This window comes from Conger conger, chromosome 6 (assembly GCF_963514075.1).
Source record: "Conger conger chromosome 6, fConCon1.1, whole genome shotgun sequence".
NCBI lineage: Eukaryota > Metazoa > Chordata > Actinopteri > Anguilliformes > Congridae > Conger > Conger conger.
Window position 1 is genome coordinate 62914133 of NC_083765.1, and position 288358 is coordinate 63202490.

The window sequence follows — 288358 nt, forward strand, 5'->3', positions numbered from 1 at the left end:
GTGTGTGTGAGCTGTGTGTGTGAGCAGTGTGTGAGAGCTGTGTGTGAGAGCAGTGTGTGTGAGCAGTGTGTGTGTGAGCAGCGTGTGTGTGAGCAGCGTGTGTGAGCAGCGTGTGTGAGCAGCGTGTGTGAGCAGTGTGTGTGTGAGCAGCGTGTGTGAGCAGCGTGTGTGAGCAGCGTGTGTGAGCAGCGTGTGTGAGCAGTGTGTGTGTGAGCAGCGTGTGTGAGCTGTCGGTGCTGGTCGTGTGTGACCCTTTGTGTTTACCTCAGGCTCTGCTGAACCTGGCTGAGAGACTGGGAGAGGCTAAACCTCGCGGGCTGACCAAAGCCGACATCGAACAGCTTCCATCTTACAGATTCAACTCCAACAACCATCAGTCTGAGCAGACCCTGTGAGTGACATATACCTGAACCAGGAGGGTGGGGTTACACCTTGTCAGTGTACGTACATTAATGTGCCGCTGGTTGTTCTACAGGTGTGTGGTGTGCATGTGCGATTTTGAGTCTCGCCAGCTGCTCCGGGTCCTGCCCTGTAATCACGAGTTTCACGCCAAGTGTGTGGACAAGTGGCTCAAGGTGAGTGTGGACTGAAGCTGTGGTCTGCCTCTGTACTGCAGATGTCCTTTTTAATCAAAATGCCAATTAGAAATGCATACAGCATTGTGCATTTTAGAGAATGAAAGCCCAGCAGAACTGTATGTATGTACAGAACAGAACTGGTGCCTGTGCTTCTATGTGTTGTATAGTTCCTCATTGCTGTCACTCTGACTACCACTGTACTCGTTGACTTCCAGCTATTGCCAGTGTTATAACATTGACAACTCATTCCACTAACCTTGTGAGGTCATTTTGTTTTTGCTGGTCTGTTCGTGTCTGAGGCTGATGTTGATTAGTCTCCTCCACCCCCCCCAGGCTAACAGAACCTGTCCCATCTGCCGAGCGGATGCTTCTGAGGTCCAGCGAGACTCCGAGTGAGGGGGGCGGGTCCACCTGTATATAAGCCCCTTCCCCACTCCCTGCCTCTGCAAACCGCACCGGGGTCCTGTCCGTCATTTCATCACACTTTCCTCATTCTCCTCTCCTTCCACTTTATTTTTTACATCTCTCTCCCTCTCACACACACACACACCCACACACACACACTCCGTACATGTGTTTTCCTTTCGCAATGCGTGAGTTAGTGTTACCTTTGACATGTTGCAGTCTTCTATACTGCAGACACCTGAGCCGCAGAAGCATTAACAGGGTTGGTTTTTAACTGAGACTGTGACTGTAACTCCAAAGATCATTGTTCTCAATATTCCTACAATCAGTATAACAGTGTTTTCATCCTGGTATTGGCTTTCTCCACTGTATTATGTTTAAAGCTCTTGCTTTCTGTGTGTGTGCACGTAGGTGCGTGTGTGGGCGGGCTTAAACATTCCCAGGTATTGAAAAGTTTTTGTGACTGTGGAAACTGTGCATGTGGTCTTTGTACTACATGACGGGGGTGGGAGGGCAAAGAAATGTAATGGAAGGTTAATTTTTGGGTTCAAAATTGAGAATGAGAAGTACAGATATCTAGGTCAAAATTAAAATGGGGGGCAGGTGTTGCTTAATGCAATATATTATAAGTTTGTCTTTGAGAATTGGAGTGCTCTGAGATTAATGTAGATTGTTTGTGTGTGTCTGTCTGTACACCCACAAACGTGTGTGTGTGTGTGTGTGTGTGTGTGTGTGTGTGTGTGTGTGTGTGTGTGTGTGTGTGTGTGTGTGTGTGTGTGTGTGTGTGTGTGTGTGAGTAATTGTGTGCTGCTGATTAGTGGTTATTTAAGTACCATACACTGGTCCTGCCCCCCCACCGATGGCCAGTGTCCATTAACAACCTCGGGGTGTGGATACTGCGTTTCCTGGTTCTGCCCTTCGCTCCAAGTCCGATGCTGTTCACAGGATGTCTCCAGGTTTTGTGGCCTGCTGATTGGACAGCAGCTCATTCCACCCGCCATGCCACGCCTCCACCCACCATCTCATAGGCCCTCGGGACGGAGCCTCTCTGCCTGCTCCGCGCGCTCAGTAGAGCGGTAGGAGGACATTCCCCACAGCCGCACGGGGGTCAGTCTGGGGTCCTAAGGGGGGGGTCCCAAGGGGGGGTCCCGTACCGTCTGTGTGTTCGCAGTGCAGTTTGTCTGGGTGGGACGGAGGGAGGGCACTGGACAAAGCACTGCCGTCGCCCCGGTTTCAGTCACTGCCATAGCAACGCAGAAATCACCGGCTGCCCCTCTCTCTGAAATTGGTTCCCTCTTTTTCTTTTCTTTTTTTGGTTGTGTGCACAAAATTAGCTGTGTATTATTATTACCATTATTGTTATTATTACTTTATGGTTGTACATATAAAGGCACATAAATGTGATGAAGACTTATCACTCTTGAGATGATTGTTTTTGCATTAGAAGGGAAGCACAGATTTGTATTTTTGTGGTGTTGTGGGGACTGGTTTCTCCAGAGGTCAGCTTGAGGGTGAAGGTGAGGGTGCCCGTGTCGGCTGAGGGGTGCAGAGGGGTGGGGATGCTGTTACTTACCGCTGTCCGGGGCAACCCAAACCAGCAATCTCAGCCTTGGGTTTATCCCTTTTCACCATTTTTCAGGGCCCTGAAATCATGCATTAATTGCCAAAAACCCGTTACCCAGTTGTTGTTGTTTTTTACCTAAAATCTTCAACATGTCTTTCATCCATTCCACACAGTCACTCACCCACCCCGGTCCAGCCGCCTGTTCCCGTCAATCCGCCGAATGTCTTTAGAATAAACAATTTTTTCCGATCGGAACCTGCAGTGTCTTAACAAGAGAGGCCTTTTCCTCATCTCCAGCATTTGTGTCATTAGCCGAGCCTCGGTGTCTGGAAAGACCCTTTTACCACTGTTTAACCGAGGGTCCCAAGGGTCCTGCTGTTCCCTGGTTAACTGGGAAGGTCCTTTTACCACCGTTTAACGCATCTGGGTTTTGTCATAGTTATTTCAGTATTTTATTTTATTTTATTTTTTATTTTTTATTTTTTTCTCCCCTGCTTGGTACACTTGCAGTTACCTCATTTTCACTATTTATGTATTTTCAGAATTTGCTGAACCAATACTAGCTTCTGAATTTGAGCTTTTTGTTGTTTTTATTTTGTTCTATTAAATATACACAACTGTATCGATTAACATGACGTTGTAGGTTCACATGTATGATAACTGTAACCAAAATCATTTGAAGGCTTGATATAAAAATTTTTAACAGACATTTGTACATTTTTTATGAGAGTTATTACCAGTAATGCTTTACTAAGTAGTGCAATGAATTTTTATTTTTAATCCCTGTACCCAGTTTTCTGGATCTGAGAGGGTGGTTCAATAATAAATGTATAATGTACACTTCCAATTCTGTACTGTATCATTTGTACTGTACTGCAATGACAGCACCAGCGTACTATTACTGAATTGGGAAGCGGTTGTGTTTCTATGTGTGCATATAAAAGTCTCTTATCTGTAAGGTTCTTAGAAACCGTTAAAAACAGTGATGCGTTTCTACAAAGCCAAAGGAAAGCACTCCCACAGTGAGAAATACAGAAGAATGTTCAGATTCAGTGGATGTTACACGCGTGCTACCTGCGTAGTACAAAGCCGCAATTGGGTATATGTGTGCTTGCACATGCTTTCGTGTATGTGAGACTGATGTGGCTCCATTTCAGGGAGCCGTGTTCATCGGCCTCTCCCAGATCTGACTCGTGAGCTTTGTTTGCATTTGCCTGAAACACCTCTTGTGACCATCAGATGTCACTGCAGACACGCATGCTCCCATGCTGAGGGTTAAAGCATGTGCAGAATACATGTATTTGTATTTGCACTGCAAGTGGAGTGCCGGGTGGTAGTTACCAATCTGATTAAATAATGAATATCCATTACAGAAGCACTTATGGCTCGTACAGTGGTTCAGTTGGGATGCATCGCACGGCAGATGAATGAATCCTAAAAGTGCAGCATTGCAAAATGTTGAGATTATTTGGATGGGTTTCCCATTATCTGCACTGAGCGTTGGTGTTTCTTGTTTCGGAGGTTTCCGCTTGCACTGCTGAAATGCACTGAGGTTTCCTGTGTCCTGGCTAGCAGACTCTCATTCGGGCCGGGTTTGTTTTTCCCCTACCGTTGCATTGTTTATTTCATGTTAGCTTAGTGCCACCTTACCTTATCTTTTTCAAACAAAACGGGTCAGCAAGATTTGATTTTACCCCTTTACAAATAATAGCTTCTGTTCCACCCTGCCAGTACTGCTGAGAAGCAAAACTAGCCAAGGTAAGAACTGCTGTCCTGTATACACTGTTTTGCTGTGGTAACTATAGCAAAGTTTTCAGAACCAATGCCAGTTTGCTCTTGTGCTAGACATACTTGCATGCAATGAGGAATATACAGTTGTGTTGAAATAAATAGTGCATTAAAAAAAAAGTGCTATTATTTTTTAATAGCTTTTAGTTAAATATTTCAAATGTAGTGGAAACATTACACATTCAATTCCAAATCAAAGCATTAGCAAATTTCATCAAGTCTGCTTTATTCTTTTACAGGACGCAAAGAAAATGAATATTAATCTGTTCCAAAAAATGTCAGTGTCGACATTTTTCTCTTCAAACTCTCTTCAAACTATAAACTGAAGACATTTTTCAAGATTTAACTTAACTTTAAATTACTGAACTAATATTTAGTTGCATAACCATTGTTTTTGATAACTGCTGCGTATCTGCGTTGCATCGAGTAAACCAACTTCTGGCACCTAGACACAGGTATATCAGTCCAGGATGAACGAACTACATTTCACAGTTTTTGGGTTTTGCTTCAGAAACTGCATTTTTAATGTCACCCACAAGTTTCCAATGGGGTTGAGGTCGGGGGATTGAGCTGACCACTCCATTACCTCAATCCTTTTTGTCTGGAACCAAGATGTTTCTTGCTTACTTGTGTGTTTGGGGTCGTTGTCTTGTTGAAACTTTCAGGTGCATTTCGTCTTCGGCATATGGCAACATAATCTCTTCAAGTATTTTGATGTATTCAAATGGATCCATGATCCCTGGTATACGAACCCAACACCGTAGTATGAAAAACATCCCCATACCATGATTTATGTGCCATTATGCACCATCATGCTCTGACGTACTGTCGACGACCACTAGACCCGAAAATAAAAATTTTACTCCCACAGAATGTTACGCCATTTCTCTTCTCTCGTTGTGTTCCTTGGCAAACCGATTCTGCTCATGCCCTTTTTTCAACAATGGTGTTTTACGGGGGCTTCTTGCTGATTGATGTTTGATCGAAGCTAATCTCTGTAACAGCACTTACAGGTAATTGTAGATCATCTCCGATCTTTCTGGAGCTGATGAATGGCTGAATCTTTGCAATTCTGACTATTCTTTGATCCGTTTTAACAGTAGTTGCTCATTTTCTTCATTTGAGATTATTTTAGCTGAGCATCCTATAATTTGCTGTACTTTATAAGTTTTCCCCTCTCCAATCAACTTTTTAATCAAATGACATTGTTCCTCAATGTTCCACAATGTGTGAAACATTTGCTTCCCTTTTTCCTTAATAAAGGACAATTAATGACACAGAATGAATTAATTCTCTAATTAAACTCCACACTGCTATTATTTTGAACACTTTCAATGAATGAGTCAATTACTCAGAACAAGCTTATCATGACAGCTGGGTCTATTGTTTTTCTATTACTTGTAGATGTAGTAGTGTATTTTCCATGCAGGAATATCGCTACTACTAATAACAGTGGTTCATCAGGTTACTGATGTTGTACTTCCTGTGTATTTTCCTAGTTATGGATGTGATGCTTTGACTTGTGGAAGAATCTATGCACTTGTAAATTGCTTTGGATTAAAAACTGCACGTTCACGCCTGTTTTCCGTTCTGGTTCCTCAGTGGTGGAATGACTTGCCTACCACTGTCAGGACCACAGAATCCCTCCCCCTGTTTCGATGCAGACTAAAAACACACCTTTTCAAACTGTACCTTAGTCCTACCTCCTGATTCCTTAGTACCTTAGTACCTTAGTCCCCCCCCCTTTTTCCGATATCCCTACCCCTCTAGTCTAACCCCCCAAAAAAAGAAATTGCACTTATGAGGACTATGTTTAGAACAGCACTTCATGTGTATTTTACTAGTTATGGATGTGATGCTTTAACTTGTGGAAGAACCTATGCACTTGTAACTCGCTTTGGATTAAACGCGTCTGCCAAATGACTCAAATGTAAATGTAATGTAAATGTAAAACGCTTCTGATGTTGTCTCTGGTTCAGGAGTGGCTTGACACTAGGAATGCGGCACTTGTAGCCCATTTCCTGGACACATCTGTGTGTGGTGGCTCTTGATGCACTGACTCCAGCCTCAGTCCACTCTTGTGAAACTCCCCCAAGTTCTTGAATCAGCTTTGCTTGAAAATCCTCTCAAGGCTGCGGGCATCCCTGTTGCTTGTGCAATTTTTCCTACTACACGTTTCCCTTCCAGTCAACTTTCCATGAATATGCCTTGATACAGCACTCTGTAAACAGCCAGCCCTTTCAGCAATGACCTTCTGTGGTCAATGAGTGTCTTCTGGACAACTTTCAAGTCAGCAGTCTTCCCCATGATTGCCCAACCAAGTATTGAGTGCAAAAATGAACATACTTTTCAGAAGGTAGATATTTCTGTATTATGAACTATTTTCTTATGTAATATTCTAATATTTTGAGAGGCTGGATTTTTGCTGTAAGCTTCAATCATCAAGATTAAAACAAAAAAAAAAGGCTTGAAATATTTCACTTTGTGTAATAAATCTACAATATATGAAAGTTTCACTTTTTGAATGAAATGGGGGAAAAAAAAAACTTTTCCATGATATGCTAATTGTTTGAGATCCACCCGTACATGGGCCATTGTCATTTTGCAGGACTGGCTGCTAGGACGAGACGTGCCAGCTGATTTTGATAGGTACAGTGCTGTAAAACTCGATGGAATACTGAAGACTCTGCGTTTCCTACCTCTACCTCTGTTTATACCCTATGAAGTAGTCAGTTGTGAGGAAATAACTGCCCTTCCGAGTGGTAAATGTACCACCATCATATCTGGCAGTTATTTCCTCATAACAGACTCGTTCATATGGTATTATCCCTTCATTAACTGATGTAACACTACAGATAATGGAAAGCAATGGTGTTCTGGAACACTGACTGAATTTTGAAATAAAATAGAGGTTTAAAGGTTAATGCAGTTTAACAGATGCACAACACTGAAAAGCAAAATTAACATTCATTATAGTCATTGTAATTAATGAAACAATTTTTCCCTCTGAAAGGTGTGTGGGGGTGGGCGGGGATTAAGAATAAATGGCACAGTCAATATTATACGGAGATCTGTGTCTGGCGTCATCGGTGATGCCCGTCATTGGCACTACCTTGACATGTTTGGTGGGTTGAGTGTGGTAAGCTAATGCATAATTATATCTGCAGCTCAGGGGATGAGACCAGTGTAAGGCAAGCCTCTGTTGCAGCATTGTGTGATTCTGCACTGGGGCTCAGCGCACAGTAATTGGTGCAGATATGTAAGGGTGTTTTAAAGGCCAATTGCAACGTCACTCTTCTGGGAAAGCATTTGAGGATTAATTATTTAGAAATTATAGCACACTCACACAGTCTTCTGTTAAAAACCTTCTAAAGTAAAGTTTTTAGTTTTTAGAAAAACAGCTAAAGTACCTTTTTAGGTTTTCATAACATTTATGAACATTTAACTTTTTATGAAGTAACAAAGCCAATGCTTGTTGTCATCAAACCATGAAATAAAGTAAAAAAAAAAAAAAAAATTATATAGCAGGAGATTGCTGATACTTTTCTGGAATGTCTCCATCCTCCTCCTCCTCCTCCTCCTCCTCGTCTGTAGTCCAGGCATCCCTGCCCCCTCAAAGAGTGCTGCTACCACATCCTGACCACGGTTGTAACATTTAGTCAAGGTTTGAGCATAGGAGAGGACTTTGTGTGAGAGTGAGAATGTGAGGTTTGTAGGCTGGAAGAATGTGAAGAGTGCTTTACAGTGAAATACTAAAAAATCACAAAACCTCAACAAGCAGGATACAACAAAAAACACAAACACAATAAAAACAATAGAAAATAATGAATACAAAGACAATTTAAGACAAATAAAGCATACTAAAGGAAATACAAAGAAATGGCCAGTGGATCAATAATCAGGGAATGTAAGGGAGTAAAATTGGTTTTTTTTCAAGTTTCTTAAAAGTGTCAGTGGAGACTATTCCACAGTCTAGGGCAAGGGTCAGCAACCCAGGTCCTTGAGAGCCACAGGGTGTGCTGGCTTTTGTTGTTACTTGGCATTAATTGATCAATGAAAGCCGTTGATTACACAGTTAACTTGCCTCACCTGGTTTTTGGGTCTGAATCGGTTGCTTATTTTAAGGTGGAGACGAAAACCAGCACACCCTGCGGCTCTCCAGGACCAGGGTTGCCGACCCCTGGTCTAGGGGCCAGAACAGCGAAAGAGCAGTCTCCCTTCAATTTAGGTCCAGTCCTCAGGGTGACCAGCAGACCTCAGTGACCTCGGTGTAAGGAGACAGCAGCTCAGCTATAGAGTCATGAGCTTCTCCATGTAAAGCCCTGTACATAATTGTGAGAATCAAAAAAATAATTCTGTACTCTGCCAGTGAAGGAAAGCAAGCACAGGGATAATAGGTTCCCTGCTTTTAGTCCTGGTAAGAAGGCGAGCTGCTGCATTTTGGACCTGTTGTAAACAAACTCCTTGGCTGAGGAAATGTAAACAGGGAATTGCAATGAAACCAAAATATGAATATTCTGAAACAACGAAATGTTTCTAATCTTGGCAACATTTTTAACTGCAAGTAAGTAACAGGATTGAACAAGCTTTTTAGTATGCAAGGTGAAATTCAAGGAGGGATCAAGAATAGAGGTTCTTGGAAAAGGGTCTGGAGGGGCAAGAGCTTGTTGCACTTTCCTAGAAAGTTCCTGGGGACCAATAACAAGGTTTTCAGTCTTCATCATTCAGTTTCAGAAACGATCACTTATAAATAATTTATAAGTTACTAGGTTCATGATGAACTCATCATTAACAAATTATTAAAATACATTTGTAAATGATAAATAAATCAGCTGTTTGTATATAGATAATATGCTGTAAGTAATTAACTAATCATGAATAACGTGCAAATTATTTGTAAACAGTGAATTATGTTAACTAAACATTTATATATGATTCGTAGATTACTGTTTCCAAAAATCAATAAATACATTTGTAAATGATTCATGAATAATTTGTTCATATTTAGATAATATGTTGTAAGTTATGAAGTAACTAATGAACTAAACCTGAATAAAATATATATAAATGATTTGTAAAAAGTTAGTCATCATGTTAACTGAACATTCACATATATTCTGTAGCTTATCTATGAAACATATTTGAAAATGGTGGTGTGGCCAGCAGGGAAGCCACCATGCACCTTGCTCCTGCCAAATGGTAGAAGCTCAGCAGGTATGGGCTTGGTTCGTAATATGGATGGAAGACATCTAGAGAAGTTTCTGCTCGGTGGCATTCCTCCCTCTGGTCAAATAAGCCCCAACACAGTGGTTTGGGAGGCCATCTTTCGAATGAGACATTACTCACGACTACTGTCTGTTCTGGCTCCACGGTGGTGGAACGAACTCCCCGTTGAGGTCAGAACTGTAGAATCTCTCCCCACCTTCAAGCGCAAACTGAAGACACACCTCTTCAAGCAGCACCTCTCCCCGTCCCTCCCTACCTCCCTGTGAACCTTCATTGTTGTCTTTCTGTGATTTACTTTTTGTGTATCGGTATTTTTAGTTTGGCTAGGTAAGCAGTGTTTGGCTAGTTAAGTTTGGTCACTTTTGCTTTGTTGTTTGTTTATTTGTTTAAAAAAAAAAAAAAAAAAAAAAAAGAAGAATTCAAATAGGCCCTGGTCCTTATCGTTGTTGTACAGGTAGCAGTTGAAATTGTACTTCCCTCTAGGGTCTTTCAGCGCACTCATCCCTGGTTATGGGTATGCACTTTGTTGTACGTCGCTCTGGATAAGAGCGTCTGCCAAATGCCATTAATGTAATGTAATGTAACATTAAACCATGACACTGACACTCATTGCAATGACTAGGTGGGTCCCTCATGTCCCGGCTAACTTCTCAATGTGGCGCTCAACCTAATCATCCCAATTAGCTAAAAATCATTCTCTCCCTCTCCACCTTAGGTGATGTGGCATGTGTTTGGTTCAAAACCTGTTTGTAAATTACGTTTTCAATCTATAATTTGACACGTAAATGCATGCAATATTGCATGCATGCATGCAATATTTGTAAAGGTTTTTAAGAAAGCAAAAATAATGTGTATTCAACTTTGTTTTGCATGGTCTACCCTTTTCAGTTTCTCACCTATTACACGTGATATACAAATGTATTAAGAAATCATTTACTAACAAAGCTTTTTGCAGCCCCTAATCTAAAGTGGGAACTACTCTCCATGTACAAATGTGTATTGAACTTTATGTGTGGTCTACAAGTTTCTCACTTAATAAATTCCAGTCAGTCCAAACAGACAGTTTAGGGATCTAATCATTCTTTGTGGGTCAATTGGACCAAAGGAGCAAGCAAAGATATCAAAAGGTGATGACAGAAAAATGACAGATTTAATGAACAAATTACACCACAAAAATATTGGCATGGCATTTTCTCACACTAAAAACTGCCAATTTCACCACATTAACGACCAAAAAAAACTTAACAAAATTACATGGGGTCCTCAACCCCTGAACTATTACAAATATCAACAACCCTTCCCAGCTAAGTGCAGGATAAACAAGATAAAACATATACACATGACAATTCCTTTTACAGGACATATCAACAACAGGGGAGCGCCCCAACATGTCTTTCCTTTTTACTTCCTCTTCATGATGCGGAGAAGTTTTCCTTTTTTTTCCTTTTTTTTTCACCTCTGCTAACAGCGCATGGTCATCACTAATTGTATCGGAACATCTGCAGCTTTTGTTCTCTTGAATAAGTATGAAGAAGCTCAAATTGATCAGCCCTAATGCTAACATCAGCCTGCTCTCTGTTAAAGTGTATCAGCATAGATCTCTGACTGTTATAGCCATGGAAAAATATAAAATGTATACTTATCTATCTGACAGGCATAGTGAACTGAGATGTTGCATCCAACTCCATACCTTGCTACAACCAACCCCACAGATGAGGTCAATAGTAACATTTTAGTTTAAATTTGAATAGTTAGAATAGTTAACAGACAAATGGAGCTGTCACATGTCAAAAATAGACTGGAGCTTTAGAGCATTTGGCTCCTGAGATTTATCAAAAACAATTTAAAAAGTTTACTGACCTGCCAGTAAGTAATGTCATTAATAATTGTACTATCAAAACTGCCCAATCCTACTATTGTCATAACCCCTAAACTGTAAACCTCTAACCCTAACCCCAAACACTTAAAGGAGCACTGTCAGGCTTGTTTCAGTTCAGATTATTTGGATGAAATTAATTAATGTGTGTGGGCATTTTAAAAATCACCATTAGTGTAGCCGTTTCCTAAATATGTGGCAAAACTCATCAGGGCAAGCTTCTCACGCAATTCTACCTCTGTAAACTCGCTGAAGTTAGAGGTCTCCGCCATATCGCTCAGGCTAAGCAAGTTGTACACTGACACTGTACATTCTGGTAAAATTTCATAGTCATACAAACAATGTAATTTTAAGTGTTACGGTACATACACCAAATAGATTTTATCATTCTATCTTGTCTTTCTTCACATGAAGCATAGCAGAGAACAGCAGATATGGTGCTAGATACACAGCAGAGATGGTGATGGATGAGGACAAATCTGCGGTCAAAATCATAAATATAAAAGCAGGCTGGTTTATAAAAGCATAGGTCACGATTTATTTTAGGCTATATTTAGATTCAGTGAATAACATAAGCAAAATTTATTTTAAATTATGTTTGGTTAATTAAATTATTATGTTTTCCTTCCTAGTAACCTTAATCTAATATCCCAAATGATGTATTCAGTGATAGCTTTAAAACTATTTACTTTTTATGAGTAAAATATGTCAGACAAAATCACATCATATACCTTCACAAGGGAGAAATGCAAGAATTGTTTTCAGTCATGTGTTGGGTTAAGTTGAAGCAAGGTATTTTTTTACAATATATATATATATATATATATATATATATACAGTGCATCCGGGAAGTATTCACAGCGCTTCACTTATGTTATACGTTACAGCCTTATTCCAAAATTGAATAAATTCATTTTTCAACAAGCGACAATGTGTGGAATGTAGGGGCACAGTCTGTCAATCATAGCTAATTGACCGTTCTCATTACCACCTGCAGACAGTTTGGGTGAACTTTTATAGTGGGACATTTAGACTTAGGACAAAAAAGTAAATTTAAAAATACATTTAAATGACGGAATAATAAAATAAATTAAGCACATTTGTTTTATTGTTGCCTAAAGACAACTGGCAAGTATATATATATATATATATATATATATATATATATATATATATTGTGGCGCCCCGTGGGGAGAGAGAGGCAGAGAGAGCAAGAGTAGTTCCTCAACGGGTAGTTTAATGAGGTTCTGGTGTGCCTTCAGGGCACTTTTACAACGTCCCAAACAAAAAAACGTCCTTTCTCACAAAAACGAAAAAAAAGTCACCGGCCAAAAAATTAGGTTTCCCGGTCCGTCGGCGGTTCTGGGTGGTCCGTGCCGGCCGCGCCTTTTGGTAGGGCCTCCGAAGACCCGCTTCCACCGTGGCCTCGTTAGTTGCTTTCCCGTGGCTGTTTCCTCCTCACTGGGCTTCGCCTCCGTTTCCCTCCGTACTCAGCCCCGCTCTGTGGTTGCGCCTCGCCTTTTGTACGGCTCCGCTCTCTCTCGGAGTCGGTCCGGCTGCGCCTGTCCAATGAGAAGGGTTAATTGTCTCTTCCTCACATTCCCCACGCGTCTTTCCCCGTGTCGCTGGCCATGGTTCTGACTCTCCTCGCCGGCTCTCGCTCCGGTGCGGCTCTGTTAGATACGACCTGGGGAAATACACGTGGTTAATAACTTTTCCTAGCAGAAGCCGCCGGCGCACGGGCCGTTCCACACCAGTGGTGTACCGATTTCCGATCGGGCCACCACATTTCCTCCCCCTCAGCTCCACGCCCTCGGCGGGAGCGTCACCAAAGAGGCCCTCGTTCATCCGGGACAGGGCATCCGCGTTCCCTTGGAGTCTCCCGGCTCGGTGTTCCACCGTGAATTTAAAACTTTGTAGTTCTAAAAACCATCGGGTCACCCGGGCGTTAGTGTCCTTACACCGATACATCCATTGCAATGGGGCATGGTCAGTTATAAGGATAAATTCCCTTCCTACCAGATAGTATTTGAGCTTCCCGACTGCCCACCTTATGGCCAGGCACTCCTTCTCCACCGTGCTATAATTCCTCTCATGCTTCAGCAATTTCCGGCTGATATAGGTGATCGGGTGCTCGGTGGCGTCCTGGATCTGGGATAGGACCGCACCAAGTCCGGTTTCAGAGGCGTCGGTCTGCAAAACAAACTTTTGGGAGAAGTTAGGGGTGGTCAGTACTGGTTCATTCCCCAGGGCGGCCCTCAGGTCTAGGAAGGCGCGGTCGGCGGCTTCGGTCCAGATCACCGTGTGCCGGTGGTCTTTCTTGGTCAGCTCGTGCAAGGGTCCCGCTCTGGTGGCAAAGTCCGGTATAAACTGCCTATAGTACCCCACTAGGCCCAGGAATGTGCGCACTTGCCTTTTGGTGGTGGGTCGTGGCCAGTTGGTGATCCCGTCCACCTTTTGACTCTGGGGTCGGACGCACCCTCGTCCCACGGTGTGGCCCAGGTAGTCAGCCTCCTCCAGGCCCAGGCGACACTTAGCCGGGTTAGCTGTCAGGCCGGCTTCCCGGAGCGCCCCGAGCACCGCCTCCAGCCTCCTGAGGTGGCTTTCCCAATCAGCGCTGTGAATGACGATATCGTCGAGGTAGGCAGCAGCATACTCCCTGTGGGGCCTCAGCAGGTTGTCCATGAGCCTCTGGAAGGTGGCGGGGGCTCCATGCACTCCGAAGGGTAAGACGCGGTACTGGAACAGGCCATCCGGGGTGGCGAAAGCCGTCTTCTCCCTCGCCTGGGGGGTCAGCGGTACCTGCCAGTACCCCCGGGTGAGGTCCAGGGTGCTGAGGTAGCGAGCGGGTCCCAGCCGCTCGATCAGCTCGTCCACCCGGGGCATGGGGTAGGCGTCGTACCGGGAGATTTCGTTCAACCTCCGGAAGTCGTTGCAGAACCTCCAACTGCCGTCCGGTTTTGGGACCAACACTATCGGGCTGGACCAGGCGCTTTGGGATTCTTCTATGACCCCCAGGTCCAGCATCCTCGCCACCTCCTCCCGGATGGTCTGCCTTCTCGCCTCCGGGATCCGGTAGGGCCGCAGTCGAACCCTCCTTCCTGGCTCCGTGACGATGTCGTGGTGGACCTTGGTAGTCCGGCCCGGGAGGTGGGAGAGCACATCCCGGTGTTGACTCACCAGCTCGCGGAGGTCTTGGCGCTGCCGGTCGGTCAGCAGGTCTCCAGTGGCCACTTCTGGTGTTCCGGTGGCGCCGCCTGTGGTTAAGCAGAGGGGAGCAGGGTCGTGCACGGGTTCGTGCCACCTCTTTAGCAGGTTAATGTGGTACTTTTGGAGCTGGTGTCTCCGGCCCACCTGTCTTACCATGTAGTTCACTGGCCCAACCTTGGCTACTACTTCATAGGGCCCATGCCATTTGGCCAGAAATTTGCACTCATTGGTGGGGATCAGCACCATGACTTTATCCCCCGGCTGAAATTCTCTCACCTGGGCTGTTCGGTTGTACAGTCTAGCCTGCTCCTTCTGGGCCTGTTGCATGTGCTCCCGGACCATGGGCCAGATTTTTGCCATCCGCTGGTCCATAGCTTCCACATGTTCCAGGAGGGTGCGTTGTCGGGACGGCTGCTGCTCCCAGGCCTCCTTCGCGAGGTCCAGTAGCCCTCGGGGACGTCTCCCATACAGCAACTCGAAGGGCGCGTACCCCGTGGATGCCTGTGGGACCTCACGTATCGAAAATAATAGGTACGGTAATAAGTGGTCCCAGTCCTTACCGTCCGTTGTGATCATTTTCCTCAGCATTGACTTGAGGGTTTTGTTAAACCGCTCTACCAGCCCGTCGGTCTGGGGGTGGTAGACGGACGTCCTCACTTGTTGGACCCGGAGTAGGCGGCACATCTCCCTCATCACGCCCGACATGAAACAGGTCCCCTGGTCTGTCAGGACCTCTTCCGCAATCCCCACCCGGCTGAAGAGGAGGAACAGCTCCCTCGCGATGCTCTTCCCCGTCGCGGCCCGTAAGGGTACGGCCTCCGGGTAACGGGTGGCGTAATCAACGATTACCAGGATGTAGCGGTGACCCCGGCTGGACTTGGGCAGGGGTCCCACTATGTCCATAGCAATTCGGCGGAAGGGCACATCTATAATGGGGAGAGGGATTAAGGGATTGCGATACGTCACCCGGGGGCTGTGCAGTTGACACTCCGCACACTGTCGGCAGTAGTCCTCCACTGCCCGTTTGATGCCAGGCCAGTAAAAGCGAGATAGGATCCGCTCATACGTCTTCTCCCTTCCCAGGTGGGCCCCCAACAGGTGGGTGTGGGCGAGGTAGAGCACCTTGGAGGTGTGGCTCCGGGGTACCAGAAGTTGGTCCAGCTCTCCCGGGTCCCTGTTGCAGGTCCGATACAGCAGGTTATTCTGGACTTTAAAATACGGGTAGGCCGGTCTACTCACCCCGCCTTGTGGGACGCCCTCAATGTAAGCAGCGGCCCTCCAGGCCTGGGCGAGGAGGGGATCTTGCAGCTGGGCGGAGCCGAAGTCCGTTGGGGCCCTCTCTAGTTCGGGTTGAAACTCCGAAAACCCCCCCGCGCTACCCCCTTCCGCCTCCAGGGGTGGTGGTGGGTCCGGTCGCTCCGGGGCTGTATCCGTGCTCTCGGTAGGGGGTTGCGTGGTCGGTCCCCTCCCCCCTTGGGGCGAGATCTCCTCCTCCTCACTATCCCCGGCAGGGGCCACCCAAACCGGGTGTGGTTCCCGGTGGCCCTTCCGGCGGGGTCGGGGTGTGTGACTTGGCCTCTCCGAGGTCGCCCTCTCACTCCAGTAGCTGAGAAAGAGGGGGCAGTCTCTTCCCAGCAGCACCTCCACTGGGAGGCTCTCGACTACCCCCACCCTTCCCGTGAATTGACCTCTAGGGGTGATGATGGTTACCTCGGCGGTGGGGTAGCTTCGTACGTCGCCGTGGATGCAGGTGACGGCGATGTCCTCTCCCCGTCTCCCCCCTGCTAGGGTTGGTCTCACCAGGGTAATAGCACTCCCCGAGTCCAGCAAGGCCTCCGCGTCTTGACCCCCGATCCGGACGGGTAGCCTAGGGGCGGCAGTGCCCTTGTGGGCCCAGCACGTGGTGAGGTAGTGGCAGGGTCGGCCCGTCTCAGGTGCAGTGGCCATGGACTCCTCCCTCCCTGGGCAATCCCGGCTCAGGTGGCCCTCCCGGCCACAGGCGAAGCACCGTCTGGTCTCTCTCCGGCGGAGTCCCTCGTCCCTGTCGTCCGCTCTCCGTGGCCTGGTTTGTGGCTCCAGTCGGACCGCGCTTGGGGTTCTTCGGGGGCTTTCCGTTTTGGTTCCCCTGACCATCTCTTGGGCCACCTGGTGGTTCTCCAGGAGGTTGACCAGGGCATCAATGGAGCGGGGCCCCTGCTGGGCCACATATTTCTTGACGTCCAGGGCCAGGGCTCGGACACAGCGATCCAACACCACCCGGTCGAGCAGGGGCGGCCCGTCGCCCTCGACTAGCCAACTTTTGGTTAGCCTCCCCAGGCTCATCACCTGTCCTCGCGCCGGGAGGGCGGGGTCATAGGCCCACTGGTGGAACCGCTGTGCCCTGGCGGGGAGGCTGTAGCCATACTGGGCTAAGATGGTGGCCTTGAGGGTGGGGTAGTCGTGGGCTTCGGCCGGAGGCAGTCCCCGGTACGCCTTCTGGGCCTCCCTGCTGAGGAATGGGGCCAGGAGGGAGCCCCAGGCGCCTTGAGGCCACTTCTCCAGGTAAGCCGCCCGTTCGAAGGTCTCGAGGTAGGCCTCAATTTCATCGTCCGGGGTCTGCTTCAGCAGTACGTCTTTGGGTGTCCGGTGGCTTGTCGCTGGGCTGGACTTTTGGCACAGTTCCGCCACGGCTTTCTGCAGGGCGCCTTGTGACCGCAGTAGAGCGTTGATGGCGTCCTCCATTTTATTTTATTTTATTATTATTATTATTTTTTTTTTTTTTGATTGCTCTCTCTCTCTATAGCTGGGGTCTCTATGCCCGCATTCTCCACCATATGTGGCGCCCCGTGGGGAGAGAGAGGCAGAGAGAGCAAGAGTAGTTCCTCAACGGGTAGTTTAATGAGGTTCTGGTGTGCCTTCAGGGCACTTTTACAACGTCCCAAACAAAAAAACGTCCTTTCTCACAAAAACGAAAAAAAAGTCACCGGCCAAAAAATTAGGTTTCCCGGTCCGTCGGCGGTTCTGGGTGGTCCGTGCCGGCCGCGCCTTTTGGTAGGGCCTCCGAAGACCCGCTTCCACCGTGGCCTCGTTAGTTGCTTTCCCGTGGCTGTTTCCTCCTCACTGGGCTTCGCCTCCGTTTCCCTCCGTACTCAGCCCCGCTCTGTGGTTGCGCCTCGCCTTTTGTACGGCTCCGCTCTCTCTCGGAGTCGGTCCGGCTGCGCCTGTCCAATGAGAAGGGTTAATTGTCTCTTCCTCACATTCCCCACGCGTCTTTCCCCGTGTCGCTGGCCATGGTTCTGACTCTCCTCGCCGGCTCTCGCTCCGGTGCGGCTCTGTTAGATACGACCTGGGGAAATACACGTGGTTAATAACTTTTCCTAGCAGAAGCCGCCGGCGCACGGGCCGTTCCACACCAGTGGTGTACCGATTTCCGATCGGGCCACCACAATATATATATATAATTTTATGTTTTGGCATCTCTAACCCCCAAAATGTCAGGTGGCGCAACTGTCTGTGCAAAAGACTAAGAAAACTATTAAAAACGGTATTTTAATGATAATAAATAGAAAATAAAATTCTATGGCATGATTTAATGTTTGAAACTTTTCAAATAACCAAATTCTACAAATAGCAATAGTTTTAAAGCTGTTTCAATAATTGAAAAACTTTTGTGCAGCAATTTGTATGTTCTCAAATGTCAGAGTAGTACAACTGTAAACATGGGACTTTTATCACAAAGTGAAGAACTAATAACAGTAAACAGGATATTGTATCATCAAGAGCACCCCAAGTGACATTTAGGGCTGTCACTCAGTGCGCTGGTCAGCTTGCTGGCTTCCTCTGGTATGGTGGTAATATGTGGCTGTAAAGTAATTTAACCCCAGGAGCATACACCGTTAGCCCCCATCGTCTCAGCACCCATACGGGCAGGAGCCTGTGGGGGGAAAACGCATGTATTGTTCTCAAAACAGCCGTCTTCCTGAACCCCCTGTAAATCCCCCTCCTATCAGGGTGCAACATCTTTTACGGCACGGGAAGGTTTCAGGAAGCACGGCCTGTTGGGCCCAGTCATTATTCTCTTGGACACCCCTTCCTTACTCCCTCCCTCTCACATCTCCCTCATTCCTCAGTTTCCCTGAAAGTATGCATAAAGCATTGGATGTTTCATGACAAAGTCAGTTTAGATAGTATTCATGTTTGGTATTATTCTGATTGTTTCAGTGTGACTGGTGCAATGGTTTCATTTCTGCAACAGCAAACCTTGGACATCATAACCAACCAGGAGAAACTGTGTGGAGCTCTGCCCCAGTGAAAGCCATGTGCCTCCTGACTCGTTTCCTGGGGAAGCCTGGCTCCAAATTCCAAATGGTTATAAAACTCCAGATGGTTCATTGGTTCACTGTGGACCCATTTGAGTGGTCAACATCAAAGGCCTGATTTTGGATTTAAGGAGACCAAACCAAGCAATCGGGGAGGATACAATCAGACTCCTGTGCACACCGTGCACATCACTTCTATGTACAGGGTGTCTGTAGCCAGACTCCCGTATGTAGCTTTTATAATAATAAAACATTTAAAACAACCATGGTTGACCAAAGTGCTGTACAAAACCAGGCAATAAAATTAAAGAAAATGAAATAGAATGAAATAAAATGAAATGCATGTACATTATCTTGATTTCCCATTTATGTCTGACATAAAAGCCTCACTAAAAAGGTGGGTTTTTAACAAGGATTTAAAAACATCTATGTTTTGGGCAGATTTAATATGTGGCGGTAGGCTGTTCCACAGCTTGGGGCCAGCTACCTCAAAGGCCCGGTCACCCCTCCTGGCTCTCCTCGACATAGGGACATCCAAAAGTTGCTGATTGCATGATCTAAGTGATCTAGCTGGGGTATACATATTGAGGAGTTCAGACAAGTACGTAGGTGCTAGACCATTCATTGCCTTAAAAACAAATAATAAAATTTTAAAATTTATCCTGTAACGGACAGGAAGCCAATATAGGGATGACAGTGCTGGTGTAATATGCTCCCGTTTCTTTTTGCCAGTCAGAAGGCGGGCAGCAGCGTTCTGCACTAGCTGCAGACGGCAGAGAGAGGACTGGTCTAAGCCTATATATAGAGAATTGCAGTAGTCCAGCCGAGATGTTATAAAAGCATGGACCACTCTTTCCAAATCCTTTTGAGAAAGATAGGCCTTGACCTTGGCTATTTGTCTTAGCTGAAAAAAGGCAGCTTTGACAACAGCACTAATTTGCTTCTCAAGTTTAAAGGCACTGTCAAAGGTGAAACCAAGGCTTTTTGCAGCAGGAACATTTTTGGGGGCCAGGGGGCCCAAAGCACCAACACTGTCCTCCAATTGAGCTGGATGTCCAAACATAATGACCTCTGTCTTATTTTCATTTAAATGCAGGAAGTTCCATCCATCCAGTTTTTTAAGTCTTTAAGACATGCAAGTAAAAGCTGCAATAACTTCTTTCATTGAGATTTTACAGGTAAGTAAATCTGTACATCATCAGCATAGCAATGGAAAGAAAGGTTATGCTTCCTGAAAATTGACCCCAGGGGCAGCATATATAAAGAACATAAAATAGGACCTAGAATAGAGCCCTGGGGGACTCCACAAGTGAGTGGGGCTGTATCTGAGGAGTAATCTCCCACATGGACAGAGAAACTCCTGTCCAATAGGTACGACCGAAACCACTCCAAGGCAGCCCCCTTAATACCCACACAGTGTTCAAGGCGAGATAAAAAAAATGTCATGATTCACGGTGTCAAATGCCGCTGTCAAGTCTAAGAGCACCAGGATAGCAGGCTCACCAGAGTCTGTAGTTATTATCAGATCATTAAAAACTCGTAAAAGGGCAGTTTCAGTACTGTGCCGAGGTTTAAAACCAGACTGAAACTTTTCACAGATGTCATTTTTATCTAAAAATGATTGTAACTGAATAAAAACTGCTTTCTCCAATACTTTAGACAAAAAAGGTAACTTGGAGATAGGCCTAAAGTTAGAGAGAACCGAGGGGTCAAGATTTTTCTTTTTGAGCAGTGGTTGCACTACAGCATGTTTGAATGCAGCTGGGACACATCCTGAACTGAGACAGGTATTGATTAGCAATAATACGCTAGCACCAACTGAATCAAAAACTTCTTTGAGAAGATGAGGGGAAGCTGTCTGAGGGGCAATATGTAGGCCGCAGATGCTTAATTATATCTGAGAGGGAAGGGAGGGATATAGGCTCAAACTGGTCAAAAATGGCAGAGCACAGAGATGGAGGAGGGTCAATGGTAACACTCAATGTGTTAACACTCGTGTGGGCTAGCCTAAGAGTAGAGACCTTCTCAATGAAAAATGTAAGAACATTTTCACAGAGTGTGGGTGAAGATATGATGGGGGATACATCACGGGGGTTAATAAGGGAATTAAAAACATTAAAAAGAACCCAAGGCTTGTGGGTGTTTTTGGAGACTAAGGTAGATATATACTCTGTTTTGGCAGTTTTAATAGCTCTGGTAGTCTGATAGGCAACTACGCAGGATTTCTAGAGAGACATGGAGTTTATCCTTTTTCCACTTTCGCTCAGCGTGCCTGCAAGCACGCCTGAGAGAACGAGTGGAATCATTAAGCCACGGCTCTGAAAGTGCTTTGGTGCGTCTAAGCCTAAAAGGAGCAACAGAATCCAGTATTTCAGAACATGTAAAATCAAACATGGAGATAAGCTCCACTGAGAGCACAGTTCGCATCCAGCGCACAAATCGAGGAGACGCTGAAAATATCAGAGAACTGTGATGCGGTCGACTGGTTGATCGAGCGCAAACGGCGTGCGGAGGCGCGTGATTTGATTCCCGAGCAAGGGATAGAAGATGTAAACAGGACAGGTAAATGGTCTGAGATACATGCTGTTGTACAGATTTCATTTACAGAAACAGATAGACCAAACGATAAGACAAGATCCAATGCGTGTCCCTTTTCATGTGTCGGGCCAGATACAGATTGGATGAGATTAAAAATCAATTAAGTGCAGAAATTCCCTGGTTAAAGGTCTTGATTCACAGCACACATGGACATTAAAATCACCTCAAATTAAAATATGGTCATATTTAACCATGATCCCCGACAAGAAGTCAGCAAAATCATTAATGAAGTCCGTGTTACATTTTGGCGGACGATAAGCAACAGCGCAGAGCACCGGGGAGGACAGGTTCATTTCAAAGAGCTGCAACTCAAAACTAGAGTAACTAGGTGTGGAATGACACAGTCGGCACATGAGATTAGATCTAAACACTGAGGCTATGCCTCCACCGTTACCAGTGGTGCGAGGGGAGCTGAGGAATGAACAGTAAGGGGGAAGGAGTTCAGAGAAAGATGCATATTCGTCAGCATGGAGCCAGGTTTCCGTAATTAACATAAAATCCAATCCCCGGGAGGTAAAACATTTTTATTAAATGACTTTTTTTATTTACTATTGACCTTGCATTTATTAGAGCCATGCGAAAGTTTACCTGTTGAGTAACAGCCGAATCGACACTGGGGGAGTACAGGGAATTTATGTGCACTCGCATACCACGGCAAGCCTGACTATCACGACGGTAGGGGTCAGACAATCTAGGCCTATTGGTCACACGAACAGGAATAGGGATACCTGCAGTAAACGCATTAGAACAGAAGGGGGGGGGATCACATCAATAGGCTGTGTTTTGACCCTGGAAGGGAAAGGATTGTCCTGATTTGGTTGTCAGTCACATGGGGCATAATCATTGGCACAGTGCACAGCATGTAGAATGTTTGCAGCAAGCACACGTGAGCCCAGCTTGTTTGGATGGATTCCGTCCGCCGTAAAAAAGGAGAACCGATTCCAAAATAGGTTAAAATTGTCGATAAAACCTATGTTATTTGTTCTGCAAGCGGACTGGAGCCAGGTATTAAGACCGAGGATTCGGCTGAAATGTTCTGCTCTCCCCCCCAGCATAGGCAAAGGACCAGATATAAAGACGGACTTTCCACAGTCATTTAAAAACTTAAAGGTCCTTGAAATCTTTTTTCATTAGCTCTGACTGTTGGCGAGCGGTGTCATTTGTCCCAACGTGTACAATAATCCGGCTAATAGATGACGGGAGCGATAGCATCAGGCCCGGTAGCTTACCCAGGATGATGGGGACCGTTGCTCCAGGAAAGCAGTGTGTAGCTGCATTCGCAAACCGAAGTTTCCGGGTAATCGAATCACCCACTATAAGGGTTGTTGGAGAGAAAAGGGGACGAGGTTGAGAAGGGACAGGCTCCTTCATAGGCCTGCAATGGGAAGTGGAGATCATCTCCCCGGGAGAGGGGCACTGACGAGATGAAGGGGCGAGGGATCTACGCGATCGCGTCGGCGACCCCGGGGAGCGTGTCCGGGCAGGCAGAGGCTGCGGCAGGGCCGCAACATCACACCTGGGAGGACTCCGCATTGGACCAGGGTCAGGAGAACCACCAGAGCGGCTGATCACCGCCTCCCTGAGGATCCTTCGTCGGGAAGCAGAGGTCGCTGCCCGGTGTGAAGACAATGGCAATCAAAAGCCTAGAATCAAGAATAGATACTGAAAGCTTTCTTATATGCATATTAAGATTATAAGATTGAATACACCTCACTAGTCAGAAACAGCTGAGAAGTCAAATGTCCAATTACTTTCTGTCCCAAATACCTCAATGTAAATGTTCATGTAATTTTTTTCAAATAAGCTTTCAAATGTGGATTCTTCATATGCATACATTTCATATGTGAATTTATTTTTTCCCATCATTTTAACATATTGATGCTATGAGAAAATGTAACGTTCTAAATTTTCGATGAAATGTACTGTAAAGAGCATTACATTGTTAATAAAGTTAAATCATAGTAATATCTGGTGTGACCACCCACCTTGTTCTCTTGGGGACACTGTCCTGCAGTTTTAAAAGAGCTGGTAGGTTGTTCCAAGCATGTTGGAGAACTTGCCACAGTTCTTCTGCAGATTTTGGCTCTCTTGTTGTCACGGCCGGGTATAGAACCCCGGTCTCTGGCGTGCTAGTCAGATGCCAATCCCCTAGACCATCAAGCACTGAGGATGACCCAATTGCGGAGTACTGCAGGTATAGTCCAAATATTTATTTGAACGAAATGCACAGAAGATTTACGAAACAGAAACAAAAACAAAAACAGAGGATTTTCCAAAATTCCATAAGGTCAAAAAACAGCAAAGAACTTCCAAAAAGGGTGAACTAAAAAACTCCAAAAGGTAGCCAAAACACAAAGGGCAATCCAGTCTCGTAGTGTATAAACAATCCAGGGTCAAACACAGAATATCCAAACAAGGTATAGGTAGACAGAATCAGACAGGGTTACTCACGGAGGGTTAAGGTGAAGACTCAACAAAGACTAAGTGAAAAGGACCGGGCTATATACAGGAGACAATGGGCAACACTAATCACAAGACTAACAACAGGTGAGTACAACAAGACAATTAAGCAGTGAGACAAAAACAATTTAGTGACACCTAGTGGCTAGCAACACAAAGTACAACACTGTGACACCTGTCTCACTTGCTTCTGGCTCTCCACATACTCCCAGACAGCCTCAATCAACTTTCTCCCTGAAAATGAGTCTATTAGTAATATGCTACTTATGTACTTATGCTACTTTAGTATGTAATGAAATACTAATTATTTTCTGTCAAATAAAATGTATTTTCCATCTAATACATCTAATAGTATTTATGTATCTATTTATGTATTTACTTACTGTTTATTGTGCACTTGGGTCTTCTTGTACCATCCATCAATGAATCATTGGGTTCTGGTGAACATGTTTCCAACTACAGTGGGCTCAAAAATTATTGGCACCCCTGACAGGAAATGAACAAACACTCAAAATTCTAAACAATATATTTATAGACAAACTCGAAATACCACCATGTGATAAATACTGTGCTATATTAATGTTTCAATGGAACCAACAAAAATAATTTACTGATTTAATTAAAAATCTATTTCCTCCAAATCAATGTTTCACAATTATTGGCACCCTTAAAGATTATTGTAAATAACACCTACGAAAATTAAACCAGGTATTAAATTCCACTTATTTAAGTTTATCTATGTGTTAAGGAACTGTATTGAGTGATTACATCACTTCCTGTTTCACTAGGGTATAAAAATGAGGTAACACACATGTAATATAACTTTGTCATCCAACACCATGAAGAAAACAAAAGAATTGGCAGTTCAAAAGAGGCAGATGGTCGTAGACCTTCATAAACGTGGTAATGGCTACAAGAAAATTCACAAATGATTGAATATACCACTGAGCACTGTCAGAGCAATTATAAAAAAGTTAAAAAGAACTTGAAACTGGAACTGTTGAAAATCTCATGGGTAGAGGACGCAACTGCATCTTGCCCCCCAGGATACTGAGGAGAATGGTGAGAGAAGCAACAAAATCCCCAAGGATCACAGTGAAAGAATTGCAGGCTTTGGTGGCAAGTGCATAAAGCCGGATCAGCTCTCCAGAACTGAACCCCGACTGTCATTTTACACCCATTTTATACACAGTTACTCCACCTACAACCCCTCCTCAAACCTCATTCTGGCAAATCACCCACACTGTTCTTATCGTAACATGCTCTGCCAACTCTGTACAAAGTTCAGGGTGTTCTGCCAACTAGAACAAAGTTCAGGACTCCCCCTGTCCTCACTTCACCCCGCACCTGCTCTTGGCAAACTACCAGACCTCATAAAGTTCTGGATGCCCTCCCTCTAACACGTCATCCATACACGTCACTCTGTATCTTTCGCTTTTATAAGACAGACTAAGCAGCAGTAATCATTGAAAATATACAGACAAACTAAACATTTCATTAATATTCACTTCTAATATACTTTTCTAATATACAGACATACTAAACATTTCATTAATTATTCTGTTCTAAGGGAGTAAAAATGTACGTAGCATTCTTTGCTCTCATTTCAACAGTTTTCACTGTGGTTTCTTGCGTTTTCATAAGCTCAGCTATAATTAATGTTCTAGGTCAAATAGATACACTTCTGGCATAAAAAATTGAGAGTAAAGTCATATCTTGCTCTGTGTCCTTGGATACATAGTTTGAGACGCCTCCCCCCCAGCTGGCTGGCTCACTGTGTAATCCTAGCACAATTTAGCAGTTAATCAGTTTGAAACTATACAGGGTACATATCATACTTTAATATGGATATATTGATATACTTTTAGCATACATCATCGAGTGCTTTGGAGGAACCAGCCTGCTCACTCAGGTGGAGTCTGATTTTGACTTGTCATTGTTTATCATGCTTTTAGGAGGGAGATCTTTTGTTCTGTGAATTTTCCCCCACAGGGTCAGTCATGTTTTGGGGCTGTTTTAATTCCAGAGGTCCAGGGGCACTGGTTAGGATTGATGGCATAATGAATTCCAGCAAGTATCAGGCAATTTTGGCTGAAAATCTGGTTCCCTCTGCCAGAAGTCTGGGACTTGGTCGTAGGTGGACTTTCCAACAAGACAACCCAAAACACACCTCAAGATCCACACAGAAATGGTTCCGTGACAACAAATTCAACATGCAACTGCAATGGCCATCTCAGTCACCAGACCTCAATCCAATCGAAAACCTGTGGGCTGAGTTGAAGAGGTCAGTTGATAAGCACAAACCCAAGAACGTGAAGGATCTTGAAAGGATATGCAAAGCGGAATGGTCCAAAATCCCTCCAAATGTGTTCCTTAATCTTGTCAAAAATTACAGGAAGAGACTCCATGCTGTTATCCTTGCCAGAGGTGGTTGCACTAAGTACTAGGTGAAGGGTTCCAATAATTCTGAAACCTTGATTTTGTTGAAATTTTTTATTAAATGATTGTTATGATTTTGGTTGTTTCCATTGAAACAAAGTACAGTATTTTTTAAGCCTTGTTTGTGCATTGCTGGTGAGGGGTGCCAATAATTCTTGAGCCCTCTGTATATTTTTCAAGGTTTTCCCAGGGACTCCGGTTACGACAGATTGACATGATCGCCGACAATATAGCAGTTCGGCCACATTATCAAAGATGGCCAGGAAAGTGCGGGAGGTATGTGTGGTGGCAATGGAGAGATTCAGAAGGCAAAGAGGACAGCACATAGGAGGACATAGGCAGTTCATCGTAATAGATGAGAGTCACTTCCGACATAAAAGAAAGGCAAGTCTTATTATAAGCATTAACTAACAATTGAAAATCAAGATAGCCACAATATCCATGTCACCATTGTGGAAAATTATTGATGGAGTACTTTGTAACCATGAAAATCGATTACCTGCAATTTTTGCTCACATCAATGAATCTGACTCAATGTCAATCTTTTACTGTAACACAGTATGGAAGGTGTTTTACTGTAACACAGTATAGAAGATGTTTTACTGTAACACAGTATGGAAGATGTTTTACTGTAACACAGTATGGAAGGTGTTTTACTGTAACACAGTATGGAAGATGTTTTACTGTAACAGTATGGAAGATGTTTTACTGTAACACAGTATGGAAGATGTTTTACTGTAACACAGTATAGAAGATGTTTTACTGTAACACAGTATGGAAGATGTTTTACTGTAACACAGTATGGAAGGTGTTTTACTGTAACACAGTATGGAAGATGTTTTACTGTAACAGTATGGAAGATGTTTTACTGTAACACAGTATGGAAGATGTTTTACTGTAACACAGTATGGAAGGTGTTTTACTGTAACACAGTATGGAAGATGTTTTACTGTAACAGTATGGAAGATGTTTTACTGTAACACAGTATGGAAGATGTTTTACTGTAACACAGTATGGAAGGTGTTTTACTGTAACACAGTATGGAAGATGTTTTACTGTAACAGTATGGAAGATGTTTTACTGTAACACAGTATGGAAGATGTTTTACTGTAACACAGTATGGAAGGTGTTTTACTGTAACACAGTATGGAAGATGTTTTACTGTAACAGTATGGAAGATGTTTTACTGTAACACAGTATGGAAGATGTTTTACTGTAACACAGTATGGAAGATGTTTTACTGTAACACAGTATGGAAGGTGTTTTACTGTAACACAGTATGGAAGATGTTTTACTGTAACAGTATGGAAGATGTTTTACTGTAACACAGTATGGAAGATGTTTTACTGTAACACAGTATGGAAGATGTTTTGCTGTAACACAGTATGGAAGGTGTTTTACTGTAACACAGTATGGAAGATGTTTTACAGTAACACAGTATGGAAGATGTTCTACTGTAACACAGTATGGAAGGTGTTTTAGTGTAACACAGTATGGAAGATGTTTTACTGTAACACAATATGGAAGATGTTTTACTGTAACACAGTATGGAAGGTGTTTTACTGTAACACAGTATGGAAGATGTTTTACTGTAACACAGAAGGTGTCGAATGGATGGTGGATCGAAGAGGAGGAAGTGGGTGTTGGGATTGGAAACTGTGGAGGCAAATCTTCCAAACCAGTTCTCGGCTTAGTGGAAAGGAGGACAAGAAGATAACTAATTCCAGTCATTGCTCACCATGCTAGGAGAGGGTCCATCATCATCAGTGATCATCAATTTTTGACATATTGTACAATTTTGCAAGTACAATCTGTCCAACATTGTACCAAATGCCTTGCCAATCATCCAGGTGTTTTTTTTTTTGCAAATGAGAGATGAGCAATGAGGTTTTTCTTTGTTAGCACTGATTTCAGCCTCACTACTCTCCCATGGATCCCTCTCTTTTTCTTATTGTCAAGTCATGAACACTAACCTTAGCAGAGACTGACCATTCCTGGGAAGATTCACCACTGTTCCACTCTTCCTTCCAGAGTGATATACACTCAGTTACCACTTTATTAGGTACTTATTAGACTTATTGGTCTGCTGCTGTAGCCCGTCCACTTCAAGGTTCAATGTGTTGAGTGCTCAGAGATGCTCCTCTGCATACTGCTGTTGGAACACAAGGTTATGGCCTCATTGTGATGTTTGGTCTGAAAAACGACTGAATCTTTTGACCATATCTGAATGCTTTTTTGCTGTGAGTTGCTGCCACGTAATTGGCTGATTAGATATTTGCATTACGAAGATAGTGTACAGATGTACCTAAACGTGTTCAGTGAGTGTATTTCAAAAACTTTTTTCCAGCCTCAAAAATATTTCCTAATTTCTTCTTGAATTTTCTTTGATAGTGTGCTTTTAGGAACTTTGATGTAAGGTTCAATTTCAGTGATGTTTAGATCTGTGTTAAATTTGGTTAATTGGTAGATTGGCAGCAATTATTACAATTATTTTTTCACATGGGTGATATGGGTGTCATTAATATGGGCAGTTTTCATTAAATAATTGTTATTAGTAATTATTTTACTATTTGTAGAATACTACATTTTATCTAAAGATCTGAAGCCATTCAGTGTGACAAATATGAAATAATAAGGAAATCAGGAAAGGGGAAAATACTTTGTTCATGGCAGTGTAATTTCTGGGAGTTATGTTTTGGAGAATCTCAAGTTTAAACATATAATGGGACTTTGAACTTGATCAAAACATTAGTACAAACGTGAAACTTGTGACAATATTTTTGTGGTTATATTTATGCAATAAATATGTTAATATTGTGTTGTCAATTTTTTGTATATTTGCTTGCTCCTTTGGTCCTGTTGAGATACAAACAAGGAATGGATCCCAAGACTGTTTGCCAGACTAAAAAGTATGATTGTTTGCTGCAACTTTAGATTAGGGGCTGCATAAAGCTTTGTAAATGGTTAGTAAATGATTCCTTAATACATTTGTAGATCATGTGTAAAGGGTGAGAAACTGAAAAGGGTAGACCATGCATAACAAAGTTGAATACACATTTTTTGGCCAATTCTTTTTTACTTTCTTAAAAACCTTTACAAATATTTACACAAGCATGTGTCTAATATTAATTATAGATTTAAAACTTTATTTACAAACAGGTTTTGAACCAAACACATGCCACATCACCTAAGGTGGAGAGGGAGAGAATAATGTTTAGCTAATTTAATTGGGATGATTAGGTTGAGCGCCACATTGAGAAGTTAGCCAGGACATGAGGGACCCACCCAGTCATTGCAATGAGTGTCAGTGTCATGGTTTAATGTCTCATTGAAAGATGGCCTCCCAAACATCACTGCATCAGGGCTTATTTGACCAGAGGGAGGAATGCCACCTACTTCCAGCAGAAAATTCTCTAGATGTCTTCCATCCATATTATGAACCAAGCCCATACCTGCTGAGCTTCTACCATTTGACAGCAGCAGGAGACATGGTGGCATCCCTGCTGGCCACTCCACCATTTTCAAATATGTTTTATTGATCAGCTACAGAATATTTGTGAATGTTCAGTTAACATGATGACTAATTGTTTACAAATCATTTATATATATTTTATTCAGGTTTAGTTCATTAGTTACTTCATAACTTACAACATATTATCTATATATGAACAAATTATTCATTAATCATTTACAAACGTATTTATTGATTTGTTCGACACAGTAATCTATGAATCATATATAAATGTTTAGTTAACATAATTCATTGTTTTCAAATCATTTGCACATGTTTTATTCATGATTAGTTCATTAGTTAGTTCATTACTTACAACATATTATTTATATACGAACAGCTAATTTATTTTAATAATTTGTTAATGATTAGTTCATCATGAACTAGTAACTTATAAATGACTTATAAGCGATCGTTATTATAAAGACATCCAGTCTTTAAGGGCTACAGGACAATCAGTTAGATGAATCAATCTACTGAAGTCTTTGCATTTCACGGACAGACAAAGCTGTGTATCAGCATAAAAATGAAAAGATGTGTTAAAGCAACGTATTAGATATATAAACAAATATTCTCTCCAACCTTTGGAATGTACTGGCCACATCACAAAGAGCAAATGCCATTCTATTCCAGTCAAATAAACCAAAGGGAGTGCGGAAGACAATTTGTCACAGGAACCAGATTGTAGCCCCTGCCCAAATTTGTGGTCCGTAATCACCAACCTCCAGAAAGAGCATCCAGGGGCTCAATGTGAAGTTAGGGGAACACAACCTTGTGACTTTTACTGTTCAGCTGACAATAGTCCACAACAGCAAAGGCGCTACTATTTCTCTGATAACATGTGCCCCTAACAGCTCATTCTGTTAAGAAATAATGAACAATTTTATATAATCTTTTAGATTGACGGCTGTTGGACAGAAAGACTGATAGATTGAAGGGTTCAATGCATTTGACCCCAATGCAACCTGACTACACAGCCAAGACTGCAGGATGCCAGAGAGGTCTCTGTGGGTGGATTTATGCTCTGCTGTGAGGGTGGCTTGGCTGAGGAGAGCCGGAGGACACGGGGGCTGGAGAATAGCAGAAAGACCAGTAAACATTTTACAGGCTGAGGTTTTTACCCCTGTGACACAGAGGCTCCTGTCATAGTCACTATATCTCAAGGGGATCTCACGGATTGTCCATTTTGTGGACCTTATACCTTAGTCGTAATTCATTTTTAAAAACTTTTTTTAAGTCATTTGCAGTTGAGAGTACAAAAACAAGCAGTTTGAACTACAGTATGCAGGAAGTCCAGGCAATGCCACACAATGCACTTCAGCTCCAGTCTGGACACCTCACTGTACGTCAGAAGAGTGAGGGTCAGGCCTTGTCAGGACGCTTTGACAGTCATTGCCTTTATCCCATTCGAACACACGGGTGTATCTTTTCCCAAATGTGTTTATGGAGCTACAATTCAACTATCATAGCAGAGATGGAACATGATGGATAGATATCTCCGGTTGAATTTCTGCCTCCTCACCAAATCCAAAATTCAATCTAACTGGAGTGCCCTTTGCCCTTAACCCTGAAGAAAGAATTTAACCAAATCTAATTATTTATTTATTATTATTTGCATACACAACATGTTGACACTAACACAGAAATTGGCAGGAATTGTGCAAGTATATTTGAAAAACCACAGTTTGTGCAGCAATAATTTACACTTCTTGAACATAGGAGAAATTTGATGAAGACAATGCACTCCAAAATATTGTAGTTCTGACTGACAGATGCCAAAATATGAATGAAAGAGCAGTTGAAAGTTCACATACAAATGTTTTGTCTAGTTAGCCTTCTCTGAAAATGTGTGCTACACAGTTTTCATTTTCTCCAGGGTGGGTGGGGGTGGTGCATTGGTATTGGAGCCTTGCTCTTGTGTGACCATAGGGTCAGGTTCAAGGGCTTGTACTAATCACCCATAAAGCTAACCTATCAATATGCTGCAGGTTCATCCAGCAAAACATCACCATGATTGTCTTGCATTCCCATTCATAGTGCCTTGCCATTCTATGCTGTGCCATCCATCAAAGCACCAGAGCTGTTCATCAATGCTCTGGTACAGGCATGCTACAGCTGGTAAAGGCATGCGCCACCAGTACACATTCCTGTTGCCAAACCTCAGCAGGATTTAGCCTGCAGCATTATCAGACTCGAACTGGGAGCCTGCAGATGCCAACTGGCCTCTCCCCTCTACAGCCAGTATTCCAGGCAGACAGGGTGTGTGGGGTTATCTCTACAACAGGCTGAGCCTGTGAAGCACCAGGTGTCTACAGCCAGCCAGTCATTGCCATTGCACATGGGCCTGCCCTCTGGTCTTCTTCCTACCTGAAGGTGTGGAAAATAATCCCTGGCTCATGGGCCAGTGCGCTGGAGGGGTGTCTTCAGCTGTTGTGATACCTGTCGGGCATTGGCACAGTCAGTCCACATGCACAGGGGAAATGTTTAAACCTTTAAGGTGTGGTTTCACAAATACTGATGTACAGTTGTGTTAAAAAAAAATTGCAGTACACACCTGCAGATCACACCTGACAACACCGCCACTCCCGCTGCCCTCTCATCCTCCTTCTCCTTCTCGCACACTCCCCGGCCTTCCGGCCGTGGCGGTGGTACTGGTCTTTTAATTTCCCCCTCGTGGAAATTCTCTGTTCTCCCCCTCTCTGACCTGTCCATATCCACTTTTGAATTCCATTCTGTTGCAGTATCCTACCCTACTAACCTTTTCATTGCAGTCATCTACCGTCCTCCAGGGCCCCTGGGAAACTTTCTTGATGAGCTAGACACCCTTCTCAGCTCCTTCCCTGAGGATGGCACCCCACTGATTCTCCTTGGAGACTTCAACATCCACCTAGAAGCCTCCCAGTCTGCTGCCTTCCTACCGCTAATCCACTCCTTCGGCCTCTCCCTGCAACACTCTCCTCCAACCCACAAGGCGGGCAATGTCCTAGACCTTGTCTTTGTAAGGAACTGCTCATGCTCCGATTTCACGGTTACCCCTCTGCATACATCTGATCACCACTTCATCTCATTCTCCCTCCCTCTTCCTCCCCATCCTCCTCCCCCTCCTCCCTCCCACACTTCCTCAGCCCGCCGTAACCTCCGCTCCCTCTCACCCTCTTCCTTTGCCAGCACCGTCACCGCCTCACTCTCCCCTCTCGAATCCTTCTCCAAACTCCCCGCTGACTCTGCATCTGCCACCCTCCTTTCATCTCTCTCCTCCGCCTTTGACTCTCTCTGTCCCCCTGTCTCAAAGCCACCTCGCACATCCCCTCCCAGTCCTTGGATATCTGACACCCTCCGTACCTCCAGGGCCAGCCTCCGCGCAGCGGAGAGGAAGTGGGGGAAATCCAGAGACGCTTCCGACCTCATGACTTACCAGTCTCTCCTGGCGGCATTCTCTTCCGATGTCACTGCCGCCAAAGCAAAATACTATCAAACGCAAATTCAGAACTCTGCTTCTAACCCCCGGAAACTTTTCTCCATTTTCTCCTCTCTCCTCAACGCTCCGCCTCCTCCTCCTCAGTCCTCCTTCGCTGCTGATGACTTTGCTGATTTCTTCGATGAGAAGGTCGCAGTCATCCGCAGATCCTTTACAACCGCCGCCCCCCTCACTGTGCCCTTCCCCCCCTCTAGGCCCATCCCTTCCTTTTCCACTTTCTCCCCCCTTACAGACTCTGATGTTTCTCAACTCCTGCTCTGCCACCGCCCTACAACCTGTGCCCTTGACCCTATCCCCTCTTCTCTTCTCCAAACTATCACACCTGACATTCTCCCATTTGTCACCTCCCTTGTCAACTCCTCCCTGTCTTCCGGCTGTTTTCCGGCATCCTCCAAGAGGGCCCACATCACTCCGCTGCTAAAAAAGCCTACCCTGGATCCCTCCATCATCCAGAACTACCGCCCGGTATCTCTTCTTCCTTTCCTTTCTAAAACTATAGAACGAGCCGCTTCTACTCAACTTTCTTCCTTCTTTTCTAACAACAACCTGCTAGACCCCCATCAGTCTGGCTTCAGATCGGGCCACTCGACAGAGACTGCGCTCCTCTCCGTCAGTGAGTCACTTCATGCCGCACGAGCAGCCTCCCTCTCCTCTGTCCTCATTCTTCTAGATCTCTCTGCTGCCTTCGACACTGTGGATCACTCCATCCTCCTGTCTGCCCTGTCAGCAACGGGCATCTGTGGCACAGCCCTGGACTGGATTGAGTCCTACCTCTCTGGTCGCTCCTTCCAGGTTGCCTGGGCTGGTTCGGTATCGACACCTCGGCCCCTCGCCACAGGAGTTCCCCAGGGCTCGGTCCTTGGCCCGCTTCTTTTTTCTCTCTACACTCGCTCCCTTGGCCCTGTGATCACTGCACATGGGCTATCCTACCACTGCTATGCGGACGATACCCAACTCTTCGTCTCGTTCCCGCCGTCTGATACGCAGGTTTCAGCCCGTATCTCTGCTTGCCTGAGGGACATCCAGAGCTGGATGGACAACCACCATCTAAAGCTCAACCCAGGTAAAACTGAAATGATATTCATCCCTGCTAATACCTCTCCCCATCTGGATCTCTCCATTTCCCTCGGGGATACCACACTCACGCCATCACCCAGTGCAAGGAACCTCGGCGTGGTGATGGACAGCAGACTGTCCCTTTCCGAGAACATTGCGGCGGTGACCCGGTCTTGCAGGTTCTTCCTATACAACATACGGAGAATCCGCCCCTTTCTCACCCCCTACTCAACCCAGCTCCTGGTCCAAGCGATGGTTCTGTCCCGCCTGGACTACTGCAATTCCCTCTTGGCTGGCCTCCCAGCGTCTGCCATCAGACCCCTCCAACTCATCCAGAATGCAGCAGCTCGTCTGGTCTTCAACCTTCCCAAATACTCACACGTCACCCCCCTGCTTACTTCCCTCCACTGGCTGCCTGTCATGGCTCGCATCAAATTCAAAACATTGGTGCTAGCCTTCCAAGCAGTTAAAGGGTCTTCCCCAGCTTATCTGCAAAAAATCATCAGACCCTACACCCCTGCCAGACCTCTTCGTTCAGCCTCCACAGGCCGCTTGGCACCTCCCCCTCTCAGAACCTCCACCTCACGCTCACGACTACTGTCTGTTCTGGCTCCACGGTGGTGGAACGAACTCCCCGTTGAGGTCAGAACTATAGAATCCCTCCCCACCTTCAAGCGCAAGCTGAAGACACACCTCTTCAAACAGCACCTCTCCCCATCCCTCCCTACCTCCCTGTGAACCTTAATTGTTGTCTCTGTGACTTGTGTATCAGTATTTTAGTTGGCTAGGTAAGCAGTGTTTGGATAGTTAACTTTGGTGACTTTTGCTCTGTTTGTTTGTTTGTTCAAAAAAAAAAAAAAAAAAAAAAAAAAAATGGCCCTTGTCCTTATCTTTGTTGTACAGGTAGCAGTTGAAATTGTACTTACCTCTAGGGTCTTTCAGCGAACTTATCCCTGGTTATGGGTATGCACTTTGTTGTACGTCGCTCTGGATAAGAGCGTCTGCCAAATGCCAATAATGTAATAATGTAATGTAACATCAGTAACCTGATGAACCACTGTGTCTTAATTAGTAGTAGGGATATTTTCTTTCTTACTTGTAGATGTAGTAGTGTAACAGACCCAACTGTCATGACATACACACTGCTTGTTCTGAGTAATTGAATCATTCATTGAAACGGGCGTGTTCAAAATAATAGCAGTATGGAGATTAAATAGAGAATTAATTAATTCTGTGAAAAAACAGGTGTCATTAATTATCCTTTATTAAAAAAAATGGAAGCATTTGTTTCACACATTGTTATAAAATATATTTCCTTCTGAATTGCTAAGTGAAATTAGTCGTTCCAAACGTTGTTCGGAGGAACAACATCATTCCATTAAAAAATTGATTGGAGAGGGGAAAACGTATAAAGAAGTGCAGAAAATTATAGGATGCTCAGCTAAAATGATCTAATTTGTTTTAAAATGACAACAAAAACCCGTAACAAGTGGAAGAAAACAAGCAACTACTGTTAAAACAGATCAAAGAATAGTCAGAATGGCAAAGATTCAGCCATTCATCAGCTCCAGGAAGATCAGAGATGATCTACAATTACCTGTAAGTGCTGTTACAGTCAGAAGATGTTTGATCGATGCTAACTATCAGCAAGAAGCACCATTGTTGAAAAAAGGGCATGTGCAGAATCGGTTAAAATTTGCCAAGGAACACATCGATTGGCTCAAAGAGAAATGGCGTAACATTCTGTGGACTGATGAGAGTAAAATTGTTCTTTTCAGGTCTAGTGGTCATCAATAGTACTTCAGACGACCCCCAGGTACTGAATTCAAGCCACAGTACACTGTGAAGACACTGAAGCATGGTGGTGCAAAAATCCTGTTTTTCATTCTACAGTGTTGGATTCATATGCCAGGGATCATGGATCAGTTTGAATACATCAAAATACTTGAAGAGATTATGTTGCCATATGCCAAAAAGGAAATTACCCAGAAATAGGTGTTTCAACAAGAGAACGACTGCAAACACACGAGTAAGTGAGAAACATCTTGGTTCCAGATAAAAAGGATTGAGGTAATGCAGTGGCCAGCTCAATCCCCCGACCTCAACCCCATTGAAAACTTGTGGGGTGACATTAAAAATGCAGTTTCTGAAGCAAAACACAAAAATGGATAGGAACAGATGCGCAGCAGTTATCAAAAACAATGGTTATGCAACTTAATTTTAGTTCAGTAATTTAAAGTGAAGTTAAATCTTGAAAAATGTCTTCATTTTATACAGTTTGAAGAGAAAAATGAGAAGCAGAGAGTTTGAAGAGAAAAATGTTGACACTGCCATTTTTTTGAACAGATTAATATTCCTTTTCTTTGCTTCCTGTAAAAGAATAATGCAGACTTGGTCAAATTTGCTAATGCTTTGATTAGGAATTGAATGTGTAATGTTTCCACTACATTTGAAATATTGAACTAAAAGCTATTCAAAAATATTTGCACTCGAATCACTTTTTTTAATGCACTGCTATTTATTTGAACACAAACTGTAACAATCAATACTGGTAACGGAAAGCAATAGACTTATAGAACACTGACTTAGAATGTTTTTAAAACATTCCAAAAAGCCTACTCTTCAAAGGGTTAAAGAAAGGCCTAATAAATTGTGCTTACTATAAAATCTCATGGCTTCAAAGTGGCAGATCAAAGTTGCAATTAACTTGATGTATTGCAAGATTAAAATACGATTTCCCATTTGTCAGGGTGCATAATGTTATTTGTTATTTGCATAATAATTTGACTTAACATTTGAACATATTCGCCATTACTATTCATCTCAGCAATCATTACACACTCAGCTCAAGCAGTGGCAAAGATCAGGCAGATTTCACTCACTGCCTTTCTGCTGCATCAATAAACATTCAGAAAAGGTTATTTTTAAACTGAAGAGCATCTTTGATTCATTGTGTACAGAAAGAAACCCTTACATTCTTATACCCAACAACTGGAGGCTCTTCAGAAGGTGCCATGAACGGCCTGTTCACTGTCCGTTTCTCTCTCCTCTTCCCCTTGAAAGATTGAGGATGGTTGCACTACTGTTCCGCACAGAGGGAGGTGTTGACACAAGCCCGATAAAGAATACATTAGGATGAGGTAAGTGCAGAGAGGGAAAGTCCCTTCCTATGTTCCACCGTAATGGAAGAGGCAAGGCTGCCCCTGGATGAAATGTCAAATCAAATCAGGCTGCGAATAATTTACCAGGATAATGCAGTTCACCAGCCTGCCCAGTTGTACCAGGTACGCGCCATGCTTTCCCTTCACCTCTTTTCTTCCCCAGGGTTTTTAAAAGCCTCTGTGTGTTCTGAGCCTCTTTAACGCTACATGAGCAAAAACGCAAAAAGGACGCACTGCAGAGAATGAATTTAATGCAAAAGCTATAAGAATTGACATTGTGTGCTACCTAGTCTGGGGTTGACATTGCAGGTACATAGGTTTTTACTTTAACCTGCTGAAAGCATTGGAAAGATACACAGAGCAACTTGGTTATCCTTGCTAATGAAATGAAATGCTGTGTAAAAACTATATTATCTTATTTTATTGTTTATTATTTTAATATGAAATGTGTCATTAAGATTTGATGTCTGTATTAAATATAAATAAGCACATTTTGCTCCTCGTGCACTGTAACAGAACATATGACCATGCAATCACATTTTATCTTAGGCGCAAACTGAAGGTGATGACTATATAAACAAAAAATTCCAAGGCAATCTTTGTATCTAAAACGCCTTTAATATAGGGCTGCTTCATGCTGTTAAAAACGTTAAAAACACTCTGACATGTTTTCCTTAATCGAGGAATTACATACTATCCAGCTAAGCCTTCAATTCCAAGACATTGAATTATGTCATACGTCCAGATGGCCTTGATGTGAATATTGCAAACCATTCCGGAGAGAGCACACACGTGCTCACACACCTACACAAACACTATGGAGACTTATCAGGCACATTACTTGGCATACTCACACACACACACATTTGGTATTATATTTTAAAGGTACACTGGTAATTGCAGCTAATATAATTAATAATGCTGAAAAAAAATTGTGGGACGCTTAAATGTACAGAAACTACAGTATATGGCAGATAAGGATTGGTCTGATTGTGAAAACTAAGGGAGGGTAGGCACTCACTCTCAATTGCCTTCAATGTTAGACATTGGTTTATTTACCACTGAGAGTGTGTTACGACCCAGTGTAAGTTCGTGTAAGTTGATGTTCTGGGCGTTTGGCTGGCAGCGGTAGAAGTCAGGCGATCGAAGGTTGTTTGGCGTATATTAGGAAGTAGGATAGGGTGCCCAGAAGGAGTGGTCAGGGGGCGCTACCTACTGGTGAACGAATTACCTTCACTCTGGTGTAAGGGCTCATGCTTAATCTACCTACCGCCGGGCGCTGGTTTAAATGGTGCAGGGGGAGATAGGTCTGGTTGTCTGGCCTTCAATCGCTTGCTCCATTCTTTTTCCGTCATCAGTCCTGTGTTCAGAGAAGTATTTTACTTACGGTGACGCGTTGTAGTGTTAGGTCATAGCTGGAACTTTGAATTTGTACAACTCGTAAAAAGGGTCTCGTACAATTACACTAGAATCCACGAAATTCTTAATTAGGCCGTCTGAGTTTTTGTTGGGGAATTTCGTTAAAAACGAGTTGCTGCTGTTGGCCTGTTATTGAGGTAAAGTGAACGAGGTTGCAGATAAAAAGGTTGGCGAACTCAGAGCTTATTTAACTATATTGGCAATTGGCGTGGTCATTTTAAAACTGATAAAATGTCTCAATTAAGCGAGTTGGAGTTTAAATTGAAGCTTGCTGAATTAGAAAGCAAGGAAAAGATTGAACTCGCTAAAATGAAATCAAATGAGGCCATCAAAGAAAAATAATTGGCGTTAGCCAAAGAAAAATTTAAAAGTGAAGAATCGTACCGGGAACAACGTTTGAGCATGGTTGCGGACGGTAAGCTGGATTCTTCAGTGCTATCAGATGCTGAAGTTTCCCGAGTGCCGGGCCTTAACTCATTGGTGCATAACTTGCGGCTAATCCCTAAATTCTCAGAAAAAGATCCTGACACGTTCTTCGTGTTTGAGCGAATTGCGGACTCGCAGAACTGGCCTGAGGAGGATCGGGGTTATGTTGCAGTCGGTGCTGGTCGGGAAAGCGCAGGAAGCGTATGTGGCATTGACTCTTGAACAAGCTCGTTCTTTTAGTACAATAAAGGAAGCAGTGTTGAAAGCCTATGAGCTTGTTCCCGAAGTGTATCGACAAAGGTTTCGGACCTGGAAACGCCGGGAAAAGCAATCGCATGTTGAGTTTGTTTGGGAGATGCTACTACAGCTAACACGGTGGTGTGCAGCGGCTGGTGCAGATACGTACGCCAAACTCTGGGATTCAATTGCCCTCGAGCAGTTTAGAAGTTCTGTGTCTGACTCGGTCGCCACGTACGTAACGGAGCGGAAAGCCCAAACAGCTTCTGAAGCGGCTACGTTAGCTGACGAGTTCAAGCTGATCCGTAAGGATAGAGGTGTGTCATAACCGGGGGCACTGGCGGAAAGAGTGCCCTGGTCCCCAAAGCCCCAAGGCTTATAGGTCGGGCTTTGCGTCAAAACCAGTAGGTCTGGTCTCTACCAATCGTTTTCCTCGTCCTTTCTGTGTGCCCAAGGTGGATACTGCAGATAAAAAATCAGTTAATCCGATGTGTAGTAAAAGTGCCGATTATTCTGTTTGTTTCGGAGGGGTTTGTGTCTCTGGGAATAGGGACCAAGTGGTTTGTAAAAATATTTTGTGACACTGGGGCTTCGCAGTCCCTGGTTTTATCTAATCTTTTACCATTCACTCCCCATTCGTACACTGGACACAGTGATTATTCGGAGTGTTACTGGCCATTCAACCATGCCTCTTCATTATGTTTCCCTTTCCTCAGGTTTAGTGTCTGGGGATGTTGTCTTGGGGGTCTGTGATGAATTCCCAGTAGATGGTGTTTCTCTTATTTTGGGAAATGATTTGGTGGGTGATCAGGTATCGGTGCCCCTGCTGGTGGTCGAGAGGACGAGATTGGTCGTCGGTTCCCCGAAGTATTTCCCTTGTGTGTTTTTACCCAGTCAATGACTCGGTCTAGTAAAGACAAAGCCGAATATGATCAGTGTAAATGAAGGTGCCTCACTTTGTGACACGTTTTTGGCCGTTGTTTTGTGCTGACTTCGGTGTAAAACGAGAATGTCCCTGGTAATATTCCCAAAGGGGAAAAAAATGACGTTGCTCTGTTTGGTGTTTCAAAAGAAACTTTAATTAAAGAACAGTTGGCTGATTCCCTCCAAAGCCTGCGTGATCAGGCAGTTACAAAGGGCAAGTGTGAGACCCAATCAGGTTATTTCCTGCGGGACGGTGTGTTGTGTAGGAGGTGGGTGCCTCAGGTGGGGTCTGTTGGGGAAAAACGGGTCACCTGGGTGGTGGTACCTTCCGTATATAGGGAGGCATTGTTGCAGCTCTCTCACAATGGAACAGCTGGCCACTCTGGGGTTAGAGAAACCTGCGAACGTCTACTCCGAAACTTTTTCTGGCCAAAAATAAAAAGAGAAGTAGCAGAATATATTAAAATGTGTCACACCTGTCAAATCGTTGGTAAACCTAATCAGACTATTCCTGTAGCCCCACTCTACCCCATACCGGCCGTTTCAAAACCATTTGAGTACCTGGTTGTGGATTGTGTTGGTCCTTTGCCAGGCTCATCTGGGGGGCGTTATTATTTGTTGACGGTTATGTGCCAATCCACACGTTATCCGGAAGCTTACCCCTTGCGTTCCATTACCACCAAATCTATATTAAAAGCGTTAACTGCTTTTATGTCTGTTTGGCATCCCCAAAGTCATTCAGTCGGACCAAGGTTCGAATTTCATGTCACAGCAGTTCGAGACTGTCATGAAGCAACTCAAAGTGCGTCACAGCGTTTCTAGCACCTACCATCCACAGAGTCAGGGAGTGTTAGAAAGGTTTCATCAAACTCTGAAATCTCTATTACGCTCTTATTGCGTCGAGTTGGGTCGTCACTGGGAGGAGGGTCTCCTGTGGCTATTGTTAGGCATTCGTGAAGTGGCTCAGGAAAGCACTGGTTTTTCACCAAATGAACTGGTGTTTGGATATGAAGTTTGGGGTCTGGTGGCCGTGGTTGTATAGGAGTGGCGAGGAACAGAACATCTGGAAAATGTTATTGATTATGTGGATGGTTTCCGGGTCCGATTGTATCGGGCTTGTGCTGCCGCACAAAAAATTGTTTAACCGCAAAGCTAAAAACCAAAGCTTTGAACTAGCTTTAAATCAAGTTTAGGCTTTGTTGCCGCTGGACCATAGCCCACTGCAAGCAAAATTTATGGGTCCATATGTTATCGACAAACAACTTTCTGAGGTCAATTATCTTATCCGTACACCGGATCGCCGAAAGAAAGTTCAATTGTGCCATATAAATCTTTTTAAACCGTACTGTGCCCGAATTCCTGAACCTGCTGTACCCCTGTGTGTGCCAAGTCTGAGTCCACAGTTGTTCCTGTGTCTCCAGTCTGCAGTGTTGTGACATCTCCATTTTCTCCTGTGATGAGTGAGCCCGTGGCTGTGGAGGACTAGAGTGAGGCTGAAATCCAAACACCGGGAGAAGGATGGAGTTTGAGCTGGCGGTTGGAGAAACTTTGGAACAAAGGAGGCCTGGGTTAAGTAAGCGGGAATTAAAAGGGAAGTATCTTTGTTATTAGTTTATGTGTAAATATTGTACATGTAAATTTGATGTGAAATGGTTTTGACGGACCACGGAGGCTCCGTCTTTGTGGGGGAGGTTACGACCCAGGTTCGCGATCCGCTCTGGGTTTTTCTGTCTGCTCGTGTGCTCTGATTGCAGGAACGGAAAGGTGGGTGGAGCTAAGGAGAACTGAGCCAGCGCCATTCACCATTCTGGAGCTAGCTCACGTTAGCTCATGGCTGCACGGCTGCTCCTTCCTCTCGCTGGCATTGTGTTTTGTATTTGGTTGTTGGCTTTGACGCTTGTTTAAAAGGCTTGCATAAGTCTTCAGTAAAAGAAGGTAATATTACAAATATTTGTAATTCCTTCACCTCGTTGTTGGTGTCCATTTTATGTTACGGCCAAATCAAGCCTTAGGTCGTAACAGAGTGTTTGGGATGAAAAAGTGCCAGCTCGCTGCTGAGAAATGCATTAAACCAGTGGCATAAGGGCCTGTTGGGTTCATTAGCCATCGCTGCAGTGAGTCGCTGTTCTTGGCACCATGGCCTGATATTTGGTTTCTTGTGGTCAGGAGCCCCTTTGTGGATATATTGATACTAGCTGGCAGCTGGCTGCTGGGAATTGCTGTACGATACATAGTGATAAAGCAGAGGATGCTGGTCACATTCAGCTGAAGCATGAGCCTTTAGGATCTGTGTTGATGTGTGCTGCACTCTCACATGCACTTCAAGTTCAGGAAATTGAAAATGATGTATAGATGCAATTTTGACTGGAAATGACTGGAACAATCAAAGAATCTTGCATTCTTGAACAGTTTTTTTGAAGAAGGTATTTGAAGAAATTGGGCTAATATAACATTTTTGTCTATATAATATGCAATATTCCAGACCCTGCTTGTCGGGTAACTCAAAATATTGTAAAGCAAGTAAACATTTACCCAGGGTCATATTACTGTGCCAATACTTCACACTTATTACCTCACTGCCTTAGTACAGCTGTGAAAGTTCCTCCCACAAGTGGAGCAAATCAGTTTTCACTGAACATCGTATGTCTGACAGAAGGCACGTGAAGGTCAAATTAGTACATTAGCAGGCCCACGGTTCCATGCACTTGTCTAACAATTGCCTGAGAAGAAGCAAGGCGGTGTCGTTCCACCACGTTAGACGCAACAGCGCCGATTTGACACAGTCCAGAGGCAAACACAATTGGTCAAGCTTGAAACACCCTCTGCATTACCACATTTGCATTTGAATTTGCGAAACAACAAATTAGCATGCTGATGGGAGCCCCAGAGGGGAGAGGAAAGGTCGGGGGCGACATAATTTCTTCACCTCAGAGACGGCGTTAAGCTCCTTGTGATGCGCCAGAAGGTCCATAATCGTCTGCTTGGGGAATAAAAGTAGTAATAACGATATGGTGATGGTGGAGTAGGTCACCTGGCTTAAACAGTTAGGGTATTCTGAAACTGTAACATATACCTGTCTGTCAAATATATAGCCACTCAGGGATTTAGGTATATGCTATGTTCTGTTGCATGTACAGCCAACTGTGAATAATAAAAGCTGATTGTGTCACGGGCGGGTCTAGAACCCCAGTCTCTGGCGTGCTAGTCAGATGCCAATCCCCTAGACCACCTAGCACTGAGGATGACTCCATTGCGGATTACTGCAAGTGTAGTCCAATTATTTATTTTAACAAAAATACAAAGTTCCAAAAGCACAGAAGATTTACGAAACAAAAACAAAAACAGAGGATTTGGATAATCAATCCAGGGTCAAAAACAGAATATCCAAACAAGGTACAGGTAGACAGGGAATCAGACAGGGTTACTCACGGAGGGTTAAAGTGAAGACTCAACAAAGACCAAGTGAAAAGGACCGGGCTAAATACAGGAGACAATGGGCAACACTAATCACAAGACTAACAACAGGTGCGTACAACAAGACAATTAAGCAGTGAGACAAAATCAATTTAGTGACACCTAGTGGCTAGCAACACAAAGTACAACACTGTGACAGATTGGTCAATGGCCTCTCCCCAGAGGCAGGCCCTATGCTGTGACTAGTGCTGAGAGGCCTCTGACTGGCATGGCCTGCTTCTTGTTTATTGCTGATTTTCTGGATGGCTGAGAACCAAAATCAGCATCAGCCTCATTAATCTCCATAGCTAGCACTGCAACACCAACTGGCATCATAGTCAGGACATTACACCTGCACAAGGGATCAAATCCCAGTCACCCACACTGTGTGTGTGTGTGTCCTAGTTTTTTGCCTGTGTGTGCGTATACAGTGGGCTCTAGAATTATTGGTACCCTTGATAAATATGCACAAAACAAAAAAATGACACTGTTACATTACATTACAGGCATTTAGCAGACGCTCTTATCCAGAGTGACGTACAACGAAGTGAGGATCGAATACAAGGACAAGTGTGATGAGGACCCAAGAAGACGGTTCTGAGTCCTTGCATGACTATATAGATACAATTGGAACCCTTGTAGAATACATAAACTTATAAACTAGCATACCATGGTTGGCAGCCAGAATACCCCAAGTACAACAATTATATATATCTATATATAACTTAATATAAGTGCCATTATAATCTATGACATGCACAAGGCTAATCATGGTGGAGAGGTAGGGAGGGAAAGTTGCAGCCTGAAGAGATGAGTCTTCAGTCTGCGCTTGAATGGGGTCAGAGACTCTGCTATAAGGAAGGTCATTCCACCACGGTGGGGCCAGAACAGACAGCAGTCATGACTGGGAAGTGCAGGTGTGGCGAGGGGGAGGTGCCAGGCTTCCCGAAATAGCAGAACGGAGGGGTCTTGCTGGTGAACATGTTCTGATAAGTGAGGTCACTGAGCAGGAGGGTGACATGTGAATGTCTGGGGGCTGTGGTGTTCTGGATCAGTTGTAGGGGATGCTGGAAGGCCATGAGGAATGAGGAAGGGACGGATTCTTCAGATGTTGTACAGGAAGAATCTGCTTGCCCGGGTCACCATAGCTATGTATCACCACTCCGAGGTTTCTTGCACTGGGGGATGAGGTCACTGTGGCATCCCCTAGTGAAATGGTAAAATCAGAAAAGGGAGAGGCTAACCTCTTAGACTGCCCTAAGGCAGGGATGAAGATTAGCTCCGTCTTACCTTGGTTGAGTTTTAGATGATGGTTGTCCATCCAGCTCTGGATGTCTTTCAGGCATGCAGAGATACAGGTAGAGACCTGTGTGTTGGATGAGGGGAAAGAGAGAAAGAGTTTGGTGTCATCGGCATAACAGTGATATGACATGCCATAAGTAGAGATAACAGGGCCAAGGGATCTGGTGTAAATGGAGAAGAGGAAGGGACCGAGGACTGAGCCCTGGGGGACTCCTGTAACAAGGGGGTGAGGGGTTGATACTCTACCAGCCTAGGTTACCTGGGGGGAATGGTCAGAGAGATAAGATTTAATCCAGTCTAGGGCTGTACCACAGATCCCTGTAGATGCCAGGGAGGATAGGAGGATGGAGTGGTTGACCATGGCAAAGGCTGCAGAGAGGTCAAGAAGGGTCAAGACTGAGGAGAGGAAAGCTGCTCAAGCAGCCTGAAGGGATTCATTGACAGAGAGGAGTGCAGACTTTCATCATATGGCCAGGTCTGAAGCCGGACTGGTGGGGGTCCGGCAGGTGATTCTGAAGAAGGAAGAGCATTGGTTAGAGGCAACTCGTTCAATGGATTTGGATAAAAAAGGGAGGAGAGATACTGGACGGTAGTTCTGTATTCAGGAGGGGTCCAGATTTGGGTTCTTCAGGAGTGGGGTAATGTAGACCTCTTGAATGATGAGGGAAAGCATCCAGAAGACAGGGAGGAGTTCACAAGGGAGGTGACAAATGGGAGGATGTCAGGTGTGATTGCCTGAAGGAGGTTTGAGGGGATAGGGTCAAGGGCACAAGCAGTAGAGCAGGAGTTGAGACACATCAGCATCTGTAAAGAGAGAGAAAGAGAAGAAACGGGGCAGGCACAAAAAAGGAGGCAGTCACAGAGGTGGTGGTGGTCGTGAAGGTGCTGCAGCTGTCTATGACCTTCTCGTTGAAGAACACTGCAAAGTCATCAGCAGTGAAGGAGGACAGAGGTGGTGGGGGAGGTGTACTGAGGAGAGAAGAGAAAATGGAGAACAGTTGATGAGGGTTAGAGGTGGAGTTATGAATTTTTGTTTGATAGCAGTTTCCTTCGGCGGTGGTGATTGCGGAAGAGAATGCCGCCAGGAGAGACTGTAGGAAGAGAGATCTGATGGCTTACTGACATAAGCTCTATTTTCCAACATGCGTAAAGTAGTGCGCTTGATGGAATCAACCAATGTCTTACATTTATCAAATAAAAAATGTGTTTCCCCAAAAACAGGTTCCAGGTTAAAGAACACATTTAGAGGATTCTTTTTACCATTCCTCCATGCAGAACTTTTCAGAATCATTGATATCCTTGAGATATGCCCCTCTTTAGTTTAGTTGTGTGGGTTTTCATATATGATTGGAGTCATTATCCTGGTGGACAGTCTACCTATGACCAAGAAACCTAGCTTCATATGAAGCAAAATCAGCAGTGTAGCTGACTTATAGCTGGAGGATTACATTACATTACATTATTGGCATTTGGCAGACGCTCTTATCCAGAGCGACATACAGTTGATTAGACTAAGCAGTAGATAATCCTCCCCTGGAGCAATGCAGGGTTAATGGCCTTGCTCAAGGGCCCAACGGCTGTGTGGATCTTATTGTGGCAACGATTCTCTGTACTGTAACCCCTCCATCCTTCACTTTCCTCATGATGTACATAAGAAGGCCTGACTGTCCTCATTCAAAGAATTGATAACCGAAATTAAATTTCAAAATGGTTTTTGTATTGAGAAAAAAGAGCTTGTTCCAAGTGCTCCGGGGCCTCAAGCTGAATGTGAACTAAAGGGCCTCCAGCTGAATGTGGAACTAAGGTTCTGTATTGGTTAATCAAGGCCTGAGATAGGGCTGTACCAACAAATAAGCGCACAGTGGAGGGAACCTTCTACAATGGCCTTAAAGTTCACCAGCCCCCTCTTTGACATTTTTCTTTTCAAAATGAGACCCTGTCTTCTACCCATCAAGCTGTACCTATGTCATATTTTATATACTGAATTTGAAACTGAATTATTAAAGTGAACACCTTTCTAAGACAAACAAAGCAAAGACAAACTAACACCACCCACCATCCTCCTCCACCCCACCCTGTTCACAAATACTAAGTAGTTTGAGTGCCAGAACACTGTGAATGTGACATCAGAGTGAGTCCAACAAGGAAATGCAATTACAGATCCATTACCATGTGTGTGAAGCAGAGTGAAGGAGGGATTCCTTTGACATCCTTCCAATGTATTGCCTCCTGGCATAAGAAAGCCAGGTGCATGTATAACCGTAGACTGTGATGTGAAAACATATCGTACTTCTGTTACATATCTGTTACTCCTGTCAGTTTGTTGACTCATCTGAGCGGGCTATGTCTGTTCACAGTGATATCTCTGACAGGCCCATGTCGTCTGACGAGAACAGTTTGTTCAGGTACAGAAATCTCAGAGTTGCGCTGTGTTGTTATTCCAAATTTCTGAGGTTCCAATCATCAATTCAAGCCATTCTGCCATCTGTCGGATTTGATTTCCAGGTACAATGTGCAGTCTTGCAGACAAGCTGGCGACTCAAACCGGTGTGTCAGTAGGAACCCAGTAGGAAGGCTCAGTAAAGGTAAAAGTAAGGTTTGAATTGTTGCAATGTTGCTACCATTTTGTGGCAATGTTATATTATATGACACTCCAGTATTGACATTCCAGTAACATTGAGCGAACATTTTGTGTTAGCTGACACTTACCAGGAGTGACTTACTGTACACATTAAACACAACACAGCTGGAAATGTTACTGTTTTACTGCACTTTTATAAAACATACAATGGCACATAGTGTCCCAACATGGGATTTGAACCAGCAATCTCAAAGTTAAAAACCCAGGTACTGACCACTGCACTTGTCTCCTGCTGCATTCCAAATGAGCATCCACTGTCCACCTACTGAGCATCAGCAGAATCACCAGCAGCCATGCAGCACACCTTCTGCTCTGGCCCTCCATAAGATCAATCTCTGCATAGGGTGATTGGAGGTGAAAAATGATATGACGGCTGCGTGAGCCTCAGCCTATTTCAGCTGTGTTTTATGTCCTCTTGCCCACCTGGGGTGTGAAAAAGCCAGGCCGGTTGAGTGCTCATTATTTGTCTGGGATTCTCCGTCCGCTAATGTGCCTGCATTCACTGCTTCTGAGGTCAAATGTGATTTTTCAGCCAGTGTATGAGTCCTCAGGGCCTGTGGAGGACAAAATGGCCTGGTGAACAAGTCAAAGAAAATGTAATTAGCTTGGCCCACTCCAGGACAAACCTCAAGGGGAAGACTGAATTTCCATGTATTTGTTTCACTATTGTCCTAACACAAATTGTTCTATACCAATTTTTTTTTTTGTATCTGTCACTGGAGGTTACACCTTGCCTTCCATTGCGCAGGCAGTACCTACCGGATGGTGTTATGGAGCAGGCCATGGTGATGGAGGATGGCAGTCAGGGGGCGGAGGGGGGGTAAGTTACACTGCGTTCCTACTATCTGTAATGGAGGACCTGACGGGTTCCATTAAAAGGTAACTATATCAGAAAGGTTATAAAACTAATAGGGCTCAGTGTCTCCCTCAGCCCAGACCCACTATCGCTTTATCGATCCTGGGAATGTCATTTAACCCTTTGGCATTCCAGAGCACGTTCCCACACACTCCAGGAATTGAAGTGACTGTGGATTAGTTGATGAACACGTATGATAATCAAGAAAGATAAAGGGTCATAAAGTGAAGGTCCTCCCCAGTATTTTGTTCCAATCGTCTGTAGTTACTAAGTGAAACCAGTTGGCAGCATTCATGAGTGGAAGAAACCCAGCATTGGACTTTCGGACCCCTGGACTTCCCACTTCTGAAAAAGAGCATGGCAGTGGAGCAAATTACTTAAACGGTATCATTGTAGCTGTAGTTATTCCTGATGTAAACTAGTCTCAAACCACATATGTTCTACAATGCTGAAACCTACATTACAAGGGACATCCAATAAAAATGTATATAGATTTTAGAAAATATTTTCACTGCGACATGCAACATTTTTGTAATTCAAGACACTTTAAAAATCCATTAAAAATTATTTAAAATCCTTAGACTATTTTTCGGTCAGGTTTTAAGAGAATTTAGAGTGTGGCTGTACTGCCTGTTTGAGGACTTCAGGCTGTACCATAGAGAAGTCCATTCACTCTCATGCATGGGTGCTGAATTTGCCCTCTGCCCACACACACACACACACATCCACTGATCTGCTTTTAAGCCAAGCCTGCGATTCCAAGACATGGAATTATGTCACACATCCAGATGGATATCACACGAATGTCAGACCATGCCGGAGAGAGATGTATGCACACACATGCTGATGTGTATGTGCATGCGTGCCTGCATGTGTGCGTGCACACGTGCATGTAGTACGTGTCCGACTTCATTTGATCCCGAAGTCCACAGGCGGTTATCTCCTGGACTGTTAGAGCTATCTGCTAGGTTATTAATGAAGTGCTTTCAATCCGGAGTCAGTGAGGCTGAGCCCATTTGCCATGACAGATGGACTGTCTCCCTCGTCCCACGGAATGAATCTCAGAAATAGAAAGATATTTCTTTCAGCAGTTAAAAATATATATAATTTTAAATAAGATCAAAGTTCAGAGCAGCCTCAGCAGTGTAACTAGGGGGGAATAGTTTGTACTTTTGTTGGCCGGAACAAGAACAGAAGGCCATGGATGGAAGATTTTGTGTCTCTGGTGTAGCCTCTGGCAAACATTTATTGGCTTTGAAGAGCAACTGGGTCAGCATAGTTGAAACAAACACTGTTTTTTTTTTCTGTCACTCCCCCAGAAGAGATTGTAAAAGCTGGGCAAGCTAGGACAACACAGCAATAAGCAGATTGCCGAGTCATCCTTGCACATTGAATTAAACGCATGACTTAAAGCCAGATCTGCTGAACTGTGTGCCGTGGTTCCCCTTGGATGAGCTTCTTCTGTCACAAGGCACTGTGTCCTCAACCACCGGTGGGGCTGTTCTCAGGTCAGTTCCTCCAGGGCCTACTCACTTGCCGAACCTCAGTGCAACTGGAGAGAGGCTGTTCCCAGGTCAGTTACTCTACAGATAATCACCTTTTTTACTGAACCTTGCACCAGCTGGAAAGCAGTGCTCATTGGTGTTTTGAGCCCTAAGCATTGACTTCCATGCAGCTGCTGCCTAGAAGGCAGGTCTTGGCCTCCAGTCACCACAAACCTCTCACTGCTTGGAGGTAAGTAGCCAAACTTGGATAAATATGCTAAGATAAGAATCAGAAATTGGTTGTTTTTCTCCACTCTTTGTTTAAGATATATACCCGCAGGGTTTACGGTTATTAGTTCATTCACCAATTGGACTCAAAACAAAACAACAATGTATGAAAGTTACTAGACCAGTTCCATAAAACCCCTTTACTTTCTGAGCCTCTCAACAACTTGGGAAGGCTGAGCTCTTGTCAGTTCCCCCAGAGCCCCTCCTAACCTGTATTGCTCATACAGAGGCACAATAATATATAGGCATCTGTTTCTGTGTGTGAAACATGTCCTGGGGGTATGCTTTGCAAAATGTGATTAAGGAAATAACTTTCCTCAACTTTTTGAAAGAACTCCTTATTCATTTAAATGAAATACTTCCAGGATTTCCAACTTAGACCACATGGAGAAATACATGCATGTAAAGCACATATACAGTGGAAACAGTTCTGGACTAAAAGGAAAATACGATAGGATCCAGACATAACCAACAGGATACTTGAGTACTTTTATGCAGTTGTATGTAGCCTTGCCTCACTTGGAATAAGAAAACATAACGATAAACATGTTTTTGGTTATTTTGATGAATGTGACCTCAGAGAATGCTTTATATTTCCACTCAGTTAATATTTCCGTGTCAGTTAACTCTCATTGTGCACACTGTTGCTTGGGAGAAGCATGCAGTCTGCCATAGCGGAGGGAGAGGATCTTGAATGAGATGTGCTTTGTTAGGGTTGGACTGAAGACCTACGGGCCAGTAGATCTCTAGGAACAGGGTTGGGCACCCTTGCTTTAAACAATCTGCTGTGGAAGATCCCATTGGTATGAACAGGAGTGGTATAGCCTAATGTAAGTCACCAAGTTCTCTGCTCAGCTGTTTAACTGCACCGCCCTTACATTCTCCTCAAGGTCATTGTACTAAATAATTCAAAAGGTTTTCAGTCAACCTCCATAGTGGATGAGGTTAAGCCATTTAATGACATAAAAAACACAAGATTACCAGGAACTATGATCAGTGAGCCTTTCTGAGGGCTTCTGTAATCAGGCATTCACGTTAATGGATCTGCAGCAGGCACCTACATGAGATGCAAATCGCCATTGTGCGAGCTGAATGTGAAAAAGGAAATGTTTAATGGATTGCCATTGATCTGGGGTTGTGCCTCCAGTCATAGCTAAATTCCTTTGTTACCATCGACTGTTAGTGAGATTTGAAGTTCACACATGGATGCATGTAATACACAAATTAAAAGCTTTTTAATACACTCTTACCATTCGAGCGAGTGGTTTTTGACCACAGTTTCTTGATTGGTTCTCATTTTATCCCTTCAGGACATCTGTTGGGTAAAAATGAAAGAAACCCAGCATATGTACCTTTACCTGGTCAAAATGTGCTGGAGGATGTGAATGAGCAGCCCCCTTTCACATTACCCATGAACGTGAGTCTGCATGTTTCATGGCTGAACTCACCTAAAGCTGCCCACATTCAGTGCCCGCTTCTTTTTTCTCTTTACACTCACTCCCTTGGCCCTGTGATCACTGAACATGGGCTATCCTACCACTGCTACGCGGACGATACCCAACACTTCGTCTCGTTCCCGCCGTCTGATACGCAGGTTTCAGCCCGTATCTCTGCTTGCCTGAGGGACATCCAGAGCTGGATGGACAACCACCATCTAAAGCTCAACCCAGGCAAGACTGAAATGATACTCATCCCTGCTAATACCTCGCCTCATCTGGATCTCTCCATTTCCCTCGGGGATACCACACTCACGCCATCACCCAGTGCAAGAAACCTCGGCGTGGTGATGGACAGCAGACTGTCCCTTTCCGATAACATTGCGGTGGTGACCCGGTCTTGCAGGTTCTTCCTATACAACATACGGAGAATCCGCCCCTTTCTCACCCCCTACTCAAGCCAGCTCCTGGTCCAAGCGATGGTTCTATCCCGCCTGGACTACTGCAATTCCCTCTTGGCTGGCCTCCCAGCGTCCGCCATCAGACCCCTCCAACTTATCCAGAATGCAGCAGCTCGTCTGGTCTTCAACCTTCCCAAATACTCACACGTCACCCCCCTGCTTACTTCCCTCCACTGGCTGCCTGTCATGGCTCGCATCAAATTCAAAACATTGGTGCTAGCCTTCCAAGCAGTTAAGGGGTCTTCCCCAGCTTATCTACAAACAATCATCAGACCCTACACCCCTGCCAGACCTCTTCGTTCAGCCTCCACAGGCCGCTTGGCACCTCCCCCTCTCCAAACCTCCACCTCACGCTCACGACTACTGTCTGTTCTGGCTCCACGTTGGTGGAACAAACTCCCCGTTGAGGTCAGAACTGAAGAATCTCTCCCCACCTTCAAGCGCAAGCTGAAGACACACCTCTTCAAGCAGCCTCTCCCCATCCCTCCCTACCTCCCTGTGAACCTTAATTGTTGTCTCTGTGACTTGCTTTGTGTATCGGTATTTTTAGTTAGCTTGGTAAGCAGTGTTTGGATAGTGAACTTTGGTCACTTTTGCTCTGTTGTTTGTTTCTTTGTTAAAAAAAAAAAAAAAAAAAATTGGCCCTCGTCCTTATCTTTGTTGTACAGGTAGCAGTTGAAATTGTACTTCCCTCTAGGGTCTTTCAGCGAACTTATCCCTGGTTATGGGTATGCACTTTGTTGTACGTCGCTCTGGATAAGAGCGTCTGCCAAATGCCAATAATGTAATGTAATGTAACATGACTTTTGGATGATAGACTGATGTCCTCTCCAAGGGACACGCAGTTCTTATACAGCAAACTGTGGCTGTGTTCCCTACTAGCATCCTGCTCATACTGAATTTCATTGATTTTCATTGAAATGTAGTATGAGTAGTATGCGGTTTAGAACACAGCCTATGTCTTGTCACAGAGATCAGGAGGAGCTCTGTGGTAATCCTGGGATTGGGCGTGGTCTCCGTACTGAACTGTTATAAAGCCATGTGAATGGTCTGGTCTTGTGATGACATCAGACCTCATTCAATTATTAATTGTTTTGGATTCAAATACTATTCTGTGTTCGATTGATCTTGCCTGGTGCAACTGAAAAAACCAAGAGGATCAGAAGGCAGGGTTTGTACTTTTGAGTATTTGATATGTTCCAACACACCAGACAAGCTCAATAAAGTGTACAAAAGTATTTGGATCCAATACAATTACATATTTGGCCCAGGTATAGTGATGACATACACTCTCTGAGCACTTCACTAGGAACACCTGTGAGCATCCAGTGAGCATCCGTTCTGCGGGCAGAAATGCCTTGTTAATGAGAAAGGTCAGACGAGAAGGGCCAGACTGGTCAAAGCTGACAAGAAGGTGGCAGAAACATAAATAACCACACATTACAACAGTGGTATGCAGAAGAGCATCTCTGAACACAGAACACATGAAACCACTATGTGGATAGGTTACAGTAGCAGAAGACTTAATTAGTCTAGAAAATAAGTTTATTAGCTACCTAATAAAGTGCTCACTGAGTGTATACTGTGCTGAGTACCTGTGACAGGAAGGCACAGGTGTGTCCCATAATGACTACAGGTGAGGTAATTCACCCATAAACAGGCTGTGCAGTATAGGACTATAGGACATGCAGTATGACACTTAAGACCGTGATTTAGTCATCAAACTAAACTTGTAAAACAAAACCATAGTGTTGACTAATACCACCTTATTTCCATTAGAATTAGCTGACAAATTGGTTTATGTATGTGCTTGCATGCATATTCATGTGTATGTGTGTGTGTGTGTGTGTGTGTGTGAACATTATATTCCACACTTTTCTTTGTGGAAGTGTGGTATGAATTGTAATCACTCCAACTAAGGCTTTAGAATGGTGTTCTGCTTTAAAGCCCCTTAAATATAATAATATTATATTTGTATTCCTTCTCACTGGCATTGCTCTATCCTTTATTTTGTGCAGGTGCCGTTAATTAAATTACAAAGTGCATTTCTGTTTTCATTAGATGACAGGAATTGAAAACCCTGTCAATATGTCAATATGCTTTCCCACAGTGAAACAAAGTAGCTATCGCCTTTAATCCACTCAAATGGACCCAAATGTTGTGTTGCTATATTGTGTGCGTGTGTGTGTGTTTTGTGGTTGGGGTGGTGGCTGGGATTTAGGGGGGGGAGTGGTTACAATTCAGAAGATGCCCAATTAATTCACTCCAGCCTATGAATTAAGTGAGAGAAGTCAGTGTGGGAGTGTGCCACTGAAATCTATAGCCACACTGCTGGGTCAGGGAGTTTCTCCATCTCAGATCAGGAAACAGGAAATGACAAAAACATTATTCTTCCCAGTGTTTAGTCTCTTACCTCTGTTTTATGGTGGCTGTGAATTGGCTCAAAAAGCAAGAGCAGTCCTGGAGCATGAGAGTGGGTGAGGTGGAATTAGTTTACAAGTTTATCTACACAGTCACCAAGCAGAATGGCATTCTGTAACTTCAAATTGCCTGGCCCTTATTTTGATTCATTGTATACTTGGAGGCAGACATTTTGGTTTATCAGGGAGGGGGGAATAATTAGCAGAAGTTGTGTACTCAGCCAGACTCTAGTTTAAAAAGCATGGGTGCACAATATGTACAAATGTGGAACAGATATCATGTTTCTCTGGAAAAAAGCAACAATTCTAAAATAAATAAAAGAAAATTCCAATGATAGTGGCCATATTTTTATTTGATGATTCAGCCAAGTCATGTAAGCCAGGGTAAAAGCAGGACAGGGAGTAAGGTGCTATTGTGTTGTGCAAATTAAAAGAAGACAAAATGAAAATGAAATTACAGAAATGGTAGGGTACATTGTGTACAAGTGCAATATGACTGAAACAGCCGCAGCATGTTTTCAATAAAACATAGAGATCAATAATTTATTCATTTAAAATGAAAGAGTGGTAGGCTGTCCAGGATATTCACGGTGCAGCAGGTATGTGTGTTTCTCCCTCTGCCACCTAAAATATAAGCAGGATAGTCATTTCTTGGCAGCTTTCCGACCAGCCAGGAACCAGAGCGTGCTTTCTTCCAGCCAGAGCAGTGACCTGTGCACCCATCAAATTGCCCTGCCACTGCTTTTGGGATGACCAGCATCACGTAGAGATATCGGACGGCTTCTGCTTCTGCATGTGACAATTCTTATTGCTTATCATGTTTTCGCATAAATATGCATACTTTTATAATTGGTCAAGCTTGGATTTTAGAGTTAACCGACTATAGGGGATTGAAAGGCATGTCAGAGCATTGGCCACAGAGAGGCTGTGAGGACACGCAGAAACTAGCTGACAGATGCACAAAATGGCTGAAAGTGCCGAAACAGGGGACACTACCAGCTGGCACCGTGGAACAATCTCTACAAACGGCAGTGAGGGAAGGGGTTGAGTGGGACATGGCAAGTTAGCAAATCGCAACATCGGGGCCTCCTTGGAGAAAAGACAGATGACATGTCTATACCTCTGTCTACATGAAGCTGTCATCTTTCATGACTTTATATGCCGGTGTAGGAGGGACAGCGCATGCTGGGTAGGGGAGGTGCTCTCTGAGGAGGTGCTCTCTGAGGAGGTGCTCTGGGGACGTCAGGATTGCCAAATGCGATCAAGCCCCAGCAGTGGTGATGAGTCATGTTTTAATCATTGATGCAGCATGTTACATTGCACTGAAGGAACATGCTCTACATCCCACTTGCAGGTCCCCTGGCTTACCCTTAGACAAAGACTGTTTTTTCTTAAATATGTTACATTAAAAACTATTTAAAATGAGAATTTTAAAACACCCTCAATGATCATGTATCAGGTTGGACTCACAACCAATGGCTATCCATTGAATGTGTGTAACCAACCTGAGCCAGTGTAGCAGTGATTTTAAGAGGTCTTTCTCTCTCCCTGCCCCCAGCCTCTTGTTCTTTTCATTTTATGACACAAATACTGGAAATATTGATCCCAGAAGGGAGCCATTAAAAGCTGGCCCTATGTAGGGGTAAAGGCCCCATGTGGCTGATGGGAAAGACAGTATTACACATTACAGGCTTCCACATTCACTCTGCTCCTGAATCACAGCCTTGACTGGTCAGGGCCCCTCTGCTGTCTTTAAGAGAGATAGAGTGCCTGCGTCTGGTACACATTTCAGTACAGAACAGAGAGAGAGAGACCACCTCTCCCTCTCTCTCTTTCTCTCTCTCTCTAACAGCCAAATAATTATGTGAATGGTCAGGTCTTGCTTATGATGAGGGTGAGTGTTGGTGTCTAGAGATAAAATAATGATAAAACACTCTGGGCAAATCTCTCAAAAAAATGAGAGAGTGAGATATTCACCAGCAATATGACATAGATAATTATCAGGAACATTAGAAACAGTGATGTTTAGTTGACTAAACACCAGAGATAAGGTAATGAGATCAAATATCAACCCAATATACAAAGAATAAAAATGCAATACAAAATGACAATACCGCTTCACAAGTGGCACAGCCTTTGAAAGTGCCCCTAGCCACAGTCAAGCCTGGGACCGATAGCCCAGAAATTGCAGGTTCGGAACTCAGTTCACACCATTATCTAATTATAGCCAGCCAGAGTTGCTACGGCATTACCTTCTCTGAAGTACAGGCGAGACGCCCACATCCTAACAGCCATCAGTTATATACGCTTCTGCTCACGTGGCCATTAGCTCTGCTGTCGAACCACGCGGCCTAGAGTGGAAAAGCATTTAGTTGTTTGCAGGTTAATGTATCGGAGGGAACATGCTTGACCTGCAATACTCAGCCTAATGGATAAGAATGGTAATACAACTCAGCATTATGGCTGAATCTGGGAAATGGAAGATAAAGATTTGATACCAACAGTCCATGGGCCTGACAGTGGATACTGCTGTGGCGTAAGTCAACCTAACTTCCAGGTGTGCTACAGAATATAATCATAAGTTTCTTCTGGTAGACTAATTGAAAGCAGAGATTCAAGCAACCATAATCCATCATTAACCTTACAGTTAATGATTAAAGGTACAATAGGTAAAACATTGTTACAAAACCCTTCCTATCATTGAAAAAGACTCACTGACATGTTGACTCACCCTCTGCCTGTGTTTATAGTCCTTAATTCGGGTTTCAGAATATGCAGTTGATGGGCCGACACTCTCTCCAAAATATTGTATAGCTGTACAATAATTCAAGCTCATTGGTTGAAAATTGGTTTTAATTGCCACAACCAATGGTGTTTCAACGTCAGCATGTTCACCGTGGAGGGGGAGGGATAAACAGTGTTGTAGTTTGAGGATGTTAGCTGCTGCAATTCCTCTCTTGACCGTTAGAAGTCCGAGATTACCTATTGTACCTTTAACATAACATAACATAATATAATTATTTACCTATTAAGTATGACATAACATTACATAACAGTATTAATATATCAGATAATTGTTAACATAACAGCAAGAAAAAGGCAGTGATAAAACAAACAAAAAAAGTGAGATAATTTCAATTCCAAAGCATTAAAGGGATTAACAAGGTGAATTATAGGGGATTCTTCATGTTGAGTTCGGTAAGCAGAACGAGAGGACACAAATGGAAATTGGCAAAGTAGAAATTCCATACAGATATTCGGAAGTATTTTTTCACACAGCGAGTGGTCAATGTGTGGAATAGCTTGCCGGTGCATGTTGTGGAGGCAGAAACACTGGGGGTTTTCAAGACCAGGCTTGATACAGTGTTAGATTCTATTTAGCTATTAGGCAAATTAGGCAGTAGGTACCCTTAGGGGTAGGAAAAGGCAAGCATTGCTGGGCTGAATCGCCATTACCTTATGTTATGTTATTAAAAGATTTTTTTATGACCATTCTAATTGGTGCTCAAGAGTTTTTTTTTTTGAGCTGTCCTAATCTGGCGGGATTTAGGTGTTTCTCAGTGCCCTTATATTTCAGCAGCTTTGAGGTATAAAACAAAATGACTCATCATTCATACGTCCTTGCTTTACTATGATGGCAAATTACGGCCATTCATCGCTCAGTAAGCATCAAACTGAACATGCTTTAAAGTGAGGCACATGGAATGAATGTCAAAGGAAAGAGCTACCATCTCAGTGCTGTCTTATTCTAGCAAGCATCAAGGCTTCTTTTACTGGAAGCATCTACATAACTATGCTTTTAGCACCTGACAGCACAGCTCCTTGATGATGAGATGCAATTTAATGCTTTAAAGATAGTTCTTTCACCTAATTCTGTCAGAGGAAATCAGCCATTTTTGGTGAAAATGAAAAAAGTAAAGAAAAAATAAAAGGATACAGTTATGAGAACATTCCAGGGACATCTTTACTTTGGAGATGAAGGAGAGAATTAATCACTTCCAAGCACAGAGTTCGTACCTCATTTGTATGCAGTTTGCTGTGTGGCAGATGCTAAGAACCGCTGGGAGCATGGGCTTCAAGAGCAGCGAATGATAAACACTCCAGCAAAATCCCCATCACCTGTTCTGAAAACCCACCATATTTTGCCCTCATTGTGCTACAACAGGCATTTATAATATTCTAGTGTTTGTACACTATAGTCCAGATCCAGAGGCAACCTTTTTTCTAACAACTAATGGACCTTTAAAGGTACAATAAGTAATTTCAGACGTCTAGTGGTCAAGAGAGGAATTGCAGCAACAAATACCCTCAAACCACAACACTGTTGTCTCTGTGAATGCGCTGATGTTGAAACCCCCATTGGCTGAAACCCCCGTTGGAACTCCCACGCCATTGGCTGTGGCAATTAGAACCAACTTTCAACCAGTGAGCTTGAATTATTTTACAGCTATACAATGTTTTGATACAGATACTAGCACTGTAGCACACAAAAGGTCTGCACAAAAGTTTTATTAAATCTATTTATAAACACAGTCATCTGTTACTCTTTGTGAATTTTACATTTGTTATATTATCTGACACTACAATGCATGTTTCCAGCTGTTTTTATAAACAGTTGTTTAAATTGTCCTCCTCATTTTAACAATTTAATATTACTCATAATTAGCCTTGACAGACTGTGACCAAATTTATGTGGGGAGTCTTCTTTGCAATGCATGACTCATCACGTCTGATGTTTTTAGACAGTTTCATCTCTGAAGAGAATTCTAACCACCCCCCCCCCCCTAAACTGGGTCCACAACATATGCCTATACTCTATCCATGTGTAAACTTTCATTACTCTTTCTCAGCTATGACATGCACGGATTTTGTACGAAGCGTTTGCTATCCCTGGATGTCTTTCTGCTGTCACATATGAAGCTCCATGTGCTACGTCTCTGACCTGAAGCTGTAGGCCGTAGGATAAAGGAAACAGTGAGCCTGCCACGGTCAGGACTCGCACATGAAACGTGGCCAAATTAAGTCAAGTTGCCAAGGCCCTAAGGGTTGCTAAAGATCCTTACATAAATGCCATGTGGGTTGATTTTCATTTGTTTGTTCTGCGCAATGAACTGGCAACAGTTCAACATCAACGCGAGTCTGGGTTCACCCTCGAATTCTCCCCGTTTCCCCATGGCTACTCTGCATTCTATGCGCATATTTTGTTTAATTCTACTTCCTTTTGATTTAATCTTTAACCGTAGTATATTGTGTGACATTTGAAACACACACTGAGCAAAACATTATAGGGTGTTGCTTCCCTCTTCTATAACCTTATTATGATTTAAATGTTTTTTCGGGATTTTCACATTTCTCACCATCTGTTCACCATGTTGTGCTCTCAGTTGTTGCTCTCTGGGCTGTGCTGAACTGGCAAACATACCCATTGAAGTTGGTGCTCAGCAATAAAACCCAGGGCAACTATGTGATTGGACATTTTGTACATGAGCCTGGACCAGAAGTCCACTGGCGCTGATATGAAATATCGAGCAGTACATCCTCTGCTACCTACTTTAAAATAGCTCAATGCCAGAATAATTTCAAGCTTCAACTAATTATAAATGTTGAAGGACAACCATAAGAAACATACTCATGCTGATTTATAAGTTAAATAGGCTTATGGTGCCCTGAACTTCAACGGGATGGGATTCTATTTAAATTCCTGGAGCTGATATTGCATGAGTTTCTTTTAATGAGCTTGGAAAAAAGCTTATTTATTACATCAGTGCTAACAGTGGCCCCTGAAGGGCCATGGATAAGATATCAATTAACATTAAAAAAAGATGCTCGTCTTTAAACTGTACTGTAACTTCAATGGAAAATAATTTACATTGCATACTTTATATTAATGCATACTGAACAGAGCTATGATAGCGGCAGAATTTTTTGTAATGCAATGTAGTGAGTTTTGATGCAATAAAACTTGCTTGCTTATGCTTAACAGTCCCATGCTGTTTGCCAGCTTGACTATGTGTTTTGACAGGGCCGTGAAAGCAATGCTAAATAGTGCAGAGTCATGGCTGTCCTTTCCCACTCCCGATTAAAAAGTCTGGAGTGGTCTTTGGGTGTATGGGTGGCTTGGTTGGTGATAAATATGTTCAGGTAAATGTACTGGGGTCTGGGTACAACCCAACTCTGTTTCCTGTTTCCTGTTTCCTGTTTCCTGTTGACGCTGTTTCCTGTTTGCTATTCGAACCAGAGGCGCATTTTTCTCCAAGCAGCTGCTGAACTTCGCTTCTATTTTTGATACTATACTCTGAAAATAATCATTGGATTACTCTACCGTCAATAAGGCGCTCCAAGTTCCCACCGCGTCCTATATCATCCACAAGCTCACAGAATAAATACAGGCAGATAAAACGTAAGTTATTTACGAATTCTAATGGCGGTTTTCGGCTCGCCGGTATCGCCCATCTCTCACCCTGGCCTTCCCTCTCCTTCTTGGGCTGTCTCCTGCTCTGTGTGCAATATTACATTACATTACATTATTGGCATTTGCCAGACGCTCTTATCCAGAGCGACGTACAACAAAGTGCATACCCATAACCAGGGATAAGTGCGCTGAAAGACCCGAGAGGGAAGTACAATTTCAATTGCTACCCGTACAACAAAGATAAGGACCAGGGCCTATCTTTTTTTTTTTTAAACAAACAAATAAACAAACAAACAAAGCAAAAGTGACCAAACTTAACTATCCAAATACTGCTTACCTAGCCAACTAAAAATACCGAAACACAAAGTAAATCACAAAGACAACAATTAAGGTTCACAGGGAGGTAGGGAGGGATGGGGAGAGGTGCTGCTTGAAGAGGTGCGTCTTCAGTTTGCGCTTGAAGGTGGGGAGAGATTCTACAGTTCTGACCTCAATGGGGAGTTCGTTCCACCACCGTGGAGCCAGAACAGACAGTAGTCGTGAGCGTGAGGTGGAGGTTCGGAGAGGGGGAGGTGCCAAGCGGCCTGTGGAGGCTGAACGAAGAGGTCTGGCAGGGGTGTAGGGTCTGATGATTTTTTGGAGGTAAGCTGGGGAAGACCCCTTAACTGCATGGAAGGCTAGCACCAATGTTTTGAATTTGATGCGAGCCATGACAGGCAGCCAGTGGAGGGAAGTAAGCAGGGGAGTGACATGTGAGTATTTGGGAAGGTTGAAGACCAGACGAGCTGCTGCATTCTGGATAAGTTGGAGGGGTCTGATGGCGGACGCTGGGAGGCCAGCCAAGAGGGAATTGCAGTAGTCCAGGCGGGACAGAACCATCGCTTGGACCAGGAGCTGGGTCGAGTAGGGGGTAGGAAAGGGGCGGATTCTCTGTATGTTGTATAGGAAGAACCTGCATGACTGGGTCACCGCCGCAATGTTCTCGGAAAGAGACAGTCTGCTGTCCATCACCACGCCGAGGTTCCTTGCACTGGGTGATGGCGTGAGTGTGGTATCCCCGAGGGAAATGGAGAGATCCAGATGGGGAGAGGTATTAGCAGGGATGAATATCATTTCAGTCTTACCTGGGTTGAGCTTTAGATGGTGGTTGTCCATCCAGCTCTGGATGTCACTCAGGCAAGCAGAGATACGGGCAGAAACCTGTGTGTTAGATGGTGGGAATGAGATGAAGAGTCGGATATCGTCTGCATAGCAGTGGTAGGATAGCCCATGTGCAGTGATCACAGGGCCAAGGGAACGAGTGTAAAGAGAAAAAAGAAGCGGGCCTAGGACTGAGCCCTATATTGATATGTTTACTTATTTGTTGAATTAGAAACTCGCATCCTTACCTTATACAAAATTTGAGATAGTGAAAAGTCCATAGAATCCTTCTTGGTTCCGGATGCACAAGTTAGTCTGTCTCCAGGTAGCACCCCGGCAGAGCCTTTGTAGCAAGGCGGGTGGATTACAATTTGGGAACGTAGTCGAAAACTTAAGCCACCAGTGCACCAACAGCCCATTCACGTTTCCAACAGGTTCTCCCCCCTCAGCAATGCACCAGCTGTGAAACCTGTTGAAAAAACTCGGTTTTGGTGACTCTAATTTAAGAAACGTGAATTTAGCGACACCAGTGACTATAGTGCAATGTATTCCTGGGGCTAGGGCGACCGACAGCGAGGCACATTTAAAAGTGCTGGCTAAGGGTAATCATACATTTTCGAAAATTGTTATTCATGTCGGCGCTAACGATGTCCGATTGAAGCAATCGGAGATCACCAAAGATAATTTTAAATCGGTGTGTGATCTGGCAAAACGGATGTCTAAGTCAGTTATTTGCTCTGGTCCCATCCCCTCTCGGCGTGGTGATAAAATCTACAGCAGATTAACATCACTAAATCACTGGTTGTCTGTTTGTTGGCCAGCAAACGGTGTTGGCTTCATAGACAATTGGAATACCTTTTGGAGGAGGCCTGGTCTTTTGAGAAGAGATGGTATTCACCCTTCATGGGAGGGTGCTGCTCTTCTTTCTAGAAATATATCGTATAGTCTCAGAAATTCAATTCACCTTCTGTCTTACACAGATTTCTGCTTGTTCCCAAGAACTGCTGCCCAGGTTTCATACTATTGAGATAGTGTCTGTGCCCCGACCTAAATTAAGCCTTGCTAAAAAGCCCATCAAGGGTGTTTGTATGGCTAATCTAAAAAAAATCAGACCCTGTCATTGTAATTGTAATGTGGCTAACCAAACTGAGCTAAAAATTGGATTGATTAATATCAGATCACTAGCTCCTAAAGCAACTCTTGTAAATGAATGAATTACAGATCATCAAATTGAAATCCTTTGTTTAACTGAAACTTGGCTTAAAACTTAAAATATATTGCCCTAAATGAATCCACCCCTCCCGGTTACAGTTATAGTCACGTCCCCCGTCTGACAGGTTGTGGAGGATGTGTTGCTGCTGTATATAATGTCAATCTCCTTGCTACTTTGAAATCTGGCTTTGATTTTAACTTTTTTGAAGTGCTTGTTCTCAGTTTTGCACATCCGGACAAAAAAGCAGTCAGTTTTGTCCTTGCAATTGTATACAGGCCACCAGGGCCATACAGTGGTTTCTTACTTGAGTTTGCCGATTTCCTTTCCAGCCTCATCGTTAATTCAGTTAAAGTTGTAATTGCAGGGGATTTTAATATTCACATGGATAGTGAAGGTGATCATCTCAGATCAGCATTCCTGTCGATCACTGAATCTATTGGCTTTGATCAACATATACATCAGTCCACACATTCCCATAACCATACTCTCACTCTGGTCTTAACTTATGACACAGAAATAGCAAACATAGCAGTCATGCCTAATAATCCTGTTTTATCAGACCATTATTTAATTACTTTTCAAATTTCACAAGTTTTTCATGTGTCACCAGATCCTACTTTCTACTTTAGCCGTAAGCTTTCCTCCAGGACTGCAAATGCTTTTATTAATGAGCTCCCAGACTCATTTGCGCTGTGGGGATTTCCTTGGCTCCAGCCGAAATGTATACACAACGAGCATTAACTCAATTGATCAGCTGACTGACAACATAAATAACATACTTTGCAGAACCCTGGATACTATCGCACCTCTTAAGAAAAGAAAAGTTGGCCATAAGAAATTAGCACCTTGGTACAACGACCATACTCAAGCAAGCAAGCTTCATGCCAACTTGAGCGCAAATGGCGCAAAATTGCAGGTATTCCTCCATGCCTGGAAAGATAGCCTACTAACCTATAAACATGCCCTCTCCACAGCACGTTCATCATATTTCTCTACCTTAATTGATGAAAATAGAAACAATCCTAGGCACCTGTTTAAAACTGTTGCCAGATTGACTAAGAATCATGTTGATCCCTGTGTCTCAATATTGTTTAGTAGCAATGATTTCATGAATTTCTTTGATGACGGAATTTTTAAAATCAGGCACAAGATACAAAGTTCTCCTGCCACCCCTCCTATAGGGTCTGTCCTTCCATCCACTCAACACATAGATGCACAATCCTCGGAACAACCGATGGCCTATCTGAACTCTTTTACTCCAATAGAGCTCATTGAATTTAATACCATAGTTAATTCTTCAAAATCTTCTACTTGTCTTCTAGACCCTATCCCAACAAAGCTTTTGAAGGAGCTACTACCAGTGATTGGAGCACCACTCCTACATATTGTCAATGCTTCTTTAGCACATACCACAGACTCTTAAACTTGGAGTCATCAAACCACTTCTTAAGAAGCCAAACTTAAATGTGAATGATTTGTCCAACTACAGGCCCATTTCGAACCTCCCGTTCCTGTCTAAAGTACTAGAAAAGGTAATTTCAAAACAACTTTGTTCATTTCTGCACCCCAATCATATTGGAAGTTGTTCAATCTGGTTTTAGACCCTTCCACAGCACTGAAACAGCCCTGGTCAAAGTACTCAATGACCTACTCCTTGCTTCTGATTTTAAAAAATTATGTTTATATATAGTTAATATGTACGGCTGGAGATGTAAGCTGCTTTTGAGTTATTTTAGCGTATTCTCTTGGTTCAGACCATGAAACACCTAATGCTCCAACATCCGCCATTGTAAAGTCAGCTGGTTGCACAAAACTGTCATTAAATAAATAAAATAAAATAAAATAAATGTCTCTTCAGTAATAACACAAGCATGTATGGAGCCATTTGAAATGAATTGAATACCCTTATATATTTTATTACAGTTTAATTATTTCATACAATTTTTAAAGTAAGAATAATTACCTCATTATTTGTGAAACCCTTACTAGTGCTAACCTGTCCCACCAAGTCGAGTCTTATCAAGCTTTAGCTAGCATACGCAAACCTGCTTACCGAAACTTAAACATGTCTCACTTCACAAATTAACGCAATTTTACAGCTGGGGAAAGGCTTTTAATGACAGAACGGATCCAATTGTATTTGCGAGAAGTAAGCTAGCATTCAGATGACGGTCAGTTTCTCAGCCCTGCCCCAATCACGTGTTCCTTACTGCACCGGTGAGCGGAGCCACAGGAGGAGGTTTCAATAAAGATCTAGGCAAGGGCAAAGTGCAATATTAATACATGTAGTGGCATATAATTACACGTTTCTAAAAAATCAGTAATTCAAAGTTTAAAAACAATTTTTAAAAATCTTTAGAGAACTGTACATTTGTTTAGAGCCAGTCTTAATGAGCTACACAGGTCATCAGTAGCCTTCTTTGGGGAAAAAAACGTTCGCTTCTCCTACAGTAGGCTAATATGGAGTGCCGTTTTTTTTTTTTTTTTTACCGACAGTTTGTGTTTACCGTTTGACCTTTCGTGTAATTAGCCGTGGAGTTTAGACGAAAGAATGTGAATCAGAAAATATCGCCTACACTTTCTATCTGACAAAGGTGCATTTGCGATTTAGGCTAAACTTGAATACCGTTTGTTTCTACTAATGTAAAATCCGCTAATTGATTCTGTGCGGTAACGGACAGGCTGCTGCTGAAGCCACACACACACACACACACACACACACACAAACACACACAAGACCGCGCCGAAGACGGAAGCGGGACAGTACATCTTTTTAATCGCTGCCAAATATTCAATGGGGTGTTTATTTAATTTTATTTCAATCAAACGCGCAATTCCCACATGGGATGAATAAAACTGTATTAAAAAGGTGTTAACCAGGAAAGATGTGCGGTTGTGTGTCATCATTGAGTTGATGACACGAACTTGGGATGAACGTTCACAGAAAACTGGATGCTGAAATCGGATCATCTCCTACCTCTTCGGATCAATCCAGAAAACCGCGGTGCTTTTTTCTTGGACCTTTTCCTATTAAATTACCTATGCGAAGTGAACCTAAGACATCTTCATGTCTGTTAATACTCATTCATTAAGGACATAAACAGACTAAGCCTGAAGTTCCGAGCGTCAACTGCCATTAGCTAATGGCTACCTCCGCAAATCTGTCGCTGTTTCTCCTCTTCCTCATCATTGCAAGTAAGTAAAACACAACAGTTTCGGAAAGAATACAATATAATTTGTTATCATGGTACTTCGACTCGATTTCACTGAAACGCGTTACCGATATAGAGCGCATATGCGTGTGACGTTTGCATAAAGACGAATTTATTCAGATACATAGTGGCTAAAGTACCTATGATGCTTTGTGACGTGCTTTGCATAACCTGATGTGTTTACTGTTTTGTGGCAGTAATAGTATGATGTTTGTATGGTACTGAAAGTTTGACTTTTAATTTCCAAACACATTCAATATATTTATTGAACTGAATAATAATGATATATTTCACTGTTATGTAAAACAGAATGGTTTAATATGGTTCAATATTGCTAGTGCAATATTTATCCTATATCAGCAGTAATGTAGTGAATTCTGTATTCTGAAGCCATTGGCCAAATGAATGAAAGCAATGGGACTTCATGGACTGTTTTGTTTAAGCTTTTTAAAAGGTACCTATGGAGTGAAGTAATTATGTTCAGCTGTTATTAATGAAAAAAGGTACAACTTAATTGTCTGGTAAGTATGCTGTCGTACTTCAGTGCTGGTTAATACAGTCTGAAAAGCAACGCCCTTGTCTTCTCCATTACTTATTCACAACTTGACTATAATATGGTAATGTCATATAATTTCCAAAACGGTGTATCTGAATTCTATCTCAGAAAATGAGATTATGAAAAGTCTATACTGCCATTTCCTCAAAGCAACCTAACTGAAGACCTGAATGCTGAATATGATTACTTTGCTTCATAACAAGGCCCATGTTATTTGAGGTTTCATAATGTTTTCAAATTCTTCTTTTATGTTCAGTATGAGAAATATTTGGATGCTGTAACTGAAAATGTCATATACTGTTACCCTGCCATGTCCTGATGATTTCATCTACAGGGGCTAGTGAAACCTAAGTGTAATTTAACTGTAATTACAGTTACAGGAGTAGAAATCATCAACAGGCACTTCTGATTGGTTACCGAGGCTCTGATGGAAGGGATCATTGGATACCAGTGTTACAAATGCACATTGACTCTAGGATTTTCAGAGACTTCTTTACCTAAGTTCAGTACATGAAATATAATAACCCAGTTGAATTCAATCCATCAACTACGATTAACCCCCTATTTCATTGGTGAGTATAGTAACAGTCTAAATACGGGATCATATTAAATAGCTGTATTTATTATTAAAGTATGGAAAATAATAAAAATTTTCCTCAACCTATTTCCCTTTCCTTGCTGATAGACAGATGTTATCAGTAGATACTAGATACAAAACAAAATAATAGCAATAGTAAGTCAAAAGTATTCTTTAAACACTTCTAGCCTGTAGTTTGACTCTCCCCAAGATAACACAGCCCACGTAAATACTAGCCAGTGCTCTGATGCTAAGTCTCCCAAAACAAAGAAGGTGGAGCTAAGCAAAAAATAAGAAACATAAATATTCATTCAAATGGTTGACATATTCATAAAACAGATTCATCTCATCTCTTGGGGCTTAAAATTGCATATCCTCCCTATAAAAGGTTTGTGTTTGCAATAGAAATCTCACCATGTTACTCAAACACTGGCATTCATGTCAGGATTGTTGCTTTTTCAACCTTTTATCTCTGCTTGTCAAATAGTTGTCTGCCATGTTTACCCTTGTAGATACATCCAGTCATGAGCTGTATTTCATGGGCATGCAGAGAGAGAAAATGATTTGGATTTGTCTGTGACTTTATTGATTTGCTAGGTCTTGTAGTGGTCTTCTTTCCTTGTTAAATGCATTTACAGTGGTGTGAAAAAGTGTTTGCCCCCTTCCTGATTTCTTATTTTTTTGCATGTTTGTCACACTCAAATGTTTCAGATCATCAAACAAATTTAAATATTAGTCAAAGACAGCACAAGTAAACACAAAATGCAGTTTTTAAATGAAGGTTTTTATTATTAAGGGAAAAAAAAAATCCAAACCTACATGGCCCTGTGTGAAAAAGTGATTGCCCCCTAAACCTAATAACTGGTTGGGCCACCCTTAGCAGCAACAACTGCAATCAAGCGTTTGCGATAACTTGCTATGAGTCTCTTACAGCGCTGTGGAGGAATTTTGGCCCACTCATCTTTGCAGAATTGTTGTAATTCAGCCACATTGTAGGGTTTTCGAGCATGAGCCGCCTTTTTAAGGCCAATGAAATGAAAAATGATAAGGGGAAATTAAAGTCCCTAAATTTTCAAAAAATAACCCTGGCTTGGAACAGACCTCTTAACTGTGTTATCTGTATAATCTATTCTTTTGCAAGATAATACAATCAGGGACGAGCAGGTGGATCGATATTTAAAGTTTACACTGACGTCTAGTCTTATTCGCAGAAAATGAATGCCTGTGAGCCTCCATAATTATGCCATCCAAAGAAAGGCTAAGGCAAAGTACATGCGCTTTTACCCTACCACAGTGAAAGGTTCTGGATAATTCCTGAGAGCTTTATGAGGTCACATGAACAACTTGAGTATCTCCTAGCTTCCCTGGGCAAAAAGCTTTTCTTCAATTAACCCTTTGAAGGTTTCATAGATTGTTATTTATTTATTTATTTATTTATTTTTAATTCCAAGTCTTTTTTAGAGAACTTTCACTTACCATTCATGATTGCCATATCAGCATGAGCATATTCAGTTCAGAACATTCTGTGTAATATTTGTGATCTTATGCCTTAAAGGGTTAATGAAGGGGCGTGAAGAATCACCTGAAGCGTGAAAGTCAGTGATTGTGAAGGAGGCAACATCAGATGGCAGCCATCTTAATAACAGTGGATATTTCTGCATGCACGACACAGGTCTTTGTTTTGCACATTTTGTCTGTTTCGCATGTTTGTGTCCAAAGTGGAAGAAAGAAGTCATTTTCACCGGGTCTCAGTGTCTGGACAGACACCTTCATGTGTAAAATAGAGCTGTCTTGTCTTTTCTAAAAATAGTTTTTAGATCTAATTGTGTGGTGACTGGATAAGTCTAGATGATATAAAGCAAGAAACATTGCAGTCTTTTGGCTAAATTATTAAAGACTAGATGGGCAACTGGGTGATATTTTATTCTTAGCAAGCTTGCATGTGTGTGTCTGTGTGTGATGTGTGTGTATGTATGTGGATAAGGGAGTGGGTTAATACTGTAGCTTTCTGAAACAGTATAATTTAAAGCTCATGTTTGAAACTTTTCTTTTACTTCACTATTAGTTTACTTTATACATACTTTGTGTAAGCAGTATCTTACTGAAACACTCTTTATTTCATAGAAAAAGCATGAAAGCATATGAAACGAGCTCCAGTGAAAACTGACCACTCCACTCGCTCTCACCAGCTACCCACATGAAGCAGGTTTATCTGATGTCCAAACACATTCCCCTGGTTTAATGTTTTAGCTGAACCACAATGCTTTCCATTTACGACATAGGAGGGCTGATGCACTTTCCATTTCACACAGTTCAGTGGCCTGTGTTCGGCAACTTTTCACCCACTGACTTTATTTTTCTCCGGTCTCATGTCATGCATACTGTATGCACAAGGGCCGAGTGTTGTTCTGTGGATCTACGCACGGGACCGCATAATTTATAGCCCGCTTTCCCGGGGGCATTCAATTGAATGGCTGTTTTGAACATCAAAGCTTAATTGTGCCGTGCTTGCCTGGAAGACCGAAGCCTGACTGGATGAATATTCTTAACCCCTATTAACTTTGATTAGAACCTGCGGCCACCATGGCGAAGGCCTCTTCCCCGTATGCGATTCGGCAGTGGAAAACGAGGCACAGTAGTGGGCAATGTGAGCGTGTGTGACATCACAAATATGTGCTCAGAATGCTCTTAACTGAACATTCTCATGCTGATGCAACAATCGCTACTGAGTAATTAAAAGCCATGAAGTACTGGAACACTGACTTGAAAATTTTGTAAAAACGATGAATGTGCAATCACAATTTCACATGGGGAATTTAATCCAAGAGACCCTGACACATTCTGGCACGTTCTGTCTGATGAAGTCCAGCTTTGCCAACTGCAGAATCAAGGCAGATCTTTAAATGGGTGTTTTGTGGGTAAATTAGAAGAGTATATGGAAGATGACAGTACCGTTTAAGAAAGGCAAGTACACATACAGTCAGGTCCATAAATATTGGGACATCAACACAATTCTCATCTTTTTGACTCTATACACCACCACAATGGATTTGAAATGAAACAAACAAGATATGCTTCAACTGCAGACTTTCAGCTTTAATTTGAGGGTATTTTCATCCAAATCAGGTGAACGGTGTAGGAATTACAACAGTTTCTATATGTGCCTCCCACTTTTTAAGGGACCAAAAGTAATGGGACAATTGGCTGCTCAGCTGTTCCATGACCAGGTGTGTGTTATTCCCTCATTATCTCATTTACAAGGAGCAGATAAAAGGTCTAGAGTTCATTTCAAGTGTGCTATTTGCATTTGGAATCTGTTGCTGTCAACTCTCAATATGAGATCCAAAAGCTGTCACTATCAGTGAAGCAAGCCATCATTAGGCTGAAAAATCAAAACAAACCCATCAGAGAGATAGCAAAAACATTAGGTGTGGCCAAATCAACTGTTTGGAACATTCTTAAAAAGAAAGAATGCACTGGTGAGCTCAGCAACACCAAAAGACCCGGAAGACCACAGAAAACAACTGTGGTGGATGACATAAGAAGTTTTCAAGGCAAAGAAGTGGAATGTTATGCAATGGCCAGTCAATCACCTGACCTGAATCCGATTGAACATGCATTTCACTTGCTGAAGACAAAACTGAAGGGAAAATGCCCCAAGGACAAGCAGGAACTGAAGACAGTTGCAGTAGAGGCCTGGCAGAGCATCACCAGGGATGAAACCCAGCGTCTGGTGATGTCTATGCGTTCCAGACTTCAGGCTGTAATTGACTGCAAAGGATTTGCAACCAGTATTACAAAGTGAAAGTTTGATTTATGATTGTTAGTTTGTCCCATTACTTTTGGTCCCTTAAAAAGTGGGAGGCACATATACAAACTGTTGTAATTCCTACACCGTTCACCTGATGTAAATACCCTCAAATTAAAGCTGAAAGTCTGCAGTTAAAGCACATCTTGTTCGTTTCATTTAAAATCCATTGTGGTGGTGTATAGAGCCAAAAAGATGAGAATTGTGTCAATGTCCCAATATTTATGGACCTGACTGTATATGAGCTTGTCATTGTAGAAATCCCAGAGAGCTGTTCACAATGTGATATATACATCTATGCCCCTTGACCCAGGGTTCCACATATGGTACAACATTGCAGTGAAGATAATGCCTTCTGATATTTTATCTGCTAAGGTCCAATAATTGTTACTCAGAATGGTGATTTCCAACTTGTTCAATAGAAATAAAGCAGGTAAAAGATGATGTAATGAAACCTGATATCATTGTCTCTGGTCGGTCAAGCGCCTGCCCTGTTTTGGTGCTCTACCCCTGTGTGGTCATGTGCAAAAAAGGTTACCTACCACAACTTCAGAAAGTATACCAGCATCATCTCTCAGCTGCTTAACAAACGAGACAGGACAACATAACATCATGTAGCATGTGTGGCTTACAGTAGAAACAAATGACTCTACACTACTATATATTTTTTCTGGCACAATTCATCCTTTAGTAGGAATATTTGTATTAACAACTGACACAAATGTGCTGTTCTCTGTGCATGCTAGCTGAGAGGCTAGCAAGGTCAAACTGAGAAAGGATTTGCTGAACTGAACAGACGCATTTAGGTCACATCAAATAGAGATGCACGCTCAAGGCCAGCATTAAACCACCAGATTCAGTCTCTTTATAATCCCACTCTGCTCATTTTTAGGAACAAATGGAGATAAGAATTACCCACATAGAGTAATGCTTAAGCTGTGTTTGTAATGAGAACTTATATGTTTAATTCCCTAGAAGGGCACTGCTGTAGTACCCTTGAGGTAGATAATTAGTCTGAATTTCTCCAGTAAATATCAGTCTGTGCACTTTATGCACGTTGCTCTGGATAAATATCTGAATGTAAAGTATATTTTTTGTTTCCCATAATGCCCCTCTCTCAAATTACCATGACTAATCTCACATAAGAATGTCATATAAAAGCTGTAGTAAATAAACACTATGAGAGTTTATATGATTCCAGTAGGGACCGAATGAACTCTGTGGAGCTAAAAGTCAGCAATGATCTTACATTGAACATGAGCCCTGTTTGTACTGATTTATTGTGGGCTTGTGAATTTGAGAAAGTAAAATCACACAGTAATGCATGGGAAATAGACTCATCCCTTGGGAAGTAAATATACTAGGCTGGGAAATGTTATATTATTCCTGTGATCCCAGAGGCTGCCCAATTTGTTGTGATGAAAGGCGGTGTTATTGCTGGAGCAGACCAGCTGTACTGTGACTGATCTCTCCTCTTCATAGTAATACAGGACACTGAAATCCCATGGGTGTTCCTAGAGAAACGCATCTCTCCTGCGATAGGGGACATCCAAAAGACAAACAGTCATTGACTGCTGAACCCAAAGGCTTTGCACATTGGGAGTCTGTTGCTTACTGTAAGTCACATATAGTTAATCCTGCAGTTAGTAATGTGACGGATGCACCCAGTTCTCTTCTCTCCAGCTGCACCGGGACAGATAGCTGTCTAATTAAATTGATCAGCTCCAAGTGGGTGAAAAGTTGAGGCATTTTTAATAATCGAGACTTTCGCCGACTTCAAATGCCGCCCACTCTTTACTGATGCCCAGGGGATTTTAGGTCAGTATGAATGGCTTTTTTTAAGAGCCTTGCTAGTGACTACGATGCCGCCCCATGCATCATGGACAGGCAGTTGGGAGCGCACGCCCTCCTGTGTGTTGCGGAATGGTGTCGTATCTACTCAGGGAGCAGGGGGAGCACAACAGGAGCAACAGGAGCACAAGCGACCTCTTGAGTTCCCGGTCATTCCCCCCTGGTATCAGGGTTTGTAGAACACCAGACCCAGATACGAGACCAAGGCGTAGCTTTTTAGTACAGAGTCTTTTTTTTAAATAAAGGCAGGTCAGACAGGCAGAGATCAGTAGCCAGCAAACAGAATCAGCAGGGATAAGGCAGTTCAAAGTCAATAGTCCAGGCAATGGGTACAATACCGATAATCCAACACGTAGTCACACCTGAAGGGTTGAAAACAAACAGGCAAATCAGACAGAATCGGAATCCAGAGAACAAAGTTGAAAAACAGAAATGGGTCAATACACAGTGGTTCAAAACTATACAGACGGAATAGGCGGAATGCAGAAGTTGAAAACAAAACAGGTTGAACCGGGTATCTATCAGAAAATCAAAGCTTTTTTTTGGCTGTTTATTTGTCTGTGCCTTAGATTTTGAGTGTGCAATGTGTTCGTATGATAGATTTCAGTAACTTTAAAGTTAAGGACGGCTTATTTCAGTTGAGGTTGACAACTTGCTTTGCTTATAGTAATTCTTATGGATCTAATCCAAAAAGTTTTTGTTAAAAGATGGCCAAATCGGGATGCCCCTGTTATTATCTTTATTTTCTCAAAATCCTAGTTTGCCTTCCCTGAAAGACAACATTATTTGTCATGCACTTTCAAAAATAATCCAGAGACAGATTCTCATGAACTTAATCTACTCAAAACCAGATCCCTGTAAATGTTTTGTTGATGTATTATTTATTTAAAAAGACATGTGTGTCATCTCCTAACGGAGACTCAGTCACTCCTGTCGCAGCCTTCCCTCCGCGCTGCGTCTGGCAGGCTCTTTCCGCTCCTCCCCTGTCACGCGTGCTCTGCACAGCCGGCTGCGCCGCCGCCAGCCCTGTCGTGTTGGGGCACTGCGCTCTCTCTGCATGAACAGCAGCACAACACACTGCCTGTACTGTCATGACTCTGGCACTGCGCTCTCTCTGCATGAACAGCAGCACAACACACTGCCTGTACCGTCATGACTCGGGCACTGCGCTCTCTCTGCATGAACAGCAGCACAACACACTGCCTGTACCGTCATGACTCTGGCACTGCGCTCTCTCTGCATGAACAGCAGCACAACACACTGCCTGTACCGTCATGACTCTGGCACTGCGCTCTCTCTGCATGAACAGCAGCACAACACACTGCCTGTACCGTCATGACTCTGGCACTGCGCTCTCTCTGCATGAACAGCAGCACAACACACTGCCTGTACTGTCATGACTCGGGCACTGCGCTCTCTCTGCATGAACAGCAGCACAACACACTGCCTGTACCGTCATGACTCTGGCACTGCGCTCTCTCTGCATGAACAGCAGCACAACACACTGCCTGTACTGTCATGAAGTTTGTGTGACATTATGCCTTATTGTTCAGCTGATGAAAAAAACAGAGCTAGTAAATTTAATGCTAGTAGCACTGAGGCTGTGTTTGCTGTCCTGAACTGTCACAATACATTTTTACATGAATCGAATTTGCAAGCAGGGGGAGGAGGGGTACTGGGAGAGAATGTGGTATATTGGCGATATACAAATTGGTCTTGGGGTCAAAACAGGTGGTACACTTCAACAAGTTGGCTTATTCAGTTTACCCACGTAAATTAATAATCAGCTGCCTGCTCCTTCCCCAAATCCTCTACAGCATCAGATAACAGCACTGACCATAACATGATGTCATATCACATCCACCCCTGAATCCTGTACACAATTAATAGCAGTGCAATGTTTTTGCCTTAATAGCAGCAAAACAAATTCAGACTAAGGAACCAGGTGAGGTGAGTTAATTGTGTAATCAGCTGCTTTCATTGATCAAGTGCTGAGTGGCAATGAAAGCCAGTGTACCATTTGGCTCTCCAGGACCAGGAGTGAGGACTACTGCCCTCAACCATAGACTTTAATGATCCTACTTCATCAACAGCAAGAAACATAAGGCCATATCACACCACATCAGTCTGATTCCCCTACAGCATTAACAGCATCACTCAATTTTAAACTCTTTTAGCGTGCTATTAAAGAATTTTAATAAATTCAAATACAGTTGCAATAACCAATACTTTAAGTAGTACTAGTACTAGTAGGCGAAGAACATGACATTGAATTCATGAAATCAGAGACTTTAGCCCTCTGCAGCGTATATACATTATTACATTATGGAATGTTTTTTCAACTTAGTCAACAACAACAACAACTAAGTCAGTGTTCTATTACTCCATTGCTTTCAATTATCAATATTGAATAAATTGTTACATCTCTATTAGTTAAGAACAGTTAAGAACATTCTCATCACAAATTTGTTCCAGGTGTCGGGGGGCTTTGAACATTCCAAGTGTCATTTCATACACTTTTGCTTCCTGTTTACATGGCTGTTTCATCCGGTGAAATGAACGAGCCGGACCCTGCCTCCCAGAATGCATAATGTTATATGGATGCTCTTTGCAGGAAACCAGTGAAATGTCATATAGGGTGTGGAAAATGACACTCACCCTGCCGGCCTGCTGAGAGGAGAGCACTGCTTATGTGAAATGAAGCCACTTAGAGCCCCATGCTGTTCTGAAAAGCAAGGTGGCACAGGTCAAGTGAGAGTTTGCATGTGGCTCACATGTGAAGTTTCCCCTCTTACAGTCACTTCAACTTGCCTGGACTCGAGATGAGCAGTGAAAATAGAATCAAAGCTGTGACCCTCTTGTTTGAAAAAAATAATTTGTCAGCTGGCTGTGGTTCATGTCCCCAATGGGCCTTTTCATCAATAACAATTTAAGTTTATTCACTCATCCAGTCCGTTCAATCATCATTTGATTACTAATCTTGGCATCACTGTTATACAAGTGTATTGAAATGAGCTAATCTGTTTTATTAAGATCCTGTGCATACCATTTCACCACATCACATTTCATAAATAACGCAGTATAATCTATGAGGTTTTTTTTCTGACGAAACTAATAACTTATTTTTCTTTTAATTTAACATAAATATAGATGAAAAGGACCCTAGGAGTCATCCCTCTCTCTTCCACACTTGTATATTACTACAGTGTGATTACCCAAAACGCTTGGAAATTTTGGAAAGAGTTGGTCATGGATAACAGAAATAATAGGAGTTTTTTAAAATGCATTAAATGTTCAGCCCAAGGCCTCTGTCACAAGGTAGGTTCAATTTGGAGATTGACATGGTCAGTGAATGTATCATTTGATGTGAGAAGAGGTAATCTGGCAGTCAGGGACATTTTAGGGAGTCTTCAAATGTAGGGCCAGTCCTTGTCACCCATTGGTCATTGCAGGGGTTGAGTAAAGCACCCCCAGAAGGTGAGTTACATCCAAAGGGACTGGCACTAGTGTTGAGAAGCATAAGGTCTTCAACCCTTTGAGGTGTAATTAGAATGTTCTTTACTGTCCTTTTCTTTACTGAACATTCTAAGGCTGAGGTAACAATCACCACTGGTAATTGAAAGTAATTTAAATCAATGTTCTAGACCATTAACTTCAACATTCATCCCTAAAAAACCCAGTCTTTAAACTGATCAGTTCAGTTTAGACAGAAATAGCTTGCTTCAGGTCTGAGGCTGAAAGTTGGTCAGCGTGATGGACAGTTAGAGTAGGGCAGCAGTCTCAGGTTATCTCATCAGGGACTTGGAAGCATGTGTGTGTGTGTGTTAGGGCTTTTCACTGTTGTTAACCGGTGTAACGTTTTAGCTGGAAGCCTAGTAAAATTACACAGATTAAGGTGCTGATCGATACCCAAATCTTACTCACACCCACTCCAGTGTATCACTTTGACATTACACATTCTGGCTGAGAATCAGTAAGACTTTTTCATGAACAGATGCTTGAACCTGGGCGTGGCCGAAAGACTGGACAGCGCCCCCTATCACATTGTTTTCTATTGTGGGCATGCACTTTCAGCTACATGCACCCAATTTGGTATGCATGCGGGTCTCCTCAAGACAAATATATTTCTCATTGATGAACATATGCGAACAGGAATTCAGCCACATGGACAGGATCTCAAGGCGCAGCCGAGGTGAGGAGAGTGTCCGGTTTGGTGACCTCAGAATCGCATCTCTGCTTTTTGCGGATGATGTGGTTCTGCTGGCTTCATCGGACCGTGACCTTCAACACGCACTGGAGCGGTTTGCAGCTGAGTGTGAAGTGGCCGGGATGAGAGTCAGCACCTCCAAGTCCGAGGCCATGGTTCTCTGCCGGAAAATGGTGGATTGCTCCCTCCGGGTTGGGAACGAGTCTTTGCCCCAAGTGAAGGAGTTCAAGTATCTCGGGGTCTTCACGAGTGAGGGTAGAAGGGAGCGTGAGATCGATAGGCGGATCGGTGCAGCATCAGCAGTAATGCGGGCGTTGCACTGGACCGTTGTGGTGAAGAGGGAGCTGAGCCGGAAGGCGAAGCTCTCTATTTACTGGTCGATCTACGTCCCAACCCTCACCTATGGTCACGAGCTTGGGGTAGTGACCGAAAGAACGAGATCGCGTATACAAGCGGCCGAAATGAGCTTCCTCCGTAGGGTGGCCGGGCTCAGCCTTAGAGATAGGGTGAGGAGCTCGGACATCCGGAGGGAGCTCGGAGTAGAGCCGCTGCTCCTTCGCGTCGAAAGGAGCCAATTGAGGTGGTTCGGGCATCTGATCAGGATGCCTCCCGGGCGCCTCCCTTTGGAGGTTTTCCGAGCTCGTCCAACTGGGCGGAGACCCCGAGGGAGACCCAGAGCCCGCTGGAGAGATTATATATCTCTCCTGGCCAGGGAACGCCTCGGGATCCCCCAGGAGGAGCTAGAATGCGTTGCTGGGGAGAGGGACGCCTGGAATACCTGGCTTTGCCTACTGCCCCCGCGACCCGACTCCGGATAAGCGGGTGATGATGGATGGATGGATGGATGGAATTCAGCCATTTTGGATTTTGTGTGTTTTTACACGTAGCAAACTTTTAAATACTCCCCCTAGGGGGTTCATTGCATTCTCACCAAATGTGGTCACAATGGTCTCAGGATAATCCTGATACTAAATTGCTGGGATATTTTTGATATCTCAAACGGTATGGCCATGGCAAGGCGTAGAATTTACATGTTTCGCCATGCAAACAGGAAGTGGCCGTAATTTCATTCTACATCGTCTGATTTGGCTGATATTTTAAAGTCGGAGTATAATCACATCCATATCCATATATCTGGCAACAGGAAGTGAGGCTTATATCATTGTTTTATGCATTATCCTGCTAGTGGTCCTCTGGCTCTGCTAGTTTTGAAATCAACAACCATGAAAAAACAGCAAACCAAGCGCTGTGAGTTATAAAGAAAAATGGTTGGCATTTATCTGGCACCTTTATCCAAAGCGCTGTACAACTGATGCTTCTCATTCATAGAGCATGGACAGTTTAAATCAGTATCGCAGAAACCTTGCCTAATCAACCAGTCCTCACTTCAGATCAGTAAAATTGAGTAATGGAGAGAGGACTTGAGTATTCAGATGGGAATTTAGAAACTGGTTTAGAACCTACCTATTCAATCCTAGCCCTGGAGGTCTATATGCTTTCCTTCCAACCGAATGGTTGGCATTTATATATATAGGGTCCTAACCAGAACAAGAACATTGACTTAATCACATTTTGGGTTTCAAACCCATTTAGCTTACCCTTTCCACGCACAGAGTGCACTCTAAATACCTGCACAACCACAGCCCTTCAGGCCCAGCTTTGGATACATACTCTGAGAGATTTAGACAGCACAAAAGTTCAATTTGAGTACTAAGTCCCAACTTGAGTACTAAGTCCCATTTTTTAAATCAGCCATTGCTAATCCTGTCTATGTGGATATGTGCTTATCTGTAATTCAGATTCCACAGTAGAGATTATGAATGCGTCACACTGTTCACTGAGAGAGGTCTTCAATCAACTTTGAACTTTAAAATGTGGTCTGTCATCCTCCGATGTTAGACATAAGCTTAACCTATAACCAATGTATATACTGTCTATGAAGCATACAGCATGCTGTTTAGTTACTTTTTATGATCTAATGGGCAGTATGCAAAAAATATACTATTTTCCAACTGTTGTGGGAGTGTCGCAAGATGATCTCCATTTGAGTTTTTGAGACATGCTCCACTGGAGTTGGAATTAGCCCACTGTGCCGATGATGGACAGTTCCTGACTGTGGTGACTGGTGTGCCTCCATTTCCCTCGGATTGATCATTGTTGTTGCAGTTGCCTCGGGAGCCGACGCAGAGGAGCGGCTGGTTAATGACCTGCTGGGGCCTGAGCGCTACAACAAGCTGATCCGCCCCGCCGTCAACAAGAGCCAGCAGGTCACCATCGCCATCCAGGTGTCCCTGTCCCAGCTCATCAGCGTGGTGAGTCACCCCCCCACCAATATTTATTTATTTACTTGGCCCCCAGTGTGGGGCTGTGTATATCCAATTTCCAGCCTAATTTGGAATGTCCAGTTGTCTCCTCAATCGTGTTCATGGAGCAACCCCCACTGAACAGGACACACAGGTTTCAGACCTTCAGCCACACATGACTCAGCCACCTGTTCTGGCTGAAGCGTGTCCGGCACCACGGGTATGCATCACAATAGTGGGTGGGGCAAATGCCAGCACCTCTCCATAGGGTGGAGCCTCTCTATGTTCACGTACTCACTCCTGTGACTTTTCAAGCACACCCCTCCACAACTGTCAACTGGCATAGTTAACCCTGCCGCCAAATCTGGGGCAAGCCAGGTTAGAAGAAATTCCTCAACATATGATCTCATTGCAGCAAGGAATGGAAGTGACATTATGTGATACCACAGTGAGTCAGTGAGTCACCCCCCAGGTCAAACAGAGCTGAGTACTGCACTGGCCACTGCAACTGAACTCAGTTGATGGCAAGAACAACTCCTTACTTAATGCTAGACCAATTACTCTCACCCTGGAATGCATCAGTCAGTGTACGTAAATTTGGAAAAAGACATTCTCCAATTCAGTCTGCTTTTCTGCCAGGTCACTATTTTCCCATAAGTCTGCATTAAAACATTATGTTTTCCCCATGATATTGCCTGTCCCATGCCGACAGGATGGAATCTCAGGAGAGAAACTGAAGCATAAAGAAAGTGCTGATTTTCCCATGTTGGAAGTAGAAGGGGGATTTTTGTAGAAGGGGGGGCCTTGGGACAGGCTAGAACCGGATAGTGCTCCCTGGGTTTGCACTTAGATGCAGTGCCCTGTAAGTAATGAGATGAAGGTGCCCAGTGAGTCAGACTCACTTGACGCATTCTTTGACCTGGCAGTAACCCTGCCCCATATGGAGACGCCAGCGCTGGATCTGCAGGGAAGGTACAGAGGAAGGTACAGAGGGAACAACGTCAAGAGTATGTTTTTTGGAATGTATTTTCAAAATTCTAAATGTGCTTTTATGCATTTACTTGCTGCCACATGATTGGCTGATTAAGTATTTGCATTAACAAGTTGTGTATATTAAAGTGTTCTCAGTTGCTTTCTATTACCAGTAGTGATTGTTACATTAGATCAATCCAATAAGAACATTATAATCATGTATTCGTGATCGAACATCAACACAGAGCATCCATGTTTAACCTTCTCTGTGCATCTGATTCTCTCCCGATGTGCACCATGTAAATGAGAGATAAATGAGACAGAGCATGACAACCTGTTTACAATTTGAGGGACAGGAAAGTTATCTATTCCATTTAGGATTAAATAAGCATAACGTATTTTTGTTGATGTTCGCCGGGAGACACAAGCCATTAACCCTTTTATAATATTGTCTGGGAGTGTGGCACATAGCTTTTGAAATATCCTGGTTAACAGCAGTTACATCAGTGCTGTTCCCTTGATTAAATGGCTTAATCTGGATTGCTTTAGCAAATATTCAGCTGGAGATATATTGAACCAAGGGAGCTGTATGTGTGCTGTGGTCAATGTGCTCTGAACAAATCGATTATATAAAGTCTCAAAGGTGGTTATATACGCTTTAAATTGATATTTTAATCTGTGGAGGTTTTTAGTAATTGTTTTGAGAGCACCGTATAAATGTATAAATATGTCTTTTATTTTATGTGCAAATATTCAAATGGGAAAATTTGCCGGTCAGTGGGACCATGGTAGTCATTGTGCTCTGTCCTCTGTTGCAGAATGAAAGGGAGCAGATAATGACCACTAACGTGTGGCTCACCCAGGCCAGTACTGCATGTGGTGCTATCTGTCAGTCTGTGCTCTGTCTGTTCTGTCATGCTCATGCTCACTGAATGTGTTCAAATGCACAAATGAGACTGTAGTGAGTGGCTGTTTTTATAGATATACATAGGTAAGTAAACTATATTACTTGTGTGTGTGTTTGTGATTGTGTATCTATGTGTGTGCACATGTCTGTGTGCAAGAGAGAGAGTGTGTGTACGTGTGGGGCAGCCTGTAGCGTAGTGGTTAAGGTAAATGACTGGGAGACACAAGGTCGGTGGTTCTAATCCCAGTGTAGCCACAATAAGATCCGCACAGCTGTTGGGCCCTTGAGCAAGGCCCTTAACCCTGCATTGCTCCAGGGGAGGATTGGCTCCTGCTTAGTCTAATCAAGTGTACGTCGCTCTGGATAAGAGTGTCTGCCAAATGCCAATAATGTAATGTGTGTGTGTGTGTGTGTGTGTGTGTGTGTGTGTGTGTGTGTGTGTGTGTGTGTGTGTGTGTGTGTGCGTATGTGTGCGTGGATGTGTGTGTACGTGTGCGTACGTGTGCGTATGTGTGCGTGTGAGGGTGTGGATGTGTGTACATGTGCGTATGTGTGCGAGTGTGTGTGTGTGGATGTGTTTGTGTGCGAGTGTGTGTGTGTACATGTGAGGGTGTGGATGTGTTTGTGTGTGAGTGTGTTTGTATATGTATGTGTGTGTGTGTGTGTGGATGTGTGTGTGTGTGTGTGTGTGAGAGTGCGTGTGTCTGTGTGTCAGGGTGTGTGTGAGTATGTATTCCTGTGTGTGTGTGTGTGTGTGTGTGTCAGTGACTGAAGTTTCCTCTGTGCTCCAGGAGTGGCATGGTGTGGGGTGTGGCAGAGATGTTCACAAGTCATTAAATGCAAGTCCGAGTCAAGTCTCAAGTCTCTGAGCTAGAGTCTGAGTCAAGTTTCAAGTCTCAAATCTCCAGATTGGTGCAGCCTAAACAACAGTATGGCTATAGAAATTCATCATAATTCCTATGCTAATGGAAGATATAGAAACCAGAATGTAGAAGAAATATTTTGTATATGACATCAAGTGTGTGACAACTGAAGAAGCAGTATTATCAGGGGCACACAAAAATAATTTAATTTAATTTATTTATTCATATATCAATGAACTACCACGCCTGAGCTAGCGTTTTGGCAAAGCCTTTCTCAAGATGGCTGGAGAAAGGCTTGCCAAAACCTCAGGTCTGGTGTTGTAGGTAATTGATATATCAGTAAATAAGCCATATATCAGTAAAAGAACCATTCTATGTTTAAAAACTGATGGTCAATAACCAAATAGGGGCCGGTTAGATGAACACAGATTAATCTTAATCCTGGACTAAATGCAACCTTTGTATGGATAATCTCCAATTAAATTTAGTCTAGGACTTGGCTTAATCTGCATCTGCATCTGTGAATTGTAATTATAGCTTTATTTGTAAACAAAGTAACAAAGTGCTGCAATTTGAATCACGTTGCAGTATTTGTTTATTAATATACTCTTACTTTTTAATTTTTAAATGAAAGGTAACTGTTAAGCATTTACTTTAATCATTCAAAATAATAAAATGAGGCTAGATATTGTTTATGCAAGAAATCGTGAGTTACGATTTTGGGACAACATTTACGTTATGCTATAGGAAAACCTAGAATCCTAAGGAATGCCATTGCACTATTGCACAGTAAAATTATAAATATTTTCAAAACCACATGCTGTACATGCCACACTCGGTTTCTACTTCAGCTTTTAATGTTAACATCAATTACAAACAAGCTCTCTCAAAAATACAGTTAATATTTGTATGACACTGGAATACCAAACAATGTCCATGCAACTGGTACATAACGTCACCGAACAATACATTAAAAATCACTGGCTGTCCTGCTTGCATATCGATCTTAAAGACCGTACTGAAAGGTTTTTTAAATAGCACAACCCTTGATCAGGCTCCAGATCAAAATCCAGATCAAAATCCCATTACATGGCCATGTGAAAATGTACAGGGCTTTTCATGCCAACCTGAAGAAGTTTGTTTTAACGTTACTGTACCTTATGCTCGTGGTTTTCTAGCTTGCATAGCTTTTCAAGATTTACCATTTGAAGAGTAAGCCAACTTTGCTTCAACTTGGCAGTCAACAAAATAAGACAATATGCTGTTATGCTGATTAAATGGTGACGCAAACATGAAATTTGACGTGGTTGCTCCTGCATCTTTTATTTTAATTCTCCACATTTTGCTCGATGAGCCTGAATTATTTAAACACAAAAGCCACAACATCGTATGTGAGTGTGTGTGTGTCTGTGTGTGTTTTGTGTGAGTTTGTGGCTGAAGTTTCCTCTCTGCTCTCAGGAGTGGCATGACTATCGGCTGATGTGGGATCCTCAGGAGTATGAGGGCATTAAAAAGCTGCGCATCCCCTCACAGCACATATGGCTGCCAGACATCGTCCTCTACAACAAGTAAGATCCCTTTGGACACATTATCACTTCACTTCACTTTCTGCCACAAGTGTGACAACTTTCGGTCCCCTGAAGCAGCAGACAGGCCAGAAGGGCTGCGGCTGAAGTCGCTGAAGCAAAAACCCGGGTATAGGAGGAGTTCGGGGAGGCTATGGAGAAGGACTTTCGGTTGGCCTCGAGGAAGTTCTGGCAAACCATCCGACGACTCAGAAAGGGAAAGCAGGGCTTGTCTCAGGCTGTTTTCAGCAGGGGAGGAGAACTGCTGACCCAGACTGGGGATATTGTCGGGCGGTGGAAAGAGCACTTCGAGGAGCTCCTGAACCCGAACAACACGTCCTCTGTGGAAGAGGCAGAGCCCGAAGACTCGGGGGAATCTGCACCTATATCCCTGGTGGAAGTTGCTGAGGTAGTCAAAAAGCTCCTCAGTGGCAAGTCGCCGGGTGTAGATGAGATTCGCCCTGAGATGCTGAAGGCTCTGGACATTGTTGGGCTGTCTTGGCTGACACGCCTCTTCAGTGTCGCGTGGAGGTCGGGGACAGTACCTGTAGAGTGGCAGACTGGGGTGGTGGTCCCCATTTTCAAGAAGGGGGACCGGAGGGTGTGCTCCAATTACCGGGGTATCACACTCCTCAGCCTCCCTGGGAAAGCTTACTCTAGGGTGCTGGAAAGGAGGCTCCGACCGACGGTCGAACCTCGGATTCAGGAGGAGCAATGTGGCTTCCGTCCTGGCCATGGAACAGTGGACCAGCTCTTTACCTTGGCAGGGTTCCTGGCGGGGTCATGGGAGTTTGCCCATACAGTCCACATGTGCTTTGTGGACTTGGAGAAGGCTTTCGGCCGTGTCCCCCGGGGAACCCTGTGGGGTGTACTGTGGGAGTATGGGGTACCGGGGCCGTTGTTACGAGCCATCAGGTCCCTGTACAACCAAAGTGAGAGCTGTGTCCGCATTCTCGGCACAAAGTCAAGCACGTTTCCTGTGGGTGTTGGACTCTGCCAAGGTTGCCCCTTGTCACCGGTCCTGTTTGTGGTATTCATGGACAGGATCTCAAGGCGCAGCCTAGGTGAGGAGAGTGTCAAGTTTGGTGATCGCATCTCTGCTTTTTGCGGATGATGTGGTTCTGCTGGCTTCATCGGACCGTGACCTTCAGCACGCACTGGAGCGGTTTGCAGCCAAGTGTGAAGCGGCCAGGATGAGAGTCAGCACCTCCGTGGCCGTGGTTCTCTGCCGGAAAACGGTGGATTGCTCCCTCCGGGTTGGGAACGAGTCCTTGCCCCAAGTGAAGGAGTTCAAGTATCTCAAGTATTGTTCAAGAGTGAGGGTAGAAGGGAGCATGAGATCGACAGGCGGATCGGTGCAGCGTCAACAGTAATGCGGGCGTTGCACCGGACCGTTGTGGTGAAGAGGGAGCTGAGCCGGAAGGCAAGGCTCTCGATTTACTGGTTTTTACGATTTTACGTCCCAACCCTCACCTATGGTCACAAGCTTTGGGTAGTGACCGTAAGAACGAGATCGCGTATACAAGCGGCCGAAATGAGCTTCCTCCGTAGGGTGGCCGGGCTCAGCCTTAGAGATAGGGTGAGGAGCTCGGACTTCTGGAGGGAGCTCGGAGTAGAGCCGCTGCTCCTTCGCGTCGAAAGGAGCCAATTGAGGTGGTTCGGGCATCTGATCAGGATGCCTCCCGGGCGCCTCCCTTTGGAGGTTTTCCGAGCTCGTTCAACTGGGCCGAGACCCCGAAGGAGACCCAGAGCCCGCTGGAGAGATTATATATCTCTCCTGGCCAGGGAACGCCTCGGGATCCCCCAGGAGGAGCTAGAATGCGTTGCTGGGGACAGGGACGCCTGGAATACCCGGCTTTGCCTACTGCCACCGCGACCCGACTCCGGATAAGCGGGTGATGATGGATGGATGGATGATGGATGGATGCACCCCCTTTGAAAGAGTGGCTGTCTCTGCAGCTCTTCTGTCTGATACAACTATAACTTGTGGCAAATAATTAGCAGAGGAACATGGACATTTGTACTTGCAGCAATCTCACAGTGTTGCAAAGACTGTCAACTGAGTTGAACTTGAGTTTTGCTATGACAACTTCCAACATGTTGTGGCCTGTTTACATAGCAATGGAATATTATATGCAAAAATATCTTGAATATAAATAGTCAAAGTACAAATAACTTCTTCCTCCCTGCTTCTTAGTGCTGATGGGACCTACGAGGTGTCATTCTACTCCAATGCTGTTGTGTCCAACACTGGTGACATCTTCTGGTTGCCCCCAGCAATCTACAAGAGTGCCTGTAAAATCGAAGTGAAGAACTTCCCCTTTGACCAGCAGAACTGCACGCTCAAGTTCCGCTCCTGGACCTATGACCACACCGAGATTGACTTGGTCCTCACCAGTGACTTTGCCAGTCGGGACGACTTCACGCCCAGTGGGGAGTGGGACATCGTTTCCCTGCCCGGTCAAAAGAATGAGGACCCTAATGACATCACCTACCTTGACATCACCTATAACTTCATCATCAAGCGGAAGCCTCTCTTCTACACAATAAATCTGATCATTCCCTGTGTACTCATCACCTCTCTGGCCATCCTGGTCTTCTACCTGCCCTCTGACTGTGGTGAGAAGATGACCCTCTGCATCTCCGTGTTGCTGGCCCTCACTGTATTCCTGCTCCTAATCTCTAAGATTGTGCCCCCGACCTCACTGGCCGTACCCCTCATCGGCAAGTACCTAATGTTCACTATGGTCCTGGTGACCTTCTCCATAGTCACCAGTGTGTGCGTCCTCAACGTCCACCACCGCTCCCCCAGCACCCACCGGATGCCCGACTGGGTCAAGAGGGTCTTCCTCCACAAGCTCCCCGCCTTCCTCTTCATGCGCCGGCCTGGAGGCTCCAACATCCGGGAGAATTTCCGGCGGAAGCACCAGCAGAAGTCCTTCACGGACATCGGGCCCAGGCTGGGGAAGGTGGATGTGGACTCCTTCTACATCAATGAGGAGTCGGCCAAGAGGTACGGCTGGAGGATCTGCGACCTCCCAGAGAGCACGGAGTTCCGGAGGAGAGTGCGGGGCAAGCGCGAGGCGGACATGGAGGAGGCGGTGGACGGGGTGCGCTTTGTCGCTGAGCACATGAAGAGCGAGGACGACGATGAGGGTGTGAGTACCTGAGTGTGTGTGAGTGAGTCTGAGTCTAATATATAGTGACTATAAGTGCAACTACAAGTGAGAGAGAGTGTGAACTTTTGAGTCTGAGTGTGCATTTGAGTTTGACAATCAGTGTGATTGTGAGAGAGAGTGAGTGTTAATATCAAGTGTATTTATGATAGGGAAGGCAGTAAGAACAGTCATCTGGCAGTCGGAGGGTTGCCGGTTCGATCCCCCACCCGGGCTGTGTCGAAGTGTCCCTGAGCAAGACACCTAACCCCCAAATGCTCCTGATGAGCTGGTCGGCGCCTTGCATGGCAGCCAATCGCCGTCGGTGTGTGAGTGTGTGTATGAATGGGTGAATGACTAGCATCAATTGTACAGCGCTTTGGATAAAGGCGCTATATAAATGCCAACCATTTACCATTTACTATTTAATGGCATTTAATGGCTGTATGCTTGGAGTCATTGTCCTGCTGCAGGATACATTTGAGGCCAATCAGATGCCTCCCTGATGGTTTTGCATGATGGATAAGTATCTGCCTGTACTTCTCATCATTGAGGAGACCATTCATTCTAACCAAATCCCCAACTCCATTTGCAGAAATGTAGCCCCAAACTTGCTAGGAATCTCCACCATACTTCACTGTTGCCTGCAGACACTCATTCTTGTACCGCTCTCCAGCCCTTCGGCAAACAAACTCCTTTCTGCTACAGCCAAATATTTAACATTTTGACTCATCAGTCCAGAGAACCTGCTACCATTTTTCTGCACCCCAGTTCCTGTGTTTTCATGCATAGTTGAGTTGCTTGGCCTTGTTTCCACGTTGGAATTATGGCTTTTTGGCCGCAATTCTTCCATGAAGTCCACTTCTGACCAGACTTCTCCACGCAGTAGATGGGTATACATGGGTCCCACTGGTTGCCAATTCGGAGCTGATGGCACTGCTGGACATTGTCTGATTGCGAAGGGAAGTAAGCATGATGTGTCTTTCATAGGCTATAGGCTATTGCTGTCACCCACGGGTCTCCTATGATTTGCCAATGCGTTCGTCCAGCCCAATGTATACTCCCTCAGTGAAGCCCGGAACTGGAAGGCAACAGCTTGTCGAAATACTAAACTAATCACAAGCAAACTAGCTCTCAGTAACAGAAATGCAGATACATTTCATAAAATACATTCAAGAAAAGTTGCATATATAATAATATGTGCACATAATCTAAGCGGCTGCCTTGCAGACATCACTGTGGGAATGAAAGTGCCAAATGTAAAACCATTTTCTTTTTACCTGTTGCATAGTGTGTGTTACTTGAGAAAGAGTTTACAACAGCTAGGCTATATTGACAGGCTTTAGTCTTCCACAGCTCTGAGAATGAACTGCTTACAGTACGGAAATAAATTTAAAAAACTACAGCTCTTTCATCAATACGGTGTTAGTTCGTTTCCAATCCCACATACATTTGCACTTGGATTTCCGAAAATATTGATCAATGAGGCCCATTCCCTGTTCAGAGATGCTCTTCTGCATACCGCTGTTGTAATGCATGGTGATTTGCATTACTGTCACCATCGACACAGTCTGGCTTTTCTCCTCTGGCCTCTCTTATTAACAATGCGTTTTTGCCTGCAGAACTGCTGTTCTGTGTGAAATACTGTTGTGAGTGAAAATCCCAGGAAATCTGCCTTTCTGAGATAATCAAACCTGTTGTCTGGCACCAACAATCATTCCATGGTCAAAGTCACTTATATGAAATTTCTTCCTCTGACATTTGGTCTGAAAAACAGCTTAACCTCTTGACCACAACTGCATGCTTTTATGTATTTACTTGCTGCAACATTGATTGGCTGATTAAATATTTGCATTAACAAGTTGTGCACAGGTCTACCTAATAACTTGATAACTGGGTGTATGTTAATAAAAACTTGTATTAGTAATTTTAAGAGGCCATCATTATTACAATGTTTAGGCCCTCTCGTCTTTACATACCACCTTTGTAGGTTTAATATTAGAGACATAGAGACATTTCTGTGATGACAGAAAGAGTCACTTGAGAGAGGAGTGAACAGGCAAATGACAATTGACAAAAATAATTGACAAAATCTACACGGATATGAAATATCGACAAGGCCTGTCTTCTGCCACAGGTAATCGAGGACTGGAAGTACGTTGCCATGGTGATCGACCGGCTGTTCCTGTGGATATTTGTCCTGGTGTGTGTGGTGGGGACTCTGGGGCTGTTCATGCAGCCTCTCTTCCAGAGCTACAACACACCCACTGCCGAAGATGAGTGACCGACCCACTCCTCGCATCCGTACTGCACCCAGCCGGAAGCAAACTGCACCCAGGAGCAAAGTACACAAAAAAAGGTCACATGCTTAGAGAGAACTCAGGACTACATTTTGAGGGCACCATTTATTTTTCTGTAAAAAGTATATACACTTCTTAGTATTAAATCAATGAATACATGTTTTGATCATATAACAGTGAGTTCTGAGGTTTTGCCTCTTGCAAGTACAAGATTCTGGGTGTTGAGAGGTAAAGGTTTGGCATGTGCTTTGGAAAAGATTGCTGAATCCGATGATCTACAGTAAAGTAAGATGATGTCAAGATGAAGTCAAGATAGATCTGCACAGATGGTCTTCCGGTGTGGACACTTCCAACTTTAGTGACATTTACTATTCTGTAAACACAAAAATGCTCTTCTTTCCTTCGCAGTTGATGCCCCTTATCATAAATAAAACGATGCTGTGCCATAACAAATGGTTTTACAGGGAGGGGGTACTTATTGGACTCATTGGAGGAATAGAACACATTGCTTTTTTCATTTCATGGGTGAATTTCTTATTTTATATGTCTTTCCCTTGGATTGAAATTTTATGTCTTTTTCAATCATGCCAGCATAAAACAGAATCCAGTTGCAATACAACTATTTTATATGATAGACACAAGCACACAAACCAAGCCCATTTGGATTTGGTAGTTCTGTGAATTATGAAAACTATAGTCCCCATAAGGCACTGTGGATGCAGCCTCCCACTCTTACTCCTTATCATTTGGGCGACTATGCGAAACTGCGTTTTTCAAAAATGTATGTACAATATGCAGAGCTGAATGGGAAGCAAATATCGTTGAGTTACGAATGAAATTTAATGCCATGTATTTGAAGAATTTGCTTTTTCTTTTTTCACAGTCTACTGATTGGGATGGATGGGAAGGGAAAAACTAACATGATATACAGTCACTGTGTTAAAGGGTTGAATATACTATGAAACATTGTCAAGCCTCGGTTTATTTATTTAATTTACAGAGCTTTTGTTTTCTTCTGTGATGTGTATAAACATTTCAGAACAGATTTATTATGTGTGACTGAATGTCAAGGGTACTCACCGGAGAAACTAAAAGGCCAGTCACCAAAGATAGCAACTGGGCACTCCTGAGAGAAACTAACAGGGCACCCCTTAGAGACACTAACACGGCACTCACCAGAGAAAACTCACCAGAGGCAATAAAAAAAAGGAAATCTGAGCAGAATGACCAATTCAAGCATTTCCTCTTGTTGGTTCATAGTTTGTCATATGTGCATATCTTTAAGAGAGAACACACAAGATGCTTCCAAATCAAATATGGAGAATATGGTGAATGGTTTCCTATCGTATATACAAACTGCAGGTATGTTATGCTTTTGGAGATTGAGATATGAGCAGAATGAACACTTCAACTTTACCCGCCTTCAGGAACACAGTTTTTCAAGTTGTGCATATCTTGAGTCGAGAATGTATACTTTCCCTCCAAATGAGAAAATGTCTGAAGATAGGAGGTTGACTGCCGTATAAGCCAACTTTAGGCCTAAAACAGCATTAGCGGTTTGAAATCTGAGCAGAATTACCAATTCAAGCATTTCCTCTTGTTGGTTCATAGTTTGTCATATGTGCATATCTTAAAGAGAGAACACACTAGATGCTTCCAAACCAAATATGTATAATGGTGAATGGTTTTTACATTACATTACATTATTGGCATTTGGCAGACACTCTTATCCAGAGCGACATACAGTTGATTAGACTAAGCAGGAGACAATCCCCCCCTGGAGCAATGCAGGGTTAAGGGCCTTGCTCAAGGGCCCAACGGCTGTGCGGATCTAATTGTGGCTACACCAGGGATCGAACCGACAACCTTGCGGGTCCCAGTCATTTACCTTAACCACTACATTACAGGCCGCCCTGTATATGGTTTCCTACCATATACACATAATGCAGCTATGTTAGGCTTTTGGAGCTTGAGATATGAGACGAATGAACACTTCAACTTTTCCCGCCTTCAGGAACACAGTTTTTCAAGTTGTGCATATCTTGAGTCGAGAATGTATACTTTCCCTCCAAATGAAAAAATGTCTGAAGATAGCAGGTTGACTGCCGTATAAGCCAACTTTAGGCCTAAACAGCATTAGGAGCTTGAAATCTGAGCAGAATGACCAATTCAAGTGTTTCCTTTTGTAGGTTCATAGTTTGTCATAATTTGCATATCTTTCAGAGAGAACACACGAGATGCTTCCTAATCAAATATGTATAATGGTGAATGGTTTCCTATCATTTATACAAACTCCAGGTATGTTATTCTTTTGGAGCTTGAGATATGAGCAGAATGAACACTTCAACTATTCCTGCCTTCAGGAACACAGTTTTTCAAGTTGTGCATATCTTGAGTCGAGAATGTATACTTTCCCTGCAAATTAGAAAATGTCTGAAGATAGGTGGTTTACTGCCGTATAAGCCAACTTTAGGCCTAAACAGCAGTAGGGGCTTGAAATCTGAGCAGAATGACAAATTCAAGCATTTCCTCTTGTTGGTTCATAATTTGTCATAATTTGCATATCTTAAAGAGAGAACACACTAGATGCTTCCAAACCAAATATGTATAATGGTGAATGGTTTCCTACCATTTACACATAATGCAGCTATGTTAGGCTTTTGGAGCTTGAGATATGAGCCGAATGAACACTTCAACTTTTCCCGCCTTCAGGAACACAGTTTTTCAAGTTGTGCATATCTTGAGTCGAGAATGTATACTTTCCTTCTAAATGAGAAAATGTCTCATGATCGGAGGTTGACTGCCGTATAAGCCAACTTTAGGCCTAAACAGCATTCGGAGCTTGAAATCTGAGCAGAATGACCAATTCAAGCATTTCCTCTTGTAGGCTCATAGTTTGTCATAATTTGCATATCTTTCAGAGAGAACACACAAGATGCTTTCAAATGAAAGATGTATATTGGTGAATGGTTTCCTATCATTTATACAAACTGCTGGTATGTTATTCTTTTGGAGCTTGAGATATGAGCAGAATGAACACTTCAACTATTCCCTCCTTCAAACACAGGTTTTCAAGTTTTGCACATCTTGAGTCGAGAATGTATACTTTCCTTCCAAATGTGAAAATGTCTGATGAAAGGAGTTTGACTGCCATATCAGCCAACTTTAAGCCTAAACAGCATTAGGGGCTTGAAATCTGAGCAGAATGACCAATTCAAGTGTTTCCTTTTGTAGGTTCATAGTTTGTGATAATGTTCCTATCTTAAAGAGAGAACACACAAGATGCTTCCAAACCATCCATCCATCCATCCATTATCTGAACCCGCTTATCCTGATCAGGGTCGCAGGGGGGCTGGAGCCCATCCCAGCACACACCGGGCGAAAGGCAGGAACACACCCCGGACAGGTCGCCAGTCTATCTCAGGGCACACACACCATTCACTCACACACTCATACCTACGGGCAATTTAGACTCTCCAATCAGCCTAACGTGCATGTCTTTGGACTGTGGGAGGAAACCGGAGTACCCGGAGGAAACCCACGCAGACACGGGGAGAACATGCAAACTCCGCACAGAGAGGCCCCGGCCGACGGGGATTCAAACCCAGGACCTCCTTGCTGTGAGGCGGCAGTGCTACCCACTGCACCATCCGTGCCGCCGCTTCCAAACCAAATATGTATAATGGTGAATGGTTTCCTACCATATACACATAATGCAGCTATGTTAGGCTTTTGGAGCTTGAGATATGAGACGAATGAACATTCAACTTTTCCCGCCTTCAGGAACACAGTTTTTCAAGTTGTTCATATCTTGAGTCGAGAATGTATACTTTCCTTCCAAATGAGAAAATGTCTGATGATAGGAGGTTGACTGCCGTATAAGCCAACTTTAGGCCTAAACAGCATTAGGGGCTTGAAATCTGAGCAGAATGACCAATTCAAGCATTTCCTCTTGTAGGTTCATTGTTTGTCATAATTTGCACATCTTTCAGAGAGAACACACAAGATGCTTTCAAATCAAATATGTATATTGGTGAATGGTTTCCTGTCATTTATACAAACTGCAGGTATGTTATTCTTTTGGAGCTTGAGATATGAGACGAATGAACACTTCAACTTTTCCCGCCTTCAGGAACACAGTTTTTCAAGTTGTGCATATCTTGAGTCGAGAATGTATACTTTCCCTGCAAATTAGAAAATGTCTGAAGATAGGAGGTTGACTGCCGTATAAGCCAACTTTAGGCCTAAACAGCATAAGGAGCTTGAAATCTGAGCAGAATGACCAATTCAAGTGTTTCCTTTTGTAGGTTCATAGTTTGTCATAATTTGCATATCTTTCAGAGAGAACACACAAGATGCTTCCTAATCAAATATGTATAATGGTGAATGGTTTCCTATCATTTATATAAACTCCAGGTATGTTATTCTTTTGGAGCTTGAGATATGAGCAGAATGAACACTTCAACTATTCCCGCCTTCAGGAACACAGTTTTTCAAGTTGTGCATATCTTGAGTCGAGAATGTATACTTTCCCTGCAAATTAGAAAATGTCTGAAGATAGGAGGTTGACTGCCGTATAAGCCAACTTTAGGCCTAAACAGCATAAGGAGCTTGAAATCTGAGCAGAATGACCAATTCAAGTGTTTCCTTTTGTAGGTTCATAGTTTGTCATAATTTGCATATCTTTCAGAGAGAACACACAAGATGCTTCCTAATCAAATATGTATAATGGTGAATGGTTTCCTATCATTTATATAAACTCCAGGTATGTTATTCTTTTGGAGCTTGAGATATGAGCAGAATGAACACTTCAACTATTCCCGCCTTCAGGAACACAGTTTTTCAAGTTGTGCATATCTTGAGTCGAGAATGTATACTTTCCTTCTAAATGAGAAAATGTCTGATGATCGGAGGTTGACTGCCGTATAAGCCAACTTTAGGCCTAAACAGCATTAGGGGCTTGAAATCTGAGCAGAATGACCAATTCAAGCATTTCCTCTTGTTGGTTCACAGTTTGCCATATGTGCATATCTTAAAGAGAGAACACACAAGATGCTTCCAAACCAAATATGTATAATGGTGAATGGTTTCCTACCATATACACATAATGCAGCTATGTTAGGCTTTTGGAGCTTGAGATATGAGCATAATGAACACTTCAACTTTTCCCGCCTTCAGGAACACAGTTTTTCAAGTTGTGCATATCTTGAGTCGAGAATGTATACTTTCCTTCCAAATGAGAAAATGTCGGAAGATAGGAGGTTGACTGCCGTATAAGCTAAATTTAGGCCTAAACAGCATTAGGGGCTTGAAATATGAGCAGAATTACCAATTCAAGCATGACCTCTTGTTGGTTCATAGTTTGTCATATGTGAATATCTTAAATAGAGAACACACTAGATGCTTCCAAACCAAATATGTATAATGGTTAATGGTTTCCTGCCATATACACATAATGCAGCTATGTTAGGCTTTTGGAGCTTGAGATATGAGACGAATGAACATTCAACTTTTCCCGCCTTCAGGAACACAGTTTTTCAAGTTGTTCATATCTTGAGTCGAGAATGTATACTTTCCTTCCAAATGAGAAAATGTCTGATGATAGGAGGTTGACTGCCGTATAAGCCAACTTTAGGCCTAAACAGCATTAGGGGCTTGAAATCTGAGCAGAATGACCAATTCAAGCATTTCCTCTTGTAGGTTCATTGTTTGTCATAATTTGCACATCTTTCAGAGAGAACACACAAGATGCTTTCAAATCAAATATGTATATTGGTGAATGGTTTCCTGTCATTTATACGAACTGCAGGTATGTTATTCTTTTGGAGCTTGAGATATGAGACGAATGAACACTTCAACTTTTCCCGCCTTCAGGAACACAGTTTTTCAAGTTGTGCATATCTTGAGTCGAGAATGTATACTTTCCCTGCAAATTAGAAAATGTCTGAAGATAGGAGGTTGACTGCCGTATAAGCCAACTTTAGGCCTAAACAGCATAAGGAGCTTGAAATCTGAGCAGAATGACCAATTCAAGTGTTTCCTTTTGTAGGTTCATAGTTTGTCATAATTTGCATATCTTTCAGAGAGAACACACAAGATGCTTCCTAATCAAATATGTATAATGGTGAATGGTTTCCTATCATTTATATAAACTCCAGGTATGTTATTCTTTTGGAGCTTGAGATATGAGCAGAATGAACACTTCAACTATTCCCGCCTTCAGGAACACAGTTTTTCAAGTTGTGCATATCTTGAGTCGAGAATGTATACTTTCCTTCTAAATGAGAAAATGTCTGATGATCGGAGGTTGACTGCCGTATAAGCCAACTTTAGGCCTAAACAGCATTAGGGGCTTGAAATCTGAGCAGAATGACCAATTCAAGCATTTCCTCTTGTTGGTTCACAGTTTGCCATATGTGCATATCTTAAAGAGAGAACACACAAGATGCTTCCAAACCAAATATGTATAATGGTGAATGGTTTCCTACCATATACACATAATGCAGCTATGTTAGGCTTTTGGAGCTTGAGATATGAGCATAATGAACACTTCAACTTTTCCCGCCTTCAGGAACACAGTTTTTCAAGTTGTGCATATCTTGAGTCGAGAATGTATACTTTCCTTCCAAATGAGAAAATGTCGGAAGATAGGAGGTTGACTGCCGTATAAGCTAAATTTAGGCCTAAACAGCATTAGGGGCTTGAAATATGAGCAGAATTACCAATTCAAGCATGACCTCTTGTTGGTTCATAGTTTGTCATATGTGAATATCTTAAATAGAGAACACACTAGATGCTTCCAAACCAAATATGTATAATGGTTAATGGTTTCCTGCCATATACACATAATGCAGCTATGTTAGGCTTTTGGAGCTTGAGATATGAGACGAATGAACACTTCAACTTTTCCCGCCTTCAGGAACACAGTTTTTCAAGTTTTGCACATCTTGAGTCGAGAATGTATACTTTCCTTCTAAATGAGAAAATGTCTCATGATCGGAGGTTGACTGCCGTATAAGCCAACTTTAGGCCTAAACAGCATTAGGGGCTTGAAATCTGAGCAGAATGACCAATTCAAGTGTTTCCTTTTGTAGGTTCATAGTTTGTGATAATGTTCCTATCTTAAAGAGAGAACACACAAGATGCTTCCAAACCAAATATGTATAATGGTGAATGGTTTCCTACCATATACACATAATGCAGCTATGTTAGGCTTTTGGAGCTTGAGATATGAGCATAATGAACACTTCAACTTTTCCCGCCTTCAGGAACACAGTTTTTCAAGTTGTGCATATCTTGAGTCGAGAATGTATACTTTCCTTCCAAATGAGAAAATGTCGGAAGATAGGAGGTTGACTGCCGTATAAGCTAAATTTAGGCCTAAACAGCATTAGGGGCTTGAAATATGAGCAGAATTACCAATTCAAGCATGACCTCTTGTTGGTTCATAGTTTGTCATATGTGAATATCTTAAATAGAGAACACACTAGATGCTTCCAAACCAAATATGTATAATGGTTAATGGTTTCCTGCCATATACACATAATGCAGCTATGTTAGGCTTTTGGAGCTTGAGATATGAGACGAATGAACACTTCAACTTTTCCCGCCTTCAGGAACACAGTTTTTCAAGTTGTGCATATCTTGAGTCGAGAATGTATACTTTCCTTCTAAATGAGAAAATGTCTCATGATCGGAGGTTGACTGCCGTATAAGCCAACTTTAGGCCTAAACAGCATTAGGGGCTTGAAATCTGAGCAGAATGACCAATTCAAGTGTTTCCTTTTGTAGGTTCATAGTTTGTGATAATGTTCCTATCTTAAAGAGAGAACACACAAGATGCTTCCAAACCAAATATGTATAATGGTGAATGGTTTCCTACCATTTACACATAATGCAGCTATGTTAGGCTTTTGGAGCTTGAGATATGAGATGAATGAACACTTCAACTTTTCCCGCCTTCAGGAACACAGTTTTTCAAGTTGTGCATATCTTGAGTCGAGAATGTATACTTTCCTTCTAAATGAGAAAATGTCTCATGATCGGAGGTTGACTGCCGTATAAGCCAACTTTAGGCCTAAACAGCATTCGGGGCTTGAAATCTGAGCAGAATGACCAATTCAAGCATTTCCTCTTGTAGGCTCATAGTTTGTCATAATTTGCATATCTTTCAGAGAGAACACACAAGATGCTTTCAAATGAAAGATGTATATTGGTGAATGGTTTCCTATCATTTATACAAACTGCTGGTATGTTATTCTTTTGGAGCTTGAGATATGAGCAGAATGAACACTTCAACTATTCCCTCCTTCAAAAACAGGTTTTCAAGTTTTGCACATCTTGAGTCGAGAATGTATACTTTCCTTCCAAATGTGAAAATGTCTGATGAAAGGAGTTTGACTGCCATATCAGCCAACTTTAAGCCTAAACAGCATTAGGGGCTTGAAATCTGAGCAGAATGACCAATTCAAGTGTTTCCTTTTGTAGGTTCATAGTTTGTGATAATGTTCCTATCTTAAAGAGAGAACACACAAGATGCTTCCAAACCATCCATCCATCCATCCATCCATCCATTATCTGAACCCGCTTATCCTGATCAGGGTCGCAGGGGGGCTGGAGCCCATCCCAGCACACACCGGGCGAAAGGCAGGAACACACCCCGGACAGGTCGCCAGTCTATCTCAGGGCACACACACCATTCACTCACACACTCATACCTACGGGCAATTTAGACTCTCCAATCAGCCTAACGTGCATGTCTTTGGACTGTGGGAGGAAACCGGAGTACCCGGAGGAAACCCACGCAGACACGGGGTGAACATGCAAACTCCGCACAGAGAGGCCCCGGCCGACGGGGATTCAAACCCAGGACCTCCTTGCTGTGAGGCGGCAGTGCTACCCACTGCACCATCCGTGCCGCCGCTTCCAAACCAAATATGTATAATGGTGAATGGTTTCCTACCATATACACATAATGCAGCTATGTTAGGCTTTTGGAGCTTGAGATATGAGACGAATGAACATTCAACTTTTCCCGCCTTCAGGAACACAGTTTTTCAAGTTGTTCATATCTTGAGTCGAGAATGTATACTTTCCTTCCAAATGAGAAAATGTCTGATGATAGGAGGTTGACTGCCGTATAAGCCAACTTTAGGCCTAAACAGCATTAGGGGCTTGAAATCTGAGCAGAATGACCAATTCAAGCATTTCCTCTTGTAGGTTCATTGTTTGTCATAATTTGCACATCTTTCAGAGAGAACACACAAGATGCTTTCAAATCAAATATGTATATTGGTGAATGGTTTCCTGTCATTTATACAAACTGCAGGTATGTTATTCTTTTGGAGCTTGAGATATGAGACGAATGAACACTTCAACTATTCCCGCCTTCAAACACAGGTTTTCAAGTTGTACATATCTTGAGTCGAGAATGTATACTTTCCTTCCAAATGAGAAAATGTCTGATGATAGGAGGTTGACTGCCGTAAAAGCCAACTTTAGGCCTAAACAGCATTAGGGGCTTGAAATCTGAGCAGAATGACCAATTCAAGTGTTTCCTTTTGTAGGTTCATAGTTTGTGATAATGTTCCTATCTTAACGAGAGAACACACAAGATGCTTCCAAACCAAATATGTATATTGGTGAATGGTTTCCTATCATTTATGCAAACTGCAGGTATGTTATTCTTTTGGAGCTTGAGATATGAGACGAATGAACACTTCAACTATTCCCGCCTTCAAACACAGGCTTTCAAGTTTTGCACATCTTGAGTCGAGAATGTATACTTTCCTTCCAAATGAGGAAATGTCTGATGATAGGAGTTTGACTGCCATATAAGCCAATTTTAGGTCTAAACAGCATTAGGGGCTTGAAATCTGAGCAGAATGACCAATTCAAGCATTTCCTCTTGTTGGTTCACAGTTTGTCATATGTGCATATCTTAAAGAGAGAACACACAAGATGCTTCCCAACCAAATATGTATAATGGTGAATGGTTTCATACCATATACACATAATGCAGCTATGTTAGGCTTTTGGAGCTTGAGATATGAGCATAATGAACACTTCAACTTTTCCCGCCTTCAAACACAGGTTTTCAAGTTGTACATATCTTGAGTCGAGAATGTATACTTTCCTTCCAATTGAGAAAATGTCTGATGATAGGACGTTGACTGCCGTAAAAGCCAACTTTAGGCCTAAACAGCATTAGGGGCTTGAAATCTGAGCAGAATGACCAATTCAAGTGTTTCCTTTTGTAGGTTCATAGTTTGTGATAATGTTCCTATCTTAACGAGAGAACACACAAGATGCTTCCAAACCAAATATGTATAATGGTTACCTGCCATATACACATAATGCAGCTATGTTAGCCTTTTGGAGCCTGAGATATGAGACGAATGAACACTTCAACTTTTCAAGTTCTGCATATCTTGAGTTGAGAATGTATACTTTCCCTCCAAATGAAAAAATGTCTGAAGATAGCAGGTTGACTGCCGTATAAGCCAACTTTAGGCCTAAACAGCATTAGGAGCTTGAAATCTGAGCAGAATGACCAATTCAAGCATTTCCTTTTGTAGGTTCATAGTTTGTCATGTTCCTATCTTAAAGAGAGAACACACTACATGCTTCCAAACCAAATATGTATAATGGTGAATGGTTTTTACATTACATTACATTATTGGCATTTGGCAGACACTCTTATCCAGAGTGACATACAGTTGATTAGACTAAGCAGGAGACAATCCCCCCCTGGAGCAATGCAGGGTTAAGGGCCTTGCTCAAGGGCCCAACGGCTGTGCGGATCTAATTGTGGCTACACCAGGGATCGAACCGACAACCTTGCGGGTCCCAGTCATTTACCTTAACCACTACATTACAGGCCGCCCTGTATATGGTTTCCTACCATATAAACATAATGCAGCTATGTTAGGCTTTTGGAGCTTGAGATATGAGACGAATGAACACTTCAACTTTTCCCGCCTTCAGGAACACAGTTTTTCAAGTTGTGCATATCTTGAGTCGAGAATGTATACTTTCCCTCCAAATGAGAAAATGTCTGAAGATAGGAGGTTGACTGCCGTATAAGCCAACTTTAGGCCTAGAACAGCATTAGCGGTTTGAAATCTGAGCAGAATTACCAATTCAAGCATTTCCTCTTGTTGGTTCATAGTTTGTCATATGTGCATATCTTAAAGAGAGAACACACAAGATGCTTCCAAACCAAATATGTATAATGGTGAATGGTTTCCTACCATATACACATAATGCAGCTATGTTAGGCTTTTGGAGCTTGAGATATGAGACGAATGAACACTTCAACTTTTCCCGCCTTCAGGAACACAGTTTTTCAAGTTGTGCATATCTTGAGTCGAGAATGTATACTTTCCCTCCAAATGAAAAAATGTCTGAAGATAGCAGGTTGACTGCCGTATCAGCCAACTTTAGGCCTAAACAGCATTAGGAGCTTGAAATCTGAGCAGAATGACCAATTCAAGCATTTCCTTTTGTAGGTTCATAGTTTGTCATGTTCCTATCTTAAAGAGAGAACACACTACATGCTTCCAAACCAAATATGTATAATGGTGAATGGTTTTTACATTACATTACATTATTGGCATTTGGCAGACACTCTTATCCAGAGCGACATACAGTTGATTAGACTAAGCAGGAGACAATCCCCCCCTGGAGCAATGCAGGGTTAAGGGCCTTGCTCAAGGGCCCAACGGCTGTGCGGATCTAATTGTGGTTACACCAGGGATCGAACCGACAACCTTGCGGGTCCCAGTCATTTACCTTAACCACTACATTACAGGCCGCCCTGTATATGGTTTCCTACCATATACACATAATGCAGCTATGTTAGGCTTTTGGAGCTTGAGATATGAGACGAATGAACACTTCAACTTTTCCCGCCTTCAGGAACACAGTTTTTCAAGTTGTGCATATCTTGAGTCGAGAATGTATACTTTCCCTCCAAATGAGAAAATGTCTGAAGATAGGAGGTTGACTGCCGTATAAGCCAACTTTAGGCCTAAAACAGCATTAGGGGCTTGAAATCTGTGTCACGTTTCAGGTCTGTCTCGCCATGTTTTATGTTTTTTCATTTTTGTCTGAGTCTTGTATTGTCTTATGATGTATTATGTTAGTCTAGGTTCGTCATGTTGTTTAGTTTGTTTCTTGTTACGATTTATTTTCTCATCATGTCTAGTCATGTTTCGTTACGATTATCTTACCTTGTTATGTTGAATGGTTATCATCTTAGTTTCATTTTGTGTTATGTTTTGTTTATTGTTACATAGACTGGATACTGTTTAAACATACACTTTTACATGTCTTTCCGCAAACCTTGCGTTCCGCCTTTTCTCTCTCTCTCTTTCATTCACTCCCTAATTGTTTCCATTTGTCTATTTACTAAAACTACTAACGCTAGATCAGGATTGGGTAGAAACTAACAAACTAATCATGTGTTCATGTTACCTTACGTTTCTCGTGCATGTCATTTACTAATTTACTAATGCTAGGGCAGGATAGGTTTATTACTAACGATTACTAATTACCTTGTTAAACTTGTCATCCATCGCACCTGTTTTCCATTTCCTTGCTACGCTCTAACTAATTGTCTACACCTGTCTACACCTGCATTTATATCCCAGTCGCGCTGCTGTTCACTGCGAAATTGTCTGCCTCTAGTTTACTACGCAACTCTTGAGCATTATTACTGATTGATTCACGTTAAGATCCAAGCCTGTTTACCGACTATTGTTTATTGATTTCTGTTTCGTTGACCATCGTTTGTTTTTTGACCACATCTTCGCCTACCGTTCTTGTACCTTTGCCTCGCTGATTGTTTCATGGTTTCGACTTCCGCATCGCCCTCGACTATGACTCTGCCTGCCGTCCGCCTGTACTTCTGCCCCGCTGACGGCTCTCCTGCTACTGGACCTTCCTGCACGTCTACCGACTATGAGCTTGCCTCTTCCCTGGGCACCGTGCTTTTTGTTTGTTTATTGTTGTTTTGGCTGGATCTACGTGTATGGACTTTGCTCGTGTTGACTAAGCTCCTGGGATTCATCCCGAATAAAGCCCTGACGGGACTTTATTTCACCATTGTTTCTGAGTCGTGCATTTTGGGTCCAACCCCCACGCACCCGTCTCAATACGCCCATTTGCCAGAAACCGCAATCAGAGCTTGTGAAATACCAATTTGACGATTTCAAGCTTTGGCACTCTAAGTTTCATAGTCGGTGAAAATGAGCATATCATGAAGAGAGAATACACTAGTCGCTTCCAAATGAAATATGTATGATGGTGAATGGGTCCATATCATATATTCAAAAGGTAGCCATGTGCTCCTTTAGGAGCTTTAGATAGAAGCTTTATTAAAAACTTTAACTTTTCCCGCATTCAGGAACAAAGTTTTTCAAACTGTGCATTTCTTGAAAGTCAATACTCAAATTTCTTCCAAAAGAAAAAGGTTTGATGGTGGGGCGATAATCTATCAGGTATATGCCCATTTGCCAGAAACCGCAATCAGAGCTTGTGAAATACCAATATGACGATTTCAAGCTTTGGCACTCTAAGTTTCATAGTAGGTGAAAATGAGCATATCATGAAGAAATACACTAGTCGCTTCCATGTGCTCCTTTAGGAGCTTTAGTTATAGGCTTTATTAAAAAGTTTAACTTTTCCCGCATTCAGGAACAACCAAATGAACCATCCATCCATCCATCCATCCATTATCTGAACCCGCTTATCCTGATCAGGGTCGCGGGGGGGCTGGAGCCTATCCCAGCATACATTGGGCGAAAGGCAGGAATACACCCTGGACAGGTCGCCAGTCTATCGCAGGGTACACACACCATTCACTCACACACTCATACACTCATACACTCATACACTCATACACTCATACCTACGGGCAATTTAGACTCTCCAATCAGCCTAACGTGCATGTCTTTGGACTGTGGGAGGAAACCGGAGTACCCGGAGGAAACACACGCAGACACGGGGAGAACATGCAAACTCCACACAGAGAGGCCCCGGCCGATGGGGATTCGAACCCAGGACCTCCTTGCTGTGAGGCGGCAGTGCTACCCACTGCACCATCCGTGCCGCCCCCAAATGAACCAAATGTTTCCAAATGAAATATGCATGATGGTGAATGGGTCCATATCATATATTGAAAAGGTAGACATGTGCTCTCTTAGGAGCTTTAGATATAGGCTATATAAAAACTTTAACTTTTCCCGCATTCAGGAACAAAGTTTTTCAAACTGTGCATTTCTTGAAAGTCCATCCATCCTTCCATTCATCCATCATCACCCGCTTATCCGGAGTCGGGTCGCGGGGGCAGTAGGCAAAGCCAGGTATTCCAGGCGTCCCTCTCCCCAGCAACGCATTCTAGCTCCTCCTGGGGGATCCCGAGGCGTTCCCTGGCCAGGAGAGATATATAATCTCTCCAGCGGGCTCTGGGTCTCCCTCGGGGTCTCCGCCCAGTTGGACGAGCCCGGAAAACCTCCAAAGGGAGGCGCCCAGAAGGCATCCTGATTAGATGCCCGAACCACCTCAATTGGCTCCTTTCGACGCGAAGGAGCAGCGGCTCTACTCTGAGCTCCCTCCGGATGTCCGAGCTCCTCACCCTATCTCTAAGGCTGAGCCCGGCCACCCTACGGAGGAAGCTCATTTCGGCCGCTTGTATACGCAATCTCGTTCTTTCGGTCACTACCCAAAGCTCGTGACCATAGGTGAGGGTTGGCACGTAGATCGACCAGTAAATCGAGAGCTTCGCCTTCCGGCTCAGCTCCTTCTTCACCACAACGGTCCGGTGCAACGCTCGCATTACTGCTGACGCTGCACCGATCCGCCTGTCGATCTCACGCTCCCTTCTACCCTCACTCGTGAACAAGACCCCGAGATACTTGGACTCCTTCACTTGGGGCAAAGACTCGTTCCCAACCTGGAGGGAGCAATCCACCGTTTTCCGGCAGAGAACCATGGCCTCGGACTTGGAGGTGCTGACTCTCATCCCAGCCGCTTCACACTCGGCTGCAAACCGCTCCAGTGCGTGCTGAAGGTCACGGTCCGATGAAGCCAGCAGAACCACATCATCCGCAAAAAGCAGAGATGCGATTCTGAGGTCACCAAACCGGACACTCTCCTCACCTCGGCTGCGCCTTGAGATCCTGTCCATGAATACCACAAACAGGACCGGTGACAAGGGGCAACCTTGGCGGAGTCCAACACCCACCGGAAACGTGCTTGACTTTGTGCCGAGAATGCGGACACAGCTCTCACTTTGGTTGTACAGGGACCTGATGGCTCGTAACAACGGCCCCGGTACCCCATACTCCCGCAGTACACCCCACAGGGTTCCCCGGGGGACACGGCCGAAAGCCTTCTCCAAGTCCACAAAGCACATGTGGACTGGATGGGCAAACTCCCATGACCCCGCCAGCAACCCTGCCAAGGTAAAGAGCTGGTCCACTGTTCCACGGCCAGGATGGAAGCCACATTGCTCCTCCTGAATCCGAGGTCGGAGCCTCCTTTCCAATACCCTAGAGTAAGCTTTCCCAGGGAGGCTGAGGAGTGTGATACCCCGGTAATTGGAGCACACCCTCCGGTCCCCCTTCTTGAAAATGGGGACCACCTCCCCGGTCTGCCACTCTACAGGTACTGTCCCCGACCTCCACGTGACACTGAAGAGGCGTGTCAGCCAAGACAGCCCAACAATGTCCATAGCCTTCAGACTCTCAGGGCGAATCTCATCTACACCCGGCGACTTGCCACTGAGGAGCTTTTTGACTACCTCAGCAACCAGGGATATAGGTGCAGATTCCCCAGAGTCTTCAGGCTCTGCCTCTTCCACAGAGGTGGCTTCTTGAAAGTCAATACTCAAATTTCATCCAAAAGGAAAAGGTTTGATGGTGGGGTGATAATCTATCAGGTGTATGCCCATTTGCCAGAAACCACATTCAGAGCTTGTGAAATACCAATATGACGATTTCAAGCTTTGGCACTCTAAGTTTCATAGTTGGTGAAAATTAGCATATCTTGAAGAGAGAATACACTAGCTGCTTCCAAATGAAATTTGTATGATGGTGAATGGTTCCATATCATATATTCAATACGGTAGCCATGTGCTCCTTTAGGAGCATTACATATAGGCTTTATAAAAACTTTAACTTTTCCCGCATTCAGGAACAAAGTTTTTCAAACAGTGCATTTCTTGAAAGTCAAGACTCAAATTCCATCCGAAAGAAAAAGGTTTGATGGTGGGCCGATAATCTATCAGGTGTATGCCCATTTGCCAGAAACCGCATTCAGAGCTTGTGAAATACCAAAATGACGATTTCAAGCTTTGGCACACTAAGTTTCATAGTTGGTGAAAATGAGCATATCTTGAAGAGAGAATACATGAGTCGCTTCCAAATGAAATATGTATGATGGTGAATGGTTCCATATCATATATTCAAAAGGTAGCCATGTGCTCCTTTAGGAGCTTTAGATATAGGCTTTATAAAAACTTTAACTTTTCTCGCCTTCAGGAACACAGTTTTTCAAGTTCTGCATATCTTGAGTCGAGAATGTATACTTTCCCTCCAAATGATGAAATGTCTGAAGATAGGAGGTTGACTGCCGTATAAGCCCACTTTAGGCCTAAACAGCATTATGGGCTTGAAATCTGAGCAGAATGACCAATTCAAGCATTTCCTTTTGTAGGTTCATAGTTTGTGATCATGTTCATATCTTAAAGAGAGAACACACAAGATGCTTCCAAACCAAATATGTATAATGGTGAATGGTTTCCTACCATATACCCATAATGCAGCTATGTTAGGCTTTTGGAGCTTGAGATATGAGACGAATGAATACTTCAACTTTTCCCGCCTTCAGGAACACAGTTTTTCAAGATGTGCATATCTTGAGTCGAGAATGTATACTTTCCCTCCAAATGAGAAAATGTCTGAAGATAGGAGGTTGACTGCCGTATAAGCCAACTTTAGGCCTAAACAGCATTAGGGGCTTGAAATCTGAACAGAATGACCAATTCAAGCGTTTCCTTTTGTAGGTTCATAGTTCGTGATATTCCTATCTTAAAGAGAGAACACACGAGATGCTTCTGTAGCATGGTTAGCTCAGGTAGTTCGCTAGTAGGCATAGTGAAGTGCAGTGAAAGCGAAGGCTGGTAGCAGGTTATCACGACAACACTCCCCGATGACGTAACCCTCAAATTCAAAAGAACGTTGTTGCCCTTGGCTAGAGGCGAGTTTTTCTTTAGCTGACTGGTAACGCGTTCGTTCAACAAATATTTGGACAAGTGAGAGGCCGGGGTTCAAATCCCACCTCGGACTCAGGCAATTTCTCACCTGTTATAGAAGCATTGGCCATCATGTTGATTTGGTGTAAACGATCCTAAGGGAGGGAACTGACACATTTGTCTGGCACTTTATATCACAATGTTTTGAAAAGACAACATATGAAACTAGAATACAGGGTCTTGAGGGTCAGAAAATCAGGTTTTGAACATGTTTATCAAAAATTTCTCATAGCACAATTACTGCTCTTGTTCCTGCAAGATTGAATTGAAGTACACGTTTTCCAATACCCCAACTTGATAGCACTTTCTTGAGAAAAACAGAATTATGCTAAAGTTAAGGTATGAATAAAGCATCATCCAGTGTGGTAGACTTAATAATTCCCAGCGGGAGAACAGGGGCACCCCCTAGTTTTGGGTGAAGTTGCAGATCATATGTCTGTTGCATGAACATTTGGATGGAGAGCAGAATTGTAGCTACCCCAAAATGAAGCACTTATTGTAAAATTACAGAAATTGATGCTTCAGTTTGAAGTAACCAAAATGCGTAGGTTTCCAAAATGTATTTCTGTTCAACATAGCTTGTTGTAAGATGCACTGTCCACGGAAAGGTATCCCATGAAAAAGCACTTACAAAAAATATACATAGGTAAATGCTTTTCATAGGGCCCCATTTGGGTATCTGGATTAGTTCTCTCAATACTGTGATTGATGTTGTTACTGAAAGATTTCTTTGAAGCTCAGGTTTGCTAAAAATATGCCCCAACTTGATAGCACTTTCTTGAGAAAAACAGAATCATACTAAAGTTGGGGTATACATAAAGGCGTCATGGATGGGCATCTGAACTCCCAGTGGTAGATGAGGAGCACCCCCAGGTTTTTGGTAAAGTTGCTGAATATCTGTCTTTTGCAAGATGAGTTGAATCTCTAGCACAATTTCAGCTACCCCAAAATGAAGCACTTATTTTTAAATAACAGAAATTGATGCTCCAGTTTGAAGTAACCAAATTGTTTGTTGCTCGGCATAGCTTGTTGGAAGATACACAGCCCACTGAAATATACCCCATGAAAACACACAAACTAAAAATGTACGTAGGGCCATATTTGTGTATGTTGATTATTTCTCATTAAACGGTGGCTGCGGTTGTTCCGGAGAAGATTTCTTTGATGTTCATGTTTTCCAAAATATGCCCCAACTTGATAGCACTTTCCTCGGAAAAACAGAATTATGTTAAAGTTGAGGTACATTTAAAGCCGGTGCCATAGTAACACAGACGTGACACAGGCCTCCGGTTCTGCTGTGAAGTTGTGGATAATCTGTCAGCTTTCCGAACATTTGAGCCTCTACGCCAGTTACAGCTAGCTCATAATTAAGTGATTACAGGTAAATGTTAAAAAATAATGCTTATATTTGAAGTAACCCAACTGTGTTGGTTATCAAAATAGTTTGTAATTGATTTTGTTTAGTTGTACTGCTTGCAAGTTGAACATTGATTTCCCCCTGAGCATTACTCTGTCAAAAAAAGGACTTCATGGATAAGGAAGAACAAGTTATTGCTATTGAGAGTCTGACTTGACTCAAATCCACTAAACTGTGTATAAAAGTAAAATATACATTTGTAAAGCAAAATTAGTTTGTACAGCACTCACTTCAATGAATTGTTCCTTGAATATTCCGGGCCACTGCTTGCTCTCTTCCGAAGCATTGAAATGATCTGTATTGACCGTCATAGATTCCTCCTGGTATTAATACTGAGATGTGCGCTGTTTGACCAATGGGGCTCATTGCCCTGCCCCTTTTACCTGCCATTGTTATAGAAGCATTGGCCATCATGTTGATTTGGTGTAAACGATTCTAAGGGAGGGAGCTGACACATTTGTCTGGCACTTTATATCACAATGTTTTGAGAAGACAACATATGAAACTAGAATGCAGTCTTGAGGGTCAGAAAATCATGTTTAGAACATTTATCAAAAATTTCTCATAGCACAATTACTGCTCTTTTTCCTGCAAGATTGAATTGAAGTACATGTTTGCCAATACATACCCCAACTTGATAGCACTTTCTTGAGAAAAACAGAATTATGCTAAAGTTAAGGTATGAATAACGCATCATTTGGAAACTCTTTTGTATTATTCTTTGTTACTTTTTAAAAAGGCCCAGACCCAGGTGATTTACTCTTTAGGGCTTCATTGAGGTGAATATAAGTCCAGGGCTTAACTTTTATTCTGAAATAACTCCATGACTTCTAAATTATTGAACTGCAGTGGCTGTTTTGTCTGGTGTTACCAACCATGGGTCCCTCTAAACAGTTGTCCAAAGATGTCCACCTAAAAGGCAAAAGCTACGAAAACAAATGCTCAGAAGAACCCACACGTCATTGCAAGAAAGCTGCAAAACGAGTAGCAGACGCAGGCCGAGACAAGAGGCCGAAGAATACTGAGCACTAGCATTTGGAGTTTGCCAAACCTCATTGGAATTATGCCTGGAAGAGAGTGCTATGGTCAGATTAGACAGAACTTGAATGTTTTGGCGATACCCACCTTCTACATGTTTGGCGGCAAAATGGAATGCATACAAGGAGAAGCCCCTCATACCTACTGTCAAATATATCGGTGGGTCGTTGATGTTTTGGAGATGTTTTGATGCTTGCGTTGTGCTGTCATTTGTTGCTGAAATAATTTCGGGGGGATGGGGTGGTCAGGGTGTTCAGGGTGCTGTATGTTCTGGAGTTGTTTGTCCCAGAGATTGTTGACGGTCCCAGAGGTTCGCCGAGCAATCGCCTTTGGGGGCAATGCCACCCCGCTTGGTCCTCTGATTTAGTTATATTTGGTTTTGATTGTTAATATTTGTTGAAAAACTTCAATGTGACAACTTACCCAACATACAGTACTGTGACAACGTACCCTCTGATGGGACAAGTTGTCACAAGTGCACACCATCTACTTAACTGTATATAACTCTGTAATGAAGGATATGAAGGTGTATGTGCCTGAGACTTCATTATTTTGTTTGGCCTGACATTTATTCCATTGTGATGTACTGCGCCCAAGAAATGTAAAAGAGTGAAAAGTGTTGACAATATGCCCCGCTCTGGATGTCATTTTCATGTCCATAATTTCATTTTTATTGAGTGTTTACTTTGACTGTGTTGTCTCCGTTGTTAGAGAGAGGGGGGGTTTGGTCTTTTGGTGATGTCTTTTGACTGAACTGTGGTGCAGCTTTTTTGTCTTATTCACATGAAACTTATTGCTAAATAGAAAACTTGCAAATGATCAAACTCATCACCAAATGAATCACAACCGGACATCTTCTGTAATTACATTACATTATTGTAATTGAAGTATTGTATTATAATTATTGTATTGCAGACATCTTCTGTCTTCCCCTCATTGCCTCAGGAATCACTTTTCATGGTTAATTCATCGGTTTCATTTTTATCTAATATTCCATTTCAGAAGCAGTGTTAACAATGCCATTTTATGGACTGCTGTGGGCTGGCCACGGATTTCTCGAAGGTAAATTAAAGTGCAAATCTATGTTTTTAAATCTGATTGTTGTGCAAAAATCCACACAGTAGCTTTCTGCCATTTTGCCAATCACTATTATTTTAATATATGACTCGACTTGTCATAATTTAAACTTATAACTCACCGCTTGAATTTCCCATGGACACCACAGGCTGGCGCTCGCCTGAATCCTTTGAATACTATTTTTTTCCTTTGATTTATACTTTTGACACTGTTTTATTTTTTCATTTCAAATCCAATGTGCTGGACTACAGAGCCAAAAGAACAGAAATATTGTCCCTGTTTTGTAATGAAATGCATGTTTGTCTCCTGTCACTCCCATTTCACACCCTTCCAATGCCCACACAGGCCTGAACCAGGAAATGGGACGACTCGTGGCAGTTACTGTATCCTTCCACTAGATGTCACCATTCCTCTTCCATTCCGCATTTCACTGAGCAGCGTCTGACCTATATTTTGAGAAGATCAGGAATAGAGTGATAAAAAATGAAAAGGTACTGCGTCCTTAATGGAACTTATTTTTTATTCATTGCCGTAGAAATGTAAGAAAAAGGCATACCCCGACTGCTGAGCAGAGTTGAGGGTTTTCAGAGCAGTGTGTGTGAGAGTGTGTGTATCTGTCTGTGTGTGTGTGCGCATTGCGTTAGCTGGTTTTCAGAGCAGTGTGTGTGCGTGGTGTTCCTCACCAGGGCTCTATAAATACATGGAGTGTGGGGAAGGAGACAGGACAGCCAAGCTGTGAAACAGCAGGTGGTGTTGACGGATCTTAAAGAACTGAAACAACCAAAATAAGAATTCAATTGTATTTATTTTCCCCAAGGCAATCCCCATCAATATTTTGAGTTTTAAACAATGTTACAAGACAATGCCCTTCCACTTTTTTTTTTTTCCAATGGGTATGAAACCATCCAATACAATGTTCAGCATTCCTCAATAAAACTACCAATAAATATAACATTGACCATTTATACCATTCATGCATAGCTTTTGTTTGGAAGTATTTACATGAAATGATTGGAAGAGGTCAGGCTTTGAAAATTGAAATGACACGCATCCATTAATCCCATCTGTTCACATTCAGGCCCTGTTTTGTGGAATCACCGTCATGGGGAGCCCTGGTGTGGGGAGAGGGCACTCTGGGTGGAGCCCTGGTGTGGGGCCCTGGTGTGGGGCCCTGGTGTGGGGAGAGGCTCTCTGGGTGTAGCCCTGGTGTGGGGCCCTGGTGTGGGGAGAGGCTCTCTGGGTGGAGCCCTGGTGTGGGGAGAGGCACCCTGGGTGTAGCCCTGGTGTGGGGCCCTGGTGTGGGGCCCTGGTGTGGGGAGAGGCTCTCTGGGTGGAGCCCTGGTGTGGGGAGAGGCACCCTGGGTGTAGCCCTGGTGTGGAGCCCTGGTGTGGGGAGAGGCTCTCTGGGTGGAGCCCTGGTGTGGGGCCCTGGTGTGGGGAGAGGCTCTCTGGGTGTAGCCCTGGTGTGGGGCCCTGGTGTGGGGAGAGGCTCTCTGGGTGGAGCCCTGGTGTGGGGAGAGGCACCCTGGGTGTAGCCCTGGTGTGGGGCCCTGGTGTGGGGAGAGGCTCTCTGGGTGGAGCCCTGGTGTGGGGAGAGGCACCCTGGGTGTAGCCCTGGTGTGGGGCCCTGGTGTGGGGAGAGGCTCTCTGGGTGTGGGGCCCTGGTGTGGGGCCCTGGTGTGGGGCCCTGGTGTGGGGCCGTGGTGTGGGGAGAGGCTCTCTGGGTGTAGCCCTGGTGTGGGGCCCTGGTGTGGGGAGAGGCTCTCTGGGTGTGGGGCCCTGGTGTGGGGCCCTGGTGTGGGGCCCTGGTGTGGTGAGAGGGCGCTCTGGGCCCAGCCACTGAATGTTGGTATTTTCCAGACGAGAGGCGAGAAGCGCAAAGCTTTTGTTTCTCCAAAGATGGTTATTTCTCACGAATGTCATAAATGTTCGAATTTAAGTAAAGCAACATTGCCTAATTGTTTATTAAGTTTATTTATTTAACATTTATTTATTTTTATTTAGTTCAAAAAGACAATCAGCATGGAAATGGTTATAGATTAATGATAACGTGATATGTTCTCACATTTTGAGCTTTTAGAAAAGTTTTTTGATTAAGAACCTCCATTGCATACTTGTTAATATTGAAATACCATTCCATTATTGGCATTTGGCAGACGCTCTTATCCAGAGCGACATATACAGTTGATTAGATGAAGCAGGAGACATTCCTCCCCTGGAGCAATGCAGGGTTAAGGGCCTTGCTCAAGGGCCCAACGGCTGTGTGGATCTTATTGTGGCTACACCCGGATTAGAACCACCGACCTTGCGTGTCCCAGTCAAAACCCATCCAGTTACCAGTAAGCAGCTGAAAGATGTTGCAACAATAACCCTTGAATACCTGCACAAATAAAACTATAACATTATCCTGTGTTCTGGGTCAATACTGCATTCTAAATGGCTGACGGTAGGCTATGCATTAAAACTCAAAACTGCAAATATTATAGAAGGCAACCACTGCCACATAGGCTTCGAGTAGTTAGTTCTGGAAAATAGTTTTTAAGGTTTTGCACCACAAATGCAAATCTGCAGGCCACCAAGTCATAACTGACTGATTATTGCTTTAAATAAAGGCACGTGTTACTACAGCAAGCAACCCAAAGCTACGCACCTCAAGCTACACACAAACACTTTGTTTTCTTTAGTTTGCTATCGTGCGAACACTGGCATCTTGTCATCGGATGCACATCGAAGATGGATACTTGCCCCTTGATGTTATATTGTAACATGTTGTAACAGTCTAAGATGGCAGCCTTGTCTTCATCAGGATAGCGGTGGTCCAGGAGGATCAGGGCAGAGGAGAGTCTGTTCCAGCAGCATGGAGAGATGAAGTGTGGTCTCCATCGAGTGGCCAGGTCTAGCAGATTGTTCTTGGAAAAGGAAGAACAGAGTTGGTTCGAAGCAGCTTGTTCAATTGTTTTGGATAAGGAATAGCTTTTGCATAACCTTTCAGAATCATTTATATCCTTGGTTTTGTGCTTATGGACCCCCCTCCTCAGTTCAGACCACAGGTTTTTGATGGGATTTAAGTCTGCAGATAAAGATTTTCTGCCAAAATGACCTGGTACTTTGTTGAATTCATTGTGCTATTGATCTTAAATAGTACCCCTGGACCACTGGCAGCAAAACATCTCCAAAACATCAATGACCCACTGCCATATTCGACAGTCCCCAGTCATAGCACAATGACAGCTGCCTGGAAAGTGTTGAATGTCATGGCTTGTTCTCTGGATGGGAAATAAAAATGTGTAGCCCTGTTCATCGGGCCATCAAGGCATTCAACACAGTGGATCACAACCCTCTTTTAAAAACACTCAAATAACTTCGTTTTGGTGAAACTTGGTTTTTGGATTACCTTACTGGTCTCAAGCTATAGCAGCTGATGGCCACTAGTCTGACTACCTAGTTGTAAGAAAAGGCGGGGATCAATTATAGGCCTCTTATTTTCTCTTTTTATTAATGACATGGGTGCTGTGATACAAAATGGTGCTGTACACTTTTATGCTGATGAGACAGATTTATTCATCCACTTCTTCTGTAGAACAAACTTTTAAACACGTACAGCTGGATTTTATGGCTATACAAAATGCCCTTATTCGATTTAAGCTAATGCTGACAAGACCAAATACATGCTTTTTTCCAGAGCTAAAAATGATGGTCCTGCTCACTTAGTCATGAATACCATTAGTGGGGTTCCAGTTCAGAAGTATTATCTGATAAATGTTCACGGATATGGCTGGATGATTAGCTGTTAGCTGATAAGCACATTGAGGAACTAAGAAACTGAAAATCAAGTTAGGATTCCATCCATCCATCCATTATCTGAACCTGCTTATCCTGAACAGGGTCGCAAGGGGGCTGGAGCCTATCCCAGCATACATCAGGCGAAAGGCAGGAACACACCCTGGACAGGTCGCCAGTCCATCGCAGGGCACACACACCATTCACTCACATACACATACCCACAGGCAATTTAGACTCTCCAATCAGCAAACTCCGCACAGAGAGGCCCCGGCCGACGGGGATTCAAACCCAGGACCTCCTTGCTGTGAGGCAGCAGTGCTACCCACTGCACCATCCGTGCCGCCAAGTTAGGATTCCTTTAGATAAAAAATAAATTAAAAAGTTCGTTTCAAACCATACTACATAAAATAATTGTGCAGGCAACTTCTTTATCGGTTTTAGATAATGGGGACATTATTTACAGTTCATGGAGTTGTCTGCGGACAGTGGTCATTGACAAATCCTCACCTGACTCCTGAAGAGTGTTTCTGATCTGTCAGACAGGTGTTTGGGGACTGTTATTTGTTATGGAGATAATTATTCTGTCATCAACTGTGGAGGTCTTCCCTGGCCTGCCAGTCCGTTTGCGATTAGTAAGCTCACCAGTGCTCTCTTTCTTCTTAATTATCTTCTAAACAATTGATTTTGGTAAGCCTCAGGTTTGGCCGATGTCTCTAACCATTTTATTCTTGTTTCTCAGTCTCACAATGGCTTCTTTGACTGGTCCTCATCTTGATGAACAGCAATAATAGTTTTCAAAGGTGAAAAGACTGGAAGAATAGGCACTGAGTGCTCTCTTATACCTGCAAAAATACACTTGAGCAATTACACCAGTGAAGCCATGTGTCCCCAAACATTATGGTTCCCTGAAATGGGGGGACTATGTATAAACACTGCAGTAATTTTTACATGGTGAAACCAAAATGTATCGAAAATACCCTTTAATAAAATCTGAGAGTGTGCAGGGACAAAATAACAATGTAAAATAAAATGTTCATGTTTTGTGTCTGTGGGCCATCAACCAGACTTGTGAACTAGTCTACTGAGGTTGTTTTACAAGCAATGAGAAAACCTCTTTGCCTCGCAATGGATCACAATGGAAACTGGGGAATGAGACTAGGCTTTAAAGTCATCAAGGGTCTGAGGTATCAAGCCAGCCACAAACACCACACTGCCACTAGATATGCAGTAGACACTCAAAGGGTTGTTTCTCCTGAATACCTTTTCCATTGAGTTCATCAGATCATCAAAGGAGCCCTTGCATTGCCTAAAGAATAATTTGAGTATAAAAAATAGGTTAGATTTCCGCAGCCTATTTCATAATCTAATTGTTGGAATCAAAAAAAGGCACAGGACTCTGTGTGGTTGAATAAGCACTAAAGCCCAGTGGATCATGGAGTCTGCAGGGTCCTCATCTTATTATTGGGCTTTACCTACAACACAGGTGACACAGACCTGCCAGTCGTCAGATTAGTGCTGGTTCTGGCCTGTAGTGTAGTGGTTAAGGTAAAGGACCGGGACACCCAAGGTCAGTGGTTCTAATCCCGGTGTAGTCACAATAAGATCCGCACAGCCGTTGGGCCCTTGAGCAAGGCCCTTAACCCTGCATTGCTCCAGGGGAGGATTGTCTCCTGCTTAGTCTAATCAACTGTATGTCGCTCTGGATAAGAGCGTCTGCCAAATGCCAGTAATGTAATGTAATGGTTCCTTGCATCTTTGGGCAAATAGACAATTTTTCCTCAAAGGAACTGCAGTGTTAAAGATGAGCATGCAGAAATGAGTAGCGGCCTGTCGCGTAGTGGTTAAGGTACACGACTGGGACATGCAAGCTCGGTGGTTTGATCCCCGGTGTAGCCACAGTAAGCAATGCAAGGCCCTTAACCCTGCATTGCTCCAGGGGAGGATTGTCTCCTTCTTAGTCTAATCAACTGTATGTCACACAGGATGTTTTGCATGCCGTTAATGTAATGAGTGCTACACACTGCGTCACTGTGCTGCCCAGCACATGTTTCCCAGTCCTCTGTTAGTGGTGCGCTCCCCTCAGTCAGTAAAAAAATTTATCAAGAGTCTCTCCCAGGTACATCAAATTCCCATACACTACTGTTGAACGTGCCAGTGCTGCATTACCCAACATCACAGAGCAATAGACTGTAGCCTACACATGAAGCTCCTTTCCCTTTCCGATTCTCCTTCCTCAACTGCAAGCCGTATCATTCTATTAAAGTCCAAACATAAATATCATTTCGACGTTAAAGGTACTTTCTGACTCTTTAACAGTCTTTAACAGAGAGGAATAGCAGCGACAAACACCCTCAAACCACAACACGGTTTGTCCCTCCCCCCTCTCTGAGAGTGCTGCTTTTTAAGTCTTAACATGACTGCAATATATGCCAATGTGTGATTAGTGACATTTGGATGTCATGTGTTTCTGAGAATAAGGAAAACAATCATTGTAGTCTACTCTGAAGTCACTCATTCACTCATTCAACAAAATCAACAATTTATTTGATTAGAAAGAAGATAACTAAATGGCCCTTTAGCAATCACTAGCCTACTGGATGCGTTTGTCCAACGCCACCAAACTAAAATATATGGCCTTATCCAGGGCTCTGACTGCACCTTTTTACCTTCAAGCCAACATTAGTATTGTGCAGCCTGGAAATCTTATCGTTATTAACGGATATTAAACACGGATTCTTTCAGTCTTTCGTCATTTTTAAACGAGTCTCAGCACTTTATACGTGGGTGCTTTTATTCACATGCAAAAGAGGGGGAGGGGGAGGGGGGAGAGAGAGAAAGACGGCTACCTTTAACTTTGCTCTAGCCTTTAAATGAGGAATTATTTAAAAAATCCATTTTCGGATACGTCAATTCTGAAATGCCGCCCTTAATGAAACAGACGAGATGGGTGGGCATTGCTCCCCAGCACCCCATACACAATTGCAGATAAATGTAGCGCTGTTGAAAGAAGTTGGCCTAATTAAACTTTTTCGTATCCTTTCTGGGGTGAAGTGTGAATTTGATTGCTTTCTCGCTGTAGAATTCTGGACGTTATACTATTGTCGGTCGTCAACTTGAGTTATAAACTGATTAAAAAAAAGTTAAATAGCTCGTAGAAAGGCAGATACTTTTTTTATTTTTTATTTTTTTATCGCAGTCGTAGCCACGGAGGCGGTGAATTTAATGGCAGGACCTCCCTTACTGTATGTTGCCATGACAACAGCCATGGATGGAGGAGCTCGCTGAGCTGAGGCCGGTGTGGGGACTGCGCATTCCCACAGAAAGAGCTGGATAGCCTACAGTATGCTAGGATGCAGCAAGAACACCTACGCACACATTTAGGTTCCAATGTTTTCGAAAGCCTTGTTTTGGTGAATTAGGAGTATTTCTTGCTGGGCGACGCAATCACACGACGCAATGGTCCACCACTCCGGCTCCATCCAGTCCTTCAAGCAGCAAAAGGGTCAGTATTTAGATGTTTTTCGTGACTTGCGACGGTTTTCACATTATTGTTTTTCTGCATTACACATTTCAGAGCACTTGCTTTGATTGACTGCAGGGGTTGCTAGTTAGATTTTTTTTTTTCTTCTTGCGTATCCGCATGGTGTTTCTGGTTTCCTGCAGTAGTAGAAGAGGGTTGCTTTAAAACTATGACGCAGAGTTCAGTGTGCAACCATAGTTTATGGAATCACGGTTTGCAGTCGACGTGGAGTGGCACTTGTAATTCGGTCAGGACCACCGAAATGAAATTAGAAGAAGCTCTATTTTGCACCACAGTAATGCAACGTCTTATTTTGGCTTGGGTAGCCGATGATGAATTCCCACATTTATGTAGATAATATGAACACATTAGTAATTACTCATTACATTAATGTACATTTTTAACTAGAAGTAGGCTAGTTGTCGCACAACTTGTAAATATTCTATGAAAACACAGATAGCATATCAGTGCAATTATGATTGTCTGTGATAATTGTATAAATAACGTTCATCGTCCGAAGCCAAGCCTGGACCACTTCCGGACTAAAATACGAATTGCTCCAAAGCACAAATGTGCAAAAACTTGCTATTTGTTATGGTGTGTTTAAGCTCCCTGTAATGTATTACATCATATTAAATTGTACCGTGCTGTAACTACAGTACAGTTTAAGAGTCTATATCTAATCTTCATCTTATTGATGAACGACCAACCTTGTACATGTCCCAATACAATACAGTGCCCGACGTACGTGGATAGGCTACACGTCGCCTACAATATGATGTCCTTGGGATTAAAAATCCGTATTTTATTTGAATGAGGAAACTCTCCAATGTTGTAATTTTTCGGTGAATGGATAGTGTCAGTAATTATGTTCTCGAAGTACACAAATACCACAGGGAAAAAGAGAAACTGCATGCTGCTTGTGCCATTTGAAGTAGATCAGAACCTTCCCCAAGTTTCTCTTGTCGAGCAATTCAAGGAACAATTTGCCTGTGACTTCATCAAGCCACTCTAGCTGCATGTGTCACTTTCCACAACCTAGTAGTAAAGGATGAACTTCCAATTATTTTTTTAAATTATTTAATTACATTCAAACTATTGTCTTACCTGAAGTGACACTCCAACACCGAGAACAACAAGTCCAATAAAATATAGTCACATAAGCATTAAGCTGCTATGCATTAAGCAGCCTTCTATGGCTGTTATTGATTTAAGATCATTAGTGCAGTTTGTTTCATTATTTATGGGTTTGATTTATAACTCTGCTTCCCATATCTGTATGTTTGACTCCCTTCAGTGAAATACAGCCTTTCAGTTGAACACCGTAATGGCTTCAAAATCTGTAGTATAGATATTGCTTGGAGGTTAAATTACTGGATGCTGTACATGTAATTAAGATATGGTAGTGAGTATTATGCTCTGTGCTTCATCTGATAGAACATTGCACAGCTAATTTTCTTATAACATTAGCATAATAATTATTGAGAATTTATGTGAATAGCTGGCACTTGGAAGTCATTAAATTAATAACAAGGTTTGAAAGTTTGACAGGTTTGAAAAAGATATTATGATGGATATAGGACAGTGCAGTGCATATTTGGACAGTGACACAATTGTAGTCCTTTTGGCCCTGTTCTCCAGCACAGTGGATTTGCATGATTAACATGATAACATTAACATTAAAGTGCAGAGACTCTGCAGTAATTTGAGGGCATTTCCATCCATATTAAGTGATCCGATATCACAGCCCTTTTTAAACGAAGCAAGAGTGCTCAGATGATTGCCTGCTCATCTGTTTCCTGGCCATCATTAGTTCATGCACCAGAGAACTAACAAGCTCTAGAGTTCATTCTCCTGTTGATTTTGGAGTGCGCTGCTGTTGTCTCGCAACATGAGTAGGGTTGAGGGTCTCATTCTTTGTTTCATCGTAACAACGTGTGTTCAGAAGGAATCGTTGAACCCTCCCCAGAACCACCTGAGGGAATGCCATATGCCATGCTGGGGACACAGTAGTTTTATATGCAATGAGGTCTGCAAGTATTTGAACAGCGGGTTCTTCAGACTCTGTACTCCAGCACATTGGATTTTAAATTAAACCATGAATATGAGGTTAGAGCACAAACTGTCTCTTTTACTTTGATTGTATTTACATTTTCATATTGGGTGATCCATGTAGGAATTACATCCCTTTTTATACATAGTCGCCCCCCCCCCCCCCCCCCTTTTCATGGGACCAAAAGTATTCGGACAGTTTAGATGGGTGTATTCAATCGCTTCCTGAGTGCGGCTATTAGAAAGCTTCCAGTATCTAGTCTTGATTCTAGGCTTTTGATTGCCTTTGGAGTCTGTTAGAGTGTCTCTGAGAGTTGTGCCAAGGACAGTCAATGAAGTCATTAGGAAGCCGAGAAACACAATCAGAGACATCTAGGCCAAATCAACTGCTTGGAACATCATGAAGGAGAAAGCACTGCTGTGCTGAGTAATTGTCACGACGCTGGTAGGCCGAGAGAGAATGAAGACTTCCTGCCACAATGAAAAAAAACACCCCCAAACACCAGTCTGACATATCAGAACCTCTCTTCAGGCATTAGCCAGGGATGTAGTAGTGCCTACTCTTCACAGAAGTATTCAGAAACAGATCTACAGAGGCTACACTGCAAGATGAAAAGCACTAGTTAGCTACAAAATTAGGAAGATTAGTTTGCTAAGTAGTACCTAGAAGAGTATGCAGAGTTCTGGAACAGATGAGACCATGATCGACCAAGAGTGATGCGAGTAAGAAAGTGTGGAGGTGAAAAGGAACCAACTCACCCCCCCTTCCCCCCTTATCTGTGAAACATGGTGGTGAGGGTGTTATAGTTTGCGCATGTATAGCTGCCACAGGTGCTGGCTCACATTTCTTCACTGATAATGTAACTGCTGAGAGCAGCAGCATAATGAATTCTCAAGTGTCATGAAGGATATTATTTTAAGTTCACACAAATGTCTCCAAACTTCATCCCACAGCAAGGCAGCGACTCCGCATCTTAATGATGTTTCAACCAGTTCATTTGGGTGAGCTTATTGTCTGGCCTACTGTCAGGTTATTTGAGTTACTGGACAGCTTTGTGCAGTCTAGCCATTTTCCTCTGACTTCTTTGATTACCAAGGCGCTTTTGCTCTCTTAATGGTTTTCATGATTGGCTGATTTGAGATTCCATTAACAAGCTGGTGTACAGATATACCTAATAAAGTGGTCACTGAGTGTGTGTGTGTGTGTGTGTGTGTGAGAGAGAGAGAGAGAGAGAGAGAGAGAGTGGGTGTGTGTGTGTGAGTATCCTGAGGGATCAATGTGAGAATGATAAAATGGATTTTAGGACTTTTTTTTTTTTTAATGGAAAAAAAGGTCAACTGGTTTTTAACAGATGTCAAACACTGAATCGGGTCAAATTGATCTCACACCTAATTGGAGGGTTGACTGCAAATAAAAGTTATTATTTAAAAAAATATTGATTGAATCCAGGGAATAAAATCACTAGAATCCTCTTTACAAAGTTTCTTACCAACTTGTCGTCCGATATGGTCATGCAATTTTCCTTCTTAATAGGTAAACTAACTCGATATTCTACACATTCTATGTTTAGGGTGGACTGAAGCCGTATGAAGTGCAGATTGATGAGCTGATGAGAATTGCAGTGTGGAATTAGCCCCCACATTGGCGCCCACAGTAGAGATGGCTGTTGAGGCAGCTGAGGTGATATATTTATTGCTCCAGTGCGAGTCCTATGGGCTCGGAGGATCTTTGATCATGCAAGAACCCCACAGTATGGGCAAGCTGCCTGTGCCTGTCTGATTATGTAACCAGACAGATGGTGTGATAGATCTGTGTTTCAGCTTTGAAGTAAGACTTCTATGGCCAGATTGATGGCAACAAATAAGCAGTGAGATTGGATTCTTCCACGGACAGTGACTACCTGTCCATTAAAACCCTGTAAACCCCCCACACACACCTGAAACAAACTCCATTATCTCCAAAACTATATATAGTATAGACATGGTTCAAAGCATAAAATATAGAGCTGGTTTGTACCAAAATAAAAAATCCTCTGAATTCTGCAGTGATTACAAGCTAATTTTATAAAGAGTGGTACAATCTGGACCCACAAACAAAATATATGAATATTATTATTATTATTATTGTTGTTGTTGTTGTTATCAGAGCTTGCACAGAAAAGTGAAGAGAGGCAGCTCATGTACCACGGCAGATTGTGTGATTGTAAATTGTTACATGGAGAGGAGTCCAGTCCTTTCTTTCAAAAAGAGCCAGTCAGCCCTGACTCCGAGAGTGTCCTTTCTAAATACTAACTTTTTTTGATCGTTTTACTGAGCCTGATTGCTGTTCATATTTCATTTTGCATGAAGAAAAAAAGACAACTTGGAGTCTCTAGAACAAATGTGGCGAAAGTGTCTGTACTTACCTGGAATTTATGTAACTGTTCAAACACCCCTTATGCATTCTGCCATTTTGATTGCCCTTCTGTATTTAAATAGTTGCCGTTAGATTAGCCTTCCGTGAGCCCATATTGCATCTCTCAACAAGCCTTACTGAAGCCTTCCTTATACTCCACTGTTTGACTGTGTATTGAACAGTTCGATTAACCGGCTGCGAGTCTGCATTGATCGCTTAAGCATCAGGCCCAATGATAGATCCAACCACTTATTCTATATCTTTTTAATAAATTATAGGGCCTAAAAGGATGTCAATAAAATATAGAAAATGAGGTCATTACTTAATGGGATTCACATAGAAGAAAATGGGGGATTCGGATGTTTTAAAAGGGGAAGACTGCTCCTAAGTGCTTGTGTCCAGCTTCATAACACTCTCTATTACCTCTTTCATGAGATCATTTGTGACCGTGATGTCAGCATATCATATGCTCACAAAACAAAATCCACTTCAACAGTAATACCACACAGTAAGACATGCAATTTTATTTACCAAGTGTAATGGTTTCCTTGTCTTCAGTGTTCTTGGTGTGTAACCCATAGCCAATTGTCTTTGACGATGAACATGAAGGCAACCTCTGTCGAATGAGATTGAAGGGAAAATCTTTTTTCCCCCCAAAAAAACCCAAAAACTGAAGGAGGCTGCAGTAAAAGCCTGGAAAAGCATCACAAAAGAAGAATGCAGCAGTTTGGTGATGTCAATGGGTGACAGGCTTGATTCAGTTATAGCAAGCAAGGGATATGCAATGATAATGCATATTAATGATTAATGTTAATAATGATTGTTTAGTGTTATTTACTTTCATTTACTTAAATTGCTCTGTGTCCCGGTACTTTTGCTCACACGGCACGGCAGGGCACGGCTCAGACAGTAAGAGCAGTCGTCTGGCAGTCGGAGGGTTGCCTGTTCGATCCCCCGCCCGGGCTGTGTGGAAGTGTCCCTGAGCAAGACAGATTAAAGTAATGGCTTAGAAAAATTAGCGACTACGTCTACTCAAGATGGAGTATCGTAGAGCCAAGTGAGTAAGGAGCAAACTGACAGTCCACCGAGAGAAATCCATAAATGGTTCTAACAAAGCTTTGCGCCATGAGAGACAGGCATATTTCTCTAGGATTATCAGTGAGTGCAGGTCTTTTTATTTTTACCATTCATCGCGTTTTAAAATTCCCAGCCTTATGAGCGAATATGCAAAATGTGAGGAGTTTGCATAATTTTTTGATAATAGGATTGTTAATATCCTAGCAAGTGTTGCCAATACCATCGACAATAGGACAAACCTGACCTTTCGTGGCTCTCCAGGAATTCTTTCTGTAGGATTAGTGAAGAGGAACTCCCTAAAATGATTGGCAGCTGAAGTGTTCCACCTGCTCCCTGGACGCAATTACTGCTACTTTCTTCAAAGAAGTCTTATATAGTTTGATTGATGACGTACTGGATATTGTAAATTGCTCATTAGAAACGGGCATCTTTCCACATGGACTCAAAACAGCTGTAGTCAAGCCCTTACTGAAGAAGCATGATTTTGTGCAATTTTAGGCCTAGTGCGCAGTTTTTTTTGGCTGAAACAGCGCTTGTGAAATAATCAATGATCTATGAGTGAATGCTGATGATAACAATAATTTCATTTTCTTGACACAAGCTTGAAAATGACATGCCCAAAATAAAATGGTTGCTATTCTTGAACCTTTGACTACAGGCATCCTGGTCTCTTCTGAAAGGAAAGCCTTTGGGCTCTAAATATTACTCTAAATATTTCTCTAAATATTACTCTAAATATTTCTCTAAATATTACTCTAAATATTTCTCTAAATATTACTCTAAATATTACTGAAGCAAAGTTACAGAAACCCAAACACGGGAAGCTTTTATCCTGAATGGCATAAAATCTCAGGAACTGTTTTTTTTTTTTTTAAAGGTGAACAAAAATTGTGTTTTATGCAAGCCTAACTAACTATACACCATTGGAAACATACTTTCATTAGTTAAAGGTACAATGGGTAATTTCGGACTTCTAATGGTCAAGAGAGGAAGAGCAGCAACAAACGTCTTCAAACCACAACACTGTTTATCCCTTCCCCTTCTCTGTAAACATTACATTACATTAATGGCATTTGGCAGACGCTCTTATCCAGAGCGACGTACAGTTGATTAGACTAAGCAGGAGACAATCCTCCCCTGGAGCAATGCAGGTTTAAGGGCCTTGCTCAAGGGCCCAACGGCTGTGCGGATCTTATTGTGGCTACACCGGGATTAGAACCACCAACCTGAACAGTCATTTACCTTAACCACTACGCTACAGGCCGCCCCATGGTGAAAAGTAATTGGCTGTGGCAATTAGAACCAATTTTCAACCAAAGCGCTTGAATTATTGTACAGCTATAAGATGTTTTGGTACAGAGTCCCGTCAACTGTATGTTTTGAAACCGAATTTAAGGACTATAAACGCAGGCAGAGGGTGAGTGAACATGTCACTGAGCCTTTTTCAATGATAGGAAGGGTTTACAATGGTCTAGTAACAATGTTTTAACACAAACATCTTACCTATTGTACCTTTAAAATGCTTTTCAGTCGTCACTTCAATGTAGTGGGTTCTTTGCTGGTCAGAAGGCTTCCCGTAGTTGACGGCGCTCGGATGGGCAGAACGCTGAGCTCCTGCATTACGGTTGCTGGTCTGAGCCGCTCACGGTGTTCCAGATACTACACAACATCCTCCCCAAAACCTGCATTACATTAATGCCATTTGGCAGAGGCTCTCATTCAGAGAGACGTACTGCAATGCAGGGTTAAGGGCCTTGCTCAAGGGCCCAACGGCGACATCTTATTGTGGCTACACCGGGGATCGAACCAGCAACCTTGCGGGTCCCAGTCATGTACCTTAACCACTGCTAATGGCTGCTAATGTGGCTTCAGAGGGTACGAGGATAACCTGACTATACATGAAAAACACAGAATGAAGAATAGTTCAGTTATTAATATTCTGGGATACACTGCGTTGCAGACCCCTGCTATATGAAAAGGATAAAGTGTGCTTGCTGCATTAATCCCTAAAATGATATTCGTTCAGTCCATTAGTCCACTTTTTAGGACCTTTTCCTGATCTGAGCTTTTCTGTGTGGTCTTTGCATTTTGCTAACAGATTATACAGAGTTTGCTTTTATTCAGATTTTATGCCCGACATGAAATATCTTATTATAGTTATTGCCATTACTTTGAGAAGATATTTGGTGGATTTGTTTTGAATACATCCCTCTGATAATATTTCAACCATTTCCAGATCCAGAGTCACTTTAAAGGTAAATTATGAAGTTATTTTTTACAGATAGTTGTCAATAGCAGTAAAGACAGAAACACTTGGGCTTTAAGATGAGGTTTTATGGAGACAGCATACTCTGGACAGAAAAGTCACCTTGGGCGTAGCTGAACAGTGTGTTCTTGTCATGATATATTATTTTGCTTGCAGGTAGGAGAAAATGTTAAAATGACCCCAAAGCTAACAATTGCTGTTCTTTATTTAAATTAAACTTTCTATATGTTAACTGCACACTGGTGTCACAGTTGTATGAGTATATCTTTCCAGGCAGTTTTCATGGCTGAGAACTAATGTTATCTTAGAATATACATAGGTTGTCATGCTTGATGTCTTGTATGAACTCGGTATGGGCTAAAAGGAGCCTGGAGTGATTGTGTGTGTCTCTAACTGTCACTCAGCCTGGTTGATGGAGAGCTTTCTCCCGACATTAGAGGATGTGGTGGAGCTGCAGAAGTGTGTCTTTGTTCTGCAGAGGATGTCAGTTTGAGTGTCCATTACATAAAGAGAAGATTAACTGTGCCGTATGCGGCAAGCTATGGCTGAAAACGGTGCTCAACCCATGAGAAGTTTGACATTTACCATTCTTTTTTTGTGAAGAAATGATTTGAAAATAGTTAACAAAAGCAAGAAATCAGGTGCAGGAGATACCTTGATCACTTTAGTCAACCCTGCGCATTGCGCCATTGTTTTTCTTTAAATAAAACCCCCAAAAGAATTTGAACATCATATTTCCACATACGTGAACACAAACGTATCAACCAAAGAACATGAACAAATAAAGCAAAAGTAAGTAAATCAAATTCAGAAATATTGCCTTTGTAAATGCTTTGACTTGTCCATCTGGGCATCTATAATAATCAATAATTGGCTAGTGGTGGAATATTTAGAAGGAAGCCAATACAATTAGCTTTGTTTCAGTGGTTTTATCAGCTTACTATTCAGAAAACTTCACCCACTATGTAGCATACCAAATATAATGTGACATTCTGTATGTACTGTACATATAATCCCTTACTGAGATTAATGTGCAGATGGCAGTATTATGAAAGAAAAGGTAGCAATATGAATGTAGATCCATTTCTCGGCTTAATCTTTGCTGTAAATATATAATTACGGTCTCAAACAAGACTCTGTGCGCTCGTAGGCACGTGTGTCACTGTAAATTGGCACACGCCACAATGGCAGGAATAAACGTGGTATGCTTGTAATTTTATTTTGAATGGCCTTGAATGGTTTTTGCTGGAGAATGATAATAGCAGTTTCGTTTGCTTAATTTATCATGCCTCATTACGCTGACTTGTCATGTCCTTTGCTGAAGTGCTGAAACGCTACGCAGAAGCTCTCTGAAGCTTATCCAAAGGCTGACCCGCTGGATTAAAAACTACGCCCCAACCCCCTGTCCATGCCACGAATACACAATCCCTTAATCTCATAGTCTCCTCTTCGCCAGTAAGCCGCTCTGGGAAAATCCGGGTGCCGAACCGCGATGTCTGCAGAAGAAGAACCCGCCTCATGATCTTGGCGGGACGGCGGAGGGCTTGGCTGAGTGCCACTTGGGGAATCTCTGTCGCTGAGAGCCGCTGATGAGGACGTGCACTCGCTCTGTGCTGCTCCCGCTGTGCGGTGCTCCCACTCTCCTCTCCTCTCCTCTCCTCTCACTCTGCTCTGCTCTGCTCCCACTCTCCTCTCCTCTCTTCTTCTCTCCTCTCCTCTCCTCTCCTCTCCTCTCACTCTGCTCTGCTCTGCTCTGCATTACTCTGCTCTCCTCTGCTCTCGCTCTGCTCCCACTCTCCTCTCCTCTCCTCTCCTCTGCTCTGCTCTGCTCTGCTCTCACTCTCCTCTCCTCTGCTCTGCTCTGCTCTGCTCTCTGCTCTCACTCTGCTCTCCTCTCCTCTCCTCTGCTCTCCTCTCTTCTCCTCTCCTCTCACTCTGCTCTGCTCTCTGCTCTGCTCTGCTCTCACTCTGCTCTCCTCTCACTCTGCTCTCCTCTCACTCTGCTCTCCTCTGCTCTCCTCTCCTCTCACTCTGCTCTGCTCTCACTCTGCTCTCCTCTGCTCTCCTCTCCTCTCACTCTGCTCTGCGCTGCTCTGCTCTCCTCTGCTCTGCTCTCCTCTCCTCTGCTCTGCGCTGCTCTGCTCTCCTCTGCTCTCACTCTCCTCTCACTCTCCTCTCACTCTGCTCTCCTCTGCTCTGCTCTCCTCTGCTCTCACTCTCCTCTCACTCTGCTCTCCTCTCACTCTGCTCTCACTTTCCTCTCACTCTCCTCTCACTCTGCTCTCCTCTGCTCTGCTCTCCTCTGCTCTCACTCTCCTCTCACTCTGCTCTGCTCTCCTCTGCTCTCACTCTCCTCTCACTCTGCTCTCCTCTGCTCTGCTCTCCTCTGCTCTCACTCCTCTCACTCTGCTCTGCTCTCCTCTCACTCTGCTCTGCTCTCCTCTGCTCTCACTCTCCTCTCACTCTGCTCTGCTCTGCTCTCCTCTGCTCTCACTCTCCTCTCACTCTGCTCTCCTCTCACTCTGCTCTCACTCTCCTCTCACTCTGCTCTCACTCTCCTCTCACTCTGCTCTGCGCTGCTCTGCGCTCGCTCAGCGCTGCTCTCGGCTGTGTCCGCTCCGCTCTCCTCCCCATTCCGCTGTTCCACTCTTTACTTGCTCTCTTCGGGCCTTTGGATTATCTGTCCCCCTGATCAATCAGTTCTGGTCCGCTCACACGCCCACAGCGAGATTAAAAAGTGCACTGAACAACAGAGAATCCGTTTATATATTTATATACTTATATACTTCAGTCACATTACACTGATCTGGCCATGCCACAGCTGTGTTCGATCAAAGTCAGAGGGCCTGTCGCTGACATCACGTACGATGATGAGGGCGAGGTGAAGATTGCGCGTCGACTGGAAACATTTGGGGAGAAGTGCTGAGCCCCAAAAAATCTGATTCACAATGGCACTCAAAAATGAGTGAGGTAGCACATCCCACAAGTAGAACAAAATCCGAATAATAATATTTACGCTCTTGTTTTATTTTGGCACACATTAAAAAATAAAGGAGTTATTTTTATTTGTTTGTGAGTAGCCCTGTTCTGTAAAGTGATCTGCCATCTTTGATTAGGTTGCAATGTCCAGGGGATTGGAAGAATGTGCATAAACTGGCCTACTGGTGTTTTGGTTTTGAGATGTGTGGGGTGGTTACTCTTGGCATGTAGAATAGTATTTCTTGCCATTGGTTAAAAAATATAGACATTTGTATTGTATTGTACTGTATCTTTGATGATGGTGAGGTCTATGAATGTAATTTCAGTCAGACTTAACTTTGATGTACATTTTAGAAATGTCAAGCTGTCAATCCACAAATTCGATTGGGGCTCCATCATAAGACGGAAGAACTTATACTGTACATCGATATACCTTTTGCATCGTTAGATTTTCAAATGATATGGATTGGAGTGAGGGTTGAGGGCAATGGCCCATTGCCATGCTCGCTTATTTAATGAACCACTGAGAAGTATATAGTCCTATAGTTCATAAAATAGTGGCTCAAGACAAGATGTAATAATTCTAATAAGAACCTGTTTGGAAGATCATTAGCATTGCAATGACAAAAAGTGTTCCACTGATTCTAATGTCTTCTCGTGCTATACGTCCATCTCCACATCCAGGGATACTCATAACATCTTTTGGTTCAGAGTGCAATTGGTTAAACAGTTTAGGACATCCTTAGTGTATTAGTGACCCAGTTCCAGAGACGAATGGTCTGAGAGGAGTTTAGTGTTTATTTTCAGGTAGTTGACTGGAGTGATGGGCCATTCATTTCTAAGATACGCATGTTTCTTTTTAGTAAGCCGATTCTCTTCCAGTACTTTTTTGAGAAGATGGCCAATTTCTGATGGAAATTATTTTGTGGGATTGTTCTTTAGTGAGGGCGGCACGGATGGTGCAGTGGGTAGCACTGCCGCCTCACAGCAAGGAGGTCCTGGGTTCGAATCCCCGTCGGCCGGGGCCTCTCTGTGCGGAGTTTGCATGTTCTCCCCGTGTCTGCGTGGGTTTTCCTCCGGGTACTCTGGTTTCCTCCCACAGTCCAAAGACATGCATGTTAGGCCGATTGGAGAGTCTAAATTGCCCGTAGGTATGAGTGTGTGAGTGAATGGTGTGTGTGCCCTGCGATGGACTGGCGACCTGTCCAGGGTGTATTCCTGCCTTTCGCCCAATGTATGCTGGGATAGGCTCCAGCCCCCCTGCGACCCTGATCAGGATAAGCGGGTTCAGATAATGAATGGATGGATGGATGGATGTTCTTTAGTGCTTTGTAGGTTGGGCTAGTGAGGCATGTTAACATTGTGTCCTTGTAACACTGAGTGACCAGTATAGTAATCGCATCGTTTGTGGGGCAAATAGTAGCCTAATGTTGAGGTTACTACTTTTTGTTCACCAGATTTAAGGTTAGAGAATTTAGGCCCCATGTCATTCTTTTTAATTTTCTCTACATTTTGTTAAACAAGTTTACTGAACATAGTACTGATTGGACTTGTGTTGGTAGTTGGGATAAATTATGAATTGGGGGTGCATGGGGTTGATTGATGTAAAATTTGGCTCTTGTGGTTGTGTGACTGTAAAATCATAAATTTTGTTCAAAAGGCAAAATAAGTGCTTCAGGTGCAGATGTCTCATACATTTGTGTGTCATTTTTAATATTGAAGACATTGACTCGGTTTGTCATTGAAAACAAAAGCCCTGCTGTGAGATGGGTTTAATCGAAGCACAAAGAGACTGTAGGCGGCAGAACGTTGTGTGGGAGATCTCTCTCTCTCTCTCTCTCTCTCTCTCTCTCTCTCTCGGGGATTTTTTTCACTTGTTCTCTCCTCCCCCTGCCGTCCTGCTCTGCCTCCGTGTTTTTAGGGTTGGGCGTGGGTTTGGGGTCACTACATGTTGCCATCTTTATAATAATTAATGTCTCGTTGGTACTTCTAAGGTAGGGTGCCATAATATTTGGGACCAGAGCTGGCCCTGCCATATTTGGTACCCTCTGCAAGACGTTAAATGGTAAATGGTTGGCAGTTATATAGCGCCTTTATCCAAAGCGCCATGCAATTTATGCTTCTGATTCACCCATTCATACACACACTCACACACCAACAGTGATTGGCTTCCATGCAGGGCACCAACCGGCACGTCAGGAGCAATTGGGGGTTAGGTGTCTTGCTCAGGGCTCAGATGTCAGCTTTTACACCCTGAGCCAATGAGACGACAGCTCTTACCGCCTGAGCCAATGAGACAACAGCTCTTACACCCGGAGCCAATGAGATAACAGCTCTCACACCCTGAGCCAATGAGATGACAGCAGCCAATGAGATGACAGCTCTTACTGCCTGAGCCAATGTTGCCCCACAAAGTTATCGGAACTTTGGCTCTTGTCCAATCTTGCATTCATGATTTTGCCATTACAAATTTGTTGTGGCTATGTTAGTGTCCAGGTCCATTTTTCACTTCAGGATGAGCGAGGCCTTATTGAGATTCATTGCTTGTGGCAGACAGAAGTAATTTCATCCTCATGAGGTGTACTGGCGTGGCGGAGTGATCCATTACTGTGGCAGGGAGCAGTCAGACGAAAGCAAAGCATCCATCCCCACACCCTCGCTCTGCCATCACCTCGTGTGACTGCTGGCAAGATGCTCTTAATGTGAAACACTGTTTTGGTTTTACACCACAATTAATGGGACCCCTTATGTCCAAAAAGTTGGAAATGTGAGATGAGCAAAGCTTCTCTTGGTTAGAAGTGGTTTCTGCCTACTCTCCTGTGAATCCCATCTTTGCCTACTCTCTTTCTCATTGTACAGTCATGAACACTGATGTACGTGGCTGAGGCAAGAGAGGCCTGCAGGTCTTTGGTTGTTCTTCAGGGATCACGTGTGTCACTGTGACCTTCGAGGAATTTCGGCAGGCCAGCTACTCCTGGGAATATTCAACACTGTTCCAATGCCGTTCTAATTGTCCTCCATTTTGAGATAATGGCTCTCACTGTGGTCTGAGCCTTAGAAAAATGACAGAATGTCAGAGAAATCTGACTGCTGACAGGCAGGAATCATTACAAAACAATGTGTTGTTTCATAAAAAATGACAACTGAATCATGTGAGCAGAGTTTTAGAAAGATAGTTTACTGACAGGTAGAGGTAAAAAAAATTAAATAAACACTATATGGAAATGTAATGATTGCCCCTCTTAAAAGCAATACCCAGACAAATGGTTGAGGTGTTCTTCAACAGAGATGAACAATTATGTAAGTAGATAGATCCTTGCTGTGTAATGTAGGGTGTAGGGGGTTAAAGTAGCCAACAATGTGATTGTGCTAAGGTCCCGCCCACCGCAAAGAAAAGTGTTAGTGACTTCACTTGGGAAGTGGTACAATTCTCATCAAGAAAAAATCACATCTTATGAGCAGAATATTACGAAAAACTACACAATAGAAAGAGACTCCTGGTGTTTCTCAATATCTGTTCTTGCCAGTCAATTCTATTATGAATAGAAATGGTTACTTACTGTACATTCTAATTTTATTTCAAGTCTCAGTAGTGTCTCCCTTTCTTTAGACCTGCACCAGTCATCACACACTGGAGCCTGCAAACAGGCAAGTCTCACTTACAAACAGGCAAGTCTCACTCTCCCCCTTACAAACAGGCAAGTCTCTCTCTCCCCCTTACAAACAGGCAAGTCTCACTCTCCCCCTTACAAACAGGCAAGTCTCACTCTCCCCCTTACAAACAGGCAAGTCTCACTCTCCCCCGTTACAAACAGGCAAGTCTCACTCTCCGCCTTACAAACAGGCATCTCACTCTCCCCCTTACAAACAGGCATCTCACTCTCCCCCTTACAAACAGACATCTCACTCTCCCCCTTACAAACAGGCAAGTCTCACTCTCCCCCTTACAAACAGGCAAGTCTCACTCTCCCCCTTACAAACAGGCAAGTCTCACTCTCCCCCTTACAAACAGGCATCTCACTCTCCCCCTTACAAACAGGCATCTCACTCTCCCCCTTACAAACAGGCATCTCACTCTCCGCCTTACAAACAGGCATCTCACTCTCCCCCTTACAAACAGGCACCTCACTCTCCCCCTTACAAACAGGCACCTCACTCTCCCCCTTACAAACAGACATCTCACTCTCCCACATGATGCAGGGTCCCTATGGATATCTCAGCTAGCAAGGCCTAGAAATGAGCCACTGAGGGAACTACATGTATAAAAATAGAAAATGGATGATCGTGGCCTCTCTAAATCTATTAAACATGGCCTTTCTGAATTTGCAGTGTTTCTTCCCACGTGAATAAATTGTCGGAATGTGACAAGATACAGTCATCACTGGCTTTAGGAATAGTAAACAGCAAAAAGAGTGTGTTGGGGGAGGGGGGGTGGCAGTGAAATGAGTAACATGAGTGTCATATGAGTTCATAGTTCCTCATCTGCTTCCAGTTCACTCCCCCAGTTCCACGTCAGCATGGCTAGAATTTGCTTAAGCTCAGCAAATGTGTTGGCAAAACCTGGTCAATTGCTTCCAATAACCGTAGGAGAAGGAAATGATCTCTCGCATGCCTATATATCACTGCGTGAGGTTATAGATGACCGTGTGAGGTCTTAGGGGAAGAACATTTTGGGGGTTACGCTCGGCTCCCAGTTGCAGTTCTCATTGTACAATTGCACATACCATACACTGTTGGAAAGCTTATACTGTCCACTACTCGGTAAAATACACAATCAAACAAAATAAACAGAAAATATTTGAAAATAGCAACTGCGGTGCATTGCATGGCCAATGTTAATGCCTTGCCCCACTGACAGTGGTTTCGTGTTCGAAGAATACAACAGTGGGATGCAGAAGAGCATCTCTGAACACACAACCCGTCAAACCTCTAAGCTGATAGGCTACAGCAGCAGAAGACTTAGTAAGTCTAAAACATTCTATTTTTTAAAGACCCAATTAGGTATATGGTACATTTATCATAATTTGGTTTTAAACCTGATAAAGAGGTCTAGGTCTTCTAAAAGTCTTTTTAGGGAATTTGGACATGGAGAGAGAAGGAAGCTTGTGTGCATACATGGATGTCTTGGTGCATAGGCCACAGATATCTAAACCAGTAATTTCAGTAGTGTCTCTGAGCTTAGTTGCTAACATTTCCATGGCAATGATGAATATATATGGTGAGAGGGGACACCCTGTGCTAGTTCAAAAACTAAGATGGTCATTATTAATAATTCTGCATTTAGCATTACAATACATTACTTTAACCCAATTTATTTAGGATGGTGCAAAAACATTTTTGTCTGTTAACACCTTCTCTGTGGCCTCTCCAGGCATGCACACCAGCATCAGCGAGATCCTGAAGGAGAAGAGCCTGAAGCCATCTCGCCGAAGTCTGCCCTGCCTGGTCCAGAGCCGCACGCACCCGCATAACCTCCACCATGGCCTGTCCGTGCCACTGGACCTCAACCCCTCCCCCAAACCTGGCTGCACCAGCCCCTCCTGCCCCGACATCTCCCACCCCACAGGTGAGGCCTGGACCTTGCCCTCTGCTGTCAGGTGTCAGGGTGCATATTCCTGCAGCACCGCAGAGTCAGAACATGGGCATCTCTGCTCATTATGGATACAAGCAGCTGATCCCAGATCAGCACTTCTAGTCTGAGATATAGCACAAGTCGGCCGAGCTGATCCCGGATCAGCACTTCTAGTCTGAGATATAGCACGAGTCGGCCGAGCTGATCCCGGATCAGCACTTCTAGTCTGAGATATAGCAAAAAATCGGCCGAGCTCATCCCGGATCAGCACTTCTAGTCTGAGATATAGCATGAGTCGGCCGAGCTGATCCCGGATCAGCACTTCTAGTCTGAGATATAGCACGAGTCGGCCGAGCTGATCCCAGATCAGCACTTCCACTCTGAGGCGATACTTGGTTCCAGGCCTCTATTCGTGGGGCGTTCTGAAATTCTTAAAAAAAGTAATTTTTCATTTCTCACCTTCAAATTGTTCTGTTTTTCAGGTTTGTTGAATTTGGGGGTGATGGTGGTTTTAAATATTTGCCAAACAACTTGAACTAATTTTGATTGTAAATAAGTAAAATATATTGTATACAACCAAAATTTCTGTCATTCACTGCGTGATCGAGGAGAGGAAAGCTGGAATTAAAGCTGGTTGGGGAACATTAAATGGTCAAAATGAGAGCAAGATTATGGGATTCAGCCTGAACATCTTTATTCCAAATTGTATTTGTGAACATGCTGTAAAACGTGAGGTATTTCATCAGCACTGTGCCCAAATGCACCTCCAGTTGAATGACTCAGCCCATAGAAAACCATGTCACGAGTAAAACAAGGATGACAGCAGCAAACCTGGTACAACCGTCTTTTGTGCAATCTACACTGCTCTAAAAATAGGCACACTGTATGACCCAATCTGTCAATTGCTCCAAGCAAAATTGAATAATTTGTTCATGTATTATTAAAATCAGGTAAGACCTGATACTGATCAGGTCAAAACAAGTCGTAAGGTTGCCAGTTAGATCCCCCGCCCTTGGTCAAAGTGTCCCTGATACCTAACCCCCAATTGGTCCCGACAAGCTGATTGGTCACTTGCAAGGCAGCTAATCGCCGTTGGTGTGTGAGTGTGTGAATGGGTGAATGAGAGGCATCAATTATAAAGTGCTTTGGATAAAAGCGGTCTATTTATACTATTACCAGAAGTGTGTGTGTGTGTGTGTGTGTGTGTGTGTGTGTGTATGTGATATATTTATATTACTATATATAGAATATACACTCACTGAGCACTTTATTAGGAACATTTTAACTTTATTACACCTACTTATTCATGCGATTATCTAATCAGCCAATTGTGTGGCAGCAGTGCGATGCATACAATCATGTAGATACGAGTCAGGAGGTTCAGTTAGTGTTCACATTAACACAATGTTCACACAACCATCAGAATGTAAAAGGTGATCTTATTGACCATGGAGTTGGTAGCAGACTGGTTGGTTTGGGTATGCTCACTGAGTGTACATATACAAACCGTGTGCACAATACAGCTTTATCTGTTCAAATAATGAGCTCACCATTGATCAGCTGTGCTTCCCAGCTAGTTAAGTTAAAGTCATTGATGTTTTTGTGAGAAGGTAACATTTTCTCAATGCTTTATGAAATCACACTGCATATTAGATGGATTTGCTGGGTAATGGTAACTCAGTACTGCCCTCAAAATTGAGTAAGTCAGGCTTACAATACAGTGAAAATGTATCAGAAGGCTTTAAACTTCTTGATGGCACTTTGGTTTTCCATTGTTTTGATAGAACTGGTTGTCTGGAATTAAGCCAGATAGGGTGTTTTGAGTATCTCAGAAACTGCTGATCTCCTGGGATTTTCATGTGCACTAGTCTCTTGAGTTTGCAAGGGAAGGTGCAAAACACAAAAAGAAACGCAAATAACCACACAGCCCAACAATGGTATGCAGAAGAGCATCTCTGAACACACAACACACCATGTACCAACACACCAACTGTAAATGGATAGGCTACAGCAGTAAAAGTCTACTAAATATCTCTCAGTGTATAATCTACTTACATAATTATATAATTACATAGCCAAACATAATAATATAATAGCCCATTCGATTAGCACAGCTGCGGCCACTTCCAGCCTAGTGGGAAAAGGGGCTCCGCTCTTGTTAAATCAGACGTCACTTCTGCCCCGATGGGGGAAGACACCAGTGGCCCAGCCACAGCCACAGCCACAGCCACAGCCACAGCCAAACCGCAATGGAAGCTGTCTTCTAAACAATCCAACAATCCCACAAAGTGCTCCTGAAGAGCACACAGTCCCACAGCCCCAATCAGGAGGCAAAAGGAGAACGAGCCGGCGGACTCTCACCTGTATCCGTACGGTATGGTTACACACAGGTGGGGGTAGTGGGTTCATTTGTTATTCTGTCTCCAAACACCTGAACCTCAGAGAGGCTTGACCCGTACGGTGGCGTGTTCACCCATATGAAAGAGAACTTGATGCACAGACAGTAGTGGCTTGGTTGCTAAACCTACAGCAAGCATGCTGTTCCACGCTGAGAACACTTAGCTATTGAATATGAAACGTTTTTGTCGGACTGTCACTGTCTAGTGAGAATTAATACTGGCGGCGACACAGACACAGACACACACAGACACAGACACGCACGCACGCACGCACGCACGCACGCACGCACGCACACACACACACACACACACGTGTGGGCGACATGGCTCAGGCAGTAAGAGCAGTCGTCTGGCAGTCGGAGGGTTGCCGGTTCGATCCCCTGCCCGGGCTGTGTCGAAGTGTCCCTGAGCAAGACACCTAACCCCTAAATGCTCCTGACGAGCTGGTCGGCGCCTTGCATGGCAGCCAATCGCCGTCGGTGTGTGAGTGTGTGTATGAATGGGTGAATGGAGAAGCATCAATTGTACAGCGCTTTGGATAAAGGTGCTATATGAATGCCTGCCATTTACCATATTAGTTATCTGGAACTGGATTCTAGAATCACAACAAGATACATGGCTAATTACAACAGTGAGGTCGGGTGGGAAAGGTGTAGCCTGAAGAGAGTCTTCAGTCTGCGCTTGAAAGTGGTCAGAGACTCTGCTGCTCTGACGTCCACAGGAAGGTCATTCCACCACCGTGGGGCCAGGACAGACAGCAGTCGTGACCGGGAAGTGCAGGTGCGGCGAGGGGGAGGTGCCAGGCGTGCCGAGGTAGCGGAACGGAGAGGCCTGGCAGGTGTGTAGGTTCTGATGCGTGAATGTTATTACCATTTGTCAACATAAAAGTCAGTCAGTTTTCATTACTCAGCAAAGTGTGGGCATCAGAAGCGCTCTCCATTACACAGCACAAAGCCCCTGGCTTCAGATACAGCATCACCACAGAGGCGCTATTGTAACCGGGGTCACATCCCTGTTCTGAAGTCCTCAGCATAGTAGGGGCTCTTGGGGTCCTTATTTAAACTGGCAGTGGAACAATTTCTGTTGTTTTGACTCTGTACTGCAGGACATTGATTTGAAATGAAACAATGGATATGAAGATAAATTGCAGACTGTCACCTTTAAAGTAGGTACACCCAACATTTGGGGAAATATACCTTTCTTCAGACTTAGACGATGTTCGATTTCATTTTCATTTTTTGTGCTCGGTTTCCATGTTAGCATAACGTGTTAGCTTAGCATAATGACTTGAAGCTCAGACTCTGAAGCTCTCTTATTCACACGAGGGATCATGTGAATTAGAAATACACGCGCAGGGAAAATAAATTCAGAATGAGAGGCGTCGTTTTTGGAGAAGTTAGACGGCTGGGGCTATAACCGTTGAACACCATCTATCACCATCCATCTTCCACTGGTTGAGTGCAGTGAAGAAGGTAGAAGCTCTACCTTCAGAAGGTGCATGGATCACTGCACTCAACCAGAGGAAGGTGAAAGGATACATGTATGTTCACCGGTTATAGTTCCTAATACTGTCTAACTTCTCTGAAAACAACGTCTCTCGTTTTGACAAACCCCTTAACCCTGCAGGAGGATTGTCTCCTGCTTAGTTTAATCAACTGTACGTCACTCTGGATAAGAGCGTATGCCAAATGCCAATAATGCAATGTAAATGTAATGTAAATATAAAAAAATGTATATTTTTATAAGTCCTGGTGTAATTTCAAGCTACACACAAGTCTTCTGTTGCTGTATCCACTTAGAGTTATGATGCGTTGTGTCTTCACAGATGCTCTTCTTCATACCACTGTTGTAATGTGTGGGTATTTGTGCTACTGTCACCTTTCTGTCAGCTTTTACCAGTCCAGCCCTTCTCCTCCCATTAACAAGTCGTTTCTGCCCACAAAACCTCTGCTCACTGGATGTGTTTTGTTTTTCGCACCATTCTCTGCAAACTCTTGAGACTGTTGTGCATAAAAATCCCAGGGGATCAGCAGTTTCTGAGATACTCAAACCACCCTGTCTGGCACCAATGATCATTACACGGTCAGTCACTTAGATCACATTTTTCCAATGGTTGATGTGAACATTAATTGGAGTTCCTGGCCCGTTTCTACATGACTGTATGTATTGCACTGCTGCCACACAATTGGCTGATTAGTTAATCACATGAATAAGTAGATGTACAGATGTTCCTAATAAAGTGCTCAGTGAGTGTATATTTCATTTTAGCAGACCAAAAGTAATTGGACAGATGGCTTCTCAGTTGATTCTGATTAGTCAGCTGCATTCAATCGCTTCCTTTGTGCAGGTATAAGAAAGCTTATCTAATCTCTTATTGCTTTTGTCAGCTTGATGACTAGAGTTGATACTTACGGACTGCACATGCTCCGGAAGTCATATGACAAAAACAATTGTAAATCATTGCTTTGTAATTAACACCATATAATGTAAATAGTATCAATAGAAAAATGAAGGCATGTTATGAATGTTTGGGTCACATGACCCTACTCCAGGTACAGTTCCACAGCAGTGCCAATGACCTGTGTGACTAAATTCCTTTATCTAGTTGGACCTAGCCATTAATACCTGACATTTTAAATGTTTACTGTACTTTAAGGATTATGTTAGGACAATGCTGTGGCAATTCATTTATGTATTGAAAGAGACATCAATTAGAGTAGCACTTTTGCCATTCTAGGTATTGCATGTTGTCATCAAAAATCTTATTTTCACAATGTTAGGAGAGAGATGCAGTGATTATTATGTTTGATCAAATTTGCATACACATATTGGATATTGTTCTGTTAGGTATTCGCTTTTTGAGTGGTGCACTTCTGAGAAAATGTGGTTAGTATTGATGCACTGATCCTTTTAGAGTTGTATGCTTGCTAAGAGGTATTCAGTGCTTCCCACATAATGCACTTAATCGTAAAAAAAAAAAGGTTAATGTAGTTTTGTAAATCATTTTGGAAACGTAAAGTCCAGGGGCCATAGCTGCTCTCCCTGTAAAGGACATTGGGTATTGCGTTTGTCAGAGTGAAGGATTGTAGTTACCTCAGAAGCAGTGAGAAAAATGCCTGGCAGCGTGTGAAATCAAATGTGTTCATTAGTCATCTTTCCGTGAAAGTAAATTGGTGTTTGTTTGTTGGTACAGTAGTGGAGAACCTACTATCACACAACTGATGTTCTCCACTACTCTGTGTTGCTGTGGTTAAGAGCAATTAGCAAGTGATTATAATGTAGATCTAATGCATGATTTGTTCAGCCTGTAAAAAAAACATGTTTGTTTCTCTCAGTGGTCAGGCAGTTCACAGCAAATGTTATTTTGCCTTTTGTCCAATTTCTGCGATTGGTACTCATTCTGCACATCTGTGTCATCGCTAGACATGGGTAAATCCCTGAAGAGCCACAAACACAAGCTGCACAGTGAACGCAATAGAGATTAAGAGCGACGTGGAGAGATGAAAATCTCACTCACATCAGCTCCTAACATGTCGGTGCCCCAGGATTATACTAGGGGCGTGTATGCAGCTGTGACCCCATGAACACTAACCTCAGCCTGCCCAGCATGTGGATTCCAGCTCATGGCTATCTAATGACCTGACCCGTAACTCACCATGCGATAGGACAGCATGTACTCACACCAATCTCCATTACTATTTCAGCAACTTGGAAGAGCAAAAGGTCTGATTTTCTGATTGGATCCATTTGGAAATATTATCATTAGTTTCTTTTGAGAATACTAAATATTAACTAAGTCCAAGAACAGCAGTTCATACACGAACAGAAGGAGAATCCAAAAGGCGGTGGTAGATGTACACGGAACAGAATAAATGGTGGAGAGAATGGCAGGAGCACATTGCAATCTGGCAATGAATTGACCGATAACAAGGGGAAAGGAGAATCAGGTGTGCACGGTGATCAGGAAGTGACAACAGGTGAACTGAGTGAATGAGAATGAATGAGCAGAGGACTGACTACGGTGGTCAGAGAGAGAAACAAAAGGAAAAATGCTGGGGACTTGGACAAAAAACTAGGATCATGACATTAAAGATGACCATCAAGAGATGACTACACCAGCATAACCTCAGTGGATTCATCACAAGATGCAGACGCCTGGCAACAGTGTTATGGACAGATGAGATAAAGATCAACCTGAGTGATGGATTGAGGAAAGTGTGCCACTGGAACTGGCTCACTTGTGTTCATTGATGATGTCATTGCTGACCGCAGTAGCATGATGAATGCCAAACTGTACATAAGCATCTTGTCTGTAAATGCATCAACGCTGATTAGACGACACTCCTTAATGCAGCAGGACAATGATCCAAAACATACAGCCAATTCAACCAAGGAGGTTTTTTTGGGGGCAAAAAGTGAAATGTTCTTGACTGGCCAAGTCAGTCACCTGACCGCAATCTGATTGGATGGATTGCATGGATTTCACTTGCTGAAGACTGCACTGAAGGCAACTAGCCCCTGAAATGAGCAGGAGCTAAAGAGGGCTGCAGTACAGGCCTGGCAGAGCATCACCAGGGAAGTTGCCAAGCATCTGGTGATGTCTATGGGTGGGAGACTTCAGGCAGTCATTGATTACAAAGGATTTGCAATGTAATATTAGTGTATTAAAAAGGGCTGTAAGTCCTACACGTTCACCCAATATGGGTATACAAACCCTTCAATTAAAGCTGAAATCTGCACTTTAACCGTAAAGTGATTTTATTTTTTATGTTTTATTTCAGCTGTTTGTTTGCTGGAGTACAGAGCGAAAACAACAAAATGCTAGAATAAGGCCAATAACCAGCTCCACTAGTCTGGTCATTGAGAGATGGCAATGTCAATGAATGGTGCAAGCACTCAAGGTCTGATTCAATGAACATGGTCCTTCAAGGACATTGCTCGACGTCCACAGACTCGACACAATGCCAGAGGGGAAAAAATGAAAAGTAAAATGATAAACAACAGCATTTATTCCCTGCGCATGCTCAGTGCATTAATTAATTCCTGCAGGGGCTGATAAGTATGTGAGGATGTTTATCTTCTCTAACCCCCTTTCCGAAAGATCTAAAGTATAGATTGCAAAGAAGCAATCACTCAACCCTGTATGGCAGATCTTATAATGGAGAGCGAACTCCTTCTTCAGAGGAATTCCAATTGAATCACGACTTTCACATAAATAATGCTATTTCTATTTCCTCTATAATACCCTCAAATCTCATCCACAGATAATAGTCCTGTTATATAAAGACAAATTCATATCTTGAACAGGATAATAATGTCAGGTCATGGAAATTATATATATGTGTTTTCTCATCAGAAATTTATTGAAAATGTTGTTAGGCAAGATTATCGGCAATTTATATACAAGTGGTAATTAAAAACTGAAAGGGCAAGTCGAAGAACAAACAGTTGAGAGCTTGAATTAATGAATTACTGGGACGGTGGGTCATCCCAAATCCCCTGCTGACCACCTTACCTGTGAATTGTTGTTGTACAAACAAATGAAAGCGATAAATGCATCTGAAGACCCACTCAGCGGATGGAGGAACCATGGAGGCACCCCGCCCAGTCTTGCACATTGTGAGACGGTACCTGTGCATTCCAGCCTCAAGTTGAGCTTCAGAACCAGTGTTCAGCTCATCAGGCATGGTCTGTAGTCCTAGACACATTGACTCGCTTGTTTTCCTGGCTGAGAACCTTGAACTGGCCAAAGAACTGGTCAGAAAATAAGTGAACTGGTCAGAAAATAAGTAAACGTGAAAATCACAACATGGGGTGTTTTTCTCTCACAAACATGTGCACGTTCTGTGACAAAAATGCCTTTATATTGTGAACCAATTTTATTTTTTAACAGATAGCTATAGCTATGTAGCTATACAGCTTATTTTTGATAATTTAAGTTTGTACAGTGTCAAAATATTTTTTATTATTTTATAAATAAAAAAGAATTTTCCATGTTCTGCCATCTTGTATTTATTCCATTACTTTTACTGATCTTTTAGGTTTTTGCCGTGGTATCGTTTCAGAACCGGTATCGTGATACTTAGGTTGGTATCAGTATCAAAGTCAAAATTTTGGTATCATGACAAAACTATTTCACACACATTTGACCCATTTACACAACACTATGGTCACAGCTAATTTCCAGTGCCTGGTTGTATAAAAGTGCATTAAGTGTTTTCCTTCACTCACTTAAGGGTTGATGTTCCCTTTGCTAAGGGAATTACTTGAAGGAGTTGCATATAAACTCTTGAGGACCGGTTTCTCTGTAAAGCTGCTTTGTGACAAAGCCCCTTTGTTAAAAGCACTAAACAAATGAAAATTGATTGATTGAGTCCACTGTAATTATAAAAGAACACTCAGAAAATTCAGATTCATTTTTCTTTTTTCTTTTTTTTTCCACCTCAAAGACCTTAATTAATTTAAAAGTAACACTATTGCACATTGGCAGCCAAGTGTGAATCACTGCAGAGTGTTCCCCAGCAATGTAATAGTAGGCCAAAGAGAAAAAGTAGCCAGGGGGGGTTCAGTTGATGTCCCCTGGCCTTTTTTTTTCTTAATTTGGAGGCCTCTGGTGCATTTTAATTTGTTCAGTTAATCCCTAATAAATGGCTTTATTCTTAAGCATTTAAAGTTCATGTTCAAATCAACCGACATCACATACAATTTAATATTGTAGTGCCATTAACCATAAATGTGTTCAGAAAGAAAGAAGATACGGTAATGATAACTCTTTTTTTGTCTTTGGCAGATCGAGGTAAGGACTTGTATGCCGAGGCGTCAGAAGCTGGGACCTATGAGTCCAGGACAGACGAGTCACTCCTGATCAGGACCCCCGGGTCGAGAGCCAAACTGGAGGCCCGAGCGCAGTCCCTTCAGGTACCGTGCCCTTTCTGACAGAGTAGAAGTGCTGAACACAGTCCCTTCAGGTACCGCGCCCTTTCTGACAGAGTAAAAGTGCTGAACACAGTCCCTTCAGGTACCGTGCCCTTTCTGACAGAGTAGAAGTGCTGAACACAGTCCCTTCAGGTACTGTGTCCTTTCTAACAGAGTAAAAGTGCTGAACACAGTCCCTTCAGGTACCGTGCCCTTTCTAACAGAGTAAAAGTTGTAAAAGGCATAAAAGTTGTGTGCAGTCTTCCCACAAACTACATACAAACTGAATGCAATTTGATGCACATGAAGGTAAGAAAAGTGCCTAAAAAGTTACAAATGCTTTAGGGTACCTCGCTGGGGAGGTACCCTATAGGTCCATACATGTGTACCCCTAACCTGCAATATGTAATTAATTTGAACATGACTGTACTTTCAGGGTACATTTGGGAAATGTAATCCTTGAAGAACAAAAATGTACCTCCACTTATGTGTGGCATAGTGGACAGAATTATACAAAGCACATTCTATTACAGATTTGGAAGTCAAATTTTCATCAATCTTGCTCAGTCCTCTCCTTTTGAAGGGGCATCCTCTATATTTAATACTTTCACTGTCGGTTTGCTTTTGCTTTTGCTTTTTTTGACGTTACATTACATTACATTATTGGCATTTGGCAGACGCTCTTATCCAGAGCGACGTACAGTTGATTAGACTAAGCAGGAGACAATCCTCCCCTGGAGCAATGCAGGGTTAAGGGCCTTGCTCAAGGGCCCAGCGGCTGTGCGGATCTTATTGTGGCTACACTGGGATTAGAACCCCTGACCTTGCGTGTCCCAGTCCTTTACCTTAACCACTACGCTACAGGCCGCCCACATTCTTGAAACAAACTCTCATTCAAGCTGTATGAATGAGATGCCATACTGTAACTGAGTAATGTACTTTGGATGTGATGTTGTTTTTTTAATAAAAGTGTCAGTGAAAGATGCTGGCTGAAGCATTCCTGCTTGCATTAAAAAAATTGCTCTGGGAACTATCCAAATTGACAAGTTGTTATGTTAGTGTTATGCTACATCTATAGTAACCATTGAAGTATGTAGTATATGCAACATACTTATGTATGTATATATATATAACATATTACAATATGTTTGTTTGCGACAAATGATCCTCGGTGTGAAGGTAGCACACCTTAAAACTATTTAAAGAAACTGCACAAAAGCTAATATTTTAATTATTTAATTATAATTTTATTATTTCATTTTTTAAATTATTTCATGAAATAAATGAAATTATAATTTTAAGTCATTGTTTATTCACTCATAATTGATTTTGTTTAAAGATCTGAAACCATTCAGTGCGACAAATACGCATGCTAATTCAGGAAATTATTTTAAACTCTAAACATGTGCAACTCATTGTTTGTGAATCAACAAAATAATCAAAACATGCTGTTGAGCAATGATAAGTTGAATTACATCATTGTTTTAAATCTCTTAAATGACAATGTTTTCATTGGAAGATTAAATAATGTGTGTCATATTTTGAGGTAGTACAATGCAGATCCATGCAAAAATATGTATTCTATGAGCAGCAAGTAGTATCGTTTTTTTAAATACCGATTTAATGAAAGAGCAGTTCTGAACTTAGCAAAGGACAGCAATTTTGGAGACAGCAACAGGTTTTACTCAAGATAATACTGAACTTTAGTATCTTCTCGGCGTTTAAAGTACTCTGTTTTCATTAGCATGCGAGCATCTTGATCTTGTCCTTGTCCTTGATCTTGTTCTCCATCTGAGAAATACAGGAAGTCTCAAGTAAATCACATGCTAGTCTCCATCTTGAGAGCTTGTCTGCTGTGATCCGTCTGCAGAAGAGAAACCGAGCTCCTCCATCCGGCCTTCTGTTTAGAGACGGGAAGAAGCGCGTTGATTACATCCTGGTGTACAAAAAGTCCAGCCCCCAGGTGGAGAAGAGATGTACCTTTGAGAGGAACCTGCGTGCAGAGGGACTTATGTTGGAGAGAGAAGTAAGAAGTCTCCTCTACTTCCAGCCATAACACTTACCTTCAGCTCTACAAAATGTCACAATGGTTTTGAAACACTCGCTAAGTCTTCCACTCTTTAGCACATATTGTGATCTGCATATTCATGATAGTAATTGGAAGTGTGAATTCTTAGAAATTAGCATATTTGCATAGTACTCATTTGTATAAAGAGACTAAAATGGAAAAAAGAGAACAGTAGTCCATATATAAGGATGGCAGCTACATAACATTGACTGCAGTTTGTGTACATGGGTGAAAGTGCAAATCTCACAGACTAACATTTTGCTGGACCCGTAGCAAGAATCTCATGCTTCTATTCTCGAATTACTGACTTATCTTGTTAAAACATGCATGCGCAAGATGGCCCACGCAGTGCATATGAAGGAAGAAGGCTGTAACGAGATGGCAGAGCAAACAGCTACGCTGAGTCAGATTACCCTTTACACTTAAAGAAAGCAAGCAATTCAGTGAAGATTGCAGTACAAAAAAAATCTGTTAGTTATCTGTAATCTCAGTTAAAATGACATAGCAGTCTTTTGAACACCATAAGTACTATACAATGCTACTGTTTATGAAAAGCTGGCTGTTTTTTTCCGGTAGCTCACAGGTAGCTCAATTAACAAATAATATGATGTGGAAATTTTTGCTCGCTAGTGAGTTTGCTTTTGCAAACCATAGCAAGGTTTTTTTCTGAGAAATTGTTTAATATAACATCAGCTAATCATTATGTTCAAAATGTTGCTTTTCAATATTACCTGGATAGCTATAGCTTTCTCAGTTAAACTGGTTAACGTTAGCTTAGTAGGTTAGGCAGAAGGCGAACACCTGGGCCAGCTAACGTTAGCTACCTCTGCATGTCAAAGAAATAAATAAATGCTATTGTTGTACCAATAAATATTATGTGCATTTTAAAATGGAATGTTACTGCTGATGGGTCAGGATCTTACAACAGTGCAGGTTCTGATTTCATTCACTAGTTAACACAAGACTGCGAAAATGCATAGCTATTGTTCATCTATAGAGTTCAGGGAATTTCAATTAAGAACTAAGAACACCGACATCTGAAATGTGAATGTCTGGACTAAATAGGAGATATCATTGGCTTGCAATCAGTGTAGTTATCACAGACACATCTATGGAAAGACTGGTGTCCTGTTGATCCATTCATTCCCATTCATTCCCTCAAAATTACAGCCCCCTACGAATTTAATAATCTCCCAATCCTCATCCCTACATTATTATGACCTTTTCTGACTTCACGAATATAACGTCCGTTCTTCCCGCTGTGGTAAGTGAATGAAGGGAGGTACCGCGTTGATACCGTGAAGCAGATGGTATATTCCGTGAAGCAGATGGTATTTATCTGCCAGCTCGTTTGTTTCCAACATACTCCCGATGTCCCTAATGGAATCAATACATTCAAAACAAAATGTAGTGGCAATCGCTTCTCTCTGCCAATCTCAAAGCTAGTAGACTGTGGGCTCATTCCAATCGCCTATTTTGCCTCTTTTTCTTTCCTTGCTCCTGACCCGGAAATCGATTGATGTCCAACATTCCTTAAATGTTCCTTCTAGGAGTATGCAGCTTCTAGTTCCTTCTGAAGTAGAAGTTATGAACTCACAATCTTTCCTTTGGACAAGAAAACATCAACTCAAGTATTTTTTCGGAAAGCCTGATGTATAAAAGATCGACCTGTGGATCCACCTCTCCCCATCTGCCTCGTCTGTAACTGACGTGGCTTCCAACTGACGTTTGAAGGAGCGAGGACAGGCCATGTCTTAATTTATGTTTCTTGCCACTTTTCTTAGCCTCTCTCGATGGGTGGAGCTAGGAGTGGATAAAGAGCAAGAAAAAGAAAAAAGAGGAGAAAAATAAGGGATTGGGATGAGCCCAGTGCCCTACCAAAACCACAATGCACTGCTGTTAAAGGTACAATACACATTTTCTAACATTTCGTAATAATACAAGCTGCCTCAATGAAGGAGGTAAATGTAGCCTAAGAGGAAATGAGAGTTGTATTTAACATTGCTTCTAGTCTCATGGGAGCACTGTTTTATCACTGACATAATGTTATATATTTTTATTAGTAATAAAAAAAGTGAGAGAGGGTCCAGTTCCACTTCTGCGTTGACAGGCATGAGTGAACCCATATAGTTTCTGCCACACACCGGAGTCCGGCACAATTTTCCGTATTTGAAGATTAGTCACAACCACTGAATCCTTTAATGATAGCATTGTTACGAGGGAGTACTGTAAAGAAACCCTTTACTTTAACATAGCCTACAGTTTGATTTGTATAGGCAAAAGCATCTTACGAAAGGCTGGGAAAATAAAGTGAAACAATGGGTTCAGAAATTTGGAATGTGCTGAGATTTCTATTCTTGTCAATTGTTGCAGTCAGACGTATGACAGCCCCTGTCAGCAATGTTGATAACTGTCACACACTGCGACACACCCCTGAGAGGACAGAAGAGCTGGACACAGGGAGAGGGAGAAAGCAGACCGCAAACAAACGGGAAAAATAATAAACCGAAATAATAAATGCAATGAAAATAACTTGCATGCAGCTTTGCGTCTTGGCTCTCTTCTCTCCTGTGGTTTCCCGGTCTCAGCCGCCTAACACTTTAAAAGCCTGGACTGATTTGCAGCGTAGTCCAGGTGTGTGCCCACTTAACCGGTTTTGGATTGCCCTGCTTCCTTCCCGCAGACTGTACCAATACTGTAGATATGGAGGGGAGTCCCGCTCTCTGGAGATGGGAAAACCCATCTATTTGGTTTTACAGGAGGGTACAATAGTTTGCCTGCAAAAAGTCTCTGTGTGATACGGTGATGTATAATATATAAGCAAGTTGGGAAACAGCCACCAAAATACAAGAAACTAGGGGCACTGGCAATGGGGAAAAAAGAAAGAAAGCAAGCTAGCTTTAACTGCTGATTTGAGGAATTCCAGAGGGTGTCATCCATACGCAGTTTTCTGTGGATTTCTACACTGACTGATTGAACCATTTCACTCCACTGGCAGCCCCCACTCCCCCTGTTGAGAACCAAGGGTTTATATTGTCCTTTAAGTCATGTCCAAGGGTTTTTATTGTCCTTTAAGTCATGTCAACAGTCTATCATCTGCGCTGAGTCCAAAACTGAGTCATTTCAATGGACTATTAACAGCTGCTCAACAAAATGTTTGTGTACTGTGTCAGCTACCTTTCAGTGGACTATCAACAAACTTTATCTTTGCTCAGATAGGAAAATGCTAGACTGGTCAAGTAGATGAGGTAAATTAGAGAAATACAATTATGGCGGCTATTGACAGCATCAAAGTAATTTTGTTCCTAGCAAAGGCAAGTAAATTGTATTACATTTTTCTCTGTTATGTAATAACTTCACTTTTTTGAGACCTGATGTAAAATAATCTTCAGATCACCCAGCTAACTGACCGCCTTAAGTAACCAGTTGTGTTCTTTTGAAAGCCTTCTCTGACCAACAATGACATCATGTTTGTGAAGATCCATGCCCCTTGGGACACACTATGTAAATACGCTGAGCAGATGAACATCCGGATGCCCTTCAGGTAACCCTTCCTACATCTTGGCATGAAAGATTCTTGGGGTGAGAGCTGGTGTTGGTTAGTACAGCGATAGATAAATCTGGACCTTTAAACACATTATCTTTTTACAAGATCTCTTTGGCCTTGCATTAACTGATTTTTCCGTTACTAGCATTGGGAAATTAATATTTTAACCCCAGATCACTAATTAGATCACTAGCGTCCAAGCTCCTATTATCGGACAGGACATCTGTTTTGTTTTCTTGAAAGGCCCTTCTACAACATGATCCCAAATGCACACCGAGCACTGTCCCATGTCTTTGTGAGCACAGGAAAAGAAATCTGAATAAAAAAAGAAATACAAATAAAAAAACTACCCGAGTATAATAATCAAATTAGGTACCTAACCAGGTACCTAGTGTTACCAATATTTTCGCCTATTTTTATATACAGCTGAAAATATGTTTACATTTTGTTCTTGTCTGGGGAACCTGTCTGATAATAGGTGCTTGAACGCTAATTAGAAAAGTGGCACAATTTTCTAAATGTGGCATTTTATGGAAACAAAAAAGGCAGCATGAAACAGAACAAAACTATATTTTCATTGCATTATACATCCAGTTTATAGCACAATTCTGAAAACACACAGCAGATACAGAAAAATGAAGAATAAGACTGTCCTGGTAATGGAAGGTGGTTTTTTGATTGCATGTTCTCAAATTAGTTTCGTTATGTGTTTCCTAAATTACAGCAGCTTGGTAGGTGATGAAGGATATAATTCCTGAAGAGTATTCATCACTTTTATAACAACTTTTTATTCCATGTTTTCTCCTACAATTTGCCCTATCTGATAACCTTATTTGGTGACAGTTACCCTCAAATACCCTTAAAAGAAAGTTGACAGTCTGCACATTAACCTCATATTCATTCATCATATTCAAATGCAGAGCCAAGTCACGAACACATTAGTTAATGTATTGAACTACTTACTAATGAAAAGTTAAGTTGATACTTTATTGTAATATTTTTATGTCATTAAGTAATGTTCGCAACTAGATTATTTGAAGGCCCCCATGCATAGTTTTCATATTCATGAGCTTTTCATATCTTCTTGGAGCTTGGTATTCCACATCCATTTGTATTCCATATTGATTCAAGTAAAATAATAAACATTTTGGTGGAAGTATGCATATTTTAGCAGCTCATAAAACGATTTCCCACGTGACACAACACGTGACACAATATATGTTTTTGCATAATTATTGAATGACGTTGCTACTGAACTGAGCATTGGGCCCTGGAGTGCTCTGGGGGCAGGGTTGGGAACTTTTTTTTTAAACCTACGTTACTGCTTCTCGCAAGTGTTTTGTTTTAGATGCTAGGAACCAGAAAGAGAAAGCTGATGCATGTGGGCCTTTAATGTCAATTTATATAGAGCAGGGCTGCCCAAACCTGTTCCTGGAGCTCTACCGTCGTGTAGGTTTTCACTTCAACCCTAATTTGGCACACCTGATTCTACTAATACCTACTAAGTAACTCAATGAGATCTGAAGCTGTTGAATGAGGTGTGGCTTTGTTAAGGTTGAAGTGAAAACCTACAGGACAGTAGATCTCCAGGAACAGGGTTGGGCAGCCCTAATATAGATTATATAAGGTACATATTTGTTAATTGTTAACAATTATAAGTTTGCTGGATATTTAGGTAGTATATATACATGTATTTATTTATTTTACTTTTTAACTACTACCCACTGAAAAGCTAATCAATACCACCGTGTTAATGTATTTGTACATCATTAATTCATATTAACAACTAATGCCAATTCCTATTGAAATACAAAATAGTTAATGGATTTGTGAATGGTTACCCAATTGTTTAGCCTATGAAAATATGTTACTGAGATATTAGTTAATGTATTTGTTGACTACTAAGTAACTAATTAAAAGCTAATTTCATGCTTAATGCATGAAAGAGGAGAATAGGTGACATTAAAACAGCTGACATCTGAATTTACTTTCCTTCCAAAACATTTTCAGTTCTGCCTTTTTATCTCACATAAACAATGGCTAGGATATGTGCAGAGGAACCTTGATCCTAGGCTAGCACTACTCTGGGATGCTTTATGACTATAGACCCAAAACCTATTTTTCACAATTAACAAGTTTCAAAATTTTCAAAAATCAAAGACCCCTTCCAAATTAAACCCAGCTGTTGTTTTTGTAACTAAGATGATTTAAAGACAAGCGCATAGGACAACAGCTATCACAGCTTCTGATGCATAATTTATTATACAGCTTCCAGCAGCTTATAATGTCTAATTATTTTTAAAATATGTGCTTTTTGAAAAACTATCCAATTAGACCATAGTCTTCCATATTTATAGCTTTCCATCCTCTTAAATTTTGCATGATCTCTTCAGTGTATTTAAACCCCTTTTTTGTTTTTAGGAAGAAATGTTACTTCACTGACTGGAAGAGTAAGGCCATGGGAAGGTGCGTTGTCTGACGGATCGGTTAGCTGATAGTTGCATTCTTTCAGGTTCAACCACCGAATCCAGTCTAGTGTGGAGTCAAACCAACAGACACAGAGAGACACTGTGGGGTAGGTCCGCTAAAAAATACACAGCACAGTTTGTGCTGCTTAATTTGCAACTGCTGCTTAATTTTATCTTTGCAATATTTCACTTTTTCGTATTTATGCAAATCACGTAAACACGCCACCATGTCCAAATTGTGAGTGCAGATCAGTCTCACGTCATCAGGCCAGTTTCTGCAAGATATTTTTTGAGTGAGTTGAGTGTTCTCTGCTGCATTGTTTCTGCTGCGTCTGCATTGAGGCCCTGCCTCATCTCGCTGGCCTGAGCTGAATAATACAGATCAAATACATGCCTGCTTTTGCTCACCTATTTCTGAGGTTGAGCAATAATTATTTCAGTAACATGAACTGGAAACTTTCCTGCCATTTTACACATTTTCTACCTACTCTCATGGGATATCCACACCTCGGGATACTCCTTGGCAGAAGCGCAATTATGTTCTCACAGGCACACTTTGCAGCAGTTTCAAAATTAAACTGGCCGTGCTAGAGGGAAGCCTGCATTCTGACAAGACACTGATGGGAGAACTGCCTTGAGAGGCCAGCTTAACCACTCTGCTTAACTAGTGGTTGCCTCACACCAACAATGTCCTGGGTTTAAATTCTGAGTGGGGCCTTTCTGTGTTGAGTTTGCATTTTGCTATTTTTCAGCTCTTAATCCTTCTCCCAGTCTCTCATCTTCTCCAGTACAGTTTACCTGAGGGTGGTACATTTTGGGAGGAGTTGAGGAGGGAGGTGGGGTGGTGAGGTGGTCCAGACCACGCCCATACAATCCTGACATTGCTTTCCGTACAGAATCTGTCTGACTTTAAATGTTTGTAATTATAGTTTGAATAGATATTTGATGGATGTGTAGCGGATACATCTGTGATAATTTATGGTTATTTCAAAATTTCCAGCTGCTTAACAGTCACTTTAAACCCACACACGACGTGTCGCTAGTAGAAATAGGTACTTAAAATGAGTTTATAACGTTAGCTCATCACGTTACATTACTTAGTCTAAGCTTCTTTACCACCCCCAGTGGACGTTTCGTTTTCAAACTGCAGCAAAGTGCACCTGTGGGAACGTAACTGTGGTTCTGCAAAAAAGTGCTTTCCGTGACGTTTATTCCATGAGGCTAGGCTGCCAATCATGATGCAGGAATAATCATGACTCAGAAATGGAACCCTTCTGTTACAGGTGGCTGAATGCTCACAAATGGGACTTCTTTGATTTTTTTGGCACTTACTATCTCAATTCATATGATTGGACCATTTCAAATGAATCATAATAATAAATATAAAATACATTTAATTCAGTAACATTTGAGTCCCCTACAAAATTGAATTGGAACAGCAAGGTCAATTCTTTTGTTTTTTGCTATGCAATGAAGGCAATTCATTTTGAGGTCAAGAGATGTACATGACATGACAGAACTGATTTCAGCTTTTTTTCCCTGGTATTTTATTTTGATTTGTTTGACAACATGTAATGACAGGCGGTCCTTGTTGCCCATTTGTGTTTTATTAGATTGATTGGTTAAACAAGAAAGAGTATGGATCTGCTCATGATCCAAACCATACAAGCTCATCTGTGAAGCACAGTGGAGGAAGTGTCATGGCTTGGGCTTGCATGGCTGCTTCTGGAGTGGGCTCTCTAATCTTTATTGATGATGTAACTGATGGTAACAGCAGGATGAATTCAAAAGTCTCCAGAAACATTCTGTCTGCCAACTTATAGAGAAATGTGTCCAAACTAATTGTGAGGAACTTCATCATGTAGCAAAAAAATGATCCAATGACACACAGCAAAGGACTTAATTAGGGAGAAAAGTGGGTCGCAGGCTTGATGTAAGTATCCTTACTGCAAGCAAGGGATATGCTACAAAATATTATTTGTTATTTATTTTAATTTACTTAAATATTCTCTGTTTCCATACTTTTCCTCACCTAAAGATTGTGTGGTCTGATACCAAGGTGCCATATTCTTAGCAGTTTAACACATCTAGGCGTAATTACCAAGGAATAAAAGCTTGTCTCGTGTTCATCTTTTTATCCCAACCACAAATGCATTCAGTGTATTGCAAAAACAAAAGAATTGACCTTGCTGTCCTAATATTTTTGGAGTGGACCATTTCTCTACATACACGGGAGTAGCCTACCTAAATTACAGCAGACTATAAATTACAGGGGGCAGGTTCAATATCATTGTCATCTTTGCAATTCTAGTTTGAAAAATGTCTCTCTGGTAGCAAGAGCAGCAATACCCTGATATTGAAGATCCCCTCTCTAGCCTAACATGTCCTGCTCCTGCAGTTGACAGCTGCATTGATGAAGTTTACACATTCCCCGGCATACGCATTTCTAAAATAGATTGCTCCCCATTACCGCCAGCTGTAATTGCAGTCATCTTTATGAATCGGACAAGACCTGTATTGATCCTCATTTGCATTGTGATTTTTGCACAAAATGTTTGTGGATAACACTATTTAAATATGTATAACCCAGACAGAATACTTTGTCCCTGGTATTGCTGTTGTCTGTGCTTACCACCCACTGTGGCTGCTTCGTAAATCATGCAAAGTTTTATTTCTGCTATATATGGATTCATAGGCACATAAACATTGCAGTTACTCAGTGGGATCCCCCTGAATGTCTTATGACTGACCTTTGGCTCTCCTGAACACTGTACATCAGGGCTGTCCAAACCTGTTCCTGGAGATCTTTCCATCCTGTAGGTTTTCACTCCAACCCTAACAAAGCATGCTTCATTCAATGGCTCAAGATCTTGTTGAACTGCTAAAAGGTGGAATCAGGTGTGCCAGATTAGGGTTCGTGGAAAACCTACAGGAACAGGGCTGGGAGCCACTGAAGTATATGCGGTTCTAAAACTAATTTGAACAGATAGTGACTCAATAGATTTTCTCCAGCAAAGGTGAATCTACAGTTATCTTGAACAGTTGCTGCTTTCCTCTGTCAGAGTAGGGTTGGGTTAACACCCATGATAAAGTTTAATCACAGACTCTTAAATGATGAACTTGTGTTCAATGATTAACTTCTTTAATTTTTAGTTTATTAAGTTTTAATAAACTAGTTTTTCTAAGATTTAGATCATATCTACAGTGCTAATGGTTCCCTGTAGATGGTGGTTTATTTGTGCTAATTGAGCACAAAGGACCAGGGACATGGGTAGTTATTGTTGTGCTTTCATCTTCGTTCGATATCCCAAAATTGTGCAGAGGACTGAATTCTGCCTGGGAGTGGTAATCATGATTTTATGATTTTCATGATTTTATCCATTTCTTCATTCCTGAAGGCCAACCTTCCAGAAACCAGTCAAATAAAGCAATGATGAGAGGAGGGTGTGTTATATACAGTGATCTGTCCTGTCTGTTTTATGAATTACAATGTCTGCGCAGGCAGACAGCAGTCTTTTCATACGGCATAGACGTAGTCAATAGGCAACGGTGGTGGATTTTGTGTATGAATGTTAGATTTCATAAAAATAAGTAGGTGAAATTGAATATCTGCAGGATTACTTATGGGATTATGCATGCTTTGACTGATAATGGTTTTTATGTCATGCATTACAGAGCTATGAAGAAGCTAAATTGCGTAGTGATGAACATTTGGCCCTTCTAATACCTGCTGGTGTCACAACCCAACCAAATAATTTGTTATAATGAATCTCAGGCCAAGCTTGTCCTCAAGTTATCAACCTATGATTTACATCATTAATTATTCTTGGTGAAGAACAGGGGTGGGTTTCCCAAAAGCCTCAACATGAAGAACCTCTTAAAATGCCTCTTTCGATCACTTTTAAAATAACGTGAGTTTCCTGAACACATTTGTAACAAAAGTGTTTCTTCACTCTTAAAGGGGCACTCTATGAATTCCTTGGTTTTGGTGGATTTAGGGGCCACCGATGGTGATTGAAGGACATTCAGGTCTGTTCCACACTTCCATGCGCATAGTTCCCTGTGAATATGTGTGAATATGTTTATCCCACATATTCCTTCTTCTGAGTGTCGGAATGGTTTCTTTTCTTCGTTCACTTTACTGCTTGTACTTTCTTCTATTGTCATAAGTTACTGCAGACAAAGACAACTCTGCCCCACCTCCTTCTCCTCTTGTGTTTATGCCGCTTGAGTTCTCCCGTGGCACTCCCGGAAGTATGTGTCACGCAAACTACGCATCTCAATCATAGTTTAGCACTCGATATCTACATTTCTAAAAGTCAAGGACCAACCCAGAACTACTTGATATTTGTGCAAAGACTTGAATGCAAGTTCTGGTAAAGATATCGACATGAGTTCTCCCAAATCTCCACCCAGATATCCACAAGTTTCCCCAAATCTCTGGAAATACGAAACATCTGCATAGCTTTGTGTTCAGACATGGATGATCAGAAAATCTTATTCTTCTATTGAAACAGATTTTTTGATACAAAATGTAAAGAAAAGTAACCTGTGTTTTATTCACATATATGAGAGTATGTTTTTATAAAGCATGCCCAAAGTGTCCAAAAAGCTCTCCAAAAAGGATTACTCACCCTAATGCTTTCGAACCAACCTGCAGCACATTTAAAATGGAACTTTATTTCCATTTTAATATGCACCCATTATCCCCGTTAGCCAGTACAATTACAGGTTTATTTACAGTTTTATTAAGTCCAAATCATGTAATTGTCTGTTACCACCTTATATGACATGGACATGGGGTTGGATTTTAGGAGGCAAATGACATAAAACTATTTCCAAAAGTACAATATCGGAATATACACCGAATATAGACCGAAAGCACTATGATGTCTGCTGTACCACCAAACTTCAACCCAGGTACACACAAAAATGACTGTCCTCTGATATAGTTAAAGATGACATTCACTTTGGTATAGTCCCGGCAAATATATAGTTCTCTGAAAAATGGCTGAAAGGATTACGAAATAAACTTTAACGTTAGTCAGAAAACAGTTGTAGCTGTCATAATAGAAATACGAACGCAACAGTAACTTGGGACGTCAACGAATCAACCACATGGGTGCAGCGTTTATAGGGTTAAACCGCAAGACCACTTCAAAGATGATGTCTGGGGTGGATAATGTTTGGGAAAGTTTCCGTAATTATTAGCGTGTAATCTTTTGTTTTAATATTGGTTTTTATTTAGTATTATATTTAGTTCAAAAGAGTTATAGTTTAATGATAACACTATGTATTAAGAGTCTGTCTAATGACTGTGTTCAGGAAACCCACATAAGGAGAGACCATCCATCCACTTACACACGTTACTCTTAAGATCCGATGTTATCGGGAAACCCACCCCAGATTTGAATGTTGTGAGAAGAGCTTTAGGCGCATTATCAGAATGTGTGGAGGGTGACTGTTCATGGGGTGTTAGTAAGTGTTGTCTCTGTGCAGGTGTGCTTGTTCACGGGGTGTTAGTAAGTGTTGTCTCTGTGCAGGTGTGCTTGTTCACGGGGTGTTAGTAAGTGTTGTCTCTGTGCAGGTGTGCTTGTTCATGGGGTGTTAGTAAGTATTGGCTCTGCAGGTGTGCTTGTTCACGGGGTGTTAGTAAGTGTTGTCTCTGTGCAGGTGAGCGTGTTCACGGGGTGTTAGTAAGTGTTGTCTCTGTGCAGGTGTGGTTGTTCACGGGGTGTTAGTAAGTGTTGGCTCTGTGCCTCCCAGGTTCAAGTTGCCTTGGCGGCAGGTGAAGAGCTGGTTGCCCAGGAACCCCATGAAGCTGGATAAAGAGGCCTTACCTGATCTGGAGGAGACCGACTGCTACACAGCACCTTTCAGCAGGGCCAGAATGCACCAGTGAGTGTGCACCTCAGTCATCATACCCCCCGGAACATGTCATATTGGAAATGTATAAATCAGGGTGTGAATTTGGACATGTAAATTCCTCTGACAGATTGTCCAGAAATTAATTCACAGATAGAAATGACCCTTTCTAGAGAGGAAGGATATCTGACACATAATGCCCAATGCTAATTTACAGGAATTTTCTTAGAAGTAAAATATCCTTTCTCCTTCTGAACTTTCTTTGTGGATTCAGAGAGCAGACCAAGATTCCCTTGAAATGTATTAGCTTTATTTGTACTTTCTGTGTTTAGCTTCACCATCAACAACAGAGAAACATTCTTCTCCAACTCTACGCGGAGCAGGATTGTCCACCATCTTCTGCAACGCACTAAATATGAGGACAGGAAGTCAAAGATCGGTAAGGACCATAGAAATGTATATATAACTAGACAGGAAGTGCTTTCCTCAGCCAACCTCAGCAGTGAGGCACCTGGAAGTATGGCTGCTGAGCACAGATGTTTTTGGCCGTGGACTTCAATGTAAAAACCCAAGTTGATTTAACAACCAAAGAAAACCTGATCGGTCAATTTTTTTCACCCATACATTTCATTATGTGTTGTAGTTCATGAAATGATGATTGCTTTGGGCCAGATGTTTTGGGAAAATATAGAATTTGAATACCTTTTTTTACAATAGACAGTCTATGGGACCATCTCTCTGATCTCTTGTCTGAGGCCTGAAAGAATAAAATCTGTAATAAAAACACTGAGGCTGGCTAGATAAAGTTACCTTATTAACGAACACAATTCCGTCTTAGCTTTATAACTGCGTAGCTGATTTGGCAAGCTAAAATGCGTTCACTGCATAGCCTATTGCTTGTTATTATCTATACGTGTCTTTAACACATGAGTATCAATGACTTAAGCTTAGATGTATACATGGCTAAGCCAGCAAACTGGCATAGCTGCATTATTACTTAGCTTGTCAGCTGAACCACAGCATTTAGAAGCATATCTGTCACTTTGGAAAGAATATATTAGAAAAAGTTTATTCTATATTATATATATCTATATTCTTACAAATCTCATAGACAAGATATCAGAGGCAGGGCGTCATAGGCTTGTTATTGTAAAATAAGAAAGGTATTAGAATTCAATATTTTCCCAAAACGTCTGCCTGCTTTATTGGGTCGGGCTGAAATATTTTGACCTGTTTCCTGTTACTCATTCTTTTAACATGCCTGATGCATCAGACAAGTAAAGCTAACGGGACAGCTCTTCGCAAGTACAAAGAGTTACTAAAATGGTAGCAGTCTGGCCGTGGAACTATTCAAAATCAGCTACAACATGAGACTGATTGAAACCATCAGTGTACATCAAGCTCGTTTAAAACTAAGTGAAAATGAGGAAATACAAAATATGACAAACTTTTTCAGCTACTATGTAAATATGACCCCAAAATGAAAAGTTGACTTGATGCTTTACCTAAGAATGCGACCGTGACCAGCCATGAAGTACAGAGAGATCTCATTCTCCAGCCTTGTACCACAAGGGTCAGGTCATACTGTGAGGTTACCAGTCGCTGTTCTGTTATTCTTCAAAAGTGGTTTGCTGTATTAACATGCTTCTTCTTTTGAGTTGATCTGAATGACGAGATTATGAGACATTTTTTTTATTTGAGGAATTGGAAGGATGTTTTTAACGTTCCCCTTCCGTGTCTAGTTTAAAGTAACAAATGGCTCTGTGAGATAATCATGTGACATCCTGATAGAGTTCTTCTCCTTTCCAGGTATCAACCGGTTACTGGGCAACGGGACATATGAAGCAGCCTTCCCTCCTCATGAGGTAAGATCATCAGCTATTGGTGGAGATGGAGTCATTTAGGAGACTGATATGATTCATTAAAAATGAGTGGCCATGAGCATTCACAGTCAGATTATTACTGTTCAAAGGGTCATAAAATTGTTCCACATTGAAATGCCTTTAAGGCAGTAATAATTACTTGTGTGAGGAATGTCTATCTCTGTGCCGTGGTTATCACATTTGTGAAGAGCATATAAAGGGTGCTTTCAGTCAGTTTAAAGTAAAAAAAATAAAAAATAATGGCTCAAATCTTTTAAGTTAGATGCTTTGATCAATGGTGCAACTGTACTTCCCCGTGTTGGTGTTGAACTGAACTCATCGAGAGGACAGATTCTATTAACTCAAACAGAGAGATTTTATCCCTCTGATGTAAAATCTTTGCAGCCTTCTTTGGCAATTGCCCAAGCATTTATTTATGGGAAACCCCCTCAAAAGCAAAAAGGAATTGTAAGTCCTGCATTATATGTTGTTGCATTTCTGTCTAAGAGGTGGAAACAGCTGCGTATTCCCTTTGAATCACCGGTACGATGCAGAAATGCACAGTCTTCCGGTACGAAGCTGAAATGCACAGTCTTCTGGTACGATGCTGAAATGCACAGACTTCCGGTACGATGCTGAAATGCACAGCCTTCCTCAACTGCAGTGATTGATGGGCCTTCAGCTATTTCTTCTCAAACCTGCAGAATAATGTTGTGTAGCTATACACCTGGTTTTTCCACTTTGGTGACTGACCTAGTTTTCTAATCCACTACCTGAGTACTAGCATGAATGATTTCACACTTATAAAATTATAATGTCAAAATGTGTTTTCTAGCATTCAGTACTGTCGGTTTTGTGACCTGCTCATGCCGTGGTTGGAAACCTGTGGTAGCTCCACATTAACACAAAAAATAGTATCTCATACACTCAGTGACCACTTTGTTAGGTAGACCCATGGTCAGTTAGTGTATTTGTTTTCGTGTCCATTTGATTCATCTTGAGCCCAGCGCTGCAGCTCTGGCGTGTTTGTGTGCGCGCGTGTGCGTCCGTGTGCGCGTGTCCGTGCTGATAACAGAGGTTCCACCATGAAGCAAACGCTTTGGTTGACCTTGCTTTATCACCTGCTGGTTTATTGTGACAGGACTTCTTCCCCGTGGTAATTGAAGGTGGTTATTCAGAGAGCTGTTACAGAGACAGGACATGGGGCAGTATGAGGGAGAGAGGTGAATGCAGGGGAAGGGAGTTAATGATAACTGAGGAAAGGGAAACTACATTACATTATAATCCTTTGCCAGAGCGTAGAACGGTAATGGAGAACATTAGTGTTACTCTCAGGAATACAGAAACACGGTATCACCAGGAAGGTCCAGAGGCCCTGTTATAATCGTTCAGTGTAACCGGAAGGCCACATTTTAATTTTTAAACAGCAGGATGAACACAGTTTCCACTTCTTGAATACAGGAAACATACCAACTATGAAGTGTATTTCTGATGTCTCTACATGCAGTGGCTGTTCTAGCTTGAGTGACACCCTGGATGACCCCCCCCCCCCCCCTCTTCAGCACACCCCCCCCCCCTACAAGAATGTCTATCCCCCACACCATTATCAAACAACATTCTGCACTAACTGTCATTTTTATTCTGACATTTGGATCAAGACAAATGTTTAAACATAACATTTAAATCTATATAAATATAAGACTTCTGAGCTCAAAATCGAGGAGGAAATATCCCCTAAACTAATTATTGGTCTTGACCTGTTTTCAAGGTGTAGCCACTTTACTCAATCAGGTAAAATAGAAAAAAAGATTTTTTATTTGCGCTCATCAACGCTGTGGTACAAAATTGTTCACACATGTAGCTACTCTTTGTTTTCCACACTCATACGGTGAGAATATTCATGGAAAAGAATATTAAAGAATCCCGCTGAGGTTAAATAGCCTTTATTGCAACGCAGTAGATTTTTTCGTGTATGCTGTAAATACAACGTCGTCCCTATGAATTGAATCACATTGTGCAGAGTCTGTAGCGACTAAGTGTCTCAAATTGAATCGATTAGTCTCTCTAATAGGTCGTGAAGAAAGAAGCTATGTATTTACCTGCCAAGACCAATAATTAGTTTAAGGGGATATTTTCTGCATCCTCGATTTTGAGCTCAAGAGCAGCCACTGCTCATAAATATCAAACAGAAGTAACAGACAAATACAAACATATTATATGAGCATCAAAATACATTACCCATCCCCCAACACTGCCAAGCAGGAGTCACAACTAAACCAATTCACCTCGGCGGTAAGAGCAGTTGTCTCATTGGCTCAGGCGGTAACAGCAGTCATCTCATTGGCTCAGGTGGTAAGAACAGTCGTCTCATTGGCTCAGGCGGTAACAGCAGTCATCTCATTGGCTCAGGCGGTAAGAGCAGTTGTCTCATTGGCTCAGGCGGTAACAGCAGTCATCTCATTGACTCAGGCGGTAAGAGCAGTCATCTCATTGGCTCAGGTGGTAAGAGCAGTCGTCTGCCGTCTGAGGGTTGCTGGTTCGATCCCACCCTAGGTGTATCGAAGTGTCCCTGGGCAATGCTCCTGACGAGCTGGTTGGTGCCTTGCATGGCGGCCAATCACCGTTGGTGTGTGAGTGGGTGAATGAGAAGCATAAATTGTACAGCACTTTGGATAAATGCGCAATATAAATGCCAGCCATTTGCCATATTATTCTTAATGATTTCACACAAACCAGAAAGAATTCAACAATTGTGAAACTATATATTCACAGTATTATGAATGAATTGTGAATTATTTGGTAGCATTTTGTAGTGTGACTGATTTCATGAATTGCTGTACAAAGTTAGAGGTACACTCTTCCCCCGCTCCCCCCCACCTCTGCCTTCCAGTGGGGAGACCTGAGGTCAACCTGCCCCCGCCCCCCCTCCCCATCTGATGCTTCTGAGTGGGAGACCTTCAGGCAGCCTGCCTAGCTCACACACTAGAATCAGTGCCCATTCCACACAGGGGTGACATGATGTCATTGACGTGATGTGCAAATGAGCAATAGAAAACTGATTGTGCAAATGTCACCATTCCAATTTTTTTGGTGCGGGCGCCCCGTGCCGCCCCCGGCAAGATGGCACCCTGGGCGGCTGCCCATGTCGCCCAAAACAAAATCCACTCCTGCCGGTAATGTTTCTACAGGCATATCTGTGTAAATTATGATATGTAGCTTTTAATACTGAATTACCTTGTAAATACAGAACACTGACCTGGTTCCATTTTATAGGTGAGAATATTTGCAGGTTGGTATGAGGTGGATGTAGGCTTTCAGGGAGGAGTCTCTGATGGCGTTGTTGTAGTTGATTCTCACCACCTGTCCTTCGCGGTCCACACTGCAGGAATGAAAAAGCGTCTGAAATCATTCTGTTCCTCTAAGATGGGCCCCGTAGAACAGGTTCATGAACGGAAAGGGTTTCCATGGCAATATTATTGTGCCGAAATCCTCGCCTGTCTACATGAGCCTCATGAAAGACTGATTACTGATTCAATATTTCATTTCTGGCCCACAGGGTGGATACAAGAGCAGGCACCCAATTAAAACGCACGGTGCCCAGAACCACAGGCACCTGCTGTATGAGCGTTGGGCTCGCTGGGGAATGTGGTACAAGTACCAGCCACTGGACCTGATCAGGTAAGCAGAACCACTGCCTTTGGACCTCATTAGGTGACCATAACTGATGAGAGGTTTGCATCTTGCAGTGGAGCCTCTATATAATTCTGCCCTGGAAGTCGTCTGCATGTGGTGGCTTGTGATGTTTTCAGCCCCGCTCTCTGGAGGTTGCTGCTGATATGGCTGAGCTTTGTTTTAAGGTTCTTCGTCCTGCTGTAGGATCAACTGAGTTATTTTATACCTGCGTCTGCCAGTGGTTTCTGTCTTTTTATTTTTTGAAACATTTCTTTATTTATTTCTTTGTAAAAATCTGGCATCTCTAGTCCCACCTGAATGTGGAAAGTCCAAGTCCAATTGACAGACTGTGTACAAGCGTGCTGGTATGTGGCCCTTGCTTCAGGCTCAGGAGAGGGACACTGTACACAGATCTCTTCTCAGACGCATGCCTGCCAGCCACCTGTTTGTCTTCACACCTCGCCCACACAGAGAGCGCTAACCGCAGGTGCCGGTACGGACAGCGGGAGCTGCTTCAGCAAATAACAGTGCTTTACATTTATACCAGCCTGTGTGCCTCCCATGTCCCTGAGCGATGTGAAGCCAATCCTGTGCTGATCCTGTGGGGCTGCCGGCCAGAGTCCTGCCAAGACCACGCTCCTCATTCATGACCACAGTCCTGCCTAGTGCTCCTCATTCATGACCACAGTCCCTCCTAGTGCTCCTCATTCATGACCACAGTCCCTCCTAGTGCTCCTCATTCATGACCACAGTCCCTCCTAGTGCTCCTCATTCATGACCACAGTCCCTCCTAGTGCTCCTCATTCATGACCACAGTCCCTCCTAGTGCTCCTCATTCATGACCACAGTCCCTCCTAGTGCTCCTCATGTCCACAGTCCTGCCTAGTGCTCCTCATGTCCACAGTCCTGCCTAGTGCTCCTCATTCATGACCACAGTCCCTCCTAGTGCTCCTCATTCATGACCACAGTCCTGCCTAGTGCTCCTCATTCATGACCACAGTCTCTCCTAGACTGCTTAGTCCTCTTATCTTCATAATGGTCAAGGCTCATCATTGTCACCGACAACCGATTTCCCCCGAAAAATTAGGATTAAACTGATTTTCTTATTGCTGTTTCTCCGCCGTTGAAATGTTTTTCGAATTAAAATCTATTATGGATTTGATTCTCTAGATCATTTCTGGTGAATGAGGGTATGCAGCTTTAAGAGTGGGAGTCATGGGGATTGTTTCTGTTTTGAATGTTTCGATTGGTCGGTGTGTGTATGTGAGGCTGCTGGGTGAGTGAGTGGTGTTTTTGGTTGTGTGGCGTTTTGAAAGAGCATGGTAGCAGAGAAAATCCGGTGGTACAAGGGAGTTCATGTAATTTTCTGTGGTGCAATACAGGAAGCACTCTTAGTTTTTGCAGCAAACCGCAGCTAAGGTGTTAAGTTGGTGTTATATAATTGGCAGCTTTGGCCCTGGAATCGAAAGGGAATCTACAGTTGGGAGACAGAAGCAGGAAAAAGTAACACCGTGAAAAGAATACCAATTTCAGCCTGATTCATGAAACCTCCCATGAATAAGGCTAAAATTTGAGGTCCTCCCATGCTTGTTTTGTCTCCGCACATTATAAATTAAGGAACCGTTATTGCTAAAACAATGTTATTGTAAAATAGTTTAGGCAAATAGAGCTTTCACTGTTAAAAAATATTGAATGGACATAAATTCACTTTGGCCATTTGGCTTAAGGGATTAAACAGAATTCCTTAGTATTTTGTATTATGATGACTTTGTCATTATTACAGCAATGTTTATTATGTATTAAGGCCTATTTCTTGTATATGGCACTGTGCGAACATCATTAAATGTGCAGTTCCATTAACAAAGCCTACGATGAAAAGGACAATGTTTAAAATTAAAATAAATGATTTATCCTGGAAATGTACATTATTATTATTATCCAATTTTCAGCCATTTTTTAAAAAGTCGTATTTTTGGCCGTTTTTAAAAATGGAAAATTAACCCCAAAGAATTCCTGGATTTTTTCATAAAAAATAAGCTCTGAAAATCCTGAGCCTTAATGATGGACTCCAAATGCAATCTCCACAGAAGAAAATAGGCTAGAACCTCAGTGTTCTTTTATGTGTGAACAGCCCAACGGTAAACACCTGTCAGTCACCCGTTAACTTACTTTTGCACAGAAAACGGGGGGACTACACGCAGGAACAGCTGTTTCTGTAAAATGATATACTATGCATGTAAATACTAAAAAAGCTAATTGTCTCGTATTCATATTTTTATCCCATACCCAAAACCCGTGACAGAAAGGGCGTTTGTGTCAGGGTTCACCAGGCACTTCCGGCTGCGGCCAGCAGAGGCCGCCAGCACCTCACCCTCCTGTGTCCCTGTTCCGTCAGGGCTGTTTGTCATTATTAGGTTGTTGGTTCTCATTAGCTTGCACGTGTTTAGTTAATTTAGGTGATTGTCTGCATGTGTGCCCCTGTGTATACACTGCCCTCCATAGACCCATTATGTCTTGATTTGCCTCTGATGTTCCACAATTTTAGATTTGGATTCACACAACGTGGTGAAAGTGCACTGAGATTTTATTAAAGGGTGTTCTTATACACTTTGGTTTCACCATGTAGAAATTACAGCTGTGTTTATGCATTGTCCCCCCATTCCAGGGCACCATAGCAATTGGGACACATGGCTTCACAGGTGTTTGCTCAGGTGTGTTTAAGTATAGTATCCTAGTCTTTCCTCTTGTCTTTCAATCACCTTTGGAAACTATTATCGCCGTTTATCGACATGAGGACTGAAGTTGTACCAAACAAAGTCAAAGAAGCCATTGCGAGACTGAGAAACAAGAATAAAATGGTTCGAGACATCGGCCAAACCTATCTACCATTACCATTGGGAAATTCTGATTATTCATTTGTAAACCTGAGGGAAATGAACATTGTAAGTGCCAACGGCGAGTGACCTGTTATTTCCCGCTGGTAACAGTTTACTAATATTTCATCAAAAAAGTTACGGCAGAAGTTAAAGGTCATAGGTCACATGTCGCATCGAAGTGCGTCCCATAATGAAGAGAACACGCTACTGTGCCCCAAGTGCAAACTCCCAAACGCTGACTGGAGTGTAGGCTTGAGCACGGCAGTGTGGAGCACAGAAGTTCACGGTTTGAGACACCGGATCTGTTTCTCCTCACCTGTGAGACACAGCCTCTGTTTCTCCTCACCTGTGAGACACAGCCTCTGTTTCTCCTCACCTGTGAGAGAGCCTCTGTTTCTCCTCACCTGTGAGACACAGCCTCTGTTTCTCCTCACCTGTGAGAGAGCCTCTGTTTCTCCTCACCTGTGAGACAGCCTCTGTTTCTCCTCACCTGTGAGACACAGCCTCTGTTTCTCCTCACCTGTGAGACACAGCCTCTGTTTCTCCTCACCTGTGAGACAGCCTCTGTTTCTCCTCACCTGTGAGACACAGCCTCTGTTTCTCCGCACCTGAGAGAGCCTCTGTTTCTCCGCACCTGAGAGAGCCTCTGTTTCTCCTCACCTGTGAGAGCCTCTGTTTCTCCTCACCTGTGAGACAGCCTCTGTTTCTCCTCACCTGTGAGACACAGCCTCTGTTTCTCCTCACCTGTGAGACACAGCCTCTGTTTCTCCTCACCTGTGAGACAGTCTCTGTTTCTCCTCACCTGTGAGACACAGCCTCTGTTTCTCCTCACCTGTGAGAGCTTCTGTTTCTCCTCACCTGTGAGACACAGCCTCTGTTTCTCCTCAGCTGTGAGACAGCCTCTGTTTCTCCTCACCTGTGAGACACAGTCTCTGTTTCTCCTCACCTGTGAGACACAGTCTCTGTTTCTCCTCACCTGTGAGAGCTTCTGTTTCTCCTCACCTGAGACACAGCCTCTGATTCTCCTCACCTGTGAGAGCTTCTGTTTCTCCTCACCTGTGAGACACAGCCTCTGTTTCTCCTCACCTGTGAGAGAGCCTCTGTTTCTCCTCACCTGTGAGAGAGCCTCTGTTTCTCCTCACCTGTGAGAGAGCCTCTGTTTCTCCTCACCTGTGAGACACAGCCTCTGTTTCTCCGCACCTGTGAGACACAGCCTCTGTTTCTCCGCACCTGAGAGAGCCTCTGTTTCTCCTCACCTGTGAGAGCCTCTGTTTCTCCTCACCTGTGAGACACAGCCTCTGTTTCTCCTCACCTGTGAGAGAGCTTCTGTTTCTCCTCACCTGTGAGACACAGCCTCTGTTTCTCCTCACCTGTGAGACACAGCCTCTGTTTCTCCTCACCTGTGAGACACAGCCTCTGTTTCTCCTCACCTGTGAGAGCTTCTGTTTCTCCTCACCTGTGAGACACAGCCTCTGTTTCTCCTCACCTGTGAGACACAGCCTCTGTTTCTCCTCACCTGTGAGACACAGCCTCTGATTCTCCTCACCTGTGAGACACAGCCTCTGTTTCTCCTCACCTGTGAGAGCTTCTGTTTCTCCTCACCTGTGAGACAGCCTCTGTTTCTCCTCACCTGTGAGACAGCCTCTGTTTCTCCTCACCTGTGAGACACAACCTCTGTTTCTCCTCACCTGTGAGAGCCTCTGTTTCTCCTCACCTGTGAGACAGCCTCTGTTTCTCCTCACCTGTGAGAGCCTCTGTTTCTCCTCACCTGTGAGAGCCTCTGTTTCTCCTCACTTGTGAGAGCTTCTGTTTCTCCTCACCTGTGAGACACAGCCTCTGTTTCTCCTCAGCTGTGAGACTACATGGGACTAGAGCAGCACCTTGTGTTTTCCTGCACTTAAATTCATCACTTTGTTCTGTGCCATAACTGTCATTTCACAAATAACAATGTTCATAATCAGCTTTGCATTTTATCGTAGGCTACGATGGTTAAACTTAGAATTGGAGTTGGGAAATGTAAGGGCAACCTGGAGCTGTGTATCAAGGTACACCCAAAGTAAAAATACATCTCCAGCCAATCGCTTGATCATGTACTCAACTTGGTCTGTAGTCGTCACAAGAAAGAACACAACTCGACTTTTTAACAAGCACTTATTTTTATATTGCACACGCATATTAAACACTGTCTGTTTGCTTGACTATGTACAATACTTTTCTTTAAAACTAATCATTTTAACACACACATACGATAACGTAACATTTCTCATCTGCCAATGCTGGTCATGTTTCTCTCCCTCAAAGGAACTGCATTGTGGCTGTTGCGGCTTATTGTCTGGTTGAGACGTTACCAATGTTCCACTCAGGAAACACTCTTTGTGTATTTGATGCTAAATGAATCAGGCAGAAACTAGCTCAGGCATTAGCTTACGGTCAATTTCATTCCTCTTTAGTTAACAACACCGATGACAATAGAAAGACGTCTCAGCCATAAATTCTGTACTTCTCGATCGCAACATTAGGCATCACGCAATTGTCCTCCTCCCAGTCCAATCAAATTGGAGGTGACACTGCATCGTTCGTGGTTACTCTTCCCTTGTTTCTCTCAACCTTTCACAAACATTTGGAGGGCACTGAATATCCATCGGTATATACATACAGTGACATATTACAAACACATTATGCATTTCTGCATCTTTAAGAAAATCTTTAGTAAAAACATACTGGATTATCTCCATATGATAAATGACAATTGTGATGCAAGAGACTAATGCATTTATTGGTGACTGTTTGGGACCCCTTGCATTTATCTCTCCATCCAGATCCTTCTCCTTCCTGCCAGATCCGTCTGGTTCTTGCTCCTTACGGACAGTATGTTGGGTGTTGGGTCAGGTTCTTCCTCCTTACGGACAGTGTGTTGGGTGTTGGGTCAGGTTCTTCCTCCTTACGGACAGTGTGTTGGGTGTTGGGTCAGGTTCTTCTTCCTTACGGACAGTGTGTTGGGTGTTGGGCCAGGTTCTTCCTCCTTACGGACAGTGTGTTGGGTGTTGGGTCAGGTTCTTCTTCCTTATGGACAGTGTGTTGGGTGTTGGGCCAGGTTCTTCCTCCTTACGGACAATGTGTTGAATGTTGGGTGTTGGGTCAGGTTCTTCCTCCTTACGGACAGTGTGTTGGGTGTTGGGTCAGGTTCTTCCTCCTTACGGACAGTGTGTTGGGTGTTGGGTCAGGTTCTTCCTCCTTACGGACAGTGTGTTGGGTGTTGGGTGTTGGGTCTGAGTCTTCTCTCTCCACAGGCGCTACTTCGGGGAGAAGATCGGGCTGTACTTTGCGTGGCTGGGCTGGTACACTGGCATGCTGATCCCTGCCGCCCTGGTGGGCCTCTTTGTCTTCCTCTATGGCCTCTTCACTATGGACTCCAGCCAAGTCAGGTGAGCATGAATCAGGGAGGCTCGGGTGAGCCTGAATCAGGGAGGCGGAAAGGGTTATATAATCACTGTTCAGTCAAAATTGAGTTATTGCAGAAACACATTCCTGAAGATCAGACTTCAAATGGTTGCGTAAATATGTGAAATTAAATGAAATATTTGGACTGATTTGCCCTCCCGGGAGTCAGAAATACCTTAGACTCTCTGTAAATGTTGCAGTCTCAAACTATTTGTGTGTTTAAACATGATGGCAGTATATTCCGTAGTGATTGAAAATTGCACTGTGGAATAAAACCCACAGCAGCCCAGCCCAGTGAGACATGAGGGGTTATAAAGGACAAAGTTACATTAACCGTTTTTAACAAAGTTACATTACATTAACCCTTTTTATTACTTTAACCACTGTAACTCTGGTGGACCTACGTATGTCCCTGCTCACTGCTCACTGCTCTCTGCTCTCTGCTCACTGCTCACTGCTCTCTGCTCTCTGCTCTTCTGCTCTCTGCTCTCTGCTCACTGCTCTCTGCTCTCTCCTCTTCTGCTCTCTGCTCTTCTGCTCACTGCTCTCTGCTCTCTGCTCTTCTGCTCTCTGCTCTCTGCTCACTGCTCTCTGCTCTCCGCTCTTCTGCTCTTCTGCTCTTCTGATCTCTGCTCTCTGCTCTCGGCTCACTGCTCTCTGCTCTTCTGCTCACTGCTCTCTGCTCTCTGCTCTTTGGGAACGTATTCTGCTCATCCACCAGGAAGTGAATGCTGACGCCCTTTAAGCAGATACAGCCTGCTGTCATCCACGTCATACCCATATCACACTTCTGTCGCACGTAGTAACAGGACAGAGGGACTTGTTTATTTTTTGCTAATGGTCAATTGCTTGATGCAATCATGGCTAGTGAACAGAATCTATTTGTATGCAGTTTTTCTCTGTTAACAGAGCAAATCAAATACTCAAATTATGAACATCCAGTATTTTCCGGCAGGGAAAATGCGAGTGTGTGTGTGTGTGTGTGTGTGTGTGTGTGTGTGTGTGTGTGCGCGTGCGTTTGTGTGTGTGTGTGTGTGTGTGCATGCACATGAGTGACATTCACACCTAAGGATCACTGAATGCTGCACATGTTATTTCAATAATTTCCCTCTGCTGTGCATGAAATCTATGAGTTAATTTTTTTTTTAAACACTCTGATTTCTGTTACTCTTTAAAGTTTTCTGTGAAAATTGCTATGACTGCTGTGTTCCATTGAGCCAATATTTTCTGTGACAGATATGGCTGCTTATTTTTATGATTGTAAGCAAAACTTGTTAGCTTAGCATAGAGACTTGAAGCCTATAGGAGTCAGTAGCCTACCTCCTTGAAAGTGAAGAAATACACCTTACAGCAACTCTGATGCTGTCTTATTTACACAAGGTATCGTGTGTATTTTAAATACACGGGTGGGAATTATTTTTAATGCTGAACTCTCTATCCTCTTCCGTCGACGACTGGTTAAGCGCAGTGGTCCGTGCACCTTCTGAAGGTGGAGGTAGATGCATCTGTGTTCAGCCGTTATAGTTCCAACCGTCTCTCGTTTTTAAAAACATTTTCCCACACATGTTTTCAAATACACGATACCTTGTGTAAATAAGACAGCATCAGAGTGGCTGTAAGGTATATTTCTTCACTTTGAAGGAGGTAGGCTACAGACTCCTATAGGCTTCAAGTCTTTATGCTAAGCTAACACGTTATGCTTACATGGAAACCCAGCCAGTGAATGCATGGAAACCCAGCCAGTGAATGCATGGAAACCCAGTCAGTGAATACATGGAAACCCAGTCAGTGAATACATGGAAACCCAGTCAGTGAATGCATGGAAACAGAGCCAGCCAGTGAATACATGGAAACTCAGCCAGTGAATGCATGGAAACCCAGCCAGTGAATACATGGAGACCCAGCCAGTGAATGCATGGAAACCCAGCCAGTGAATACATGGAAACCCAGCCAGTGAATGCATGGAAACCCAGCCAGTGAATACATGGAAACCCAGCCAGTGAATGCATGGAAACCCAGCCAGTGAATACATGGAAACACAGCCAGTGAATACATGGAAACCCAGCCAGTGAATACATGGAAACCCAGACAGTGAATACATGGAAACACAGCCAGTGAATACATGGAAACCCAGCCAGTGAATGCATGGAAACCCAGCCAGTGAATGCATGAAAATGAAATGGAACATCTCATCTCAGTCTGGGTCGGTCGGGAAAAAGGTTTATTTCCCAAAATGTTTTCCTGTAAGGACTGTGACCTGTGCCCTAAAGGCTTGAAACCAGAGTGAGACCTTTTCACTCACAACAAAACTGAGTTCTTTTGTTCCTGAATCTGGTAACAATAGGCAAATTTAACAAAAGAAACAGTCATGTTATCTTCCTTGTATGATATCCATCTTTCTCTTATATCCCTTCATTTCTGTTGCATTGGTTGTAAGCCTTACTGTCTTTACATCTGGCAGGCTGTTGAATGTTCCTTATTTTAGAAGTAAGTCTTCTTGGTTTAACCTCATTATAAGAATGAAAAAAGTGAGAAATATGTGTCTCATTTATCATCAGCCGTGAGATCTGTGAGGCGAACACCACCATCATGTGTCCCATGTGTGAGGGGAACTGCAGCTCCTGGATTCTGAGTGACAGCTGCGTGTATGCCAAGGTAAGCCCCTCAATCTCCACATTTAAATCAGTCAATTAATCATCACTTTAGAGCACTATTAACAAACACATTGTCAAAGAGTACAACAACACAACAGCATTTTTCTGGAGTGACTCGTCACAAAAGAACAACAGGAAAGTATTCTCTCACCACTTCCAAAGTTTAATTCCTGGAAAATTGCATCTGTGCTTTGGAGCAAGGAAGAAAAACCCAAGGCTTGGATTCAAATTATTGAATCTTTGACAAAAAAATGTTTTTCTTCATTGGCTCACTGTGCCGCATTTTGAACATTTTTGCTTATTTCCATGCCAAAGATAAGGGCTGAATGCAGGCCAAAATCCTTTCCTTTTCAAGGTCTCCCTAATCTATATTTCCTGTATTATAACACAACAAATAAATTTCATGGCTATCTTAACAACAATATTGCCATATTAGAAGCTTCTCCAGTCCAGCAGCTCAGGATATCTCATCAGATGTGATATTAAGTGTGAATCGGAATAGGTGGGACTCTGGCAGGAGACATGTTTCTGTTATTTCCTGTTCATGCAGGGCCTATTTAAACTGGGCAATGTAAGTCAAAACCATTTACATTTTATGTGAATAAAATAATGGGTTTCTCTTACTCAGGCTTGGACATAAGAAAAAGCAAATTAACCCCTTTTGTGTATCCCACATTAATTGTAGGAGACAAAACATGGTGACCTGTTTATCCTCAGAAGTCCAGTCGCACGTGACTTGAATAGCGATGATAGCCTTAACTTAACTAAATAGCAATTCAAATCCTTTAACCCTACCCACTTTGCTCCCTCTAGAGGGCCATTTCCACCTATTTGGTGCTAGTCCTACAAAAGTGTCAATATCTCAAAAACTGCACACACATGGTTGAAGAGGCTTGTACCAGATTCAGTATTGTACTTCTTCAGATTTCTGAGACAGAACAAATGTATGTAAGAGCATGTACATAGTGTACACAAAAGATACACTAATTACAAAACCTTCCAAAGCCTTATTCAGTGCTAAATAAAAGCATATCTGTAATGTAATGTAATGTAATATCTCAATTTCTAAGTCAAGGACCAAGCCAGAACTACTTTATGTTTATGCACAAACTTGATGTCAACATGTGTACAAAATATGGTAAAGATATCGACATTCATATCCCACATGAGTTTTCTCGTAATTGCACCCAGATGTCCTCAAATCTCACCAAATACAAAACATCTGCATATGTTAAATGGCTGGCATTTATATAGCACCTTTATCCAAAGCACTGTACAATTGATGCTTCTCATTCATATACACACACACCAACGGCGAATGGCTACCATGCAAGGCACAAACCAGCTCATCAGGAGCATTTAGGGGTTAGGTGTCTTGCTCAGGGACACTGCAACACACCCAGAGCAGAATCTAAGTTGTTCAAGACTGCATTTGCATAATCCCTACAAAAATATAGTTTTCGAATATGGCTCGAACAGATTATGAAATGAACTTCAACATTAGTCAGAAAACTGTCCAGGTGGGATATTTGGTTCCATAAATATGTCTGTATCAAGTTATTTGCAAAACAAACTTGTATTTCTTCAAAACCGGAAATATTTCAGCCCTGCATTGCAAATAAGAAGCTGATAAGCATCTAAACAGCTGGTCTTTTTAACAATCGGGCATTACCGCTTTATTACGTCACAGTTTTTTGTGTGATATAAATATGAACGCAACAATAATTAGAGACGTTGGTGATAAAATCACAAGGGTGCAAAGTGGCTAGGGTTAAAAAATAACTTAGTACAAAGCTAGAGGATAGCTTCATACAGTATAAAGCAGTAATGATATGTTAGTCCATGAAACAAATGGCTCTCTTAAGCTGATAAATGCTACACAGAATGTAAGTTGTCTCAAATTCTCCAAAATTGACAATGACCCCAGCCACCCTGGAATGAGGGAGACTTCTGAATGAGAATAGTAAGAGTTACAATATCAGTATCAATAATATCAAGTCAATGAAATACGTAAATGAAAGAAAAGAATAGCTTAATTTACAGAACTCTCCTTTATCCATATTATACCTTTGGAGAGTGGTATGACATTCAAAAAATGTTGTATATTTATCATAGTGTTTATTCAACCAAGCACAAGCTGAAGGTACATTACTCTGGCTGGCTCCCTAATTCTAATTCTCATGGCAAATCAAAAGATGGTCATGCACTTTATTAGGTACACCTGTCCGTTAAGGGAAATATGTAATCGGCCAATCATCTGGCAGCAACTCAATGCATTACAGTATGCAGACATGGGCAAGAGGTTCAGTTCTTGTTCAGACCGAACATGGGAATGGGGAATAAATGTGATGTGAGGCTACAGTTGGCACAGACTCGCCAACCTGCGCAGCCGAGGGGGGGTTAGCTGTTGCCTGGTCTGTCACATCTCACGTTCTGCTGCGACTCGCAGATGGTGGAGTCAGAGTGTGGCGTAAACAACGAGAGTCTGTGGATCTGTCCAGCCCTGTGGGCTGCCGGGGGTGATGTAACGGTGTGGGGAATGTTGGCACACATTGGGCCCTGAATACAGATTGATCATCATCTCAATTCCACCGCCAACCTGAGTAATGCTGCTGACCATGTGCATCTCTTTATGGACTCAGACTGCCCTTCTTCTGATGGCTGCTTCCGGCGTGATAACGTGCCATGTCTCAAAGCACACATCATCTCACGCTGGTTCATCGAACATGACAATGAGTTCAGTGTACCCCAATGGCCGCCACAGGCACCAGATCTCAATCCAATAGAGCATCTTTGGGATGTGGTGGAACGGAAGATTAGCAGCATGAATGTGCAGCCAACAAATCTGCAGGAACTGTGTGATGCTATCACGTTTCTACTAATTCATTTAAGTATGATGTGAATATACTTTTTGTTTAATTTTGAGTGTAATGCATTATATTTTCAAAAGTGGCTACAATTTTTGCAGTATAGATTGGGCCAGATTTATTATATTAAACATAGTCCAGAATGCAGGCAAAATGCAGTGAGGGTATGTTGTTCCGGTCATAGTTTTCCTGAAATGAACATCTTACTTACTGGGGCTACAGCTAATTATGCCATCCGCGAATGGGACTGTGTACTAATCACCGTTTATGAATGAAGTAGAGCTGAAAATGTGCCGTTAAAAACTCCTGTTTAATACGCTGAATACTTCCACTAGATGTCAATTTATGTTCTGGTTCTATGTAAGAGCGGATCCAGCACTACAGACATTGCATGTGAAAATGCAGATTGTTGTGGTCATTGTCGATTTTAATTAACCCAGATGCGAGATGACGTTGCGTAATGTTGAAAGGAGCTTGACTAATGCCGGGATGGAAGGGAACGTTGTGTGGAATGTTTTAGGTCATCTTTTATTTCTCCCAGAAGAGTAATTATTTATATGGCTGTGTGTTGTCACTGAAGACAGATTCCAAGGTTTTTGTCTTTCTTGGCAGTGAATTTTCTAGTTATTAGTGCTTTCCGTGATTCAGTGATGCAGTTGTTGACAAACGCGATTACATTCACCAGTTTATTAATGCATTTATTCATATCAATTACTAACGGCAACTGCCCACTGACTTCAAGCACTTGTTACAGTTTCTGTAGTTGTGCATGTTATTTCAACCATTTCGCATTAATGTGCAATGTGTATGTGTATATTGGTTAAGCCCCTCGTGACTTTTTTACAACATTGCCGAGGCCGGTCTGTGACTTCAGCCAGATTAAGTAATAATATTTAATATGAATGATGGTTATGACGATTTTCTGAGTGCATATAACTGTCTTTGTCTTGCTCGCACCTTGAATTACGACTGCTCTTTCAAAGCGGAGAAATTTCATGCACAAATCAACCCTCATTAATTGCATGAATTCTAGTATATTCAACGCATACATAATCAACTGCAGTTCTGAAATCTCCGCCCATTATCCGCTCAATCCACCCTTAAATACGTAGGCATTCAGGAGATAAGCGCACCTTGCCATGACTCACTTAGATGACGGGCATACTGCGGTTCCTGCACAGTCGGTGTGTTTGAAGTCACATGGAAAGCCTATAAGAACAATGGGCCAGATTTTCAGACGTAGATATGATGCATTCTCCCCTTACGTATGCTTTTGTGCATTTAATTGCAGCCACATGATTGGCTGGTTAAATATGTGCATTATGGTATTGTACAGGTGACAGCAGAGAGTAGAATCTGTACGTATGGGAGCTGGAATTTCCTATAATGGTAATGTTTACATCAGACTAAAGATGGCAGCAAGCCAGCAACCATGCCCAGTTTGACAGTACTTTGTGTTCACTAGACAGCTCCACTAACCAGACGCATCAGTTTATCTGCAATGCCATGATTTGTATTTATTATTTATATATTTGTAAGGGACCATGTACAGTATTAAACATAATTGTTGCTGTTTGATGTACTGTACCAGATTTAGCTTCAGCTCATTTCCATCTGCAGGTTACATTCAATAAATATGTAAGTCACGCAATCCAAAATAACAAAAAACAAATGTACAGCATGTCATGAGACAACTAGGCAATAGACATGAGGGGATTTAAAAGTGTAGAAGGGCATATATGCATAGTGTTATTGTGCCTTAACAATTAAAGCAATACAGTCGATGATAAACTGTAAATAATCATATAAATATGATACTTTATATTGTTGTAGGCTAATGTGACAACACTTGAGAATAACTTTCCTCCACCCTCTGCCTGCCATTTTATGAAGTGAATAAGGGAGGAGTGTTCATCAGCCTATCAGTGGGAGCGGTGACTGTGTCACTTCACAGCTTGTTCCACTGGTCCGCTACGCAGACTAACCGCACCCACGCTCAGATTGGCGAGTCCGTGCCTGAGTTTTTGCGGTAGTGAATTCAGTGCGGTTGTCCCTCCCCTGTGGCTGGTTCTGCTCCTGCTGGAGCTGAACTGGGTGTGACAGTCACAGGGCTACACACTCTGATGGGGAGTGACTGTTGAGTTTACCTCCAGTGTGCACCTGACCGTACAGGTAAAGCTTGTCCTTTCTGTTTTTCCAGGTGACGCATCTCTTTGACAATGGGGGCACAGTTTTTTTTGCAATCTTCATGGCAATATGGGGTAGGTATGACTTGGGTAGGTATGAAGAGAATGATTTCATTCCTCACTTCATTCTGCACAGTTCACATTTGTTCTTGCCAGAACAATAGTAGTAAAGCTCTTTAGCCTTCAGTTAATGAGCCACACACGATAAGCTGCATTGGTGCACGTGGATAATTGCAACTCAACTGAAAGCTGAATAATGTCTCTCACTGAAGTGTACATTATGTGGATATTCCTAAAGCTCATCTGCCAAACACTTTTAATGAAAATATGTGGTGGATTTCTATATAACCCCTTTAATTGCAGTCCTAAATGCTTGTTGGAAAGATGAAATACACCCCATGTGTACTGTCAGGAGACAACTATAATATAAAGTTTATGAATGCACTTTCATGTGGTTGCTTCAGCAGTTGTTTTACTGTTACCAGAGCATTAAAGAGCTGTAGCATCTTAAAACTTCACCTTATTACAAGTAGGGGAGACTGGGGAACAACAAACACTTTTAGGTTTTTGGTGAATTAAAAACATATATACACATATTAGAGGAATATATATATATATATATATACATACAGTGGTGTGAAAAAGTGTTTGCCCCCTTCCTGATTTCTTATTTTTTTGCATGTTTGTCACACTTAAATGTTTCAGATCATCAAACAAATTTAAATATTAGTCAAAGACAACACAAGTAAACACAAAATGCAGTTTTTAAATGAAGGTTTTTATTATTAAGGGAGAAAAAAAATCCAAACCTACATGGCCCTGTTAAAACATAACTTAACTGTGGTTTAACTTAACCTGAGTTCAATTTCTCTAGCCACACCCAGGCCTGATTACTGCCACACCTGTTCTCAATCAAGAAATCACTTAAATAGGACCTGCCTGACAAAGTGAAGTAGACCAAATGATCCTCAAAAGCTAGACTTTATGCCGAGATCTAAAGAAATTCAGGAACTAATGAGAAAGAAAGTAATTCAGATCTATCAGTCTGGAAACTGTTATAAAGCTATTTCTAAAGCTTTGGGACTCCAGCGAACCACAGTGAGAGCCATTATCCACAAATGGCGAAAACATGGAACAGTGGTGAACCTTCCCAGGAGTGGCCGGCCGACCAAAATTACCCCAAGAGCGCAGCGATGACTCATCCAAGAGGTCACAAAAGACCCCACAACAACATCCAAAGAACTGCAGGCCTCACTTGCCTCAGTTAAGGTCAGTGTTCATGACTCCACCATAAGAAAGAGACTGGGCAAAAATGGCCTGCATGGCAGAGTTCCAAGACGAAAACCACTGCTGAGCAAAAAGAACATTAAGGCTTGTCTCAATTTTGCCAGAAAACATCTTAATGTTCCCCAATACTTTTGGGAAAATACTCTGTGGTCTGACGAGACAAAAGTTGAACTTTTTGGAAGGTGTGTGTCCCATTACATCTGGCGTAAAAGTAACACCGCATTTCAGAAAAAGAACATCATACCAACAGTAAAATATGGTGGTGGTTGTGTGATGGTCTGGGGCTGTTTTGCTGGACCTGGAAGACTTGCTGCGATAAATGGAACCATGAATTCTGCTGTCTACCAAAAAATCCTGAAGGAGAATGTCCGGCCATCTGTTCGTGACCTCAAGCTGAAACAAACTTGGGTTCTGCAGCAGGACAATGATCCAAAGCACACCAGCAAGTCCACCTCTGAGTGGCCGAAGAAAAACAAAATGAAGACTTTGGAGTGGCCTATTCAAAGTCCTGACCTGAATCCTATTGAGATGCTGTGCCATGACCTTAAAAAGGCGGTTCATGCTCGAAAACCCTCCAATGTGGCTGAATTACAACAATTCTGCAAAGATGAGTGGGCCAAAATTCCTCCACAGCGCTGTAAGAGACTCATTGCAAGTTATCGCAAACGCTTGATTGCAGTTGTTGCTGCTAAGGGTGGCCCAACCAGTTATTAGGTTTAGGAGGCAATCACTTTTTCACACAGGGCCATGTAGGTTTGGATTTTTTCTCTCCCTTAATAATAAAAACCTTCATTTAAAAACTGCATTTTGTGTTTACTTGTGTTGTCGTTGACTAATATTTTAATTTGTTTCATCTGAAACATTTAAGTGTGACAAACATGTAAAAAAATAAGAATTCGGGAAGGGGGCAAACACTTTTTCACACCACTGTATGTATGTGTGTATATATATATATATATATATATATATATCTATATCCAGAAAGAAGATGCATGTCTTTGCTGTGAATATAGATCATTGGCACAGTTTGAGGACATTCCTGCACCACAAGCTTACCACAAGCTAAATCGACTTGTATGTAAAGGTACACCAATTTGCAATCGATAATTATGTTTTATTCTGTTGTAATATTATTGATAAATTACTACTATAAATTAATAATAATAATAAGTATGCAAGAGAACAGATTACACTTAAGAAATATTGTCTTAATTCTGCTAAATATTAGAGCCAGCACTGAAATATCGGGGCTGCCTGATAAAAACACACTGTACACATATCACTGTACCCAGAATCTTAACTTCACACACACACACACACACCCACCCACACACACACACACACACACACACACACACGCACACACACACACTGTACACATGTCACTGTACCCAGAATCTTAACTTCACACACCCACACACACACACACACACACGCACACACACACTGTACACATGTCACTGTACCCAGAATCTTAACTTCACACACACACACACACACACACACGCACACACACTCTGTACATATATCACTGCACCCAGAATCTTAACTTCACGCACCCACACACACTCACACTCACACTCACACACACACTCACATACACACACTCACTCACACACACTCACACTCACACACACACTCACACACACTCTCTCTCTCTCACACACACACACACACACACACACACTGTACACATATCTCATATTCATACTGTACCCAGAGTCTTAACTTCCTGCTGTGTGGCAGAATGATTGAAATTACTTCAACAAGTCAAAACACCCTTTGCCATGATCTGTAGATACTACGTTGTTTTAATTTGAAGCTTAAATTTATATTCATGCAAGCATTAATTTTGAACATTATGTTACACAGTATATTATGTCTCCATATTTTTGACATTTCTAATAAATATCCTAAATTGACTCTATTGTTAAGCATTAAATTCTGAAGAAGAATCAGTAAAAAGATTGATAACGAGATGAAAATTGGATTTAATTCAGCCTCAGAATCCCATTTTCAGAGGCATATTGATAATTCCATGCAGACAAATATGCTCATCATAATTCTTTGGCAGATTTGTTTTTATTTACAAAGAAGATTCTCATCCTGAAAAGTGTCTGTGTGCTCTACTTTAGGCATCCTAGTAATCCTTGTATGACTCTTGAGTGATCATTGTACTGTGCGAAGAGAGTCTCTCTCTGTGCCCACGGGGCTGTTCATCAGTGTATGTGTCCGTGCGGAAAGTTGGTCATCTGGATGTGGTCTCCTTGTAGTCCGGGGTTGTAGTAAGCCAAGCCATCAAATTTCAAATCCAAGACATCGCTGTTGTCCAGTCTGAGAACTGGGGATCAGATAAATATATTTATTAATGTACTCTTATACATAGATTGCATTATATAAGTATATTGTAAGTACATTAATATTTATTGTCATATACTTATAATATGCTGATGTAATATGATGCGTAAATCACCAGCCAAATAGGTAATCTGATCAGGTTAAGTCAACATGGTACAGCCTTTTAACTGAGGATGAGGAACTGGTTGAAACATTTCAGTTACTAAGGATTGAATACTGGAATATGTTAGCAGATATCTACTTAACTGCCAGTTTTCAAAGGGAAATGCTACGCATAGGGGTCAAGTTAAAGGGAGAACACAGTGAGTCCCAGTAGTCATATTTCAGGTGTGTCATCCTCAGGCAAATGAGTTACTGTCATTTGAATTTAACTTCCTCTTGGACTGGGTAATGTCCGCACTCTCTACACTGTGCGTCTCAGTCACCTCAGCTAGTCAATAATCGCCAGCTTGTGGAGGTTTCTGTGTGTCTCGGTAAAGGGAGAAGAGACCCTGACAGGTTGTGAGAGTCTGTCCAGCGGAGCCCCGAAGGAGCAGGACAGGAGGTGCCACTCTGAGCTCTGCATGAGCCAGAAAGAGCGGGCTAAAATCCCTCTTTAAGGACTCTGTGCTACATAATCTGAAAAGGCTCTTTTTTTTCTAAAGAAATGGGTCAAATGACAGTATATTAGATGGCTCTGTGAAAGGGAGCCAGAGGAAACGGTTATAACTAGAGAACTTGCTATATTCTTGCTCAAAGCTCTATTCTGTCATAAATACACGCTTTCATCTGCTGGCTCCCAGTCCTGCACAGACACGGGTAAGCACACGAGTGCATGCACGGTTTTTGGCTTTTTACAGAGAAATCCCAACATCAACCCATGCCACTGAGGTTTTCTCCCAACCCCAAGAGTATCCATTCTTTTCATCTGTTATTTCAATGGAATGGATTTAATTTAGACTTCTTTGCCATGTTTCTTATAACATAACAAATGGGGCTTATTACATTTAAGATTGTGTAGAATGCGGCCTCCTAGAATTGGTGGCAAGAGGCTAAAGATCATTGCATCAGGACTGATGTCACAGAAGAAGGCCATCCCCCGACTGTACCTGGGTCTGCCGGCAGGTCGTCCTCCAGTTTCCTGTGTATGAACTGTCGGCCGCTCCTCTTTTTCAGGATCATATAAATGATAAACCCCACAAACCCCACGGCCAGAGCCGTGCCGATGATGGCACCCCACGCACTAGTGGTGTTCCTGGCACTGCTCTCCTCCGTGTTACTGCCTGCAAAACCTGAAGCATAAAAGTTCCACAATGTCTTTAATCCTTTAATTTATCAGTTCATCAGTCAGTTCATTCAAAACCTACTGTCAGTGCAGCCACTGCTGGCCTAATGCGTATTTAGTAGGGCAGAGAAATGCTGTTCTGGGGTAGAACATCACTGACCTAATTTTTCTTATTTTGGTACAGGATCTACTGTACTGTACTGTGCTGTTCTCTCCTGAGAGTACAATTACAGCACAAACAGTAACCATTGGTCTGATTCCTGAATTGTCCTAAAGGAAAAGTTATCTAAAGATGGGAAATTGGGCATTGTGAAACTGTGTGCCAGGAACTTTAAATTTAGGTCATATGGAAATATATTTGTCATTCAAATAAGTAATTCTATAAAATAAGCTTGACCATTGCATGAAGTGTGTTCTGGAGTTATCTCTTGATGTTCATACTGAATATTAACAGGCGGCTCAATCAAATAGTGCCTGATGATCATTTCATATTATTTTGGTATTAAAGGCTGTATATTTTTCATCACAGAATATGCATCTTGGTGTGAAATGTTCAAGCTATATTTCAAGATTAATATTCAAATGCTACATTAAAAAAAGATCCTGGGGTTTCCCATGACAATATAATTTATATAAGAAACTGTCATTAAACCTCTCCATTCTCAAACTTGGAGAATTTAATTCGCTGTCAGATAGTAGTACTTAGATTGCGGCCTTAGAGAGAGAGAAAGTCTGTAATTGGATGGGGCAGACTTGGTCAAGGCCCATACAGTATTACATTGTTCCTAATACCCCTTTCATCCTGTGTTTGCTGTTGGTGTGAAAGGGTCAACCCTCATTATCCGACCCTAACCCTAACCCTGTTCACAAGCTGGGAATTACCTGGGATAGACACGGCTTGGCTTCAGTGGGAAAAGGGAATTCAATCAAGGAACCTCGTTGAAAATGTTATATTTCTGCCTATTATGCCTATTGTCTCTTCCTTTCACTATGTACGATAGCCTGACTTTCTTTTCTTTTTTTAAACCCATACTTTTAAGACCCGCCTACAGTAATTTAATATTTACCATATGGCAATGTCGGGTCTCTTTAACTCAAAAAAGGAACACTCTTTCTGTGCTTCACAAACATGATGCAAAATGTAACAAGCAGCAACTAGATCAGACTTTTTAGTAAACAACACATAGAACAACAGAAAGACAATGCAAATATTTGACTAACGTTAGGTTCAGTAAAATTAGAGTGCCTTTTAAGGACTATTAGACCATTTCTGGTCATATTATTTAGCGATCACGCTACCATATGAAACTAGCTAGCTAGCTAGTTTGCTTTGATGAGGATGTTATATTTGTGCTTTTATCTTAACTTGGCTAGCAAATATTATCATTGGATAAGTCAGCGTTCTTACCTTATCTATTGATAGTTGATATACTAAGTTAGCTAGCTTGTGAGAATTCAGTCTCCCAAGATGAACGTGTATCATGGAGGTAGCTATGGTAACAAACAACGTGTGGAAAATGGGAGCACGGTCTGTCAATCATAGCTAATTGACAGTTCTCATTACCACACCCAGACAGTTTGGGTGTACTTTTATAGTGGGAAATTTAGGGCTAGAAAAATAAGTTTTAAAGTACATTTAAATGACTGAATAATAAGAAAATTATGCACATTCGTATTACGCACATACCAATTCTGCTACTTCTTTCCATTAGAAAAGATACACAGATCACAGCTGTTTTGTGATGGCAACAGACAAAAGAGCTCCTTGGCATCGCTGTGTTTCCAGTCATTTCTCTGACTCCTCACCTCTGTCATCTGTGCCGTTCCCTGAATCCCCAGCCGTGACTCGGGTGCTCAGGCCCGTGGTGGTGGGGGTGGGACTGGTGACTCTGGTGGAGGTGGGACTGGTGACTCTGGTGGTAGTGGCACCGGTGACTGTGGTGGTGGTGGTGGTGGTGGTGGTGGTGGTGTTGGTGGAGGAGGAGGAATTGGCTGGGGGCCGGTCTGGGTTCTGCTGGGCTGTGGAAGAGGCGTCATCGTGGCTCTCGGGTGCGGCTGCCCCGGTGGTGTTAGGTGCCGGCTCTGGGCGGCGGCTGGGCCAGCTCTGGGCGGTGGAGTTCAGGGGGCTGGAGATGTTGGTATTTGGCACTTCAGGCAGGCCAGTATTCTTTGGTGTGGTACTGAGGCTCCCCGGGGGGACAGATTGCGCAGACACGGTGGTTTTAGGCGGGGGGGTCGTGACAGGGCTTCCAGCTGTGCCATCGTGAGGTGATGGAGAGGCTGGCAGACCGGCGTTCTCATTTTCCTCCTCATCGGGAGAGTCGGGGTTCAGCGGTGAGGCAGCTTGGATAGCCATGTCCTCGTTTGTCATGTCCTCCTGCCTTGTGTCAGGACTGAGGCTTGGTGAACTGTCTGCTCTGTTAGTCCAGTTTGCGTGTACTGGCGGGATCGGTAAAGACTCTGACGGCTCCTGCAGTCGCACTCCATTCAGAGCCTGGAGCATCAGGATCAGCAGGGCGGTCAGGCTTAGGCACAGGTCCATGGCTTTTTATGGTCTGTGTGAGAGAGACAGACACTGACTGAATGAAATGAGATTATGGTTTGTGATAAAGTGCTTATTGAACTTAAGATGGATTGTGCATTTCAATCTTATGTGAGGCACTGCTTTGGCACTGATTTGTTACCCTTGTGTGAGGGCTGTTAGTATTATTATTATTATTATTATTATTACTACTACTATTATTATTGTTTCAATTCCCAGCTTAAATGGATAATATGTACAGTGTACATTTGGTATTTGACCATGGTGCTGGCGGTTATGATTGTTTATATTAAATGTAATATATATTTAAGTTGGTTTGTGACTAACTCACTGTACTTTTTATTCTAGTGAAAAAACAAAACAGCTTTTTCAGGTGAGCCCTTGAGAATGTTACATAAGCCTTAATTAAAATGTCAGTAACCTCACTAAAATCCAGTAAAACCATTTCCCAGTGAACATTCATGTGAAGTGAAGGTTTACTAGCCAACCAGGACACAGCCAGACTATATGTGGGTGAAAGATGAGCTATGTTGGGGTTCACTTTGCCTGTTTCTGTGAAAACATCTCTCCCTAGACACCCAGATACCAGTTTTTGCTCGCTGAGGTAGTTTGTAAAATTTTCTCTGGGGTAGCATTTATCATGAGCGAGTGAATATTTTCTTTACTCTTTTACACTTTTGTTCCTTAGCTAATGTGTAATTTGCTGAATTATTTTGACTTAAAATGCCATGCTGCGTCTGACAGGTTATTGAATTAAATAGCATATCAAGCTCTCGTGCTCTCACGCTACCCAAACACATCTCAAAATAACCCAAATAAAAACACCAAACTAAAATAAACAAATTCAACAAATGATCTGATCTTAAACAGATCATGTATCTGCTTGCAGGAGCATGGTGAACTGAGTTTTAAGGCTACATTGTGCAGTATCATACGAGATGAACTGGTTTGTAAGGTTTGTCAAACAGAATAGGAGGGTTAAGGCCCTGGAATGGAGTAAATTATGTTTAAGGTGGTGTGAAAATGTAAAATCTCCACCAGCCCCTGGCCCCGAGCACCACTGTGTTAAAGAGCATTCTGGGAAGAGCCCTGAGATATGATGCTAATGTGGGGGAAGAGCTGCCACAAGTCAGCATTCAGGATAGGATAGGATTTCATTCTACAAGATCATTGCTGAGAACATTCTAGCCTCGCAAAAGCTAATGCAGTTCTCGAAAGAACGTCACGCAAAAGTGAGGTTTCGAGTGTGGAGTCTTCCCAACTTTACAGGGTGTGTTCCCCTTCAGCTGGCACCTGTCTTTGTAAGAAGCATGACACGTGTATCATGTAATGCTTATTATAAGACTTTTATTTTGAACTGCAACACCTGCTTAACTTACAATCTTCTTCTTTTTTTAAGCAGTTTTTTTTATGTTTTAAATTTCTATCGAACTACAGTATGTCTATCCACTTATTATTCGCATGACAGCATTTGTATGGCAATTGAGCCTCTGTACTTTTTTCGAGGTTAGGATCCAGGGCCTCTTTACTGAGAACAGAATTCTTCAATGTGTGCATTACATTAAACATGCATTCAGTCCAACAAAACAGAATCGGTTCACCTACAGGTGAAAGCGTGTTTCCTAAGATTCAAAAACCCTAGTTGCTTAAGTTTGTTTCTCAGATTATGTACAAAGTGCATTGCAGTTCGAAAGGCCCTAGGCACACTTTTTTGAGGAAAATACTCAATATGTTACATAAAATAAACAGTGAACCTTGTGGATTAATCTGGCGACAGCATTATATTTCAGTAGTAAATTCAGTGCCATTAGTTTCAGCTGGGTCCACCATTTTGGAGTGACCTCAGCGTTCTAGGATTTATGTTTCCTCTGAAACGGGACAAATAGGTCAGGTCATCAGGGAAGCTGCTTTGTTTTTTATTACAAATGTCTTATTAATGGGTGGAGATTGCGTTTCCTCTCTCCCTCAAAAACATATTCCCTGTATTCCTCTATTTACACAATCAAGGGCTTGTGTCATATAACTCACTATTACTCAGTATTATTCATTATTAAAATACTGTGGCCTTAGAGCAAATTTTCTTCATTTGTTTGTTCAGTCATATGAAATAGAAAGATCCTCAAAAAAAAACTGAAAAAGAAAAACAACACATGCTCGCTCTCTTTCTCTCTTTCTTTCTCTCTCTCACACACATCCATATTCACATTCTCTCTCTCACACACACGTGCACATACACAATCAATTGGGTGTGTGTGGGTGTGTACATACATACGTACTATTAATGTGCTGGGAACTTGTTTTGTAGTGTAGTGTATATAAGGTCCCGGCATTGTGTTTTGGATAATGACACTCGCCACCAGAAAGTTTCAGTTTCCCATGTGAGGAGTTATCACAGATTAGACTGTTTTGCTTCAACATCAGACACAATTTGAGGATCAAAAGTTCAGGCATGACATATCCTGTACATAACCGGCCATATTTGCAAGAACATTTTAATAAGGAACGGTTTCTAGAACAAATTAATAGACTTTTCAAGACGAAATTGGCTCACTGCACAAAAAGCCCTGGTCATACAGTGGCGATCTGTAGTCATATTGTGACATTTGAACATTCTCGACTGCATACACTTGGTCTTGTTACAGCCAAACAGGGAAGGAGAAAACTTGATACATGAGCAATAATCCACTTTCATTCAGACAATTACCCCTCTGTCTGTTCTCACTTAAAATGGCTCCCAAATACAGATTCCTTCCCAAAAACCTCTCTATGCTACACCCAGTTGCTCAGACAATCATATATACTGAGTTTTTCCATAATTATAGACAATAAAAACTATGTTGTGATTTGACATGGCACCAGCATTCTCTGATCACTGAGGTGAGTTCGGCAGATTTATTTACAACAACCAGCAAGCATTTTTTTATATAGATACAGAGAATGGTTACTGAAATCATTCAGTTTCCGTGGTTTGAAATTTGAAGTGGTAACAAACAGAATGTTTTCACTACAGAATAGAGAAAATCCAAGCTTACATACCTGAAGGAGGAAACGGTGGGCTCTGTGTTGTCAGGCGAGAACAGGTGTGAAAGGGATGAGTGCTGTCGCCACAGAAACGTGGCCAGCCTATGAGAGAGCTGCGTGGGAACAGGAAGTGGGTGGGGGAACACCTGAAGTCACCTGAAAACCTGCTCGACCAGATTTTTTAGCTATTCTGTGCAATCACGCCCTTGTATTCAGCCAGTCAATACAAAAGGATTATCACAATGTGGTTCTGTCGTGATCCCATGTTTTTGAACCGTGTTTAAAAATATATTTACGTCACAACATTCTTAAAGAGTGACTTGTTGTTTCTATTTTCCACCTCAACTGATAAAAGGGACGTTTTTCCCACAAAACTCAAACCAGTGTTTGTGTTATGAAAGTCTCTTTTTTATGGTTTGCATTCATTGAGGAGTGTAGGCTACTTATTTCCACCAGAAGAGATTGGGACAGCAGTGTGCTAGCCTCAAGGCTAAGAAAACATAATTCCCTTGAAGAAAAAGTGTACCTGGTATATTTACACCTGCGCAATGAGTCATTAGGAGCCTCTCCTGATTTCCACAGTTTGATTGATCTGAAAGTACATTTATGAACATAAAATCAAGCAAAACTCATTGGTTCATGGAGGCTTAAAAACATGAAATACTTTATTTCAGTGTGTTAAGTAATTCAAATGTTCTGTGCGAACTCCACGGCTGTTTTCAGCCACCACTAATTTAACAGAAGTGAGAAGCCTGAAGTTAATCACAAACACTTGTGCTGCCTTCAACATCATTCAAATGAAGGCACTTGTTTCGCAAACTAATGGGACAAGCACTCGATGCCATCCTGTCTTAAAATACTGCCTAAGCGTTTTTTTGGTTTGAGCCGCAGCATTGCTGGGGAGTGGTCTAACAGGTGTCTGATCAACCAGAGGAAGCACTGTTACCTGAGGAGACAGGGACAGCCCTGCTAAAGCCTCTGGGCACGGGCAGGACTGTGGCCTAACCAGGAGGCACATTGCACTAAATTGAGTACCTTAGGATAGAATTTCTTTACATTTAATTAGCAATTTATTGAGTACAAATTTTGTTTTAACACGCCAATAGAAAAATAGGTTGAATTTGACAGTTACATATTCTCAAGGATTGCCTCCGAAGAGAAGAGCTTTAAATAAAAGGTTTTTCACTTCCTATTTCATTCTGCATCATTTACAGAAATGTATATTCTGTAGGCTTTAGCTTCAGCTGCAGTTCCAGAATTATTCGCACCCTCGATAAATATGCGCAGAAAAAAATGCAGTTATTGACATAAGATTTATTTTCCAACGTGTGAAGCAGTTTTCTTTATTAACACCTTAAGTATCAGCCCTTTTCTTGTGACAAGCTTGAAAACTACATACCCAAAATAAAAACGGTTACTATACTTCAACCCTTTTGACGACAGAAATCATCATGGTCTGTTCTGAAACATAACCCTTTGGGGTTTGTTTTCAAAGTCAGAATTACTAGGGAGGGCAAAATGGAGCTTTAGAATGTAGGCCACTGTGTGTGCACGTGAACTCCATGATGAATTTCTCACAGAAAACATACTTTGTCCACTTCACAGCAGAGGTGGTAAACGTGCCAGTGAGTTGATGGCCTTTATTGATACCTGTATGAGGTTAGCATGCTGTAGCTCGAGCGAGTGAATAGCAATAATACATAAATTGTGTTGCTTACCAGTACTTGGTCATTCGAACAATACAAATGAAAGCATTCGTTTTCAGTCAACAGCACCAAACATGGCACTGTCAATAAATGGCATACGTCTCACCATAGGATCGATTTCAATCTTTAAAAGTTATAACTTAGTTTCTGAATTGGCATTAATTTCTCTTGGCCTCTGTCGGTGCGTCCGTGTGAGTTCCGTTCCTATGTAAATTATGTCAGACGGATGCAGCAACCTTCACTTTCACGTACGCTCAAAAGCGTTAACGCGATTGGAGCCTGACATGTTCACTATCAAAATCCATTTAAACTATTCAAAAGTAACCAAGGACTTTGGACTTATAAGGCGGGACATACTGAGTGTGTATTAACCTGCCACCAACTGCCATATATGAGCGCGTAAACTCAACCAGTAAGAGCCATTGTTACGTCTCCGCTTTGAAACTCCATACATGTGAAGTATATTCTGTCAGTTTTTTGGTGCCTTCAGGGTCCTGCTCTTATCATTGATGGATATTGGCTGATATTTGACTGTCGTGTGAGTTGCTTCTCCTTGTATGCATTCCATTTTGCTGCCAAACATGTTGATGGTGTGTGTGGCCAAAACGTTCAATCTTGGTCTCATCTGATCAAAGCACTCTCATCCAGTAATTATTCTAATGAGGTTTGGCAAACTCAAGATGGTTTTGTTTATTGTGCTCAGTAAGGGCTATCTTCATGCCACCCTTCCAAAGAGTTTGTCGGTATGGAGGTGCCATTTTATGTTAGTTTTTTTGGACTGCAATCTCTGCGATTCTTAAACTGAGATCCTTGGGATACTTGCCCTGCCTCACCATCTTCCTTACCCTCTGTGGGGACAACATGCACTTGCATCCTCTTCCTGGCAAGTTTGCAACCATGCCATATGTTTTTCGCCTTTTTATTATTGCTTTTACAGGCTACAAACAACACATTGTAACCTGATAGAATAAAATAATAGAGCAGGTAAAGACATACAAGTACTTAGGATTTAATTTGGACTGTCAACTTTCCTTCACAAGTTATGTTGAAAAATTGGACTGTGTTTATCATGCTGCACTAAGGTTCATAACTCACTCCACTTATTGCACACATCATTTTGTACCCTCTATCAGAACTATCATTGGATGATTTTGATTCATAATGCTGTCCTAGGTCAGTTCCCGCTGTATTTAAGTTCTTTGCTAGACAAACACAAATTCATATGCATGTAGATCACATGATGTCATTTTGTTTAATGTTCCAAAAGTGTGTACTGTTTTTGGTGAAAAAGCGTTCAGCTATGCTGCTCCCTCAACATGGAAGAAGCTACAAGAGAAAATCATGCTTAATACACTGATACCTTTAGAAAATGTTAAACTGCTTATCAGTGATGCAATGGACACTGTATGCACTTGTTTTACAGCCTAAATTGTTTTTATGGTGTCTATGTTCTTCTGTATCTTGCTGTGTCTAATGCACCATCAGTTTTATTTGTTCTATTTTAAGCCATTTTGCCCAGGACTCCCTTGTAAAAGAGATGTAAATCTTAATTTCCTGGTAAAAATAAAGGAACATTTTTTAAAAATAATTATATATTTCCAAAATTTTGAATGAAAAATGCTAGGATCGCGGTTGCCGTGTGGCCCAATCAAGGAGCGCATGTAACAGGGGGAGCGAGGGTGGTCAGGTCCAGCCACATGCTTGCTGGTCACTGCCACGTAACGAGAAACTTGATTTGCTCACTCAGCTACAGACTAGGAAGGGCCACAGCAAACAGATCTCACAGCCTTCTGTAGCTGATTTTCTCACAATTACACAAATCTGATAGATGGATGTTATCATACTCTGGAAAATTACACGTTTTGTATTGACACCCCGTTTTCCTCTAATTCTCTGTTGGGGCATCAAGCCTTACCTCCTTTGACAGCTGAAAACATTAATATCTGTGGATGTGTGGGAGATGTGTCCTGATCTGCGGATGCTATCTTCTTCAGCGACCGTGTTCCTGGAGTTCTGGAAGAGGAGGCGGGCGGAGCTGACGTATGACTGGGACCTGATCGACTGGGAAGAGGAGGAAGTAAGGAGAAGCACTGGGATGGGAGGCTGTTGGGTTTCACATCACCGTGGTAACAGTGGAGCAATGATGCAGAGGATAACAGGCTATTCAGTTTGGTTACTTATTTGCCCGTATCATGATCAATGAATGGAATTTGAATGTGGTTTTGTGGTTAAGAACTCTGCAGTTTAGGATAATGTTGGCGACCTCTGGGGAGATGAGAGCGTATTGTCTCCTGCAAGTCTCCCTATAATTCTGCCCACACATTAACAGTCCTATTCTCGCATAATACTGGCATTGATCAAGCTATTGATTGACCTTCTAATGCCTTTTTGAAAAGACCGAATTGAAATATTTAGTAGTGAAGCTACTTATAGGTTCAGAGGTGGAGTGATGGGGGGTCACTTGAGTCATGGGCCCAAAACGAAATGTAGGGCAAGCATGAATGAGGCTGTCAATCTGAGAAAATAATGTCCAGATAACGGGCTTAGTTTGGTATTTAAATGAACTCTATTTTATTTCCACATATATGTTATGATGAGGATTGTTCTAGAAAGCTTGTGTTAGATAGTACACTGCATTATATTACATTTGGCAGGCACTTTTATCCAAAGTGACATACAATAAGTGCTTATCTAAGGTTGTTGGAACAACTGCAGAACACAGGTCAGATAAAGTACCAGTATTAGATGTCTACCTGTTTTGGATTTCCTTTTGAAATGTCTGTGTGTGGGGTGGGGGGTGCTTATGAATCTGCCTGTTTTGGATTTCTTTTTGAGATGTTTCTGTGTGTGGCTCAGTGAGGCTGTGTGGAACGATGTGTAACACTGTGAAGCAATGTGTCTTTCAGGAGGAGCTACGGCCCCAATTCGAGGCAAAATATTCGAGAGTAGAAAGAGTCAACCCCATTTCCGGAAGACCAGAGCCTTTCCAGCCTTTCTCAGACAAACTCAGCCGCCTGATGGTCTCCGTATCCGGAATCTTCTTCATGGCATGTTCCTGTTCTTCTCATTGCTGTGCTCATGACAATTTTCACATTTCTTGTTTTGTTTTTGGGATTGAGTAAGTAGGCCTACCGTTAAATCAAGATCAATCTCATAAATCAAGATCAATGCAAAATAAAAAAGCAATAACAAAGTAATGCATGGGTTGCAGAAATAAATACTGTGAGAGCACAATTATTGAATTAACATAATTTTACAATACAGTGTCATCCAAAATAAGAAATACTTTAACATAGGAAGATGAATACCCTGGTTGCTGTTGCCATCTAGGCTATTGCATGCAATGGCAGAACTTAAAGGACCTTGAAACTGAAACCTGTGGATTCTTTACTAATGTGTTTTAGTACTTTAATACTTTTTCAGATTCATAAATCGCAAAGAAAACAGAAAGGCCTGTACGTTTGGCTTTTTACCCTTGGCTAAATGCCAGGTGGAGGGTATTATCTGGGTATGCAAAGGGAAACACCTACGTCACCCACCTGGGCAACGTGACGTACCGAATGCTTTCTGCTTATAATGTGTAAATGATCCTCTTGCCACTTTGTGCAATTGGAAAATATATACACTGCTGTGAAATATAGCTAAGCTAGCTTGACCAGCCTGGAGCTGGTGAAGCTGGTCATAAGCTGACCAAACCATGTCAAGCTGGGACTGGTCTGAACTGGTCAACCAGCTAAACCATGTCAAGCTGGGAGCTTGTCTGAACTGGTCAACCAGCTAAACCATGTCAAGCTGGGAGCTGGTCTGAACTGGTCAACCAGCTAAACCATGTCAAGCTGGGAGCTGGTCTGAACTGGTCAACCAGCTAAACCATGTCAAGCTGGGAGCTGGTCTGAACTGGTCAACTAGCTAAACCATGTCAAGCTGGGAGCTGGTCTGAACTGGTCAACCAGCCATCAGCTGTTTCATAAGCTTTTGTTTCAGCAGGGTGCAGGAACAGACGTGTGATGTATCGGCTTAAATAGCTTTCAGGCTTAGGCCTTTGTATGTGGAATGAAAGCCTTTGTTTATTCACTATAATGTGCAGAGTCCAGTGGAAGGGAGTGCCGTCATGTGTAATGTTAGTGTGCCGTGTCAGTGTTACGTAAAAACATAAAACAACTTCACGTGTTTGAAGTGCTGCTGTGCTGTGCTCTCTGTGGAGAAGCCGGCAGCGCATAGTCGATGGTTGATTGACAGTGGTGATATTCCCAGCTTCAAAGAGATAAGCAACATCACCGTCTAGAATAAACCCAAAGTGGGTAGGGTTTTGTGATTGTGGACAGGGGCTGGGGGTTGAATAGCTAAACTTATAGTAAAATGAATACGCAAGCTTGAAACAACCATAAATGTGAAAAACTGGTTTGTGACCAGATGTCTAATGGACTAAAAAAACACAACCAGTGACTTCCCCATTTTTTTCAAACACTATAGTAGACCCATTGTCTTTTTGACACGTCAGTTTCTGCCTTCCCCTGAATTGATGCCCCTGACCTGACCTGCCCTCAGGTTTGTTTTTTTTCCGTTTTTTTTTTAAACATAATTTGGTGTATATCCAGTTACTACCCCTAATTTTGAATGGAGCAACCCTCACCAAGACATGTGAGTTTCAGAACTCAAATCCAATCCAATGCTGGTCACCCGCCCACCCTGTCTTGGTCTGCTGAACAGGTCAAAATAATTTAATTGTATGTATTATTTATTGCTTATAATAAAAAATGTTTATAATTAATGGTTATAATTTGATTAAAATCTTGGGGAACATAACCAGAATTTAAATCCAGTTTGAGTAATATATGTTCAACAATTGATCTAGAATTGATAGATAAGCTAATGAGGTATAGTGAAGCATAAAAAAGATTTTAAAGGTGAAATAAAATATCAACATGATGTCAATTTAGATCATAGTCTTTCGAAAGAGACTATTTCTCAATTTCTCAAGTGCCAACATTTGCACTCAACATACACAACAATAAAAAAACGTCTTCTGAATCAAATACAATTATTTCTAATGCATTTTGAAATGCAGTGTCATCTCATGAACTACAACTGCATAAATTGCATTTCTCCTTAGCCATGAACTGAATATTCTATTTCAATCTGTCGTGTTTGTATTCTCATTCTGTTCATCCATCAGCATTAGCTGGCGTTATAACCAAAAGCAGTCCTGTTGAAGCCTAACATCTCCCTCTACTGGATTCAGATGTAATATCGGCAAAAGGCAAACCAGTGTGTTTCTCACACAAATCATCTTAGCGTCAGTACATTGCTGACATGACTAGAGGGCATTCTGACTATAGCATCTGCCTGTCCATTAATGTCCAAAATAGCTCACAGAATGATGAGATTGCCTTGCTTTATAATTTGTGTGTAGCCATTAATAAACATTTAGATAAACTGCCTCCAGCAAGAATAATGAAATAAAATACTGAAAATGTGTAAATAATGAGATATAATAGCATTCATCGTTTTCTCTTTTTATTCTCAGCTGTCCTTGGTCGTGACTGCTGTGTTTGCTGTGGTGGTTTTCCGCCTCATCGCCATGGAGAAGTTTGCGTCGTTCCAGTGGGAGTTTGTGAAAAAGAACTGGCAGTTTGCCACGTCTGGGACCGGAGTCTGCATCAACTTCATGATCATAATGTCCCTCAATGTGGTGGGTTTGCCATTTCTGTTATGCTGTTTGCACCTTGTTTCTGGAATTCAGTTCAGAGGTGCAGCTCGTCTGGCTCTTTTAAATAATCTGACCTTCTTGATTATTTCTCTTGATAGATTCAGCTGATTCTTATTTTTCTTGTAAGTCTAGGGTGTTTACTCACAAGTATTTTATTGTGTGCTGGATTCTATTTTGGTAAAGGAGTGTGAAGGCATATTTTGCATGTCGTTGATGGAATTGTATTTTTCCCTTGCTCTTCGGATACTTTGGATCATTAATATAAATATTTACAAAAAGATATTACTCAGTCCTCATATACATACAGTGCAGTCCGTATGTATTTGGAACAGTTGGTACAATTTCTGTTCTGCCTGTATAGTCCAGCGCGTTGGATTTGAAATGACAGTGAATGTGGGGTTAAAGTGCAGACTGCCCCCCTTTAATTTGGGTAATTACATCGATATTGGGTGTTCCCCATTTTAGGGGACCAAAAGTAATTGGACAGCTTCTGCTTCTGAAAAGCCTCTTGTCGTCTGTGACTTTCTGAGCTTTGTAATGTAACTGTCATGTTGACAGATGTCACCAGCAGACTCCAAAGGCCATGAAAAGCTTAGACTGAAGATCCTGAAAACTTTCTTATACCTGCTCTAGGGAAGTGATCAAAGACACCTATTCGACTATTCGGAAGCAGCGGAGAAGTCAACCGTCCAATTACTTTTGGTCCCCTAAAATGAGGGGGGACTATGTATAAGAAGGGATGTGATTCATCGTCCAATATGGATGTAAATGCCCTCAGTCTGTACTGTAACCTCACGTTTATTTCATTTAAAATATACTGGACTACAGAACGAAAAAGAGCGGAAATTGTACCAACTGTCCAAATACATATGGACTGCACTGTATACATTTGTATGTGCAATTAAATTATGGGACTTTATTGAACTGCTTTATTGAAATGCTTTTTTCAGTGTGTTTTTAGAATAGCAAAAGCTCTTATGCAACGGGGAACTATATTACAAAAATGTTTTACCTCTAGGATAAAACGCAAACGTTTCTGTAACTGCGTCTGTATACTCTTTGGCAGGTGTATGAAAAGGTGGCGTACCTGCTTACAAACTTAGGTGAGTAACAGCCTTGGTTACAAACACATACCTGCTTACATTACATTACATTAATGGCATTTGGTGGACGCTCTTATCCAGAGCGACATACAACAAAGAGCAAAATGCATATCCATAACCAGGGATAAGTGCGCTGAAAGACCCTAGAGATACAATTTCAACTGCTTACAAACTTTGGTGAGTAACAGATTGGGTTAAAAACATATACCTGCTTACAAACTTTGGTGAATAACAGATTGGGTTAAAAACACATACCTGCTTACAAACTTAGGTGAGTAACAGCTTGGCTTAAAACACATACCTGCTTACAAACTTAGGTGACCAATAGCTTGGGTTAAGAACACATTACAGCTTCATGGCTGATGGCCACATGCAAACTGAACTGTCTCCTTTTTCAGAACACCCTCGGACAGAGTCAGAATGGGAGAACAGCTTTGCCCTTAAAATGTTCTTCTTTCAGTTTGTGAACTTGAACAGCTCCACATTCTACATTGCCTTCTTCCTGGGCAGGTAGGACATGATTGTTTGAGCTCTGCTATGTACATTATACCATGGTATTAAGTTTAATGCGCTTGAGTTAAGGAAAGGCAGTTGCCATCATTCTTAGCATTTTGCTTTTTGGCACTGTTTTGTTTTTCATTATCTTTTCCTGAAAGCAATCACTCAGCTGAATCAATATGCAGCTACTGCTCTCTTTGGAACAAATTCTCACCCAGTATTTGACAGTGAACATATTTCATGTTCCATAAGTTTTAAAGGAGCCTGTCTCTACTTATGTATATATTATGCACTAGCCATACTCATTGTGTATTTAAACAATTTAAAATAGTAATTTAATACTGTCTGCCCGTGGTGTTTTGTTGACTTACTATGGTGTCATCAATTTATTGATATTTCACGGGTTGAAATAAATGGACTGTAAATTCTCATAATTTCTAAAATTCATATTTTAAACGCTTGTTTGAAAGGTAGGCAGTCTCACGTAGGGCAGCTCAAGGAAGAAGATAATTTCACTTCATAATTAATAAACTGACTGCAGCTTCAGAATGGCTCATTGTTCTGTAGCTAAAATACATTGCGCTGATAACTTGTGTCCAGATTTGCAGGCAGGCCAGGGAAATATAACAAGATGTTTGAGAGATGGCGCTTGGAAGAGGTGAGTCACTAGCAGAAACAGAACAGGAACCCCTGTAGCCATCTGCATTCATTAATGTGTCTGAACTCTTTTCCAAGCTACTAATGAAAATTGTATTTCATTTGTTCAATCATTCCTCTTTCCTGCTATTCCAAGAGTGAGCATATTATTAACATTTATGGATACTTGTTCACACCATTTAAGTATTCCATTCATGCATGTGTATTTTTATTCTAGAGTGATTTGAACAGGGACAACTGTACAACACAGTGCTTTTGCTGATTGGACGAAGTGCATGGCTTTTTTTTTTTCAGAAGAACAAAGTTTTGTACATATCGCACTATGCTACATTCATGCATCGTGAATGGAACTTGCAGGTTTTTAGATAACTGCAGTAGACTCCATTTTTAATCACACCCTTGATAACAAAGATACAAGGTTAAAGGTCAAAGGTGTGAATAAAACAAGGAGACACAGTGTAATTGATGCAAAGCACCGCGACTGCTAAAAGCTGCCCCTTGTGGAGAATATTCAGCCTGCTACACATGGCTGAGGGCCTGATTTACTAAGGAGAAACTTTTACAGTGCAAAAACTTTCACCAAAAAAACAATTAGAAGGTGATGGTTAGTTTTCTTTATATTTTGTGTCAAAAAATCTGTTTTAAAAGAAAAATAAGCTTTTATGATCATTCATGTGTCTGGACAAAAAGATGTGCGGATGTTTACCAAATTTTGCACAAAAGTTGACATCATGTTTGTGCACAAATTAAGTAGTTATGGGTTGGACCTTGACTTAGACATTTAAATATTCAGTGCTAAATGCTTTTGTAATTTTTTTGTATTTTAGTGTGTCTTTTGTCTACACTGTTTGTACATGCTCTGACACAAATTTGTTCTGTCTCAAAGTCAAAGTAATTACTCATATCCTAAAGCCGATTTTGACCCATTGTGACTGTTTAGTAAATCATACATAGCCATTGTGACATTGGAAAAGCAGTAGCGATGCTTTAGTAAATCTGGTGCTGAGTGTATGAGTGAGTTACTAGCGAGGTCCATGAGGGGCTTCTCATCTAAAAAGGAGTCACCTGTAGCTTGCCATGCTCAGAAAGGGTTGAAAGGTTGTAAATCAATTCCACACTGAAACCCATTGAAAATATTAATGAAAGAGTAGTCATGTAACTATATCTTATCAGTCTGTGGAAATTACAATCCATTATGTCATGTTTTATATTTAATATTTGTGGCAGAATCTTTGCATAAAGCCTTCAGTGATGGAAATACCATACAGTGAGCTCCATAGTTACTGGCACCCTTGAAAATAATTGAGAAAAAAGGCTGCATATAAAAATCGACACAGATAATAATCTATATATTATGTTCAAAAATATAGGAAAACAATATAGTTTTATTTCCATACATTTACTTTCATGTTTCAATGTTTGAATAATTAAATAATCTTTTATTTTTTTCTGAAAACCATAGGTCTCAACAAAATTGGCACCATAAGAAAGAAAATCAAACAAAGTTAAATTGCAATGCAATTTTACTTAATTTAGTTAATCTCAATCTATAGACACCTTACACCTGCACTACAGAAGCAATTGAATAGCCCTATTAATACCAGTATTAGTCCATGATTTGGAACAAAGCAACACCACAGGTGTGAAAAAAGTAATAAAAAAACACCACCTCCATACCAGCAAACTCTTTGGAAGGGTGGCACAAATAAAGCCCTTACTGAGCACAATAAACAAAACCAAGCATCTGGAGTTCTCACTGTAATTATGACTATTCTTTTGGCAAATATTTTTTTATTTAGAAAATGTAAGCTTTTCTTTGATTCCATGGAATCATAAATATCGCACATTACTTTACACATGTTGGGGGGGAAAGCTGGGGGAATAATAACAGTATTATAATTTTTTCAGTGTTTTTTGTGCAGATTTATCAAGGGTACCAATAATTATGGAGCCCACTATATGCTCAGTGTTTGACACTGTTTATGATGGTTACAATGCGCAATACATTAAGCTTAAATTAAGAATTAATCACATCTGCTTTATAATGGCATATTTGAGGCATTATTCATGCTTGATGCTTTCATTCATTTTTGTTGTCATTATTAGAACTGTAAAAAGTGTTTTTTGAAACCTTTGGCTGTTTCTGTTGGCAGTGCCACCCGAGTGGCTGCCTCATAGACCTGTGCCTACAGATGGGTGTCATCATGGTTTTAAAACAGATCTGGAACAACTTCATGGAGTTAGGCTACCCGTAAGTACCTTTTGCTCTTTTGTGATATTCTGATATTTCCGGAAGAATCTCACTTGTAGCGCTGTACAGGGATATTAAATAATCTTCCATTGCATTGTGTAATTGAGCATTGTGTATTTCTAATATACGTTTTCAATGTATTTAGTCTGGTGAGGGAACATGATTGGCCCTAACAGGACTGAAACTGACAGCTAACCAGAGAAACAGTCCACTTTCAGTGCCGATAGGCACATTTGTGGTGGGGAGCTTTTAAAGAGCCATAATGCTATGGCTAGGGCTACATTTATGACACCATTACAATGCGAACAGAGACACATCACAATGCCTTCACTCGTGGGGATATCCACAGGCTCCTGTGCTGCATGATGCTCCTGTGATGCTCCTGTGATGCATGATGCTCCTGTGATGCTCCTGTGATGCATGATGCTCCTGTGATGCTCCTGTGATGCTCCTGTGATGCATGATGCTTGGGGCTCCTGTGATGCATGGGGCTCCTGTGATGCATGGGGCTCCTGTGATGCTCCTGTGATGCATGATGCTCCTGTGATGCATGATGCTCCTGTGATGCTCCTGTGATGCATGATGCTCCTGTGATGCATGATGCATGGGGCTCCTGTGATGCATGATGCTCCTGTGCTGCATGGGGCTCCTGTGATGCATGATGCTCCTGTGATGCTCCTGTGATGCTCCTGTGATGCATGATGCTCCTGTGATGCTCCTGTGATGCATGATGCTCCTGTGATGCTCCTGTGATGCATGATGCATGGGGCTCCTGTGCTGCATGGGGCTCCTGTGATGCATGATGCTCCTGTGATGCTCCTGTGATGCATGATGCATGGGGCTCCTGTGCTGCTTGGGGCTCCTGTGATGCATGATGCTCCTGTGATGCTCCTGTGATGCATGATGCTCCTGTGATGCTCCTGTGATGCATGATGTTCCTGTGATGCTCCTGTGATGCATGATGTTCCTGTGATGCTCCTGTGATGCATGATGCTCCTGTGATGCTCCTGTGATGCATGATGTTCCTGTGATGCATGATGTTCCTGTGATGCATGATGCTCCTGTGATGCTCCTGTGATGCATGATGCTCCTGTGATGCATGATGCTCCTGTGATGCATGATGCTTGGGGCTCCTGTGATGCTCCTGTGATGCATGATGTTCCTGTGATGCATGATGCTCCTGTGATGCATGATGTTCCTGTGATGCATGATGCTCCTGTGATGCATGATGTTCCTGTGATGCTCCTGTGATGCATGATGTTCCTGTGATGCATGATGTTCCTGTGAAGCATGATGCTCCTGTGATGCATGATGCTCCTGTGCTGCATGGGGCTCCTGTGATGCATGATGCTCCTGTGATGCATGATGCTCCTGTGATGCATGATGTTCCTGTGATGCTCCTGTGATGCATGATGTTCCTGTGATGCATGATGTTCCTGTGAAGCATGATGCTCCTGTGATGCATGATGCTCCTGTGCTGCATGGGGCTCCTGTGATGCATGGTGCTCCTGTGATAGACCCAGTGTACTGGATGCTGCTGTGCACTGTGCCACGCAGGTTACTGCAGAACTGGTGGTCTCGGAGGAAGATCAGGAAAGGTGGGCAGCGCATGGAGAGCAAGGTGTTGCTGCCGCAGTGGGACAAGGACTGGAACCTGCAGCCCATGAACCCCCACGGCCTGGTGGACGAGTACCTGGAGATGGGTAAGATAATTTCATCAGAAACGTCACCAGGCATTCAGCTCACTCTTCATCTGCTATCTACGTTACCAGGCATTCAGCTCACTCTTCATCTGCTATCTACGTCACCAGGCATTCAGCTACATTACATTACATTACAGAGCTCACTCTTCATCTGCTATCTACGTCACCAGGCATTCAGCTCTTCATCTGCTATCTACATCACCAGGCATTCAGCTCTTCATCTGCTATCTACATCACCAGGCATTCAGCTCTTCATCTGCTATCTACGTCATCAGGCATTCAGCTCTTCATCTGCTATCTACGTCACCAGGCATTCAGCCCTTCATCTGCTATCTACGTCACCAGGCATTCAGCTCTTCATCTGCTATCTACGTCACCAGGCATTCAGCTCTTCATCTGCTATCTACGTCACCAGGCATTCAGCTCTTCATCTGCTATCTACGTCACCAGGCATTCAGCTCTTCATCTGCTATCTACGTCACCAGGCATTCAGCTCTTCATCTGCTATCTACGTCACCAGGCATTCAGCTCTTCATCTGCTATCTACATCATCAGGCATTCAGCTCACTCTTCATCTGCTATCTACGTCACCAGGCATTCAGCTAACTCTTCATCTGCTATCTACATCATCAGGCATTCAGCTAACTCTTCATCTGCTATCTATGTCATCAGGCATTCAGCTCACTCTTCATCTGCTATCTACGTCATCAGGCATTCAGCTCACTCTTCATCTGCTATCTACATCACCAGGCATTCAGCTCACTCTTCATCTGCTATCTACGTCACCAGGCATTCAGCTCACTCTTCATCTGCTATCTACGTCATCAGGCATTCAGCTCACTCTTCATCTGCTATCTACGTCATCAGGCATTCAGCTCACTCTTCATCTGCTATCTACGTCATCAGGCATTCAGCTCACTCTTCATCTGCTATCTATGTCATCAGGCATTCAGCTAACTCTTCATCTGCTATCTACGTCACCAGGCATTCAGCTCACTCTTCATCTGCTATCTACGTCATCAGGCATTCAGCTCACTCTTCATCTGCTATCTACGTCATCAGGCATTCAGCTAACTCTTCATCTGCTATCTACGTCACCAGGCATTCAGCTCACTCTTCATCTGCTATCTACGTCACCAGGCATTCAGCTACATTACATTACATTACAGAGCTCACTCTTCATCTGCTATCTACGTCACCAGGCATTCAGCTCACTCTTCATCTGCTATCTACGTCATCAGGCATTCAGCTCACTCTTCATCTGCTATCTACGTCATCAGGCATTCAGCTCACTCTTCATCTGCTATCTACGTCATCAGGCATTCAGCTAACTCTTCATCTGCTATCTACGTCACCAGGCATTCAGCTCACTCTTCATCTGCTATCTACGTCACCAGGCATTCAGCTACATTACATTACATTACAGAGCTCACTCTTCATCTGCTATCTACGTCACCAGGCATTCAGCTCACTCTTCATCTGCTATCTACGTCATCAGGCATTCAGCTCACTCTTCATCTGCTATCTACGTCATCAGGCATTCAGCTAACTCTTCATCTGCTATCTACGTCATCAGGCATTCAGCTCACTCTTCATTTGCTATCCACAACTTGAAAATGTTGGTTTATTAGTAGTACTTTTTGTATACTTAATTGCATATCCCTGCTGAAGTACACATAACCAATTACGGGTCCTTTTTTGTTATTTATTGTTTTGTCCCATCATTAGTTCTGATTTGTAGATAAGAGGCTGATTCTGATTTAACAATTGTGATTAACTGTGCGCAGGAAAACACGTTTTAATGCCGTTCTGGACACACTGACCAATGCACTTATTAAATAACAGTGCTATATGAATAGAATTGTTTCTCCGCCTCCCTCGTCCATGGTCCAATGGGGGCCCATGAACTTGCGCGCCAAGGCCATATACAGTCAGTGACCACTTTATTAGAGGTAGACCTGTAATCATGTGGCAGGAAGTCAATGCAAGAAAACATGCAGACAAGGTGAAGAGGTCCAGTTCAAACATCAGAACGGGGAAGAAATGTTATCTGAGTGACCGTGGAATGATTGTTGGTGTCAGACGGGGTGGTTTGAGTACCTCAGAAATGGCTGATCTCCTGGGATTTTCACACTCAACAGAGTGTGTGTTGAGAGTTAATATAATATTTGTCGTTAAAGAGAATGGTGGGAGAAACATCCAATGAGCAGGAGTCCTAGGGGTAAAAACAGAGGTCAGTAGAGAACGGCCGCAGTGGTTTAAACTGACAAAGGCGGAGACAGTACCTGTCACATGCCGTGACACACCCCTGAGAGGACTGGTCACAGGGAGACACAGAAATCACCGGCGTTTTATTTCGTCACGCGAAGTGGGGAAGGGAGAGAGGGTGAAAGCGACTTTAAAAATTAACAAAAAGCCTTCATCCCTTCACCCTCAGGGGGTCCAGGTAAAAATAACAAACTAAAATAATAAAGGCAAAGTAAACCAAAACGCAAACGGTAGCTTTCAGCTTTTCTTTCAGCTCGGTCTGCACGGCAGCTCTCTCTCCTGCAGCAACGTGATGGCTCACTGGTCTTAGCCACCTACTGTGGACAGGAGCACACATTTTAACAGCCTGGACTCATTTAATCACCATGTGTTACAGGAGTGTCTCTAAACACGCAACACGTCGACTCTTGATGCCTTACAGCAGTAGGCCAATATGTATTAAAAAATATATCTGATAAATACAGTGCTTTGGCTTTTCTTACAAGTGGTTTGTGGGCAACATTCTGTCACTTCTAACTATGATTTGTACCAGGAGCGCTGAGCGTACAAATCCCCCATTTTACCTATGGAAGAAAACAAGGAATGTGCAGTTGGCTGAAGATAACTTTCTCTCTCACTCTCTCTCTCACTCTCTCTCACTCTCTCTCATTCTCTCACTCTCACTCTCTCTCACTCACTCACTCTCACTCACTCTCTCTCACTCTCACTCTCTCTCACACTCTCACTCTCTCTCTCAGTCCTGCAGTTTGGCTTCACCACCATCTTCGTGGCGGCGTTCCCGCTGGCTCCCCTCCTCGCCCTGCTCAACAACATCATCGAGATCCGCCTGGACGCCTACAAGTTTGTCACACAGTGGAGGCGGCCGATGCCTGCTCGAGCTACTGATATCGGTGAGTCCCTTTCTCCATCGCAGCAATGCAGTTCAGCATGTGGCTATGGTCAGGCCTCTTCCATACACTGTATACCTGCATACACTGGGATCGATCTCCAGATGGGGAAGATACAGTTTTGTTATACAGTGCAGTCAGTATTGGTTTTGATGAACGTTTTGGTCATACACACCATCAACATGTTTGCCGGCAAAGGAGGAACGCATACACAGAGAAACACCCATACCTGCTGTCACATATAGAGCTGGTCATTGATGTTTTACATATGTTTTGCTGCCAGTGGTCCATTTAAGATCAGTGAATTCAACAAAGTACCAGGAAATCTTGATTGTGAGCTGAGACTTTGTCATAGGTAGATTGTCCAGCAGGACAATTACTCCAAGCATACATCATAATCCATCCAGAAATGGTTTAGTAAAAACAACGTGTTCTGCAACCGCCAGCTCAGGCTCCAGACTTAAATCCCATCAAAAACCTGTCTGCTGAGCTGAAGAGAGGGTCCGTAAGTGCAAACCCAGGGAAATTAATGAATCTGAAATGTTCTGCATGGAGGAACGGTCAAACATCCCTCCAAATGTCTTCTCTATCACTCATTATCGGAAAAGACTCATGGCTGTCATCTTTTCCAGGGATGTTAAAGTACTAAACCAGGGACAGCAATAATTGTGGAACCTGTGCTTGATTCCATTCAATCATCAGTAAAGCACACTACTTTACATATGTTGGAAAATAAACTGTCAATAATGTATTCTTTTTTAGTTTACAGCACTTTTATGCATATTGTTTAAGGTGCCAATCACCCACTGTATATTAGAATATTACATTAGAATATTTGAGCTAGCTTGCTGGAGTTTCTCCCAGTGGCAGTGGTTTAATGGACTTACCAACAGTAACCAAGGATGGTGGGACTTTGGCTGTGGCTTGACAAAGGCACTCTTGGAGAAAATTATTTTGCAATAATCAGATTCAAGCTTTGCAGGTAATTATTAGAGACAGAAATGTGACTGGTTTCAGGTAGTTATTAGAGACAGATGTGTGACTGGTTGTCGGTAGTTATTAGAGACAGATATGTGACTGGTTGCAGGTAGTTATTAGAGACAGATATGTGACTGGTTGCAGGTAGTTATTAGAGACAGATGTGTGACTGGTTTCATTGCTCAGGCATCTGGCACGGGGTGCTCGAGTGGATCGGTGTGCTGGCAGTCATTACCAACGCCTTCGTCATCGCCATCACCTCTGACTACATTCCCCGCTTCGTCTACGCCTTCAAGTACGGGCCCTGTGCGAACCAGACCTACGGGCACGAGGAGTAAGCGTGACATCGTCTTCATTCCCGAGAAGCGTCTTTACAGAATCTGTATTGTAGAATACTGATGAGCTTCCTGTTCACATGTGAAAGTTATAATGATGGCATTTCAGTTCAAGTGTACATTATTGGCATTTGGCAGACACTCTTATCCAGAGAGACGTTCAGTTGATTAGACTAAGCAGGAGCAATGCAGGGTTAAGGGCCTTGCTCAAGGGCCCAACGGCTGTGCGGATCTTATTGTGGCTACACCGCTGACCTTCAGTCATACACCTTAACCACTACTCTCCAGGCCGCCCTTTCAACACATTACCAATATCAAAAAGACAAAACGCTGTGTATTAAAAGGGATGTAATTCCTATACACATCACCTGATATGGATGTGAATACCCTCAAATTAAAAGGGACAGTCTGCCTTTATTTACTTCATTGTTTCATTTCAAATCCAACGTGCTGGACGTCAGAGCCAAAAGAACTGTCCAAATACATATGGACTTCTCTGCATGAGCATGAGGTGTTTTTCTCATTATAACAGGACCTCTTAGTTCCTTTAGGTTCACACTGAATATTTCATAGATGACTTGCTGACCCTTGTTAAGTGTGGTTAAACTGTGCACATGTTCCTTGGTGGTAGTGACTATAGAACTTGTTGGCAGGGATTTGTGGTTTCACATTTCACTCGATGTTGTCCTTCTTACAGATGCCTGGCGGGCTACATGAACAGCAGTCTGTCTGTGTTCGACATGGGGGAAGAGAGCCAGCCCAGGTACTGCAGGTCTGTATGTCCAGGGGGAACTGGGCCTCCATCCATCTCCAAGGTCCAGATCTTTATTCTTTTTCTTTTTCCATTTTGTCTTGCGACAAACAGCTGCAGTATTATTGGTGGACCATCGATGTCAACCATAACAGGGCAAAATGAGAACAAATTTTTACATTTTAATAAATAAACTAAATTAGGATGGTATTGCAAGTGGTACAATCATGTTGCTTCATTTGATTGATGTTTTAAGTCTCTGTGATGCTTAGCTGTGGCGTTATAATGCCTTAACCCTAGTATTATGTTAAGATTTTATGCCTTTGGGGTCAAATTCAGCCCAACAGTTTAAATAAACACAAAATTATAGTAATTTAATTGTTTTTACATGTTGTGTGTTGCCTCCTTTTTGTGCCCGGTTTTTCTGTCCCGACACCTGACACCACAAACATAACACGAAAGCTAAACATGCACAACGGGGTTAACCTGAATCTGGCCAAAAATAGCATGGAAATGATCAGTAATCCTCCTCCGGCCAGACTCTTGAAATAATGGCTGTTTTTTTCCTGTCTGTAGGTACCGGGACTACAGAGCTCCCCCCTGGAGCGCGGAGCCCTATGAGTTCACTCTGCAGTTCTGGCATGTTCTGGCTGCCAGGCTGGCCTTCATCATTGTGTTTGAGGTTAGTATTTCAGCTTCGCATAAACTGCTGTTCAACTGGTGCTGGTACCCAGCTAGCGTACTTAAGCAATAACTCATGACAGGCAGTGGTATATTGTAATATTATCACAACCAGTGGTGTCTCTGTATTAGGGGCCGGCCCCACCACTAGTTGGCAGTATTGTGTTCTTATCACTCATTGACTTTATCTCTGAAGCACTGCAGTTCAGTGAAGAAAATTTGTTTTGAATCGGTCAACCTTAGATATTATCTCTAATTCCTTTTTTAGAATGTGTTCAAAGTAATACAAATTGTTTGTACAATCTGTACTGTAGCGTGTGTTGCTTGATGCTGGTAATTATCTGTCAGTGGGGCTGGCCCCACAACCCATAGCACATGTCATAACGGATTTTCTACGTTGGCCTGTGGGGTCATATTGTCTCGTTAGTAAAAAAAAATTCTGCCGAACCAAACTAGCTAGTTAACTAACTAGCTAGCAAGCTATCATTGGTGAGCAAACAAGAGTTTATGCCTTTTTGATGTTTATTTGGCAACATTTTTGCAAGATGATTGACGCGCAATGACTAACGTTTTTTCATTTTGACTTGAATGACTGCTTAGGCGCAGAGTGATAATTTGAAAATAACTGTAAACAAGCATTAGAAGTCATAGCCATGGTATATGGTTTATGGTATATAGTTAATTTATCACTGCTATTAATCAATCAGATTGTGAGATTTGTTTTTTTTCTACCGGTTTTTTTTTTAATAATACATTTTATCTATAGCAGTGAATCTTGAAAACAAGATACTTAAGTTACTTCATCCAGCCTGAATAGTTTCTTGCCTGCCTGCATAATTGCAGTTACTTTGAGACCTCCTTGTAGTTGTTATTTGGGGCCAAGCAGCGAAGCAGTGTGGGCACACAGTGTGTTTCTACTTTTTCTTCTTATTATTCATCATCATCATCATCTTTTTCTTCTGGCTAGGGTGTCTATGGCAGCCCCTAGAACCATACGGTAAAAAGTTTTGAAATTTGGCACACTGATTGGGGACAGTCCCATGATTCTTTTCACCAAGATTTATGTCTCCACCTCGAGTGATCTAGTGCCACCAATGGGTCAAATTTGGAGGTACGTTCATGCATGTCATTTTGAGCTGTATGCTCAATTTTCAAAAATGAGATTCCTTGGATCAACAGTTCAACACACTCATTAGCGTTAATTTCCGCCATATTGGATTTTTCACTGTATATTTTGCCCTATAATTATGTGTTTGCCCTAAAGTCATTCTTGTGTGTGGTTGTATCTTGGGAGATCCCAAGGCAGACTCAAAACCGTTTGTCCATTACAAAGTTTAAAAAACCTTCACAGGCCACAAAGTTTGCCCAATCCTCACCAAATTTGGCACAGATGATCGTCGGACCAAGCCTCACAAAAGTCAAATGGATTTTTGATTTCTGAAATGGTTTGTTTGGTACAGCAAATCGGCAGCAAAGCTGCCAAACAGGAAGTGAGCAATATCTCAGCAAAGCTTGGATGTGGAAAGAGTGGCGGGTGCCATTGAACCTTTTATTGAAATCTCTGTTTGGGGTAATGGGCTTTATCCTGGGTTCCCATGGTGCTTCAGGCCTCTACTGGATGAGAGAGTCGTTTTGGCATGGTCGGCCATCGGGGTGACTCATTGCTTTGTTTGTCCCCACAGCACCTGGTGTTTGGCATCAAGTCGTTCATCGCGTACCTGATCCCGGACATGCCCAAGGGTCTGTGTGAGCGCGTGCGGCGGGAGAAGTACCTGATGCAGGAAATGATGTACGAGGCGGAGCTGGAGCACCTGCAGAAGGAAAGGAAGAAGAACGGCAAGCGCTATCACCACGAGTGGCCTTAGCTTCCCCACCCTGCCCACTCACACACACTCACTATACACACTCACTCACACATACTCACACACTCACACACACACTCACTATACACACTCACACACACACACAAACACACACACTGAGACACACTCACACACACACACACTCACTGAGACACACACACACTCACTATACACACTCACTCACACATACTCACACACTCACTATACACACTCACTCACACATACTCACACACTCACACACACACTCACTATACACACTCACACACTCACACACACACACACACTCACACTCACACTCACACTCACACTCACACTCACACTCACACACACACACGCACGGCTCAGCGGGGTGCCACGTGGGAGGCCAGCTCTGCAGCGGAGATGCGTTCGTCATCTTACATCCAGACCCGAACGGGCCCCTGCCGGTACCCACCCCCACGAATCGCAGCCCTCAGGCCGTACGGCCGATTCCCACGCTAATGTCCTGCACCTCCTCAGCTTTTTTTACCACAGCGGGAAACCGTGTCTGTGCTATTTCACTGCTTGGAAGGAGCGTCTGTGCACTTGTCATGTTTACTATGCAGATGAAGGGCTGCAGGTCACCGTGCTCTCTGCTCTCCCACCGGCGGCCTGCACGGTTACAGGCTGTTCGGCCCTCCAGCCAAACGGCTCCAGTCTGCTATTTATGGATCCCAGCACTGGCACCAGCCTCTCGCTGTGTGTTCCTGTTGCACGCACTGATTGTTCATTTGCTGCAAAGTGGGCCCGGTAAAATAGCTTCCAAAAATAACAGAGACCGCTTTATGCAAAGTAAATGTATATTTCCCTAACAGCATGCAGAATTACTTCCTTTATTGTCTTTTTAATTTTGTAAATGCAAAACAGACACACAGACACACAGTTAAAGTGTGTCAAAGGAACTGCATTGGTTAATGTTCTTATCCAAAAAAAACTCTGAGAAATGCTCTGACTAGTGCATGTTTTTTTCCTAAGCACACCTTGTACATTTGGTCACAGTGCCTGGTTTGATGTGGAGCTTTCTGTGTGAGCTTCTCTGTCCTTGTGAAGTGCCGTGTCGCTCCATCTTCCCTGGAGATGAGGAGCCACAGGTCGCCCGTTCCGTGGCGTGTGTCCGGTCGCGTGCGTGTCCATGTTTGTGGTGAAATGAGAAAGAAACTGTTCAACTATTCTAGCAGAGCATTGTAAGGACAGTTCACATGACAGAGACACATGAAGATGGTTTTTGCTGTCTACCCATCACCTCTACTCTTTGCCTTCAGCCTTTGAATTTACCGCTGTAACAGTAGAAAAATTGTATGTCTTGCCTTAGAGTAATTTAACTTAAACTGGTCTTACACACAACAGCTGTGTAGACACAGCCTTGCTGCTTTTACCATTTTAATTTGCCGTTCTACTTCAGCTTTGGTAAGAAGCATCCCTTTTCAGTCATTTTGGCCAGACTTATCAAAGGGAGAGTTAGGTACTCTTTCTATTCTTTTCTTTAGGATTTTGTTATAAAATGCAAGGTTTACACAAACATTCTTCTTATCAAGTTTTCCAAAGTTTTGGGGTCTCTGCCCTTTCATTGCAGAGTGAAAAAGTCACAGTTATTTTTTCAATCTGAAACAAAATGATGAAGATCATATAAATTACAGTGCAACAAAGATACTGCTTTGATTTTGTTTGCTTTTTTAAAGATTTAGCTTGTTTCGTGTTCAATGGAATTGACTCCTCGCTGCATGACCTCAAGTGTCTTAGCAAACACAAGCTGGAGAATTTAAAGCTAAGCTAAAGATATAGCAGCTTCCAGGTGCAGTTTTTGTCAAGTTATTCCGTTCTTTTCCTTCTTCAATAACTGTGAAAAAACATGCCAAGAGGTAAAATAGATGTTTATTTCAGTAGTTTAGAAATTATTGTAAACTTTATGGAAAAGGGTGAATACAAAGACCGAAAACATTTATAGGTAATATTATGTTCTATTTCTGTACCCATAATTTGTGGTAGGGTGAAAGGATAATGTGTCTGCAACTTGCACTGCACTTATTGTTTTCGTTTACAAGCATAAACATAAACCAAAAATAACACCAATTGGACATTTTGGGTGAAGCCCTGGAGGTTGCTTGACGATGTGGGTAAACAGACAAGACCTGATCTGCTAATACACACGATTCACTAGTCAGCAGAACAGTTCTGTACATTGTGTCAGTAGCCTGGCTCCGTTCTACTCAAATGACAAATCCTCATTCAAATTGTGTGAACAATGTGTGTTCTCCCATTAAGCATTGGACATGTGGACATTTCCCTGTCAGCTAGTGCTTTACTGCTTTACTCTTTTATCCAAAAGAGGTTTCTTTTTCCACATAAGTTTTGTGTCTGATTGTTTTGCATGTAATTTTACTGGTGACTCACGTGAGAGGTGTTCAGTCATGGTTGGCATTAAGGCTATGCAAGTGACTGATTTGTTTCCCTTTTGTTGGTATTAGATATATTTCTGTGTTTTCTTAGAAATAATTTCTATTCCTGCTATGCATATATACACGTGTTTGAGTGAAATGTGTGTGTATGTGTAAATATACACACGCACATACACACACACACGTTGACACGAATGTTGAACCTCGTAGCTCTTTAGCACATGATAAATGTGAAGAGGCAATGTCACTGCTTTCCTCAGGTGTACTTCCAACTTTTAATGTATGTCTGATTTTTTTTCTTAGCACAGGCATCCTACTTTTTAGGATGTTTTTACCTTTTTTATCATTTGCATTTGCACAGGGAAAATGTATTATTTATTTTAAATATAAGAATGGTTTTAAATAAATAATTGCTTAAATTGTATTCAACAGTTTTAGATTTGTAATCAAACGATTGTCATGTGGTTGCAGATTCTCAGCTTTTGCTAAAAACTAGTAATACATTTAGGTTTGCCATGTAGAAATTGCAACACTTTTTATACATAGTCCCACCATTTCAGGGCACAATGTTGGCCTGATCAGAAACACTCTTCAGGAGGCATGTGGATGTGTCAATAATGTCCAAGACAATGCAAACATACTGCTAAAGCAACAAAGGAGCTCTTCAAAGCCAAAAACAGGCCAATTCTTGACAGGCTAAATCATTCACCTGAGCTAAATCTCATTGAGTATGCGTGTTTGATGCTGAAGAGAAAACTTAGGGTAGCTAGCCCCCGAAACGGGCAGGAGCTGACCATGGCTGCCGTACCTCCAGCTCCACCTTGATGCCCTGAAATGGAGGCAGCTATGTATACATGCTCTGACTTATATCTGGTAATACCAAAGCGTATAAAAATACTCTTAAGTAAAAGCTGAGAATGTGCACTTTAACCGCATGTGAATGACAAAATCTAAAATTGTAGAGTACAGAACCAAATCAAGAAAAATTATGTCTTTGCCCCAAACATTATGAAGCTCACATAGTGCTGTGAAAAAGTATTTGCCCCATTCCTGATTTCCTCTATTTTAGCATATTTGCCACACTGAATGGTTTCAGTTCTTTAGGCAAAATGTAATATTAGGCAAAACACGTATTTCAAATGACTTTGTTTATTTGGGCAGACATAATGTGACTTAGGGCCAGATTTACGCTCACAAAACGCGCAGCTCAGAATGAGGTCTGAGTGTACTGCTGCGGTCGCAGTTTGGAGGATAACTAATCAAAACAAACACACGCTCTTTCCACGATGGACAAAAGCGATTAAAAGCAGCATATTATTGCATTTAGCCTACTCTTATTTTTTACAAGGGGCATTTTTTTAAACTTCAGATACTGTCACTGTATTTCAGTCACTTCCCACTGCTTCACATGCGATAGCCTGTTGGTTCATTTAATACATTATTGGTTCATTTAATACATTATTTTGTAAATATTTTCTGTCACAAACATTGCTTGGCTGCAATCATCAATTAATATTTACTATTAATCTGTTTGATGATTTCTTGCTCTGGGGGTTAAAATAGTGTGATTCTTTCAGTGCATCTTCGAAGCCTAGATCTGAGTCTCTGTCTTGTGCCTCAGTTTACACCTCTTCTTTAGAGGCCGACTAATATCACGCACAATTCGACCCTCGTTAATCACGTGAAGTCAGCGAGTAAAATCAACGGAATGCATAATCAGCCACACTTATAATATCGCCACCCTTTATTTGCCCAATACACCCTTCAATACATATGTTAAGGACAGAATGATGACTCAAAGACTGCACGTATACTGCTGTTCTAGCCCAGTGCGCCAGTTTGATACAGTACATCGACAGAATGCGTCATATGTGCGCCTGAAAATTGTTGCAGAAGGCTTAGTACATCTGGCCCTTAATATCCATAGAACATTATCCAAAAGGGCTTTGGGACCAGGTGCTTGGTTGCAGTTGTGAGACGAGTATTGTTTCTTGAATCCTCTCTCATAAATCCCTTCTTTGCTCAGTCATGAGCACTGACCTTAGCTGAGGCTATAGCAGCCTGCAGGTTTCTGGATGTTCTTCTGGGATCTTTTATGACTTCCTGGATGAGTTGTCACTCTGCCCTTGGATGAATTTTTGGCCGGTTGACCACTGTCCCATGTGGTGATAATGGAGGTAATGGCTCTCATTGTGGTTTGGTGGAATCACCAGAGCCTTAGAAAAATGGCTTTGGATTTTTAACTGTTTGTAAACTTTTTTTTCTTATCTCATCTGGAATTTCCTTTGATCCAATGAATTTGTCTGAAATAAAGTAGGTCTGCAAAGTGGACTATCTCCAAAGCAATGTGAAATAATGATATCAAATTATAGGAAGTGTTCGATTGCAGTTATTGCTGCTAAAGGTGATGCAACCAGTTATTTAGATTAAGATTAAAGCAATTACTTTTTCACCGGGGTGATATGGGTGTTCATTAAACAAATCCAATGGTAATTTAAAAATGTGTTTGTCTTTGCTCAGATTCCCTTTGTCTTATATAAAATTTTGCCTGAAGATCTGAAACCATTTACTTTCTTAAATAAGCAATAATTGAGAAAATCAGAAAGGGGGCAAATACGTTTTTCACAGAACTGTTTGTACATATATATAGTTCATACACTCAGTGACCACTGAACTGTACACCAGCTCATTAATGCGGATATCTAATCGGCAAATCATGTGGCAGTAACTGCTTGTTGCCTGGTCTGATTTCTGCTGTAACATGCAGACGGCAGGGTCAGAATTTGGCATAAAAACATAAATCAATGGACCCACCCAGCCTTGTGTCACCAGTTCAGGCTGCTGGTGGTGTATTGGAGTGGGGAATGTTTTCTTGGTTGTCTGCTGAATTCATTAAGTGATTATGCAACACTAATTTTGTGTTTGTATTAGCTAACTGGCTTACATAACTGTGTTAATTATGTTAACTGTTTAATTGAATGCTGGCTAGCTCCTACAACAAAACCATGCTCACTGATTACAAAACCAAAGTAGCTACCAAATGAGGATGTTGAGATATTCTACTCTCTAAATAGCATAAATACCAGCATTTAAGGAAACTTCTTCCAGGATAATTTAGTATAATATGTAGTATTTTAGATCTCGTAAGACCCATAACATCAGACCATGTGTCCTTTTGGAGTCTCCAGATGGCCCTTTTGGAAACCTGTCTTGACATAGCTTGGCAGAATATCATTGTTGGTGATATTGTCATCACATTTGAAAGGTTTGCCCAGCTTTGTGACTGTGGCTCCATTGCATTTCTAAGCCCACCTGGCACAGCCACATGCAACTGTATCTACTCAAACACAAAGTATTTTGGGGGAGAAAAAGTTTCCAGTTCCACTGTGCTTAAGCTTCTATAACTTTGTTTCAGTAATATTTTGACTAATTCTAGAATAATGGAGTAATTCTGTTCTCTTGGAAAACAAACAGCCAAAGATCACTTTTTAGAAGAGACCAGGATCATGCCTGTAGTTAATCGGGTAGCAATTATAGTAAACATTTTATTTTGGGTATGTCAATTTCAAGATTATGTTAAGAAAAGAGGGTGATACGTAAAGGGATTAAATGCCACAGCCTACTTGACTATTGCTGCTCATTGTGTATTCCATTATGGCCAGTATACCCCTCTTCTGACAGCTACTTCCACTGGATTGCAGGGCAAGTCAGCAGATCTGAATGTGCAGCCACAGCATGATGCAATCATGTCAACATGGCCGAGAATCTCAAAGGGATCTTGTCAAATCCATGCCACAAAGAATTCAGGTTGTTCTGGGGGCAAAGGGAGGTCCTACCCTGTACTAGAAGGGTGTACCTAATAAAGTGGTCACTGAGTGTTTTATTATGCAAGAAATTATGAAAATCCAATAGATTAATTGTTTCCTTTGTCTAGTGCAGGAATGGCTAAACTTGGACCAGGAGCATCACAATTTTACATAAATTAATCCTACTCAGAGTTAATTACTTGCCATTTTAATGAATATATAATCAATTCAGTTAAATAAATAATAAAAACCAAGGAGGCACTGAAGGCTTTTCTGGACAAGGTTGGCTATATATATATATATATAATTTTTTTTTTCAAGGCTTTTACAAACATGTAACACCACAGTCAAAGAAGTGGGATTACGTTTAATGTGCAAATAATTTGTTTGGAGAATGTTCACAGGTGTACCTCCCTTTGTGGCTTTTCTATGACTGCTGAACTTGAACAACAGGGGAGTAAATGCATAAATGTAATGTGTGTTGAGTGTGCATGGCTTATCCTCCCTCAAGACAGCACTTAAACCATCTCAGTATACTGGTTCTGTTGTCGAGATGACTGTTCAGTTATGTCACGTAGTGTTTTACCATTGTCTACCTGACAGACTGCATGCCAGTTCAGCAACTGGACAGTTAAATTTTTGGTGTGGTTTTAATCTGTAGTATGTGAGGGTATTCTTTCATCGGGATTATTTGGAAAAAAAACTACGGTTTTGGGTGTTTCCTGTCATATCCTGATATTACAGTCATTTTGCATAAGAGTTGACTTGAAGAAGGCATTTCAATTTTTTTTTCTTTGAATAAGACAAACTTAACCTTTTTTTTTATAGTATTTATTTTGAAAGTCAGTGAAATAGTAAAATAATGAAACCAATATTGTTGAGAAAGTGATGCATTTGTTAAATTTGCGACTCAACAATAGCTTCACTTTATGATTGAATCAGGCCACTATTGTCACAGTTGATTGTTTAGTAATAATAATTTGAGAGAATAAAGCAAGAAGTGATCTATGCAGACATTTTTAATACACATGCGCTCCTTCTCTAAAGTACCAATGGTAATGAATAAAACCAATAAATATTCCATTTTAATTTGCAATTAGAATATTACATTTCTAACAGGGTTGGGGTAAATTGGATTTACATTAGAAGAAATCCACAAAACCTCATGAACTGAATTTCAACTGATTTTGTGAATTCACTGACTGACTGTATTTTACCTAATACAAAAAACGCCCTTGAACAGAAACTGTATTTAAAGGCACAAAAGTATTTAAAGGCATGCTATGCCTATATTATACTAGGATTTTCACCTTGAAGATAGTGTATCTATGATGTGCTTGCTGAATCTGTGCTCCTCTGCTCGTGTTTAGGGTGTTTTGGGACGTGTGCGGAGGGGTGGAAGTAGCCACAGAGCCTGGGGAGTGGGGTCAGGTTTCTGTGGAACGTGTGTAGCTCCCTAGAATAAGCACAAGCACAGCAACGTGAAACAACAGGCTGACGAGGCTTATTCAAAAACTACAGTCAACCGTGGAGTTGCTTTGCCCCGAGGGTGACGGCTATCAGAAAGTGTAGATATAAAAGTGAAGATGGCATGAGTGGGGTACTGTTGTGGATGGAGGAGGAGACTTCATTCATTGTAAACACAGGACCACAGCAAGGCAGAATCCTGCGTAACATGCCTCATTTAGAATTATAGAACAGAACACTTCTACACTGTGGCCAATAATGGATTTTATAATGAAATATTTTTAATCCATGCCATTATTTCAACATTTATGAAATAAATATTAGGCTTTTATACCAGAGCCAGGTGGAAAAGCCTCTTCTGCTGCTCTCTAAAGTTAGAAAAAATCATTCTGCGTTCCACTCTGGCCCCAACCCAATCAGGATGTCCGAATAACTCGTATAGAGGTCAGTCAAGATATCATGTGGGAAAATTGTTGACGCCCAGAAATTTCTCAGTTTGCTTTTTAACCAATCATTTTCTAAACTGGATAGCCAGCTGTCACAGATCAATACTACATGGAACACTGCTGTTCCCTGATTGGTTAGAGAATACTTTATGCAAATATAATGGACTCACCCACTCCAGGACACATTTTTCTAAATTGTGTTGTCGGGGCAGCCAGGCTGAAAGGGGAGTGCAACTGCTATTTAAATGTATTTAAGAAGCATTAGAAAAAATATGGTTTGAAAAGACGTAATATGCAATAATATTTATTGATATTTCTTGCTCATCTCCTAATAAAAAATAAGACAGGCATGAACTGGAGCAGGATGTATGGATTGTAAGGATTATTCGGTTTTTTTTCAATTGCTAACAAGCATTTTTCAGGACTGTGTTTACCTTTCCAAAAGTCTTCATAAAACTCTCTGCAGCAACATGCAGCCTGGCACAACACTCTGCAAACGTGTCTCAAAATAAAATCATTTCTGAATGACAGGTGGCATTACAGAAGCTGCACTACCTCATGTCAGTTTGAAGTGGTAAATCATTTTGTACTCTCTACTAAAAATGGCTGAGTTGAAAATAACTGCTGTGTAAATATTGGACAGAATACACGCTGGATTGAAATGACAATGTTTTATGTAGACGGTTTCAGTTTTGTATTGGTGATAAAGATAAAGACCAGATGAAGATTTATCCCTTTGACGCATGCGGTCACATGGGTGTTACAGCGCTGAGTGACCTCTGAGGCACACGGTCAAGGTCACAGGTGTGATTAGAACGCAAGATTAGAATGTATATTTACAAACAATTCAACCTTGTTCTTTCTGAGACTAAACACAGTTATTTTCCACAAACCACTTCACTAAATACAACACCGGTATTTATGTCCTCACTGTGAGCATTTATTTCAGGCTCAACTGCTCAGGAGGATGGTGTGAAACAGCTAGTTACCTTAGTTGAGTTGCAATCCGGTTAGCTAGCTGACGTTAGACTGTTAAATGTGTCACAATGAGCAAACTACAGGCAGACACAAAGCAGAGTATAAATGCTCTAATAATGAATTTTATATGTATCACATTACACCAGTAAACTAAAATTCTGGAATAAACACTATAATAGAATAATAGTGTTTTGTGGCGCTGCCATCTTGTTCTTCCACATTCAACCAAAGAAAATGTGCTCACTGAAGGGTGCTCTTCCTCCCAACATAACCCCTATTAATTCCCCTTCACGTTTCTAAGGAGACCGAGTGAGAAAGCAAGTGAGTAATCTTAGTCACGTTTACATCTTTGGTTTGACCAGATGACGTTGTATTGCTGCGGCCATGTCAGGTCTATAATAACAGTGGTGTAGTTTGAAGATTGCCGGTTTGATCCCCTGCCCTGGCTGTCCCTGAAGTGATCCTAATTTTGAGCTCACCAGACGCCACTGCTAGTGCTACTTCTTTCAGTAAACCACCTCAGACAGTAAAGTTATAGAAGCAAACATTCAAACGTAATACTACTGGAAGTGTATTACGATTTATACCAGATTAAATTACTGTATATCGTAAAAGGATGAGACTGTATAGTCTGTGTAAATTTCAAAGCAATAATTTTAAAACATGTATTTTTAACATACTGTATATTTTCTCCATGATCAAATATTAGCATCAGATTCCAACCCAAAACTTTAACCATTGTAGCTACAATATAATGCTAGCTGATCCTGAACATCATTATTTGTGAAGTGACAGTTATCGTACAGAACAATGCTATGAATATTTCTAGTTTACTGTATCTTTAGATAGTTTTAGAGGAGTTTGAGGACTGTTCTTGAAACGTACGTCTATATTAGAAATGCAGATCTCCTGAGATAGAACCACCAAATGAACATGAAACCAATGTTTATTCACTAACAAATTCAGAATCAGCTGCACAATCTGCATCAACTTCAACTTGAAAACTTTTTTAGGATTTTGGATGCATTTCAGTATAGTATTTGTGGCTTAGCAAATTGAAATAGCATATGCAAACATTTGCAAATTGGGAAATAGTTCAAGTATAGTGAAGTTTCTTTCGTGGTTGAGCCTGAATGAGAAACACATTCATGTTTTTTTTTTTAAACTGTTGCGATGGAAAACGAATTCCCAGTTTGGTCCACATAGAGTGCGGTTGTGTTAACTGTGTGAAGAGTTTTGAATAAGTAAACTCAAAAATAAAATGCTTGTCCGCAATTGTAAAAAAAACTGTAATGTAAGGGTTATAGGTTTTTCATGCCGTTCTGTTGAGCTCTGAAGAGATGGAATCCATCAGGATAGAGCGACTGGTCAGCGTTTTGGAGAGGAAGCACAGTAGAGTAGGATTTTTACAAACTGTCGGTGGCTGTGACTCATATCAATAATGAACATTGTTTACTTCATCCTTGTTTACATGTATAAAAATGCATACAATTATTTATCAGATGATCTGTACCATAAATGAAATGATTTTGGATATCACCTTTTCTGTAATAAATCAATGATTGTATCTTTTTATTTGTGTCTGTGTCAGTTTATATATTTATACACAACAATGTATGAATTTAGACAGTGACATATTTTTGAATGTCATGCTCTTGGGTATTGGGAATAGCATTTTTAATTTCTACAGCTATAGCTGTGCATTCCTGTGCATCACAAGTATTGCAAAATAATCTAATGTAATATGTTAACAGGTAACAGGTTAATTTCACTATGTGTGAACCATCCTTATCTGTCCTTGTTTAAAACCTACTCTGTGAGTCAGCTGGTTAATATTCATTTCTGATTGTGTAGGACTCCCAGTTAATGAAGTAAATCATTTCTGTGCAAACGTGTTGCCTGGTCGAGTCCTTCCCCTTTCTTCCCGTTTTTATCCCCATGACACTGTCCCCTGCAGAGTTCAGCTGCCTGACTCAGATCCCCCTGCAGAGTTCAGCTGCCTGACTCAGAGCCCAGAGTTCAGCTGCCTGACACAGAGCCCAGAGTTCAGCTGCCTGACACAGAGCCCAGAATTCAGCTGCCTGACACAGAGCCTCCTGCAGAGTTCAGCTGCCTGACACAGAGCCCAGAGTTCAGCTGCCTGACTCAGAGCCCCCTGCTGAGTTCAGCTGCCTGACCCAGAGCCCCGTGCTGAGTTCAGCTGCCTGGCACAGAGCCCCCTGCAGAGTTCAGCTGCCTGACACAGAGCCTCCTGCAGAGTTCAGCTGCCTGACACAGAGCCCAGAGTTCAGCTGCCTGACACAGAGCCTCCTGCAGAGTTCAGCTGCCTGACACAGAGCCCAGAGTTCAGCTGCCTGACACAGAGCCCCCTGCAGAGTTCAGCTGCCTGACACAGAGCCCCCTGCAGAGTTCAGCTGCCTGACACAGAGCCCAGAGTTCAGCTGCCTGACTCAGAGCCCAGAGTTCAGCTGCCTGACACAGAGCCCAGAGTTCAGCTGCCTGACCCAGAGCCCCGTGCTGAGTTCAGCTGCCTGGCACAGAGCCCCCTGCAGAGTTCAGCTGCCTGACACAGAGCCTCCTGCAGAGTTCAGCTGCCTGACCCAGAGCCCCCTGCAGAGTTCAGCTGCCTGACTCAGAGCCCAGAGTTCAGCTGCCTGACACAGAGCCTCCTGCAGAGTTCAGCTGCCTGACACAGAGCCCAGAGTTCAGCTGCCTGACACAGAGCCCCCTGCAGAGTTCAGCTGCCTGACACAGAGCCCCCTGCAGAGTTCAGCTGCCTGACACAGAGCCCAGAGTTCAGCTGCCTGACTCAGAGCCCAGAGTTCAGCTGCCTGACCCAGAGCCCCGTGTTGAGTTCAGCTGCCTGACTCAGAGCCCAGAGTTCAGCTGCCTGACTCAGAGCCACCTGCAGAGTTCAGCTGCCTGACACAGAGCCCAGAGTTCAGAGACCTCTTCAGCGTGTGCTGGAGTCATCAAGGGAGCAGCAGGAGGGAGGAGGAGCAGGCCACCATTTTGTGTCGGGGAGTCTTCATGGCGTGTGTCCAGGGTAAGCATATTTGAACAGATTATTGTAATTCTAAATTGTAAATGACAGCCTCACATTTGAACTGTGAGTTAATGCCAGCATTGAGCAGTGATATATTGAAAACTGACTCTTAATTGAGAATAATTGAGATTCTCCATTAAAAATTCCTTTTTGCCTTGTCTTGTAGCCGTGTTTATTAGTTGTATTGTTTCAGGATAGCATTGACAAAGGCACTGGCTTTTTTGGAAACCCACCTACACATAGTTCAGAAAAAGCAATTCAGAATGCTAATTCTTGATGATATTAGTGATAAACTAATTTGATGACAGTAAGGATATATAGTTTGCATTTTAGGTGTACTTAAACAAGGAGGTGACTTAAGGGGTTAAAGGCCAAACAGCGTGCTCTTTCTTTCCTTTATGACCGAAATAAGAAAATAAATTCGGCAGCCTATCAGTGTTGGCCATTTTCCTCGCAGCTGGTCGCTGCTTTATACTTGCGGCACTTGTTACTGTTGCTACAGTAACACATGTTATTTCAATCATTTCCCACTATGCACATGAGAGCTATTCATTTCATGAATAAATGTTTTTCCCACTTTTGTTTCTTTTTTCAGCGGTTTCCAACGACTTTGCTGTGACTGCTCCACAAGTCACTCAACATTGAGTCAATATTTTCAATGACAAATACCCATCCTTATTAATACCCATCCTTATTAATACCCAGCCTTATTAATACTCGTCCTTATTAATACCCATCCTTATTAATACTCATCCTTATTAATACCATCCTTATTAATACCCAGCCTTATTAATACCCATCCTTATTAATACCCATCCTTATTAATACTCATCCTTATTAATACCCATCCTTATTAATACCCATCCTTAATAATACCCAGCCTTATTAATACTCATCCTTATTAATACCCATCCTTATTAATACCCATCCTTATTAATACCCAGCCTTATTAATACTCATCCTTATTAATACCCATCCTTATTAATACCCATCCTTATTAATACTCATCCTTATTAATACCCATCCTTATTAATCCATCCATCCATCCATTATCTGAACCCGCTTATCCTGATCAGGGTCGCAGGGGGGCTGGAGCCTATCCCAGCATACATTGGGCGAAAGGCAGGAATACACCCTGGACAGGTCGCCAGTCCATCGCAGGGCACACGCACCATTCACTCACACACTCATGCCTACGGGCAATTTAGACTCTCCAATCGGCCTAACATGCATGTCTTTGGACTGTGGGAGGAAACCGGAGTACCCGGAGGAAACCCACGCAGACACGGGGAGAACATGCAAACTCCGCACAGAGAGGCCCTGGCCGACGAGGATTCGAACCCAGGACCTCCCTGCTGTGAGGCGGCAGTGCTACCCACTGCACCATCCGTGCCGCCGCATCCTTATTAATACCCATCCTTATTAATACCCAGCCTTATTAATACCCATCCTTATTAATACCCAACCTTATTAATACCCAGCCTTATTAATACCCAGCCTTATTAATACCCATCCTTAATCATGATTAATGACTTGTCAGTCATAAATCAGGTGTTTGGTTTGCTATATCACTCTGTGAAACTGAGAATGAGAATAATTTTGGTATTAATAATTTGGTACCCATACAGATTTGTTGGAGTTGTGTTATTACTGATTTATAGTGTATGTTTTCTGTGTGCGAGTAACTTTTTTATGTTTACAACATTTTTGTTAAGATTCTGTACTTTATGGAGTACACCAAAGTAGACCTTGATACATAATGCAAGACCTAATCATGTGTGGCAAGATCCTTGCAGCTCATAGGCAGTGAAACACCCCCATTATTAACTCTTCAGGGGACAAACGTTCAATTACTTAAATTCAGTCTTTTTCATATACTAGGGATTCTGTTTTGAGTGAAGAACCGTGGCCTGACTCAATGTCCCGTCTCAAAGATGTATGTCCTTTATGAACTCTGCGTTGATGTAGGATGTCTTCTGCAGGTCGTATCTCTCTCCTGGTCCCACAGGGTCCATCTCATGGTCTGGGGGTCTTTCCTCTGAGTGGACCAAATCCTAAAAGTAGAAAACAGATGGAAGTATAGCCCAATGATGGTGAGCTGAATTATATTTTTATATACAGTATTGTGCAAAAGTCTTAGGCACCTATATAACATTCTGTATAGGTAAGATTCTTTCAAAAATAATTCAATGAAAGGTCCTAAATAAACGTACATATTAGTAATTTGGCAGAATAGTTCAAAACTGAATCAGATCAATATATTTTGTGACCACCCTTTGGCGTTAAAACTGCATCACTTCTCTGAGATATAGAACTGCTGGATAGTGTTGGCTAAGACCATCAGAAGGGAGGTTGTTCCAAGCATGTTGGAGAATTTGCCACAGTTCTTCTGCAGAATTTGGTTGGCTCCTTGCTTCTGATCTCAGACCGCTTAGATCAAGTTTTTATGTAAAAAGTAGTTCATTGCTTACAGTAATATGTTACTTTTTAAATTAAATACAAACATGCCTCTGTAAAATAAAATCTTTTGGAAAATGAATATTTGGAAATCTCAAATATGTTATTTTATACTAACACACACAAAAAAAAACATATATAATATGCCTAAGACATCTGCACAGCACTGTATATTTTCTCATTTATTTTTGATATTATGCACTGTGAAATCATGGTTCATTCTTTATTGTGCAATTGACTAGATTTTGTGACAAGATTTAATGTGATTTCATTATTAATTAAAGGTGTCACCCAGTGTGTCATATTGTGTGTGTACAGATGTGCATGTTGGCAGTATTACCAGGCTGTCCTCCTTATGATCCACCCCGCACCAACACATCCTCTTGTACTCCTCAGACCAGAAGCAGCAGAGGTCACAAACTGGTCGTATCAGCCAGGGTTTCACCTCCTCAGCAACGGAGCCTAGCAACGGAGAACATGCTGCTGTAGCCGGTCCACAAAGACAGAATTTGCGTCCCTTACAAAAAAAATCTGTGTTTACAACTTTTTATGTGGGTTGTGTATAAACAGAAACAAAACATAACCATGATTCAAATGTCTGTTTCCCTCCAGCGAGTATTTTGTTACGTGTTTACTTCCGGAAACAGACTTTTCAGCTCATATATGATAATGCAAGCACCTCATGATGAAAAAGGGCACTGCTGCCCCCCTACTGTCGGCACCTGCAAGTGCATCGGATCGCTGTGGCATAGAGTGCTCACATGTGCCACCTGGTGGTGGTTGTGCGAACAACAAGTAGGTACTGTGGAAAAACCCCAAAATACTGCAGAAAAACCTGAGGGAGGAGCGTCAAATGAAACAGGAAAGCACTGTAGCTCAGTGTGGTGTGAGACTGCTCAATCATCTACTCTGACCTCTGTGTTGTTGCATATCAGATCAGAGCCTCGATATAAAACACTTACTCCTCAACATGGCCACACGGTTCATGTCTATTGAAGAGTGTGTAATGGCGTTACCTGTGAGCCAGGTGATCAGCAAGCCCCCTGCGACGGTGGCGATGTAGCCCACAGCACTGTAGTACAGATAGGACATGGAGTACCAGTAGTCCGCCAGCAACGGCCTGAAAACAGACAGGGATACGCAGATAACAAACTCACACTAAAGATCGGCTAAGATCTAAAGATAAGAAGCACCTGATGAATTAATCTTCTCCACAATGCTATTGGCAGTCAAGTAGCAGAAACTACGCAGCTGACCCCAGGCAAAGTACCGGGGGTACGATAGCCCTGAACTGACATCTCAGGAAAACGTTTCAATAAAACGTCCATCAGTCTATGGAAAGCCTCCTTTAGTCGAAGGAAAACATCTGTGCGAGTCTGGAAAATGTCTGAGGTGCTCCTGGAGGAGACAGCCCTGCTGCTCTGGCCCGTGGCACATCTGCCGTCCAGGGGAGCGGCCGGAGTTTGATCTGCTCTCCAGGGGAGCGGCCGGAGTATGATCTGCTCTCCAGGGGAGCGGCCGGAGTTTGATCTGCTCTCCAGGGGAGCGGCCGGAGTTTGATCTGCTCTCCAGGGGAGCGGCCGGAGTTTGATCTGCTCTCCAGGGGAGCGGCCGGAGTTTGATCTGCTCTCCAGGGGAGCGGCCGGAGTTTGATCTGCTCTCCAGGGGAGCGGCCGGAGTTTGATCTGCTCTCCAGGGGAGCGGCCGGAGTTTGATCTGCTCTCCAGGGGAGTGGCCGGAGTTTGTCACCCCGTCCTCCCTATAGGGGCTGCCAGCACGAGACCACCACAGGGTCGATCACCACCCCCTGTTGCCCTCAATACTGCTCTCTCCCTGTGGCCAGGATGCATTCCCAGAGGAATCAGGCCATGCCTTCCTAGAACTTCCTAGAATTTCGTCCAAAAACACAAACTCGGAAGTGTAATGGCCCCGAAATAAAGCATATTTTTATGGGTTTACCGTTCCTACCTGAGCGATGTGGTTTGGGATGTCAGTGGTGGAACGGTTGTGTTAACAGTGGAGCTGTTCTGAGCAGTGCATCCCCCGGTGGTGAGAGGCAGGGGTCGGGTCTTGCTGTCCAGAGCGGGGTAGATAAAGGCCCCAATGCCTGCCCAGAAGGACAGAGTGATGCCCAGGACCAGGCCCCCTGCAGCCCCCTAGAAAGATATTCAGCAGCCTTGGAAATTAATGACACTTGCTGCTATGGTAGTTCATTTTAAAAAGTATTGAATCAGTGAATCAGTTTTTGGTTCTGTAGAGGTTGATGCATTGTGTGTTCAGCTCTTCTGCATACCACTGTTATAATGTGTGGTTATTTGCATTACTGTCACCTTCCTGTCAGCTTTGACCAGTCTGGCCATTCTCCTCTGACCTCTCTCATTGACAAGGCGTGTCTGTCTGCAGAACTGCTGCTCACTGGATTTTTAAAGTTTTTTGCACCATTCTCCGCATACTGGAGTACACCTGGTATTAAATAAACTTTAAATACTATCAAGCTTACCAATAATAGTGTTTATATTGGAATATTGCTTTATTTAGCTGGTTTTGATGTTTTAGGTTGCTTTTTGCGTACACTCATTGAGAGCTTTATGAGGAACATTTTTTACTTTATTACACCTACTTATTCCTGCGAATAAGTATAAGTAAATAAGTATTCATTATCTAATCAGCCAATTGTGTGGCAGCAGTGCTATGCATACAATCATGCAGATACGGGTCAGGAGCTTCAGTTAATGTTCACATCAACCATCAGAATGGGAAAAAATGTGATCTTAGTTACTTTGACCATGGAATGATTGTTAGTGGATTGTTAGTGGGTAGTTTGCGTATCTCAGAAACTGCTGATCTCCTGGGATTTTCACATACACTAGTCTCTAGAGTTTGCAAAGAATGGTGCAAAAACAAAATCCTGCAGTTCTGCAGACAGAAACGGCTTGTTAATGAGAGACAACAGAAGAGAATGGCCAGACTGGTAAAAGCTGACAGGAAGGTGACAGTAACGCAAATAACCACACATTATAACAGTGGTATGCAGAAGAGCATCTCTGAACATACAACACATCATAACTCTAAGTGGATAGGCTACAGCAGTAGAAGTTTAAAAAAATAAGTCTAATAAATACTTAATAAATGCTCACTGAGTGTACACTCAGTCAATGACAAATAAAGGCAACAAACAATCTGCCAATGTACGTGAAGCGTGGACCTGGGAGAAGCAACTGGCAGAGAAATGGAAATAAAACATGAATAAGTCCCAGATCAACATTAGTAATTCTCCCCAAAATGCGTCATTCAAAAAAGTGGCTAGGGTCAATTAGACTTTTTTTTTTTTAAGATCCCAGAATGAACCTGTGAAAAATATGTGTGTATTTCCATTTCATAAACCAGACTTCACTATTCCCTTGTCTCTCCCTCTCAAATTATTTATGTTTTTCCATTCCTACTTTCCACTCCCAAATTCTTTTTTTTTGGCCAAGCAACAGAATAATTGTAGAGCTGCTGATTCTCAGTTTGGATTTGCATCCTGTATTTGCGTCCTGTTCTAATTTGTACATTCAATATTCACTAACTTGGATTTACATGTGACACAGCTCTAGCAGAACTCTGGTTTCCTCCCACAGTCCAAAGACAGGCAGGTCTGGCTGATTGGAGAGTCTAAATTGCCCATAGGTATGAGTGTGTGAGTGAATGGTGTGTGTGCCCTGCGATGGACTGGCAACCTGTCCAGGGTGTATTCCTGCCTTTCGCCCAATGTATGCTGGGATAGGCTCCAGCCCCCTGCGACCCTGTTCAGGATAAGCGGGTTCAGATAATGGATGGATGGACCCTGTTCAGGATAAGCGGGTTCAGATAATGGATGGATGGACCGTGTTCAGGATAAGCGGGTTCAGATAATGGATGGATGGACCCTGTTCAGGATAAGCGGGTTAAGATAATGGATGGATGGACCCTGTTCAGGATAAGCGGGTTCAGATAATGGATGGATGGACCCTGTTCATGATAAGCGGGTAAAGATAATGGATGGATGGATGGACAGCTCTAGTTTGCAAATACCATGATTTGAAAACTTTTTTTTTTTGGTGAAAGAGAAAATGTTCTGTGTTACAGATCGGAAACCTTATATCCAGTATTAAAATGGCATCCTTTTGAGTCCACAATTCATGGTTGGTTAACTGGTTGAATTGCTTGTCATAACATTTCCTGTCATTTCAAATAAATTCTAAATTTGGTAGCTACTGGCACCCCATTTAAGAACACCAGTAGGATTCAGCCTGCCAGATTTGTTATCTTCACACTGCCATCTTCATTCAAGGCATTTCTGAATCTTATGTTACAAAAATAAATAAATAAATAAATAAATGCTTGAAAATGTGTACAGATATCCTTGACATGTATTCAACTGAAATACTATTTTTATGGAGACATCTAATATAGTTTTCCTTGTATCCTTGTAAATATTTGGAATATGATTTTTTCTAAAGTAATTTCAGCTTATTAGTTAGTAATCTTTCAGGGTTTATAATATATTTTCATAATGGTTGGAACAAATAAGCTTGGGTCATTCACACCAATATTTCACTGTTTTCATTCCTGTTGGGCCAAAATGACTTTGCATAAGATCTGAAATATAACCACTACGGGGTAGCAGATCTGGAGGGCACACGAACATTAGAACAGCAGCTCTCGTGCCATGATGAGGCCCACCTCCATAGCACCATTGCCAGCTATGACTGAAAGCTCTGTGGAATGCTAATCAATTAGCTGTAGCGTTGCATTTTGTTCCAACCAGGCTCTTGATCAGAAGTTATTGAAAACACATGTCTACATTCTTCTATAATTTTGTATTGAAAAAGAGTTTAACACAGCACAGTTTTGGCTGGATACCATAGCTCTAACGGAGCACCTTTGGCCAGGAACCTGTCCCCTGCAGCATAAAGAAATGCCTGATTAGTGCCTGTGGCCTGTAATTACCACTCTCCGATGCAGATGTCACTAAAACAACCAAAAACGTGAATCTTAGATAATGCTGCCACTTTAATGCTGCCGATTCCTGTCTAAGCAGCAGCAGAATCTTCATTCTGAACTCACCTTGGTGTTAGTGAGGGGAACAGGGAGTGGACTCACCTTGGTGTTAGTGCAGGGGAACAGGATCAATAGGGAGTGGACTCACCTTGGTGTTAGTGAGGGGAACAGGATCAATCGGGAGTGGACTCACCTTGGTGTTAGTGCAGGGGAACAAGATCAATAGGGAGTGGACTCACCTTGGTGTTAGTGAGGGGAACAGGATGAACAGGGAGTGGACTCACCTTGGTGTTAGTGCAGGGGAACAGGATGAACAGGGAGTGGACTCACCTTGGTGTTAGTGAGGGGAACAGGATCAATAGGGAGTGGACTCACCTTGAGTTAGTGCAGGGGAACAGGATCAATAGGGAGTGGACTCACCTTGGTGTTAGTGAGGGGAACAGGGAGTGGACTCACCTTGGTGTTAGTGAGGGGAACAGGGAGTGGACTCACCTTGGTGTTAGTGCAGGGGAACAGGATCAATAGGGAGTGGACTCACCTTGGTGTTAGTGCAGGGGAACAGGATCCCCAGGGAGAAGAGACCAAGCATGGGACCCCCACACATCCCATGGATGCTCAGTGCTGCCTGTGGACCGACAGGGGAAATGGCTGTAGTCATACACCCTTAACTCCGCCTGATATAATCCAAACATGTGATCGTTATACCTGTACGATTCCCCCCATGAACGATGCTGCCACAGCCATGGTGGTGCAGACCACTCCAAAGACCACACCTGGGGGATGTGTGGACGTTCAGTGTTATGCTTCGCATTATGAATGTCTGATTTACTCAATTAGTGGAAAGTAAATAGTTGATAGTAAATTCTGTGACCACTTTTTTTGTACCTTTTTTTATTGTTGATTCTTGAACTGGGCCATCATATAACACAGCTGTACGCCGGAAATCTGGCTGGATCTTCAAATGCCAGAGAACTTTAAGCCCTGCATATTTTGTCAAGGTTGAAAAGAGAAATGCAAAACCAACCATACCACTGTATCAGTCACCTTGGATTTTGTGCTCTAGTGAGAGGAGTTTCTAGAGAGGCTTTTTTTTTTTTTTTTTTTAAATGGTCCAAATAAATAAAAGAATCAACAGTTAAAAGGTATGAACAAAGTGATCACTGAATCCACTGAAATCATTCAACTACTATACTTGGTGATGTGATATCAGTGACAGTATCTAGTGGTTGCTATATTTGCGTGATTATTGCTTTTATTGTTTGAATTTCATGCTATTTGTTTGGAAATAACAGATGAATCCTCACACAGTCCCTTGCTGACCCAGGTTCCAGCTTTGTCAGTGAGGTCACAGTACTGTTTGACAAAGTCTTCATAGGTTACAGTCGCCAGGGCGTTGATGCTGGCAGCCACAGTACTGAAATATCACAACAGCGAGGGCATGAGGACTTAGGCCAGTGCATTTCCTACAGCCCAGCCATTGTCTTTTATTGAAAGAATGCAGAATATATATAACAGCTAGTGTTTCTGATCTCAAACATTGTCCCCTGGTAAAACATTTTCAATATTTACTATAGCTATGCTTTGCTGTTCGTGAGGCCTTAGAAACAGTGAGTTGCCTAAAATACTTCTGTGCATTAACATGATATGTAAACTAAGTAAGCTCACCTCAATGTCCCACTGAAGGCACAGGCCACAAACAGTCCTGGAAGTCCAGGATAATCTTCCAAGATTTCCATAACAAAATAAGGCATCAGCTGGAGACAAAGGGTCAGGAATTAAGACATTTAGCGCAGTGAAACTATGAATTAACTAAAAATGTCAGCGCACTAATTTGTTACACTGATAAAAAAAAAAAGACACACAAATTTAGGACCTTATTTAGCCTTGTCATGGTATGATTTGGAAAGATTATCTGGATGGAGCATAACCTGGAGAAGCTGCCAGGATTTTCTGAAAGTGTTCGAGACGAAGTGTGAGAACCCACTGTAATGGTTTTATGTACAGTAAGCTCCAAAATTATAACCTCTATAAAAATTAAGAAAAAAGGATACAATGCATATAATAAGCAACACAAATAATCTGTTATGTTCAAATATGTGGGAAAACCATATACCTATACTTTTATTTCAATAAATTTACTGTTATGTTTCAATTATTTTTTATTAAGTTCAAGTTCAAGTTACTTTATTTGTACCCGTAGGTAAATTTGTTTGCAGAGAGAGTCACACAATATGAACGCTAACACTAAGAAATCATTTCTGAAAATATTAGGTGTAAAAGTTATTGGCACCCCTAACAATTATTGCAAAAAAGTAAAATTTGCAGTAAATATAAATTGTGGTAAGGTTAGATGTATGGATTTTTGACCATTCCTCCAAGCAGAACTTTTCAAGATCATTGATATCCTTCGTTTTACCCTAATCGACCCCTCACCCCTCACCCCTCACACCAGTCCAACAGAGACTGGTTTTTGGTGGGTGTCTTATAAGTTTTCCACACAAGAGTAATTTTGTTGAAAAAATATTTATTTGATATGGCTCACAAGTGTGGCTTGGGACCTATGCTACTAGCAGTTTTCTGCTCCAGGAGTGGCCCATAAGAATGTGAGACTTTCAGAAAGCTGGTGATCCCGTACGTTACCTGGTCGGATGCCTCCACCAGTCCAGCAGACCAGGGGTCACATTGTGCGTAGAAAGCATACATGATGAGACCAGACATGACTGCACAAAATATAATCACCAAAAGACCCAAAAGATTTAAGTACAAAGCCCTGCAAGTGTACAAGGATGGTTAGGATTAGTATCAAACAATTATTTACCCACCCTTTTTTCCCCAACCCAGTTGCATCTAAGATATGGCAATGCCACCCATAGCTATGCCTGAAAAGAGCTGCAACTGAACAACCTAGTCCGCTGACTCCTCTAAAATTAACATCTAAAAAATACAGTAAACCAGAAATATTCCAAACTTTGTTACGTGCGATAACTGTCACAAATAATGATCAACTTCACATTTTATTGTAGGCTACAATGGTTAAATTTAGAAATGAGGTTGAGCAATCTGATCCTCAATCTGCTCCTAACGGCAACTTCACCCTGGGGCTGTGTATCAAGGTGCACCTATTTTTAAAAATACCTCCCCTACAGCCCAAAATATCTCCCCAGGCTATGTCGTGCACTCAACGAGCAGGCAACATTTGAACAAACATAATAATTCTTTAGTTTATATGCTGAGTTTGAGTGTGAATGTCAGCATGCTGGTGACATGATCGACATAAAAATAATATGAACTGCAGTGTAGGGGATGAAACAGCACTCACATCTTGGCATGTCTCTCAGATTTGCAGGAGATGCACCTCTGGATGGTGGACTGGTTCACGCCGTAGATCCCCAGCCAGGTGAACGTGCCCCCGATGGACACGGTCCAGAACGTGTGACGCCGCAGGGGGTCAGGGTCAAAGCTGAATACACAACCACCGTACATCAATGGCTGTGAATCAAGTTATTTTCATCTCAATCCTTCATTCCACAGTGGTCTGAAAAAATTCTGTTTAAATCTTAAAGGGTCAGAAAGTAATTTCTGATGGTATGCCCCAATTAGGCTGTTGGTAAGCTAAATGAATGTGATAATACAGCAAAACCTTAAAAAAAACCTCAACAGGCTCAGCATATTATTTGCCAACATTAATTGCAAGGGTTTGAAGAACTGAGAAAGTCAACCCCTACAAGAACTTCTGTATTTCATTGAAAAAATAAATCAGTGTAAATATAGATTATCCAAAATGGTAAACAAATATAAATTTACATGGATATTTTCTCAACAGTAGGACTTAAGGGATGAAGTGTGTGGAGTCTCATTGAGGCCAGACTCACTCAAGGATGTCCAGCCTGGAGCCCTGCTGGGCTGTCTGCCACACCTCCTGCACCCCCCCTGCCAGGCTGCAGCCCTGGATCAGCACGGCCAGGAAGCCCACCACCATCACCCCCATCTGAAACGTGTCTGTCCACACCACGGCCTTCAGGCCCCCCTGGAGACAGCAGGAAGTGTGCGAGAGCATCCGTCAGTGCCCTGCCACTGCCCACCTGCCATTCACACGTTACTGTGTTACGTCTGCTCCAGCAGGGGGCTGGGAAATAGAGCTGGGATTTCTGCAGTAGTGGGAGATATTTAGCCTATTGCAGGCGGGAGTGGGTGGTCAGTGAAAAAGTTGTGGGTCCCACGGTCACAAAATTATTTAGTAAAATAGCATAGGTAGTTGTTAAATTATGCATTATCGGTTTATAACCATGGGGAAAATATGGTATTCAAGGTATTTTTTTAGCATGAAAAAAGGAATAAAGGAATAAAGGAATAAAGATTGTGTTTCGGTTTATCTATACAGCTCAGCTGTCTTCTTGTCACAAACACACAAACTCCAGCACGGGCCTCTCCCTGGGGGCCCACCCTGGGCCCCACCCTGGGCCCCTGAGCGATCACACCGCCATACCCAGCCTTAGCTTGTGATGGGGTCTATGAGAGGCTGATCCCAGGTCAGTTTGTGATGGGGTCTATGAGAGGCTGATCCCAGGTCAGTTTGTGATGGGGGCTATGAGAGGCTGATCCCAGGTCAGTTTGTGATGGGGTCTATGAGAGGCTGATCCCAGGTCAGTTTGTGATGGGGTCTATGAGAGGCTGATCCCAGGTCAGTTTGTGATGGGGGCTATGAGAGGCTGATCCCAGGTCAGTTTGTGATGGGGTCTATGAGAGGCTGATCCCAGGTCAGTTTGTGATGGGGTCTATGAGAGGCTGATCCCAGGTCAGTTTGTGATGGGGGCTATGAGAGGCTGATCCCAGGTCAGTTTGTGATGGGGTCTATGAGAGGCTGATCCCAGGTCAGTTTGTGATGGGGTCTATGAGAGGCTGATCCCAGGTCAGTTTGTGATGGGGGCTATGAGAGGCTGATCCCAGGTCAGTTTGTGATGGGGGCTATGAGAGGCTGATCCCAGGTCAGTTTGTGATGGGGGCTATGAGAGGCTGATCCCAGGTCAGTTTGTGATGGGGGCTATGAGAGGCTGATCCCAGGTCAGTTTGTGATGGGTGCTGAGAGACTGATCCGAGATCAGCTTGTGATGGGGGCTGACAGACTGATCCCAGATCAGCTTGTGATGGGGGCTGAGAGATTGAATCCAGGCTACTGGCTCGAGGAGGTCCTCTCTCTTAGAAAGTGATGTCAAAAAATAGCTCTGCAGAGCTTCACTATGACAGCGCTGAAAGGATCTCCAAATATTAACATTCTTCACGAGGCCGGGAGCAGTTGGACTCACCAGGGTGCAGTAAAACGTGCAGACGATGCCAGTAGCAAATACGGAGCCCCACAGGTGGAAGCCCGTCACTGGACAGAGAGCAGAAGGCATATCCCTCACTCTTACGCAACACAATATGAAAGCTAGTTGTTGAGTGTCAAGAAACTTTTAGTCAATGTTTTTAAACTAGTTCTCAATGAGGGAATTTTTTCTTTTCTTTACAGATTAGAAAGAATATTTGTTGACATATTTCCATTGGGATTTTTAAATAATAAGATTTAGAATGGAATAGAAAGGTCTGAAAGTGCAAGTCGATGCAAGTTCAGCTTGACTGTACTGGAGAAAAAGAAGGCAAAAGGACGACACACCTTGATTGAGGGCGAGGGCTGGGGCGTACACCACTATTCCTGTGTACAAGATCTGAAACGTCCAGAAACGTCATGCTTTGTATTTAATTCCCAACTCTGGTTGTCAATTGAAAATATTTTTGGCAAGCATACACATACAGTACATGTACGTAGTATTGCAGAAATCAATCATTTACATAGAATGCGAATAAATCATCATCAAATACCAGATAGCATTAGCGGAAGCAGAACCCGTTGACACTCACCGTCTGCACCATATAGATGAGAGTGGCAGCCATTCGGACTCCTTTAGAGAACCTCTGCTCCAAATACTGCATTACACACAAACACACACACACACACAGGACACAGTCCCATCAAGAGTAGGCACAAAGTCAACAAATAACAATCTCTGTTCTAAATACTGCATCACACACACACACAGGACACAATCTCATCAAGAGTCATCACATTTCTTCTCTATTCTGGCATTTGGTCTGAACAACAGCTGAACCTCTGCATGCTTTCATGCATTTACTTGTTGCCACATGATTGGCTGATTAAATATTTGCATTAACAAGCTGGTGTACAGGTCTACCTGACCACTGAGTGTAATGTCATAGACTAGAGACAAAATACACATTTTTACATAACTGCTATAGAAAGACCGTTTCGACATGATCATTTTTGGAAATGCTAAACATTTGTCACTGACCTTGTGCATATTATCAGCCTTTTTATTTTGATGGAAATGTTAAAAAAGAAAATAATTCAATCAATGGATTAGATTCCATTTAAATAGACATTGTATTTTGGTTGAGTGGGGGGTAGTTTCCATCTGTTCAAATCCATTTCTACAGCTCTTTTAGAGGTTCATTCAATTTTCATGCTTTCATACTTTACACAGATAGGGAACTTCAGTTGAACAACAGTGCATAGTCCTACCTCATATGTGCTGGTGATTCCTGACCTGTAGAAAACAGGCACAAAAACCTCAGCTGAGAATATCACCACAAACAGGAAGGCAATGCCAAAGAAAATAAAGCCACCCCCAAATCGGTACACATCGGCGGGGGTTCCCAGGATCGTCACCGCCGACATGAAGCTGGCGGTGAGAGAGAGGGCCACGGGGCCACAGGACATCTGCCTTCCTCCCACCAGAAACTCCTGCGAAGTCGCCCTCTTCCTCTCCTTCACTGCGAAGAAGATCCCTATTCCTGAGCAGACCACGAACAGGGCCGCAAACACAGCGTAGTCTGCGGCCCAGAAGGTCCTTTCTCTGGACTCCCGGAACGCCATTGCAGACTTCGACTTTGCTTTTCAACGGAAAATTGTAGTCCCGTGAAATGGTGCTCGGGTACAGTGAGTATTCCTTGTCTTCTGATGACGCTGGAGTTGATTGGCAGTGTTTAACACAATTTGCACATCATTAACCAAATCAACCGTTCCACTCGGGCAGTCGGTCAGGAGCTGAGGTTTAAATATTAAAAGGGAAAACAATTTTTAAATATCACTTTCCCACATTTCATAGGCTTTTGCTGTAGCCTCCCATTGTCTGGTCTTGGCAACCATACACAGCTGTCGGTTAAATATTAAACATGGTAATTGAGTACAGGTGGAGGTTCTCTATGCAGTACAATTGTGTTCAAAATTTGCTCCAACACGTTATTAGTCGCAATACAGAAAAAACATTCCTTGAGACATTAATATCTGTGAAAAGATACGGAAATGTCCTGTATTTCTATTCACAAAGAGGCCTCTATTTGCGTGTTTTGCATTGTATTTGTTCTGAGTTCCCTATGGGAGTAAGTTACTCATTATTCTGGTTTGAAACTGCTGAGAATAACTAAAATATGGCTTTCAGCCCATGGGTTCACACAGACAACAGCTTTCATGTTAATTTAGTCAACAATTAATGAAATCGGTGCACATGTTGTCCTGAAATGATACCCCCGTAAGAGCGCACACACACATCAGTCACTTCATTAGGCTCATTAACGCACATAGCGTGCAGCTTAAAACGGCAAACTCAACATTCACAGCACTTCATCATGTAGACACGGGTCAGGGGCTTCAGTTAATGTTCACATCAACCATCAGAATGGGAAAAAAAGTGATCTAAGTGACTTTGACCGTGGAATGATTGTTAGTGGCAGACACGGTGGTTTTAGTATCTCAGAAACTGCTGATCTCCTGGGATTGTCATGCACACTAGTCTCTAGAGTTTGCAAAGAATGGTGCAAAAACATTAAAAAATCCAATGAGCAGCAGTTCTGCAGGCAGAAACACCTTGTTAATCAGAGACATCAAAGAAGAATGGCCAGACTGGTTAAAGCTGACAGGAAGGTGACAGTAACGCAAATAACCACACATTACAACAGTGGTATGCAGAAGAGCATCTCTGAACACAAAACGCATCATACCTCTTAGTGGATAGGCTACAGCAGTAGAAGACTTAATAAGTCTAAAAAATAAGTTGAATAAATACCTAATAAAGTGCTCACTGAGTGTATTCTTTTTTTAAACTTATTGGTCCTACACTTCAAGCTTTCAAAGCTTTCACTGGATAGAAAACACAAATCCACTGTAGACAATTATGTCATTCTGAGTTCTTACTGTTCTGTCTGTTGTCTTTCAAATTCCTCATTGATGACATTTGTAGTGTCTTCTAATGATAGCATGCGACCACAGTACAAACACGATCATATTTTCTGTTTGTGTTTATTCTTGGTTACAACTTCCTGTTCTAGATCGTAAACAACAAAAGACTCAGATGAGACACTGAGAAGGAACGTCTGGTTTCAATGAGTGAGCCAGCCCTGTGTAACACTTTGATACTTCATCTCCCAGGGCTGTTGGAAGAAGGCGCTTGGTTAACTCATTAGCCTGTTGTTCAAGCAGCCTTGATTGATCAGCGGCTGATCACAGTGCTGCGGTCAGTCAAAGATTATCTGTGCCAATGTGACGCAAGGGTTAGTCATCCGTCTGGAGCTGCCGCGCTGGGGTCAGAAGGCCTGTGTCTCCTGGCCTGCCGCGCTGGGGTCAGAAGGCCTGTGTCTCCTGGCTCCAAACACAAGATGTGGGGTGCAGCTGAGGCGGGTGGGGTCCATTTTGCACCTTGTGCTGCTTCTCACTTCTGTCCCTGGAGGAAATCGGGCCTCTGCCCACCCCTGGTTCAGAAACTGGAGCATTGTCAGTGCTTGGTCTTTTGGACAACATCTGCAAAGATTAGTATCTGTCAGGTTATGTGTTTTTCTGTATGTATTTTTTGTCTAAGTTCTTAGCGTTTTCATTCCTTGTTACCCTCTGTGCTCACCGTAGTCCGTCTGTCGGTTCTCTCACTTCATTCATTCATTTCACCCATTTAGTGTCTCCGCCTCCCACACCATATATGGACTTCCTTCCTGTCTCTCCTGTCATTCATCTCACCTGTCTCTCCTGTCATTCATCTCACCCCCCCCCCCCCCCCCCCCCCCCTCGTGCCTTGACCCCCGTGCCTCTACCCCTGTAATTCTGTCTGCTCTGGTTTGTGATCTCTGCCTGGTTTTTGGACTCTTGTTTTGGATTTTCGTTTACTCTTTGGATTATCCCGTATGTACCCGTCTGCCTTGATTTCGACCATTGCCTGTTTCTGGATTGCGTTTTGGATCTGCCCCCTGTTAATAACACCTGCCTTTCACGTTACCCCTGAGTCTGCTCTTGGTTCCTCCTTGAGTTGTCTTCCAGCTGGTGCTTAAGGACAAAAACGTTTCACGGCTCAATGATTGATTATTGTCCAGAACAATCACCCTGTCCAGAGATTAGACTGCTGAAGAATGTATTTTCCTAGTATGGTCTTCATTTTGAAATTTGTGGTCTTCCACATGTTCGCCTGCTGCATAAATAATGACCATGCGGTTTCCTGTTTGACTGGTTCTCATCTGCTTCACTGATTGGTCAGCAGAAACACAGTCTGGGATTCCATTTGAAGAATTTAGGTGCTATTTGTCATAATGTTTTTTATATTTAAAACAAACATGGTTTTCAATGTGAGCCTGGTTTCAATAGGTTATCTTACCACACCATTGGCTCCCCGATGATACACCGATTAGAATGGTCTACAGTGCAGTCGATAACTATTTGGACAGTGGTAGAATTTCTTTTATTTTGTCTCTCTAATCCAGCACATTGGATTTGAAATGAAACCATGAATACAAGGTTAATGTACAGACAGCCACCTTTAATTTAATTTCACATTAATTTAGATTAAAACCATTAACATCATAGATGTGCAAGTTACGCATGCTGTGGCTCCCACCCCCCCCCCCCCACCCCCCCAACACACATTGTAAAATATTTTGTTTGTTTGCTAGTTTTGACAATAAATTGACTCCATACAAATATTACTTAACAGTCAAAATAACAAGCTCCATCAATGCAGAAAGATCATCATCATGCCTGTTCAATTTCTTTCCATAGTTCTTTGCAGGGCTCAATTGAATCCAGAACATTCCTGCTAGTCCACTGGTCTCCACAGGGTTTAAATAATCATCCTGTGGCCTATCCTGCCTATTGCCTGGAGCCAACAATTGTGTATGTGTGTGTGAGGAGACCAAGGCATTGAAAAGAAATGAGAGATGAAGCCAAAAACAAACTGTCATTTTGAAAAAGACCAGAATTATTTAAACAGCAAATCAGGAAGGGGGCAGCACATGACATTTACTTTGGCAGAACAAGACAACTTCGAGAATTGACTTTGGCAGAACCAGGCGACAGAAGCTCCCATAACACTTAGCCAGAAATGGAAATCTGAGGGCATCAGAAAGGTGGAAAATGTGTGGAAAGACTAAAGCCTTTGGTCCCATGGGCCCGTTCAGGACATTGAGGTCCAGACTAAAAAAAAGTGGTTGTAAAAGGGGTATTGTTCTTCCCAGCAGTGCAAATGTGTTTTGCAAACTGTAAAAAAAGTCATTTCCAAAACTTCAAAAAAAACATAGCTTTATACTCCTCCCATTCCTGCTATATAATGAAATTTTCCATAGATAAACATAACGGGGTGCTGTACTTAAGATGAGGACTTCCTTCTTTCTGATGGGTCCAGTTGATAAGTTATGGAATTTTAGCCACATTTCAGTTTATTAATATGGAGTTATTTTCCGCTTTGAGCTCATGATGCAGCTGCAGATACTACAGATAAATGTGTTGAAATTTAAGCACAGGGAATAATAGAGATGTTCAGACGCTAAATGCATGCATTAGTTAAACCATTCTGAAATTCGTTTCAAAACCCAAGAGCAATATACAGAATGGGGAATAAATGTGATCCGAATGTCTCTAACCGTGGAATGACTGTTTGTGCCAGATGGGGTGGTTTGAGTTTCTCAGAAACTGCTCCTCTCCTGGTGATTTCACACAAGATAGTTTACAGAGAATGATGCGAAAAACAGAAAACATCCGGTGAGCAACAGTTCTGTGGTCAAAAATACCTTCTTAATGAGACGTCAGAGGAAAATGGCCAGACTGGTTCAAGCTGACAGGAAGGTCAGTCATATGCAGAAGAAGAATACCCCCAGTGCACAAATCTAGACGGAATCTGGACCCATCTCGACATCGAGAGGGCGATAAATCTTGGACCGAGAGATGTTTTGACAATCTGTGTGAATCTGGCAGGTACCTGCCTGACTTTTTATTTCTGTCATAAAGGTAAACTATTATTAACTGTAAACTGTTGACAGATGCTTCTCTTGACAAGATGAGGGTTGATTTCATGGTTATTCATGAGCTGGCCTTGAGTCTGTACTCACTAGACGCTCCTGGCTGAGGGAGTAAGCGCTTGTGGTAATGGAGACAAGGCAGCAGCTGAGTGTTTCCACTGGGTTTTTTTCTTTCTGTAATCTTTTGTGCAGCATTGTGGCTGATATACGCTTCTCCATTGACCTCTCTCATTAACAAGGAGTTTTTGGCCACAGAACTGCTGCTCACTGGAGGTTTTTTGTTTTTCACACCATTTCCTGCAAGGTCTAGGTACTGTCGTGCGTGAAAATCCCAGGAGATCAGCAGTTTCTGAGATACTCAAACCACCTTGTCTGCCACCGACAATCATTCCATGGTCAACATCGCTTAGATCACATTTTTTCCCCATTCTGATGGTTGATGTGAACATTAACTGAAGCCCCTGACCCGTATCTGAATGATTTTATGCATTGCACTGCTGCCACATGATTGGCTGATTAGATAATCACACAATTACGTAGGTGTACATGTATTCCTATTAAAGTGCTCAGTAAGTGCTAGGGGTAGCGATGCTGTAAGCACCTGTCCTCTGAGGTCAGGGGTCAGGGGTCAAGCTGTTCAGAGCTGTCTGTATGCTTTGCTTTGCATTCACACACCTGTAATAAACCCCTCTGCCTGAGTATGAGAGCACAGCTCACTCACCTGTAATAAACCCCTCTGAGTACCAGAGCACAGCTCACTCACCTGTAATAAACCCCTCTGAGTACCAGAGACCAGCTCACTCACCTGTAATAAACCCCTCTGACTGAGTATGGGGGCACAGCTCACTCACCTGTAATAAACCCCTCTGAGTACCAGAGCACAGCTCACTCACCTGTAATAAACCCTCTGAGTACCAGAGCACAGCTCACTCACCGGTAATAAACCCCTCTGAGTACCAGAGCAGAGCACCTGTAATAAACCCCTCTGACTGAGAACCAGAGCACAGCTCACACACCCGTAATAAACCCCTCTGAGTACCAGAACACAACTCACTCACCTGTAATAAACCCCTCTGAGTACCAAAGCACAGCTCACTCACCTGTAATAAACCCCTCTGAGTACCAGAACACAGCTCACTCACCTGTAATAAACCCCTCTGACTGAGTATGGGGGCACAGCTCACTCACCTGTAATAAACCCCTCTGAGTACCAGAGCACAGCTCATTCACCTGGAATAAACCACTCTGAGTACCAGAGCACAGCTCACTCACCTGTAATAAACCCCTCTGAGTACCAGAGCACAGCTCACTCACCGGTAATAAACCCCTCTGAGTACCAGAGCAGAGCACCTGTAATAAACCCCTCTGACTGAGAACCAGAGCACAGCTCACACACCCGTAATAAACCCCTCTGAGTACCAGAACACAACTCACTCACCTGTAATAAACCCCTCTGAGTACCAAAGCACAGCTCACTCACCTGTAATAAACCCCTCTGAGTACCAGAACACAGCTCACTCACCTGTAATAAACCCCTCTGAGAACCAGAGCACAGCTCACTCACCTGTAATAAACCCCTCTGAATGAGTACCAGAGCACAGCTCATTCACCTGTAATAAACCCCTCTGAGTACCAGAGCACAGCTCATTCACCTGTAATAAACCCCTCTGAATGAGTACCAGAGCACAGCTCATTCACCTGTAATAAACCCCTCTGACTGAGTACCAGAACACAGCTCACTCACCTGTAATAAACCCCTCTGAGTACCAGAGCACAGCTCACTCACCTGTAATAAACCCCTCTGAATGAGTACCAGAGCACAGCTCACTCACCTGTAATAAACCCCTCTGAGTACCAGAACACAGCTCACTCACCTGTAATAAACCCCTCTGAGTACCAAAGCACAGCTCACTCACCTGTAATAAACCCCTCTGAGTACCAGAACACAGCTCACTCACCTGTAATAAACCCCTCTGAGTACCAAAGCACAGCTCACTCACCTGTAATAAAACCCTCTGAGTGAGTATGAGAGCACAGCTCACTCACCTGTAATAAACCCCTCTGAGTACCAGAGCACAGCTCACTCACCTGTAATAAACCCCTCTGAGTACCAGAGCACAGCTCACACACCTGTAATAAACCCTCTGAGTACCAGAGCACAGCTCACTCACCTGTAATAAACCCCTCTGAGTACCAGAGCACAGCTCACTGAGCTGTAATAAACCCCTCTGAGTACCAGAGCACAGCTCACACACCTATAATATACAACTCTGAGTACCAGAGCACAGCTCACTCACCTGTAATAAACCCCTCTGAGTACCAGAGCACAGCTCACTCACCTGTAATAAACCCCTCTGAATGAGTACCAGAGCACAGCTCATTCACCTGTAATAAACCCCTCTGAGTACCAGAGCACAGCTCATTCACCTGTAATAAACCCCTCTGAATGAGTACCAGAGCACAGCTCATTCACCTGTAATAAACCCCTCTGACTGAGTACCAGAACACAGCTCACTCACCTGTAATAAACCCCTCTGAGTACCAGAGCACAGCTCACTCACCTGTAATAAACCCCTCTGAATGAGTACCAGAGCACAGCTCACTCACCTGTAATAAACCCCTCTGAGTACCAGAACACAGCTCACTCACCTGTAATAAACCCCTCTGAGTACCAAAGCACAGCTCACTCACCTGTAATAAACCCCTCTGAGTACCAGAACACAGCTCACTCACCTGTAATAAACCCCTCTGAGTACCAAAGCACAGCTCACTCACCTGTAATAAAACCCTCTGAGTGAGTATGAGAGCACAGCTCACTCACCTGTAATAAACCCCTCTGAGTACCAGAGCACAGCTCACTCACCTGTAATAAACCCCTCTGAGTACCAGAGCACAGCTCACACACCTGTAATAAACCCTCTGAGTACCAGAGCACAGCTCACTCACCTGTAATAAACCCCTCTGAGTACCAGAGCACAGCTCACTGAGCTGTAATAAACCCCTCTGAGTACCAGAGCACAGCTCACACACCTATAATATACAACTCTGAGTACCAGAGCACAGCTCACTCACCTGTAATAAACCCCTCTGAGTACCAGAGCACAGCTCACTCACCTGTAATAAACCCCTCTGACTGAGTATGGGGGCACAGCTCACTCACCTGTAATAAACCCCTCTGAGTACCAGAGCACAGCTCACTCACCTGTAATAAACCCTCTGAGTACCAGAGCACAGCTCACTCACCTGTAATAAACCCCTCTGAGTACCAGAGCACAGCTCAGTCACCTGTAATAAACCCCTCTGACTGAGTACCAGAGCACAGCTCACACACCTGTCATAAACCCCTCTGAGTACCACAACACAGCTCACTCAGCTGTAATAAACCCCTCTGAGTACCAGAGCACAGCTCATTCACCTGGAATAAACCACTCTGAGTACCAGAGCACAGCTCACTCACCTGTAATAAACCCCTCTGAGTACCAGAGCACAGCTCACTCACCGGTAATAAACCCCTCTGAGTACCAGAGCAGAGCACCTGTAATAAACCCCTCTGACTGAGAACCAGAGCACAGCTCACACACCCGTAATAAACCCCTCTGAGTACCAGAACACAACTCACTCACCTGTAATAAACCCCTCTGAGTACCAAAGCACAGCTCACTCACCTGTAATAAACCCCTCTGGGTACCAGAACACAGCTCACTCACCTGTAATAAACCCCTCTGAGTACCAAAGCACAGCTCACTCACCTGTAATAAAACCCTCTGAGTGAGTATGAGAGCACAGCTCACTCACCTGTAATAAACCCCTCTGAGTACCAGAGCACAGCTCACACACCTGTAATATACCCCTCTGAGTACCAGAGCACAGCTCACACACCCGTAATAAACCCCTCTGAGTACCAGAGCACAGCTCACTCACCTGTAATAAACCCCTCTGAGTACCAGAGCACAGCTCACTCACCTGTAATAAACCCCTCTGACTGAGTACGAGAGCATAGCTCACTCACCTGTAATAAACCCCTCTGAGTACCAGAGCACAGCTCAGTCACCTGTAATAAACCCCTCTGACTGAGTACCAGAGCACAGCTCACTCACCTGTAATAAACCCCTCTGAGTACCAGAGCACAGCTAACACACCTGTCATAAACCCCTCTGAGTACCACAACACAGCTCACTCAGCTGTAATAAACCCCTCTGAGTACCAGAGCACAGCTCATTCACCTGGAATAAACCACTCTGAGTACCAGAGCACAGCTCACTCACCTGTAATAAACCCCTCTGAGTACCAGAGCACAGCTCACTCACCTGTAATAAACCCCTCTGACTGAGTACCAGAGCACAGCTCACACACCCGTAATAAACCCCTCTGAGTAGCAGAACACAGCTCACTCACCTGTAATAAACCCCTCTGAGTACCAAAGCACAGCTCACTCAGCTGTAATGAACCCCTCTGACTGAGTACCAGAGCAGAGCTCACTCACCTCTGATAAACCCCTCTGAGTACCAGAGCACAGCTCACTCACCTGTAATAAACCCCTCTGAGTACCAGAACACAGCTCACTCTCCTGTAATAAACCCCTCTGAGTACCAGAGCACAGCTCACTCACCTGTAATGAACCCCTCTGACTGAGTACCAGAGCAGAGCTCACTCACCTGTGATAAACCCCTCTGAGTACCAGAGCACAGCTCACTCACCTGTAATAAACCCCTCTGAGTACCAGAACACAGCTCACTCTCCCGTAAAAAACCCCTCTGAGTACCAGAGCACAGCTCACACACCTGTAATAAACCCCTCTGAGTACCAGAGCAAAGCTCACTCACTTGTACTAAACCCCTTTGAGTACCAGAGCACAGCTCACACACCTGTTATAAACCCCTCTGAGTGAGTACCAGAGCACAGCTCACTCACCTGTAATAAACCCCTCTGACTGAATACCAGAGCACAGCTCACTCACCTGTAATAAACCCCTCTGAGTACCAGAGCACAGCTCACTCACCGGTAATAAACCCCTCTGAGTACCAGAGCAGAGCACCTGTAATAAACCCCTCTGACTGAGAACCAGAGCACAGCTCACACACCCGTAATAAACCCCTCTGAGTACCAGAACACAACTCACTCACCTGTAATAAACCCCTCTGAGTACCAAAGCACAGCTCACTCACCTGTAATAAACCCCTCTGGGTACCAGAACACAGCTCACTCACCTGTAATAAACCCCTCTGAGTACCAAAGCACAGCTCACTCACCTGTAATAAAACCCTCTGAGTGAGTATGAGAGCACAGCTCACTCACCTGTAATAAACCCCTCTGAGTACCAGAGCACAGCTCACACACCTGTAATATACCCCTCTGAGTACCAGAGCACAGCTCACACACCCGTAATAAACCCCTCTGAGTACCAGAGCACAGCTCACTCACCTGTAATAAACCCCTCTGAGTACCAGAGCACAGCTCACTCACCTGTAATAAACCCCTCTGACTGAGTACGAGAGCATAGCTCACTCACCTGTAATAAACCCCTCTGAGTACCAGAGCACAGCTCAGTCACCTGTAATAAACCCCTCTGACTGAGTACCAGAGCACAGCTCACTCACCTGTAATAAACCCCTCTGAGTACCAGAGCACAGCTAACACACCTGTCATAAACCCCTCTGAGTACCACAACACAGCTCACTCAGCTGTAATAAACCCCTCTGAGTACCAGAGCACAGCTCATTCACCTGGAATAAACCACTCTGAGTACCAGAGCACAGCTCACTCACCTGTAATAAACCCCTCTGAGTACCAGAGCACAGCTCACTCACCTGTAATAAACCCCTCTGACTGAGTACCAGAGCACAGCTCACACACCCGTAATAAACCCCTCTGAGTAGCAGAACACAGCTCACTCACCTGTAATAAACCCCTCTGAGTACCAAAGCACAGCTCACTCAGCTGTAATGAACCCCTCTGACTGAGTACCAGAGCAGAGCTCACTCACCTCTGATAAACCCCTCTGAGTACCAGAGCACAGCTCACTCACCTGTAATAAACCCCTCTGAGTACCAGAACACAGCTCACTCTCCTGTAATAAACCCCTCTGAGTACCAGAGCACAGCTCACTCACCTGTAATGAACCCCTCTGACTGAGTACCAGAGCAGAGCTCACTCACCTGTGATAAACCCCTCTGAGTACCAGAGCACAGCTCACTCACCTGTAATAAACCCCTCTGAGTACCAGAACACAGCTCACTCTCCCGTAAAAAACCCCTCTGAGTACCAGAGCACAGCTCACACACCTGTAATAAACCCCTCTGAGTACCAGAGCAAAGCTCACTCACTTGTACTAAACCCCTTTGAGTACCAGAGCACAGCTCACACACCTGTTATAAACCCCTCTGAGTGAGTACCAGAGCACAGCTCACTCACCTGTAATAAACCCCTCTGACTGAATACCAGAGCACAGCTCACTCACCTGTAATAAACCCCTCTGAGTACCAGAGCACAGCTCACTCACCTGTAACAAACCCCTCTGAATGAGTACCAGAGCACAACTCATTCACCTGTAATAAACCCCTCTGAGTACCAGAGCACAGCTCACTCACCTGTAATAAACCCCTCTGAATGAGTACCAGAGCACAGCTCATTCACCTGTAATAAACCCCTCTGAGTACCAGAGCACAGCTCACTCACCTGTAATAAACCCCTCTGACTGAGTACCAGAGCACAGCTCACACACCCGTAATAAACCCCTCTGAGTACCAGAACACAGCTCACTCACCTGTAATAAACCCCTCTGAGTACCAAAGCACAACTCACTCACCTGTAATAAACCCCTCTGAGTACCAGAACACAGCTCACTCACCTGTAATAAACCCCTCTGAGTACCAAAGCACAGCTCACTCACCTGTAATAAAACCCTCTGAGTGAGTATGAGAGCACAGCTCACTCACCTGTAATAAACCCCTCTGAGTACCAGAGCACAGCTCACACACCTGTAATAAACCCCTCTGAGTACCAGAGCACAGCTCACACACCCGTAATAAACCCCTCTGAGTACCAGAGCACGGCTCACTCACCTGTAATAAACCCCTCTGAGTACCAGAGCACAGCTCACTAACCTGTAATAAACCCCTCTGACTGAGTATGAGAGCACAGCTCACTCACCTGTAATAAACCCCTCTGAGTACCAGAGCACAGCTCACTCACCTGTAATAAACCCTCTGAGTACCAGAGCACAGCTCACTCACCTGTAATAAACCCCTCTGAGTACCAGAGCACAGCTCAGTCACCTGTAATAAACCCCTCTGACTGAGAACCAGAGCACAGCTCAGTCACCTGTAATAAACCCCTCTGAGTACCAGAGCACAGCTCACTCACCTGTAACAAACCCCTCTGAATGAGTACCAGAGCACAACTCATTCACCTGTAATAAACCCCTCTGAGTACCAGAGCACAGCTCACTCACCTGTAATAAACCCCTCTGAATGAGTACCAGAGCACAGCTCATTCACCTGTAATAAACCCCTCTGAGTACCAGAGCACAGCTCACTCACCTGTAATAAACCCCTCTGACTGAGTACCAGAGCACAGCTCACACACCCGTAATAAACCCCTCTGAGTACCAGAACACAGCTCACTCACCTGTAATAAACCCCTCTGAGTACCAAAGCACAACTCACTCACCTGTAATAAACCCCTCTGAGTACCAGAACACAGCTCACTCACTTGTAATAAACCCCTCTGAGTACCAAAGCACAGCTCACTCACCTGTAATGAACCCCTCTGACTGAGTACCAGAGCAGAGCTCACTCACCTCTGATAAACCCCTCTGAGTACCAGAGCACAGCTCACTCACCTGTAATAAACCCCTCTGAGTACCAGAACACAGCTCACTCTCCTGTAATAAACCCCTCTGAGTACCAGAGCACAGCTCACTCACCTGTAGTGAACCCCTCTGACTGAGTACCAGAGCAGAGCTCACTCACCTGTGATAAACCCCTCTGAGTACCAGAGCACAGCTCACTCACCTGTAATAAACCCCTCTGAGTACCAGAACACAGCTCACTCTCCCGTAAAAAACCCCTCTGAGTACCAGAGCACAGCTCACACACCTGTAATAAACCCCTCTGAGTACCAGAGCAAAGCTCACTCACTTGTACTAAACCCCTTTGAGTACCAGAGCACAGCTCACACACCTGTTATAAACCCCTCTGAGTGAGTACCAGAGCACAGCTCACTCACCTGTAATAAACCCCTCTGACTGAATACCAGAGCACAGCTCACTCACCTGTAATAAACCCCTCTGAGTACCAGAGCACAGCTCACTCACCTGTAACAAACCCCTCTGAATGAGTACCAGAGCACAACTCATTCACCTGTAATAAACCCCTCTGAGTACCAGAGCACAGCTCACTCACCTGTAATAAACCCCTCTGAATGAGTACCAGAGCACAGCTCATTCACCTGTAATAAACCCCTCTGAGTACCAGAGCACAGCTCACTCACCTGTAATAAACCCCTCTGAATGAGTACCAGAGCACAGCTCACTCACTTGTAATAAACCCCTCTGAGTACCAGAACACAGCTCACTCACCTGTAATAAACCCCTCTGAGTACCAAAGCACAACTCACTCACCTGTAATAAACCCCTCTGAGTACCAGAACACAGCTCACTCACTTGTAATAAACCCCTCTGAGTACCAAAGCACAGCTCACTCACCTGTAATGAACCCCTCTGACTGAGTACCAGAGCAGAGCTCACTCACCTCTGATAAACCCCTCTGAGTACCAGAGCACAGCTCACTCACCTGTAATAAACCCCTCTGAGTACCAGAACACAGCTCACTCTCCTGTAATAAACCCCTCTGAGTACCAGAGCACAGCTCACTCACCTGTACTAAACCCCTTTGAGTACCAGAGCACAGCTCACACACCTGTTATAAACCCCTCTGAGTGAGTACCAGAGCACAGCTCACTCACCTGTAATAAACCCCTCTGACTGAATACCAGAGCACAGCTCACTCACCTGTAATAAACCCCTCTGAGTACCAGAGCACAGCTCACTCACCTGTAACAAACCCCTCTGAATGAGTACCAGAGCACAACTCATTCACCTGTAATAAACCCCTCTGAGTACCAGAGCACAGCTCACTCACCTGTAATAAACCCCTCTGAATGAGTACCAGAGCACAGCTCATTCACCTGTAATAAACCCCTCTGAGTACCAGAGCACAGCTCACTCACCTGTAATAAACCCCTCTGAATGAGTACCAGAGCACAGCTCACTCACTTGTAATAAACCCCTCTGAGTACCAGAACACAGCTCACTCACCTGTAATAAACCCCTCTGAGTACCAAAGCACAACTCACTCACCTGTAATAAACCCCTCTGAGTACCAGAACACAGCTCACTCACCTGTAATAAACCCCTCTGAGTACCAAAGCACAGCTCACTCACCTGTAATAAAACCCTCTGAGTGAGTATGAGAGCACAGCTCACTCACCTGTAATAAACCCCTCTGAGTACCAGAGCACAGCTCACACACCCGTAATAAACCCCTCTGAGTACCAGAGCACAGCTCACTCACCTGTAATAAACCCCTCTGAGTACCAGAGCACAGCTCACTAACTTGTAATAAACCCCTCTGACTGAGTATGAGAGCACAGCTCACTCACCTGTAATAAACCCCTCTGAGTACCAGAGCACAGCTCACTCACCTGTAATAAACCCTCTGAGTACCAGAGCACAGCTCACTCACCTGTAATAAACCCCTCTGAGTACCAGAGCACAGCTCAGTCACCTGTAATAAACCCCTCTGACTGAGAACCAGAGCACAGCTCAGTCACCTGTAATAAACCCCTCTGAGTACCAGAGCACAGCTCACACACCTGTCATAAACCCCTCCGAGTACCACAACACAGCTCACTCAGCTGTAATAAACCCCTCTGAGTACCAGAGCACAGCTCATTCACCTGGAATAAACCACTCTGAGTACCAGAGCACAGCTCACTCACCTGTAATAAACCCTCTGAGTACCAGAGTACAGCTCACTCACCTGTAATAAACCCCTCTGAGTACCAGAGCAGAGCACCTGTAATAAACCCCTCTGACTGAGTACCAGAGCACAGCTCACACACCCGTAATAAACCCCTCTGAGTACCAGAGCACAGCTCACACACCTGTAATAAACCCCTCTGACTGAGTACCAGAGCACAGCTCACACACCCGTAATAAACCCCTCTGTGTCAGGGTTGGGAGGTAGCACTGGCTGTGGCCACCAGGGGTTTATTATTTTCACCTGGTGCTCATTAGTGCCAATGGGGTGGCTACCTCCAGAAGGTATTTAAAGCCCTCTTTGACCATCGGTCGGGGCTTTGGTGTCACTGTTCGCTCTGCCACCTAGCCGGTATTAGCACATGGTAAGACTCAGCATTCGAGTCAGGTATTGTGCTAGGTTCTGTGTTCAGAAAAGGTAAGGAAGGGGTCTGCGCGTTAGTGTGTGTACACTGCAGCCGCCTTCCTGTAGGTTCTTTTGTTTTTGTTTCGTTTTGTTTTCGGCTCGTGTGAGTCCGTGGGTGAGGGACGTTGTCCCCGGTATTTTGTATTTTGGTTTGTGTGTTTTTTCGGAGCTGCGACTCCTGAGTCTTTATTTTCGTTAGCCCAGTCTTTTATACTGGGTTGTACTTTTATTTTGGGTTTTCCCCGGTCCGGGGCAGTAGTGCTAGCCTTTACGCACTCATTTTTTGTTTGTGATTTTCGCCCTGGTTTTGGAGGGTAGTTTTATTTTCTGAGCCGTTATTTGGGGCTCTTCCTTTTATTTGTGCGGAGTTGTCTCCGTGTACAGTGCTGTCTCCTCTACCCCCCCGGGGTCTTAGTGGCGGGCTCGTTTGTGGGTCCGCTTACAAGGGGTCACCCCCTTAGTCGCACCTGGCTCTCCGCACCTCCTCAACCTGATAGAACACCAAAGCCATCATGGAGAGACAAGCGACTAGTGCGGTGATTGAGGCGGGGCATTCTCCGCTGGAGGCGGTTGTAGCCGCGCAGCAGGCTGCTCTGATTAGGCAGGAACAGGGGTTACAGGTGTTGCGTGTGCAACAAACTGCTACTGCCGAACAGCAGACTATGGTGTTTCAACGCCAGGATGAAATATTGGCCAGGTTAGGTCAGCAGCAGGATGTGCTATTAGGACTCGCCGAAACCTTCCGTCAATTAGCGAGCGAGTTCCGTTCATCCCAGGCACAAGCACCAGCCCCTGATACCCCTCAACCGTCCAATCCTCCCCAACCAGTCTCTCACACTTACCAACCCATTCCACCTATGGTCAGGGAGCCCAAGCTACAGCTTCCTTTACGGTATGGTGGAGAGGCGGGGAAATGTAGGGGGTTCCTCTCCCAGTGTATAATTTTTTTTAAGTCCCAACCCTCACGTTTCTCTACTGAGGATTCTCGGGTTGCTTTTATTTTATCCCTGTTGACCGGGACTGCTCTGACCTGGGCGGATCCGCTGAATAATTCTCAGCTCCTCATGCAAGAGATGGCACGAGTGTTCGACCACGATGTCACCGGCAAAGAGGCGGCGTCTCGGTTAACCTGGATAAAACAGGGTACCCAGAGTATTGCAGAGTTTTCGGTAGAGTTTCAGGCTCTGGCAGGGGAGACTGGGTGGGCGGACGATCCGCTCATGACCCTGTTCTCGAGCGCCTTATCAGACCCTGTCAGGGACGCTCTGGCTACCATGGAACCACCGGGTAGTTTAGGGTCGCTGATTTCTGCAGCGATCCGTATAGATAACCGGGTTCGGGAACGGGAGAGGGAGAGAGCGGGCAGAAGGGGCGGGTCAAACGGGCCGATTTCGCCTCCCCCAGGCAGGGTTGTCAGTACCGAGGGGAGACGAGGTACACACACAGGGGAGGAGCCGATGCAGCGGGACAGTGCTACCCTGGCGCGCCCTAAGAGGCGTCCCTGGAGAGAGGGGCCGTGTTTCTTGTGCAGACGGTCTGGGCATCAGATTAGGAACTGCCCCGACCTGAAGGCAAAAAGAGCAGTCCCACTAGTGGAGCGAAAGTCACTAGTGGGACTGGTTAGAGGTACCAGTTTTCGCACATTTCTCCCCGTCGAACTGACGTGGAAGGGGGGTGTGGTTAGGGCAGACGCCTTTATTGATTCCGGGGCGGTTGACAACTTTATTGACCGTCAGTGGGCTAAACACCAGAAACTGCGGGTCCAACCCTTACCACAGCCCCAATCCATCACGGCGCTTGACGGTCGCCCGTTGGGGTCGGGGGTTGTACGTCAGATGACTGAGCGGGTGGTAATGCGGATCCCGTTTCTGGGGCACCGGGAGCGTATTTATTTCTTTTTGGTGGAATCCCCGGCTTACCCGATTGTATTGGGTCATGTGTGGTTAACTAAACACCAACCCCAAATAAACTGGGGAGACCGGAGCAATCCGGTGTCCCGGTGGGGTCCGCACTGCACTAACCACTCCGATCAGACACACACTCCCGCGGCTCCTCCCATAGAGATTGACATAGAGTCAGAGTTGGACGAAGAGGAGGCTAGGCGGTTCCCCAGCCCTCAGATTAGGACTCCGGACACGGAGGAGCAGGTGGAGAGTCTGGAATGGGATTCAGCCTGCGATTGGAATCCCCCCGTTGACGAGGGGGAGGGCAGTGACGTCACTGACTGGGTCTTTTTCGGGCTTCTGACAGTGGGGAGGAGGGCCGGATGATAGGGGCGATTGCGTTTCCACTCCCACCTAATGTGCCCAGGGAATATAGCAAGGTAGCGGAGGTATTTAGCAAACAACGGGCCACTACGTTACCTCCGCACCGGTCATATGACTGTGCTATTGAACTATTCCCTAGTACAATCCCGCCCAGAGGTGCGCTTTATTCATTGTCGGTGCCTGAGAGCGAGTCTATGAAGGAATATATTCGCGACGCATTGGCGAACGGGTTCATTAGACCGTCTACATCACCGGCGGGGGCAGGATTCTTTTTTGTAAAAAAGAAAGACGGGGGTCTAAGACCCTGCATTGATTATAGGGGGTTAAATGCTATAACCATCAAAAATAGGTACCCCCTGCCGCTGATGAACTCAGCGTTCGAGCGTCTGCAGTCGGCGTCCGTTTTTTCCAAGCTCGACCTCCGTAATGCGTACAATCTTGTACGCATACGCGAGGGCGACGAATGGAAAACGGCTTTTAACACGCACACCGGTCATTATGAATACCTGGTCATGCCGTTTGGCCTCACCAACGCCCCTGCAGTATTTCAGGCGCTGGTTAATGATGTGCTCAGGGAGATGCTGGAGAAATTTGTGTTTGTCTATCTGGATGATATTTTAATTTTCTCCAACAATATCGCTGAACACATTCAGCACGTGACTCTGGTTCTGACACGCCTTTTAGAAGCTCGCCTGTTTGTCAAGGCGGATAAATGCGTTTTTCACGCTAACACCGTTTCGTTTCTTGGGTTTATTGTGTCGGCGGGAAAAACCGAAATGGACCCAGCGAAAGTAGCGGCTGTTAGGAATTGGCCTACTCCTGAATCTATCAAGCAGGTGCAGAGATTCTTAGGGTTTGCCAATTTCTATCGCCGTTTTATTAGAAATTTTAGCACGGTGGTTGCACCCATCACTGCGCTTACCAGGAAGACTGCTCCGGCGCGCTTTGTGTGGACTCCCCGTGCGGAGGCGGCGTTTGTGGAGTTAAAAAGAAGATTCTGTACCAAACCTATCCTAATAACTCCAAACCCTTCGCTTCCATTTATTGTGGAGGTCGATGCCTCCGAGCTGGGGGTGGGCGCCATTCTATCACAACGGTCTCCTCTAGACCAAAAGGTGCATCCCTGTGCGTTTTTCTCTCGGTCGCTGTCCCAGGCCGAGAGAAATTACGACGTGGGGGATAGGGAACTTCTGGCGGTCAAACTAGCCCTGGAAGAGTGGCGCCACTGGCTGGAGGGGGCGGAGCATCCGTTCACGGTGTGGACGGACCACAAAAATCTCGAATACATAAAAACTGCCAAGACACGCAACTCGCGTCAGGCCCGCTGGGCGCTGTTTTTTGTGCGTTTTTCGTTTATTCTGACATACCGTCCAGGGTCAAAAAACACGAAACCCGACGCCCTCTCCCGGGTGTTTGATAATACCGACAGGGAGCACACTCCTCAACCCATTCTCCCTAGAGATCGGATAGTGGCGCCAGTGATCTGGAAGGTTGAGTCGGCAGTACGAAGGGCGTTGCGCCTAGAGCCGGATCCAGGAGGGGGTCCGCCTCATTGCCTCTTCGTGCCCGCTGGGGTCCGGTCCCAGGTGCTGCAGTGGGGACATGCCTCACAGCTGGCAGGGCATCCCGGGGTTCACCGCACCAGGGATTTTTTGTCCAGGCGGTTCTGGTGGCCCGGGATGGAAAAGGACGTTCGGGAGTTTGTGGCCGCCTGTTCGGTCTGTGCCCGCAGCAAGGGCTCGCACCAGCCTCCCTCAGGGCTATTACGGCCATTACCCATCCCGAGGCGTCCTTGGAGCCACGTGGCCCTAGATTTTATTACGGGGTTGCCGTCATCTGAAAGCAACACGGTTATTTTGGTGGTGGTCGATCGGTTTTCCAAGGCGGCTCATTTCGTGGCGCTACCAAAATTACCGTCGGCAGCGGAAACCGCACGGTTGGTGGTCGACCACGTTTTTAGATTACATGGTCTGCCTCAGGATGTGGTGTCTGACCGCGGACCCCAGTTCGCGTCTCGTTTCTGGCGTGCGTTCTGCTCTCTGTTAGGGGCCTCTGTGAGTCTCTCATCGGGCTTTCACCCAGAGACCAATGGGCAGACGGAACGCACAAACCAGACGCTGGAGAACACACTCCGGTGTCTAGCCGCTGCTAACCCCAATTCATGGAGTCGCAAACTCATGTGGGCAGAGTACGCGCACAACACTCTGCGCAACGCCTCCACAGGGCTCTCGCCCTTTGAGGCTCAATTTGGTTACGCTCCGCCACTGTTCCCGGAACTGGAGAGGGGGGTTGAGGTGCCCTCCGCAGAGGCTTTTGTTCGGCGGTGCCGGGTCACCTGGAATAAAGTACGGGCTGCGCTCCTACGGGCTACGGCTACCCAAAAGAGGCTGGCCGACAGGCGTCGCCGGTCAGCCCCCTCCTACAGGGTAGGGCAGAGAGTGTGGCTATCCACTCGGGATCTGCCATTGCGGGTCAAGTCCCGTAAGCTTGCTCCTCGCTACGTGGGCCCTTTCAGAATTATTAAAAAAATCAATCTGGTGACGGTGCGCCTCCAACTGCCCCGGTCAATGAGAATTCACCCCACCTTCCATGTCTCCCGCCTTAAACCGGTGCTGACAAGTGTGCTGGCCCCGGCGGAGGCTCCTCCTCCACCTCCACGGCTCATTGATGGGGGCCCGGCCTATACGGTGCGCCGCATCCTGGCTGAGCGCCGCGTGGGCAGGGGTAAGCAGTACCTCGTCGACTGGGAGGGCTATGGCCCCGAGGAGCGCTCTTGGGTCCCCTCTAGGGACATTTTGGACCCAGAGCTCATCCGCGAATTCCGCAGGCGGGGGGCTGAAGGATCGTCTGGGGCCGCTCCTTAGAAGGGGGGTCCTGTCAGGGTTGGGAGGTAGCACTGGCTGTGGCCACCAGGGGTTTATTATTTTCACCTGGTGCTCATTAGTGCCAATGGGGTGGCTACCTCCAGAAGGTATTTAAAGCCCTCTTTGACCATCGGTCGGGGCTTTGGTGTCACTGTTCGCTCTGCCACCTAGCCGGTATTAGCACATGGTAAGACTCAGCATTCGAGTCAGGTATTGTGCTGGTTCTGTGTTCAGAAAAGGTAAGGAAGGGGTCTGCGCGTTAGTGTGTGTACACTGCAGCCGCCTTCCTGTAGGTTCTTTTGTTCTTTGTTTCGTTTTGTTTTCGGCTCGTGTGAGTCCGTGGGTGAGGGACGTTGTCCCCGGTATTTTGTATTTTGGTTTGTGTGTTTTTTTGGAGCTGCGACTCCTGAGTCTTTATTTTCGTTAGCCCAGTCTTTTATACTGGGTTGTACTTTTATTTTTGGTTTTCCCCGGTCCGGGGCAGTAGTGCTAGCCTTTACGCACTACATTTTTTGTTTGTGATTTTCGCCCTGGTTTTGGAGGGTAGTTTTATTTTCTGGGCCGTTATTTGGGGCTCTTCCTTTTATTTGTGCGGAGTTGTCTCCGTGTACAGTGCTGTCTCCTCTACCCCCCCGGGGTCTTAGTGGCGGGCTCGTTTGTGGGTCCGCTTACAAGGGGTCACCCCCTTAGTCGCACCTGGCTCTCCGCACCTCCTCAACCTGATACTCTGAGTAGCAGAACACAGCTCACTCACCTGTAATAAACCCCTGTGAGTACCAAAGCACAGCTCACTCACCTGTAATGAACCCCTCTGACTGAGTACCAGAGCACAGCTCACTCACCTGTGATAAACCCCTCTGAGTACCAGAGCACAGCTCACTCACCTGGAATAAACCCCTCTGAGTACCAGAACACAGCTCACTCTCCTGTAATAAACCCTCTGAGTACCAGAGCACAGCTCACTCACCTGTAATGAACCCCTCTGACTGAGTACCAGAGCAGAGCTCACTCACCTGTGATAAACCCCTCTGAGTACCAGAGCAATGCTCATTCACCTGTAATAAACCCCTCTGAGTACCAGAGCAGAGCTCACTCACCTGTGATAAACCCCTCTGAATACCAGAGCACAACTCATTCACCTGTAATAAACCCCTCTGAGTACCAGAGCACAACTCACTCACTGGTAATAAACGCCTCTGAGTACCAGAGCACAGCTCACTCAGCTGTAATAAACAACTCTGAGTACAAGAGCACAGCTCACTCACCTGTAATAAACCCCTCTGACTGAGTACCAGAGCACAGCACACTCACGTGTAATACACCCCTCTGACTGAGTACCAGAGCACAGCTCACTCACCTGTAATAAACCCCTCTGAGTACCAGAGCACAGCTAACACACCTATAATATAACCCTCTGAGTACCAGAGCACAGCTAACACACCTATAATATACCCCTCTGAGTCCCAGAGCACAGCTCACTCACCTGCAATAAACCCCTCTGAGTACCAGAGCACAGCTCACTCACCTGTAATAAACCCCTCTGACTGAGTATGAGAGCACAGCTCACTCACCTGTAATAAACCCCTCTGAGTACCAGAGCACAGCTCACTCACCTGTAATAAACCCTCTGAGTACCAGAGCACAGCTCACTCACCTGGAATAAACCCCTCTGAGTACCAGAGCACAGCTCACTCACCTGTAATAAACCACTCTGAGTACCAGAGCACAGCTCACTCACCTGTAATAAACCCCTCTGAGTACCAGAGCACAGCTCACTCACCTGTAATAAACCCCTCTGACTGAGTACCAGAGCACAGCTCACTCACCTGTAATCAATCCATCTGAGTACCAGAGCACAGCTCACACACCTGTAATATACCCCTCTGAGTACCAGAGCACAGCTCACTCACCTGTAATAAACCCCTCTGAGTACCAGAGCACAGCTAACACACCTATAATATAACCCTCTGAGTACCAGAGCACAGCTAACACACCTATAATATACCCCTCTGAGTCCCAGAGCACAGCTCACTCACCTGCAATAAACCCCTCTGAGTACCAGAGCACAGCTCACTCACCTGTAATAAACCCCTCTGACTGAGTATGAGAGCACAGCTCACTCACCTGTAATAAACCCCTCTGAGTACCAGAGCACAGCTCACTCACCTGTAATAAACCCTCTGAGTACCAGAGCACAGCTCACTCACCTGGAATAAACCCCTCTGAGTACCAGAGCACAGCTCACTCACCTGTAATAAACCCCTCTGAGTACCAGAGCACAGCTCACTCACCTGTAATAAACCCCTCTGAGTACCAGAGCACAGCTCAGTCACCTGTAATAAACCCCTCTGACTGAGTACCAGGGCACAGCTCACTCACCTGTAATAAACCCCTCTGAGTACCAGAGCATAGCTCACACACCTGTAATAAACCCCTCTGAGTACCAGAGCACAGCTCACACACCTGTAATAAACCCCTCTGAGTACCACAACACAGCTCACTCAGCTGTAATAAACCCCACTGAGTACCAGAGCACAGCTCATTCACCTGGAATAAACCCCTCTGAGTACCAGAACACAGCTCACTCTCCTGTAATAAACCCTCTGAGTACCAGAGCACAGCTCACTCACCTGTAATGAACCCCTCTGACTGAGTACCAGAGCAGAGCTCACTCACCTGTGATAAACCCCTCTGAGTACCAGAGCACAGCTCACTCACCTGTAATAAACCCCTCTGAGTACCAGAGCACAGCTCACTCACCTGTAATAAACCCCTCTGAGTACCAGAGCACAGCTCACACATCTGTAATAAACCCCTCTGAGTACCACAACACAGCTCACTCAGCTGTAATAAACCCCACTGAGTACCAGAGCACAGCTCATTCACCTGGAATAAACCCCTCTGAGTACCAGAACAAAGCTCACTCTCCTGTAATAAACCCTCTGAGTACCAGAGCACAGCTCACTCACCTGTAATGAACCCCTCTGACTGAGTACCAGAGCAGAGCTCACTCACCTGTGATAAACCCCTCTGAGTACCAGAGCACAGCTCACTCACCTGTAATAAACCCCTCTGAGTACCAGAGCACAGCTCACTCACCTGTGATAAACCCCTCTGAGTACCAGAGCACAGCTCACTCACCTGTAATAAACCCCTCTGAGTACCAGAGCACAGCTCACTCACCGGTAATGAACCCCTCTGAGTACCAGAGCAGAGCACCTGTAATAAACCCCTCTGACTGAGAACCAGAGCACAGCTCACACACCCGTAATAAACCCCTCTGAGTACCAGAGCACAGCAAACACACCTATAATATACCCCTCTGAGTACCAGAGCACAGCTCACTCACCTGCAATAAACCCCTCTGAGTACCAGAGCACAGCTCACTCACCTGTAATAAACCCCTCTGACTGAGTATGAGAGCACAGCTCACTCACCTGTAATAAACCCCTCTGAGTACCAGAGCACAGCTCACTCACCTGTAATAAACCCTCTGAGTACCAGAGCACAGCTCACTCACCTGTAATAAACCACTCTGAGTACCAGAGCACAGCTCACTCACCTGTAATAAACCCCTCTGAGTACCAGAGCACAGCTCACTCACCTGTAATAAACCACTCTGAGTACCAGAGCACAGCTCACTCACCTGTAATAAACCCCTCTGAGTACCAGAGCAGAGGACCTGTAATAAACCCCTCTGAGTACCAAAGCACAGCTCACTCACCTGTAATAAACCCCTTTGAGTACCAGAGCACAGCTCACTCACCGGTAATAAACCCCTCTGAGTACCAGAGCAGAGCACCTGTAATAAACCCCTCTGACTGAGAACCAGAGCACAGCTCACACACCCGTAATAAACCCCTATGAGTACCAGAGCACAGCTCACACACCCGTAATAAACCCCTCTGAGTACCAGAGCACAGCAAACACACCTATAATATACCCCTCTGAGTACCAGAGCACAGCTCACTCACCTGCAATAAACCCCTCTGAGTACCAGAGCACAGCTCACTCACCTGTAATAAACCCCTCTGACTGAGTATGAGAGCACAGCTCACTCACCTGTAATAAACCCCTCTGAGTACCAGAGCACAGCTCACTCACCTGTAATAAACCCTCTGAGTACCAGAGCACAGCTCACTCACCTGTAATAAACCACTCTGAGTACCAGAGCACAGCTCACTCACCTGTAATAAACCCCTCTGAGTACCAGAGCACAGCTCACTCACCTGTAATAAACCACTCTGAGTACCAGAGCACAGCTCACTCACCTGTAATAAACCCCTCTGAGTACCAGAGCAGAGGACCTGTAATAAACCCCTCTGAGTACCAAAGCACAGCTCACTCACCTGTAATAAACCCCTTTGAGTGAGTACCAGAGAACAGCTCACTCACCTTTAAGAAACCCCTCTGACTGAGTACCAGAGCAGAGCTCACTCACCTGTGATAAACCCCTCTGAGTACCAGAGCAGAGCTCACTCACCTGTGATAAACCCCTCTGAGTACCAGAGCACAGCTCACTCACCTGTAATAAACCCCTCTGACTGAGTATGAGAGCACAGCTCACTCTCCTGTAATAAACCCATCTGAGTACCAGAGCACAACTCACTCACTGGTAATAAACGCCTCTGAGTACCAGAGTACAGCTCACTCAGCTGTAATAAACCACTCTGAGTACCAGAGCAATGTAATAAACCCCTCTGAGTACCAGAGTACAGCTCACTCAGCTGTAATAAACCACTCTGAGTACCAGAGCAATGTAATAAACCCCTCTGAGTACCAGAGCACAGCTCACACACCCGTAATAAACCCCTCTGAGTACCAGAACACAGCTCACTTACGTGTAATAAACCCCTCTGAGTACCAGAGCACAGCTCACTCACCTGTAATAAACCCTCTGAGTACCAGAGCACAGCTCACTCACCTGTAATAAACCCCTCTGAGTACCAGAGCACAGCTCACTCACCTGTAATAAACCACTCTGAGTACCAGAGCACAGCTCACTCACCTGTAATAAACCCCTCTGAGTACCAGAGCACAGCTCACTCACCTGTAATAAACCCCTCTGAGTACCAGAGCACAGCTCAGTCACCTGTAATAAACCCCTCTGACTGAGTACCAGAGCACAGCTCACTCACCTGTAATAAACCCCTCTGAGTACCAGAGCACAGCTCACACACCTGTAATAAACCCCTCTGAGTACCACAACACAGCTCACTCAGCTGTAATAAACCCCTCTGAGTACCAGAGCACAGCTCATTCACCTGGAGTAAACCACTCTGAGTACCAGAGCACAGCTCACTCACCTGTAATAAACCCCTCTGAGTACCAGAGCAGAGGACCTGTAATAAACCCCTCTGACTGAGAACCAGACCACAGCTCACACACCCGTAATAAACCCCTCTGAGTACCAGAGCACAGCTCACACACCTGTAATAAACCCCTCTGAGTACCACAACACAGCTCACTCAGCTGTAATAAACCCCTCTGAGTACCAGAGCACAGCTCACTCACCTGTAATAAACCCCTCTGAGTACCAGAGCACAGCTCATTCACCTGGAGTAAACCACTCTGAGTACCAGAGCACAGCTCACTCACCTGTAATAAACCCCTCTGAGTACCAGAGCAGAGGACCTGTAATAAACCCCTCTGACTGAGAACCAGACCACAGCTCACACACCCGTAATAAACCCCTATGAGTACCAGAACACAGCTGACTCACCTGTAATAAACCCCTCTGAGTACCAAAGCACAGCTCACTCACCTGTAATAAACCCCTTTGAGTGAGTACCAGAGAACAGCTCACTCACCTTTAAGAAACCCCTCTGACTGAGTACCAGAGCAGAGCTCACTCACCTGTGATAAACCCCTCTGAGTACCAGAGCAGAGCTCACTCACCTGTGATAAACCCCTCTGAGTACCAGAGCACAGCTCACTCACCTGTAATAAACCCCTCTGACTGAGTATGAGAGCACAGCTCACTCTCCTGTAATAAACCCATCTGAGTACCAGAGTACAGCTCACTCAGCTGTAATAAACCACTCTGAGTACCAGAGCAATGTAATAAACCCCTCTGAGTACCAGAGCACAGCTCACTCACCGGTAATAAACCCCTCTGAATACCAGAGCAGAGCACCTGTAATAAACCCCTCTGACTGAGTACCAGAGCACAGCTCACACACCCGTAATAAACCCCTCTGAGTACCAGAACACAGCTCACTCACCTGTAATAAACCCCTCTGAGTACCAAAGCACAGCTCACTCACCTGTAATAAACCCCTCTGAGTGAGTAGCAGAGCACAGCTCAATCACCTGTAATAAACCCCTCTGACTGAGTACCAGAGCACAGCTCACTCACCTGTAATAAACCCCTCTGAGTACCAGAGCACAGCCCACTCACCTGTAATAAACCCCTCTGACTGAGTATGAGAGCACAGCTCACTCACCTGTAATAAACCCCTCTGAGTACCAGAGCACAGCTCATTCACTTGTAATAAACCCTCTGAGTACCAGAGCACAGCTCACTCACCAGTAATAAACCCCTCTGAGTACCAGAGCACAGCTCACTCACCTGTAATAAACCACTCTGAGTACCAGAGCACAGCTCACACACCTGTAATAAACCCCTCTGAGTACCACAACACAGCTCACTCAGCTGTAATAAACCCCTCTGAGTACCAGAGCACAGCTCACTCACCTGTAATAAACCCCTCTGAGTACCAGAGCACAGCTCATTCACCTGGAGTAAACCACTCTGAGTACCAGAGCACAGCTCACTCACCTGTAATAAACCCCTCTGAGTACCAGAGCAGAGGACCTGTAATAAACCCCTCTGACTGAGAACCAGACCACAGCTCACACACCCGTAATAAACCCCTATGAGTACCAGAACACAGCTGACTCACCTGTAATAAACCCCTCTGAGTACCAAAGCACAGCTCACTCACCTGTAATAAACCCCTTTGAGTGAGTACCAGAGAACAGGTCACTCACCTTTAAGAAACCCCTCTGACTGAGTACCAGAGCAGAGCTCACTCACCTGTGATAAACCCCTCTGAGTACCAGAGCAGAGCTCACTCACCTGTGATAAACCCCTCTGAGTACCAGAGCACAGCTCACTCACCTGTAATAAACCCCTCTGACTGAGTATGAGAGCACAGCTCACTCTCCTGTAATAAACCCATCTGAGTACCAGAGTACAGCTCACTCAGCTGTAATAAACCACTCTGAGTACCAGAGCAATGTAATAAACCCCTCTGAGTACCAGAGCACAGCTCACTCACCGGTAATAAACCCCTCTGAGTACCAGAGCAGAGCACCTGTAATAAACCCCTCTGACTGAGTACCAGAGCACAGCTCACACACCCGTAATAAACCCCTCTGAGTACCAGAACACAGCTCACTCACCTGTAATAAACCCCTCTGAGTACCAAAGCACAGCTCACTCACCTGTAATAAACCCCTCTGAGTGAGTAGCAGAGCACAGCTCAATCACCTGTAATAAACCCCTCTGACTGAGTACCAGAGCACAGCTCACTCACCTGTAATAAACCCCTCTGAGTACCAGAGCACAGCCCACTCACCTGTAATAAACCCCTCTGACTGAGTATGAGAGCACAGCTCACTCACCTGTAATAAACCCCTCTGAGTACCAGAGCACAGCTCATTCACTTGTAATAAACCCTCTGAGTACCAGAGCACAGCTCACTCACCAGTAATAAACCCCTCTGAGTACCAGAGCACAGCTCACTCACCTGTAATAAACCACTCTGAGTACCAGAGCACAGCTCACTCACCTGTAATAAACCCCTCTGAGTACCAGAGCACAGCTCACTCACCTGTAATAAACCCCTCTGAGTACCAGAGCACAGCTCACTCACCTGTAATAAACCCCTCTGACTGAGTATGAGAGCACAGCTCACTCACCTGTAATAAACCCCTATGAGTACCAGAACACAGCTCACTCACCTGTAATAAACCCCTCTGAGTACCAAAGCACAGCTCACTCACCTGTAATAAACCCCTTTGAGTGAGTACCAGAGAACAGCTCACTCACCTTTAAGAAACCCCTCTGACTGAGTACCAGAGCAGAGCTCACTCACCTGTGATAAACCCCTCTGAGTACCAGAGCAGAGCTCACTCACCTGTGATAAACCCCTCTGAGTACCAGAGCACAGCTCACTCACCGGTAATAAACCCCTCTGAGTACCAGAGCACAACTCACTCACTGGTAATAAACGCCTCTGAGTACCAGAGTACAGCTCACTCAGCTGTAATAAACCCCTCTGAGTACCAGAGCAATGTAATAAACCCCTCTGAGTACCAGAGCACAGCTCACTCACCGGTAATAAACCCCTCTGAGTACCAGAGCAGAGCACCTGTAATAAACCCCTCTGACTGAGTACCAGAGCACAGCTCACACACCCGTAATAAACCCCTCTGAGTACCAGAACACAGCTCACACAGCTGTAATAAACCCCTCTGAGTACCAAAGCACAGCTCACTCACCTGTAATAAACCCCTCTAAGTGAGTAGCAGAGCACAGCTCACTCACCTGTAATAAACCCCTCTGATTGAGTACCAGAGCACAGCTCACTCACCTGTAATAAACCCCTCTGAGTACCAGAGCACAGCCCACTCACCTGTAATAAACCCCTCTGACTGAGTATGAGAGCACAGCTCACTCACCTGTAATAAACCCCTCTGAGTACCAGAGCACAGCTCATTCACCTGTAATAAACCCTCTGAGTACCAGAACACAGCACACTCACCAGTAATAAACCCCTCTGAGTACCAGAGCACAGCTCACTCACCTGTAATAAACCACTCTGAGTACCAGAGCACAGCTCACTCACCTGTAATAAACCCCTCTGAGTACCAGAGCACAGCTCACTCACCTGTAATAAACCCCTCTGAGTACCAGAGCACAGCTCACTCACCTGTAATAAACCCCTCTGACTGAGTATGAGAGCACAGCTCACTCACCTGTAATAAACCCCTCTGAGTACCACAACACAGCTCACTCAGCTGTAATAAACCCCTCTGAGTACCAGAGCACAGCTCATTCACCTGGAATAAACCACTCTGAGTACCAGAGCACAGCTCACTCACCTGTAATAAACCCCTCTGAGTACCAGAGCACAGCTCACTCACCTGTAATAAACCCCTCTGACTGAGAACCAGAGCACAGCGCACACATCCGTAATAAACCCCTCTGAGTACCAGAACACAGCTCACTCACCTGTAATAAACCCCTCTGAGTACCAAAGCACAGCTCACTCACCTGTAATAAACCACTCTGAGTGAGTACCAGAGCACAGCTCACACACCTGTAATAAACCACTCTGAGAACCAGAGCACAGCTCACTCACCTGTAATAAACCCCTCGGAGTACCAGAGCACAGCTCACTCACCTGTAATAAACCCCTCTGACTGAGTACCAGAGCACAGCTCACTCTCCTGTAATAAACCGCTCTGAGTACCAGAGCACAGCTCACTCACCTGTAATAAACCCTCTGAGTACCAGAGCACAGCTCACTCACCTGTAATAAACCCCTCTGAGTACCAGAGCACAGCTCATTCACCTGTAATAAACCCCTCTGAGTACCAGAGCACAGCTCACTCACCAGTAATAAACCCCTCTGAGTACCAGAGCACAGCTCACTCACCAGTAATAAACCCTCTGAGTACCAGAGCACTGCTCACTCACCAGTAATAAACCCTCTGAGTACCAGAGCACAACTCACTCACTGGTAATAAACGCCTCTGAGTACCAGAGCACAACTCACTCACTGGTAATAAACCCTTCTGAGTACCAGAGCACAGCTCACTCACCGGTAATAAACCCCTCTGAGTACCAGAGCAGAGCACCTGTAATAAACCCCTCTGACTGAGAACCAGATCACAGCTCACACACCCGTAATAAACCCCTCTGAGTACCAGAAAACAGCTCACTCACCTGTAATAAACCCCTCTGAGAACAAAAGCACAGCTCACTCACCTGTAATAAACCTCTCTGAGTGAGTACCAGAGCACAGCTCACTCACCTGTAATAAACCCCTCTGACTGAGTACCAGAGCAGAGCTCGCTCACCTGTGATAAACCCCTCTGAGTACCAGAGCACAGCTCACTCACCGGTAATAAACCCCTCTGAGTACCAGAGCACAGCTCATTCACCTGGAATAAACCACTCTGAGTACCAGAGCACAGCTCACTCACCTGTAATAAACCCCTCTGAGTACCAGAGCACAGCTCACTCACCGGTAATAAACCCCTCTGAGTACCAGAGCAGAGCACCTGTAATAAACCCCTCTGACTGAGAACCAGAGCACAGCGCACACACCCGTAATAAACCCCTCTGAGTACCAGAACACAGCTCACTCACCTGTAATAAACCCCTCTGAGTACCAAAGCACAGCTCACTCACCTGTAATAAACCCCTCTGAGTGAGAACCAGAGCACAGCTCAGTCACCTGTAATAAACCCCTCTGACTGAGTACCAGAGCACAGCTCACTCACCTGTAATAAACCCCTCTGAGTACCAGAGCACAGCTCACACACCTGAAATAAACCCCTCTGAGTACCAGAGCACAGCTCACACACCTGTAATAAACCCCTCTGAGTACCACAACACAGCTCACTCACCTGTAATAAACCCCTCTGAGTACCAGAGCACAGCTCATTCACCTGGAATAAACCACTCTGAGTACCAGAGCACAGCTCACTCACCTGTAATAAACCCGTCTGAGTACCAGAGCACAGCTCACTCACCGGTAATAAACCCCTCTGAATACCAGAGCAGAGCACCTGTAATAAACCCCTCTGACTGAGAACCAGAGCACAGCTCACACACCCGTAATAAACCCCTCTGAGTACCAGAACACAGCTCACTCACCTGTAATAAACCCCTCTGAGTACCAATGCACAGCTCACTCACCTGTAATAAACCCCTCTGAGTGAGAACCAGAGCACAGCTCACTCACCTGTAATAAACCCCTCTGAGTACCAGAGCAGAGCACCTGTAATAAACCCCTCTGACTGAGAACCAGAGCACAGCGCACACACCGGTAATAAACCCCTCTGAGTACCAGAGCACAGCTCACTCACCTGTAATAAACCCCTCTGAGTACCAGAGCACAGCTCACTCACCTGTAATAAACCCCTCTGACTGAGTATGAGAGCACAGCTCACTCTCCTGTAATAAACCGCTCTGAGTACCAGAGCACAGCTCACTCACCTGTAATAAACCCTCTGAGTACTAGAGCACAGCTCACTCACCTGTAATAAACCCCTCTGAGTACCAGAGCACAGCTCATTCACCTGTAATAAACCCCTCTGACTGAGTACCAGAGCAGAGCTCACTCACCTGTGATAAACCCCTCTGAGTACCAGAGCACAGCTCACTCACCGGTAATAAACCCCTCTGAGTACCAGAGCACAGCTCACTCACCTGTAATAAACCCTTCTGAGTACCAGAGCACAGCTCACTCACCTGTAATAAACCCCTCTGAGCACCAGAGCACAGCTCACTCACCTGTAATAAACCCCTCTGACTGAGTACCAGATCACAGCTCACACACCCGTAATAAACCCCTCTGAGTACCAGAACGCAGCTCACTCACCTGTAATAAACCCCTCTGAGAACCAAAGCACAGCTCACTCACCTGTAATAAACCTCTCTGAGTGAGTACCAGAGCACAGCTCACTCACCTGTAATAAACCCCTCTGACTGAGTACCAGAGCATAGCTCACTCACCTGTGATAAACCCCTCTGAGTACCAGAGCACAGCTCACTCACCGGTAATAAACCCCTCTGAGTACCAGAGCACAGCTCATTCACCTGGAATAAACCACTCTGAGTACCAGAGCACAGCTCACTCACCTGTAATAAACCCCTCTGAGTACCAAAGCACAGCTCACTCACCTGTAATAAACCACTCTGAGTGAGTATCAGAGCACAGCTCACTAACCTGTAATAAACCACTCTGAGTCCCAGAGCACAGCTCACTCACCTGTAATAAACCCCTCTGAGTACCAGAGCACAGCTCACTCACCTGTAATAAACCCCTCTGAGTACCAGAGCACAGCTCACTCACCTGTAATAAACCCCTCTGAGTATGAGAGCACAGCTCACTCTCCTGTAATAAACCCCTCTGAGTACCAGAGCACAGCTCACTCACCTGTAATAAACCCTCTGAGTACCAGAGCACAGCTCACTCAGCTGTAATAAACCTCTCTGAGTACCAGAGCACAGCTCATTCACCTGTAATAAACCCCTCTGAGTACCAGAGCACAGCTCACTCACCAGTAATAAACCCCTCTGAGTACCAGAGCACAGCTCACTCACCAGTAATAAACCCTCTGAGTACCAGAGCACAACTCACTCACTGGTAATAAACCCCTCTGAGTACCAGAACACAGCTCACTCTCCTGTAATAAACCCCTCTGAGTACCAGAGCACAGCTCATTCACCTGTAATAAACCCCTCTGAGTACCAGAGCACAGCTCACTCACCAGTAATGAACCCTCTGAGTACCAGAGCACAGCTCACTCAGCTGTAATAAACCACTCTGAGTACCAGAGCACAGCTCACTCACTTGTAATAAACCCCTCTGACTGAGTACCAGAGCACAGCTCACACACCTGTAATAAACCCCTCTGACTGAGTACCAGAGCACAGCTCACTCACCTGTAATAAACCCCTCTGACTGAGTACCAGAGCACAGCTCACTCACCTGTAATAAACCACTCTGAGTACCAGAGCAATGAAATAAACCCCTCTGAGTACCAGATCACAGCTCACACACCCGTAATAAACCCCTCTGAGTACCAGAACACAGCTCACTCACCTGTAATAAACCCCTCTGAGAACCAAAGCACAGCTCACTCACCTGTAATAAACCTCTCTGAGTGAGTACCAGAGCACAGCTCACTCACCGGTAATAAACCCCTCTGAGTACCAGAGCACAGCTCACTCACCTGTAATAAACCCCTCTGAGTACCAGAGCACAGCTCACTCACCTGTAATAAACCCCTCTGAGCACCAGAGCACAGCTCACTCACCTGTAATAAACCCCTCTGACTGAGTACCAGATCACAGCTCACACACCCGTAATAAACCCCTCTGAGTACCAGAACGCAGCTCACTCACCTGTAATAAACCCCTCTGAGAACCAAAGCACAGCTCACTCACCTGTAATAAACCTCTCTGAGTGAGTACCAGAGCACAGCTCACTCACCTGTAATAAACCCCTCTGACTGAGTACCAGAGCATAGCTCACTCACCTGTGATAAACCCCTCTGAGTACCAGAGCACAGCTCACTCACCGGTAATAAACCCCTCTGAGTACCAGAGCACAGCTCATTCACCTGGAATAAACCACTCTGAGTACCAGAGCACAGCTCACTCACCTGTAATAAACCCCTCTGAGTACCAGAGCACAGCTCACTCACCGGTAATAAACCCCTCTGAGTACCAGAGCAGAGCACCTGTAATAAACCCCTCTGACTGAGAACCAGAGCACAGCGCACACACCCGTAATAAACCCCTCTGAGTACCAGAACACAGCTCACTCACCTGTAATAAACCCCTCTGAGTACCAAAGCACAGCTCACTCACCTGTAATAAACCACTCTGAGTGAGTACCAGAGCACAGCTCACTAACCTGTAATAAACCACTCTGAGTCCCAGAGCACAGCTCACTCACCTGTAATAAACCCCTCTGAGTACCAGAGCACAGCTCACTCACCTGTAATAAACCCCTCTGAGTACCAGAGCACAGCTCACTCACCTGTAATAAACCCCTCTGAGTATGAGAGCACAGCTCACTCTCCTGTAATAAACCCCTCTGAGTACCAGAGCACAGCTCACTCACCTGTAATAAACCCTCTGAGTACCAGAGCACAGCTCATTCACCTGTAATAAACCCCTCTGAGTACCAGAGCACAGCTCACTCACCAGTAATAAACCCCTCTGAGTACCAGAGCACAGCTCACTCACCAGTAATAAACCCTCTGAGTACCAGAGCACAACTCACTCACTGGTAATAAACCCCTCTGAGTACCAGAACACAGCTCACTCTCCTGTAATAAACCCCTCTGAGTACCAGAGCACAGCTCATTCACCTGTAATAAACCCCTCTGAGTACCAGAGCACAGCTCACTCACCAGTAATGAACCTTCTGAGTACCAGAGCACAGCTCACTCAGCTGTAATAAACCACTCTGAGTACCAGAGCACAGCTCACTCACTTGTAATAAACCCCTCTGACTGAGTACCAGAGCACAGCTCACACACCTGTAATAAACCCCTCTGACTGAGTACCAGAGCACAGCTCACTCACCTGTAATAAACCCCTCTGACTGAGTACCAGAGCACAGCTCACTCACCTGTAATAAACCACTCTGAGTACCAGAGCAATGAAATAAACCCCTCTGAGTACCAGATCACAGCTCACACACCCGTAATAAACCCCTCTGAGTACCAGAACACAGCTCACTCACCTGTAATAAACCCCTCTGAGTACCAGAGCACAGCTCACTCACCTGTAATAAACCCCTCTGAGTATGAGAGCACAGCTCACTCTCCTGTAATAAACCCCTCTGAGTACCAGAGCACAGCTCACTCACCTGTAATAAACCCTCTGAGTACCAGAGCACAGCTCATTCACCTGTAATAAACCCCTCTGAGTACCAGAGCACAGCTCACTCACCAGTAATAAACCCCTCTGAGTACCAGAGCACAGCTCACTCACCAGTAATAAACCCTCTGAGTACCAGAGCACAACTCACTCACTGGTAATAAACCCCTCTGAGTACCAGAACACAGCTCACTCTCCTGTAATAAACCCCTCTGAGTACCAGAGCAAAGCTCATTCACCTGTAATAAACCCCTCTGAGTACCAGAGCACAGCTCACTCACCAGTAATGAACCCTCTGAGTACCAGAGCACAGCTCACTCAGCTGTAATAAACCACTCTGAGTAACAGAGCACAGCTCACTCACTTGTAATAAACCCCTCTGACTGAGTACCAGAGCACAGCTCACACACCTGTAATAAACCCCTCTGACTGAGTACCAGAGCACAGCTCACTCACCTGTAATAAACCCCTCTGACTGAGTACCAGAGCACAGCTCATTCACCTGTAATAAACCACTCTGAGTACCAGAGCAATGAAATAAACCCCTCTGAGTACCAGATCACAGCTCACACACCCGTAATAAACCCCTCTGAGTACCAGAACACAGCTCACTCACCTGTAATAAACCCCTCTGAGAACCAAAGCACAGCTCACTCACCTGTAATAAACCTCTCTGAGTGAGTACCAGAGCACAGCTCACTCACCTGTAATAAACCCCTCTGACTGAGTACCAGAGCAGAGCTCACTCACCTGTGATAAACCCCTCTGAGTACCAGAGCACAGCTCACTCACCGGTAATAAACCCCTCTGAGTACCAGAGCACAGCTCATTCACCTGTAATAAACCTCTCTGAGTGAGTACCAGAGCACAGCTCACTCACCTGTAATAAACCCCTCTGACTGAGTACCACAACACAGCTCACTCAGCTGTAATAAACCCCTCTGAGTACCAGAGCACAGCTCATTCACCTGGAATAAACCACTCTGAGTAACAGAGCACAGCTCACTCACTTGTAATAAACCCCTCTGACTGAGTACCAGAGCACAGCTCACACACCTGTAATAAACCCCTCTTACTGAGTACCAGAGCACAGCTCACTCACCTGTAATAAACCCCTCTGACTGAGTACCAGAGCACAGCTCACTCACCTGTAATAAACCACTCTGAGTACCAGAGCAATGAAATAAACCCCTCTGAGTACCAGATCACAGCTCACACACCCGTAATAAACCCCTCTGAGTACCAGAACACAGCTCACTCACCTGTAATAAACCCCTCTGAGAACCAAAGCACAGCTCACTCACCTGTAATAAACCTCTCTGAGTGAGTACCAGAGCACAGCTCACTCACCTGTAATAAACCCCTCTGACTGAGTACCAGAGCAGAGCTCACTCACCTGTGATAAACCCCTCTGAGTACCAGAGCACAGCTCACTCACCGGTAATAAACCCCTCTGAGTACCAGAGCACAGCTCATTCACCTGTAATAAACCTCTCTGAGTGAGTACCAGAGCACAGCTCACTCACCTGTAATAAACCCCTCTGACTGAGTACCACAACACAGCTCACTCAGCTGTAATAAACCCCTCTGAGTACCAGAGCACAGCTCATTCACCTGGAATAAACCACTCTGAGTACCAGAGCACAGCTCACTCACCTGTAGTAAACCCGTCTGAGTACCAGAGCACAGCTCACTCACCGGTAATAAACCCCTCTGAATACCAGAGCAGAGCACCTGTAATAAACCCCTCTGACTGAGAACCAGAGCACAGCTCACACACCCGTAATAAACCCCTCTGAGTACCAGAACACAGCTCACTCACCTGTAATAAACCCCTCTGAGTACCAAAGCACAGCTCACTCACCTGTAATAAACCCCTCTGAGTGAGAACCAGAGCACAGCTCACTCACCTGTAATAAACCCCTCTGACTGAGAACCAGAGCAGAGCTCACTCACCTGTGATAAACCCCTCTGCGTACCAGAGCAGAGCTCACTCACCTGTGATAAACACCTCTGAGTACCAGAGCACAGCTCACTCACCTGTAATGAACCCCTCTGACTGAGTATGAGAACACAGCTCACTCTCCTGTAATAAACCCCTCTGAGTACCAGAGCACAGCTCACTCACCTGTAATAAACCCTCTGAGTACCAGAGCACAGCTCACTCAGCTGTAATAAACCTCTCTGAGTACCAGAGCACAGCTCATTCACCTGTAATAAACCCCTCTGAGTACCAGAGCACAGCTCACTCACCAGTAATAAACCCGTCTGAGTACCAGAGCACAGCTCACTCACCAGTAATAAACCCTCTGAGTACCAGAGCACAACTCACTCACTGGTAATAAACGCCTCTGAGTACCAGAGTACAGCTCACTCAGCTGTAATAAACCCCTCTGAGTACCAGAGCACAACTCACTCACTGGTAATAAACGCCTCTGAGTACCAGAGTACAGCTCACTCAGCTGTAATAAACCACTCTGAGTACCAGAGCAATGAAATAAACCCCTCTGAGTACCAGAGCACAGCTCACTCACCGGTAATAAACCCCTCTGAGTACCAGAGCAGAGCACCAGTAATGAACCCTCTGAGTACCAGAGCACAGCTCACTGAGCTGTAATAAACCACTCTGAGTACCAGAACACAGCTCACTCACCTGTAATAAACCCCTCTGAGTACCAAAGCACAACTCACTCACCTGTAATAAACCCCTCTGAGTACCAGAGCACAGCTCACTCACCTGTGATAAACCCCTCTGAGTACCAGAGCACAGCTCACTCACCGGTAATAAACCCCTCTGAGTACCAGAGCACAGCTCATTCACCTGTAATAAACCTCTCTGAGTGAGTACCAGAGCACAGCTCACTCACCTGTAATAAACCCCTCTGACTGAGTACCACAACACAGCTCACTCAGCTGTAATAAACCCCTCTGAGTACCAGAGCACAGCTCATTCACCTGGAATAAACCACTCTGAGTACCAGAGCACAGCTCACTCACCTGTAGTAAACCCGTCTGAGTACCAGAGCACAGCTCACTCACCGGTAATAAACCCCTCTGAATACCAGAGCAGAGCACCTGTAATAAACCCCTCTGACTGAGAACCAGAGCACAGCTCACACACCCGTAATAAACCCCTCTGAGTACCAGAACACAGCTCACTCACCTGTAATAAACCCCTCTGAGTACCAAAGCACAGCTCACTCACCTGTAATAAACCCCTCTGAGTGAGAACCAGAGCACAGCTCACTCACCTGTAATAAACCCCTCTGACTGAGAACCAGAGCAGAGCTCACTCACCTGTGATAAACCCCTCTGCGTACCAGAGCAGAGCTCACTCACCTGTGATAAACACCTCTGAGTACCAGAGCACAGCTCACTCACCTGTAATAAACCCCTCTGACTGAGTATGAGAACACAGCTTACTCTCCTGTAATAAACCCCTCTGAGTACCAGAGCACAGCTCACTCACCTGTAATAAACACTCTGAGTACCAGAGCACAGCTCACTCAGCTGTAATAAACCTCTCTGAGTACCAGAGCACAGCTCATTCACTTGTAATAAACCCCTCTGAGTACCAGAGCACAGCTCACTCACCAGTAATAAACCCCTCTGAGTACCAGAGCACAGCTCACTCACCAGTAATAAACCCTCTGAGTACCAGAGCACAACTCACTCACTGGTAATAAACGCCTCTGAGTACCAGAGTACAGCTCACTCAGCTGTAATAAACCACTCTGAGTACCAGAGCAATTAAATAAACCCCTCTGAGTACCAGAGCACAGCTCACTCACCGGTAATAAACCCCTCTGAGTACCAGAGCAGAGCACCTGTAATAAACCCCTCTGACTGAGTACCAGATCACAGCTCACACACCCGTAATAAACCCCTCTGAGTACCAGAACACAGCTCACTCACCTGTAATAAACCCCTCTGAGAACCAAAGCACAGCTCACTCACCTGTAATAAACCTCTCTGAGTGAGTACCAGAGCACAGCTCACTCACCTGTAGTAAACCCCTCTGACAGAGTACCAGAGCACAGCTCACTCACCTGTGATAAACCCCTCTGAGTACCAGAGCACAGCTCACTCACCTGTAATAAACCCCTCTGAGTACCAGAACACAGCTCACTCTCCTGTAATAAACCCCTCTGAGTACCAGAGCACAGCTCATTCAACTGTAATAAACCCCTCTGAGTACCAGAGCACAGCTCACTCACCAGTAATGAACCCTCTGAGTACCAGAGCACAGCTCACTGAGCTGTAATAAACCACTCTGAGTACCAGAGCACAGCTCACTCACTTGTAATAAACCCCTCTGACTGAGTACCAGAGCACAGCTCACTCACCTGTAATAAACCCCTCTGACTGAGTACCAGAGCACAGCTCACTCACCTGTAATAAACCCCTCTGACTGAGTACCAGAGCACAGCTCACTCACCTGTAATAAACCCCTCTGACTGAGTACCAGAGCACAGCTCACTCACCTGTAATAAACCCCTCTGACTGAGTACCAGAGCACAGCTCACTCACCTGTAATAAACCCCTCTGACTGAGTACCAAGCAGAGCTCACTCAGCTGTAATAAACCCCTCTGAGTACCAGAGCACAGCTCACACACCTGTAATATACCCCTCTGAGTACCAGAGCACAGCTCACTCACCTGTAATAAACCCCTCTGAGTACCAGAACACAGCTCACTCTCCTGTAATAAACCCCTCTGAGTACCAGAGCACAGCTCACTCACCTGTAATGAACCCTCTGAGTACCAGAGCACAACTCACTCACTGGTAATAAACGCCTCTGAGTACCAGAGCACAGCTCAGTCACCTCTAATAAACCCCTCTGACTGAGTACCAGAGCACAGCTCACTCACCTGTAATAAACCCCTCTGAGTACCAGAGCACAGCTCACACACCTGTAATAAACCCCTCTGAGTACCAGAGCTCAGCTCACACACCTGTAATAAACCCCTCTGAGTACCAGAGCACAGCTCACTCACCTGTAATAAACCCCTCTGAGTACCAAAGCACAGCTCACTCACCTGTAATAAACCCCTCTGAGTGAGTACCAGAGCACAGCTCACTCACCTGTAATAAACCCCTCTGACTGAGTACCAGAGCAGAGCTCACTCACCTGTGATAAACCCCTCTGAGTACCAGACCAGAGCTCACTCACCTGTGATAAACCACTCTGAGTACCAGAGCACAGCTCACTCACCTGTAATAAACCCCTCTGACTGAGTATGAGAGCACAGCTCACTCTCCTGTAATGAACCCCTCTGACTGAGTACCAGAGCACAGCTCACTCACCTGTAATAAACCCCTCTGACTAAGTACCAGAGCACAGCTCACTCACCTGTAATAAACCCCTCTGAGTACCAGAGCACAACTCACTGACCTGTAATAAACCCCTCTGACTGAGTACCAGAGCACAGCTCACTCACCTGAAATAAACCCCTCTGAGTACCAGAGCAAAGCTCACACACCCGTAATAAACCCCTCTGAGGACCAGACCACAGCTCACACACCTATAATATACCCCTCTGAGTACCAGAGCACAGCTCACTCACCTGTAATAAACCCCTCTGAGTACCAGAGCACAGCTCACTCACCAGTAATAAACCCCTCTGAGTACCAGAGCACAGCTCACTCACCTGTAATAAACCACTCTGAGTACCAGAGCACAGCTCACTCACCTGTAATAAACCCCTCTGAGTACCAGAGCACAGCTCACTCACCAGTAATAAACCCCTCTGAATACCAGAGCAAAGCTCACTCACCTGTACTAAACCCCTCTGAGTACCAGAGCACAGCTCACTCACCTGTAATAAACCCCTCTGAGTACCAGAGCACACCTCAGTCACCTGTAATAAACCCCTCTGAGTACCAGAGCACAGCTCAGTCACCTGTAATAAACCCCTCTGACTGAGTACCAGAGCACAGCTCACTCACCTGTAATAAACCCCTCTGAGTACCAGAGCACAGCTCACTCACCTGTAATAAACCCCTCTGAGTACCAGAGCACACCTCAGTCACCTGTAATAAACCCCTCTGAGTACCAGAGCACAGCTCAGTCACCTGTAATAAACCCCTCTGACTGAGTACCAGAGCACAGCTCACTCACCTGTAATAAACCCCTCTGAGTACCAGAGCACAGCTCACACACCTGTAATAAACCCCTCTGAGTACCAGAGCACACCTCAGTCACCTGTAATAAACCCCTCTGAGTACCAGAGCACAGCTCACTCACCTGTAATAAACCCCTCTGAGTACCAGAGCACAGCTCACTCACCTGTAATAAACCCCTCTGAGTACCAGAGCACAGCTCACTCACCTGTAATGAACCCCTCTGAGTACCAGAGCACAGCTCACTCACCTGTAATAAACCCCTCTGAGTACCAGAGCACAGCTCAGTCACCTGTAATAAACCCCTCTGAGTACCAGAGCACAGCTCAGTCACCTGTAATAAACCCCTCTGACTGAGTACCAGAGCACAGCTCACTCACCTGTAATAAACCCCTCTGAGTACCAGAGCACAGCTCACACACCTGTAATAAACCCCTCTGAGTACCAGAGCACAGCTCACTCACCTGTAGTAAACCCCTCTGACAGAGTACCAGAGCACAGCTCACTCACCTGTGATAAACCCCTCTGAGTACCAAAGCACAGCTCACTCACCTGTAATAAACCACTCTGAGTGAGTACCAGAGCACAGCTCACTCACCTGTAATACACCCCTCTGACTGAGTACCAGAGCAGAGCTCACTCACCTGTGATAAACCCCTCTGAGTACCAGACCAGAGCTCACTCACCTGTGATAAACCCCTCTGAGTACCAGAGCACAGCTCACTCACCTGTAATAAACCCCTCTGACTGAGTATGAGAGCACAGCTCACTCTCCTGTAATAAACCCCTCTGAGTACCAGAGCACAGCTCACTCACCTGTAATAAACCCTCTGAGTACCAGAGCACAGCTCACTCAGCTGTAATAAACCTCTCTGAGTACCAGAGCACAGCTCATTCACCTGTAATAAACCCCTCTGAGTACCAGAGCACAGCTCACTCACCAGTAATAAACCCCTCTGAGTACCAGAGCACAGCTCACTCACCAGTAATAAACCCTCTGAGTACCAGAACACAATTCATTCACTGGTAATAAACGCCTCTGAGTACCAGAGTACAGCTCACTCAGCTGTAATAAACCACTCTGAGTATCAGAGCAATGAAATAAACCCCTCTGAGTACCAGAGCACAGCTCACTCACCGGTAATAAACCCCTCTGAGTACCAGAGCAGAGCACCTGTAATAAACCCCTCGGACTGAGTGCCAGATCACAGCTCACACACCCGTAATAAACCCCTCTGAGTACCAGAACACAGCTCACTCACCTGTAATAAACCCCTCTGAGAACCAAAGCACAGCTCACGCACCTGTAATAAACCTCTCTGAGTGAGTACCAGAGCACAGCTCACTCACCTGTAATAAACCCCTCAGACTGAGTACCAGAGCAGAGCTCACTCACCTGTGATAAACCCCTCTGAGTACCAGAGCACAGCTCACTCACCTGTAATAAACCCCTCTGAGTACCAGAACACAGCTCACTCAGCTGTTATAAACCCCTCTGAGTACCAGAGCACAGCTCACTCACTTGTAATAAACCCCTCTGACTGAGTACCAGAGCACAGCTCACTCACCGGTAATAAACCCCTCTGACTGAGTACCAGAGCACAGCTCACTCACCTGTAATAAACCCCTCTGACTGAGTACCAGAGCACAGCTCACTCACCTGTAATAAAGCCCTCTGACTGAGTACCAGAGCACAGCTCACTCACTTGTAATAAACCCCTCTGAGTACCAGAGCACAGCTCACTGACCTGTCATAAACCCCTCTGACTGAGTACCAGAGCACAGCTCACTCACCTGTAATCAACCCATCTGAGTACCAGAGCAGAGCTCACTCAGCTGTAATAAACCCCTCTGAGTACCAGAGCACAGCTCACACACCTGTAATATATCCCTCTGAGTACCAGAGCACAGCTCACTCACCTGAAATAAACCCCTCTGAGTACCAGAGCAAAGCTCACACACCCGTAATAAACCCCTCTGAGTACCAGAGCACAGCTCACACACCTATAATATACCCCTCTGAGTACCAGAGCACAGCTCACTCACCTGTAATACACCCCTCTGAGTACCAGAGCACAGCTCACTCACCTGTAATAAACCCCTCTGAGTACCAGAGCACAGCTCACTGACCTGTAATAAACCCCTCTGACTGAGTATGAGAGCACAGTTCACTCACCTGTAATCAACCCATCTGAGTACCAGAGCAGAGCTCACTCAGCTGTAATAAACCCCTCTGAGTACCAGAGCACAGCTCACACACCTGTAATATACCCCTCTGAGTACCAGAACACAGCTCACTCACCTGAAATAAACCCCTCTGAGGACCAGAGCACAGCTCACACACCTATAATAAACCCCTCTGACTGAGTACCAGAGCACAGCTCACTCATCTGTAATACACCCCTCTGAGTACCAGAGCACAGCTCATTCACCTGTAATAAACCCCTCTGAGTACCAGAGCACAGCTCACTCAGCTGTAATAAACCCCTCTGAGTACCAGAGCAATGAAAAAAACCCCTCTGAGTACCAGAGCACAGCTCACTCACCGGTAATAAACCCCTCTGAGTACCAGAGCAGAGCACCTGTAATAAACCCCTCTGACTGAGTACCAGAGCACAGCTCACTCACCTGTAATAAACCCCTCTGAGTACCAGAGCACAGTTCACTGACCTGTAATAAACCCCTCTGAGTACCAGAACACAGCTCACTCTCCTGTAATAAACCCCTCTGAGTACCAGCGCACAGCTCATTCACCTGTAATAAACCCCTCTGAGTACCAGAGCACAGCTCACTCACCAGTAATGAACCCTCTGAGTACCAGAGCAGAACTCACTCACTGGTAATAAACGCCTCTGAGTACCAGACCACAGCTCACTCAGCTGTAATAAACCACTCTGAGTACCAGAGCACAGCTCACTCACTTGTAATAAACCCCTCTGACTGAGTACCAGAGCACAGCTCACTCACCTGTAATAAACCCCTCTGACTGAGTACCAGAGCACAGCTCACTCACCTGTAATAAACCCCTCTGACTGAGTACCAGAGCACAGCTCACTGACCTGTAATAAACCCATCTGAGTTCCAGAGCAGAGCTCACTCAGCTGTAATAAACCCCTCTGAGTACCAGAGCACAGCTCACACAGCTGTAATATACCCCTCTGAGTACCAGAGCACAGCTCACTCACCTGAAATAAACCCCTCTGAGTACCAGAGCAAAGCTCACACACCCGTAATAAACCCCTCTGAGGACCAGAGCACAGCTCACACACCTATAATATACCCCTCTGAGTACCAGAGCACAGCTCACTCACCTGTAATAAACCCCTCTGAGTACCAGAGCACAGCTCACTCACCTGTAATAAACCCCTCTGAGTACCAGAGCACAGCTCAGTCACCTGTAATAAACCCCTCTGACTGAGTACCAGAGCACAGCTCACTCACCTGTAATAAACCCATCTGAGTACCAGAGCACAGCTCACACACCTGTAATAAACCCCTCTGAGTACCAGAGATGAGCTCACAGACCTGTAATAAACCCCTCTGAGTACCACAACACAGCTCACTCACCTGTAATAAACCCCTCTGAGTACCAAAGCACAGCTCACTCACCTGTAATAAACCCCTCTGAGTGAGTACCAGAGCACAGTTCACTCACCTGTAATCAACCCATCTGAGTACCAGAGCACAGCTCAGTCACCTGTAATAAACCTCTCTGACTGAGTACCAGAGCACAGCTCACTCACCTGTAATAAACCCCTCTGAGTACCAGAGCACAGCTCACACACCTGTAATAAACCCCTCTGAGTACCAGAGTACAGCTCACTCAGCTGTAATAAACCACTCTGAGTACCAGAGCACAGCTCACTCACCTGTAATAAACCCATCTGACTGAGTACCAGAGCACAGCTCACTCACCTGTAATAAACCTCTCTGAGTACCAGAGCACAGCTCACTCACCTGTAATAAACCCCTCTGACTGAGTACCAGAGCACAGCTCACTCACCTGTAATAAACCCCTCTGACTGAGTACCAGAGCAAAGCTCACACACCCGTAATAAACCCCTCTGAGGACCAGAGCACAGCTCACACACCTATAATATACCCCTCTGAGTACCAGAGCACAGCTCACTCACCTGTAATAAACCCCTCTGAGTACCAGAGCACAGCTCACTCACCTGTAATAAACCCCTCTGAGTACCAGAGCACAGCTCAGTCACCTGTAATAAACCCCTCTGACTGAGTACCAGAGCACAGCTCACTCACCTGTAATAAACCCATCTGAGTACCAGAGCACAGCTCACACACCTGTAATAAACCCCTCTGAGTACCAGAGATGAGCTCACAGACCTGTAATAAACCCCTCTGAGTACCACAACACAGCTCACTCACCTGTAATAAACCCCTCTGAGTACCAAAGCACAGCTCACTCACCTGTAATAAACCCCTCTGAGTGAGTACCAGAGCACAGTTCACTCACCTGTAATCAACCCATCTGAGTACCAGAGCAGTGCTCACTCACCTGTAATAAACCCCTCTGAGTACCAGAGCACAGCTCAGTCACCTGTAATAAACCTCTCTGACTGAGTACCAGAGCACAGCTCTCTCACCTGTAATAAACCCCTCTGAGTACCAGAGCACAGCTCACACACCTGTAATAAACCCCTCTGAGTACCAGAGTACAGCTCACTCAGCTGTAATAAACCACTCTGAGTACCAGAGCACAGCTCACTCACCTGTAATAAACCCATCTGACTGAGTACCAGAGCACAGCTCACTCACCTGTAATAAACCTCTCTGAGTACCAGAGCACAGCTCACTCACCTGTAATAAACCCCTCTGACTGAGTACCAGAGCACAGCTCACTCACCTGTAATAAACCCCTCTGACTGAGTACCAGAGCACAGCTCACTCACCTGTAATAAACCCCTCTGAGTACAAGAGCACAGCTCACTCACCTGTAATAAACCCTTCTGACTGAGTACCAGAGCACAGCTCACTCACCTGTAATCAACCCATCTGAGTACCAGAGCAGTGCTCACTCAGCTGTAATAAACCCCTCTGAGTACCAGAGCACAGCTCACACACCTGTAATAAACCCCTCTGAGTACCAGAGCACAGCTCACAGACCTGTAATAAACCCCTCTGAGTACCACAACAAAGCTCACTCAGCTGTAATAAACCCCTCTGAGTACCAGAGCACAGCTCATTCACCTGGAATAAACCAATCTGAGTACCAGAGCACAGCTCACTCACCTGTAATAAACCCCTCTGAGTACCAAAGCACAGCTCACTCACCTGTAATAAACCCCTCTGAGTGAGTACCAGAGCACAGTTCACTCACCTGTAATCAACCCATCTGAGTACCAGAGCACAGCTCACTCACCTGTAATAAACCCCTCTGAGTACCAGAGCACAGCTCACACACCTGTAATAAACCCCTCTGAGTACCAGAGTACAGCTCACTCAGCTGTAATAAACCACTCTGAGTACCAGAGCACAGCTCACTCACCTGTAATAAACCCATCTGACTGAGTACCAGAGCACAGCTCACTCACCTGTAATAAACCTCTCTGAGTACCAGAGCACAGCTCACTCACCTGTAATAAACCCCTCTGACTGAGTACCAGAGCACAGCTCACTCACCTGTAATAAACCCCTCTGACTGAGTACCAGAGCACAGCTCACTCACCAGTAATAAACCCCTCTGAGTACCAGAGCACAGCTCACTCACCTGTAATAAACCCTTCTGACTGAGTACCAGAGCACAGCTCACTCACCTGTAATCAACCCATCTGAGTACCAGAGCAGTGCTCACTCAGCTGTAATAAACCCCTCTGAGTACCAGAGCACAGCTCACTCACCTGTAATAAACCCCTCTGAGTACCAGAGCACAGCTCACTCACCTGTAATAAACCCCTCTGACTGAGTACCAGAGCACAGCTCACTCACCTGTAATAAACCCCTCTGAGTACCAGAGCACAGCTCACTCACCTGTAATAAACCCATCTGACTGAGTACCAGAGCACAGCTCACTCACCTGTAATAAACCTCTCTGACTGAGTACCAGAGCACAGCTCACTCACCGGTAATAAACCCTCTGAGTACCAGAGCACAGCTCACTCACCTGTAATAAACCCCTCTGACTGAGTACCAGAGCACAGCTCACTCACCTGTAATAAACCCTCTGAGTACCAGAGGACAGCTCACTCACCTGTAATAAACCCCTCTGAGTACCAGAGCACAGCTCACTCAGCTGTAATAAACCCCTCTGACTGAGTATGAGAGCACAGCTCACTCACCTGTAATAAACCCCTATGAGTACCAGAGCACAGCTCACTCACCTGTAATAAACCATCTGAGTACCAGAGCACAGCTCACTCACCTGTAATAAACCCCTCTGAGTACCAGAGCACAGCTCACTCACCTGTAATACACCACTCTGAGTACCAGAGCACAGCTCTCTCACCTGTAATAAACCCATCTGACTGAGTACCAGAGCACAGCTCACTCACCTGTAATAAACCTCTCTGACTGAGTACCAGAGCACAGCTCACTCACCGGTAATAAACCCTCTGAGTACCAGAGCACAGCTCACTCACCTGTAATAAACCCCTCTGACTGAGTACCAGAGCACAGCTCACACACCTGTAATAAAACCCTCTGAGTACCAGAGCACAGCTCACACACCTGTAATAAACCGCTCTGAGTACCACAACACAGCTCACTCAGCTGTAATAAACCCCTCTGACTGAGTACCAGAGCACAGCTCACTCACCAGTAATAAACCCCTCTGAGTACCAGAGCACAGCTCACACACCTGTAATAAACCCCTCTGAGTACCAGAGCACAGCTCACAGACCTGTAATAAACCCCTCTGAGTACCACAACACAGCTCACTCAGCTGTAATAAACCCCTCTGAGTACCAGAGCACAGCTCATTCACCTGGAATAAACCAATCTGAGTACCAGAGCACAGCTCACTCACCTGTAATAAACCCCTCTGAGTACCAAAGCACAGCTCACTCACCTGTAATAAACCCCTCTGAGTGAGTACCAGAGCACAGTTCACTCACCTGTAATCAACCCATCTGAGTACCAGAGCAGTGCTCACTCAGCTGTAATAAACCCCTCTGAGTACCAGAGCACAGCTCAGTCACCTGTAATAAACCCCTCTGACTGAGTACCAGAGCACAGCTCACTCACCTGTAATAAACCCCTCTGACTGAGTACCAGAGCACAGCTCACTCACCTGTAATAAACCCCTCTGACTGAGTACCAGAGCACAGCTCACTGACCTGTAATAAACCCCTCTGACTGAGTACCAGAGCACAGCTCACTCACCTGTAATCAACCCATCTGAGTACCAGAGCAGAGCTCACTCAGCTGTAATAAACCCCTCTGAGTACCAGAGCACAGCTCACACACCTGTAATATACCCCTCTGAGTACCAGAGCACAGCTCACTCACCTGAAATAAACCCCTCTGAGTACCAGAGCAAAGCTCACTCACCAGTAATAAACCCCTCTGAGTACCAGAGCACAGCTCACTCACCTGTAATAAACCCTTCTGACTGAGTACCAGAGCACAGCTCACTCACCTGTAATCAACCCATCTGAGTACCAGAGCAGTGCTCACTCAGCTGTAATAAACCACTCTGAGTACCAGAGCACAGCTCACTCACCAGTAATGAACCCTCTGAGTACCAGAGCAGAACTCACTCACTGGTAATAAACGCCTCTGACTACCAGACCACAGCTCACTCAGCTGTAATAAACCACTCTGAATACCAGAGCACTGCTCACTCACTTGTAATAAACCCCTCTGACTGAGTACCAGAGCACAGCTCACTCACCTGTAATAAACCCCTCTGACTGAGTACCAGAGCACAGCTCACTCACCTGTAATAAACCCCTCTGACTGAGTACCAGAGCACAGCTCACTGACCTGTAATAAACCCCTCTGACTGAGTACCAGAGCACAGCTCACTCACCTGTAATCAACCCATCTGAGTACCAGAGCAGAGCTCACTCAGCTGTAATAAACCCCTCTGAGTACCAGAGCACAGCTCACACACCTGTAATATACCCCTCTGAGTACCAGAGCACAGCTCACTCACCTGAAATAAACCCCTCTGAGTACCAGAGCAAAGCTCACACACCCGTAATAAACCCCTCTGAGGACCAGAGCACAGCTCACACACCTATAATATACCCCTCTGAGTACCAGAGCACAGCTCACTCACCTGTAATAAACCCCTCTGAGTACCAGAGCACAGCTCACTCACCTGTAATAAACCCCTCTGAGTACCAGAGCACAGCTCAGTCACCTGTAATAAACCCCTCTGACTGAGTACCAGAGCACAGCTCACTCACCTGTAATAAACCCCTCTGAGTACCAGAGCACAGCTCACACACCTGTAATAAACCCCTCTGAGTACCAGAGCACAGCTCACAGACCTGTAATAAACCCCTCTGAGTACCACAACACAGCTCACTCAGCTGTAATAAACCCCTCTGAGTACCAGAGCACAGCTCATTCACCTGGAATAAACCAATCTGAGTACCAGAGCACAGCTCACTCACCTGTAATAAACCCCTCTGAGTACCAAAGCACAGCTCACTCACCTGTAATAAACCCCTCTGAGTGAGTACCAGAGCACAGTTCACTCACCTGTAATCAACCCATCTGAGTACCAGAGCAGTGCTCACTCAGCTGTAATAAACCCCTCTGAGTACCAGAGCACAGCTCAGTCACCTGTAATAAACCCCTCTGACTGAGTACCAGAGCACAGCTCACTCACCTGTAATAAACCCCTCTGACTGAGTACCAGAGCACAGCTCACTCACCTGTAATAAACCCCTCTGACTGAGTACCAGAGCACAGCTCACTGACCTGTAATAAACCCCTCTGACTGAGTACCAGAGCACAGCTCACTCACCTGTAATCAACCCATCTGAGTACCAGAGCAGAGCTCACTCAGCTGTAATAAACCCCTCTGAGTACCAGAGCACAGCTCACACACCTGTAATATACCCCTCTGAGTACCAGAGCACAGCTCACTCACCTGAAATAAACCCCTCTGAGTACCAGAGCAAAGCTCACTCACCAGTAATAAACCCCTCTGAGTACCAGAGCACAGCTCACTCACCTGTAATAAACCCTTCTGACTGAGTACCAGAGCACAGCTCACTCACCTGTAATCAACCCATCTGAGTACCAGAGCAGTGCTCACTCAGCTGTAATAAACCCCTCTGAGTACCAGAGCACAGCTCACTCACCTGTAAAAAACCCCTCTGACTGAGTACCAGAGCACAGCTCACTCACCTGTAATAAACCCCTCTGAGTACCAGAGCACAGCTCACTCACCTGTAATAAACCCCTCTGACTGAGTATAAGAGCACAGCTCACTCACCTGTAATAAACCCCTCTGAGTACCAGAGCACAGCTCACTCACCTGTAATAAACCCCTCTGAGTACCAGAGCACAGCTCACAGACCTGTAATAAACCCCTCTGAGTACCACAACACAGCTCACTCAGCTGTAATAAACCCCTCTGAGTACCAGAGCACAGCTCATTCACCTGGAATAAACCAATCTGTGTACCAGAGCACAGCTCACTCACCTGTAATAAACCCCTCTGAGTACCAAAGCACAGCTCACTCACCTGTAATAAACCCCTCTGAGTGAGTACCAGAGCACAGTTCACTCACCTGTAATCAACCCATCTGAGTACCAGAGCAGTGCTCACTCAGCTGTAATAAACCCCTCTGAGTACCAGAGCACAGCTCAGTCACCTGTAATAAACCCCTCTGACTGAGTACCAGAGCACAGCTCACTCACCTGTAATAAACCCCTCTGACTGAGTACCAGAGCACAGCTCACTCACCTGTAATAAACCCCTCTGACTGAGTACCAGAGCACAGCTCACTGACCTGTAATAAACCCCTCTGACTGAGTACCAGAGCACAGCTCACTCACCTGTAATCAACCCATCTGAGTACCAGAGCAGAGCTCACTCAGCTGTAATAAACCCCTCTGAGTACCAGAGCACAGCTCACACACCTGTAATATACCCCTCTGAGTACCAGAGCACAGCTCACTCACCTGAAATAAACCCCTCTGAGTACCAGAGCAAAGCTCACTCACCAGTAATAAACCCCTCTGAGTACCAGAGCACAGCTCACTCACCTGTAATAAACCCTTCTGACTGAGTACCAGAGCACAGCTCACTCACCTGTAATCAACCCATCTGAGTACCAGAGCAGTGCTCACTCAGCTGTAATAAACCCCTCTGAGTACCAGAGCACAGCTCACTCACCTGTAAAAAACCCCTCTGACTGAGTACCAGAGCACAGCTCACTCACCTGTAATAAACCCCTCTGAGTACCAGAGCACAGCTCACTCACCTGTAATAAACCCCTCTGACTGAGTATAAGAGCACAGCTCACTCACCTGTAATAAACCCCTCTGAGTACCAGAGCACAGCTCACTCACCTGTAACAAACCCATCTGACTGGGTACCAGAGCACAGCTCACTCACCTGTAATAAACCCATCTGACTGAGTACCAGAGCACAGCTCACTCACCTGTAATAAACCTCTCTGACTGAGTACCAGAGCACAGCTCACTCACCGGTAATAAACCCTCTGAGTACCAGAGCACAGCTCACTCACCTGTAATAAACCCCTCTGACTGAGTACCAGAGCACAGCTCACTCACCTGTAATAAACCCTCTGAGTACCAGAGGACAGCTCACTCACCTGTAATAAACCCCTCTGAGTACAAGAGCACAGCTCACTCAGCTGTAATAAACCCCTCTGACTGAGTATGAGAGCACAGCTCACTCACCTGTAATAAACCCCTCTGAGTACCAGAGCACAGCTCACTCACCTGTAATAAACCCTCTGAGTACGAGAGCACAGCTCACTCACCTGTAATAAACCCCTCTGAGTACCAGAGCACAGCTCACTCACCTGTAATACACCACTCTGAGTACCAGAGCACAGCTCTCTCACCTGTAATAAACCCCTCTGAGTACCAGAGCACAGCTCACACACCTGTAATAAAACCCTCTGAGTACCAGAGCACAGCTCACACACCTGTAATAAACCCCTCTGAGTACCAGAGCACAGCTCACTCACCTGTAATAAACCCCTCTGAGTACCAGAGCACAGCTCACACACCTCTAATAAACCACTCTGAGTACCAGAGAAATAAAAAAAAAACCCTCTGAGTACCAGAGCACAGCTCACACACCTGTAATAAACCCCTCTGAGTACCAGAGCACAGCTCACTCACCGGTAATAAACCCCTCTGAGTACCAGAGCAGAGCACCTGTAATAAACCCCTAGGACTGAGTACCAGAGCACAGCTCACTCACCTGTAATAAACCCCTCTGAGTACCAGAGCACAGCTCACTGACCTGTAATAAACCCCTCTGAGTACCAGAACACAGCTCACTCTCCTGTAATAAACCCCTCTGAGTACCAGAGCACAGCTCATTCACCTGTAATAAACCCCTCTGAGTACCAGAGCACAGCTCACTCACCAGTAATGAACCCTCTGAGTACCAGAGCAGAACTCACTCACTGGTAATAAACGCCTCTGAGTACCAGACCACAGCGCACTCAGCTGTAATAAACCACTCTGAGTACCAGAGCACAGCTCACTCACTTGTAATAAACCCCTCTGACTGAGTACCAGAGCACAGCTCACTCACCTGTAATAAACCCCTCTGACTGAGTACCAGAGCACAGCTCACTCACCTGTAATAAACCCCTCTGACTGAGTACCAGAGCACAGCTCACTGACCTGTAATAAACCCCTCTGACTGAGTACCAGAGCACAGCTC

The 288358-nt window shown here is 43.7% G+C and overlaps 6 protein-coding genes across 12 annotated transcripts in view; 3 read left to right on the forward strand and 3 right to left on the reverse strand.

The window, feature by feature from the left end:
• Positions 1-3394, forward strand: part of LOC133130344 (E3 ubiquitin-protein ligase RNF38-like) — a 44157-nt gene extending 40763 nt beyond the window's left edge. For all 7 annotated transcript variants that reach the window (XM_061244867.1, XM_061244868.1, XM_061244866.1 and 4 more), the window contains 3 exons: positions 270-391; positions 476-575; positions 912-3394. In XM_061244867.1, the coding sequence (XP_061100851.1) occupies positions 270-391; positions 476-575; positions 912-974 (285 nt within the window). In that variant the 3' untranslated portion in view covers positions 975-3394. The remainder of the gene's footprint in view (positions 1-269; positions 392-475; positions 576-911) is intronic.
• Positions 3395-66609: 63215 nt separating this feature from the next.
• Positions 66610-90630, forward strand: chrnb5a (cholinergic receptor, nicotinic, beta 5a). Its single transcript, XM_061244718.1, has 6 exons — positions 66610-66955; positions 80138-80283; positions 82065-82109; positions 84475-84584; positions 86779-87739; positions 89874-90630. The coding sequence occupies exons 1-6, from the start codon at positions 66904-66906 to the stop codon at positions 90018-90020; spliced, it is 1461 nt and encodes a 486-aa protein (XP_061100702.1). The 5' UTR covers positions 66610-66903; the 3' UTR covers positions 90021-90630.
• A 21355-nt stretch (positions 90631-111985) lies between these two features.
• On the reverse strand, positions 111986-113653 carry LOC133131626 (proline-rich protein HaeIII subfamily 1-like). The gene is made up of 2 exons (XM_061246997.1): positions 113627-113653; positions 111986-112690 (listed from the first exon to the last, which is right to left on the reverse strand). Exons 1-2 carry the CDS (start codon positions 113651-113653, stop codon positions 111986-111988), a joined length of 732 nt encoding a protein of 243 aa, XP_061102981.1.
• Positions 113654-118112: 4459 nt separating this feature from the next.
• Positions 118113-210827, forward strand: ano3 (anoctamin 3). The gene is given in 27 exon segments (XM_061246135.1): positions 118113-118170; positions 134329-134523; positions 143719-143846; positions 145714-145869; positions 149355-149455; positions 151880-151924; positions 155519-155521; positions 157693-157824; positions 158124-158230; positions 159601-159656; positions 163210-163331; positions 169492-169626; positions 172201-172297; positions 177364-177424; positions 191522-191604; positions 192434-192574; positions 195055-195219; positions 196304-196340; positions 196739-196850; positions 197439-197496; positions 199649-199746; positions 201304-201449; positions 204455-204607; positions 205769-205916; positions 206615-206697; positions 207208-207350; positions 209032-210827. Coding segments are annotated over 27 exon segments (2934 nt in total). The 5' UTR covers positions 118113-118124; the 3' UTR covers positions 209215-210827.
• muc15 (mucin 15, cell surface associated) lies at positions 180418-187935 on the reverse strand. Its single transcript, XM_061246118.1, has 4 exons — positions 187837-187935; positions 184065-184813; positions 182083-182265; positions 180418-180977 (listed from the first exon to the last, which is right to left on the reverse strand). Exons 2-4 carry the CDS (start codon positions 184798-184800, stop codon positions 180856-180858), a joined length of 1041 nt encoding a protein of 346 aa, XP_061102102.1. The 5' UTR covers positions 184801-184813; positions 187837-187935; the 3' UTR covers positions 180418-180855.
• A 12469-nt stretch (positions 210828-223296) lies between the features above and the next one.
• slc5a12 (solute carrier family 5 member 12) lies at positions 223297-235775 on the reverse strand. Its single transcript, XM_061246998.1, has 15 exons — positions 235422-235775; positions 234743-234808; positions 234498-234549; positions 234151-234218; positions 232720-232874; positions 232167-232307; positions 231488-231617; positions 230513-230601; positions 230152-230261; positions 229553-229620; positions 229386-229472; positions 225794-225981; positions 224842-224945; positions 224166-224287; positions 223297-223422 (listed from the first exon to the last, which is right to left on the reverse strand). The coding sequence occupies exons 1-15, from the start codon at positions 235773-235775 to the stop codon at positions 223297-223299; spliced, it is 1860 nt and encodes a 619-aa protein (XP_061102982.1).
• Positions 235776-288358: the final 52583 nt, after the last annotated feature.

Bases quoted from the DNA above. Each gene is read 5' to 3' on its own strand.
- chrnb5a (XM_061244718.1), top strand. From the start codon at position 66,904: ATGGCTACCTCCGCAAATCTGTCGCTGTTTCTCCTCTTCCTCATCATT. The intron at 82,110-84,474 runs GCCAGTACTGCA...CTCTGCTCTCAG, and splicing joins CTAACGTGTGGCTCACCCAG to GAGTGGCATGACTATCGGCT. The intron at 87,740-89,873 runs GTGAGTACCTGA...CTTCTGCCACAG, and splicing joins GCGAGGACGACGATGAGGGT to GTAATCGAGGACTGGAAGTA.
- LOC133131626 (XM_061246997.1), bottom strand. From the start codon at position 113,653: ATGTTACAATATAACATCAAGGGGCAA. The intron at 112,691-113,626 runs GTATCCATCTTC...TCACCACACCAG, and splicing joins AATATAACATCAAGGGGCAA to GGCCCCACACCAGGGCCCCA.
- muc15 (XM_061246118.1), bottom strand. From the start codon at position 184,800: ATGGACCTGTGCCTAAGCCTGACCGCCCTGCTGATCCTGATGCTCCAG. The intron at 182,266-184,064 runs GTGAGGAGTCAG...TTTATGCTTCAG, and splicing joins GAACGGCACAGATGACAGAG to GTTTTGCAGGCAGTAACACG. The intron at 180,978-182,082 runs GTACAGTCGGGG...TCTGATCCCCAG, and splicing joins CGACCTGCCGGCAGACCCAG to TTCTCAGACTGGACAACAGC.
- slc5a12 (XM_061246998.1), bottom strand. From the start codon at position 235,775: ATGGCGTTCCGGGAGTCCAGAGAAAGGACCTTCTGGGCCGCAGACTAC. The intron at 224,288-224,841 runs GTAACGCCATTA...CTCCGTTGCTAG, and splicing joins GCTGATCACCTGGCTCACAG to GCTCCGTTGCTGAGGAGGTG. The intron at 223,423-224,165 runs GTAATACTGCCA...TTCTACTTTTAG, and splicing joins ATCATAAGGAGGACAGCCTG to GATTTGGTCCACTCAGAGGA.